Raw genomic sequence first — 288358 nt, 5'->3', positions numbered from 1 at the left:
AGCTTTACAAGCCGTTGCTTTTAGCATTTATCATTATTCATGCGCGTCAACCAACAGGTGTGTATTATAAACATCAAGGACTGATTATGGAGCTAGAAGGCAGAAAATCAGTGCCGTGTCCTTCAACTGCAACAGACTTAAAAGGATGATTAAGTGTTTTGTGGTTAGCAATATCACAAAGAGGCCCCAATTATCCTCTAAGAACTTGCAAATAAGAGAAAATAACCACTTCAAATGCAAGTCACATTGACACGCATGCCATTTATTTTAATAGCAGATGTTTCTCTGCAAGTGAAAAGGTAGCCATAATGCAACTTCATAATATTCATAACATTTGTTGTCACCATTTTAATTTCAAATTCCTTAAGAAAAAATGTAGTTCATATTTTAAGATGTAAACAATCAAATATTCATCGTTTTTCCTGAATTTAGAACATAATCAAGCAGAACTAAGCCATCAACTCATCCTTCATGTCTACAAACAAGATCAAGGGCAGTTATTTTTATACCAGGCATCTTGAATTATCTGGATTTCACAAGCATTGCGCCTAAACATGCTGAAAATGCATTTTTCTCTTTCAGCATAAATCTTTTCCCTATCTCTTTCATTCTACTCCAAATCTGCATCTTTGTTACAGTCTGAGAGAAGTTTCTCTGTATGCTATGCAGGCATCAATAGGAAAACCCTTGATATCTCCCCTGAATTACAATCAAAGTTCAAGAAGTCTGTAAGAGGAAGTGGGCTTGTGGTAAAGATCTTCGACTCCCTTATGCTCCAAAAATATGTTATCTCTCAAAAAGAAAAACAGAATACATCAGTCTTGTGCAGTGCGTGGGGATGTGAAGCACAAGCAGCCCTTTGCATAGGTGTCTGAGCGATTTTGACATAAAGGACTTAACCTGACTCTGGAGAAAAAGAGGCCAAATCTCAGAGGCAAATTAGAGCTGAACTTGTTTCTCGACAGGAGTCTGAGTGAGAGTGCACTCTGATTTATTTCCCAAAGTGTGGGCAGGAATACCAATGCCTGCTCAAAGCAGCAGAGCGCTCTGCTGATAAGGCCTTCATAAATCCCACCAGCCTTTTTAGTTCACTCTTGGATCTGAGCAATGAGACTTCGTATATAAGAATCACTTTACATACACACAACTTCAACCCAACACGTCTCAACTGGTGGCCGAGATAAAGTGGCTGTGATTTCCGCTTGTTTAGAAGTCTATTGCATGAACTGCCCACTTAATCATTTCAAAAGTCCAGTGACAATGAAAAGGACTCATAACACACCGAGCAACAAGGCAGCTAAATGGATCTCGGTAGGTGGATATGTAGTGGGCGTGCTGAGCCAAAGCCACTGTCCTTACTTGTCCCAGAGGTTTTACTTTGAAGATGAAAGACAACTCTTGTTCTCATGTATCCGCTTCCCCTACAACTTGTCTTTTGCTGCTGGTAGGGCATTCAATTCTCTGTGGAAATTCCATGCTCATTTGAGGTTCTGGCACAAGTGTGCACCACTTGCTTACTTGCTCAAACTAATTAGCTTGCATGTGAATGGAGGACCACGGTTACATCCTACTGCCTGTTGTAGTTCTCTAATCAATAGTCATTAGTTGTAATTAATAGTGAAGCTGGCACCACATAAGTCGTAACTAAGCATTTTTTCAGTGCTGAAAATATCAGATCTCACAGCAAATGCCAGATCTCACAGATTTTGAAAATCACAGACTGTGAAAATCACAGAAGAACACTATTTCAAACCACACAGAGGCCAAGTTCTACCTTTCTAGGTCAGTGGTCTTCTCCAGTGGCGGCACTTTCAGTGGCAATTGTAGACTCAGAGCACAAATTCATTGCCAAGAGAAATAACGTCACCATGACCTTTTAATACCATTCAGTCAGCACACTGCAGTAAAATGTTAGAGCATAAATTCACAACCATTTTCACAGGTTTTGTTTTATTGTGCAAGCATCGACTCAGGACTGGTTAGTCTTCAAAAAAGACAAAGAATAGCAGACAGCACAACCAAAAGGCACATAAAGAATCAAACTATAGATACCTGTTTCTTCATCAATGGAGAACCTTCCAAGACCACTTCTAGCTTTGATAGAGTATCTGATCACTCCATCCCTGCCCTTGTCATCATCTTGAGCAGTCACCTGGAGGACACTTGTTCCATGCCGAGAGTTTTCCTTCACAGTGCCCCTCACTGCAAATTCTGAGAAATATGGTTCGTTGAGGTTCTCATTGACGTCAATGACTTCCACTTCAAGATAAGACTCAGAGCGAAGCTTGACTGGAAAACCCAAGTCCTCTGCAACCACCGAGAGATTGTAAAATTGCTGCTTCTCATAGTCCAGGTCTTTGGCCACCTTAATGGCACCACTTTCAGGATGGATCTTAAATGTTCCATTGAAATCATTGGGCAGGGAGTATCTCACCCATCCTCCAGATACAATGTCAGGATCTTGCGTTTGCAGCCAAGCTATAACTGCACCTATAGGAAGGTCCTCCAACACACGACAACTGTAGCTCCTGGGAATAAACATTGGGGCACAGTCATTTACATCCTCGATGTAGACTCTCAGTGTTGTCTCTGAGAACATCTGATTCCCTCTTTTTTTATCCCTGGCCTCAATTTTGAGGGTGAAATCCGAGACAGACTCCCTGTCCAACTGACTAGACACATAAACGGAGCCGGTCTCGCTGTTAATGGCAAATAAAGGGGTGTTTGTTAACAAGGTGTATGAGATTTCACCGTTCTGACCGAGATCTACATCTGAGGCTGTGACCTGAATCACTTCTGTGCCGATAGCGGCATTCTCTGGTATAATGGCAGTATAGCTCTCGAGGGAGAATTTTGGGCTATTATCATTCACATCATCAATGATAACTGTCAGCAATCTCCAGCTGGATCTCTTTGGAACACCCAAGTCATAGATAGTTATGTTGAGAAGGTACCGATCTGATCGTTCACGGTCCAGTGGCTGATAAATGTATATTAGGCCACTTTCCATGCCAATATTGAAGCAGCTGTCAATGTTCCCATCTGATATGGAATGCAGAATGCGACCATTGAAGCCTGTGTCACCATCATTTGTGTTCACTTGAAGGACACTGGCTCCCACGGGCATGTCCTCACGAACTACAATGTCGGACGGAAAGGATTCAAACTGAGGTGTCTGTCTGTTGACAGAAAATAGATCTGTGTAGCCTTCCTCCACTTTGGATTTGCTAATGGCAGTGGCTCTTTTCAGAAGTTTCTCAGCTAACTTCTGTGCAACTTTTGTGTCTCGACAATTGAAACTTCTTGCTGGCATTCTGCCTCTAACCACTGATATGTTTACAAAGGTGGGTGCGGAGAGCAGCTCGCCATCTGACGCAGCTATTTTCAAGTTGAACTGTTCATTTTTTACACTCATTGAAGAGAGGGGTCTTTTTAATGACAACATCCCCGAGTCTGGGTTAAGAGTGAAGACATCTTGCTCATTTCCAGACAGAATCTTATATTTCACCAACCCAAGCTCATCGATATCAATGGCAGACATTATGAGGATCGTCTGACCCACAGGAAAATCGCATCCTATCGTACCTTTACATGACACACGCTCAAAAAGAGGTTGGTTGTCATTAATGTTCAACACTTGTACCGTGACATTGACTTCACTTTCTCGTCTGTAAGGCGATCCCCAGTCTGAGGCTCGGACGGCAAACACATATGTCTCCAAAGAAAATTCAAAATCCAGTTCTTTGGATGTCGTCAGCTCTCCTGTATTTTGGTTGATGATAAATGGAAGGGGCTGAAAGCTGGCTATGCTGTATGTTATGCACCCATTATCACCTTTATCATCATCCACCGCTGATATAGTGAGAATCACAGTGCCAATTGGGATGCTCTCATTGATAGAGACTTCGTAAGATGTGCTGGTAAACACTGGGTAGTTGTCGTTAGCATCCTCAACCGTGATTTGCACCTTTGCTGTCATGTCACTTACTGTTTCCATCACCTCTAAATTGAAGAGCTGCTGTTTTAATGTGGTAAACTGTTGCACTGTTGAGATGACACCAGTGAGTGGATTAATGATAAAATAAATTGAATCTGAGGTCAGGCTTAGAGCATAGCTGACGACCGGCGGTCTTGGAGATATCCTCACAGTCTCTATTATGGTCCCTGGTGGTGCTATCTCAATAATTGAGGTTTTGTAAATCTTTTTTTCGAAACTCACCTGCACAGACTGTCGTTTTTTCACTAAGAGCTGAACAGACTGAGTGTTGGAGAGTCTTGGTGGTGTTCCTCGGTCTTTGGCTTGAAAAGTGAGATTGCAACCATAAGGAAATTTATCCCAGTTGACTGGTTCAGATGTCTTCAGCTTGTATTCATTTCCAAGTGGAGCTCTGTCAAAGACAAACTGCTCCTGAGGGTCACCTGCAATGATGGCAACCCATTCAATTTCTCCATTGGGTCCCTCGTCCAAATCTTCTACAGTAACAATGGCGTAAACTGGCTCTTTTTCTAATATTAAAGGGTAACGTGCGACTGCAGTCAGCGTTGGAGCGAACTCATTGATACGCACAACACTGATCACTAGTTTGGCTGTACTGCTACTACCACTGTTCCCATAAACCTTCATTCCACGATCCACTGCTAAAACCTCAAGGTCAAATCTGCTGTTCTTATCTGCATTTAGCTTGGCTGTGAGTGATACCACCCCACTGGTTGGGTGGACAGCAAACTCCTCCACATCTTCTTTGAAAAAATAGTAAAACTCGCCATTGGAGCCGATGTCTGCGTCAGTGGCAGTCACCTGAGCCACGCTTGCTCCCAGTGGAGAACTTTCTGAAATATCAATGGCATAGGAAGTGGGCGAGAACAAAGGTCGGAGGTCATTCATGTCCATAATCTGCACATTAACTGTCACGTAAGCATCCAGCCCGCCTTTGCTGGTAGCCCTCACCGTTAATGTATAATTATTCTGCACTTCACGGTTCAGGATGGCAGCGCTCCCACCGTTAGTCTGTATGCGGAGAAAGCAAAAGTCCCCCAACACAAATTCCTCAGCCTGAAACAGCCCTTCATCGTCTCCAGATTCAATGGAATATTTGATGTCCAAAGGACCAAACTTAGAAAGAGGAATCCCCATTTTAACCTCAGTCCTAATGTATGTCCGAGCTGCAGAGTTCTCATAAATGGAGGCATTGTAGATTGAGGCAGTAAATTGAAAGGTGGAGGACCCTGGCTCCTGCAGTTGCCCTAAACAAGGAAGCAGGTGGAGGAGCAATAAGGAGAAACTAGTGAGACAGATCCTCATACTCCCCCCAAGGCAGCTTTTTATAGCCATGCCATCATCCAGTTATCCTGCAAAAGAGAGAGATATATATGCAGTAAAACATTTCAATCTAGAGCATTCATCTCACAAAGACGTATCTTATTGCTCACATAAATGTGAAGGCAGTTATTTATTAAGAAGCCCTTGGTTTGGATTAAATTGTCAAAAAATAAATAAATACCTGACCCTGTTCTCAACGGACTCAGTAATACCCTTTCACAAAACACTGAAAAGCGTTAGATGGTAATCTCACTGCTAGACTGATAACAGCAACGAAGAGCAAAAATGAGGGTTAATAGCCATATATGTGTGACATACAGGTAAAACATAATATTGAAATAATATTTAAATGTTCTTGAAAGTAAAGTGCAACAAGAGAAAATGTGAATAAATGACACATAGCCTACAGTTTCGCATTATATTTTTGTATTGCATTTGAAGTAAATAACTTTGATCATGTCAAACAAAACCGATTATCTTTAATGAACGCACGAGTCTCTATTAAAATGCGATTGTAATCAAAGGAAACTTTCAACGCTGTGGATTCTAGTAAAGGATGTTGTTACTAAGACCGAGCAGTCACTTGTTCTCCGATAATTAGTGCATCAAAATATGTGAATGAGCTCTTACCTCTGGCTTAGGGAGAAAGAAATCTCTGCTCTGCAGACATCCAAGAGCCCGCTTTGTGAAACTACATCCTTCACTTCTTTGCCAAACAGGACTCAGTGCCACTCACAGTTGACTGTAATCAGCGGAGCGCGCACCTCCTAAAGCGCGCTCACGAGTGCTCGCTATCCCGTGAATGCGCAAACGAAACCGGTGTTGTTGCTGCTGTCCCATGGCAACAAAATGATCTAAACCTTATCTCACACAAACATTAGACAATTAGATTAATGTGTTTACGCTAAACAGAACGGGCAAAACAATACTGATGTTCTTTAGAATATCGTTCAAAACGCATTTAGGATTATTGCAACATAAAAATAACATATTCATAATAATTAGACTTGGTCTTCGCGGAAAAAATAATAATTTTATGTGACGGCGTGAAATAGAATTGAACAGGGCTCATTTTCATGCACTGCCTTGTCTGTGTTTTTAATTCATAACTCCGTTAGGTGGTGCATCCCATCTCTCACTCTGTGATTCCATCATTCCAACTATTTCCGAGACATTCCGAAAATAGACGATTGGAGCCGAAGTGCTGCACGATCATTTACGGAGATTGACGAAAGATTCCGGAAGGGACCTTACGACGGGAAGCAGCAGTAGCAAGCTAGTCAAGACTTCGGATCATTCCTTCTTGACCACGTTGTACACTATACGTTTAATCTCTGTCAAACATTATGTCTGTACTGTGTTATAATAAGGGATGTGGACAACGATTTGATCCCGACAAGAATTCAAATGGTAAGACTTAACAAACAAACGATAGCCGGGTTGCTATGGTAGATAGCCGGATAAATGCAGAAACAAACCTTTTGTCTAAATAACATTTATTGATATACATGTAGCATTACCGAAACACGACCGTCTCTCAAGAGTCCGATGTTAATTTTATTTAAAAGTCATTTTGTATGTTCATTTAAGGAGGCATCTACAATGCTGGTCATTAACGTTTGAATGATGCTTAATCAATAGTTGCGATTTAGTAAATGATTATTAAGTTTATAGAAGGCATACTTGCTTATAGTAACAAACTTGATCTACACTGACATGTGACTATATTGTTCTGACGTCACATCTCACGCTATCAATCTCTTCTTATCCATAGACCCCTGCACATACCACCCCGGAGTGCCAGTGTTTCATGATGCATTGAAGGTATGGACATGCAAGAAGAAAAGTTTACCTAATGTAAAATTTAACCGTTCCATTGTTATTTTACTCAGATATAAACCCATTAAACTGTGCCTTTCATTGCTTCCCAGGGTTGGTCTTGCTGCAAGAGACGAACAACCGACTTTTCGGATTTCCTCAGTATTGCTGTGAGTGCTTGTATGTGATGAGACTGAATGAGCGTTTTCATAGATAGAGTTGTGGCTGGAGTCTTATAACAGTTTTCATGAATCTTTTAGGGTTGCACGAAAGGCCCTCATAATCAGGAGAAGCCCTCTGAGCCTGTTAAACCAGAAGTGAAGTCCCCTGTGGACAAGAGCGTGAATGATGTGAAGCCAGAGTTTAATGAATGCATCACCCAAGCACCAAAACCTCTAAAGTCTATTCAGCGACCAAGGTAAAAGCACACTTGAAGAGGACAGGGTCTTCCCTATTTGTATTTTCTGGCTCATTAGTTCAGATATTCAGAAGACAAAGTTACGCAGCATTAATTCTACTATAGAGAACAAGTTCTTCTCATTAACATTTCACCCAGCCAAAACCCACATTGATGTTATAACCTCTTAAGAAAAAATGACTGAAAACAGCTGTTTTTAATTGTCTTTGTAGTCCAGATGAGCCTTTCTGCATTCTACAACTGAAGATCTCTCCTTCGCTCAAACAGGCTTTAGAAAAGCTTAAATTAACTGAGGAAAATGCACAGGAGATAAAGGGTAAGAATAACCCAACCGTCCTTTTCCCCACCTTTTTATATTTGTCTTTTATTCTGATGCATTTTATTCTCTTTCTTGTATTATAGAGGAGAATAGTGATGAAATTAAGATAGGGACATCCTGTAAGAATGGAGGCTGCAGTAAGGTACTGTTCTCTCTGCCTGCTTCTCCGATTAGAATCCATGGCACGTTGAGTCTCTTAGGTCTATAATAAACAATGGATTCTCATTATTCTGTTTTTCAGACGTTCAATGGACCAGACAGTGATGAAGAGACATGTTTGTATCATGCTGGTGTACCTATCTTCCATGAAGGGTAAATTAGCGCCAGATCAAAACTGAATACTACTACTAAAAAGTACTAGAAAAATGTAAATGGAGAAATTTCAGATATATCCGCAGATTCTGCAATTAAGTCCTGTTTTTATCCTTCCTCATAAAAGGATGAAATATTGGAGCTGCTGTAAGAGGAAAACCTCAGACTTCAACACGTTTCTGTCTCTGGAGGGCTGTACCCGAGGAAAGCATCAGTGGAAGAAAAAAGATACAGTAAGTGTCTACCGTGAGATTTAAAAGTCAAAGCACTATATTACTTTAATTGGATTTTTTTTCACATCCTGTCCAATAAAACATTTTTAGGCCAATATCCAAGTTTCAAATGAACAAATAATTTGCTGAAGGCCATAATGTTGAATACATGTACATGCGAATTCTATTTTCAGCTTAGGATGACATTTTTCTATGTGTACATAGGGAAAGAAGGTTGTGCCATGCAGGTTTGATTGGCACCAAACAGGAAGTCAGGTCATCATTTCCATTTATGCCAAAAATGCAGTACCAGAACTGAGCTCAGTGGAGGGGAACAGCACTGTGGTAAGGCATCAATGTCATTTCTGTTGGATTTTATGCTGACATTACATAGAAAGTCTCATAGGTGTAATATATATATATATATATATATATATATATATATATATATATATATATACACTCACCTAAAGGATTATTAGGAACACCATACTAATACTGTGTTTGACCCCCTTTCGCCTTCAGAACTGCCTTAATTCTACGTGGCATTGATTCAACAAGGTGCTGAAAGCATTCTTTAGAAATGTTGGCCCATATTGATAGGATAGCATCTTGCAGTTGATGGAGATTTGTGGGATGCACATCCAGGGCACGAAGCTCCCGTTCCACCACATCCCAAAGATGCTCTATTGGGTTGAGATCTGGTGACTGTGGGGGCCATTTTAGTACAGTGAACTCATTGTCATGTTCAAGAAACCAATTTGAAATGATTTGAGCTTTGTGACATGGTGCATTATCCTGCTGGAAGTAGCCATCAGAGGATGGGTACATGGTGGTCATAAAGGGATGGACATGGTCAGAAACAATGCTCAGGTAGGCAGTGGCATTTAAACGATGCCCAATTGGCACTAAGGGGCCTAAAGTGTGCCAAGAAAACATCCCCCACACCATTACACCACCACCACCAGCCTGCACAGTGGTAACAAGGCATGATGGATCCATGTTCTCATTCTGTTTACGCCATCTGAATGTCTCAACAGAAATCGAGACTCATCAAACCAGGCAACATTTTTCCAGTCTTCAACCGTCCAATTTTGGTGAGCTCGTGCAAATTGTAGCCTCTTTTTCCTATTTGTAGTGGAGATGAGTGGTACCCGGTGGGGTCTTCTGCTGTTGTAGCCCATCCGCCTCGAGGTTGTGCGTGTTGTGGCTTCACAAATGCTTTGCTGCATACCTCGGTTGTAACGAGTGGTTATTTCAGTCAAAGTTGCTCTTCTATCAGCTTGAATCAGTCGGCCCATTCTCCTCTGACCTCTAGCATCAACAAGACATTTTCGCCCACAGGACTGCCGCATACTGGATGTTTTTCCCTTTTCACACCATTCTTTGTAAACCCTAGAAATGGTTGTGCGTGAAAATCCCAGTAACTGAGCAGATTGTGAAATACTCAGACCGGCCCGTCTGGCACCAACAACCATGCCAAGCTCAAAATTTCTTAAATCACCTTTCTTTCCCATTCTGACATTCAGTTTGGAGTTCAGGAGATTGTCTTGACCAGGACCACACCCCTAAATGCATTGAAGCAACTGCCATGTGATTGGTTGATTAGATAATTGCATTAATGAGAAATTGAACAGGTGTTCCTAATAATCCTTTAGGTGAGTGTATATATATTTTTAAACTAACTCCTGTGCACAATATTTTACTGTATAATTTTACATTTATTTGCAAGATTCTGCATGGTGCTAATTTAAAATGTATTTTATTCTTGCAGCTCAAAATCCACATTATGTTTGAAGGAGAGAAAAAATTTGAACAGCAGATCAGTTTGTGGGGGGTAAGTATAGACTTTTAAAAGTTTCCACTTCACGTCATTCCTAAAACCACCACTTAGCTGTTCTAAAATCAGTGTAAATAACAGCTTTTTGAGGCTTATTGCTTTAACAGAAACTTCAGTAATGCATCAAATTATTTGATTTTAAGACTTTTCCATTTGCTTTTCCCTTTAGGTAATTGATGCAAGTAAAAGTTTGGTGAACATGATGGCTACCAAAATTGAGGTTGTGTTGAAGAAGGCAGAACCAATGTCATGGGCCCGACTAGATCTTCCACCAGTAGCTCCACCAAAGGAAAAGGAAAAAGATGACAGTGAGGATGAATGTGATTAAATTAAGAGACTGTAAGAACTACTATTATCTGAATAGGAGTGGGAATCATTTTCTCTGGTTCTAAGGTTTGATACATAATGAAGCTCGAATGAGTTATCAATTCTGAAAGCTCCTAGTTTGTCCAAGGTCAAACTATAGATTTATTGTACAGGGCATGTTTAGAAGGTTTTTCAAAGAACCAAGTTACTGTTAATACAATATTTTGATTGACCAAAATGTGTGCCGTCATAGTAAATGGAGCATTTCACATTCCACCGTTTTGTCTTTGCTAGTGCATAGTCATTGACGCTACATTAATATTGGTTTATCCAGAGCAAGAGTTCATAATTGTAAATGTCAAGGTGAAAGCGCACATTTTCTTGTGAAAGATTACTTGCCATTCAAAACAAGTGCGGTGAAACTGTTGCAATTTACCAATTTAAAAGCGATTGTAACGAACCAGGGTTTTTACAAGGGTTGATTTCTTTGGGGGGGAAAAGCAGCATTGTAAAATTCCTGTGCAGCGTCTCCTGTATAAAGAGCTAATTGTGAATTAGTGGCGGTTAGATGAATTAGCAAACATGTTAAGGGTTCACCCAAAAGTGACAATCCTATTATGTACTAAGGAAATGTACTATGGATGCCAATGGGGGACCAGAAATTGTTACCCACATTCTTCAAAATATCTTTTAAGCTCAAAGAACTCATGTGGTTGCAACAACCCTGAGAGCGAGTCACTGACAGATTCAGAAGTTTTGTCAGTCATAGACACCAATAGCCATCTTTACACTAACAATGGGACAAAACCAGTGTTACCCATATACAGTCAACAGAACAAGCCATTTGTGATGAGACTTGTCACATTAAGGTGGCTCTGGTGTTATCTACAAGTATCAAACTATGCTACCTTGCCAGCATGGCCAAATTTTAACTGCCTTACCCTGAAATCTGAGTGCAAAAGAAATAGGCCAGAACATACTGCAAAAATATTTATTCAGTTGAAGATTAATGAGATCAGAAGTCAAATCTCTTTTGGACATCAGATGCTCCAAAGACAAAGTTTGCATCTGTGGCTTCAGTTGTCAGACACTGATCGTCACCATCCTGAGAGAGCATGCATAGGAATATACAGATGGGGTTGGTTGGAGAGCAGATCAAGCTTTTCAGTTTTACAAGATCAAAGTGCAGTTCCACAAAAATTACAGTAGTGTTTGACAAGAAAATTCCCCATCCTAACAAAATCCTTTAAAGATACCCACCTCACTGAAATACTTCTCAATAAGAGCTTGAGCTGCCCGATAAACGGCATTGTTCTCATGGTTTTGAAGAAACTCTATTCGATCCAGCCCTCCCACTTCCTCCACCAACAAACAAAGCTTATCCACCTCTCCAAGTTTCTCAGCAGCCTGCAGAAGGCACAGTTAATATTTTAGCATATCCCTCACAACACCAAGCACTGGGAGTTGCAGTAGGATTTACATTATCTTTTGAAAAAAAAAAAAAAAAAAAAAAAAAAAAAAAAAAAAACACATTGGACTCACCAAGAAAATGTTATTTATGGCGTCTAGGATGACCAGGACAGTCTTAGTGTCTTTAACTTGAAGCAAGTTCAAGATGGCCTCTAAAGCACCACACTTGACCAGATGAACAACTTGGTCCACAGTCCCACCGCTTGTGTAGTTTGTCACTGCCCATACTGCCTCTCGCTGAGTTTTGAAGTCGCCCTGCATAACCATTTGAAAAGGTACAGTGTCCAAATGTGTTACAGATCCTGGTCAAACAAACACTGAAAAGTGGGTAGATTTTGAAAATGTATTGCCCTTGAAGTAGGCATCCATTTATGAACCCCAAATAGCAGCATTTACAAACATTAGTAAACCAATGCAAAACCAGACTACCATAGCAGCAATAAGAGTCAAATTATAACTGCAAACATTAGAAACAGTCAGAAATTCTTGCAGAAGACCAAATTCATTATAGCCATGTGTGTAACTTTTCCATATAATTACCTCAAAGAGTCGACAAAGCATGTTAAAGTATACTTTTGCCAACTGGAAATGCAAAATTTCAAGAAGCCCCAGGGGGTCTGTTTGTATAATTTGCCTCATTTTATGCCCAGCTTTAGAAGCAAACCATCAAATTCAAGCCAAAACATTTTATAGGCAACGCCGCGTGGGCAGAAGACATTCAACGTGCCAGAAAAACATCAGTTGCGACATACATTCCTCAGGAGATCCACTAGAGGAGCCAACAATCCGCACATGATGAGCTGTTGGATCTGTTGGCAGGGTCCAGCTGCAATGTTGGATACTGCCCAAGCTGCCTCCTTCTGAACACTGGACTTAGGGTGTCGCATCAGCTGGGGCAAAGCACTCAACACACCTGTGTCGATGGCCGCTTGTGTCTGCAAGTCTGAACCACTCACGATATTCCCAGTTGAACGTAGGGCTGGTGTCTAGATCATATTGGAGAAACTCCTCTTTAGCAATTCAACACCAGGAAGTTAGAAACACTAGGGTACTTACCACCACAGCGAGTTCCTCAAATCCCAAGAGCTCAACCAACCGTGGAAGGATTCCAGTCTTGATGACCACATCGATTCGCTCGTTGGGTCCATCAGTGAGGTACGAAATGGCCCAGCATGCATCAGACAGGATGGATTTGTCACTATGGTGAAGTAGTTGGATTATGGAGGGGAGCATTTGTTGGACTGCACTGAAACGAGGGAAGGGATTCTTGTTCCTACAAAGGTTTGACAGGGTCCACGTAAGGTTGCGAAGGTACCCCACCTGAAAGAAATTGAGGGTTACATTGTGCATTTACACTTGCAAATCCAGAGAAGGGGTGTCCAGAAGAAACTCACAGGAGCATCTGGCATGAGCCGTGCCAACAGCGCAGGGATGACACCACAGTCAATCAGGGCATCTCGATATGATGGACCATCACCTAAAAGGGTGAATGAACACTTTGGCAAATAGTTTTCGGTCTTCAGAACTAGCAGGGGAGTAGACTACACGGGGGACGTGTCCCCCCCCCACACACACACACTTTTAATATGCAAATTCGTCCCCCGCACTTTTTCGGGCAAGTGTGTTGGCATAAAGGTTTTCAAGAGCCGGTGTGAATAAATATAAAATTAAATTCAAAGAGACAGGATGGTCTGTTGCATGACCTGATGTTTTATTCGGACCCAGAATAAGGCGAGATGAACATCACGAGCGCTAAACGCTCATTACATGCAGTGCGTTTTCATTCATACTCGAAGCCGGAGGGCGCTCTATATAAGGGCGATTATATGGTTTGTGTTTTTCAAGTCATCTCCAGGTAATAAATAAAAGCATTCATTACAGTATAGAAAATATTGGTCTCATGGGACACAAAAATTCAGTATATTCATACATATTATTGGTTATTGTCCAGCAGTGTATCTGATTTCTAAGCCAATTAAAAGCTAGAAATAAGAGAAAAAAATTAAAGTTGCCCAGTCAAAATTTTTTGAACATTAAGATTAATGTTTTTTTAAAGAGGTCTCTTCTGCTCAGAAAGCCTGGATTTATTTGATCCAAAGTGGGCCTACAGCAAAACAGTACAATTTTGAAATACTCACAATTTAAAATAACGGTTTTCTATTTGAATACATTTTAAAGTGTAAATTACTCCAGTCACAGGATCTTTCAGAAATTATAATATTCTGATTTGCTGCTTAAAAAAAAAAAAAAAAAAAAAAAAAAAAAAAAAAGCGGTTATTGAAGACAGCGGAGAAATTTTTTTTTCCCGGTTTCTTTGATGAATAGAAAGTTCAGAAGAACAACATTTATCTGAAATAGAAATCTTTTGTAACATTATAAATATCTATCACTTTTGATCAATTAAAACCATCCTTGCTAAATAAAAACTTAATTTCTTTCATTTATTATCCAAAATAAATAAGATAATACTGACTCTACTTTTGAATGGTATAGTATAATGTTACAAAAGCTTTTTATTTCAGATAAATGCTGATCTTTGGATCTTTCTGTTCAAAGAATCCTGAAAAAAAAAAAAATTACAACTTTTAAATCAAAAAGGTTTCTTGAGCAGCACATCAGCATATTAGAAGAATCCTTGCCGCTTTGGATAAAAGCGGCTGCTAAATGCATAAATGTAGAAGGATTTCTGAAGGATCATGTGACTCTGAAGCCTGGCGTAATGATGCTGAAAGTTCAGCTTTGATCACAGAAATAAGTTACATTTTCCAATATATTCAAATAGAAAGCAGTTGTACATAAAACCATTTTGGATGAAATAAATGCAGGCTTGGTGAGCAGAAGAAACATACATATATCTCTCATTTCTGTCCCCCTCACTTCTGAAATGGCTACGCCCCTGAGAACTAGTAGCTAGGAAGTCACTTCTTAACACTGAAGTACCCAAGTTTCATCAAGCATTAGAGAATAAGTGCCACTTTCTTTTAGGATGCAGATGAAGTTCAAAGTATTCTCACCTGCAATATTGCCTAGAGCCCAGACAGCCTGTTCACTGATGTTCAGCATAGGTGAAGCCAGCAGGGCAATGAAGGCTGGCACTGCCCCGTGCTCTACCACCTGCTGTGTGTGCCAGGAGGTGCCAGATGCAACATTAGTGAGAGACCAGGCAGCTTCAAACTGTAGCGTGGGGTCATCATTCCGTCCTAGAAACTCCACAAAGCGAGTCAGAAGTCCAGCTTCTACGATCTCCTTCAGGGGAGGGTTGCTCTCCCGAGAAAGCAGCTTCCTGTAGGCATCAATTTGAAGGTTGATAATGCTCTATAAAAAGTTGAGATCGCTGATGAAGTTAAGACTAGTTACTGCACCTAGCTGCTTGACAACCTTGTCTCTGCTTCTCTGGGCAGTCACTGTTCACATTGGCAACAATTGCTTGAATAGTTTCAGATATGACCTTAAAACAAAAAAAAAAAACTAAGTTATAAGAGTATTGTAAAAATGTGAATTCTAATTAAAGGTTTAGCTAGCAAACACCTGTTTGTTGTCAGTGTTATACTCTGGTGACAGAGGCTCCTCATCTCCCACAGATGAAATATTTCTCCTCTTCATAATACTTTCAACCTTTTGAGCTTTTCGAAGCTCAACGCACTCTGCAATTCTGCGGTCACGCATTTTCTGCAAGCACAGATGGGGTGTAAAGACATCAATAGATTTTAAGGTGTGAACAGATAAGAGGGAGGAAAATTGCCAGAATGGATGCACAGCTCACCGTTGGCTCCTTGCCCTTATTTTTGAACTTGGACATGCGTTTATCAGACAGATTTTCAGTAGGCATTTTGACGCTCAATGCACTATAGCCAAAGGCTAATCAATGCCAACAAACTTACACAAGAGTTTTTAAGATCAAACGTTAACAAAAACAGAACTGAGAGCAGGAGTTAGTTTACAAAACCGATGTTTCAATGTCAGACTCAACTGCAATAACAAGCAATCAACTGCAATGAGCATTAAATAGACCAACATAATTAGAATCAGGTGATTTTAATTTGTATCCTTGCCACACACCAGGGGCCGGTTGCATAAACTGCTTAGACTACTCTTAAGTTAGCCATCTAATTTGTTTTCATCTAGACTGGTCATAACTGTTTAAAGTCAGTTACAAAAATGTAGACTGGCCCAATTTTAATCAGAAAAGTGAGACTTATTATCTTAGCTAACTGGTCAAACTAGTTCTTAAGACACAGTGTCTGTGTTTATGCAACTGTCTCAGAGGATGTGAATAAAATGTTGTTTTATGTTTTGGATCACACAACTACAGTATAATAATAAAGTCAAGTGATTACCAGCTAATGCCACAACCTGAGCAAAATAAGATTTGTACCTTTTTTAAATGTTTTCTACAAATCAAAAAAGTATGTTATTGCCATCTAGAGGCCAATAGTAAAATATAGAGGAGCTGTATATTGCTGTATTGATATCATGTATGACCTTACAGATTAATTGACTTGTAAACAGTTAATTTGTAATCACTTTCATATTATATAAAATAACATTCATTTAAAAGTATGTAAATTATATAAAACATTTCATAAAAAGTACATAAAACATGAAAAATATTTATATAAAATTCACACAAAAATAAATCTATAAAACTTTCTCTTAAACCTGTATATAAACTGCATATTATTAATAATAATCTATTCACAGCCTCAGTTGGACTTTCTTCAGAAAAACATCTTTGCAAGCATTATATATTTTACTATTAAATATTTTATGTAGGCCTGAATAGTATGACTATATATATATGAAGGTGATTTATAGCAGTAATTCCCCAAAACAAGTCCAAATGAATATGCAAAACTGGGTTACAGTTGTAGTAAAATACAGCGGTAGATATTTACATTTCTCACCTTATGCTTCTCTCTTCTTTGCAGCTCAGATGGTCTGGGCACAATCCTAAAGCTTCAAAAGGAGTTACATTACTTAAGGAGTTAAGTCTGTTTTTCACTCACAGTATTATCAATTGTTTTGGTTTAAAAGTGAATCAATTACATAGTGGGCAATTTATTGATAATAATGATAAAACGAAATGATATCCTGTAAGTTGTGAGTTATTTCTGCATTGATGAAGGGGTACTTGAGACTAAATGATTGAGAGGTTGTAAAACAAAAAGGTGTGAAGTAGCACTAATCTGTGATAAAGAATCTAACATTCTGATTTACCAGGTGATGGCGCTGTGTCCGTATGACTGAGTGGTCAGAAATCTGCACCAGCGCTGTTACTCTCACTGAAAGATACACTTAGGGGGAAAGAATTCTAATAAAAGCGTTTTCTAGTTAGTGGCATACCAGATTGTTGAAACTTTTCATTCTGGCCATTGATTTAAAAAATATATATATATTTACCTCAACTAATCGGTTGAGAAGTTCATGAAACACATAGTAGGCTAACGGTACTCCAATGAAAAAGAAATTACCTTGCAGTTTTTTTAAACATATCTTAGAGGTTTATGGGCATACAAAAATAATAATTAAAAAAACTTCTACTGATGTAAATATGAGATATGAGATAAATATAAGTCACGTGACGCGCGCGAGAGTTGTCATTGAAGTGAACGCGCATCGCACGCGCTCATACACCCAGAGACACTTCGGTTGTGAGAACACGAGCAATGGACCAATTTAACAGCCGAACGGTGAGTAATATTATCATTGCTGTTATTATTATTAATGATGCTATTTAACACTTTTTCACCAGAGGTCTAATGCCTCACGCTTAAGTTCACGGTCCTGTTTCTGTTCATTTGAACGGACATATGTTTTATTTGTCCATCACGTTCTTAAGTATGTGTTATGGCAAAATATGAAGGGGGCAGGGTATTCCGCCACATTATTATTCATTGATTCAAATTCACTGGTTTATGGTTTCAGCACCACGGAGAGCTCAGACAGCAGCGAATGCTTCTTGACTCTAGTAACTTTTGTGTTTGGCACCTTTTTCAGTTATTAATGTGTCTCTAACTTGTTGTTTAAATGAACAATCACATAGAAAAATTAATGCGCAGCAGCTACAAAAAAAGAAAATAAGTACATCGACTATAGCAAGCTTTCTATGCAGCATGCATTTCTCTGTACTGTTGAGAACTGTTGGTGGTTTGTCACGGATCCAAGTGAACAGAATGCACTTTATAAGTTTGTCCAACAATTTTGTGTTAGAAGAAATCAGTTGGAAAGCTGAAGATATACAGTGCTGCTGTTTAAAAATGAATTAGAGAGCAAAACCTAGCAGTAGAAGAACATAACTAGTGCGTCTAAATACCAATACCAACTCTGCATTTTGAGCTCAGAGGTGAGTATGAAGAATCAATCTTATTAAGTATACATGAGGTTCTGTGTTCATACAGTGGGTTTCTATCAGTCTATTGCAACAAAAAGTACTATAAATTGTGGTTAGACAACAAAAACAGTCCCCAAATCCCTCTCCCATGTTTTCTTGACATGACACATTGTACGATTTCCCAAAGTGATCTGTAAAAGTATGAGATATAACCCTCAGACCCTGTAAACTGATGAAAACACCACAATATGTTTTATGATATAATGGCTCACATATAAGTAACTAAGATTCCTTCTTGGGAATTCTGTATTTATTTCACTAAACTGCGTAACTCATTTTAATGAAATATATCATTCATTTACAGTAATGAAAAGAGGTTAGGTTAAAGAGGCAATATAAATATTCACTGGCTGCAAATCTGCATAAGAATATTATCCTCTGGGTCTCTGTGTTGTGGAAAATCTCTGAGGTTTTGATTCTGAACGAATACATGAATCAGAATCAATACATATTTAAAGATTTACATGCTCTTTGTTTCTAACAAGTCATTGTTAATGATGCATCTCATTACTGAGATCTACCAGAACCTCTTCATGTGCATTTCAACTTTGTTTTCCTCCTGATCTCAAGATATTTAGAGGAAGGCAGAAAAATCCTCAGACTTTAGAATAAGATGTTGCCCTGGCGACAGCTCATCCTTATCACGACTCTCACAAATATGCACCTCTGTGATTCAGTGGGAGGTTGATGATCTCCAGGGATATTGTTCTGAAGATTTCTGCTTCTTGTGACTCTTTCAGATGCCCTGAGGGACCTACCAGTATTCGACACTCTGATCTGAGAGGGCCGAGGAAATGGGGATTTTACATTTGCTGGTGTTTGTGCTGCTCGGAGACAGATTGGGTCCTACACGGCCAGACAATTTAGCGAAGGCCCAAGCCAGCGAGCGACGTGTCTTGGCACACATTCCCGGCGACATCATCATCGGGGCTCTTTTCTCCGTCCATCATCAGCCACCGGCCGACAAGGTTCACGAGCGCAAGTGCGGCGCTGTACGCGAGCAGTATGGTATCCAGCGGGTGGAGGCCATGATGCACACCCTGGACCGCATCAACGCAGACCCGCACATCCTACCCAACATCACGCTTGGCTGCGAGATCAGAGACTCCTGTTGGCATTCAGCCGTGGCTCTGGAGCAGAGCATCGAGTTCATCCGTGACACTCTAGTCTCAGCCGAGGAGGAAGAGGGCATGTCTAAGTGTACAACCGAAGGTGGAGGGACTCCCATGACAGGGAAGAAGCCCATTGTGGGGCTGATTGGACCTGGATCCAGTTCTGTGGCCATTCAGGTTCAGAATCTCCTTCAGCTCTTCAACATTCCCCAGATTGCATATTCGGCAACCAGTATGGATCTCAGCGATAAGTCTTTGTACAAGTACTTTATGAGGGTGGTACCTTCTGACGCCCAGCAGGCCAGAGCGATGGTGGACATCGTCAAAAAATACAACTGGACCTACGTATCTGCCATTCACACTGAAGGTAAGTGATCTGTTTCCTCGGGGAAGCATTTTTCTTCACGGTTACTATGAGATTTTCCACAACGCTTCTTAAAAGAGCTAAATCTTCCCTGCAACTCTTTTATTTTTCTTTTGAGCCTATTCATTTTTTAGTTCTGGAGGTTTAATTTTTTCCTCGCATTAGTATTTCACAGAAGTCTTCCAGTGAAAAAGGCAGATCTCCAAGAGCATGTAAAACTATTATTTAAAGTGTTAAATATTCCACGTTCTCAAAGTGAGAGATTTTCCAGAGGGATTTTATTAGGTGATAATGTATCACACTGTCTATTGCGGTTCACCGTTATCTTGGCCTAAACAGCGAAATCTCTTTATTATTCATAGAGGGAAATGTCACACCTTTTAAGGAGTCCTCATAAAGAGTTTATGTCTCTGATGCAGCATGCGCCACTTGTAGTCAAGATCCAGGCATCTGCTAATCATTTTATGTACTTGTTTATTACACTTGTGACAAAAGATTTAACACTATTTAAACTGCATTAAGTCAAACTTTATCTCTTGAATGTACATAGCAATGATATTTAATAGCACTGAGATTTATTAGTGTTTGAATTAGTTTTTTTCTCTCTCTCTCTCTTTTGCTTTTAATGGGAGTTAAGTTTTAGCAATTGCAGTTTCTTATATAATATACTGTATATCTGATCATTTTTAATTTTCTTAACTTCAAGTTCATCTTAAGCTAAAATTCAAGTAACAAAACTAACGAATATTAAATAGTAACCTGGGTGCATACTTTACTGTATATTACTAACTCAGGCAGTATATATTATAAATAGTTATATACAGTATATATATATATATATATATATATATATATATATATATATATATATATATATATATATATATATATATATATATATATATATATATATATATGCTTTTGTGGTCCAGGGTTACACAAAAGCAGTCATAAGTCGCTGGGGTATATTTGTAGCAATAGCCAACAAAACACTGTATGGGTTCAAATGATACATTTTTTTCTTTTATGCCAAAAATAATTAGGATATTAAGTAAAGATCATGTTCCCTGAAGATATTTTATAAATTACCTACTGAAAATATATCAAAACGTAATTTTTGATTAGTAATATGTATTGCTAAGAACTTCATTTGAACAACTTTAAAGGCGATTTTCTCAATATTTATTATTTATATATTTTTTTTTTTTTTTTTTTTGTACTCTCAGATTCCAGATTTTCAAATAGTTGTATCTCAGCCAGATATTGTCCTATCCTAACAAACCATACATCAACGGAAAGCTTATTTATTCAGCTTATTATAATTCTTCAGATGACTGGTTTTGTGGTCAAGATCACATATATTTTATTTCATCTACTGTTTATTTTTATTTCAAGGAATGAAAAATGTTGTTCATGGTTTTAGTTTTACTTAAATATTAAATATTATCCCTGTTTCATTGTTGACTGAATATTACAAACTGAAGCGGTTTGGGTAGAAGACTGATGACCTCACAGACAGGTGTTAATTGCCAGCATGTAGTTAAATATGGAGCCCACCCCAGTTTTCACCCACATACAGAACAAGGAGCCGTGAAATACTCCATAATGTTGATTCATTTGCTGGCATCTGTAGCTCCATTTGTATTATATCATACTTTGTCATTTGTAATTTGTGGGCTCTATTGATAAAATAGAACAAATGTTTGTAGTCACATTTGATTTGACTTGTGTTTAACCAGCTTGTCAATCAACATGCATAACACCAATGGAGAATAGGTGTTTTTGCCCTAGTTTAACATGAAAGAACCATTGAAATTACTGAAGAAGTATGTAAGCTGAAAGCTGTGTGTATAGTTGTGAGGTTTACTGTCTTTTATAAAAACTTATTTTATTAAAGGTATTGAAATGCAAAAGTTTCCTTTCAAACTAAGGCCATTCAGACACTCTGTCAAGCAGCATCATTCCTTTCTGCAGATTTGTCTATGTATTGTTTCATCATGTTCAAAGGTGTCTTTGATGTTTGAAAACACCCCATGATGCTTTGCATACGGCGTACACAGAGTGAATGGTTAATAGACATGCTCATGTATTGTGTTGCTGCTGCGCTTTTGTTATGGCCTTTTTGGCCTCATTGCAGACCATAGAACAAACAGAAATCATTAGCTGAAAGGCGATCATGAAGATCATTTACATCTTTAGCTCTGTTTTCAGTGTATGTGGGCGTTTAATGTATTTTCCTGTGCAAGTGAACACACTGTTTAAAGACTTGTCTCTGCTGCAGCGTCTGTCTCTCTGTAGGAGGGAAAGAAAAGTTGAGGTCATCAGAATATCTCCGTTATTATGTGCATATATTATATTATGAGGTCATTTTACCCACATTTATTATTGCTTCTTGTGACTAACCTTTTGAATTACAGGACCATTTGTTTACTGCCCTTTATTGATGAAATGCCAGTAAAATATTATGTAACTCAATTTTTTTTTTTTATTATTATATATCCATTTTTATCTGAGACAGAAGGTTCTAGTGAAGTTTGAGTGCAGCGAGGGATTTAATTCACCGAACTGGCACAGAGGAATGGAGGGAAAGATTTGAAGAAGATCTTCCCTGAGGAGAGAGATTAGAGATGAAGTCATGCGCATTTGGAAGTACACTTCTCAAATCTAAGACTTCACAGAGATGAAGAATGAGATGTGTTTGATAGTCAAGTCAAGTTATGCATAGGTTATGCTCTTAGATTTTATTAATTATCCTTTGATTATTTACGCAATGGAAATACAAAACAAGGATGCTAAATATAGAAAATAATGCTCAGTAAAGGCAATTCTCATTCTTTTTTTTCTTCAAATGTTAGTATCATCATACTGATTTCTGTTATTCTAGCAAACAGTTCAGGATGTTCTAAAGTAAGACAAAGCACAAAACATCTCAGAATCCTCCAAATTCATTGCTAATATTTGATGCTTGTATTTTTGTTTTTCCATCAAAATTGAAAAACGGAGGGGGATGTCATTAATTTGCATCTGTTAGTTAAAGAATAACAAAATAATATTTAAAGTTAGTAAAAGGGTTACAAAACAATATTTAAAAGCAGTTAAAGTGTTACAATAATATTTAATATTTATGTTTCACTTTTTATCATTTATCATTTAGACAATAGTTTGTGGTTGGCTAAGATTTCTTATGCTCACTAATGCTGTGTTTGATTAAAAATAGAGTAAAAACAGTGATATTATGAAATTTCATTATAATTTTAAGTAACTGTTTTCAATATCATTTAAGATATATTATATTATTGTAATAATACGATATATTATTGTAATATATTTTTTGATTGCAAAGCTGGATTTTCAGCATCATTACTTCACTCTTCAGTGTCACATGATCCTTCAGAAATCATTCTAATATGCTGATTTGCTTCTCAAGAAACATTTCTTATTATTATGAACAAAAACAGCTGTTACTTAATTGTATTAGAAACCATGATTCATTGATGAACAAAAAGTGCAAAAACATTTAAAATAGAATTTTTGTAACATTGTAACACTTTCTATAAATGTAATATTTGCAGCATAATTGCTGAATATAAGTGTTAATTTCTTTTTAAAAACCTTACTGACCCAAAACTTTTGAATGGTTATTATAAAAAATACTGAGACATATGATGAGTACATGATAGTACTGCATACAAGAAATTATCAATTTCTTCTGCAAAAGCCAGCCATATTTTCATGGTAGAGTTCCTGAACAGTAATGGACATTTCTCACCTTGCAGATACTTCTTACTCTCTGGAGTGCTAAAAGCAACCAGGGGTTAAGTGTTTTCCTCTGGGACATGACGGTGAAGGGGGTCTCAGTGACCTTGCGGTTCAGATATCACCTCAGCCAGATTTGAACCTGCAACCTTTAGGTTACGAGTTCAGAATGTTAACCACTACGCTCACTCCTAATATTTTTTAGCAAAGCTCCATCACTGGAATGATCTTGTGAATATTGTTTTAATCCCTGTAATCTCTATTATCAGAACTCATAATCTCGGGTGTAATTAGGATGCTTGTGCATTGCTTTGGAAAAATCTGTGAAAGTCGATTTACTGTATTTGAGTGAAATGAAGGTGCATGTTTGAAATCTTTATCTTTATCAAGACATCTTTGCAATTGTATCAAATTCGCACCTCATAAAATGTGTGAAGACTGGGAACATTCCTCACACAAAAGTAGGTGACCTGATTTTTATGTAAATTGGGGGAGTTTACCCCTGACGCTTTATGAAAGAGGGGCACCATGGCCTGTTTTTCATTAGTTTTTCAAAGCATGAAAAAGTTCAATCTATTTTTATTTCTTACTGAATATATTCAGGAAACAAAGCACAGAACAAGGACACTTTTATATAACATAAATGATATTTTCAGAGACTTTGCCGTAAATATGAAGTTTCAATTTCAATTACTTTCAGTTCAGCAGTGCAAGGTCTTTTAATGAGAAATCAAAATTTCCATAATTTCCATGATTCCTCGAAATTAGGGTTCAATCTATTGTACCAAACGTTTCACTACTCCCCCAACTGGCCCACCCAGGTCATGGTAACAGATTAGAAAAACTTTATTAATCCCTGTAAAGGGAAACTCAAATAATTAGAAAGTTGGGTAGATTTTATTTGTAAACACAAGAAGAACTAATGATGAGAGTAAAATGTGGGAGAGTTAGCTAAAATGTGTGTTGTTTCTGACTGTGTGTAGCACCTACAGCTCTTCATATTCTCCTGAAGATTTTAACAAGGCCATTTCAGCACGAGTTTAACAGGTTGAGCATCACATTTCACTGTGGATTGTTTTGTGAACCAATTAAAAGGATGTTTGTGATGGCCATTTCTGTCATTAAAGCTGTACAATTCCAAGCTAATTTATATTAAAAACAATAAATTATTTGACAGAACTATGTTATTAAATAAACGTTTAATTAAAATTATAATAAAATAATATTTAATATAAATATATTTTATAGACAATATATTTAAAAAAAATAATAATATTATATTATATTATATAATACAATACAATACTATATAATGATTTTATCCTTTAAATATCCACAAACTGAAACTGATATGATGGGGTGATGGCCCAAAGTTTTTGAACATGTTTCAAGCTTAAAAATCATTCAATCTCTCAATCTTCAGGGAACTACGGTGAGAGTGGAATGGAAGCCTTCAAAGACATGGCAGCAAAGGAGGGCATCTGTATTGCCCATTCTGACAAGATCTACAGCAACGCTGGAGAACAGGGTTTCGACCGTCTTCTCGATAAGCTCAGGAGCCACCTGCCCAAAGCTCGTGTGGTGGCGTGTTTCTGCGAGGGCATGACTGTACGTGGCATCCTAATGGCCATGAGACGCCGCCGCCTAGTTGGAGAGTTTCTGTTGGTTGGCAGGTGAGTTACCCAAAATATGAACTCTATGCACATGGATTTATATTTTTTGCAGACATTTCTTATCAAAGCAACGGCAAGAAAACACTTCTAAAATTGTGCCTGTGAGCTGTGGCAAGCACTCTTGGCAGGTTCGGAAAACAAATCTTGTTTTTTTTTTTTTTTCTCAAAATTTAGGTGGTGTTTTAGAAAAGCTTACTGTACATCTATAACACTTACTGCAGCAGAAAAAGCATACTTGGAAAATATTTTAGAGGAGACGTAGGGAAGTTGCCACATGTTTTACTCCTGTGACTGTTTCTCAAGAGTACAATTTGTTTGGAGTATATTTGTTTTTAAATTTTAAATTCTGCTTAGACACACACTAGTCATGACTATCCAATTAAAAAAAAATAAAAGTTGTTAACAACTGTTTATTGAATTTTATTTTGTGGAACAGTAGTACAAAACAAAAAGCAGCTGTACAAATTTAGAACTCCAATGAAAATGTTTCACTGTAATTGCTCAGGAATAAGTTTCCTTGGGGCATGTTGTCATATTATATGGTGTATATTATACTATTTTTACACTACCATTCAAAAATCTGGGGTCAGTGCAGCCTCTTATTACAATTTAAAGTCATTTTAATTCAAGTTTCAAATTCAAATCAAATTCAAAATCTTATAGTTACTGAGATATACCTCATGTGATGACTTCCCAGTGTGACAACTAGCCCCAGTCACCCCATCTTCTGCATCATCTTTACTGCATTGTGTTCTTATAGTGCTTTTTCCACAGAGATTGTGAGTCAGATAGGGTCGCGCCATAAGCCAATTCTTTCAAAGTTACCGTTTGAATTTCCACCTACACCTGTTGATCATCATCTGCAACTCTTTACTTGTGTGTGTGTGTGTGTGTGTGTGTGAGAGAGAGAGAGAAAGAGAGAGAGAGAGAGAGAGAGAGAGAGACAAAATCAAGATGGATCAAAACAGGGAAGCAAGGCTCATCTTTCTGTCTGTTATCACCACAAATGTTGCCATCACCATCATCATCACCATCACAGTCATCCACTGCTGAAGCAAGGTATGTGATTTATGTTTATTTCAGTGATAGGCACTTGAGTCATGTTATGATAATGTCTTGAGTAAGCCTGTTGATTCTGTAATGAGGACTTGAGAGGTTCAGTCACACCGAAGTAATTCTGTAATGCTGGATCTGATTTCACAAGTACAGATGGTCTCATAAACACTCTTACACAAGTCAACTTTACCTAATAGGTTCTCTTCTCATCGAAGACAGACAGAGACACTTCAGTTATTTGTGAAAGATTACTAATTCAATATTCAATGACTGACAAAAAAATGATTGTGACTGATCCTGTGAGAAGAATATTTTGAGTTTGACTAGGCATCGACATCTTGAAAAATGTGCACGTGCTATTCATAGTGTCAAATGAAGTAAGAAATGATTCCTCCCATTTTTAATCTCCTGGAGTGCGACAGCTAAATTACCTATTTTTAGCTTCATCCCCAATTCAGTTCTGGCTGTTCCATTAATAAATTGCTTATGGATATTACAGACTGAAATAATGTATTATGTCTTTGAGATATTAAACTAAGAATAATGCCTCCAATTTCTGCTTCTGTTCAGGGGCTTTTTGGTTGGATAATTAGACGTTCACTCATTGGTGGACGTGTTTTATAAACTTTTAGAGGTGAAGTGTGTCGTTTTTTGCTTTTTTGAGGTTACAATAAATTGACTTCACCTTCTGCTAAATGGAAATAAGAGGAAAAAATACAATTACTAATATATCTGTTGCAACCTAAAAATAGCAACATGTAAATTAAATGGTTTTATTCAACAAAATACTTTGAAACATATGCCAAATAAATAGCATTTGGTTGGCATTGTAACGAAGGTTGTCTTGTCCCAAAATATAACAAAGGTTAAAAAAAAGCAGGAACTGAAGCAGGAACTGAACCCGGGTCACCCGCATGATGACACAGAGTCCTAACTGCAAGACCACGTCTTATTGACAATGAGGGATGCACTCAGACTTTTCTGGAAAATATCTGTAATGCCACAGCATAAATCTGATATTATTTTCTGTCCTTAATATAGCAGTTTCCCACATAAATGTGCATGTGTCATTTCTCTGTGGGTTAATTGTTAACAGATTAAAACTGTGATTCGTGTAGATTCCAAAACGTGAAACACACACAGACAATTTATTTATTTTATTATAATTTTTTTTGCTTATGGCATATAAAGCATGATGAGCATCATTATTTATTTTGTTTGTTTGTCTGTTTATTTATAATATTCAATGACAAATCACCAATAATGTTTCAAAATGTTTGTGAGAAAACTTTTTTTTTAAAGCATAAAACATTTTTGTGAGATTTTGAATTTTGATGTAATCTGTTCATATATCCAACAATAATTTATGAAGTGCACTCTTTAAAAGATTTTTGGGGTATTTTTACAATGCCCAACAAACTCCATTATTTTGAGATCAGCTCTTTTTTAATAACTTTAGAATCAGATGACATCAAAATATGCATCTGGAAAATCGTTGTTTTGGTGAAGTTAACAAGCCGGTTGATTTGTTCTGTGGTAGGAGCCTATATTTTGCTTATGTAGTTTCTGAATATTTAAAGAGAATCTATTTCAGAAAATGGTGTCATGGTCTTTGTTCTGGGCCTCTGGGCATTCCACACAGCCTGGATGTGCTGAGAGAAGATGCCATGTTTATGGGGGTGCCAGTGTGTGTGTGTGTATGCGTGGGTGAGATGTGTTTGCGTGTGCATGAGTGGATGACCGAGTTTGTGTGTGTGTGTGTGTGTGTGTGTGTGTGTGTGTTTGATGAGGTGTCAGACACCAGCTCCAGGGAAGGTGGCAAATGTTGAGTTTTTTTTCTTTGATTCAGTTAGAATGTGGCCACTGTGTCTCTGTTCCAGTTTCTTGATCTCTATGTGGCTACAAAAGCGATGCTACAAAAGTGAAAAGTTTCTCAAGACAATAACAAAAAAAACTCCATGTGCTTTCTTTAGTATATTGGATTTCTTATTTGGTGCATGCATTTTTGCTTTATTTAGCATTAATTAATTGATTCAATTGATTTGAAAATTTGTTAAAATTACCAATATATTATTACCAAAATATTTAAAATACAGCGTAATCTTCTAATAAAAAATAGATTTTGTTTGTAATGCCAAAATATATTACAAAATGTATTTCAAGGGGCATGAAAATAAATTTCCAAAATTAAAATATTAATATTAATTTACCAGTATTAAACATTTTTGGTAAATGCAGTTTTTTTTTTACTTGGACAATATAAATAAAACAATATTAAAAATATATTTGACAAATTTCCAACAAATATAGGAGTAAATATGCGTAACTAAAGCATATGGAAATAATATTTATGTAAAAAAGGCAATTGTTATATGATTGTAAAAATATCAGAATCAGAATGAGCTTTATTGGTCAGGTATGTTACACATACAAGGAATTTGTTATAGTGACAGAAGCTCTACAGTGCAACAGAAAGACAGCGACAGGACAGGACACAGATAATAAAAGAATAATATACAAATAGGCCATGTACAAAATAGAAAAAACACAATATATAATATAGGCAATTATGTGTGTACAGTTCTGAAATGTGCAAATTTGAAATGAAAAAATAAGTATGTGTGGTGAATAAATAATGTATAATAGTGTTGTGTGTTCCACGTTTAGTGTCAAGTGTTCATGAGATGGATTGCTTGAGGGAAGAAACTGTTTCTGTGTCTGGTCGTTCTGGTGCTCAGAGCTCTGTAGCGTCGACCAGACGGTAACAGTTCAAAGAGGGAGTGTGCTGGATGTGAGGGGTCCAGAGTGATTTTGCCAGCCCTTTTGCTCACTCTGGATACGTACAGTTCTTGGAGAGTGGGGAGGGTTGTACCAATGATTCGCTCAGCAGTCCGGACTACCCTCCGTAGTCTTCTGAGGTCAGATTTGGTAGCTGAGCTGAACCAGACAGTTATTGAAGTGCAGAGGATGGATTCAATGATGGCAGAGTAGAACTGTTTCAGCAGCTCCTGTGGCAGGCTGAACTTCCTCAGCTGGTGAAGGAAGTACAACCCCTGCTGGGCCTTTTTCACAATGGACTCAATGTGATTGTCCCACTTCAGGTCCTGAGAAATTGTGGTGCCCAGGAATCTGAAGTCCCCGGTCTGTCCAGATGCTTCAGGATGAAGTGCAGTCCCATGTTGACTGCATCATCCACGGACCTGTTTGCTCTGTAGGCAAACTGCAGGGGGCCCAGTAAGGGTCCAGTGAAGCCCTTCAGATAAGCCAAAACCAGTCTTTCAAATGATTTCATGGCCACAGACGTTAGTGCCACAGTTTTGTAGTCATTAAGTCCAGTAATTTTGGGTTTCTTTGGTACAGGGATGATGGTGGAGCATTTGAAGCATGAGGGGACTTCGCACAGCTCGAGTGATCTGTTGAAGATCTGTGTGAAGATGGGGGCCAGCTGGTCAGCACAGGTTTTTAGGCAGGCTGGTGAGACACCGTCTGGGCCTGGTGCTTTCCTTCTTTTGTTCTTTCTGAAGACCTGGCGCACGTCATCTTAACTGATCTGAATTGCAGGTGTGGGGGAGAGGGGGGTTGCTGGGGGTGTTAATGGTTGTGTGGAGAGGTGTTCAGGGTGGGTGTGGGGTGTTTTTTTTTTTCAAACAACAGTAGAATATTTCATACCTTTCCACACTGAAGCAGAATCACTGGAAGAGAATTTGTTCCTTAGCTTGCCAGAATAACATTTCGTCGACTAAAACTAGACTAAAACTATAAAAGACTCAAATTACTAAAATGTGACTAAGACTATTAAGCATTTTCGTCTCAAGACAAAGACTAAGACTAAAACAAAAATGCCTGCCAAAATTAACACTGCTTGGTAGGAATGCACATTTCCTCACAGAAACTGATATAAGATGTTACAGTCTCTGTGAGCTCGTCCAGATCGTTTTCAGCAGCTTCGAAAACAGTCCAATCAGTGAGAGAGAAACAGGCTTATATCTACAATACATTTAAAAAATATATATGGTATTTTTTATTGGCATATGGGACTGTAGTATGAGTTGATCCTTACAAAAACAATTGTTACCAAAGGTTGTTTGTCAACATCCCCACTCAGCAGCCTATTGACAGCCATGGAAACAGTGATGCCCAGGCTCCACCGTTTCACAACTGAATGACTTTCAATTATTTACTAATGAGCAGTTTGCAGACTGTGCCCAGCCATCTGCCATAGTGAGTGTGAGGACACTATTGTATTCTGTTGTATTATCTGTCAAAATGTTCATCAGTGAAGTGTGCACAAGAGCTGATCTATTGCTGATGAGGGCTGATCTGACTCCCCCTGCCGCTGGGGATGGATAAAAAGGTAACCTAATTTAATCATCAGTTTCACTTTGCAGCTTCTTTGCAGCATTTGTTGGTGTAAATCTGATATTATTTTCTGTCCTTAATACAGCAGCTTCCCACATAAACGTGTGTGTGTTATTCCTTTGTGGGCTATTGTTAACAGATTAAAACTGTGATCTGTGTAGATTCCAAAACGTTAAACACCCACAGACATATTTTTTTTCTTTTTTATGAAACATTATAAAGCAAATAAACATTATATAATTATTATTACTTTTTTTTTTTTTTATTCTTTTTTCATTTTTCATGCTATAAAACCTGACCACATCTGGTTGAATTAAAAAAGGTAACACTTTGTAATAAGGTACCGTTATTTTACATTAGTTACTGCATTAACTAACAATAACTAAGTATGAGCACCACAGTTGTTACGGTATTTAACATTAGTTAATAAATTTACAACTGTTCTTTTTTAGTTCATGTTAGCTCAGGTAAATTAAATAATATTGTACAGCTTTTGAATTTAATAATGTGTTAGTGAATGTTTAAATTAATATTAACTTTAATTAATAAATGCTTTTATTGTTAGTTCACATATTTAATGTAGTTAACTAATGTCAACAAATGGAACCTTATTGTAAAGTGTAAACAAACAAAAAAATTCAAAACTGACAATTAATTAATTATTAAAAAAAGTTCTCAACATTTTCCAGACTTCTGATGATATTTTTCATGTTTGCATTATTGTGTTATTATTGTGTTTGCATTGGGCTGGATTTATGGTTTTTATTCAATCTGAGGAACTTTCATTGAAATTTGAATTATTCCATAAACATCTTTGTATGCCGACACAAACAAATCACTGAATCAGTATTTTTGAACTTATTCGTTTAAACAAACAGTTCAAAAGATGACTGAAAATCTCTACACATTTTGGATTGAGGTTTAACTACTTGTTGGTAAATATCAACATTTCAAATGCATATGACAAATATTCGGCCAACCCTGATTTTGCAGTATGTTTTAATGTGCTCTAAAATGTTGTCAGACATCTTTGTAAAGGTAGCGGCGCCTTTGCTTTGGTATTTTTGTTGTCTTTTTTTAAGTTTTCCTGCAGCGGCAGTGGGCAGAGGGAGGCTGACCTGCTGGGGTCAGTGTGTGGGTTTACTGAGCTGTTCAGCTCTTTTCCATGAGATGATTCAAGCTGCTACTAACATGCTCCTCTCTGCTTCACTCCCATTGCTTTTGCCTCCAAGGACAAGTTATGAAAGCCTCTCCTTACCTACCATGAGAACAAAAATGATACCGCCCACACACCGCTGAGTTGTATAACATTTAGCGCAATGACTTTAGGAAGTGTTCGAGAACATATAGATGGAGTAGACGCTGAAAAGTGTAGTTTATTTTTCTTGTGTTTGTATGAAAGGAGAAGGTATGACTCGTCTGTTGTCATCCAAAGATCCCTTTGATGCTTAATGGCGAAGATTTGGAGCACATATATCTCATGGAGAGGTTTATTATGAGTCTGTCACTATGAAATACTGGCCAGCTGTGTCCTCAAGACCTAATTCATAGAGTAACCTGGTCATAACTACTGGGCTTTGCCTGCTATGTGGGTCAGTTTGGACCGGGAGGCTCCCTGACTGTCTCTCAAGGGAGTTTGTTCTATATAAAAGCCATTCATTACTCACTTGTCTCTTGCAGCGATGGTTGGGCGGACCGCTATGATGTCACTGACGGCTTCCAGAGGGAGGCAGCAGGGGGAATCACTATTAAGCTGCAGTCTGCTTACGTCACGTGGTTTGATGATTACTACCTGAACCTGCAGCCGGACACAAACTTCCGGAACCCCTGGTTCCCTGAGTTCTGGCAGCACCGCTTCCAGTGCCGGCTGAAGGGACATCCTCAAGAGAGCATCAAATACAACAAGACCTGCACCAGTGAGTGGAATATGTTCTCACATGAACAAGTTTGGGACAGTTTATCTGGATTCTGTCATCAATTAATCCATCCTCTCTCTATATCTGTTTGTCTGTGTGTCTATCTCTCCATCCATCCGTCCATCCACCTATCAGCTCATCTATCATTCAACTGTTCTTCATTTATTCAATCATCTATCTTTCCACTATATTATTTACTCATTCATCCATCCAACTATCCATCAATCCAAAATTTCATCACTTAATCTATTCATTCATCTATACATCATCCATCAATCTGTGGATCTGTTCATCTTTACATCCATTTTTCCTTCTAATACTTTTTCTATTTTTCATCCATCCATCCATCCATCAATCTTTCATTACCTTATTTCATCTATTCATTCATATATAAATCATCCATATATTAATGTCCATATATTCATCCATCTATACATCCATTTGTCCTTCCACTGTTTCATCCATCCATCCATCCAAATATCTATACATCAATCTCTCATTCCATCAATTCATCTATTCATCATCCATCCATCAGTCTGTCGATCTGTTCGTCTTTACATCCATTTGTCCTTCCAATACTTTGTGTGTTTTTCATCCATCCATCCATCAATCTTTCATTCCATCGTTTCATCTATTCATTCATGTACAGTATACATCATCCATCCATTAATCTGTCAATATATTCATCCATCTATACATCCATTTCTCTACACTATCTATCTATCTATCTATCTATCTATCTATCTATCTATCTATCTATCTATCTATCTATCTATCTATCTATCTATCTATCTATCTATCTATCTATCTATCTATCTATCTATCCATCCATCCATTCATCCATACATCCAAATCTTTCATTCCATCAGTTCATCTATTCATTCATCTATTCATCATCCATCCATCCAGTCACCCATCCGTCCCTCCATCCATCCATCTGTCCTTCCACTATTTCATCTATTCGCCCTTCCATCCATCCATCCATTCTTCCAATGCTTTGTCTGTTTTTCATCCATCCATCAATCCAACAATCTTTCAATCCATCATTTCAGTCATGTATAGATCATCCATCCAATAATGTGTCAATATATTCTTTCATCTATTCATCCGTCTTTCCACAATCTATCCATCCATACATCCAAATCTTTCATTCAATCAATTCATCTATTCATTCATCTATTCATCATCCATCCATCATCCATCTTTCATTCCACAATTTCATTTATTCATTCAAATATAGATCATCAATCTGTCAATATATTCATCCATTATACTTCCATTTGTCCTTCCACTGCTTCATCTACTCATGCATACATCTATCAGTCTTTAATTTTCATCAATTCATCTGTCAATTCAAGTATTCATAATTTATTCATCTAGCCATCCATTTGTCCTTCCATCCTTTTACTCATCTATCTAATAATGAATCTATCAATCAACAAAAATATAATGTGGACCAAGACTTTAGTGTGGTGGATGAAAGCACTGAATAGATATTACAAAAAGTGTCTTTACAACTCAATATATTGTTTGTTCTGTTGTTTGTTTTCACTACACCATCTCATAGAGAAAGAGTCGCTCCGACACCAATACGCTCAGGACACGAAGATGGGCTTTGTAATCAATGCCATCTACTCTATGGCTTACGGCCTGCATGCCATGCAGAAGTCTCTGTGTCCCGGCTACGCAGGCCTGTGTGAAGCCATGCGGCCGATTGATGGAGGTAAACTCTTAGAGTTCCTCATGAGGACAAACTTCTCTGGCGTCTCGGGAGAAGTAGTGCTATTTGATGAGAATGGAGACTCCCCAGGGAGGTAGGAATCATTCGTATTCTACTCCAAACACAAGTCAGAATGTGCTTCTAAACTCCTTTCAAAGAGAATGAAAACAATCTCTTGTTGATGTCATTGTGATTTTCAAAAATACCTTCCTTCAGACTGAATGGCTTTATAAGCAAAACATGAATGATGCTGAGTTAACCGTTTCACATCCATAACAGTGCTTTTATGTGTGTTTTTCCAGGTATGAAATCATGAACTTTAAACAGATGAGTGAGGAGGACTATAGCTACATCCACGTGGGCAGCTGGGACAACAGTGGGCTAAAGATGGATGACGAGGAGATCTGGGCCAACAGCAGTGCCATCATAAGATCGGTGTGCAGCGATCCCTGTGAAAAAGCTCAGATAAAGGTGAAAAAGGCAGTAAAGGAGAAAATCTGTGTTATGTCAGTGTATATGTGTTTTTATATTAAATTAGTTTTATTTAAGTGTATATGTGCATATTTATTATACACTACCATTCAAACGTTTGGAGCTGGTAAGATTTGTTAATGTTTTTACGTATTTTATGCTCACTGAGGCTGCAATTATTTGATCAAAAATACAGAAGAAACTAATATTGTGAAATATTTTTAAAAAATTCAAAAAACTATTGTGTATTTATTATATTTTAAAATGTAATTTATTCCTTGATGCAAAGCTGAATTTTCAGCATCATTACTCCAGTCTTCAGTGTCACGTGATCCTTCAGAAATCATTCTTATATGCTTTTCTAATATGCATATCTAATATGCAATGTTGAAAACAGTTCGGCTGCTTAATATTTTTGTGGAAACAATAACACTTTTTCAGGATTCTTTAATGAATAGAAGGTTCAAAAGAACAGCATTTATTTCAATAATGTAAATCTTTAGTAACTTTGCTATCACTTACTATCACTATCAATTTAATGCATCCTTCCTGAATAATAGTATTACTTTCTTTAATTTTTTTTTTTAAATATCCCATTGAATTATACTGACATAGGAGCCTAAGCCACATATTTAGAGAGCAGAATATCATATAAACTTGGAGGTAGAACTTTAAGCACCTTAGCAACCACATGGCAACCTTTAAAAACACCTTATTAACCACACAGCAATGCACTAAAAACCACTTAGAACACTGTAGCAACCACAGAGCAGTGCACTGCAACCACCCACAACACTTTGGCAATGTGGTGGCGGCTTTGAGAGCAAGTATTTTCTTCACAGAAATCTATAACTTGCATAACTTGACCTCTCTGTTCTGACCACCTCAGGTTATCCGTAAAGGTGAGGTGAGCTGTTGCTGGACCTGCACTCCGTGTAAAGAAAACGAGTTTGTGTTTGATGAATACACCTGTCGTATGTGCGAGCTTGGATCCTGGCCTACAGATGACCTCACAGGTGAATCTACATCCACCTTCAGAGCAAAATGTAGTTCTTCTTGTAGTTCATCCAGAAGTCAAAGCCATCGTTTACCCATGATTGTAAACTTCTCAGACCAGCCACATGAGCTTATCATCTCGTACAGCAGTGTGTGATATAAGTATCTGGGTCACAGAATAACATTGGAGATCCATTTATCTCTTAGAGCGTTATTTGAGAATCTGGACCATGGCAACTTAATGCCAAAAACAGAGATTTGGACTTGGCGGGGGTCCCCATCAGAATGTTCCAGAATTGCTGTCAAGCGTAAGCCTTGAAGCAGCAGTCTCTCAGCATGTAGTACATTACTGAGAGCCGAGGCCGCTCTGCTGTTCATGCAAGAGCCTTAATGCCAATTTTCGACATTTAGTAGCAGGTGGTTTTGAGTTTGAGTACCTGCAGTTCTTTTTTAATTTAGTTGTTTTTGGATTTTATACTATTGTTTACAGCATTTATTCACTGTACAAAGACAAAGACACTATAACAGAGAAATTAAAATGTAAAAAAAAAAAAAACATTTAAGCTCAACTCACTCTAAAAACTGTATTTTTCAGGCTGGTTCAGGAAATCTGCATAAATGCTAATGCTCATATTATATAAGAGTAAACAGTAGCACTCCATAATAATCTCCAATATTTTATCATTAGTTAATGCATTAGAGATCATGAAGTAAATATTAGTAATTAATAAACACATTTATTGATCTTGGTTAATGTTAATTTCTACATATGCTAAGATATGCTAAAAAAATTCTGAGTTGTATAAATTAACATTAGTAAATGAATGAATGTGAATTAATAATAAACAATAGTACATTCATAATTTAACATTAATGTGTTAATCTTGGTTTCCAAAAAGGGGGTTTGATGAAAATGTTATAGTTAATTAAATAATACAAATGTAAAATGAATATGAAAATTATTAATTAAAAATAAATAAATAAATAAAAAACACTTTCTATCAAAAAAAGAAAAGAAAATTGTTTACCTGTATGTTATATGACCATTAACCTACATCAGAGAATTGTGAACATGAAAATTTGTTGTTACATTGCTGAAATATTTACTAAAAATATCAGCGGGTACTTCAAGAAAATATTTTGAAATACTCCCAAGAATTTTTTTCAGGGTTCAGCTGACAAAACGTTTGAGAATCCCTGATCAAATAAATGTTGTAAAAATGGTTGGTCATTGTGAGAGTATGATTATGTTGATTCAAACTAATGTTAATGAATTGTACCTTATTGTAAAGTGTTCATGTTTATACTCAAATATGAGCATTAATGCCAGTTTTTTAGCTGGACCAGCCTCAAAAATACTGTTTTTAATGCTTAAGAAGCACAGCTTATGGTGCAGCTGGTATCATATTTTATTCCTGATTGAAACATGTTATTCAAGTGTAATTTCAACAAACATTTACTGAGATTTCAGAACATGACTAAAAATAGCTGCCCAGGGGCATTACAAATATGGCTGCCGAGTTCGCCCACTTGCCCTATAGGCACTTTCACAAAAGCCTTTGATAATCAGAACCGTCACTTTCCAGAGTAGCTCTTGGTGTTGCTAGTTTGTGAATCTGACCTGTAAAAACAAACCAAACCTCCAGTGTCATTTGACCAACCTCATTAAAAGCTATCCAAACCAAGACTCAGTTTTATCCTCATTCACTGTCTGTTGATGCAAATCGCACATGCTAAATATATCAGCGCTTGTTTGTCAGCCTCTAATGCATAATGCATGGCGCTTGGTTGAATGGATGGTTTTGTTTATTTTTGCACATTTTCTTTTTTGTTTTATAAAGTTGTATGTTAATTCAGCCTATAGTTTTACTGTGTTATCTGCATAATGATGGATGTTCTCTGTACAATTTTTAATGTCACACATCAGTGATTCTAAATAATTATAGACATAGGCCATATTCTAACTAGCTAAATTAGTGTTTTGCATTGCACATACATCTTTATGCAGAATAATTACAACCCCTGAAGTGGAAACATTTTATTTGAAGTTCCAGGGGCAACTCAGTAATGCCTTATTTCTAGGGCTGTTGAGTGATTACATTTTTAAATTGAATTAATTAAACGATTAATGTAATTAATTGAAAATTAATCGCACATCAAATTTGATTGAGAATTTCCTCCCCAAAAGATAATTTAAAGTCATTATTGTGTTACATGAGAAAAGCATTGAATAGACATTACACAAAGTAGTTTTAGAAATAAATATTTTACAAAAATAAAAGGTAAAACTTTAATATAGGGACCAATTCTCACTATTAACCAGTTGCATATTAGTATGCCTATTATTAACATATTGGCTGTTCATTAAGTACTTATAAAGCACATATTCTTCATGATCAAATTTTACATCCCTAATCCTACCCAATAGCTAAACTTAACAACTACTTTACTAAATATTAATAAGCAGCAAATTAGGATTTATTGAGGCAAAAGTCAAAGTTAATGGTTTCTTATTAGCGAGAATTGGACCATGAAATATTCAACATTGCATAAATAATGATAATAAATGGTTTTAAATATTGAAATCTGAGATTATTAAAAGAAATTAAATGATACTCCCAATCAGAAAATAAAACCGCCAGTAGGTTTTTTTCTTAATGAGTGAGTGAGTCATTCAGTCATTCATTCAACTGATTTGTTCAAACAGCTGATTCATTCACAAACTAAGCAAGTGACTGTCTTTATGAATGGGTCAATGAATCATTGACTTACTCGATTAGTTTAAAAACGTGGACTCATTCAGTATTGAAACACCACCGTGTGTTGCTGAAGAAATGCAAAACAGTTCTGCTGTGGCTTTGTTTGGAAATACTGCCGTAACTACGTTACATGTAACTGAATTTTGTAATTTAATCACAAAATAATGTTCCACTTCATTTTAAGGTGTCCTTGTTACAGTGTAATTATACATTTAAGTACTGAGTAATATTAATTAACGACATGTGCTTACTTTATGGTTAGGGTTAGGATTGGGTTTAGGGTTACTTGCATGTAATTATGCATAATTAAATGTTAGTAAGTACATGTAACGTGTAACAAGGACAAATATAATTGTAATCTGTTACAGTTACTGACAAAAATGTGTAATTAAATTACAGTTACCTGCAAAGGGGGTTCCAACTGAATATTTTCACACACATATATGATTGATTTCTTTCCCAAATTACATTGACTGCTTTAAAATATGACACCAAAGTTTCAGTAATAAATATAAAGATAACGATATTAGCGTCCACGCCAGCGAACGACATCGTCTGTTTATTCTCAGCGCATGCGCGTCTGCTGTTTTAAATTCTCGAGCTCATTATAACAAGATTGATTCTGATTGGGTCATCAGCTGCAAAAATCGTTCTGAAAGTGATTCCAACGTTATCGTTTCTCTGTGCCTTTATCGTTATAGTGGTGTGGACTCTTCTATTTTTTGAGATATTGAGAACGATTTTTAGAACTATATCTTTATCGTTATCTTTATAGTCATCGTCCTTGGTGTGAACGGGCCTTTAACAGTTAAAAACATTTGTGAGAAATTTAGAAAACTAATTAAAATTTAATTAGTTACATTACTTTAATAAAATAATTGAAATAGTTACACTACTTATTACATTTTAAATAGGGTAACTTGTAATCTGTAACCTATTACACTTCCAAAGTAGGCCTACTTTTAATGCATTTTTTTCCAGTTAACATGTTAAATCAGCCCTACTAATTACATTAACGTCTCAAATTCATGTTCCTCAGGCTGTGAGCCAATCCCGGTGCAGTACCTTCTGTGGGGAGATCCTGAGCCAATCGCCGCCGTGGCCTTCGCCTGCCTCGGCCTGCTCGCCACCATCTTCGTTACTTTAGTCTTCATCAGGTTCCATGATACACCGGTGGTGAAGTCCTCCAGCAGGGAGCTGTGCTTCATCATCCTGGCTGGCATCTGTTTGGGCTACCTGTGTACGTTCTGCCTCATCGCCAAACCGCACGTGGCCTACTGTTACTTGCAGAGATTGGGAATTGGGCTCTCGCCGGCCATGAGCTACTCAGCCCTGGTCACCAAGACCAACCGCATCGCTCGCATCCTTGCCGGCAGCAAGAAGAAGATCTGCACCAAGAAGCCTCGTTTCATGAGCGCCTGCGCCCAGCTGGTCATTGCCTTCATCCTGATCCTGATTCAGCTGGGCATCATTGTGGCGCTCTTCATCATGGAACCTCCACAAGTGATCTACGACTATCCGTCCATAAGCGAGGTGCACCTCATCTGCAACACCACCACGCTCGGAGTGGTGGCGCCGTTGGGCTACAACGGACTGCTTATTCTCAGCTGCACCTTCTACGCCTTTAAGACCCGCAACGTCCCTGCCAATTTCAACGAGGCCAAATACATTGCGTTCACCATGTACACCACCTGCATTATCTGGCTGGCTTTCGTGCCAATTTATTTCGGGTCAAACTACAAGATAATCACCATGTGTTTCTCCGTTAGCCTCAGCGCTACCACTGCGCTGTGCTGCATGTTTGTGCCCAAAGTCTACATCATGTTGGCCAAACCTGAGAGGAACGTACGCAGCGCTTTCACCACGTCGACGGTTGTGAGGATGCACGTGGGTGATGGGAAAGCTGCCTCGGCCGCTAGCCGGTCTAGCAGCTTGGCTAACCTGTTCAGACGACGAGGCTCTGGCAGAGACACTGTCAGGTCAGTATGAGGCTAGTGTTATTTTAGTTTTATTTATATTGATATTTTAGTGTTTTTTTATATACTATTAAACTTTAATATATATTTTTAATATTTTAAATTTTAATTATAATTTTTAGTTAGTTTGTTACGTGCATTTGTCAATTTTATTTGTTTTTCTTTTTTTAATATTACTATTAAGAGGTAATACATTTTTAGTTTAGTTAGTTTTTTCATCTAATATATATTTTTAATATTTATTTATTAATATTTTAATATGTATAATATTTGTATATAAACTCATATAAACCTATGAGAGGTTACAATAAATCCTTGGTCATAATTTCAGAACTGATATTATTTTATTCAGCTCTCTAAGGTTGGGAATTGACAAACATTTTTTCTTACTTTTTCTTTATTCTTCTTTAAAACTCTTTGGTTTAATTGGATTCACACTGAATGAACTGAAGGATAATGAGGCATGACGTGTCAATTCTTTTTCATGTCAGTTTTGAAAATCCTTATTTTTACTTCTTTATAAGAAGATGATGTGCAGTCACTGCTCTCAGATGCAAGGGAAGCCGATTCTGAAAAATAAATATATAAATAAATAAAGCTCACATTAAAGCTGTTTATCTCTCAGTAATGCCTGCCAAAGGTTTGCTTTTGAGGATGAAAATGAGTTTAGACTGAAAATGCATGAACTCCCCAACTGAGCATATTTTAGAGCACATAAAAAACCCTGTCAATATTCCCCTCGAAAGAGAAAAAAAAAAGCCCCAACCAATTACCCTGTATGCCTGTGAATCATTCCTGGAGCAACTCTGGAGTTACACACATTTGGGTCGATGAGCCCCCAGGTGCATTAGGAGAAGTAAAGTTAGAGATTTCCTGTCTGACGTACAGGATTGGATGAGGGTGGTAATTGCGCTTGGAATGGATGGATTGGAATGGCTAGAAGCAGGATCTATTCTCTCTTGCCTTTAAGCTGTAGTGTTACACATTAGCAAGGGTGTAGCAGCAATGTGAGGATGGTCTCTCTTCACCGTTTTAAAAAAGGTGATTCTGTGGCCTGAATAAATCCATACTAAAGTCCATAAATGTAGTCTAAATTTCTGTGTTTTAAAGGCAGATAGTTATTCAACTGATATATGTTAGCATGTCCTTTAGCATAATTTCCATGACAATCAAGTAACTTATCACCACACAGAGGCACAACACCGTCTATTCATTCTTGTTACATAAAACACTGTGTTGTAATGTGGGTATCTAAATGGTGTTTTGCAGTCTTTGCAATTTGCTCTAATTTTATTCCACATTATCTCCTTATAGCTTTTAGTGATTATTATTTGTAGCCATATCAGCTCAATTTTTTTCATAGACATGTCGGTAAAGTCCCATATTATGAATAAAAAAAATTCCTCCCAATCAACTCCACCTGTAATCAATTACGGAGAAAGAGAGAAAGGGGAAGAGAGCGAAAGCGAGAGAGAAAGAGAACACTAAGGGGGGGGGAGAGAAAGGGGAAACCTATGCACGCACACACACACGAGCAAATGATATACCGTTTTCCCCATGCAACACAAATCCATTCGTAACAATATATATACATATATTTTTGTATTTTATATATATATATATATATATATATATATATATATATATATATTATTTGTAATGTTATCTCACATTATCACAGTTTATTCACTATAGTTTAGAAAATGGCGATAAAATATCATCTTCATAATGTCAGATAACTTTGATAGAAAGGTATGTAATGAAATAGGTTGAATAGCTGTCAGCTGTTAAATTTAAGTACACAATTAGATAATACCAATTTAGGTCAACCAATTACCAAGCAATGCTTAATTTTGTTCAGTCTGTGGTGTAAAAAGGTCGCATTAGCAATTAAAGAAAAAACACTTAAGCAAAACATGGTCAGGTCAAAGAGACTGAATAATTTTTGGTCCTAAATTTTTATCAGTTTTACTGGTAGTCCACTTTATGAAGAATTGTTGGGTATAATATGTCACAGTTTACTTTATTTTGCTATACTCACTTACATAAATAAAACAATAGTGTACTGCACCCACGAGTAAAAAATATCAAAAATTATATCTGGTGTCTGAATAATTTTTGGTTTGACTGCGTGTGTATATATATATATATATATATATATATATATATATATATATATATATATTTAAAATGCTAATAAAAATCTATATTTTGTATAATTTTTTTATATACACATTTTTAACCTTTATCAATATTTTTCAAACTGAGAAAAATATACATTTATAACATGTATTTATGTTCAATTAATCAATCAAATGCACAATGCTGTTTTCTTTCAACAGTTCCAATGGCAAAACAGTGACCTGGGCACAGAATGAGAGAAGTTACAGGCCAAACCTGTGGAAGCGGATCTCAATCCACATTAAGAAAAAAGAAGAGGCCAACCAGACGGCCATTATTAAGCCCTTCTCAAAGGGCTGTGATCGGCCTCCAGACCCCGGGGTGAAGCTGGCATACGACGGGTCTCAGAAAAACCAGCGCTATCCTGTAACCTACTGCCCCCGGACCCCTTCGCCTCTGCCGACCGTGTGCCAGCGGCCTTCGATGCAGCGGCGGGAAATGGAAGAGCGTGACGAAGAGCGCGCAACAGTGGTGGCTATACCCTCATACCTGACGGAGCGCCTGCAGCACGGCGCCCCGTCCCAGACATGCATCATGGATCAGATCAGCTGTGTGGTCAGTCGATTCACGGCTAACATCAGTGAGCTCAACAGCATGATGCTGCCCGGTTCACCGCCGGGAACAGGTGTGAATGCCTCCACCGCCCCGGTCCCCAGACCCTGCTCCCCTACTTTTTGTCTCCACCAGCAAGAAAGGCCGCATCCAACCACCGTCACCACCTATGCAGACGTGGTGGCCGCAGCGAACACCAATTCTCGCTCCGCGGTCGGCATCGCCGGGGGCATCATCGCCGGTGGGAGTAGCCGGGCTTCACCCGCCAGTCTTTTTGACAGCACCTACGACTCTTCGTGTGCGGTCAGGACCACTGATTTTGAGGACCTGGGCGCCTTGACACCACCTTCGCCATTTAGAGACTCCTCCGTGGACTCGATCAGCGAATCTCCCACATCGCCAGCCTCGGAGCTGCCATTGTGCGAGCCCTGCTCCCCGATATACGACCAGCTGGTGCTTCGGCACTACAGCCAGAGCTCGTCTTCGCTCTGAGAGATTTTTCGGAGCGCCTGAAGGAGATCAAGAGGCAGCTACTGAGATCCTGCATCTGCTTAGATTGCAAAACCCAGCTGTAAATGTCAAGGAGTGTAAACTCTTAATATAGAAGCACTCGCTGAGGACGTTTTATGGTGCTTGGAATCCAGCCCGTCCTCAAAATTCCAATCTGCGCAGGGGAAGGCACTTCACCAAACTGCTTTTCAGATAATTAAGGATGTACTTGATATGCTCTTGTGCACTAGAGCGCTCTGACAAGTTTATGGTCCTTCTTGGCAAGAAGTTTCTGATGTTGGTCAGTTTACACAAAAAGTTTTCATGGCTTTACAGCTCCTTAATAACATTCCAACGACATCAATCTACACAGGTGGGAAAACTGACAAAACTCCTGATCCAGGCGATGTCATTTTTATCTCTCTTGTTGCTTGTCAGCAAGATACCTGAACGTCTTGCACGGATCTTCACATACAACAGAAACGCAAACGGTTGAATGTAGGACCAAATTAAGCCTTGTTTGTTTAAATATTGTTCATTTTTGTTATTCCCCTAGTTTAGAGGTTGCATGTTCTGCCACTTCATATAACTTCATATAAAATCATATTTATTATTATATTTTTCATAATAAATCAAATAGAACGGGTTGTAAGGGCAGGTTTATTTAGATATTGAACAAATCTAACACTTTAATTTAGATTATATGTCTTAGATGACTGGATTTATTTATATGAACATGTCCCAGTATTACTTGAAGTATTTAATAATAAATCTTTAACTTTAATTTAAAAGATGGGATTTGAGAAAATGATACAAACTAATGGGAGATTCAATCAAACTCAACTATTTACACTACCACTGAAAGCTTTGGGGTGAGCAAGATTTTTTGAAAGAAATTAGTACTTTTATTCACCAAGGATACATTAAATTGACTAAAAGTAACAAAATAATATTGAAAATAATCACTGTTTTCACAAACATATTAAACAGCACAACTGTTTTCAACATTGAAAATGATAAGAAATGTTTTTTTAAGCATCAAATTAGCATATTAGAATGATTTTTGAAGGTAATTCAGAAGTAATTCAGCTTTGCCATCACAGGGATAAACTACATTTTAAAAGATATTAAAATAGAAACCGTTTTTTGTCTTAATAATATTTCAGTGTTGCTGTTTTAATGTATTTTTATCAAATAAATGCAGCCTTGGTGAGCATAAGAGACTTAAAAAAATTACTGACCCCAAACTTTTGAACGGTATAAATGAACAGATTATGTATACATAAAGCAATATATATGAATGCAGGGCAAATATAATAATTCAATTTGCAGATCATTTCCTTTTTTAATCCACTCAGGCTTTTGTTCCAAATCCATACACACAGTAGATGAGCCAAAAACAAAATTCCCATTCTTATTACACTGTGGACATGATACTTACACACAGGGCATTACAGTTTTCATAGACAAAGCCTATAAACCACATGAAAGTCTCCAATTAAAGATAGGATTTTTGTATGAACTTAAGTTAAACTGTTTAGACTTAGTAGGAATGCACATTGTACCTACCAACAGACATCTATTCTTTTAATCGATGTGCAATATTCTTCTTGAATAGGTGTAATGTACTAAGGTCACATGTTTGCATGCAAAGCAGTGCCATTAGCTGAAATAAGTGCTTAATGTTCTTTTGAGAACTTTTGTACATTTTCTAAAAGTCGTTTGCATTTTTCGCTCTTTGCCTTTTCTGACAAGACATTCATAGAATGTAGGTTTCAGCCGTGTGTGCGTGTGATGTATTTTTCTACTAACTATTTGTGCTGATTCAATATGATGGTCATAGTGGATTAAGCTTTGTGACAGTGGGACGAATGTAGCTTGCAATATTTCTGTTACTTCGAGGTTTTAGTTATGGTGTGGATAAGCCTTTTTTATTTCTCTTCAAAGCGTGTAAAAATATTGGTTTTACCTGAGTGTTATTAAAGGGGACTCAATTACAAATGTTTTTACTTTAATCATTATATATAGATAATGACCCACGACTGGAGTTTGCGTGGTTGTGTTATTTTCACAGTTTCCATGATTAAGTGTGGAATGCAGTTCCACCTCCTCTATAGTCTCTCCTTTACGTACTTCTCTCTCTCTTTATAGACAGACAGACCGATCGATCGATCGATCGACAGACAGACAGACAGACAGACAGACAAATAGATCGACAGACCGACAGACAGACCGACAGACCGACAGACAGACAAATAGATCGACAGACCGACAGACAGACCGACAGACAGACCAACAGACCGACAGACCGACAGACAGACAGACAGACAGACAGACAGATAGATAGATAGCTTTGTGTCTGTCATCATGAGTCAACAAACTCTGAATGGCAGGATATTTAGTGCATGAGCAAACAGAGTTTGCCCGACAGCTGGTCACAAGTTTCCCCACGCCCTGGGCGGTGCCAGTTTAAGTTCAATGACAGATGACTAGTTAGTGTGATAAACTCTGGACACACAAATGTCCTCAGCGATGCATAGCAATCAGAAAGAGCATTTGTACAAAATCCTTGTCATCGGTGATTTGGGAGTGGGGAAGACCAGCATCATCAAACGGTATGTGCATCGGACGTACTCCACTAACTACAGAGCGACCATCGGGGTGGATTTTGCGCTCAAAGTTCTGAACTGGGACTCGGAGACGGTCCGGCTGCAGCTGTGGGACATCGCAGGTAACAGAAAGTAGGCTATAGCAGTGTGTCAAAGCCAAGACACGTGTCCGCATTTATTAAAAAATATGCTGGAATGCAAAATGTGCTTTTGTTTTTAAGTAGCATACAACTTAACTCGCGTGATGGAAATGGGCAACTGTAAGTTATTTTACCGTTAAAAATGTATATGCCTATTTTAAAAGAAAAAGTTTCATAGTTTTATTATTAAAAGTTTAAATTGGACTACCTTTAATTTCATGTTTTTCTTTGTAATATTATTTAATAAGGCATAATTTAAGGTTCAAGGTAAAATATTGGCATATTATCATTTTTATAAGGGTAAATCGAGAAAATTTTGTAACGTTTATAAATTGTTAGCTATTTTCCCTTACGAAAATTAACCAAAGTTTTACTACAAATAAAAAAAACAGGGTAACCACGGTTTTGCTACACTAACCATGGTTTAACCATGGTATTTGTAGTAAAACTATGGTTATACAAATGTTAATCATTCCGCCAAAAACATGGTTAGGCTATACTACACCTTTACTATAATAAAATCATGGTTAATTTTGGTAAGGGTTGGTTTTGTAAGGTAGAGATCCGTGAAACTTTAAAGAGCAGCTCTATGTCAATATCAAATTAGTCCATTACGGCTTAACGTCGTTCAATTTAATGTCAGTTGATCTTGTTCTGCGACAAAATATCCAAAACCAGAAGCTTTTGCTCGTTCCTGTTCATCGTCCTCCTCACGTGTCAGGCACGCGTCACTGAGAACTGGATTTCCGAAAAAATCTCTGTAAACAAACCAAGTGTGTCTTTCCAGCACTTACTTACAGTCTTCGGTAAATTTCACTTAGCACACCTGCTCGAAACATCAGCACATTTAAAAACAAAAAGACTTTGAGAAACATAACCAATGCTGTTCTTAAAGATGTTTACTTATTTAATAGGCAATATAAACGTATGTATATACCATGGTAACTTCAAAATAACATGGTACAGAGTTATTCTTACTACTGTAGTAATTAGTATACTGTATATGAAGCTAAATCTTTCTGTCATTGTTTGTTTGTATCACTAGGCTAACTGTGGTAACAATGGTACTTTAGTGACAAATTTTAATAAATGAAATAGCATACTTAGCAAAAACAAAAAAATTTTTTGAGGAAGTCTAATAGTTAGGATAAGGTGTATATGAGGCCTAATGCATCATTACTATACTGTTCTCATAAGGACTGGCTTTTTGTTAAACTCTCATCCTGACATGACTCAGTAGTCATGCATCGTCATAAACTCCTCGTGGGCTTCATAAACACCTCATTGCTGCCCGGGAAGTCATCTGACATACAGTTTCATGAAGTGAAACATGCTGAGTTCATTTTCCTTGCTAGTGACTAATAGTTTTCATCAAAAGCACACACATTTTGCCAAGTTGTCAAGTTAGGTGACTAACACTTTCTGTAAAAGGGCATTCCCATTCAGTCAACCTATAGCAGCAAAAGCTCTTATTCAAACCTGAAAATTGCCTTCGGTTCATAAACACATTAAGCAAAGGCAAGCATTATTTAGACTTGATTGATGATTTATATTATAATTCGTTGTTCATATTTCATTGTACAACACCTGTGCGATATCTCAAACGGTTATATGGATTAACAAAACCAATACAGCATTTCTTGTTTCATGGTCCATCATGTGCGAAGCAGACTGCTGTCAGACCCACGGAGATCAACACACACCTCTTGATTCTAATTTTGAGCAAATAACAGAACAAGCTGAGAGAAACAGCTGTCCTAGGGAATGTTGTATAATGCTGGCAGCCCAGATGAGTGGCTGCATTCAGTCAGACAAGAGAAAGGCGCACAGATGGAATGTGCCATTAGCTGGAAAAGTCAGTCGTAACGAGCATATTCGATTGAATAAGAACAACAGGAAAGTTTGCTGTGGATACTAGTCAAGGAGGAGGATGCACAAAGAATTGTAAAGAGTCATGGGTTCTTCACCAGTAGATTCATTATACTAAATGTAATCATGCCAGATTTATTCAGCTTGAAAGCACAGGCTCTTTCTTTGAATTTGAGACCATGAGCTGCTACTTAAAATATCTTACTATGTATAAGCAATTTATGCATTCAGCATAGTGTTTTTGGACGTTTTTTAATACTTAAATACTTAATACTTTAATTCAGTGAGAACACATTAAATTGATCAAAAGTGACAGTAAAGATTTTCATTTCAAATAAACGCTGTTCATTTGATCTTTCTTTTCATTGAAGAATCCTTAAAAAAGTCTGAAAAAAGTACAACTGTTTGCAACATTAATAACAAGAAATATTTCTATAGCACCAAATCAGCATATTAGAATAAATTCGGAAGGACCACGTGACACTGAAAATTGGAAGGGCTGCTGAAAATGCAGGTTTTCCATCACAGGAATAGATTTTTAAAATATATTAAAATAAAATAAAAATTAATAATATTTCATAAAATTCCTTTTTTTTTTACTGTATTTTCCACCAACCAAATTCAGCTTTGGTGAACATAAGAAACTTCTTTCAAAAAACATTAAAAAAAATTTTTTACCAACCTCAAACCTTTGAAAAGTAGTGGCATTTGACTTGTTGTGTCGTGCTTTTCCCAGTTGTTTTATACCTTTTTTCTCCCTCTCCATCTGCACTGGAAGGTCAGGAGCGGTTCGGGAACATGACGCGGGTTTATTACCGGGAGGCCATGGGGGCGTTCATTGTTTTTGATGTCTCCAGACCCACCACGTTTGAGGCTGTCTCCAAATGGAAGGAGGATCTGGACTCAAAATTAATACTTTCAAATGGCCAGAGTATCGCCACAGTGCTCCTGGCCAATAAGTGCGACCAAAATAGAGACTTTCTGACTAACAACAGCCTGAAGATGGACCAGTACTGCAAGGAGAATGGATTTGTGGGCTGGTTTGAGACATCTGCTAAGGTAAGGCATAATATTTTGGTATGATTTTAGATGAAGCAACAGTAATGACCGAGAATATTTGTGTCTGTCTACAAAATAACCTTTAGTACCTACTAATACCATGGTAAATTGATATGCTATTGTAGTATAGTCACTAGAAAAAGACATGGTATCAAGATAATACTGTGTTTTGTTTGTTCGTTTTTTATATGCACACTTGTATTATTTGGAGTGCCATGTAAATTCCTTGGTATGTAAATATAGTAATCATTTATAGAGAGATCTTAGATTTTAAACTGAGACCTATTGTCTATCTAACAGATGTAATACATTTGTTCCGCAGCTAAAAGTGTTGGGAGAGTTACAAGACTATTTTGTTTGTCATGTGATCTCGACATGGTAGCTACCACTAGCAAGGACCACCTATATGTATAATAAAATGGCTTTTCTATCCCACTGACAGTGGTCTAATAAATATATTTGGCAGAACCTGTATTGTCAGAGCCTTTAGTGCTTGATTAAAGCTTCTGATTGAAGGTTATTAATATTTGCATGCTAATTAGACTTGCCACTCACATGCAGAGCAGTTGCTAAGGGGGAACAGGAGAATGGACTGTTGGTCCATTGGGATGGTCTCATTAAATCCAATATAGAGCTTTCAAAGGGATTTATTTATTTATTTCAGCACCTCTATCCATTCATCCTTAATGAAGAGTCCAATCAGACTTCAATTAACCTCCATCTTGTTGCATTTTTATGGTTTTAATAATTCATTACTGTTCACAGGTCAAGTTCAATGGTATCTTATTTCCAAATGATCAAATCAAACTATCTGAAACCTGGTTGTCAAAAAAATGTTGAATGTATGTTCTTTCTCTCTGAATTTTAGGAAAACGTCAACATTAATGAAGCTGCCAACTTCCTTGTGAAACACATAATTGCCAGTGAGAATGATATCTTGAAATCAGTGATTCCAGATACCATCTCTCCTCAGCTCCACTCTGATAAAGAAATGACCTGTGCTGCATGTTTCAAACCCTGAGAGAAGGTGGCAGCAATCTATGGCAGCAGTATTGGTGGTCCTTGGACTGAAGAGGATGACATTTTCACACCCTCATCCCTCTGATTCCAGCACTATGGTCAACCATTGATGAGCCGCAACCACCTCAGAGATCTGTCCGTTAGTTACAGCATTAAACTACGGACACTTTGAGCTTGCACACAGAGTAAATGTATTTATGTTTGAAGCTGCATTTTTTGTTTGTTTGTGTTATTTATGTCTAACAAAACCTGGGGAGTTCTGGACTGGCATGCTTGACTGAACAAGATGAGAGATTATAGAACTTCTTTCTGACAGACCCAGACAGCTGCTTATGTTTTCAGAAACAGAAAGGTTTTATCAGTATGTACATCAAAAATATAGTTATTATTTCTGGTTCTGGTGGACTGAGTTTTAATAACCCCATGTGTTATATGAAAAATAACATTATACTTTTTTTGACTGTCTTTAATGTGCAACACCCATGTCAAGACTTTCAGAAGTGATTTGCTTCTGCACTTCAGCTATATTCCTGATCTAATGTCACTAAAAATTTGAAAGATGTGTTGAGTTTGGGTTATGCATTTTCACTTTTGAAACAGGCGGTTATGCTTAAGTTTCTTCACAAACCATGATTTGCTACTTTCTAATTGGTGGCAGGTAGTATTTGTGGGAGGGGAATATTCACTCTAGAGAGCATTTGATTGGACAAAAATCAGTGTCATTCAGGATGAGTCATCAATATTTTGCTTTGGTTTACTCATAAGAGACAGCAGTTCTTTTTAAAAACTGTTTATTTAATTTTTAATTTTGTCAGAGTTGCCATGAAAATTCACATATTTTCTAAATGCTATTGTTATTGATGTTATGAAAAAAATTAAGTCTGCCTTCATCCAATCAACAACCAATGGACAGGGCATTTAACCAGAATTAAAACCAGTTTACTATGAGTATGCATATTTTACCATACTGACAGAGTTAAAGGACTGTTATGCTGGGATAAATACTATGGGCTTTTTATGGGTTTAATTTACAGGATATGAACATGCCTTCTGCAATAACACATTTATAATTAAGTTAAATGTCTCTTAATTTTTTGCACAAAACACATTTTCAAACTATATCTGAAAAAGAGAGCCGCCAGCCTCTTCCCTCATCCGCTCTGTCTCCTTGAACATCCTGGCCCTTCTTATCTACTGCCATCCTTCCATTTCATCCCTTTTTTCTCTCCTATTTCACTCTCTGCATCTCACATCTCCTTTGCAGTGATTCACTGTATGACTCATTGACATTATATAAACCTCCCATGATTCCCTACATCACCATGTGCTTTATTCAAATCCTTTAATGTGCATATTGATCTACTGCCTTTCCATATCCATCTGCACCTGCTGCAAAAACTGAGTTTTTATTCTCATTTATTATTTGTCTGTGTGGGAGGTGTTGTGTTTTGGGATTGTATTGTATCGCTGAATATGTATCCGTAAGCTATTTCATCAAGATATTGTCAATTTATAAAGAAACACTTTAAAATATGAAAGTCTGTTTTGTTTTGTAAGGTTTTACAATATAATGTAACAAAGAAACATATTTATGCTATGGAAAATATTCAAAGAAAAATGTGTGTATAAAGTGTACATTTAGAGTAGCTGAATAAAATAAAATCCCTTGTTTTGTTGACTGACTTCATTCTTGCAGGATTAGCACTACTAACATAACAGTTATCATCACCAATTATATTTAAATGGGTGTATAACAACATAAACGTGATGTCTCGGGTGGAATAACGGGCTGTGGGAAGGTTAGACAAATTACAGCCTTGGAGTTCTTTCCACAACTATATTCAACTCTGTTATCACCATGACAACTGCATGACACTTTTTTTTCTTTTTTGCCTCTGCAGGCTATACTTTTGTGTTTTGATTCCTTATAGAGCACGAGGAGGCACTTCATACCAGGTTCCTGGAAGTCTACTCTGCTGAAACATTTATAGATGCCCAAAATTCAGACAATTCACTTAGAACTAGTGCTGTCAAACGATTAATCGCGATTAATCACATCCCAAGTAAAAGTTTTTGTTTACATAATTAATGTGTGTGTACTGTGTATATTTATTATGTATATATTTAAGAAAAATATGTTAGGTTTATATATTAAATATATTTATATATAATATAAATTATATGAATATAAATATATACATGTAAATATTTTCAAAACATATACTTGACTGTGTGTGTATTTCTATATACATAATAAATATACACAGTACACATATGTAAAAAAAAAAACTTATTTAACTTTTATAACTTTTTATTTATATTATTTTGGATGTATGTGATTAATCGTGATTAATCGTTTGACAGCAATACTTAGAACACATTGATTTAACTAATAATGTGCCTAGCACTCAGAATGAGGATTCTAGTGTGTTTGTTTATTTGTGCTGCACAAGATGTTCATGGATGAGGGCAACATTGATATGAGAACCTCTGTGTCCTACTAATGGACTGCATGACTGCATCTGCTTTTCTCGCAGGAATTAGATTTGGACTACCACAGGTTACTGGAAAAACGCATAGGCCTGCCGCCTGCTCCTAGTCATATGAGTGCCATTACTCTGCACATAAGAGATTGAGCAAGAAGAGAGAGAGAGAGAAAGAGAGAGATGAAAAGTAAATTACTATTATTCTCAATGACTCATCAAACTAGCCTGAGATATTCTAAACATGTTTTTCATTTTTCTCTCCAAACTGGCCAGTTATTTGGTTGCTGTTATTTGGGCTGTTAGTCACGATGATGAAGTTATTCTGAAAGTAAAACTCCTGAAAAAAAAAATCTCCTGGAACAAGGTCACCCTGACTGGCTGCAGTGGCTGGGCATATACTAAGCCTACAAAGAAAAAAAAGGGAAGAAGAAGAAAAAATTAATTCTGTGAATTGAGCCTATTTGATTAGTTTTTGGGCAGTTTAATGTTCTGAAGTTATAACAACTCATACGTCAAAAACTTCTCGTTGCCCCAAGGAGCTTAACAGGGGAGTTGGGGTTGGTTGTTAATGCTGGGGACTGTGAGTCATTCAGATGTTTTAATTTATAAACCAAAAAGATTCATTCAGAAACCTTTACGCAAAGCGTTTTTTTCGTTGTTACTTTAGTAGGCTGGTATTTTTGCGTTATGAACACAAAATGAGTAACATAATTGTAATTGAGTATGACAATTAGCCTAAATCGTGAGGCTTCAAATCCCATTCAGACTCAAAAAACAGTGTGACTCGTTTAGTGAATCGGGTGTATCTACTGGTTAAGTCACATTTTTTAAATAATGTTAAAATTGTTTAATATTTACAAATTAGATGTTGTACTTATCAACTGCTTAACAAATTGCTTGTCGCTGGGATCTTATCGTGTTACATAGGCTATAGCATGTACGTCTGCAAGATGTCTGTTAAAGATCACTTGATCTGGAAAGCATCTGCTGTTCACAAAAATCTGACAGATGTCAGTTGTACATACATTCTAAATCATAAACATCTTAAAGACATATAATATACATTTATTTGACATCTGATAGGAAACGTCCTATAGACGTAGCCCTAATGCAGATGAGCAAACGCTCTAAACAATATGTCTTGCAGATGTAGCTAAATGCAGGTCAAATAGACGTCTCCATGATATAAGTGTGCAAATCTAACTTGACAGATGAAAATTAAAATACCTTTTCAAGGTCATGCTACTAAAGAAGTCATTTATTCTAAATAGGCAATAATAATAATTGCACGTCGTAAAACGTTACATTTTAAGTCCTTTCCAAACATTTTGCCTAGCCTACTTAAAATAGTTCCTTTCGTTGTTACAGTGATTTCAACAGCAGAATATAAGCATGCTAAAATAATTTATGCACAGGAACTAGCTTTGGAGGCAGACTGCTTGTTATAAGTTTCGGATTCCAGCGAGTGAGCGAATGAGAAGGATTGTGGGTGAGAGAAAACGAGTGAATGTGACGGCAGGAGTGAGGGTGTTACTCCTCTCTAACTGTGACAGATACCAGCTGCAGATTCCTCCTTAGCGCTTCATCAAAAACAGTCTAATTAAACAGCCGAATTAATTTGCTGAAACATCCCGTGCCTTTGTCGATTTCTGCAACTCTCGCAGATACGCAGAGATAAAGATGATAGAAGAAAATCGAGTTGGAAGGGTGAAATTTTGCACATCCTGCGCAGGATGTTTTTAGATCAAACAAGATGCTTAATAACATAATTGGCATCCGGGTGGTGCTATTGAAATAGAATAGAGGAGCTTTAAATGTGGAGTTTATGGGGGAGTGGACATTTGCATGGCTACCTATGTTTATTAAAAGCTCTATGCGCTTCTCTTGAGCTCTCTGAACACTTCACATTAGCTTTGCCGGAGAGAGCATCCCACACACAGACACCCACACAGCCGCTGAATCTCTCTCATATAGAGCAACATTCAGTCACTCACACACACACCCAAATGGTTAGATGGAGATGAGCACACGTAAACATCCTCCCACTCTCATACTTTGCATTGTTCAGATTTATAGAGATAGAAATCGCCCTTTCTTTCTCATTACTTTTCCCCACACTGTGGCAAAACCGTGTACATGATGTACTCAAAGGCACTTCAAGGATTGTGATGGTACTGCCATGATACGTCCAAAAATGTATGCACTGCTGTGGTATGTGCTAAAATAAACATGGTTGCTATTATGATGCATGGTTGCTGTATGTGTTAAAACATGCTGTAGAAATATCTAATATATAACAATACTTATTACTATTATTATTATTATTATATGCAATAAATGCATACACATATACTGTAGAGGTATATGTGTATGCATCTTGCATATAAAAATGACCATGAAACAACAATTATAATTATTATTGTTGTTATTATTAAACAAAATGTTAAAATATAAAACAATAATAATAGTAATATATTATTACATATTATTAATAATATCAAATATATATACACACACACACACACACACACAAAGGTGCAAAAACAGAGATATCTTGCCTCTAAAAGTGGCAATATGACACCGCAGTTTCTAAAATGTGTCCTGATCTTATCAGTCAGTGTATATATATTTATATATTTACGTAAAGTATGAAATGAACATGAATGAAGGTCAGAATGTATTTTCTTTCAACCGCAGAAAGACGTCAATACACACCATTTTTCAAGTCCACCCATGTTAATCTACTCTCCTGTCTGATTTGTTTGTCGGACAAAATGTCAGATTCAGTGTTATGATTGGTCAGAACGCCTGTCAATCAAACTCCATGCGAAGGGTCAATTTGCACTACTTGCACTGCTCTAATAGAAATGTGATATTTGATCATTGTTTTAATGTTTGTTTGTGGTCTTTCTTGTTGGATCAGCTGAGTTTAAATTATAACACAAGAGCTAATTTACTTTTAAACAGATGCTTTGATCTCTGAACTTCATAGCACTTTACTATCCAGATGTATGAGAGCTGTGTGGGCTTAGGTGTTTAAGAAGAGCCAGATATTGTCCATTATGATACCCATTCTCTTCTTTTGTCAGACTGTTAATCGCTTTGACTGGTATTAGCAAGAAAAACACTGACCTAGTTAGTGGGTGGATGTGAGCAGGGCTGATGGCTTTAAAATGCTTTTTAAAGAGATTCATTCATTCAATTTAAACTTCCAGTGTAAAGCCATTATCAGGGTCATTAACAGCATTTTCTGATAACTAACATTAATTAATGAATTATATCATCTTCTTTTACTTGACTCAGTAAGCAACCACCCTAGCAACCGCTCAAAACAACCTAGCAACCACTTTGCAATCCTAGCAACCAGACAGAAACCTTAGCAGCCACTCACAACACATTAAAAACCATATAGTAACCATAAAATCCACCCAGAACATCCTAGCAACCTAAGAGCATCCCTAGTAACCACATAGAACACAACACCTTAGCGACTCTAGAATCCACTCAGAGCAAGCAAATACAGCCACCCTGGCAGCTGCATGACAACCCTAGAATCCACCCAGAACATCCTAGCAACCATAGGGACTGCATAACAACCCTAGTATCAGCCCAAACATCTTCAAACAGAAACCTTAGCAACCACCCTGAACACACTAGAAACTGCATAGCAACCCTGGCATCCACCCACAACACATTAGCAACCACATAGCGACTCTAGAACCCTCTCAAAACACCCTAGCAACTGCATAACAACCCTACCGTTCGACTACAACACATTAGCAACCACACAGCGACTCTAGAACCCACTCAGAACAACCATATACAAACCCAAGCAACCACACAGAACACCCTAGCAACCACTCACACCACCCTAACACCTGCATAGCAACCATAGAATCTACCCAGAACATCCTGGTAACCTAAAAGCCACCCTAGCAACCACTGCAACGCCCTGGCAACCACCCACAAACAATCGTGGAATGGAGTTCGACTCGAGTCATTCATCATTTTTCAGAAAATCTATAAATCTAGTTCCACTCCTGTTGCATAAATGACTTATTTATGCAACAAATAAATTTATGTTTAAAGATGAGGAGGAAATGGAGTCATGATGCAGGTTGTGTCTGTTATTGGATCAACTCTCAGGAGTATATCAGGAAACAATGAACAAACTTCCTGTCTGCTGTCTGAGGCTTTTGACAGCCCTCTAAATGTATGTCAGTCAAAACACGCTGCTAACACTTAAAGTGCAGCGCTGGAGGATGTGTGATGATATCAGTCAAGCACTCAGAGCACAGGACTTGATTGAAGACCGAAATCTTTATTGCTGAAGTGTGTGACATGCCTGTTTGCCTGAATGAAATCTATCAGTGTTAGGTAAACCCTTCAAAATATACTTCAAGGATTATATATCCTTTGTTAGTTTGGAAAAACCACAGATTTGGTTTCAAAATGATGTATTCATATTGTCGAGCTTCATATTTTGAATCTCATTGATAATTTTCAGTCCAACAAAGTTGCAGGGATCTCTATTGTGTGTGGTTTTCTTCAAACGCCAGGTCTGTCATTTCCTTTAGGCAAGACTAGCACACCTCCTTCCATCATTAAGTAGGACATTTGAAATAGACCCCAGAGTGGACTCTCAACGGACAAGAGTGAATCAAGAGCAGCCAGTGCTCAATATAGAATATAGATTCATGTTAAATGAGGTACAGACAGTACAGTATGCCTGCACACGCAGTCAGAGCTCAGAGAGCACATCTGTCCAATATAGGCTGCCTGTTGAGAATTACAACAGCTCTGAGGCCAGTCTTGCTCTGCATTTAGTACTAGATTAAGGGAAGAATGTCTGTAGTAAAATAAATAAATTAATAAAACTGAACTTCCTATACAAACGGCATTCACTCTTCAAAGCTTATCATTTGTACGTGTTTTTAAGCCTTGCCAATTTAAAAATTCAAAAGAGTTTAAAGCATTCAAACAAAAGACGCGGAAAAGCTCGAATGAGTACTCGCACGCCGTGCTCGGTGCGCACGCAGAGAGCCGCGTCTCACAGTCAGCAAGACTGAACCGAGCTCTCCTTCGCGTCCTCCTGCACCTGAACGAACAAATACAAATCGCAGTTTAAACATGCAAACAGAAAAGGATGTGAAAGAGCCCAATTCAGCACAGGGCGCACGCAGAGAGACACGTCTCAAATCGCGTCAACACCGAATTGGCCTCTTCTTGCTCTTGTACCGACATATACAAGATTATGTCAAAATACCCGCCTTGGTGAGCATCCACGGAACAATATCCAGGGGTCGTGGTTGGATCCAGATCCAACTCCTACCCATCTCCACCCCCTGATCCATATAAACCCACCCCATCTCCACCCCTAAACCTACCAATCTCCACCGCCTAGATGTGGATCTACCAAGCCCCCTGGATCTTGTGGACTGCAGCGAGCCCTACTTGTAATTAGTTAAGAAAGAAATTGTATGTGCTTCATTATATTGGATGCATTGTCTCTTAAAGTGACCGCGTCTAATTTACTAGAGCTGTCGGTGTCCTTAATGTCAATCCAAGAAAATGAAAGGAATAATCACTGCTTTTGACTGAATTACTTTGTAGTTTTAACAATAATTAATCCACAGTCAAACCAAAAATTATTCAGACACCAGATCTAATTGTTTTAATTTGATATTTTTTACTAGTGGGTGCAGGACACTATAGTTAATTTATGTAAGTGAGTATAGCAAAATAAAGTAAACAGTGACATCTTTTACCCAAAAAATCTTCATATAGTGGACTACCAGTCAAAATGATTAAAAAATTGGGGCCAAAATGTTTCAGACACTTTGACCTGACCATGTTTTGTTTAAGTGTTTCTTCTTTAATTGCTAATGCGACGATCTTACTCCACAGACTGAACTAAATTAAGCATCGCTTGGTAACTGGTCAACAAAGTATTGATAGTTGTGTAAATATTGTCATACTGACAGTTGTCTGAATTTTTGGTCGATTGTAATCCATTACATACCTTTCTATCAAAGTTATCTGGCATTATAAAGATTCATTTGTTCTGACACAGTTTAACTCTTCTTATCATATTTTATTACCATTTTCTAAACTATAGCAAATAAACAATGATAATGTGAAGGTGCCTGAATAAATTTTGGTTTGACTGTATATTACATTTTTACAGTGAAGACTATGCAGTGCTATTTTACATTTGATTATTCGGTTTCTGTACCTGCAAACCTACAAAGTTGAAAAAACTTAAACATTGTGTAAATAGCACAAATAAATAAATAGAATGAACATACAAATTAAACAATTTCAAACAGGGCCCACTGGTACAACCTGCACCGTAAACCCCAGCTACGGCCCATTGTGAACCCGAGACAGTGAGACTACAGTCAGACCCAAGTGACCAAGAAAAGAGCAGCTTTTTCCACAAAACACAATAACAGTGTCATGGCCAGAGATAATGCTTTACATTGGCTGCTCTAGTGACTCACTGGCTCCAATAAGCTCATTCCTGTCTGCCTTGGCCTATTCATCCACTCCATGGCACCAGACAAAGTCAGTGGGGGTGGCATTCTGTCCTAGATTTTATGGTTATGTTGCAGGTTTATGAGGTCCATACAGTGGAAATGTGTAATGTTTAACTCTGTTTAGGTCACTGAGGGATCAGAAGACAGCTAAAATGACTTGACTCAGTCTACATCCAAACGTTTATGAGAGAAACAAGAACCGTCTGTAGTTTAGGTTTAGTGGATTCTTCATATAGAGCAGAGGTGTAGTAATCAGCTCTTTCCTTTAATTAGACAGAACACCAGTGAATGAGAGAGGACATAATGTGTCCCGTTCTGTTCTGTTTGGCACTCTTGGGCCTTGCCCTCCAGACATGTCTAATAGGAAGAGAGTGTAATTAAAAGAGAGAAAGAATGCATTTGGAAGTCTCTGAGATGAACAAGCCACGGAGGGCTGATCGAATATTTAGTAGTGATGAGGTGAGCAGTGATTGAAAGCTTTGCCTTTTGATTCATTCACAATATTTTTCTCAAAGTTTGCAACTTGAAAATGGTCAATAAATATATATAAACAACAAAAAAATCAAATCAAGAGGGTTGTAACACTAAAAGCAACCGGAGTCAGGTTTAAAAGTAGCTGTGTAATGTATAGAAGCTTGATTCTGCAACTGGATAGTAAAATGAAAAATGTAGGCTAATTGCAATTTTTTATCTCACAATTCATTTATGCAATCCTGAATTTATAGCTAGCAGTTCTGAGTTCTCACAATTCTAACTTTTTTTCTCAGAACTGTAAGATATAAACTCGCAATTCTGAGAAGAAAAGTCTGAATTGTGAGATAAAAATTCACAATTGCAGGAAGGTCAGAAATCCACTAATGTTTGACAGCGTGAAAGTGTCCATACAGTTGTTTTCTTAATCATAAACAGTATACTCTATATACTTCTTAAAATAACTCAATGCCTAACAAAATGTCTCTTTTTTGCTTCCAAACTTGTGCCAGTTTTCTTTAAAGTAAATGGCATTTGGTTTGGTTATTTTAAACTATATATAAATATACATTTTAATGTCCAAATACTTCTAGGGGCCCCTGTATAATAACATTGGTTTTCCTGGCTGTGTGTGATTTAAAAATCAAATAAGCTGCAATGCAAAATGTCCCATTACTTTTTACAAAACAGACTTTAGATGAGCAAGGGATTATGAGTTAATGAATGTGGTGAGTAGTATTAATCTTCTCAACAGTCTGCCTGGAGTATTCCTCACTCGATACCTGCCAGACTCATTAACATCCCGGGTCTCATATAATAAATGTGTTAAAACAGGCTTAAGTAGATTAGATTTTTTTATAGATTTTGTGCGGCGGTCTATATATTAAAATCCCTGCAGGTCAGCCAGGCCACTCAATACGGTGTACTGCGACGGTAATAGCTGGTGAAATATTCTTAAGTCAAATCGATCCAAAGTGTAGCGACAACACAAGACGACTTCACCGACATCAATACAACAGCAAGCAGACATAACCGCATCACTTTGATCAGAGCGTTTGTGTGGCCTCATTCTGCCATGGATCCTCACAACCTGGAGGCAGAGGCAAGAAAGGACATGCCATGATTAGGTGTGCATCTGAGGCTAACCACACACACACCTCTTGCCGGTTTCTAACAAACATGACAGCTCGACATTGCACCTGGGTTCGATTCATCTGGATCGGGTCCCAGACAAGTGTGAAGAAGAGAGACAACACGGAAACTGAGACAAAGAGTTTGCAGCGCTCCTAGTAACCTTGTAAGGTGAAACGTCGCAGCTTCTGCACATTTTGAGTAATGCTCGGCTGCTGCACGTACAGTATGGAGATGATTTTCAATAAATACACACTCTGGCTGCACATTCACACTCTCATCCTCGGAGGTACTTCACACTGTTTGATGAGATTCAGTTGCCATGGAGACAGCTGAAAATGATTGATTGGCCAGCACCTGAAAAGTGCTCACTGAAACTTCTAGATCAACTTGTTATTTTTAAAGGCCCTGTGGGAAATCTCAGCATGAAGGACAGGATCAAGAGAAAGTTTGCTACATCTACCACGTGATATAAGCTGAAGGTCATTGTAAAAATACTGGCATAATTAAAGACGTTCATTAGACCACAGAAATTAGACCACAATCGACTCTGAGGGGGGATGGGTCCTTTCCAATAATTAGAAATGGGCAAATTGTTGCTTATTATCAATGATATTGATGCTGCTCTATTTGTTGTTAGGATGAAAAAACGTTTTAAATGTTTTTTTTTAGGTCTCAGAGGTCTAAGTGCTCATTAATGTCAAAGTGACTGGGTTGGCCAATCAACTAAAAAAATAGCGCACTTTAGTTTTTGCCATGTGAATGAGGAGGTAAGATGCTAATATTTGACCACTGTTTTATGATAGAAATGTAAAACGAACAGCAGTAATATCAGGTGATGCAAATTACTGGACATTTTTTCAAATTTCGCCGTTTTGTATTGAAAAACAGGCTTCATTTGCGTTATTCAGTTAGGCCAATTCATAACTGAATGTGACCAGAAACATTTTCCGCTTATTCTGCACATTCACTCTCGTATTCTCTTTAACTTGAAAAACAACAACAACAACAACCGGATATCTGGATAGCCTACCTGTCCTTCAGATGAAGTCTGTCCACACCAGCAGTTTCTGGGGTTAAAAAATAACTAATAATGATCATAATGATGAATAATAAAGAGTGAATAATCATCACGAGTTATCAGATATCAAATAAATATTTCTCCTTGGAGATGCAGCAAGGACCATCTTAAAAGCATCTCACATTTAATTCTACTCAGTTTCCATCATTAGAACGGAGTTGGAAATTCTATTAATTTCTCAAAGAATGCTATTTTATTTCTACTCAACTGATAATGTCATAATGTCAGCAGTCTCAAGGTCACGGGTTCAAGTCCAGAACACACACTGATAAAATGTGCACTTTGAATGCACTGAGCTTTTCGCTTTTGGATAAAAGTCTGGCAAACGAATAAATGTACTTTGGAGGTCAAGTATCTTTTTTTGGGCGGCTCTGAGTTTTCACTTCTCTGCCAGTTCGAATTAATCATTGTTCACTCCCTTGAACGCAGGCATGAGCAGATCCTCTCTCAGGAATTAGATATGAGTCTATATCACACTGGGTCTCTCAGAGGGACGGAGACTGGACAGAAAGGTAAAGTCTGAGAAACATCTGACACAAAGGCTTCTCTGTAGACGAAGACAATGAGAACGTGAGAGGACAAGACAAAGCCAATGAGAAAGTGAGAGGACAAGACAAAGCCATTTGTAACTATTTCGCAGACAGTTTGTGCTGCGTCAGGATCGTGTGAACTGAATACTAAGGGCAACAATGAAAAAAACCTCTCCTCGGTAGAAACTGAATTTAGTCCTCTAAGGCCATATACATTAGGACACGATGAAAATATGTTTTTTAAAAAGTCTGTTTTTTTGGATGCATATAAACAGATTCAGTAATAAGCATGCACACAGTCAAATGCATGTGTAGGCTACTACAAGAAATAAAGATACTGCTATTTTAAGCTCTGTTTACATAAAAAAATAAACACACTTATTAATGTTTGTACACTATTAAGAGAATTGATGGATTGAAATACTGGATGACCTGCGATTTGAACGCAATATAACATCGCCCTCCAGTGGATGTTTACACGAATCGGTTACTTTTGCAATGCAGCACTTATCAAAATATATCTGTCAAACTATCAATTCACTCCAAAACAAAATTTAGAAGGGACATGTCAAAATTTAGTACAATAAAAAGGTTTAGTTATAAAAAAAACATATATATATTTTTTAATAGGTTACAATTAGATTGTCGTAACAAGATGTAATTAAATAAAAGACTCTTAGAGGCTTATTTCGTCAGAATATGTTTAATATAAAGCTTTTGCATTTATACAAACATCGGAGACATAAGGATTTCTTTCTTTTTACATAAATTACATTTCAAATACACAGCAATACTTCGATTATATTGTCAGATTTTACTCTATATTATGCTTATTAAAAAAAAAAGCTCTGCTACTGAAAGTGAAGTTGAAAGTCCATTAGGATGAGTATTAATCTGCTTCTCTCTCCTGAAACTATACCTGTGACTATTAAATCTGCAATCTGACTATTAAAAAGGTGGGTAATAAATGTTAAGTTCTGTACTAATAACTTTCCATAAAACCTGTACTTATGAGAAGGTCTCAATATATTACTATTTGTACACTAAAGACAAAGAAGAGATCATACACAACCCTGATGTCATTAAGGTCTTTTTACATGGCTTAACCTGCATATGCTGACTATGGCAGACAGTTTATTACTGATTTGATCATTTTTGGTAGGATCTGAAATGACAATGACCAAAAATAATCCAGCATCACCTTCTGAGGTGGCTAACTGTGCTGTAATCAACTGCCTCTGTACTTTCCTACCTAGATTTAAAAAAAAAAAAAGATTTGCTGAGGAATTGCTGAGTTAGCGTGAACACATTCCTGCTCTGTCACTCTGTCCTTGAAAATCCAATAAGCAGCCATTATCCTATGAACTTCAAATCATCTTCAGACAAACCGATGCTGATATTGTGCGTACAAAGAGGTCACGTCTTGCCTGCGGTAATTACATTGCAAAATATTTCAGATCCACATCAACGTAAACATATAACTGCCTTCACACTTTCACTTCACATTTAATGACATAGAGCGTCAGGGCGAGAGAATGTAAGAGAGAGAGAGATCGTGTTCAAGAGCTTTCCGTGCCTTCGTGTCATGGTTGGTCTCTGGGAAGACATCTCGCAGATACCCACGGGCCTGTCAGGCCAGCTGCACGTCCATGTCGATGGGACACAGCACATATCTGGGGTCAAGTTTAGGTGTGAAGTCACCAAAGTGTTTGGAAGCCTCGGTCCCGAAAACATCGAGCACTTTTCTGTTCATCAGAGCAAACCTGGACAGAGAAATCCATAACTTGATGCGTTCAAGAAATCATATGCATAATGAGACTTATTAATAATAATTTCCACTAATACACACCTGCCCTTCGTCAACCGCAGTAGAAACTTCCAGTACGATGGTCTCAGATTTTGAACTTCCATAACCGCCTGATAACATCCACCCAGGATATATTAAACAAAAACATTTAACTATGGGCATGTTTCTATCATGTTCACACAGCAAAACTATTCCTTATCATTTAAAACCTGACAAACGTATTTTGTTTGGTTTTTAAAGTGCACTTAAAAGTGCTGTCTTTTGTTAAATTAAAAACACATTTGGCGTGATTCTCATTCAGTTCATGACCGAGTCATCAATTAGTCACACTGGCACAAACAGCTTCTGCATTTTAATGTGCTTTGTATTTTCCCTTGGTGTAAACGTGTCCTTGGTTATGCAGAAGGTGCTTTTAGTTAGTTAGATTTTAAACATTTTAAACTTACCGCTTGAAAACAGATGGCAGTGGAGATGGCATAGATTACTGTGTCAGCCTCAGAGAAGTACGGAAACTTGCCTGCCTCGATCCCTTTGAAATACAACGTCTAAGAAGACAGTGAATAGATTATTAGTAGGCTATATGTACACATATATTATGTATACACATTTTATACTGCAACCCATTTAGAAATTCATTTTGTAATCAGAATATTTATTGAACCTTCATAGCAGTGTAAAAAAATTTCCCCATGCATGTTTATGAATCATATTTAATATATATATAAGGGTTTTATGGTAATTTACTGACCACAAAAGAACAAAAAACTATGTATTATATATATATATATAAAAATGGCTGCCCACTGCTCCGGGTGTGTGTTCACGTTGAGTGTGTGTAAGTTCACTGCTGTGTGTGTGTAAGTTCACTGCTGTGTGTGTGTAAGTTCACTGCTGTGTGTGTGTGCACTTGGGTTAAATGCAGAGCACAAATTCAGAGTATGGGTCACCATACTTGGCTGTATGTCATGTCACTTTTTCACTTAGGGGTGTACTCACTTTTGTGGCCAGCGGTTTAGACATTAATGGCTGTGTGTGGAGTTATTTTGAGGGGACAACAAATTTACACTGTTATACAAGCTGTACACTCACTACTTTACATTGTTGTAAAGTGTCATTTCTTCAGTGTTGTCACGTGAAAAGATATAATAAAATATTTACAAAAATGTGAGGGGTGTACTCACTTCTGTGAGATAATGTATAAATGCATTACTTCTGGTGCTTTTTGCCCGTTTTGCATCTTTACAGGTCTAGTTTCATTGTATGAAGAAGAGCAGCTTGAATTATAATTTGAAAACCATGTATTTTAAGTATTCATTCAAGAATAAAAAAATTTGGGTAACCCTATAAATTCTGTTTATTCACAATTCTCTGAGACACCAGAGAAGTAATTGAGAAGCAAGCCCTACTCATTTAAAAAATAAAAATCACTAAAAAGCCAGATATTCGCTACCTCGACTAGTTTGGAGAAGAGGTACATGGAGATGGTGGTGCTCTTGTAAAAGAACATTGAGGTGCCAGCAAGAAAGCCTGAAAAGATAAATGGAGAAAAAGTTGAGATGAGAACCTCTAATGGCTGTGCAAAGGGAAAAGGGTTCAAAACACTCTTTACCTGCTATGAGAGCATGGAGCTCGTCGTCCAGGTTACGCATCCATCTCAGTAAACAGCTTGTGCCCTTTCATAAAATAGAAGTGAGTTGGAGAGAGAGAAAATTCACAACTGAAAAAAAGTTACTGAGAAAGGTGAAGAAAACAAAACCCCTTAAAAGCTGCAGAGAAACTTGCTGTCTCATAGAAAAAATACAGCACTGGATTTTAGTAGAGATGAAGTACCTTGTATATACTGACAAAAGATCCCAAGAAAGCTCCTAGCTGGAAGTTCTCTTTGTTGTAGAGCAGCCAGAGCAGTCGAGAGGGTTTTGTAAAGGCCTGTCTGAATGCTGATGGAACCTTCAAACAGCATTGAATGAGGTAACCCACACTGAACATTCGGATGAAACCCTTCAAAAAACACAAAGCATCTCAGAAGCTGCTCTCCAGAAAATATCTCGCAACTTCACGTCAGCTGTCAGTTAGTGAGCAAAGGGCACTGCTATATCGACAGAGCCTTTAACCCAGAAAAACGCAACACGTTTATGCATTCACATTCTCTCAAATGCTCAGAACAAACATGAGTGGTTTGAAAGTTGGCAAGTTAGGAGGCCTCAGACGCTTACTTTAACACAGTAGGAGATGCAGTTGTCTTGATAGTGTTTGCAACATCTATGCCTGGGTCCATGTTTGCATCTAAAGGGGACAACACACACACAATGAATGCAAACACAAAATATGAGGCAGGGGAACATTCATGCATGAAAATGAAGCTGAATGTTGAACAAGCAGGACCTCAAATTAACTCCAAGTTTCAAATGCAAGTAAAACATAATTTTTACCCACTATTGTTATATATACATTATATATATTAATAAAAAATAAATGCTGTTTTTTTGAACACTCTATTCAAAGAAACCTAAAGAATGTTTCACTGTTTCCACACTGATAATAAGAAATGTTTTGTGAGCACCACGTCAGTATATTAGAATGATTTCTGAAGGATCGTGCCATGATATAAATTACATTACAAATATAATAAAATAGAAGAAAATGTCTAAAACTGTAGCAATACTTCACAATATTACGGTTTTCACTTTTAAAACATATTTAAAAAAAATACTATTAACCTAAACTTAAACTTCTAAATAAGTGTTGTGCAGTTTGGTATATATTTCCTCCCAAATATATATGGAGTATTGTATTTTTTACTGTAGTCAATAAAATAACATTGATCTCAAACATTATTTTATATTATAAAAAAAAATTGATAGTTACACTTCGAAAGCTTTAAAAAATACATTTTGTAAGCTAATTTATTCCCTTGAATTTTCAAGAAATAAAGTAAAAGAGTAATTATGTCCAGAAAAAAAGAAAAAAAAAAAAAAGTACAGTTTACTTTAACTGGAAGATTTCATGGATAATTCTATAAGAATTTTCTGGTGGTATTGGATAGAATTACATTTTCTGTCAAAAATACTATATAGTCTTGCATGTTTGAAATGTATGTTTCCTATGTGCATTTCTCTCACTCACATAGAGTCTAGGAGTTTGCGTGTAAATGCTCTGATGCAGCTCCCCCTGGAGGCAGGTGTGTGCTCTGGTCTCTCATCCGGCGGCTGCGCATCTCTCTCCGAACCCTGTCCGTATGCATTCTCAGCCAGACAAGAGTGTGTCGGGATCTCCTCCTTGCCAACTATAAATCTGCCACAGCCAGACACATAAGCTCCTTTAACAGTCTGACATGAGTTGGTTATGCTCTTAAAAGGGTGTTTCCTAGGGCCTTAGGATTAAATGGCAAATCCTTGGGAATTTAAGAACTACGTAAAGTCATGTAAATCGATAACTTACTTTAAGGCAGAGAATGCAAAGCCATTCAGTCCGTCTTTACATCTGAAGATAAAACAAGTTAGGAAGTTAAAAGGGTCAATGTTTGTAATTGAACAACTAGGTTTTTATTTGTACTGAAGAGAGTGCCTGCCTATCTCAATCCTGCTCCTGGAGGACCTCAGCAAGTCTACTAATGAGAAGATGCGTTAAAGGGTAAGTTCACCCAAAAATGAAAATTCTGTCATTAATTACGGGTTTGGAACGACATAGGGGTGAGTAATTGATGGCAGAATTTTCATTTTTAGGTGAACTAACCCTTTAAAGAAGTAAAATAACCAGGCCTGGCATCCTCCAGGACCAGGATTTAGAGGCAGTAACCTGACCAACTGACCTGAAGAAAAACATGTAGAGAGATGCAGTCAAGCAGAAGAGAAGAACCTGGAAAAAAAAGGGGAAATTATGAGACAGACATCACATCAGACTTTATGATCAGATCAAGGTTAGTTCAAAGTAATAAAACTTTTGCAAGTATGTAAAGTGGTGTTGCATCATTAGCACTAAATGATCTCAGTGCATGATGTAATAAGGTCCATTTACACTAATGCTTGCTTGGGGTCAGTATATATTTTGTTGTAGTGCTCAAAAAAGTCTGCATTTATTTAATATAAAAATACAGTAAAAACAGTAATATTGTGATATTATTACAATTTAAAATATATATAAATTATTTTTTTTATTTAAGTGTATTACTGTGATGGCAAAGCTGAATTTTCAACATTATTACTCCAGTCTTCAGTGTCACATGATCCTTCAGAAATCATTCTAATATGCCGATTTGGTCTCAAGAAACATTTCTTATTATTATCAATGTTGAAAACAGTTGTGCTGCTTCATATAAAAAACCATGATACATTTTTTGATGAATGCAAAGTTCATAAGAACAGCATTCATTTGAAAAGGAAATTAATAAAAGCATTCATTTCTTTCAAAAAAATCTCACTAAGCCCAAACCTCTGAACGGTAGCATGAACTGTAACGTACCTCTCCATGTTTCATAGGCTTAACAAGACCCCTTGTGACAGCCATCCGGAAAATCGTCTCTGTTGCCTGGAAATGACACGGAGCACTTAAGATCAAAATCAGACAAGGTTTCTTTGAAACAGACAGTTTGGATCACAGCTTTCCAGAAAAAGTAACACAAGTGACAGATAACAGATGTGATGTTGACTACTGCCAGGAAATGGTCATGCAACTTTAAAAGAACTGTCAAGACATAATGCAGCAGAACTGAAAAGCAATGCTGAATCGTCTTACCAGGTTCGCCATGTAAATCGTTAGGAGTCCTCTCCTGAATGAGAAGACAAACAAATTATATAAGAACTAATTTAGGTTTTGCGATATCATTTTTACTTGTCATTACTTGTTCACTGTATGCACGCATCACAGAAAGGATGTAAACTATAACAATGAAGTTTTAACAATTGTTCTAATTCTGTTTTAATAGTGAAGTCCACACAGCAGATATAACAATAATACACAGGGGAACAATATAATTGGAATCACATTCAAAGCGTTTTTCCACCTGATGAACAAACACTGACAACCTTCTGTTGGTATGGATGCTAATATAGTTATTGTTCTTGTTATCGTTCTTGGTGTGAATGGGCCTTTACTCTTTTCCATCAGAGTACATTTCCATATGCAAGTTCAGTTTAAACATTGGATCATTTGTATAAAATTTGTATAAAACAAAGAGCAAAGGAAATCTGTGTGGGAATGTCAGGGCTAACCTGCTTTTCCGCTCTATTAGTATGGCGATGTATGAGGCCGGCAGTGCCGCCCCAAAGCCGGCTGACCAGGAGTAGAAACGTCCCAACAGCTTCCTGAATAACAGAGGAAACAATGGAAAGGATAGCTAGTCATTTAGAATCATAAGCTAATGGAGGTGCTTTCAGCTGAGGATAACATCACAGTTGAATATTTGTCTCATTTAGAAGGGATTCAAATAATTAATTCACAAATTAGGAGAGTGGTCCGGGTCATGCTGAATGCCAGTCATAACCCCAGTGCATAATTTATTTGATGCGTCAAAGGTCTTTACAATCCTGTTTGGACGGATATCTGCATAGACTTTAAACGGCTGATAAGGACAGGGATTCAAAGGTTGCTCGTGTTCAAACAGCCGCACACGTGGGATGGCAAATGTTTCCAAGAATTGTTTGTTAGCAGAATTTTGTTAAGATTACCGGAGAATGCAGAAAAACGCAATGTAGAGGCCTCCATTTGCGGTCAGGAAAGATGTAGATTGCAGGATCTCAGGAAGCAGCCTTTTCTTGTAATAATCCTTTTTCCTCCTTCTTAAAATCGCTGCAATCTAGAACACAGGAAAAAAAAAATAAAGTGCATGTTAGAGAAATTTTCTGTTATTAAGGAAATCCATTTCTGACTTAGAGCACTTAAAGAAAAAGAGTTATTTTAAGCAAAGGCATTGGCTGTAACTCATCATGTAACACATTGGTTTCTGTAGGCAATATGTTGACACTGCGGTTTGTCACCCAAATACCACTGACCTACTGTCTATTGATAGACTGAGCCATAGCTTTTGCGAAACTGAATCGAATGCCAACTCTGCAACCCTACAGTTCAGGTGTTGCACCACTAACTACAGTTCTGCAATGGAAGCTAATGACACATCCAAAGTTGACCCAATGATGATCCCTCTGTCAGACCTGTAAAGACTGACAGCCAGTTATACTCACAGTCAATCAGTCAAGTAAATACAAGATAACATTCTCTGATTAATATATTTACTAATGTGGCATTTACCCAACAACCTGAGGTTAAATGGATAGTTCACCCAAAAATGAAAATTCTGTCATCATTTACTCACCCTCAAGTAGTCCCAAACCTGTATGAATGTCTTTGATCTGCTGAAGACAAAGGAAGATATTCTGAACAGAGCAGTTCTGGGGCACCATTGACTTCCATAGTATTTTTTTTTTCCTACTATGGAAGTCAATGGTGCCCCAAAGCAGCCTGGTTACAAACTTTCTTCAAAATATCTTCCTTCGTGTTCAGCAGAACAAATAAATTCATACAGGTTTGGAACTACTTGAGGGTGAGTAATGACAGAATTTTCATTTTTGGGTGAACTATCCCTTTAAGTGGAATTAACCTTCAGGGCTCAGAAGGTTGATGAGCCATTCATTATTGTGTCCTTAAAAGCAGTGCACTTAGAACAGGTTGAAAAAAAAAAAAATCTACAAATTTCTTTAAATTTAGTAAAACTTCTGCTATAAAAATTTATTTCCACCAGTCAGTCAAATGTTCAGTTTACCTCAAAATTTCTACTCTTGATTCACTCGTCGGTTCTAGCTATGATCATTATGAATAGGTTATGCCTAAAAGAAACAATATAAACATTTCAATATAATATATCAACATAATAACAATATCAAAATAGTTCAGACTGACATAAACAGTTCATTCAGGAAGCAAACATTACTAATGACCAGAGTTTAATGAGGGGCAATTCGTGATCGAGTCTTTGAAAAGATCCGATTGTTCACGAATCCAATTATTTGGCAGTTTTAATGTGAACTGGTGGAAATCCTTGTCAAATAAAACATCTAACCCAAATCTGCTACCAAACAAGCTTCGGTGAAGACTAATTGTAAACAGTTTCAGTTTAATGAGAATGACTGTGCAAATACAATTTTGGCAGTTTCTCATCAAATTAATTCAAAAATCCCGGAGAGGACCATCTGACAGTTTGATCTCTATCATCCAGCAGCTCTCTGTCGCTTATCTGACCGTGTTATCAGTGGAACGACATTTTTCTACTTTAAATTATATTAAATGTAAAACATGACAGGCTGAGACCTACGTCTGTGTATTTATTTCTAAATAACTTTGCGACTGTTCTGGGCCTCGCATCGCCCCGCAGGACTCTGGTGTAGCTGCCGGGCTAACTGCGCCTTTGCCCCGGCGAATGAACGGACAGATCCGCGCTGATACACTCACCAGATACAGAGGAGCATATATCTTGAAGGAGACCTCCAGAGCTCCGGCTGTCACCTGCAGGGTGGAGGACGTACATGAGGTACTCCAGGTGTGTCCTATCTCATAGCAGCTATGCGGTATGGACTTACTGAGAGAAGCCATGTTTAGCGCTGCACCGCGGAAGCGCGCGTCCACTGTTTCTAGCAAGAGCGCTCCCGATGGATGCGCGCTAGTGATGTTACGTTCGTGAACGAATCGTTCTTTTTGAACGAATCTTTTAGGTGAACGAATCATTCTCGTTCACGTAATCCATTGACTCATAGTTCTCGTTCACTGAAATTCCTCCCTCCACCGCAGCGCGCCGCTATTGCGCGCATGCGTAGCTCTGGACCGTTTCATCTGTCAAAGAATGACTAAACCTCGAGCCAATAGCCTTCGAGTATGATACGAGGACGGAGCATGTGATTTGTTGAATCTAGTGAACGAATACGCCCTTCATTGAGTTGCTTTGAGTTTGAAAGAGTCAAATGAACTGTTACATACATACATCTCGTCTCATTATTACGTTCGTCGTTCGAACAACTGGTTCTGTGTTTTATTTTTTTTATATTATTGTTTTATTTTTTATTTATCATTTTGTTTTATTTATTTATATTATTGTTGTTTTATGTTTGAACAGTTACATACTTTTAAATAAAAAAATATTTCATTATGTTAGTCATGTCATGCACTTTTGTTTGTTTAAAAACTGTGAAACAAAAAAAATATGGCAGTATTGATTATTTGCGTCACGTCATCCCATCTCATTTGCGTCACGTGACTCACGTCAGCAAATAGCATTTCAGCTCGGGTTTAGAAGGGGCATGTAATTGGTTGGATCGAACGAACGAATATAATAGCATCATTGACCGAGATGGCTCTGTTTTGAGTCTGAACGAGAGAGAGATCTCCCGTTCGTGAACGAATTGAACGAACTGGTAGCTATACCCAGTTCGTTGACCGGGTAGGTCGGCCATTCTGTCAATCTAGTTCATCAATCAGCAGAAAGCGGATGCAAAGCACAGGTATCCGTACTGTGCACGCTTGTTTATATTCATATTTTACATACAGAACATAACTCCTCGTTTAACATAATCTCAGATTTGAACGTGTACATCTCTGCCTAGTAAACAATTAAATGTTAACTAGCCTAGTATGCAAACAAATAAAAAAACACTTGTGCTTTTGGTCATCCGAAAAGAGTGTAATTTAAAAGATAAAAAGAGTAGTGACTTTGATCACTTATTTAGACTTATTTTATTCATTTAATGAGAAGGGCACAATTTTTAATGAAGCCAAATCGGTTTTTATTTTGTAACAAGTAAATAAGTTAGTTGAACAACACATTTGCCGCACATGGTGACGTATTTGTGTAATATGGAAAAATGGTCACTGAACGAATTAGTGAACGAATCTGAACGAATCATTTTGGTGAACGAACTAAAAATGAACGAGTCTCTGGAAAGAATCAAAATTTCCACCACTAATGTGCGCTCCCGGGAGGGAGGATACAGCAACTTCTAACAGTAGATAGATTCATTTATATAATCGATTTAGTAAAATTTTAATAAGATTAATAACTGAGCTAATGAAAGAAAAATCCGCACATTGAACAAAGCTATATTTAGTTAGTAGCTGGAGGGTGTTTTCGAATGACGTCGGCTCAATGGAAATAAACTCAGTGCATAGCCACAATTGGACAAAATATTAATAGCTAGCAAATATGTCTATCAGACACAAAATTTAATACCAAGTAATATATTGAATAATATTTAATTATATGTAATCCGACCAACACAAACCACCCATAATTTACATTTTCATTCAAATGATCTGTAGATATTGGAGCTAAAATGAAGAACAGAGAGCGATGGTATAAAGTACACATCCTCTGTCATTTGTAACATTACTAAACTCACTGTGAAAAAAAGGGATTTTGGGGAAGAAAGGTGAATGAACTCAGCACAACAATAATCCAATATATTTATAATATTTACCAAAAAAAAAATGCTGCAGGAATTCCCACCACTACAATACACTGTCATGCTGATGTAACTAGATGAATAATAGCTGCAATTGTGCAAACTACTGTAATTATACAGATTCTTTCATTCCATAAAAGCCTTTGAGCAATTTTGAGATAATCTGTCTAGTTTGTGCCTATGGCCCGGTTTCACAGACAGGTCTTAAACTAAACCAGGATTAGGCCATAGTTCAATTAGGACATTTAAGTAATTTTTATAAACGTACTTAGCAAAAAACATTACTGGTGTCTATCTTGAGACAAAACAAAGGCACTGTTATATTTTAAGATCAGTCAGAGCAAGTGTATTTCAGTTGAAACAACTCAGATTTAGATTTTAATCTAGGACTAGGTTTAAGCCTTCTCTGTGAAACCGGGGGTAAATGTTGTAACTCAGAGTTTAATAAGCAAGTTTAATACGTTTTCAAGAATGTCAAAGCATAATTACGCTGCATTTTGTTGTCCCCAAGCATTATTTAAAAGAAGAGACAAGGATGCTGACAGCTCAAGCGCCTTTATTGAGACCAGAATAACAGCTCAGAGCCACTCATTGTTAACGTGGATTGCTTCTCCTAAAAAAAATAAAATAAAAAAAACACAAGAAGAATGGGTGCTAGATATTAAATACACAACACTTGAAAAGCTACGACGGTGACAGGGAGACACAGGCTAGTGACATCATTCATCATTCATCCTCATCCCAGTCCTTCTTTCCTTGTGGAGCTTTGGGTCCACCAGCCGGCTTGGCCATTATAATCTGTGGAGGAGAAGCAGACATTGTCAGACACTTACAGAGTAAAAGACAGTCACTTGTGCGCAGTGCAATATCCTGTGAGGAATAGTGCTTTTAATGCATGCGGCATGCAAGTAAATTGTGCCAAAATGTCACAGAGAACGACATAAATTAGTGATGCTCGTGAAGAAAAACAGATCTTGAACTTAGTAGGTTTAAAACAGACAGTTAGGAGACAACCATCATACTCATTATCTTTAATTAAAAGGGGATTGTTCAACCAAATATGAAAATAGTGTAATTTACTCATTCTCATGCGGTTCCAAACATGTGAGTTTCTTTCTTATTGAACAAAAAAAAAAAAAAGAGGAAATTTTGAACAATGTTGGTAACCAAACAGTTGCTGGTAGCCAGTATTTTATTTTTTTTTTGTTTTTTTTTTTATATACTACGGAAGTCAATGGCTACCAGCAGCAGTTTGGTTCAAAACATCCTACATTCTTCAAAATATCTTCTTGTGTGTTCAACAGAAGAAAGAAACTCATATAGGTTTGGAACAACTTGATATTGAGTAAATGACAATTTTCACTTTGGGGTGAGCTATACCCAACTTAAACTCAACTAATGCTTCTCAGCTCAATTTAAACAACGTAACTTTAATCTGTGGTATAAAAGCAGGCTAGTCTCATTTTGTCCACAAATTCATGGTGAATTTCCACACAGTGTTCATGCAACCCGATTCACACTCCAGTGGTTAGGCACTCCAAACAGTGGCGTGTTTTTGTGCACCTTTGCAATTATTTAGGATTTCTTATCAATGATGTGTATCAAATTTGTCTGGCTCCTCATCCCAACCATCTTTGTCCCAGTGTCCTTGCTGTTTGGGGGCTTTGGGTCCCCCTGCTGGCTTTGCCATAATGATCTGGCATATACACATCACATTATAATCCAGAAAGTAACAGGCTAACAAAGCACCTAAATTGATAAACATGAACGGAATAAGAAACTGAAAGATAAATAATTGTAAAGCGGAGAGCTAACCTGATCCACACGGAGAACGGTGATGGCTGCGTTTGTGGCCAATTTGATTCCCCAGTGCTTGGCCAGGTATGGATCGAGGATACCGGCCTCCATCATGTCCCTCACTGCAGGCCCCTCTCCCTGAATGGTTTAAAACAAGTATATAGCCATCAATTACACCATAAAATACATTTAGGGTCCCTCTTTCTATTAATATCAGTTTTGTCTTCATATTAGAAACAGCTTCTTGTTCCCTCACCTCAATATCAAAGCCACAGTTCTTGTTGCCCTCGTGGTGCGCAGCGTACAGTTTGGAGATCAGCTCATTGCCCTTGACGCCAGTGTTCTCTGCCAGAGCACGGGGCAGCACTTCAAACGCCTCTGCGAACTTCTTGATGGCGTACTGCTCCAGGCCTGGGCAAGACTTTAGAAGACATGTTCAAATTATTTACACTCTTCAGGTTTCGCCAACAGCAAAATGAGATGAGACTGATTTGCTTACTTCTCCGTAGGAGGTGATGTGTTTCGCCAGCTCAATTTCAGTGGCACCGGCACCCGGACAAAGACGTGCGTCCTGAGGGGAAATGTTTCTGTTAGGGTCACATTTTGTCATTATTTAAAAGACTTATATTTTTAAATTAGTTCACCCTGGCAAGGACTTTGAAGGTGTTAACTCCATCATCGATAGCACGCTCGATGTCATCCATGAAGTTGTCTGTGGACCCACGAATTACTAAAGTAGAGATGGCGCCATCCTCTTTATCTAGAATTAAAAGGAGTGAGATGACATGAGCTGTCTGGATACATCACCCCCAGACTAAACAATATTTACAAAGCTCAGTTTGTTTAACAAACTATATATTCAAGAAAAAAAGTCCATCCCTGTAACATCCAACATTATTGAACCACTTATTGTGCCGTACGAGTAAAGGGGGAAATATTCAAGTACTAGCATGATTCTTTAGTTAAATGTATGTATAAAATGTATTTTATAAAAAGATAAAAATATATATTTATAGACTCTACTTTAAAGTTTCACAGTTTAAGTTTACAATTGTGACATACAATGTCATAACATTTGATCTGAACAAAAAATGACATCTGCTTAATATCAATGAAAAATAAAGTGCTTGCAGGATTCCTAAAGAAAACAATCAAATAAATACAGATGTTAAGCATTCTCAGAACTTTTTAACTTTCTCAGTTTGTATTTATGTTCCGCGTGGAATCGCCGAGACCGCGACGCGAGCACCGCCCCAACTGCACAAAACACCCCTGAATTACGAGAGAAAGCTCCAGCTGGCGGCGACTCTACCGCCCGCCGCGCAAAGGCTCTTCAACGCGGGATGTGGCAAGCGGCAGAACCGAGGTTGCGCTCGCGCCGCGGTCCCGGGCCGGATATTACCACAAAAGCCCAAATGGTGCCACACTTCAGCTTTGTACATCGAAACGAGAACTGGAACAATTCTTTCATCCTCCATTACTGGCAGCGAACTATATTAACGATAACATTAGTGGAGTGCGCTGATGCTAGTATTTTCTGTCACTGTTTAAGTTCAGAGATGAAGACTAGCGGCCGGGATATGAACTCAAAACGAAACAACTGCAATGAATCTTGTATGTTTTTTTTTTTTAAATATCGATATTCCGTTTTGGACAATCGATACAGTATCGCCAAACAAAATATTGCGATACTCACGTGTATCGATATTTTCTTACACCCCTAATATATACACATATATAGCTTAAGTTAAAACTTTACATGCACCTTTCAGAATCTGCAAAATGTTAATTATTTTACCAAAATAAGAGGGATCATACAAAATGCATGTTATTGTTTATTTAGTACTGACCTGAATAAGATATTTCACATAAAAGATGTTTACATATAGTCCACAACAGAAAATAGTTGAATTTGTAAAAAAATTACCTTGTTCAAGTTTACATACACTTGATTCTTAATATTGTGTTGTTAGTACTAAATAAACAATAACATGCATTTTGTATGATCCCTCTTATTTTGGTAAAATAATTAACATTTTGCAGATTCTGAAAGGTGCATGTAAAGTTTTGACTTCAACTATATATGCATATTTATTTTACACACACAAACAAACACACACGTATATATTACGTATAGCAAGTAAAAATAGTGTTAGATTTTTCTTACCATGTTTGAAGACCACAACCTGCGTATCTCCAACTTCAGAGAGGTATACACTGTCACAGTGTCCCATCTCTTCTGGGGTCGGGGGAGTCTGTTTTGAAAAATCAACAAGATTGAGACTGACACAGAGCGACCATAATGATGTCAACTGGCTTGTCACCAACTCACATCATACAAAGTGCACTCATGAAACATTAACTCAAAATAACTCACCAGTCTGGGCAATGCTGTGGCTCCCACCGTTTTGCATAGTCTTCTGAGGTCCCATTTTGAATTCAGCCTGGGTCAAACAAAAAATTTTGCTTTTATTCTGATTTAACAAGCCAACACATATAAACCTGAATAAATGCTGAATCAAGCAGCACAAAAAAGAAGGGATCTTCCTTTTTCTCACCTGACCACCATGAGCTTGTACTTGTTGGCGTAATGAAGGGCCATGTCAGCAACTTTGCCCCCAGTCACAACCACATTGGCCCCTGAATCAGCGATAGACTTCACCTGGGCCTCCATCAGGTCCTCTTCTCCTTTACTGAAATTCACGAGCTCCTCTGCGTTCTTTATAAGTACTGTTCCCTGTGAAGAATCAGAAAGAAATATTGAAAGAAGAAAGCCCAAAAGCAAAGGAGAACATGATTTAAAGCACATTTCTTGAACAACATACAAAAGAAATACTGTCAACCCATAGATACAAAAGGTCCATCTAATCCAATTCAATAAGCATTTTTCCAACCTTTGTTTCAGTAACCATGCAGTCAAACAGACAGGAGAACACTGCTATCTTTGCGTCTTTCACTGACGTGACGTCTCCTTCGGTCTCTTTCTTAAATACCATCCCATGAAGCATCGTGGAAGAGTTCAGTCCACAGCCCTACAAAGAAAAAATAAACAAATAACTGAAACTGACCCACAGACACCTCATTCCTTTAAAGCGGTGCCTAAATTCAGGTTCTACTTACCAAAATTTTGCACACTCTGACATTATCGACATTGAAATTGCCAGACTCAGGGAAGATTGAGACTGTAAAATAAGTAGTAAATAAATAAGATGATTCAAATTAAATTAAATAAACACTATCACAAAATAAACTGAACTTTCCCAGAGTACACCGAAGCAATCATGTCTTACCGCAGGCCTGTGCGATGAGGTTGGCCAGGAAGTCCTCGTTGCCGTACTGTTTGCTCATGACGGCTGAGCGGATCATGGCTGTGGCCTCATCCAGATTGTGCAGGTTCTTCGCAGATGAACAGACACAGTCGGGCAGAATCTCCAGAGTTTTCTTACATGCCATCTCATAACCCTCAATCACCTGGGGTTCAACATAATCATCAGCTCAGGCAAACATGCTATCAACAATGCAAATAAATTATATAACTTAAAATTAATTTGCAGCGATTAATCATACTATTTGTGACCTTGGACCACAAAACCAGTCATAAATGTCAATTTTTTTAAATTGAGTTTTATACATCACTTGTTAGGAAAGAACAATATTTGGCAGAGATACAACTATTTGAACATCTGGAATCTGAGGGTGCAAAAAAAATCTAAATATTGAGAAAGTTGCATTTAAAGTTGTCCAAATTAAGTTCTTAGCAATACATATTACTAAACAAAAATTAAGTTTTAAAATATTTACAGTAGGAAATTTACAAAATATTTTCATGGAACAAGATCTTTACTTAATATCCTAATGATTTTTGGCATAAAAGAAAAATCGATCATTTTGACCCATACAATGTTTTGTTGGCTATTGCTACAAATATACCCGTGCTACTTATGACAGGTTTTGTGGTCCAGGGTCACATTTAACCCAGGTCTGTTTTGACCCAGAAAAGTTACATAAAACATTCTAAACAAATACATATTTTTTAGCATGGGAACCAAACTTTGGGTTGAGATCCTTTTTTTTTTTTTATACCACTTAATGCAAACCTCTTTCCAGACAGTGACGTACTGCATTAGTGTGGTTGTTTACTGACCTCTGAAACAGACAGGCCCATCCTCAACAGCTCTTCTGCAAGCTCCAGCAGAGCACCAGCAAACACCAGCACAAAGTTTGTGCCATCGCCTACTTCCTGCTCTTGCATGTGGGATGCCATTACGATCATTCTGGCTGCTGGGTGCTGAACCTTGATGGAAGGAAGAAAGAAAAAAAGAGAGAGAGACATTTACAAATATAAATAAATAATAAAAGATACATATATTCTTCCAATTATAATTTATAATTGGAAGGCATTGGTTCTTGTTTTTATCACAATTACTATTATTTACCTCCAGCTCTCTGAGAATGGTGGCAGCGTCATTTGTGACAAAGAGTTTCTCCAAGTGGTTGATGACCATTTTGTTCATACCTAAAAAGAATTAAATGATCATGTGACAGTCAGTGATATCACTAAAAAGGTCTAATACATCATAGTGAACCAATAATCCTCACCATTGGGTCCGTATGCAGTTCTTGTGGTCTGTGCCAGTTCTTTGCATGCCTGGATGTTCCTGAAAACAGCCTCCTCAAGACCTGAATAGTGCTGATTGTGGAAAACAAATAGCAAACGTAAGTCAAAAGTCATTTCATATTTTGAAAACAAAACATTTGGGGCTGGTTAGCGGTTTCAGTATTCAGAGCGGAGTAACATGCTTGTTGATTATTTCAAAGTGAAATACAAGGCGGGGGGGGGGGGGGGGGGGGAGATATAGTTGAAATTTCTATAATGTATAGAGTAATATTTCTCTGAGAAACTTTGCATATCATGCAGTAATTGTAGATTCACACACCATTGCTGTCATGCGAAGAAAACAGAAAGCAATGCTACACTGGTATAGATCTAACAGAAAGAACCACGAGTAGTAGTTATCATATTTGCTATTATAGTTATATTTATCAAAACTGTTTTTGTCAAGAGCTATGGACGTCAATATCTATTCAAAAATCTCAAATACTTAATTTTTAGAAGCTAAACTGTTACAAAAGCAAATGAACTGGAAATTAAAAACACAAAATCTCAAAGCAAATTAATTAAACGATCTGATCAGCATATCAACAAACCGAATATCCAGAGATTCCGATTGGGGAACTGCCCTTTTATGGGGAACTGCATCCTTTATTGTTGGATTACTCATGCATTTTTTTAAAGACGTTAAATAAAACAGTACATTTAAATAGTTTTGTGATTCTACAGCTAACCAAAATTAATTACCTTCCTAATATTAGCTATAACTCAGTTGTGTGAGTGATGGAGGTGTGCGCAGTGTCTATCTGTCAGTGGCACATGTCTTCAGCTAACATGCTAACTTCATTCATCCGTTACTTTCTAACGAAACACAATTACTGTCAAAACCACGATATTTCATTAAGACCTAATGGTAGTGACGGCCTTGTACAAAATATTATCCTTCTGTTGAAGTCTGAAGCTGTGCTGGTTTTACCGGTAACTTGTGCGCGCTGTGAGGCCCATGTTCTAGAAACCTCTATGAGGAGTCACTGTGTGCGCTCTAAAAACAACACAATACGAGCAAAACACTGCTTCAAAAGCCCTACCTTCGCACCATCCTTTAACATCTGAGCAAAGCCCGGGGCTTTGGGGACGTGAAGAGCCATTTTGAGCAGATAAGACAGATATTACTGATGCAGGATGAGGCTACAGCGCACGAGAAGCACGCAGTTAAGAAAGAATATTAGGCACCGCTGATGAGCGCAGAAACACGGATTACTGATCCAGACAGACGAGAGAGTGGAGCGCCGATTGAGTCGATTGATCCCCACCCAAAATTAATTTATTTATTTATGAGTGAGTATGTGAGCATAGTATATGTTATAATTAGTTTTGGTTTTTTTCTGAGCCAATTGAATTTATGAATTTAGTCTAATATAAATTTATGAATATTAGTCTAATTTAGTTTAAGATCATCAAATAACTATTATTTATTATTTTGTTATATTTCATTTTATATATCTTTATATTTTTATTTCATTTTAAATTTCTAAATACAAATATAAAAATATACTTTAAAAACATTAAACAATGCAATACAAATATAAAGATATTTAAAATAAAGTAGACTAAATAAAATAGATTAATAAATAATAGAATAATAAATGATTTATTTACCTCATATATATTGTGAAGTATTCATATCACTTTAAATTAATGAATAATCTAATTAATTGTTATAATTTGTTTGAGGCCAATTAATATTTGAACTTATACTGTATTGATTTATTATGCTATTTATTAATCTGTTTTATTTAATCTACTTTATTTTAAATATCTTTTTTAATGTCATTTTTACATATCTTTTTAAACATATATTTTAAATATATTTTAATTGCTTTTCTGTGTGACCCATGTTTTCCAATCAATTTGATGTACATAGCTATGAAAAAGTTACAAATCATAAACCTGAACCATCTTCTAAAGAAAGTAGAAAACTACTTTGCATTGTTCTTGTGAATGTGTGGGTGACTCAAAGCTGATTGGAGGGATGGACATTGTTGTAGTGTAAAGTCATGCCATCTGAGCCATTTAATTGGCGTCTGGCTGGCACACTCAGAATCACAGTGCCACTCTGACAGCCTCCTGCTGAAGAGCCGTGATTACTTTGGCTGTACTTGTGAACCTGCTTTTGGCTTCTCAGTGTACACTACGAGGATTACGACTAGTTTACAGTGACTTTTTACAGTATAAACACAGTGAAGAAGATCTACAGGATTCTCAATGGAGTGTCTTCAGCTCTGAGCGACTCTTGAGGCTCTTTGAAGATTTGTATTAGAGAGTTTTCTGTAAATACGTTTCTACTGTCAGGTAAGGGGTTCTTATGGTTTCCTATAGTCATATGTAACAAATCAAACTTCTTAAAAATCTTCTTTTAGCTTTAACAAAGTAAAGTTACAGTAGTCAATGAACCTTTTTAACAGGTTATAGCAGCCTTTTCATACTTTTCATGACATTAACATTGGGCTTTCAATCTTCTGTAAATATATATATATATATATATATATAAAGTATAGTCAATATACATATAGTATTACTATAAACATACACAAATATGATTTCATAAGTCATTTCAACACTAAGAAACACTGGGCCGCCAATACACAGGTATGATCTCATTTGCTGGCTGGAAGAGGATTTATCTCAATTGTTTAATCCCTGATGCAACTTTGGACACATGATGAAACCTTCTCATGACCCATGAAAGGCTGCTGATCTCATACATCTGAAGCATAAATAAGGTTCATATCCACCTGTTTAATCCACATATGCTCTTTTTCTAGGAATAAATGATCACCTCAACTAGACGAGTCTCTGCAGATAAACCTGAAGTACAAATCGCTTTCAGCCTCGACGAAACCTCAGGTATCGGTTAAGAATATCCAGATTATTATTTTAGATATTTACATGCTTGTGACAAAGACACTGTGATTGAGAGACTAAAATAGAGTTGTGTCCCCCGCTCTGCACGGCCCATACGATGTGTGACTTCTACCAAAATGGCAACAAGCAAAACCCACCCAAAGCCTCTCATGTGGGATCAATTCAACTTTTGCCATCCTTTACAAAGAAACAGGTGCCCCCTCTATTTTAGTTGATCTCTGGCATCTTAAAAACAAAATATCTACCTAGCCACAAAGTCATCAGCGCTGTCAAAGTGTTTTACAGCTATTCGGGCAAATGCTTTGATGGCAGCTGCTGCCTGGACATTGCAGCATCAGGTTTCTGTTTTAATACCTCAGTGCTGCATGATTCACTCATTTGCTTTTAGAACACTGGCCTAAATTTAAAAGCATTCAATACTTCACGCTTCGCTGCTACTTCGCCCTGCATACTTTATTTTTTATTTCCCAAAAGTGGTACACAAATAGAGTCCTACACATAAACATGCTATATTTTAGTCTTCTTTCCCATAATCCTTCCTTCTTTACTTGTGTGTGTGTGTGTGTGTGTGTGTGTGTGTGTGTGTGTGTACAATTAACAGCCACTCATTTATGAAAACTATAAAATAAATAATTTAGTTTAACTGAAATAAACAAATTAAAAATAACAACTGTGGAGAACAAAAGCTAAACTAAAATACATTTTCATAACTCCAAAACAAAAACAAAAAAAAACACAAATAAATAAATAATAAAAGCAATTGTGTGTGCGCGTGTGTTACTTACACAATTATTATAAATATATATATATAATTATTAATCCATTATTATACATACAGTAATTCTGATATAAATTCTACAATATATGCAGAAAACTACACACAGAATACACTATACACACACTATTATTATACATAAAATAATTCTAATATAAAATGAAAATTCCAAAATTATACATACAAACAAATTTAATCCCACACACACACACAAATACATATATACAGTCTGGATCCAGCCCTTATAAAGACCTGAGATGACCGAACACCTGAGAAGAGATGATGCCGACCCCCCCAGAGGACCTCAGATGATGCTAACCCTCAGACAACATACAAAAATACCAAGTTTTGCTATAAGTTTGATCTCAACATATAATAATTGCTGTTAATAGTGTTCACCATCTGTTTGATTACATGACATTAACAAACTGCTTGATTTTTACCGTACATTTCTGCCATATGGACATAAACTTGAGATAGTCACCACTGATAAGTTATTACTAAATATAATGTAGAAACTTTAATTTTCTGTAAAGCTGCTTTGCAACGATTTGCATAGTGAAAAGTGCTAATAAACTTGAATAAATAGTACTATTATTATCCATAAATTAATTCTAATATAATATTCTATAATTATACAAAAAATAATAATTCTACACACACTAATATTCTACATAAAATAATGCTAATATAAAATTCTATAATTATATATACATAAAAATTAATACTACACACACATATGTACACTTACTGGCCACTTTATTAGGTACACCTTGCTAGTACCAGGTTGGACCCCCTTTTGCCTTCAGAACTGCCTTAATTCTTCGTGGCATAGATTGCCTGTTGATTGAGACTGTTGAATCTCCCGTTCCACCACATCCCATAGGTGCTCTTTTGGATTGAGATCTGGTGACTGTGGAGGCCAATTGAGTAAAGTGAACTCATTGTCATGTTCAAGAAACCAGTCTGAGATGATTTGAGCTTTGTGACATGGTGCATTATCCTGCTGGAAGTAGCCATCAGAAGATGGGTACACTGTAGTCATAAAGGGATGGACATGGTCAGCAACAATACTCAGGTAGGCTGTGGCGTTTAAAAGATGCTCAATTGGTACTAAGGAGCCCAAAGTGTGCCAAGAAAATATCCCCCACACCATTACACCACCACCACCAGCCTGAACCATTGAGACAAGGCAGGATGGAGCCATGCTTTCATGTTCTTTAGGCCAAATTCTGACCCTACATCTGAATGTCGCAGCAGAAATCGAGACTCATCAGACCAGGCAACGTTTTTCCAATCTTCTGTTGTCCAATTTTGGTGAGCCTGTGCGAATCGTAGCCTCCGTTTCCTGTTCTTAGCTGACAGGAGCGGCACCCGGTGTGGTCTTCTGCTGCTGTAGCCCATCTGCTTCAGGGTTCGACGTGTTGTGCTGTCAGAGATAGTATTCTGCATACCTTGGTTGTAACGAGTGGTTATTTGAGTTACTGTTGCCTTTCTATCATCTCTAACCAGTCTGCCCATTCTCCTCTGACCTTTGACATCAACAAGGCATTTTCGTCCACACAACTGCCGCTCACTGGATATTTTCTCTTTTTCGGACCATTCTCTGTAAACCCTAGAGATGGTTGTGTGTGAAAATCCCAGTAGATCAGCAGTTTTTGAAATACTCAGACCACCAAAAACCATTCCACGTTCGAAGTCACTTAAATCCCCTTTCCTCCCCATTCTGATGCTCGGTTTGAACTTCAGCAAGTCGTCTTCACCACATCTACATGCCTAAATGCATTGAGTTGCTGCCATGTGATTGGCTGATTAGCAATTTGTGTTACCAAGCAATTTAACAGGTGTACCTAATAAAGTGGCCGGTGAGTGTATGTATGTATGTATATATATATATACAGTGCCCTCCAAAAGTATTGGAACAGTAAGGCCAATTCCTTTTTTTTCCTGTAGACTGAAAACATTTGGGTTTGACATCAAAAGATGAATATGAGATGAGAGATTAACATTTCAGCTTTTATTTGCAGGTTTTTCCTTCTGGATCTGATACACAACTTAGAAGATAGCACCTTTTGTTTGAACCCACCCATTTTTCTTTTGGAGGGCACTGTATATATATATATATATATATATATATATATATATATATATATATATATATATACACACTCACCGGCCACTTTATGGTACACCTTGCTAGTACCGGGTTGGGCCCCCTTTTGCCTTCAGAACTGCCTTAATTCTTCGTGGCATAGATTCAACAAGGTGTTGGAAACATTCCTCAGAGATTTTGGTCCATATTGACATGACAGCATCACGCAGTTGCTGCAGATTTGTCGGCTGCACATCCATGATGCAAATCTCCCGTTCCACGACATCCCAAAGTTGCTCTATTGGATTGAGATCTGGTGACTGTGGAGACCATTTGAGTAAAGTGAAATGCTTAATTTTAACTAAATTAAATGCTAAAATAAATAATAATGATTTTATAACAAACTAATAAATAATCTCAATATTTAAAAATGTTGTTATTATTCTTATTCTTATTATACATAATAAAATTCTTATATGAAATTATATGTTCTATAAATATTTTAAACATTTGCAAAAATGTCTATATCTATCTTATATAAAACAATGAAAGACTGATGAAGTGGGGAAAAAAATACAAAATTCAAAATAATATATATATATGCAGTCAGTTAGCCATTTCATTTCAATTAATGAAAGTGTCATGCTGCTCCCCACCTGGCCACATTCTGCAGGAATCACGTGCATATCATGTTTCAGATAATACCCTTGCAAATTTGAATGTATATTTATCTTTTAATTGGCCGTCTGGCTGATGCACGACTGTAAACAGGCCTGTTTTTAGCTGGTTGCATCAGAGGATTCTCAGAGTGAGTGAGTGAGCCCCACTTGGACATAGCTGGCATGGCGGGAATCAGAGCAGACAAGCTGTCTGTCAGAGTGCTCGTTAAAGACAAGTCATTATGAAGAACCTGGGAGATAGTTACTTTCAATCTGTCCGTTCGGGATTTAGAGTCCATGGCCGAACAGCTGGTGCTCAAGTTTGGCTTTTGGCACTGATCTGGAAGCAGTTTCTAGGTGAATGGCCACATGTATGTTTACACTATGAAACTGGACCTGGATCAGTGTAAACAGCTAACTGGACATGCTGTGGTGTCGTGTGCACTGTGGTATGATTTAGCTGATTAGATGGATGTAGATGTCACCACTAAGGCCTTGGAGTAAAGATCTTAAACATTAGCATTCTCATTTCAGACATGTTCCTCTGGCTTTCTTTTCCTCTCAGAGTTGAAAGATGCAGAGGATCTCCTTCCATCATTCCCTGACCTTGAGCAACGCCTGCAGGTAAAGTTTATAAATAATCTGTTTAAAACATGACAGCATAGTACTGCATGCTTAGAATACAATTACTGAGTCTGCTGGAGAATACAGCTGTAATACGCCTCTGATAGTAGTAGTAGATATTATACATTATATCTCACAACTAAAGATTACTGCTGTTTTAAAAGGTTTGTCGTTGTCTCTTCCTTGACTGAGGACATTTGTTCCTCCTTTGACTATTTTCAGTTTGACACACAACTTTTATTCAGTTTATTTAATGGGACATATAGAGAATCCAACTTTTTCATCAAGGAAATGTTTCAGTAATGCTTCTATAGGACCACAAGATGGCATCAGTTTTATTTACTTTTAAGTTATCATTAGACTTAACTGGAAATCAAAATTGAATGATAATATCAAAATGACAAATGATAAATTTGAAAGAAAAAATAAATGTATATTAAATAATGTTATTATTATTATTATTATTATTAAAAAATACCATTATTAATGCAAAATAATAACTACATTTATTTTTTGCCACTACAAGTCCATCATTTATTATTATTATTATTAAAATACATTTATTAAGTACATTTAATTTTTTACCATTAGAAGCCCATGAATTATTATTATTATTATTATCAATACATAATATAAATATAGCATTTATCATTTATTAACGGATAATTATTCATTAAAAACCTTTACAAAAAATATTTTTCACTAGAAGCCCATCAGTTGTATTATTATTATTGCTGTTGTTACTATTATTAATATTATTATTAAATACAAATCTTTATTATAAAATCTTTATGACATAAATATAATATAAAAACATTTCATCTTTGTCACTAGAAGCCCATTAGTTTTATTAATTATTATTGTAGTTGTTTGATTGTTATTAAATAAAGATCTTTATTACAAAATCTTTATTAAATAAAAAACATTAAATAAAAACATTTAGCTCATAAATGACACACTATGTATATCTAATAGATATTTTTAGGTCTTATTGTGAACATTGTGAAAAATAAATACTTCCTCATAATCATTGATCAAAATGTAATAACTTGGTTTTCTTTTTTGGGTGACGTCCTTTAACTTTTCACAGTCCAGTCAATTCCACAAAATGTCCTGGCCAACTTTTTCTCCCCTTTAAATATGTTGTTAAACTCAAAGATACGGTACATTACGCAAGTAAAATGGAGAGTGAATGCTGTTTCATGCTGACATGAAGGGTCGGTTTTAATCGTTGACAGCATGACTAGAACTTTTTCTCATACAATTTCCTCATAACTAGTACATTACTGATACAAAAAAGGCCTTGTCACTAATATCAAATACTCTCTCAGACTGTTTTTTTTTTTTTTAGCGAAAAAGGCTAAAGCAAAACTCTAAGAGCTTGCATGTGTCTCTTCGCATCATGAAATGTGCTGACTATTGTGTAGATTTAAAAAAAATCTGTAATCTTTATCTTTTAGCAATCTATAAAGCTGTTTATCTAATTATTTCAATTTATTTAAATTTCTGGAAGATTCCCCATAAAAGTGTCCCTCTCTGAAATGCTGACATCAGAAATCATAGGCTGGACTTAACATGCACACCCACACATTAGGGGAAAAACTGGGAGAAGTTGAAGCGTTTTGTCGCGTGGATGATATTCTGTAGGACTGTGGCGTGAGTCATTGTGAAAGAAGAAGTTCCTGACACAAAAGGAATAAAAAATTCAAGCGTCTCACAAACTGTTTCCACATATGATGTTTCATCTATTGATTGAAACCCTCTTGTCAGGCCGAATGACGATTCTGTGTATATTCCAGGATGTAGCAGACAATCCAAATATAACATCCTAAAAAACGAAGTTCCTGAATTCATCTCCAGTCACTGCAGCTACAATATATAGACAGACAGACTATGTGTCATCTAACTCATTAAAAAGAGCAATTGTGGTTTGTTCTGAAGTATTAGGAAAAAATAAAACACAATAAAAAAAATGTGATGTAATAATCTCATTACCTTCCTCACTAGCCTGTGCTGCCGTGTCGGTCTCTAAAGGAGTCCATAGAAGTATACAGCAACCACTGCAAGATGGCCAACGAGTTCAACCAGGTCAAACATGAAATCGCCACGCTGGAAGACAGAAAGTAAGCTGAAAATAACTCAAAACACAAACACGTATTCTGATATTACTGAGATTGTTTTCAAATTCTGTTAATTACCCAATTAGAATCCCATTATGTTTGTACGATCAATAAATACTCTGATACAATATGTTCTGTATGAAGACACACATTGTTGTAAGTATGAACAGACTATTGATCAAAGCTGCCATTGTCATGCTGCTCTATGGTTAAAATAGGCCTGTGTAATCATGACAAGACCTGTAATACTGTATTGGGGTGGTATGCAGGACTTTTTGTTTTTTTAACATTTACATTGCAAAACCACACTTTGATGAAAACGAAAGTGCACTTTAAAGCCTATAACAAGTATACTCCACTTTTTTAGGATTCCAAACAACTCTTTTTTGAAACACCTAGTTGAGTTTTAAAAAGTGCATTTGTAATCACATTGTATATTACAATAACTTGTAAACTAGTCATGAAAATGTATGCAAACATAACTAACATTATAGCTGCACACCTTCATTTAGTCTGGTTCTATTTATAGATGGAAAACACAAGACCTTTCTTTCGTCTAAATGCCACTGTAAATTTCCAGTGTTTGTGCTCTCTCTCTGATTTTATTTATTTTTCCTAAAGAGGAAAACACATGAATTTTTTTTCAAAATACACTGAATTTAGATAAAACACCAAGCTCAACTAGAGTACCATTTCTGATGTTCTCTAGTGACATACTGTATATGTTTTTAATTCATCTTTGTGCAGTTAAACACTTTTAACCTATTGTTTTTCACATTTTAACCGTTCAAATTAAACACAAGACACAGAAACGTGGCTGTCACCACATTACAACCCTGCTCAAACAGTTAACTATGGTCCAAAGGCCATATGTAGATCACCCACTGGCTCAGTGCCTTTGTGAGCTAGTGAAACATTACAAACCACAGACAAGTCTCTGCATCTAGACATCTACTGTCTATAATATATATATTTTTTCCAATTGAGATCATTGTGTCAACACAGGTACCCTAAGCTATGGCATTGACAGTTTCACTTCCTATTAAATAGTTTCAGGTACAGAACCACCAACTGTGGTCACCTCTCTGACACCCAGCCCACATAATATGTTATTTTGGCACACACCTTTCATATCATCATTACATTAAATACAGTCAATAAAATATGTGATGTAATGAATGATTATAACATGTTTGTGTTTATCACGCTCAGGAGAGAGCTCATGACAGAGCTGCTAGAGGATGAAAAGGTGTCGATGGAGTTTGCACGACTTGAGGAGGAATACAGGATACTTACAGAAGAGAACCAAAATCTGATAACAGTCCATAGCCAACGCGCACAGCAGCTAGAGACGCTCCGAGTGATCAGTCAAAAGAGGCAGGGCTCCTCGTGACCTTTGACACCAGTGCGACAGAGCTTTCACCTCTGGGTCTCCACTATGGCTTATAAACATCTCAGCATTTCTTCAGTGCTTGTGTAATGTACTGAAGCAGAAAACTGATCTTGAATCAGTGTGCTTAGACTGAGAGACTTAATCAGTGTATATTTATATTTTAAGCTAATATGGGTCTATTTCAGAGCGGATGGTCTTGTGGCCCAAACTTGAGCTGAGCGGTCGCCTCACTCATATATGTTTGACATCGCATTCTGAATATATACAAATTTTCTTCTTTGTGTGTTTTAAGGGTTTTAAGTGTTTGTTGATAAATGTGCTTCACTCACCTATACTGTACAAATGAAATGCTCTGCTGTGAAAGTTGCTCTCAGTAAAAGTTTTTACTCTTTACTGTCTGCCAACTGCATAAAATAGGAATTAAGGAATTATATTTCTGTTTAGCTATTTGAGTTCAGGCTAGGTGACGATAAATGTATGACTATACACCATTGTTTAGTAACTCAGCAATAGGGAACTTGGGTTTCGAAATGTGATCTGCTCATTTTAGGATTGTGAAAACCTTCAAAAATATCAATGGCTGACACCCCCCTCCCACACAGCTGAAATACCAGAGGTGTATGTCCACAAACCAGTTTAGCAGCATGAAAGGTTTGCTTCCTCCAGATTTAGGGTTTAAATAGTCTAGAGCTTAGTTTAGTTAGTGAAGGTTTCCTTTTCTTTATCAGAATTGATTGTGAATGTTAAAAATGTAATGACATATGGTTATTCTGACATTTAGACTCCGTGAGTAGCATTTTACACTAGTGTTTACTAACCATAATATGTCAATTGTACCATAAAAGAGTGACATATTTTCTATTAGTATTATATAACTCACAACTTATGTAAAGACTCTAAATAAAAAAAGAGTATTATGGTATTAAATGAATGATTTTAAGCATTATAGCTACTACTACTTTTTTTAAGTTAAGAAGACACAAAGTGTGCTTGCGTCTGGCTACATTGGTCCAAATATTCAATATAGTGAATATTCCATTTCGTTTTTGTTTGTAAGTTTCCCAACTCAGGACTGACGAGGTTAAATCTGTCTGTCAGGCTGTATAGTGGACTGTGGGTGAAAACCACGGAGGTCTGGCAGTGGCAGACTGAAAAGTAAGGAAGTAGTGACGTTAATGATTGACATGAAAGAGGGCCAATGAACAGAGGGCTGTGTTTGAGAAGGCGGGACAAAAACTTTTTTTTTTTGGCAGAAGTCACATGACACCAGAGTGAAACACAAGCGCCTCCTTATTTTCATATAGTTACAAGTGAGCGCTTTAAACAAGCCGAGTTAGTATGCAGGATCAAATCCATCTTTTCCTCTCACTCTTCAGTGATATGACAGGTGAGTATATATATATATATATATATGAACTCTTGTGGTTTTGTCAGTCAAGAGAGACATAAAGGCATTGAGAATGAAGATCGGTGAACTTTATAAAGTTAAAAATGTCTAATTTAAATGTAAAAACGTATTAACTTGATTAGTTTAGATATAGTTCTATTTCACGCCATACAGCTGTGAGCTTTTCAGTGATCACGACTGTATTCTTCTGTACAGATGTCTTTTTTCCCCCAATCGGACGTTGGCTGTGGCTCAAAACATAATGGGCTTTCCACCTAGACAGCATTTTAAGCGTCGTATCCTCGTTCCGAAGGTTCTATTCGAACGTTTAAAACGCGCCTAGGATGCTGTCTAAGTAGGCGGCTCACTAGGTTTTGTAACACAAGCGTAATGTTGGGGTTTTATTACATCCAAGGCTCGTCTGTTTTAACTCAACACAGGATTAGGGAAATGAGTTCCAATGTTTCCGTTTCACAACATAAAATGCTCCAGCTGAACTGTATGAGGCAACCAGTCCCTAAGTTCCTCGGAAAGTGGAGGACTTTCATGGAAAGGGACAGACGGGGGAAATGCTTGCTCATCCTTTATCAGCAAAACCCAATGAGTCAGCAGTGAGAGACACCCTTGCGCCACACACTTATGACTCGACTAGGTCAAATTCTCAGTACATTTGAGATAAGGAGCTCCTGTGGGTAAGCACACGTACGTAGTGAATTTTTTCCCGAGGCGCTTTTGTTTTTAGCCTTAACGTACTTCCCGTAGAACGAGAGTTTTTAAAGAAGTATTACGCGAGCAAGAGCGCTGCTGAACATCAAGCCAGACAATTGCAAATGTGACAGTATTCATACAAGTTCACTGTAAAAGAGTTTAATACTGAGCAACTTACGTTTGAGACACAAATTGGCCAGTTAATGAGTAAATAATTCCAAAACCGGCCAAGCAAAGCACAAAACTGAAACAGAGTCGTGAGTGGAGTGGCATGAATTTCCCCTTCACACAGTATCACTCCGCTCCATTTCCTATTCCCTGCTGTGCAACTGGCAGATTCTGGAAGTAAACTCATTTTCTCCATTAAAAATAACTTAAAGATCCTTAAAAAGTTTGTTAATCAATGCTATATGCTTTTGTTAAAGCCATCAGGCTGCATTATTTCAATTTTTTTTTTTAAATCATGTTGAACAGTGGAATTCTGGGTGGAAAACTACATTGCCATGGTTCTACAAAAAATAAAATAATAACAAATAAATAATAATATAATTCTAACAAAAACCTTTATGGGAAAAATGTATGACAAAATGCTTCTGGAACCAAGTCTGCTGAGAAAGTTGGTGAGCATTGTTGAAATTTGTAAAAACTGTAAACACCATAGGGGATTTTAATAGTGTGTTCATGACATGGAAATCCTTAGACTGAATATATATATTTTAAAAGTTATGCTGAGCTCTAAAATATTTAATTGGTTAGAAATTGCTCTTTAAAATTGCTGCATGCAACATCCATAATATGATTTTGAAACATCTCTATCCAGTAACAGGAAAAGTCTTGGAAATTCAGTGGTTAGACTGTTTAGAAAACATGATGCTTGCTTTATATGTCTAATAAATGAATTTCAAAACTAAAATTTTCAGTTATGATTAGTACACATCACAGTTTCTTTTAATTATATTCTTTGTTTTTACCATACAGATTAACATGTCGGTGGAAAACTCCAAGTCGTTTAAGTTCACCTTCCAGTCGTCTGTGCACAGTTCCCACATTCTGCAATGTCTGAATGAGCAGAGGAAGAAAGATCTTCTGTGTGATGTGACTGTTGTGGCAGAGACCCAGAGTTATCGGGCCCACCAGGCAGTTCTGGCGTCCTGCAGTGATTATTTCAGCGCTCGTTTGTCCAGTCATACACCTGAAGGAATTATCATCAACCTTCCTGATGAGGTAACAACATAGTTAAAGGAGGAAGTTCATGGGATATCTTTGGCCCAATATTGCAACAGAAATATTTAAAGGTATAGTTTACCCAAAAATGAAAATTCTGTCATTACTCACCCTCATTTCGTTCCAAACCCATAAGATCTTTGTTCATCTTCGGAACACAAATTACAGTTGTTGTTTTTTTTCAACTGCTTACACACAGAATCTTTACTTTTCACATAATTTCTGAAACCTGACACTCAAACACCAGAACCACACACCAAATCTACAAAAACATATGCTAATTCTCGCCCTTTGACTCAGTTTTCAATTTCATAAAACATTTTTTTGCAAAACAACAATTCTCTATGTAACACAAAAAAATCTAACAGGAATTATTATTATGGCAAAGGTGTTTGCAAATGTTTGCTTTTGAGATTTGTGATATTTTGAATGCAGTGCTTCGTTTTGCAAGAGATGTGAGGCATTTTGCATGTTGTGTGTGCAATTCTTGGATTTATGTACAAAGTTTTGAAAAAAGAGGCAAAGTTTTGAAAATGTGTGTAAGCAGTTGAAAAAAACTGCAATATTTTTTATGAAATCCAAGAGCTTTCTGACCCTCCATAGACAGCAAGGGTACTACCACGTTCAAGGCACAGAAAGGCAGTAAGGACATTGTTAAAATAGTCTGTGCGACATCAGTGGTTCAACCATAATTTAACAAAACTACGAGAATACTTTGTGTGCGCATAGAAAACAAAAATAACTTTAACTTTAAATAATAAACAACAATTCTTCTCTTCTGCCATTATTGAGACAGAATTTTTATTTTTGCAGAAACTATCCCTTTAATTCATTGTGAGATATGATGCATTTTAATGCACTTGATTTAAAACATATTGTTTTTTCATTTCGAAGGTTACCTCAGAGGGATTTGAACCCTTGCTGGACTTTGCCTACACTTCAAAACTCATCTTTACCAAAGAGAATGTGCTGGAAATCCGTAACTGTGCCTCTGTTCTTGGTTTCAAGAACTTGGACAAAGCCTGCTTTGACTTCCTTCTCCCCAAGTTCTTTGACAGCAGCAGAAGTGCATCAAAAGTCCAGAGGAAGTGCTGCAAAACCAAATGCTGCAAATCACGTGGGGCTGAATTGAGCTCAATTGATGGGGATGATGTTATTGATGAAGACAAATCATTACTTCAGCCCTCGCAGCTTCAGCTTGAAGTCAAGGAGCCAACTTGTCCTCCCTCGGTGGCCATTGAGGACGTCGGAAAAAACTGTCACAGCCAGAAAGACACAGATTACTCCATTCTGTGCCCAAAGTACCGGAAGTTTCAAATAGCTTGTGGGAAGGAGCGATCCTGTCTAGATGTTTGCGACTCGAAACCCATGTCCCTTGACAAGACAGAAGACTGCCCTTTAAGCTGCCTACCTTGCTCAAGCAATGAAGATGAAAAGGAGATCTTATCATGCGATAAGACACCTCTCATTGGCGATAAAGATTCTCTTCTGCCTGAAGGTTGTCCCCTGAATCCTGGTCCTTGCACAGGCCAGCCATCATTTCCAATCTATAATGAGTCTGCACAATCCATTTGTGACTCTGAAAAATGGGGAACGTCTCCTAGCTCAGGACCGGAGGATGTTGTGAGGCCATACGTGGAGCTCAAAGCTGACCGATGCAATGAACAGAGGAGCACAGAGGAAATGGAGGTGGCCAAACAGCTCACGTTCTGGCCGGATTCTTGTCAGGCGTCTCGCTCTGGCCTGGGCTTGGTGGCGAAACCCTTGAATCTCAACTGTCTGAAAAGCTGCCACCCAGATCCCAGAGAAGTGGAGTGTCCTTTCCTGCAGAACTTTGGTGCGGTGGGCGCTCATCTGCATGATGGAGAGGGGGGACCCACGTCACAGGGCAGTCCATACATGCCCTTCAACCAATCAGGGGAGGACTCTGATAGCTTTGACACAGAGGGGGACAGTGAGTCTTACAGCAGTGAACGAGTGTGTGAGGTGAGGGCTGCTTGTATTTATTTGTGGTGCTTCATTGGTGTGCAACAAACCCTTATCCCTAAGCTTTTGTTTGAATGATGCATGAAATTGTGCGCTTTGTTGAGGAAAGATGTGCATTAAAGTTTTAAGTGATCAAATGTCCAGTTGTCATGATGGACAATAAGGTCAATCAATCAATCAATCAATCAATCGTAGACTTACTTTATAGACTCAACCTAAATAGAGATGGAAATTGCTTTATGACTAATACGATCAAGATAATAAATATTTTATACAAACAACACAATAATATTATGAATATTTTATTATTTTTAATAATAATTAATATTATGCAAAATTATTTTGTAATCTAAATAGTCGCAAATTTATTTGAACCTTTGTTAAATTTTCCAAAGTTGTCTTGGAATCTAAATGGTTGTGAATTTATTTAAATTTTTGTTTTCTAATTGTTAAGCAACACATTTCTTACTTAAGAAGTTTGTAATTATTTCAGAAAAAAAAAAGAGTTGAGTAATTAGCCAGCGATACATTAAATTAGTTACTTTGCCTGTTAATAGCATTGATGAGCGACTTTATTTAGAGACCCACCAAATGGTGCAATTTAACAGCACACCTGCTATTAAATCAATATTAATAAAGACATTTTGGTCAATCTAACAATTTGAGACCTACATCTTATCTAGAATTTCATACAGTTGGAATATGCAAAAACCTGGCACCTCTGGAAAGCATTTTTAGATTTGTTAATGTTGGTTGTACTTTGCACTGTTCAGTGCCTTTTGAGCAGTTTGGAATCATAATTACGTTGCACACCTGATAATGACTTGTCAGACTCCTTGTGAGGTCAAAAGTCCACATAAGTCCTGGGTGAAGACCTTAAAAGAAGCATTAACCTGTAAATCTTTTGCTCACTGAATGTTGAGGAAAGTTGACATATTGTTTCAAATATAAACAAATCTGCTTCCGTGACTTCCATGACATGTTGATTGTTTCCCTCCAGATGGCGTTGCCGCTCTCTGTGGGTCAGATCGTGTCTCTGAGCAGGAATGACTTCCAGCAGATGCTGAAGCAGCAGTGCTTGACACAGGAGCAGCTCGACGTTGTGCATGACATCCGCAGACGGAGCAAAAACCGGTTTGCAGCCCGGCGCTGCCGCAAGCGGAAACTTGACTGCATACACAACCTGGAGTGTGAAATCGAGAAACTGGTGAGTATTCAAAAGATCCTTATAGTCTGAGGGATCCCTAAAGGCTTAAAGTTTATAGCTGTATACTCTTCCACCACTTCAAATACCTCATTCAGGATTAAAGTTTTGATCTACAGCTTTCAATTAATTTCACAAAAACGTGACTGGGTCACATTTTAGTTTTTTCAAGAAAATGCTTGAACTATTTTAAGGATCATTTATTATTTTTTAAATGTAATTTCATCAGATGAGTTATTTTGATTTATTTTGTAATGCCAATGAAAGTTTTGATTAGGTATATAAAATTATTTTTACTCAATGGATTTTTGTATTGTTTTTTATTGTTTTTATGGAAAAGAATTGCGTAGTATCTTAATGGTCCTGGCATTTCAAAGACTTTTCTTTTCGAATCGAAAAATCTGATTTGTTATTTTTGGGTGAAATATGACCTGGACAGGCTTTTGTGAGATTCATCCATGCATTTGAATTGCGTGTAAAATTTACATCCATTTGGATTACTCAGTTTTAACATAAACAGACTAATAAACTTAAAGGGATCGTTCACCCAAAAATTAAAATTGTGTCATCGTTTACTCACCCTCAAGTAGTCCCAAACCTGTATGAATTTATTTGTTCTGCTGAACACAAAGGAAGATATTTTGAAGAAAGTTTGTAACCAGGCTGTTTTGGGGCACCATTGACTTCCAAAGTAGGAAAAAAAAATACTTCATTTTTGGGTGAACTATCCCTTTAATGTGATGGATATTTGTCAGTCATACATAAAACATATGCATTACATTAAGTTAAAAAGTTTATTTTAATAATAAATTTATTTTCATAACTTAAATGTCAAAAAAGAATATAATATAGTTAACAAATCTTAAATTTAGGCCTAATATTTTTTAAAGTGTATATATCTGGTTTCTTTGTGCTGTGCAGAGGAGCGAGCGAGAGAAGCTGACAGCTGAAAGGATAAAGCTGAATCAGATGAAGATGAAGGCCTGGCAGAGTTACTCAGGCCTGTATGAGAGGGTCTGTACTGAAGCCGCCCTCAGACCCGAGCAGCTTCAGGTGCTGGCCAAATATTCCTCTCCAGACTGCCCGCTGTCTGCCTTCCTGTGCCCCTCTCCAGACCTTACTCAGAGTCCCCAGGCTTCAGACTTCTCCACACACACCTGTTACTCTGGAGCCAAACCACCAGTTAGTTCCTCAATGGAAAATACTGTTGCACAGTCAAGCTCACAGAACCTGTTACCTCTTGGGGTCGCAGAAGCTCAGTCATACACCTGTCTTCTTGACGCCTCGCCATTGGAGTGTAGTTCAGTGGTGAAACTCACCACTGATCTGCTCATCAGCGATCATGAAACAGACAAATTGCAAAGTTAAATGTGTTTGTTGAAGGAAGGACCATAGAAAATCACTGAAGGACTTTAATTACTCACTAAAGGTGCATTTAACAAATGTGACATCACTACTGTCCTCATCTGATCGTAGGTTGTACGTTGTTTTATTTTTTTACTCGAACTCTTTAAGCATTAGCATTAAGTTTGTATTGGTCAGTGTTCAGCGAAGTATTCCTTTACCTAAAACAATCATTTATAGTCTTAACACACATGTCCCCGAACATCCTCACATTCTTATGGAATCAATCAACCTCAATTCACAGGATCATTTTTGGACTTACAACACAACAAACCTCATCTCACAGCTCAATAATAACCTTTTTTCTTCTCAGGGGACATAAAGCTATTGGACTAAACTGTGCTGTAATCTGTTTTTGCTGAAACTGTGACACTCAAAATGTCTCGAAACATTAGAAGAGACCATTGAATCTGGGAATCAAATTCTCAGGCGTTCGGTACTGCACATACTGTAGTTTCACTAATGTTGATTTTATGTAATTAAACTTTTTTTTTTTACTTTCCCTCCATCAGTTGTGGCAGCAGGGAAATCCAATTGTAAGCAAAAACGGTTTCATTATATATGTTGCCTTAAATAAAAATCAGATCTTTTTTTTCTTTTTAAATTTAATGTGACAACACTTTGATTATTCCGCTCTAATGTTTTGCTTTGGACCAAATTATCCTCTCTTCAGAAAGCTTGTTAATAAAAGACTAAAAAAAAAATTAACTTGTTTTCCTTTTAATTAGTTAATTCTGTAAATATCTTTTATTTAAATTATTTTAATCAAATAAATCCTATGCTGTTTGTTGTATGTACAGGTCCTTCTCAAAAAATTAGCATATTGTGATAAAGTTCATTATTTTCTGTAATGTACTGATAAACATTAGACTTTCATATATTTTAGATTCATTACAACATAACTGAAGTAGTTCAAGCCTTTTATTGTTTTAATATTGATGATTTTGGCATACAGCTCATGAAAACCCAAAATTCCTATCTCAAAAAATTTGCATATTTCATCCGACCAATAAAAGTGTTTTTAATACAAAAAAAAAAAAAAAAAAGTCAACCTTCAAATAATTATGTTCAGTTATGCACGCAATACTTGGTCGGGAATCCTTTTGCAGAAATGACTGCTTCAATGCGGCGTGGCATGGAGGCAATCAGCCTGTGGCACTGCTGAGGTGTTATGGAGGCCCAGGATGCTTCGATAGCGGCCTTAAGCTCATCCAGAGTGTTGGGTCTTGCGTCTCTCAACTTTCTCTTCACAATATCCCACAGATTCTCTATGGGGTTCAGGTCAGGAGAGTTGGCAGGCCAATTGAGCACAGTAATACCATGGTCAGTAAACCATTTACCAGTGGTTTTGGCACTGTGAGCAGGTGCCAGGTCGTGCTGAAAAATTAAATCTTCATCTCCATAAAGCTTTTCAGCAGATGGAAGCATGAAGTGCTCCAAAATCTCCTGATAGCTAGCTGCATTGACCCTGCCCTTGATAAAACACAGTGGACCAACACCAGCATCACTGACTGTGGGTACTTGACACTGGACTTCAGGCATTTTGGCATTTCCCTCTCCCCAGTCTTCCTCCAGACTCTGGCACCTTGATTTCCGAATGACATGCAAAATTTGCTTTCATCCGAAAAAAGTACTTTGGACCACTGAGCAACAGTCCAGTGCTGCTTCTCTGTAGCCCAGGTCAGGCGCTTCTGCCGCTGTTTCTGGTTCAAAAGTGGCTTGACCTGGGGAATGCGGCACCTGTAGCCCATTTCCTGCACACGCCTGTACACGGTGGCTCTGGATGTTTCTACTCCAGACTCAGTCCACTGCTTCCGCAGGTCCCCCAAGGTCTGGAATCGGTCCTTCTCCACAATCTTCCTCAGGGTCCGGTCACCTCTTCTCGTTGTGCTGCGTTTTCTGCCACACTTTTTCCTTCCCACAGACTTCCCACTGAGGTGCCTTGATACAGCACTCTGGGAACAGCCTATTCGTTCAGAAATTTCTTTCTGTGTCTTACCCTCTTGCTTGAGGGTGTCAATGATGGCCTTCTGGACAGCAGTCAGGTCGGCAGTCTTACCCATGATTGCGGTTTTGAGTAATGAACCAGGCTGGGAGTTTTTAAAAGCCTCAGGAATCTTTTGCAGGTGTTTAGAGTTAATTAGTTGATTCAGATGATTGGGTTAATAGCTCGTTTAGAGAACCTTTTCATGATATGCTAATTTTTTGAGATAGGAATTTTGGGTTTTCATGAGCTGTATGCCAAAATCATCAATATTAAAACAATAAAAGGCTTGAACTACTTCAGTTGTGTTGTAATGAATCTAAAATATATGAAAGTCTAATGTTTATCAGTACATTACAGAAAATAATGAACTTTATCACAATATGCTAATTTTTTTAAAAGGACCTGTATATGTATATGTATATATATTAGGGATGGGCATTTGCATTCGAGTATTTGGGCTCATAAAAAACGAATATTTGTGTATTTATGAGGTTGAGGTTTAATGAGAAAGACGTTATTTTTAATTATAACGTTTTTGTCACGATTTCTGAACAAGCTTATGATTAGCCGTTACACAACAATGTTCTACAATAACTTTACGTTATATCGCAAGGTTTTATTTTTGTTGAAAATATGTGTAAACAAAAAAGTACATAAAAAAACATTCAAGATCAAGCAGAGCAAACGGAAAAATCATGCAGACTGTGCCAATTACTGTTCAGATTGTGTTTACATTGTTTCACACATTAATTCTGAGAGAAACTAATAAACACAGGCTAGGGTGAAAGTTTGTTCCTCAGTCTGATAACAATAAGAACGCGCACTGACAAAGATAACGTGTGCTAACAGTTTCTTAGCGCTCGAGGAAACATTATATATGTCTGAAGATCATTTCACTATCAGATGCGCTCTCTTGTGCAAATTAACACACAGTAAAATTCTAATAGTATTTTTATTGTTCGAATAATAATTACAGACCGAATGTTCGACTATTCGTGCACACCCCTAATATACACACATATTTGCATCTGTATATATATGCAATTAACTGAAAAAGTTTAACTATAAAAAATAATTTAATAATAACAGAAGCACAGAAAGCACAAGATTAGCTAAAATTAAAATGAATACTAAATATTAAAATAAACGCTAATTCAAAATGTTAATGAGTCCTCTACTAGAATATAAATAAAACTAAAATGACACGTTATATATATATATATATATATATATATATATATATATATATATATATATATATAATATTATTAAATATATGATATGTTTACCTGCATGTCCTGTGATTATTAACTGACCATCAGAGAACCATGATCATGCAAATGTGCTGTTAAATTATCGAAATAGTACCTTAAAATCTAAGGTGTAGCTACTTCAAGTAAATATTAAGTTTATATAGTATAATAATAACAATACCTATCAATTTAATTTGGGAATCCCTGAGTTACATGAAGGTAATGCGTTATTTACAGTGATGAAGTTGTGCCAACAGATGGCAGCACCTACCCAGACAAAATGTTGTATTTGCTCAGTCTCCTCGTGCTTGATAAACTATAATAATTACAGCACCTGTAATGTGTAAACACGCTCCAGTCTAAACAAAGACAGCTCGAGGATAAATTTGTGAAATGATTTCATATTACAATCTGTGTTGTCTCAGAACTATGAATGTGCACTGGGATAATGACAGGCTGAGAGGCATTTTTCATCATTTCAATCACTTTGATGGATACGTTCTGTCCGGCTGACAGCTACAGAACAGTATGTTCATGTTTGTGTGTTCTGTTCCCTTGGGTTAATCTGGCACGCTCATCAGTTTCTGTACAGAGACAGCCATCGGTTATAATTGATGTTCATATGAAAAAGGACTATCAGAAAACAGATTATTTTTTGGTATCTCATGCCTAGTATCCTGGTATTCATTTTACAATAAAAAATCATATTAATGTTCACATTGTAGTTAGACAAATATACCCTAATATAGAATAAAATGTGTTTGTGAAATAGGTAAACTCTGCCACTGGATGTCTTTCTAAAAGCAACATTTCATCTTCATAAATAAAGAAATATTCCAAACCCATATGACTTCTAATGTGGAACACAAAAGGAGACGTTTAACAGAATGTCCAAGCTGCTCTTTTCCATGCAATGAAAGGGAATACTGTCATTGTATGGAAAAAATCTCCTTTTGTATTCTTGTTTGGAAAGGTATGAGGGGGGAGTAAATTGTCAAGGACAAAATTTCATGCCGTGGGTCTGTTTCAAATAGACAACTGACGTTTTGTGCCAAGGTTGTGGTCATGAAGCTTAAGATAAGACATCAGAGAAAGAAGAGGTCTTCAGAGAAGAACACAGATGCATCCTTCTGTGAGACAAATTGATTTGGAGGATGATAACTGGATTTCCTTGACATCCAGGTGCCATGGTTTTATTTTAATGCACCAAGGGGAGCACAAAGTCCCTCACTGTTTTGAGAAGAGTTTCAGGTAAGGTAAGCGGCGCGTGTCACATGCATGCAATCTGTGACCTCATTCATTCAAGATTACAATGTTGAAGACAAAAAAAGAGAGGAACGGCTTGGGGGTTTTGATTAAGAGTTATGATGTTAGCAGATTAGGCACAGGGAAAACAGTATTACGGCAGTCTATACCGAATCCCAGAATTAATCAAAATACTAAAAAGGAAAAAAAAACTTAAGCTGGCAGTAAACATCATCACATTCAGCAGCACAGTAATATTATGCCATCTGTGTGGATTTGAATAAAAGCTCTTATTCACTACACAAGTGCAGAGATATGATGATATTCACTCGGTATGAGTCACTGATACTTAGGCATGTTTGGCGTTTTCACTGATACTTTTGCTTAATTTCCATGTTTTTCAGAACATCACCTTATATAAGACTGATCCTTATCTTCTCAGACCTTGTTCAAGAGTAAGCAAATAATTCTCCAGTGCTGAATATAAAGGTTAGTTATAGATAACAGCACCCACTACACACCTTCTCGCTTTCCTCTCGACCTCACACAGGCTGGGTGTCTTGAGGTCTGCTTCTGCAAAAGAATATCATAAAGATGCTAACTTAAAAACTTAATTGACATTTTAGTGCCACAGTAATGGAATAATGCTCATAAAAATGGACACAAGAAACATTCAACCACAACTCACTTTCCTGTTCCTTGAGTAAAATATCCAAGCTGCTCTTTTTTAATAAAATGAAATTAAGCTACAATGAAAAGAGGCAGGTCAAGTGTTAAAAAAGAAACAGAAAAAAACAAAACACCATAACATTTTTCTATGTAACTCATGCCATTGGTCCCTGTATTGAACATGCTCCTGCGCAAATGGGACGATTTTTAAGAAATAATAAAAAGTTGTTGGGACTGTATTATGGCGCTATTTTGTCCGTATTAGTCAAATATCGCTGCGCGCCGTCCACATCCTGGGGGAGCTCAATCGTGCAGCTGATGTGATCTCACGTTCCCCGGAGAATGGCGACTCCATCCCGAGATGATCCGGCTGTTCTGGAGTCGATTCAGGGAAGCTCAGGTAAACCTGGTTGCCTCCCACGAGTCCTCCCACGGCCAGTTGTATGTCTCCCTGACCGAGGCTGGCCTTGGGTTTTATGCAAGTTTGCGCTTCCCCCAGTGAGCCTTCTCGCACAGACACTGTGCAACGTCAGTGAGGACGAGGAACAGGTCCTGCCAGTTGCGCCGTTTGGCCCACCCGGACCTGGTTTTTGGAACTCATGCTCCTCGTGACAGCCCCTCCTGGCGCATCCCTCTGAGAAAGGACCTCCATGTGGCAACCGCATCCAGATCTTGGAACCTCCATGTGAGGTTCCTGGATGAGACGTGGCAGACTTGAGTGTTTTGTCCACCGGCGGTGGAAGACACTTTCACTCAGGCCAGAGCCCTCTCTACGAGGCGAGCTCTTGCCTTGGAGTTGAGTCTGTTTGCGATCTGGTGTTATTCTCGCCGAGAAGACCCCCGAAGATGCACAATTGAAGTAGTGCTTTCTTTCCTGCAGGAAAGAAAAGAAAAGAGCATAGGCTGTCACCCTTCACCCTGAAAGCGTTTGTGGCTGCTATCGCAGCACATTACATTGCAGTGGACGGCCGGTCCCTGGGAAAGCACAATCTCATTGTGAGGTTTCTGAGGGGTGCCAGGAGGTTGTGTCCTCCTAGGCCACCCATGGTGCCCTCCTGGGATCTCTCTATTGTCCTGGCTGGACTGCAGAGGGGTCCCGTTGAGCCGCTGGAGTCAGTCGAGCTTAAATTTCTGTCTGCTGAGATAGCACTCCTGACTGCGCTCACTTCCATCTAGAGGGTCGGGGACCTCCAAGCATTTTCGGTGAGTGAATAGCGCCTTGTGTTCGGGCCGGACTACTCTCACGTTGTCCTGAGACCTTGGCCCAAGGTTCCCACCACGCCCTTCCGCGATCAGGTGGTAAACCTGCAAGCACTGCCCTTGAAGTAGGCAGATCCAGCCTTGGCGTGCTGTGTCACGTAAGAGCGTTGAGCATATACGTGGACCGCACCCGGAGCTTCAGAAGCTCTGAGCAGCTCTTTGTCTGCTTCAGAGGTCAGCAGAAAGGGAAGGCTGTCTCCAAGCAGAGGTTGGCCCACTGGATAGTGGATGCCATCGCCTTGGCGTACCAATCCCAAGGTGAGCCGTGCCCCCTGGGGCTGAGGGCTCACTCCACATGGATTGTTGCCTCTTTCTATGCGTTGGCACACTCTCTGGTAGACATTTGTATAGCTGCGGGCTGGGTGACACCGGACACCTTTGCGTGATTTTACAGTCTTCGCGTTGAGCCAGTCTCATCCTGTGTGTTGGTAACAGATAATTGGCGGGAAGAGTCATGCTTGCTGCGCCATTCCCCCTCACCCGGGGATGCGAGCGCCTTTTTTCTCCTCCAGTAAAGTTCCCCAGATGACGAACCCTGGTGGAGTTCCTCCAGCACCCCCGGTGGACAGACTGGGCGGAGCAGTCTGACGCCAGGCCCAGTATTGGTGTTAGCTTGCCTGGGTCTCCGGTAAGCCCCTGTACTGGGCTAGGTGTCCATATGGGTTGATTCCCTGCGGGTAATACCATGTGTGTATTCTTCCATGGTAAGGCTTTCCTCTTGGCAAACCCATGTCTTCCCTTTGATAGACCATTCTGTCTGTCTCTGTTGGCAGTTGTTCCATCCCTACTCTCAGGTAGGACCTGCCTCAGAGACCAATTTCATATGCAGTAATGCCCCAGGCCTGGGTCAGTCCATATCAGTGTCTCCACATGTCACCTCCTTATGGGCAGGATGTGGCCTCCGTAGCGCCCTTCTCCGGAAGGCTTGCTTCCCTGTCGTTACTGCTGATCTGTAACAACAAATAGGAAAGACTTGAAGCAATTTTTCATTGCAGGTCGAAATCCCTTCTAATTTCTGTGGTGAAAGGAACAGTGGCTTGGCTATCTCTGGCAGCGATGTACTTACCTGTGGTCCCTGCGGGTACCAAGGTCAGCGAATTTGCGCTGGGGCGATAGAAGGTTACATGCTTGCTTGTCAACATTTGCAATGCCATAAGGTTGTGACGGGGTTCAGCTTGTGGCGCTTTCCATGGATCCCTAATGTCGTCACGACATAACTCGTAGTGACTGACAGATAGGTAACGTCTCAGTTACGTACGTAACCCTCGTTCCCTGATGGAGGGAACAGAGACGTTATGTCCCCATGCCACAATCTTGAACCATCGCTGGGTGCCAGGGACATGTTCTCGGCTCCTCAGCGGAAAACCTGATGAGTGGATGCACCTGTCGCCTATTTATACCCATATGCATGGGGAGTGGCTCAGGTATGCAAAATCCACTAGCCAATATTCATTGGCGTTTTTTCTTAAAGTCAGAGATGATTGGGGCTCCCAAGTGAATCCCCTAATGTCATCATGACATAACGTCTCCATTCCCTTCATCAGTGAACGAGGGTTACATCCGTAACGGTGACGTTCTTTTTAGTGAATCAAACATATATGCAGATGTTGAGCAGCGTAGTTACTAACTAGTTATTCATATTACAATGTGTTGTTAAAGATACAAATTTTGTCAAGAGTAGTAGGCCTATTTCATGAATATCGATGAATGGAACACATTATGTAGGCTAGACTGTATTTATGGCGTATTTAAAATGAAAGCATTAATAACAGAATCAAAACCGGAATTGTTCGGTTCTTTATTCTCACGCTAGTTTGGAACAGCATGAGTGTAAGTAGGCCTACGCTTAATTATTACCAAAAAGAACGAAACATTCAAATTTGGGTAAACTATCCATTTAATAGCAAATTAGTCACATTCGGATTCACCTAATTACAAGCCAATAGAACAAGAGTAAGATGTCTATTTGTTTCTGAACTAACTGTCCCTCAGCTACACAGTGTAAATCTTTGTGGTTGATGTCCCATAATACAAAGACCTCACTAATGTCTAATCAGTGCACAGGCTTGCCTCTCAGACAAAGGTGACTGTTATTTGGCATAAGATGTCAGTCATTAGCTCTAATAGAGCACTTGGACTTGTGCATGTCATCTCCTATGGCTTAATGTGTGTTTGAGGGTTCTCCTGAGAGCATTACAGAAACTGTGCACCTGCAGCCCTCATTCAGAATCATTGTCCCACCCATAGACAGGATGGCTTTATCACGGCCAAATGGTTTAGAGTGTGTATGTGTGCGCTGAGTTCTGGTTAACAGGGACAGTGCACCTGAAAGGCCTGAATGGATATCTCATGCTGAGATAAAATAACCCAGCATGATGCAGTGTTGGGCAGTAACTAGTTACTAGTAACTTAATTACTGTAATAATATTACTTTTTGCAGTAACTAGTAGTGTAACTAATTACTAATAAGATTCCAGTAATAATATTAGTTACCATCCATAAAACAGCTTAGTTACTTTTGATGCCCCACTGATTTTAAATACAGCATTAAAATAAGTCCTAGATTTATTTTCATAATTTTCATGACATGCATGCATGTGCCAGTGCAGCAGGCAAGCTTGGAATATGGAAAGGCTTACATTCAGCAAATATAAATATTGCACTATATTGATTTTGTCAGGAAAAAAGTCTGAATTCAAGAAATCTGAACACTGTTGTGTAAGTTGTGGAAGATGCAGTTACAACTTCTGTGGGGTGTAAAGAAAAAGTAATGTAACTAGTCGTGTAACTAATTACTGTTGCCAGAAAGTAATAAGTAAAGTAGCAATATTTCTTTTGAAAGGAGTAACTAGTAATGAATAATGTATTACATTCTTTGAGTAACTAGCCCAACACTGGCATCTGGTGTAATGGACAGCAGGTGTATACCTTTAAATATGATAATTAAATGCACTTCCTGTGTGAATTGTTGTAGGGGACGATTTCCATGCTGGTCTAGTTTGTTTTTATGTTGGTTATTTGGTCTAGTCTGGATAAATTCAACATGAAATCAAAATTAAGAAAGCATGCAGTAACTAGGAATAGTTCACACACACACACACACACACAAACACACATATTTGTTTTGTGAAAAGTGGGGACATCCCATAGGCGTAATGGTTTTTATACTGAACAAACTGTATGTGCTATTGCCGTACACCTACCCTACACCTAAACTTAGCCCTCACAGGAGACTGTGCATTTCTACTTTCCCCCCAAGAAACTCACTCTGTATGATTTATAAGTGTTTTGAAAAGTGGGGACATGGGGCAATGTCCTCATAAGTCACCTTCACCTTGTAATACCTATATCATACCTGTGTCATTATACAAATTTATGTCCTCATTTGTCACAAAACCGCGCGCACACACACGCACAGAGAGAGAGAGAGCTTATTAACTACACTGTAAAAATTTTTTTTAAAGCAACCAGTTTTTTTTAGTTCTCTCAACTTATTTTTGTAGGAGATTCTCAACTTTTTGTTGTATAAACTTAAAACAACAAGTTGAGAAAACTCAAAAATCTGCTGAAGTTTGTTGCCTTAAAATTTTAAGTTGGCTCAACTTTTTTTATTACAGTGTATATACACTAACTAATAAAATAAAAAGTATAAATATAAAATAAAATAATTGAACCATTTACACTTTCATGCTAATGTCGTTCTAAACCTATTCTGGAGAAAGATAAATTTTATGAATATCCGGTTGGGTGAGTTCACGACTGTCTTTAGCTCCAATTGATTTTGGTTAAAAACAACTCGATATTTAATAAGCTGAATAGTAAATTCTTAAAGCTGCCATTGCTTTTCTGTATGCCATTCTGCACTTCACCCTCCAGTCCAGTAGATGGTGGAATTAAAATCATATAGATTTGAAATGACATAAGGGAGAATTCATATTTTTGAGTGAATTACTCATTGAAAGTTGATTAATGTCAGGTCTGATTTAGTGAATTTGCATCATTAAATCTGGAAATCTGGAAAACACACTGACTTTGAATTGAAGTTCAGCCTGAATAGTTTATGCATGACACTGGGGAACAACCTGATGTCTTTTTCTCTTTATTTCTCTCTCCACTGCTTCCTCTCAACCTCTCTTGAAAAAAAACATGTTCAGTGTGTTTGCTTTGACATACACCGTCCCATAGGTCCTACCAAGCTGTTCTGTCTGTGAAGTAACAGGTGAATGTGAAACAGAAGAGCAATTTCCTTCTCTCTTTTAAACGAAAGCTTTTCCATTAGCATAAAAACCAAGCAGAAGACTGATCTGTCATTAGTGTGAAAGTGACACCATACTCTGACAGACAGATAGTCTCTGTTCTCATGTGATGCTGCTATTAATCATCACAGAGGCACTTAGTAGCACATGGACGGATCAGATCTGCAATGTTTGTTTACTAAAGCTGATCGCATTTGTTATCAGGGGACATCGGTCTGACCCTCAGCTATGACTGAGGAGTTGTTATGCTGTGATATCATATACTTGAAAATAAAAAAAATATTTATGAGGTTAAGGTGATTCACTTTATGCAGACACATATCCATATGATTTTTGGGAGGAGGAATACATTTACATAACAGACAGACAGACAGATAGACAAATTGTGATAAACCAAATGCAAAGAAATTCTGAAATAAAAAATAAAATAAGCATTTGAACCCCACTTCTACATGATACTAGCTCCTGCTTTTAAAGCAAGGACTCTATGAAAGTCGTTTTCAATGGCCATCACATGTGTTCAGTGAAGTCTGAGGGCTTTGAAACCGACTGCCAGGCCCAAACAGCCCCGAGCAGTCCTTATCTTCTTAAGTGTGAATGGCCCTCAGTCTCTCTGAAGCGCTATAATTTCTATACGTTTGCCAATAGCCCACGAGCTTCCCCTCACATGTGCACAAACACCACAAAACATCTTTCATGTCTAAATTTCCCAGAGGCCAAAACTGAGCCAGAAAATGCATTGTCTTTCTGGTCCAGACACGGCTGACCTATATATGTATAACAGAGACACCAGCATGCCCAGTTGTCCATATATATATACATATATATATATATTAATGCTGTCAAACGATTAATCGCATCTAAAATAAAAGGTTTTGTTTACATAATATATGTGTGTGTACTGTGTATATTTATTATGTATATATAAATACAAACACATGCATGTATATATTTAAGAAAAATATGTTCTTTCTATATTAAATATATTTATATATAATATAAATTATATAAATATATACATGTAAATATTTCCAAAATATATACTGTATGTGTGTGTATTTATATAGTATATACACAGTGCACACACATATATTATGTAAACAAAAACTTTTATTTTGAATGTGATTAATCGCTTGACATTCAAAATAAAAGTTTTTGTTTTGTTAAGTATATATATATATATATATATATATATATATATATACTTTTTTAGACACTTTGAGCAAATTCATCTGGAGCACAAAAATCTAATCAAGCCCTCATCTCAGAATGTCTTATCTTCTCTGATATGCATTAAGACACATCTGATGTATTTTTGGCGAAAAGGCGTTTAATCTTCAGAGAGTAATTTGTCTGGGTCATGGAGAAGGTAGCACTTGAAGCAGAGGCTGACCTTTGAACTTTATCTGATTGTGCCTCAGTTTGAGGGAGAATACTTCGGTCAGTCCCTGGAGGCATGTGCTTTGTGTGCAGCAGGCAGAACGTCTTGAATTGTTAGGGTCAAAATGGGAAAAAAGTAATGGAGAAACAGTCATGCCTTACATTCCCTTTGGAACAGTCACGGATTAGAAGCATCTTCTCTATTATTTTCTGTTGTTATATAATGTTGCAATTAATAGAACCCGCGTCACTGATAAAAGAACGGCTAGAACAAGATAAATGCCCACGAGTGTGTAAAAAAAGCACGCTTTTATTTATTAAATCAAGGACAGCACACAAAAATGCTACCGTATAATGCAATGTGCTTGTACTTTAATAAATATCTCAAAATAAATTATATTTCTTTCATTTTCAGTTCAGATATTACCTGTGTACTTAACACAAGACCAACACAACCCACATAATACTGATATAAAAATCTGCAAATTTATGAATAAAAAGCACATAAACAATTGATTGAAAAAAACAAATGGCCTCAGAGATTGATTTCCCCGGTGGGTACGTCAAAAGCAAAGCTGCTCGTGGCGGTTGAAGGTGGATCTAGGCCATTGTCTCTTTCCTCTGGATGCGTTTGGGGTTACATAAGACTCCAGACAGACTGGCTCTTCCTCTGTGTCTGCCTCTCTTCCTCAACGCCTTGTGGCACCTGAGGGATATGCCCAGGTCTTCCATCACAGCACTGAAAGAGACACACTGTCAAAAAAAGAACACGAGGGCTTGCGTGAGTCTCTACACACACACACATGCACACATACAGACTTACAGTACACACACATATACACAATCTAACAGCGTCCAGTTGGGTTATTAAAATGAATGTGATGCTTATAGTGTCGCTGCACTGCAAAACACTAGTGTGATATGATATAAAACAAACAAACAAACAGGAAAATACTTGCTTGGATTTTTAGCTGCACTCCATCGGTTTGTTTTTGACTCTATTTTTAGGCAAATTTTAGTTAAGAGGATAGTGTAGAATAAGCATGAAATGATGTGGAGAACAGGGTCGGGAGTACATGGTGACTTTAATGCTCTGAAACTTCACCTGCTAACCTACATCTCCTCAGAAGAAAGATTTGGTTTATATTGCAAGGATGCACTATAGATTTGACTTGCTGTATAGCCCATTTTCTATTGTGATAATGCAGATTTCTTTGTTTCAGAGTGATTCTGCTGGTTTTGGTCTGGTCTGCCATGAGATGTTCAAGGCATGAAGGCCATGTCTTTATGCCGCTGGGGATGTGGGAGGCAGATAAAGCCGCTGTGAGCAGTGAATTCGCTCCCGGCTGATTACGGTTATCCTGCGGGCTAATTTCAGACACGGTAATCTTAGACTTTTTAATTGTTCTTTCTTTTTGAGGGCATCAATATTTAATCAAGTCATTATGAAGACTCTTGTCTTGATGTCTTTTCTCTGCCACATACAGCTAAAGTTAATTACATTCCAGAGAATGATATCAGTGTTTCAAGACTGTATGCTCAGTGTCAGGTGTTTGAACAAAGAAGAAGTGAATGAGTGGAGTTCACTAATTGGAAAAAAAACATTTATTTCAACTTTACCTGACGTTTAGTTTCTGTATGTGCCTTTTCATTAACATTACTATTTCATTATCAATATGGACAATAAACTCAATCTCCTAAATACATTTTTAATAATATTAATATAGCTGATAAAAATATAATTCATATAGTGCTGTCAAATCGATTAATCATGATTAATAGCACCCAAATAAAAGTTTGTTTACATAATTATTACACATAAATATAAATATATATTACATATATTTATTAAATATATACATGTATGTTTATGTGTATATATAAACAGCACACACATTATGTAAACAATTAGCAATTAATTGTGCAATTAATTAATTGTGATTAATCGATTTGACAGCACTAAATTCATACATTGATGTTATTATGATTTAGATTAAGATTATTGTTATTGTTATCATTATTTATGGCAAGGAAAAGCACATATTTTGTATGGACACTAGAACGTCATAGACTTATCTAAAATAAATCCTTTAGACAAATTATTTCTGTTTTGCCTCTCTGCTCAAGAATCAGTGGGCTATAGCAGAACAGATCATTATCATAACCCTCATTATAATTATCATTACCTTCACTCTGCGGGCCGATCTTTTGAGGAAGAAATGAGAACACAAAAGGCAGAATTTAGGCCATCAAATCTAGAAGGTACGCACTTAAATTTTTTGCCGCCAATGGCCGTAATTGAATAGCTTCTACCAGTAAATAAAAGTTTCAGAGAGCACTCCATTTCTTATCTGTCTGCAGACAGGGTGTGCAACGAAAAATGAAAGTGTTCTTCATCTCCTTGAAAACCGTACTAAATTTCTGAGTCTCATGGGCGCTGGATTGAGGTCAAGGGTTTGGGCATATGATTTGGAAGTAACCAGTGGATGGGCAAAGGAGAGAAAGGAGTTTATAAGGAAGTTTACCTACATTTCACTGCTGGTTATACCCTGCTGGTTATACCCTGTATAATTGTTTATGTGACAAATACAAATCTTGAATCTATATTCCTTTAAATAACGCACAGCCCTTACAGATATAAGAGTGTGTGGCTAACATGAAGAACATATGTCATCCCTGAGGAGCCGCCCGCTCTCTAAATCTGTTGATAAGGATGTGCCAGAGGAGGAGAAGGAATCGCTTCTTTGCAGCTGCCGTGATTGGACTCCGTAAAAGAAACAGAAGGCCTTGTGCATGCAGAGCAATGATAAAAATAGAACAGAAAGACAAAAAGCAGGACAAGATCAGTAACATGCAAATTATCAAAGTGATAATAAAATATAAGCAGTATTCACATGCAAAAAATAAATAAACAAATTATGCTAAATATATCTAATGGTTAGAGAGTCGGACTCGTAATCCAAAGGTTGCGTGTTCGAGTCTCGGGCCGGCAGGAATTGTAGGTGGGGGGAGTGAATGTCCAGCGCTCTCTCCACCCTCAATACCACGACTGAGGTGCCCTTGAGCAAGGCACCGAACCGAACCCCCAACTGCTCCCCGGGCGCCGCAACATAAATGGCTGCCCACTGCTCCGGGTGTGTGTTCACGGTGTGTGTGTGTTCACTGCTGTGTGTGTGCACGTTGGATGGGTTAAATGCAGAGCACGAATTCCGAGTATGGGTCACCATACTTGGCAGTATGTCACTTCACTTCACATTAAATTTTACACTTCACATCAACACTGCTTAAATTGCCAAACTATGCTGTAAGCAGCACTTTGTCATCCAGATCAGGTAATAAAATTTGCAAGAGCGTGATATTGTACTACAGTAAATTAAAAAATAAAATAAAATCGTTTTTGCCATGTATGCCATGCAAAACAAAATAGTTTCAGAAATGTAGAAGTAGAACACCTGCATGATAAACAGCGTGTGCTTTAAGTCTGCGACAGGTTCCTGTCCAGTGGGCTGCTGCAAAAACATCCCGCAAGTGTCTCATTTGTGTTTACATGGCTCATTTCGGTTGTGACAGCGGTGAGGTAATTAGCTCCTATAAGACTCAGATCCCATGGGGCCGTTTCCACAGGCCTCCCACTCACCTCTTCAATATCACTGTTTTTGCGCGACTTGTAGATGAACTCTCCGATGGCCACGAACACAGACAGCACTAGACCAGCGGCCAGCACGATGAAGATGCCTCCGATGTTCTCCACACCCAGGGCATTGGCCTCTTTGCTGTCCTCCTCAGGGCATCCGTTACCTCGCCACCATTTCTCCTTCATCATGTGCAGCTTTCCCTCTTCCTGGAGCTGCAGGATGGCGATGGTCACCTTGTCCCGGTAGGGTGAGCCTGCAAAGAACCATAGTTCTTTAGCTGGTTAGGAGAAACAAAATCACACAGAAGTGTTTAAAGAAGAGTCCTACACAAGTGCAACAGAATGCATCTTGAAGAAGTTGAACTTCAATAATCCCTTCAATAAAGGAATGCACAATATATCCCTATTTTTTAATGATAAATTATGTGATATTGGTTGATATTGGATATTTAATTCAAAAACACAAATAACTTAATAACACTGTGTGATTACAAATGTAATCTTTAGCAAATCTCAAAATGAATATTCAGTTTTCATACTGTACATTATCATGTTTTACTGCCTAAACCGATTTTTGGTGAGTTTTTAGTGTTTTTTTATTTTTTTATTTATATAGACAAAATAGTATTTTTTTAATATTATGACATTCAATTATGTATCATTATTGGTGCATCTCTATTTTAAAGCAAATAAAATGCAATCAAAATATCCAATTTATTTATATTTTATATAGAAATATATAAATTTTTTAAATATAAAATTTAATAAATATTTTATGAATACTTTTAAATTACATAGATGCATAAAAGTACTTCGGAATTAAGGATAGCAAATAGTCAAACAAAAATGGATGAATTCTGCACGCTGATATAGCTAATTGTATTTTAATTCAACGGTTTAGTCACGCAACCTTCTTCAGGCATTGTTTTTCCATATTGTTTTGAGTATAAATATAATAAAATTAACATAATACAATCTACATATTTCAAAATGCATTGAAAATGCAAAAACTCAAGTTTAAAATTTGTACTATCGTAAACATGCATCAAGGACTGACAGAGAAGAGAAAACTTGAAGCACTGATGTCACATGGACTATTTTATCAATGCCTTTACTATGTTTCTGGGTCTTAAGCGTGGTAGTTGTGTTGCCGTCTATGGAAGAGAGCTCTCGGATTTCATCAAAAATATCTTCATTTGTGTTCTGATGATAAATGAAGGTCTTACAGTTTGGAACGACATGAGGGTGAGAAATTAATGACAGAATGTTAATTTTTGGGTGAACGGTCCCTTTAAAAATAATTTTCTGAATTTCATTAAGGAGCATCAAGTCGGAAATACACATTTCTGAGATATCCCACATCTGACTGTGGATGGAATACAGCAAATCAAACTCAACAGGAAATCAGCAGTTAGTATTTCATAATAAATTCATAAAAGCACATATTGAAAAAGAAGTCACGTCTCTTGCCTAAGACTAAGGGTATAGGGGGATCAACAGCTTGTTAGGCAATATGTTGGGCACCATTACCTATTGGTGTGCCAACTCCATAGCCCTTAGAGTCTATCAGGCCTCCAACCTGGGTGAGGTTGCAGTTTCTCTGGCTGATGTACTCTATGCTGGTGGACTCCATGAGCAGGGCATAGTCGGCGGTCAGGACTCTGGTAATCCCTTCCTTGTTGTTCTTCACCAGAGCTGTGTTTTTCCTGCTGCTCATGAATGCCCACATCTTCTCGTACGTTGAGATTTTTGACTTCTACAAGCAAATAAAGAGTTCCAAAGAGTTGATTCTGTCTTCAAAAAGCACAACATTAAAGACAATGGTCACGCTGCCTGGATCAATATTTCTTTTCATTCTTTCAAGTTCTTGTCTTCGGATCTTGTTCTTTCATCAGCTACTGGTAAGGGCTTTTCAAGTCTGATAAGTTCTCCCTGATCTCTCATTAGACTGAGTCAAAAGGGGACAAGTTGTAAAATTTTGTGTCTGAGTGTGTCAGTGGACAGCATGGGGAAATGGGGCAGCTGTGCACTAAATCTCTCACAGCTGATTCGATTTGTCTCAGTCCTCCACAGGCCTGTATTTTTATAGATATACGTGGATGTAATCATAGCCTACAATCTCGGTGGATAAAGCTCACCCTGGCTTCTGTACACACTTCTCTGCTTCATCTGTGTCACTTGTTTGTCTTTCTCGCTCTCTCTAAATGATGAATGGTGCATATGTGTGGCTCACGCTCATAAGATAGATCACTGGATTATTGGAATTACTGGAATTTTAGATGGCCGGATTGGTGGAGGTAAATAGAGTTCAGGAGGATTTCAGGTGGATTTGTGAACGTGTACGCTTGAGGTATTAGCAAGGACTCTGTGATGACTTCCTAGAAAATGAAAAGAATCAGACCTTTGTCACCTTTGAATACATGAATTTCACGTGACTGAAAGATTCATTTATCGGTTATATTATTGCACATAATATTTAATGCAAAACCCGGCATTCAATATTTATCCTAGATATTATATGATTATTTTTTATTTAATATATGATATTCAACTTTCCCCTGTTTTTATTTTTAGATTACATTTGCTGTCATCTATCACTTACGTAAAATTATTTGTAAATCATTTAATAACAGTTTATGATGCAAATAGTTATATTTGCATGTGAGGTAAACAACAAATTTGGACAAATAAATACATACAAAAATAGATGTATATTTTTATTTATTTATAAACAGTAGAAAGTTATATATTTATATATAAACGTATATAAAAAGTTTGGGTTTGGGTGCTTTTTTAAAATATTTTTTCTTTTTTGATCAAAGTGACAGTAAAGACATTTAATGTTACAAAAGATTTATATCTCAAATATTTGTTTTACTTTGTTCATCAAAGAATCCTGAAAAAATGTATCATAGTTTCCACAAAAATATTAAGCAGTATAACGGGGTCCAACATTGATAATAATAAATGTTTTTTAATCAAATCAGCATATTAGAATGATAATATGCTGATATACATTTTAAAAGTAGTGCAGTCAAACGATTAATCGCGATTAATCGCATCCAAAATAAAAGTTTTTGTTTACACATTATATGTGTGTACTGTGTATATTTATTATGTATATATAAATACTCACCCATGCATGTATATATTTAAGAAAATATTTTACGTTTATATATTAAATGTATTTATATATAATATAAATTATATTATTAATATAAATATATACATGTAACTACATGTAAATATTTTCCAAATATATGCTGTATGTGTGTGAATTTATATATACATAATATATATACACAGTAAACACAGATATATTAAGTAAATAAAAATGTTTGTTTTGAATGCGATTAATTGCGATTAATCGTTTGACTGCACTATTTAAAATGTATTAAAATTGAATCGTTTTCACAGTATTTGTTCAAATAAATGCAGCTTTCTGAACAGTAGTGCTAATACATACACAATATATACACATTTTTGGATAAAATACTATACAATTTTATTATCATTATCATGAGACTGCGAACAATTATTAGCAAATTGTGTTTAGCACAAATTTTGATCTGTGTTTGCATTGCTACCTGATATAATTTATTTAGTGAGTCTGCCACTAAAACATCACACAGACAGCGTGTGCAAAATAAACAGCACAATTATTGATTTATTATTGATAATTTATTTTTAGAATTCCCCTTTCAGTATGAGGGGACATTTATTGGATGCGATGTTTTTTGGTTAACACAACTCAAAACTCATCTGTGTGTGACTCTGCATCCATTTTATTAGTTTGTATCTTATCATGAGACAGATGCACAAGATTGATCTTCCTATTTTGCTTCCTAGCAGAAATTCAATAAACTTACTCCTAAAAGCTCCAGCTCCTTCTGTGCAGACAGCCTCTTGTAAAATTGATAATTTGCTGAGTGTTTGGACTGTGGCTGACTGTTCCTTCTGTATTTCAATAGCTTTCATGTAAACAGTGTGTTGGGGTGCATCGATCCTGCATGTAAGATGTTACCTTAAAGAAAGTCATTGTGGAGCCATCTCTCACTGCTCCATATTCAATTCTAGTCTGCTTGGCTAAATCGTCAGCTGAATCGATTGGGGAGTCCATTCTCTCCACTGTGAGGAAAGCTGCCAGGTTGGCCGTGTAGGAAGATATGATGATTAAAGTGAAGAACCACCAAATCCCTCCCACGATTCTGGTGGACAAAGCCTTGGGCATCAGCTCAGATCCTGAAATAACATACAAGCGCTTAGAAAAACACAGACAGTGGCCTCAAGTATTTGGACTCTTAAGCCATGCTGACAAATGTTTGAATGTCATTGCAATAGATAGCAAAATACAAAACCAAGTGACATTTAAAAAAAAAAAAAAACAGCTTTACAAGCAAATGACATTTAACAAAAAATGTTTGTTAGGTTTTCTATTAAATAACAATAGATACACAGGTAACACTTTAGAATACTGTTCCATCATTAATGAATAACTACACAAGAACACATGAGTAACGCAATATTAGCACACTAGTAACTAACAAGAAACTCTGATTAATGAATTAGTAAGTAATAGTGCTTAGTCGAATGTGGTAGTTCACTATTAGCTAATCAGTAACTATTATTATTTCATACCTCCCTAAGAACTACTGTATACAGGTTCATAATTAATATGAATAATACATAATGTATAATTAATTCTAAAGTAAAGGTCATGGTAACCCACTAGTAATGACTCAAGTGTTACTACATCCTCCTGAAGAAATTAATATTTTCTTCAGAAGGATGTAGTAACACTTGAGTCATTACAATCCAAAACCTTACATATAGCTCAAAAGCTTAAATTGACGTCAGTCAATATTAGGGAGTTATGATGCTTTTCACTTTAGAGTACTGATCCAAGTAGTTAGTAGTTTCTTTAAAAGAATTTGATAATTCTTGAGTCATTAGTGGGTTACCATGATCTTCGTTTTAGAATTAATTATACATTATGCATAATTCACATTAATTATGAACCTGTGTACAGTCGTTCTTAGTGGTTCTCCAGGATATATAAAAAATAGTAGTTATTGATTATCTAATAGTGAACTACTAGTTTCAACTGAGCGCTATTACTTAATAAATCAATAATCATAGTTTTTTGTTAGGTAATAGTAGTTACAACAATGTTAATAATTCATTAGTGACTTGTTCCTGTGTAGTGTAGTTATTCATTAACAAAGGATCAGTATTCTAAAGTGTTACCCCACTTAAAATTAATTTCTTTGTTAAAATTCTTCTTAACTACTATTTCTTCACATTTTATTACTTTAAAGGGTTAGTTCATCCCAAAATGAAAATTCAGTTATTGATTACTCACCCTAATGTCGTTTCAGACCTGTAATACTTCCTGTAAGACATCTTCAGAACATAAATTAAAATATTTTTGATGAAATCTGAGTGCTTTCTGACTCTCCATAGACAGCAATGCAACCACCACATTCAAGACCCAGAAATGTAGTAAGGACATCATTAAAATAGTCCATGCGACATCAGTGGTTCAACCTTAATTTTATGAAACTACGAGAATACTTTTTGTCCGCAAAGAAAACAAAAATAACCACTTTATTCAACTGCTTCTTCTCTTCCGTGTCAGAATATCTTACTTTGTGCTCTGAAGATGAACGAAGGTCTTATGAGTTTGGAACGGCATGAGGGTGAGTAATTACTGACAGAATTTTCATTTTTGGGTGAACTATCCCTTTTAAAAATACGTACTTCTCAAGAATCTTTGGTTTCTTAATAATGTTAAGACAAAACATTATATAACAATCTTTGTAATATCTACTTGAAAGTCAAGGTGCATTTAACTCTAGAAAGAGTGCAAATAAATGCAACAGACTGCTACATCCTGAGAAAAGATCATTAAGATGGTCATATGCTAAAATATAATATTAAAAATTTTATAATATTAAAAATATTTTGTATAGCAGTAAAATAAATACAAATTTAATCAGGCTATTTTTAATACTTACGATTGTATGTGAAGTCGAAATCAACACCAACTTTGCTTTAAAATGCATCGCAAGATCTCCTAACTGAAGATCACATGATCACAAACTGAAATCACTTCCGTGAAGTGACCATTGCATGTTCCCTTTGCTAACGGACTTCTGGAAGGGCCCTTCGTGAAGGGATTCAGTTGCTCACCTTCATTTGGAACGTCCCTACAGATGGCGTCCCCTTCCCGAAGTGCCCTTCAAGGGCACAAAAAAGACGTTTGGAATTCGCCCTAACTAGTAATATCATTGCGCCTGCTGCACTCATGGTACGGCACAAAAGTTCCTTGATTAATACACCGGAATAAGAGTATAGTTCCTAGCCATATCAGCCTAGAAAATCGCAACTTTTCATTTTCCGTCAAGTCTTAGTACACGATGTAACTACAGAAGAGTCAAGTTTTAAATAGGAAAAATATTGAAACTCTTTGGTCATTTTTGAGCAAGATGCTAACGGTCTAATCAGATTCAATGATCTATGCTAAGCTGCAGCTAAAAGTGCTACCGCCATACCAGGAGATCGGCTGAATGGATTCGAGAACGGTAAAACTCAACTGTTTAACTCTTGGGGACTTGGAAAACAAGCCTATTTTCAAAAATAGTAGCGTGTTCCTTTAAGAACTTTCCTTGTTTTTCATTCGTTTGTCATGAATTCAGCCCCTGATCCAATCAACATTTACATGAACATTTAATGAACGAAATTCCATTAAAATCAGGTTTTGAATGGTCAGATCGGATATCAGACATTACTTTTTCCATTATTCTTTTCCAGAATGAGAACAGAAAAAGAAACGCTTTAGGAATAGAGATGCTGCCTTCCTCTGAACCTTTATCTGCTGATGTTGCTCATACCTTATAAAGCGGTTTACACACTTTCATCAACTATTTCACAATATTTGTTTTGTTTTACTTTTGTTTTTTACTGTAGAATAATTTCTCTTCTCATTTTTTAGAAGCACTGCCTCCTCTAAGAAAACAACCCTGACACACAAACGCATACACATACACACACATCCCCAAACAATCCCACACAAAAGGCTGAGTCGCCCAGGACACCAGCAGTGAGAAGCTTGCTGTGACAGACTAAACAGGTTTATTTTTTTATAATTTTTTATCAAGGGCTCATACTTTTGATCTCATCATACTCATACTAGATTTTAACCTTCAGCTTAATGATAAATCTAATGTGTGTTATTCTAACTGGGGATTTTTACTATGGCTGGCTGACTTAAGGCATTGATAGATCGCTAGAAAATGAAACCATCATGGGAACTGTACTTCATCTTTGCAAAAAGCCAAGAAAAATAGAAGAATCCTTTTTTGAACACCATTCTGATTAGGTGTTTTATTAAGATACATGGGAGGAGAATGTCCTATTAGCTGATTAATACGCGGCAATTTTGTAGTTAGAAAGACAGACCACTGAGTCTAAGTTTGATATATGATACTGAAGCTGCAGTGATTGTCTTTCATGCACAGATACGCAGGTGAGGTGGTTGCAAGTTGAAATGACAGCACAGTGTGTGTGTGTGTGTGTGTGTGTGTACTGTATGTGCATTTGTATGCTTTCAGTGTCATGTGGAGCACAATTTTAAAATTCAGTTTGATTGGCAGCTTTAAATTATTAGCTTTGATCTAAGTGATACATCTAACAGCAGTGATTACCCACCAAAGTAGTCAGCAAAAAACAAATAAACACCTCAACAAAACTGCCATACATGCTGTTTTCCTTTAAAGTAGTCAGTCATGAGAAAAATAAAGGATAATGATTATGTATTATGTTACATATTTCTTAAAAGATAAGAGGAGAAAAAGGCTAATGTAAAAGTTTTACTATCTTTCAAAGTGCTCTGTTAGCATTAGCGTAACTAAAAAGTAAACACTAAATATGAATCCTGCTGAAAAGTAAAAAGGAAAAAACTGTGTTCAAGATGGCCAGGATGGTCTGTTTTGATAGTTTTAGATGGGTTTTGGGCTAGTCTGGTTAGCTAGAATAGCTAACAACCAGCTTGACCTGGCTGGATATAACTTCAATCTAGCTACCCTACTGAAAGAAGGTAGGCTGGTTTTAGCTAGTTTAAGCTGGGAGTAGCTGGTCTCCCAGCCTGGCCAGCTAAAGAAGTGGTAAAAACCACTTTAAAACCAGTCTGAGAACCAGCTATAACCAGGCTGCAAGACTAGCTAAAACCAGTTGTTTTATTTTTTAGCAGGTCTAATCCATGATCTTGATCTTTCAGTAATGCTTATGCTAGTAAATCCCTTTGAAAGATACTAAACATTTTTACATTAGCCGCCTGGGGAGCAAGAGCTCACTGACAGAAACCATGAGGTGTGTTTGTTCCTTTGAAAATGCTGTCTGTGTTGCTACTCTCAGATAATTAGCATAGCTAAATGCTAACTACTGCCCTAAGTCTTACTCTTAAATGGCATGTGGAGAACACAACTGTCAATCATAGTCCTGATTTTATCAGTGTAAGACAAGATCACACATCAATCTATTTATTGAAGCAAAAAAAGGAAGAAGAGGAAAATCATCTGGACAGTTGACAAAACCCCAAACAGAACAGCAGAGGCTAAACTTCGAATAATCCTCTTAAATATTGCCCTGTCAGCTTTATGACAAAAACAAACAGCAACTATTTATTGTATGTTGGCTAATTGGTCCAACCTCGCATGCTTTAATTGATGAGATGTTTCAAAAAGTTGACAAGGTTATTTCAGTAACCTGGTGTAGGAGGTTTAGCTGTGGTAGGTAATACACACACACACACACACATGCACACAAGATGAATACTTAACTAATCAGCCCAATGAACACTCTGAATGTATGTGGGTTTTAAAAAGCTTTTTGATCCTATTTAGGGGTCATTTTTTGATCATGTTAGCCAAGGTTTCTTGTACCAACAAATCTAATCTAGTTTTACATGAACATTTTTCACTCTCTCTGACCTTTAGAATTGATTTAGGATTAACCTGTTATTTGCTGCTGTACCATTAAGACTGTCAAAGTAAACACCTTCTTCTACATTAGTGCTAGTTATTTTCATGCTGAATTTTTTAGATATTCATCTTATATTATAAATAGAAACAAGTTTAACATTATTTTTAAGCTTCTTTCTAAAATCAGGTGTAAAATGTGTTTTCAGATATAATCTTAAATATGCTGCAGTTTAATAAGAATAAATGATTTAATTTTAATTTAGTTTATGAATCCAGCATATTTCACCAGAGAGAGAGAGAGAGAAAAAAGAACCTATGATCAAATCACAAAATAGATAGGGTGGATTTTCCTTTTATGTCATATTTAATATTTTTCTCTCACAGTATAAATAGATTTTTGTACTTGAAAATATACTTGACTTTTACAGATTCCTATGCTTTCATGATGTGAAGAGTTATAATTCACAAACAAATGCAAATTTGGATATTTCATGCTATGGCCTGCTTTAAGTATAATGAAATACCCTAACATCCACGAGTGACACGAAATGCCCACAACTGCACTCCACCACTTTTCTGTAAAATTCCTGTTAGTCCTTCTTCATGGCTGAGCGGTTGTTCTGACGTAAATAAGATTTATCTAATATTTCAGAAGAAAACTCTTTGTAACGTGAGGTCAGACTATGCTGCATAATGATTTGTCTGGTTCTCCCGTGCTCATTAAAGTTGCTCTTGGCGTTTCACACTTTTCTGCACACCTGGCAGCTCATCCATTTTGTTTCATACCTTCTGTAGCGGAACCTACAAACCTCTCCTCACTAGCATCAAATCCATTACACCAGAGGAAATCCAACTAAAAGTTTGCAAGCCAGAACAAAAATACATTTTATAACTGGATGTGACTTGTACCACGTGCCAGAGGTGTGTTGTCATCTTTATATCACTACAATTCCCTACTGTATCAATGTCATTGCATAACAAATCTCAACCCCCCCACACAAAAAAAACACTTAACAACTCTTTCTTTTCTGAAAATTTGTCTCTATTCATTTCAACCAGCCGGTCACAAAGGGATTTTTTAGTGAATGTATAAAGTCCCTCAAGCTCACCAGTGCTTGTGCCGTTTTTCTTGATCTAAATAAATGCCACTTGGTTCAATGTTTTTTGTCAGCTATAACAATGCAGCAGTCTAGAAGTGTTTTATGTGACATACCTTGACGCATTAGAGCCGCAACACCAAACCATAAACTATTCAACAGTGTGAAGTTGTTCTCAACCACTTCAGAAGACGGGTTGCAGGGGTGAGGGTTATACCATTCATATGGTGTAAACCTGCGAAGAGTAAAAGAAAACAGCTTTACACCGAAAAAAAAAAAAAATGCAGACAACACAGAAGACTGAGTGTTAATACTGCGCTTGAGAGGCTGCATGTTTGGCAATTTCTAAACTGCTTTCGCAGAACAGATAAAATATTCTTCTTGCTACAGGCTATCAATAACTGCTCCAACCAAAGCTTAATAAACATCTTGTTTTATGGGAAAACTTTCCAGTGTTTCAATCTCTCCGGTTACTAAACAAAGAGAGAGCTGGAAAAGGAATCTTAATTTAAACTGTAATGTGCTCTTTTACATTAACTGATTTAAATGTTAATTAACGATTTTTTATTCATGTAAAAAAGCACTGTCAATTTATAATGCCACTGTAAATATAGTGACTAATTATACAATTATTTTAATTAAAATTATGAAATTGATTATTAAAATAAAAATAGCTATACAAACCTGAAATAGTTAGACAACTTTTTGTTTAATTATTCACTGTAAAAAAAGATATGCAATTTTGCACTTAATTGAATTGTGTTTTATGGTTAACGGAAATGTCCGTAAAATTAATTTCCTGGCAGAAAATTACCAGATAATTTTCCTTTTTTTCAGTGTTTCTTTGATTACCTGTAAAAATTAAACACATATCAATAGGGCTGTCAATTTAATATATAAACTTATGATTAAACTTTTGTGAAAAAGTCTTGTGTCACGAATCTGGTCCATGCTCTTCCGGACAATCACCACCAGATGTCACTCACTCACCACATTGACTCTCACACCACACTTCTCTGGACTGCAATACCCACAATCCATTGCACTGACGACACGCAGCTGATTACACTGATCACACAGCTGAATTCACTGATCACCCCATCACACACACTATTTAACCTGGGACTTGCTCTAGCTCAGGGCCGAGTATTGTTAGCGTTTATCACTCTTCTAGCGATAGCAACTCTACAGAGCCATAATTCTAGTCCTAGTCTTGCCTTGTTTTCCTGCCGTGTCTGACCCTGCCCGTGTTTCCTGGATTAACCCTTCGCCTTGCCGTTTGGACTCTGTTTGCTCCCCGTTTGGATTATTGCTCTCGTCTCTGGATTATCTCTCTGCCTTGCCACTTTGGATACTGTTCGCCGATCGTTGACCCACGCTTGCTCCACGGATTGCTCTGTCTTGCCCTTGCCATACCTGTTTGCCGATGTCTGACCCTGCCTGTTTCTGACCATGTTTCTTAATAAAGCTTTGCACATGGATCCGCACGTCTCACGTCTCGTCAGCCCCGTAACATCTTGGCCCCCTTCCTGATTTTTTATTTCATTGCATGTTTGTCACACTTTAATGTTTCAGATCATCAAACAAATTTAAATATTAATCAAAGATGACAGAAGTAAACACAACATGCAATTTTAAAATTAAGGTTTTTTTTTATGAAGGGGAAACTCAAATTCAAGCCCACATGGCCCTGTGTGTAAAAGTGTTTGGAACAAATGAGAAAGAAAGTAATTGAGATCTATCAGTCTGGAAAAGGTTATAAAGCCATTTCTAAAGCTTTGGGACTCCAGCGAACCACAGTGAGAGCCATTATCCACAAATGGCGAAAACATGGGAACAGTGGTGAACCTTCCCAGGAGTGGTCGGCCGACCAAAATTACCCCAAGAGCACAGCGACGACTCATCCAAGAGGTCACAAAAGACCCCACAACAACATCTAAAGAACTGCAGGCCTCACTTACCTTACGTTCATGACTCCACCATAAGAAAGAGACTGGGCAAAAATGGCCTGCATGGCAGAGTTCCAAGACGAAAACTGCTGCTGAGCAAAAAGAACATAAAGGCTCGTCTCAGTTTTGCCAGAAAACATCTTGATGATCCCCAAGACTTTTGGGAAAATACTCTGTGGACTGTCGAGACAAAAGTTGAACTTTTTGGAAGGTGTGTGTCCCATTACATCTGGCGTAAAAGTAACACAGCATTTCAGAAAAAGAACATCATATCAACAGTAAAATATGGTGGTGGTAGTGTGATGGTCTGGGGCTGTTTTGCTGCTTCAGGACCTGGAAGACTTGCTGTGATAAATGGAACCATGAATTCAGCTGTCTACCAAAAAATCCTGAAGGACAATGTCTGGCCATCTGTTCGTGACCTCAAGCTGAAGCGAACTTGGGTTCTGCAGCAGGACAATGATCCAAAACACACCAGCAAATCCACCTCTGAATGGATGAAGAAAAACAAAATGAAGACTCTGGAGTGGCCTAGTCAAAGTCTTGACCTTAATCTTATTGAGCTGCTGTGGCATGACCTTAAAAAGGTGGTTCATGCTCGAAAACCCTCCAATGTGGCTGAATTACAACAATTCTGCCAAGATGAGTGGGCCAAAATTCCTCCACAGCGCTGTAACAGGCTCATTGCAAGTTATCGCAAACGCTTGATTGCAGTTGTTGCTGCTAAGGGTGGCCCAACCAGTTATTAGGTTTAGGGGGCAAGCACTTTTCCACACAGGGCCATGTGGGTTTGGATTTTGTTTTCCCTTCATAATAAAAAACTTCATTCAAAAACTGCATGTTGTGTTATCTTTGATTAATATTTAAATTAGTTTGATGATCTGAAACATTAAAGTGTGACAAACATGTAAAAAAATAAAAAATCAGGAAGGGGGCCAACACTTTTTCACACCACTGTATATATATGTACATACATACATACATCATTTCATAAATTAGCAAATCAATCATGAATTACTTTTAGAACACAACTTTTTGTAATGTTTATTCATTGCTTTTGTCTGCATCTAGATCATGTCAATTAACTGTTTATATTCCTGTAAAAAATCACAAAAAATTATTTATAGGGATGCCAATTTAATATGTAAATTTACTGTAACTAATTATAAAAGATTAATAAATATAAATATTTAATATCAATAAACGAGATAAATAAATAAATAATAACAAACAAACTTTTTGAACACAAATCGTTGTAATGTTTATTCATTGCATTTGTCTGCCTTGAGCACTGTTGCATCACATATTTCTTTAATCAATACTTTAAAAAAAATTTTTAATACAGTGCTGGAAGCCAAAAAGGGAAACAACTGGTGGAAATTTCATTTTGAAAGTAATTACAGTTACACAAGAACATCTGAAAGACGCATTCTCCATTCTACCACTCAATAATTGGGTCATTTATAAAACCCTCATGGTGAATCGATGCCTGATCAGAACGTGTCACAAGACTCATTTGTCATGCCTCACGAAGTGTAGAAGCTCACTCTATAAACTGCTACTATCAAAGCTGCCAAATTTCAAAATCACAGTTTAAAAGCCCCCCAGCAGACTGTATCTATGAACAAATGGGTCATTCAGTGAACATGAACCCACACTAACACTGAGACCCCACCAGATGTCCATTAAAAGAGTCTGATTGGACAGCATTTTCATTGCCCATTTGCATTTTAATTGAAGCAACCAATCATCTGGCTCTGATGAGGTAGTGTGGCACGCTTGATATTCTCTTTAGGTAGATGTGGACATCTGCCCAATGCTTATGAACTGGGCTTCAATAATACTTGTACTCTCTCATACATAAAATACAAAACATTGTTAACTGAGAAAGTGCATTATGTATTTATTGAGGAAAAAGTGCATCTGGACAACCATGACTGAAATTTTTACATCATTAATCTATATTCCGACAGTAATATAATAAAGTCTGGGCACCGTGCTTATTACTTATTGATCTATTTCAAGATCAAATCAGCATTTTGATTCTGGCGTCTCATAAGGGCAGTGATATAATAGGAGAGAAATACACTGCTTTAAATGCACTCCCACAAAGAAACGTGATATCTATTGGCACATTCTGCAAAACAGCTTTAAAATTTAAATAAGAGGGCGCAAAAACTTCTTGACAGCTTCAAAGAGAGATGTACGATGTTCCCTTAAGCTGCAGATAACAGCAATATTCTTCAAATGACAGTCTGATAATGTGTCTTCACATGAGATGAAGAAACTATAAAACATCTGAAGACAATTGGATCAGTGTTCCTAGATCTGACTGAAACACAATTTGCACCTTTGCTTTGCTATATTTCCAAGAAGCAGATGTTAAACCAAGACGTTCATCCATACCTGGCTATCACAAAGAGCACACAGCTCACTCCAAGACAGGCCAGCAGCACGTACATCCAGATATCCGGGGTGAGGGGGTTGAGGAAGGAAAAGACACCTGGATTGGTTCCGTTTGGTTTGCGGTACAATATGCTGATGCCCAGGGTCATGAAAGGTTTGGAGAAGTGGTTTACAAGATGACAGGCACTCATTTCGACTGCTGGGAAGAAAATGCAGATAGATGCAGAAAATATTGGAGTTCAATCACTGAGATACAAACAAGTGATGCCTGTGGGGATGGATCCCACAATCTGTTTGAAGCTCCCTGTTGTTTTATGAAGCTCATTTAAACAAAAGATGTGCAAAAAGGCTCATTTATAGATTTGTATTCCTACTATGCTGATAAACACTGGGGGCTGACAAAGGTACTTGAAAACTAATTTATGTAATTCATAATCAATTTAAAACAGACTTTTTACAGCCAGATGAAAGCACAAATGCTGTTTTACATTGAAAAATATCTAATAAATTGTACAAAGTAAAAGATCTTGATGTGTTGCATACACAAATGTAGTCTTCCTACCAAAGCTTTAGACTACTTAAACTTTTGGTAAATAAACATAATCAAGCAAAACAAATTATCAAACAAAAATTAATTCTTTGCTTATCTAAATTGCCTGTGAAAAGCCAAGTTACAAAAACATCCATTAGAAACTGAAATTTCTTGGTTAATCAAGTATTAAATGGATAGTTCAACCCAAATTAAAAATAATCTCACCCTCATGTCGTCCCAGCCTGTAAGACCTTTGTGCATCTTCAGAACACAAATTAAATTCTTGATGAAATCTGAGAGCTTTCTGATCCTCCATAGACAGCAACGCAACTAGAAGGCCCAGAAAGGTAGTAAGGGCATCATTAAAATAGTCCATGTGGCGTCAGAGGTTCAACAGTAATTTTAAGAAGGTACAAGAATATTTTTTGTGCGCAAAGAAAACAAAAATAATGACTTTATTCAACAATTTCTTCTCTTCATGTCAGTCTTCGATGCGTGTTCACAATAGTACCACTAATGTCACATGGGTTATTTTAATGATGTCCTTACTACCTTTCTGGGCCTTGAACATGGTACTTGCATTGCTGCCAATGGAGGATCAGCGAGCTCTCAGATTTCATAAAAATATCTTAATTTGTGTTCGGAAGATGAACAAAGGTCTTACGGGTTTAGAATGACATGAGGGTGAGTAATTAATGACAGAATTATCATTTGAAATGTAATGGAAAGGCAGAAGGACATCTACAAAGACTGCATTTGGATGGTATGATTGAAAGACCTTGAACATCTTTGTAAAGCATCATGGGAGATCACTCACATGATCGATTAGTTCCCGCACCATGCCGTTCCATTCGCCTTTGTCATTCTGAGCTCCATATTTCCCATCAGAAACCAGCTTGACTTCATAAGTGAATCCCAGGATGTTGGACAGCTCTTTTAGCAGGTCTAGACAGTAGCCCTCAAAGCGATCGTTCCCATATAGCACCTTGTCAGACTTCTTATACATAACGTAAGGGTTCTCCTGTTCACAAGGTAAATTCACATGCAATGATGCAGTTGGTAAAACGTATTATATTTGATTTAAATATGTCACAAAGGCAAAGTTAGCTGGCCAGATAAGAGTCAAAAACAAATAAAAATGATAAAAGTAAAAAGTTGTTGTATACATAATTGTATACATAAGAGTGCTGATTAATAGCAATTAATCGCATCCAAAATAAAAGTTTTGTTTACATAATATACAGTATGTGTATGTAATGTGTATATTTGTTATGTGCATTACATTGCATATATATATATATATATATATATATATATATATACAGTATATATATATATCAGGGCCGGCTCCAGGCATGGGCAGGGGTGGGCTGAGCCCACCCAAATGACTGTCTTGCCCACAGAATTAGATGAAGATTGCGTTATTTTTTTATGCAGTGATTAAAACCAATCTGAAGCACACTGTATTTTGAGAAGTTTAATATACAGGTCCTTCTCAAAAAATTAGCATATTGTGATAAAGTTAATTATTTTCTGTAATGTACTGATAAACATTAGACTTTCATATATTTTAGATTCATTACAACACAACTGAAGTAGTTCAAGCCTTTTATTGTTTTAATATTGATGATTTTGGCATACAGCTCATGAAAACCCAAAATTCCTATCTCAAAAAATTATCATATTTCATCCGACCAATAAAAGAATGGCCATTATGTTCATTTATGCACTCGATACTTGGTCGGGAATCCTTTTGCAGAAATGACTGCTTCAATGCGGCGTGGCATGGAGGCAATCAGCCTGTGGCACTGCTGAGGTGTTGTGGAGGCCCAGGATGCTTCGATAGCGGCCTTAAGCTCATCCAGAGTGTTGGGTCTTGCGTCTCTCAACTTTCTCTTCACAATATCCCACAGATTCTCTATGGGGTTCAGGTCAGGAGAGTTGGCAGGCCAATTGAGCACAGTAATACCATGGTCAGTAAACCATTTACCAGTGGTTTTGGCACTGTGAGCAGGTGCCAGGTCGTGCTGAAAAATTAAATCTTCATCTCCATAAAGCTTTTCAGCAGATGGAAGCATGAAGTGCTCCAAAATCTCCTGATAGCTAGCTGCATTGACCCTGCCCTTGATAAAACACAGTGGACCAACACCAGCATCACTGACTGTGGGTACTTGACACTGGACTTCAGGCATTTTGGCATTTCCCTCTCCCCAGTCTTCCTCCACACTCTGGCACCTTGATTTCCGAATGACATGCAAAATTGGCTTTCATCCAAAAAAAGTACTTTGGACCACTGAGCAACAGTCCAGTGCTGCTTCTCTGTAGCCCAGGTCAGGCGCTTCTGCCGCTGTTTCTGGTTCAAAAGTGGCTTGACCTGGGGAATGCGGCACCTGTAGCCCATTTCCTGCACACGGTGGCTCTGGATGTTTCTACTCCAGACTCAGTCCACTGCTTCCGCAGGTCCCCCAAGGTCTGGAATCGGTCCTTCTCCACAATCTTCCTCAGGGTCCGGTCACCTCTTCTCGTTGTGCTGCGTTTTCTGCCACACTTTTTCCTTCCCACAGACTTCCCACTGAGGTGCCTTGATACAGCACTCTGGGAACAGCCTATTCGTTCAGAAATTTCTTTCTGTGTCTTACCCTCTTGCTTGAGGGTGTCAATGATGGCCTTCTGGACAGCAGTCAGGTCGGCAGTCTTACCCATGATTGCGGTTTTGAGTAATGAACCAGGCTGGGAGTTTTTAAAAGCCTCAGGAATCTTTTGCAGGTGTTTAGAGTTAATTAGTTGATTCAGATGATTAGGTTAATAGCTCGTTTAGAGAACCTTTTCATGATATGCTAATTTTTTGAGATAGGAATTTTGGGTTTTCATGAGCTGTATGCCAAAATCATCAATATTAAAACAATAAAAGGCTTGAACTAATTCAGTTGTGTTGTAATGAATCTAAAATATATGAAAGTCTAATGTTTATCAGTACATTACAGAAAATAATTAACTTTATCACAATATGCTAATTTTTTGAGAAGGACCTGTATAGCTTGAGACTGCCCAAACAATCATAAAATAACTCCAGAAAACTGGAGTTTTTCAGGAGGCTTCAGTCTGTTTCAGAAAAGCAGAGGCTGACAACGAGCGAACACAGGCAGAAATATTTGTGCGCTATCACGGGGAGTTTGCGAGTTACGAGGAGTTTAATGCACAAATATGTATCATAGCCTACCACTGAAATTACCTGAGCAATTTTAATGTTCTAAAAGAAAAAAAAAAACAATTCAATAACATGCGTTCATTGCATGGACGGGGAACGAGCATAATAGAAGCGTCTAAAATGCATGTAGTTCAGTTGAAAGCTTACCCCTTTTGACTTGCTGTTAATGTCGAATGTAAGACTGTAATACTGAAATAAGAGCTTGTGCGATGAAAGTTGTGTTCATTACTATAGCAACAGTTGGCTTGACTATCCAGCAAAGCAAACTATTCAATTTTTTTTTTGTCAAATTCCGCCGTTTTTAATTGAAAGTTGGGCTGTAATTTACATGATTCATGTAATTCCTAATTATTGTGTCGACAATAGCATGTTTCTGTCTTTCTGCATTTTCAACATATTAGTAATACAACTAAAATTGAATGTGTGCATATTTTAAAATAAAAATATTATTTGCAGTTCAGATTGATTACTTTACAAAAAAATCTTATTATTTATTTAGTTCCTTTACCATAGTGGTCTGGTCTTAATATTTTCCTCAAAACAATAGTCCCCCTATTGTTCTAGATATGATTATGGCCTTGTTTGGTATAAATAAAAATGTTAGTTGAAAAAATCACCAGTGTAGAAACAATGATCCAGAGAAAGAGAACAAAGAGGTTTATTATTATTATTATTCAATAAAGAAAAAAAAAGTTTATTTTGTTGTGAAAGTGCATGATATTCTAGGCTGCCCATGAAAGTTTTTTATTTTTCCTCCAGTGTACATATAACAGACTATAGTTAATATAGCAATATCTACAGTATAAATATCTAGCCCTCCCAAATGCCCACCCAGGATATCTGCCAGCCCACCCTTCTATAGTTGTCAAGAACCGGTCCTGACATATATATATATATATATATATATATACACACACACACACACACACACACACACACACACACACACATTTAAGAAAAATAGGTTATGTTTATACATTAAATATATTTATAATATAATATAATATAAATTATATGAATAAATAAATATATACATGTAAACATTTTCAAAATATATACTGTATGTGTGTGTATTTATAATTATAAATACACACAGTACAGTATTATAATTTATAATTATACACAGTACACACACATATATTATGCAAACAAAAACTTATTTTGGATAAGTTTCTGCACTAATATATAATTTAATTTAATTTTTTCTCATGCATATACAATTGTGCTGCTAAAAACTACATTTTGTGCACCAGTGAAATTATTCACAGGGTGAAGACAAATCTGAACTACTGAAAAAGTTGGTTTGCATAAATGAGGGAGTGAAATTGTAAGTTATACATTTACCAGGATTGTGGTGACAATTAGTGTTCTGTTAGCCATAGAGTCTGTGATGTTTTTGTTGTCTTTCATCTCAGTCAGTTTGAGGCCGGTGTAAGAGTTCCACACTCCAATCTAACAAAACAGTATAAAAATGACAAGGCATGAAGAACATGAGTCTCTGTTTGTGAGATGACAATAAAAGAGGGACAGACTTTATCAGTGAAGACTCAGGAAAGGAAAGGGAAAGGAAAAAACTAAATGAAAGAAAATTCTAGGTCTAATCCATTTGATTGTAAAACAATACTTTACTGCCCAATAAAACCCAGTTAAGCACTCAGCTACGCTATTTAATGCATGGTCTACATATTATGAATGATTTTGAAGCAATAATTATTAAATCACACAGAGGTAAAAATGTACTCTTACTTTCTACCTGAACAAAACATTACAATTTTTAAAGAGTTACACATTTGTCCACTAAAATAGAAGATCATAGTAAATATTCTTAATGCATCACACTTGAAAGCCATGTTGAATTGATGTTGTCATAAATAGGAAACACAATAACATATAAAGATGGAAGTCAAAAAAGATTATGAGAAATGGAATAGTTATCTAGAAATAAAAGTGTGAAACTTTACTAACCTACTTGCTAGCCAAATATATATAATACCACTCAAATGATTTATGAAGGATCATGTGATACTGAAGACTGGAGTAATGGCTGCTTAATGAAGCAGGAAAGGTTCTTTCCAATATTTCTGCAACCGATTAAGCTTTTCTGTTTTCTCCACCATTATACAAATTATGGAGGATGCCATCATAACAACGGGCTTTAAATAATTAAATATATGAACACAAAAAGCATAAGGAGACTGATAGAAAACATCTAAAGATATGAAGAAACGTTTTGAGAAACTTTTGAGGCATAACAGCTTCTATAAAAATGAAACAATGTCATGATATGTTGCTTGACAAGCTTGATATTTAAAAAAAAATATAAATATATATATTTTTTATATTTTCTCACTATTGTGAGTTTATATCTGACAATTTTGACATTTTTCTCACAACTTTGAGATTATATCTTGCAATTCTGACTTTTCCACAAGTCTAAATTGTGAGAAATAAGCATGCATTAAAAATATATAAGGTAACACTTCAGTATAGGGACCAATTCTCACTATTAACTAGTCGCTTATGAGCATGCCTATTATTAACATATTGTTTTTTATTAGTACTTATAAAGCACATACTCTGCATGACCATATTCTACATTTTGAATCGTACCCAATACCTAAAATTAACAACTACTTCACTAACTAAAAGGAGTTTATTGAGGCAAAAGTGACCATATATGTGACTCTGGACCACAAAACCAGTCTTAAGTGTCAATTTGTCAAAATTGAGATTCATACATCATCTGAAAGCTGGATAAATAAGCTTTCCATTGATGTGTGGTTTGTTATGATCACACAATATTTGGCTGAGATACAACTATTTGAATATCTGGAATCTAAGGGTGCATTAAAATAAAATATTGAGAAAATCGTCTTTAAAGTAGTCCAAATGAAGACTTAAGACTGGTTTTGTGGTCCAAGGTCACATATAAGGTTGCAATTACCTTTAAAAAAAAAAATTATTCCATAAAGGAAATGTGTTTCCATTAAAATCAACACTTGTAAAAACCTGTTTGCAAATTAATAAATAACATTCAATAAAAGCAGCCTTTTCAATTCTATGGATCTCAACAGATAGAAAGTGGTTTGAAAAGCTAAATAATGAGTTTTTCACAAACCAATTTGACGAACATTATACAGAATCTTAAAATAAAAAGTATGATATGATCCCTTTAAAACAGGATGTCAGCAGTAAAGAAATTAAACCAAACTTGCTTTTCTCTATTTAATAAACCCGTTGTTAACACAAGCTAATCTAGTGTATGTTTATATATGGCACTTGTCACACAGCTCATATGAGTCTGAAATGAGTGACTTATTTAAATTAATTTTAAAAGTAGATTAGAACTGCTTTCTAAATATCAGCCTGTGGATTAATGCACGTTTTTCTGCATGCCTGAGCTGGCTTGGATGGAGATGTGTTACTTACTGAGGCGCAAAGCATTGCAGAAAAAAGTGCCCATTTTACAGTGCTGGATATCGAGTATGATGATTTAACTGTCATAACTAGAACTGGCACACATTATGCATCTCAGCGAGACATTCTGGCAGAAGTGACTGGCAGCGATCTCCTTCCATAAGGAAGTGAAGGGATTTCTGCAGGGAGAGGGAAGCCGATGAAAGGTCACTGGCTCTACTGATGTGAATTTCACACAGGGGAGGAAATCCAAGCTCTCCACAGGTCTTAATCACAAACTCAGGGAATGAAACCAAGACTGGAACAAACCTTTGTCCATAATTTAGTAGGTCGTGATGCAGCATCAGCCGCTCGCTTTTAGGAAGAATTGAAGAGTTGTTTAGTCAGCATGGGAGCAATAAGGTCAATACAAATGATCTGGATAATTAATAGGTCTGCTTTGAGAAAAACATATTTAAGAGTCCACTCACAGGGAATTAATTTAATCCATTTTGAAATACATAAAGACACTCGATTTAAGGTTTCCAGTCCTTTCTGCTGCTACAGAAATCATTACGTCTCTCATCGGTGTCCAGCTAAGCTGACTCACCTTCGCTGTGCCATCCTCCTTGAGGCTGATGAGGTCTAAGTTGAACTCTTTCCGCAGACCATCAGTCTTGTTAAGGACTATCCATCCTGTCAAACCATCCCATTGGGCCTGAGGCACAAAAACAGTATACATTGAGAATGATGCACAACATCAGTTTTACTGCTGTGTCTTTCAGTCATAGCGGTAATGGAATATTATGCATCCTCAGGGCATGTGTGTTTGTTGTTTAGTAGAATGGACTATTGTGAAGATAAATAGAATCTAAACATGAACACTTGGATCATGTGATTTAGGTTTGCCCAATGATACATAAAACTGTGAATTATTGTATTATATCTCAAGTTTGACCACATTTTTTCTTTTATGACATAAAATACAGTGGGGAAAAAGCAGCACTTGCTCTAATATAAGGGAAAACAGCAATATTTAAATGTAACATCAGTAATAGTTAACCCAAAATTGAAAATTCAGTCATGATTTACTCACACTCATGTCGTTCCAAACCTGTATGAGTTTCTTTCTTATGTTAAACACAAAAGAAGATATTTTGATGAATGCTGGAATTCAGACAGTTGATGGTCCCCATTGACTTCCATTGTATTTTTGTCCCAACTATAGAAGTCAATGGGGACTAACAACTGTTTGATTTTTCAAAATTCTTCAAATTATCTTCTTTTGTGTTCAACATAAGAAAGAAACTTATACAGGTTTGGAATGACATGAAGGTGAGTAAATGACGACAAAATTTAACTAATTTTGGGTGTGCACCGTGACAATAGGAGAATCAGTTATGGAAACTCAACTAAGGAGACGGTTCAGATTCTGCAGTAAAGCAGCTCTAAAAAACAATAATGTCATTATTCAAGTTGATTTAGTATATAGAAAAACAGTAATATTGTTTAACAGCATTACAATTTTAATGTTTTTTTTTTTCAAAAGATCAATGTTAATTTGAAATAGAAACCTATTTATAGAAAGTCTCTTTTCATCAATTTAATGTGTCCCTACTTAATATAATTAATTTCTTTAAAAGAAAAATCTCAGTGTAGTGCATGATGGTGTATAACATTTTAAACCGATGTCTCTCCATCAGTGTTTGTGTTGTTTTTGTGCCCAAATTTGGTAACAGTATTACAAAACATCTGTGTTGTTCCTCTGTGAATAAATGTAACCAGCTGGTTCTAGTACAGCGGAAATGAGGGTCCAAACCAGCTCCTATTTGCAATATTAAAGTGTGCATGAGGGGGAGATTTTAAACTACTGTTGTGACTTATCAAAAAGCAAATCTTAGAGGTTCAACTTTATTAAAATAGGCTATACTAACTTACTATGGTGAGTTTACATATAGCCTGACATTAATAATAAAGCCATTCTTAACAATTTTAAGATGTGTGTTTGAGGATGTTTTATATATATATATATATATATATATATATATATATATATATATATATATATATAAGTATATATATAAGGATGTTTTAGTTATAAGTAGCATGTATATAAGGGGCAGTCGTGGCCTAATGGATAGAGTCGGACTTGTAACCCGAAGGTTGTGGGTTCGAGTTTCAGGTCCAGCAGGGATTGTAGGTGGGGGAGTGAATAACCAACACACTCTCTCCACCCTCAATACCACGACTGAGGTGAGACCCTTGAGCAAGGCACCGAACCCCCAACTGCTCTCCGGGCGCTGCAGCAATGGCTGCCCACTGCTCCGGGTGTGTGTATACTTGGATGGGTTACATGCAGAGCACAAATTCTGAGTATGGGTCACCATACTTGGCCACACACCACTTCCCTTTCCTTTATAATATAAATAAAAACAAATTATCATGTCACAGCTTTTTCATTTATTGTTCACATGCAACTACTACAATTATTCCAAATGTAAGATCAGACTGTGAGTTTAGACTTGTAGTTTAACGGCATACTTCTTAAGTAAGTTATATGTACATTTTTATATATATTTTAAAATGAATAAAAACTGATTTCACAGATTATGATGTTTATACATCAGAGCTGTCAGGCTTCATTTTATGAATAAATGACAAGTGCTCTTCCCTACACTGTGTGGTCACGCCTAGCTGTATTGTTCCCAAAAGCAAAACATCAAGCTAGCGTACCGTCATTTCATTTCCCCTAGTTTTGTTGTACCAAAAATGAGAGCAAACAATCCCAGAATTCAATCAGCTGAGGCAACTAAGCAAGAGTAATAGCCCTGTTCAAGCCCTCTCTAGCTTTGATAAGTGGGTGGGATATCAGAAAAACAGCACTTCTGTTCTCAAGGTTGCAGTGTTTCTCAGAGCACATCTCAAAATAACAGGCAACGGCTGGCCTTCAACACGTCACCAGCTCATGCTCAGGTGGATACAGCTTTACTATCCCCCAGGATTCTTGGAGACTTGATGATGACCTCGATGTAAACCATTTCCACCATTTCAGGGAACTGTAATGAGCCACTCGAGACAAGTAACAATGTGTTCACATATGCCAGAAATGATATTTTATTAAAAAAAACAGACTTTGTTTTAAAAATGACAACAGGAATTCACGTTACTAATTTGTCATTTAGCTGACACTTGTCCAAAGTACCCCTGGAGCAACCCAAGTGCCTTGCTCAAGGCCAAAACATTGCTAGTTTTGCAAAACATTGCAACTCCTGTGGGATTTGAACCTACAACCTTTGGGTTACCAACGCAAACCTTTAACCACTATGCTGCACCACAAATTCTTAGATACAACATCTTTTCTGAGACATCTGGCATCTCTAAAGATCAAGCCTGCTGGGTAGGTTACTGGTCTGTTAGTGCTGACTTACTGTCATACTGAATTGGAGTGGCGGTTAACAATGGTCACATGACTGATCATTTGAAATGTCTTTGATTTGTGGGGTAAGAGAAGAAAAGCTTTTGGCCATGAAGTCAGGCTTATGAAGTCATAAAATAATGAATAAAGTAACGATTACAAATGCAAAAACATTAAAAAGCAGGAATGTGAATATTTTCTTAACATATAAACTTGCTTTAACTAGTGTAACTTCAATGTTACAGCTAAGCTGTGATTGCTGCAACATTTCACTTCTTTCTAAAAGCAAAAATGATCTTGTGTGTATATTATGATAATGACAACACATATTTCCCTTGTTGGTTTTGAGAAGCAGAGGGTGGTGACCCTAATATGTGGATCACAAACATTTTTAGTGCCAAAAATTATACTAATTTTCACTTCAACCCTACAATTTGGCCGCAAGCAGGGATAAATATAGTTAAAACCTCCCTTACACGTGTGACTAGAGCTGTGGGTCTTTAATGCAGTATCGTTTCATCAGAATCATATGCAGTGGAATATAACCAATGCTCCTTAAATGGATTGTAAAAACATTTTTATTTTTTTCTGCTACAGTACAGCAGCTCCATTATTTGAAATTATATTTCATGTAATACATTCTGTAGCTTTTTCCTTATAAAAGGCAGACCCCATAAGCAAAACTGCACTGATCAACATCTCCTGCCCAACGGGTCAACATAAACAAATACTACATTTAAAGCTGTTCAGCCTTCTGTCACATTTGATTAGTCACACCGAAATTCACATTACAGTACACTAAAGTGAGTAAAAATGACTTAAATGGACAAGACAAGCAAGAAAAAGAGTAAATGAAATGAAGAGGGATTTTATTTGTCCTGGCAATCGATTTAAAACACTCCAGCATTGCTGCTGCTGTAGTTAAAGTGAAGAATTTCAATGGCCGCAGCACATATGCAGTTCACAGAAGGATGTGTTTTTGTACCCTACAACATTTCGCACATTAAGTGTGTTCCTAGCTCAGTGTCTGTAGAGAGGCCTCTTACAACACAGTGTTTTATGGCTTTAATGGGGTTGTATTACAGAGTTTATGGGTCGTTAAAATGTAGCATCTGGACTCATTAGTGTTCATCTTAGTGTTGGCATGTATAGAAAACTAACTCTACACTTGCTCAACTCAAAACAAGCCTAACTAGACACTTATACACGAAGTGCGACATTTTTCAGATGCTCAATACTTTCTGCTTTCCCAGTTTAACATGTGATTTAAAGCCTTTTAAAGGTTCATTTCCTTTTAAAGCGTAAACACTGTAGCTCAGGAATTTTCAAAACATAGCTCTGTGTATTTGAGCAGCCCAAAATAGCAACATTGGCTCAACATTGGCTTAACCAATAGAGTTTGTGAATTTTTTGTTCAGTGGAAAATGGCCAAAATGTTCCAAGAAACCTGTTTGAAACAGTCATTATGTTTACAATTTCATTTGGTGACGCTAATAGTGTGTAACATTTGGGTTCTGAAAGTAAAAATCCCATTAATTTTCTCCATAGGGGAACTGATTTTGAAAGATAACTTTTAAAGATAGACATTTTAAAAATGTGAGCTACAAGGCTGTTAAGTTTTTTTTTAAATAAAACTTGCGTTGGATAGCGGAATTCCTGGTGAAAAACTACAATGATTCTGCAATGCAGGCAATGAAAATTACCCATGATTCATGATCAATCAGAGAAGCAAAACACAAAAGCCCATCCACTACTATTATGTTTACAATTTCATTTGGTGATGCTAATGGTAGAGAAATGACAAGCTTCAGCTTTAACATTGTTGTATGCAATGTTAGCCACATTGTTAACTTGCGCCACAGAATTAGATTTTCTTTCCATAATTGAAACCATTCATCTCTCCAAAAACCCTTCAAAGACATGTCAGCAAACCAGACATCAGCAAATCCAAATATGTGAAATGACTGGCAGTTGGCCTGGTGCAAATTTTTTTTGACAGGCCTTCCCTGTTGTTTACAGAGTCTAGGGCTGTCATAGAGACAAGTATAATTCCTCATGAAACCTTTTTCAGTGATATCTGTCAAGTAGTAGCATAGGTAATAAAAAAAACAACAGCTAACAGCAGCTTTAAGTTCTGTGGTGCTTTGTGATTAAGGTGCAAACTGAGTATCAAGGACTAAGGGTTCCTAGTTCAAACCCATATGGCAAACTCAAGCATGCAGGGAAATAAATTCAACCTCTGCAGTGCTGAGCCATGCTGGGCCGCCCTCTCTTTACTGCACTATTTATTTATTTAAAAAAAAAAAAAAAAATCTACCATAAAGCCTTTTCCATTTCTAAAGCCATTAACACTCTGACTGCTGAGATGCTATGCAAGTGGAACTGAAAGCATATCTAAAAATGTTACTGAAAAGCCTATTTAGAACAAACTTTCATTCCCCTCGACAGCCATTTTGTGTTATCACAGGCATTGATTTTTTAGAGTTCTCGAGTGGAGGGACACACACCCCACACTCAGACATGAAGGAGGACTTTTATGACCTCTCGGTTCAAAGGCGGTGAGAGCATCCAGCATGATCTGGGACTTAAAAAAGATCAAAACGCTGAGGTACCAGTATCCATTTTCAGGCACCTCTGCCCTGAAAAACATGTTTTCATCTACAAATACATTTTTATGTAACCTACGGGTCAAAAATCAGAAAAACGTTGTGTAAAGTCTAAAAGAGTTAAAAAAAAGCTGTCTGATAAATATTCCACAACGTGTCAAGCATCATTCACACATACAGCATGATTCACATCATACAGGAGATCTATCAAACTACCTAATTTTCGACACAAGTTACTACAACTGTTGCGGATACAATGTGAACTGTATGTGTCAACTGATGTGACGAAAGGTTTAAGTAATTTGCATTTATGTAATTTTATGTAATGCAGTCTACCAACAGGATTGAAGACACTGGAGCTCAAGTGATTTGTCTCCTGCAAGACACTATTTGCACTGCTCTGTATGGTTTGTTTTTATGGTTGATACAAGAAATATGATGTAACAAAAATTTCCGGCATTCTGAGATTTGATTCATTCATCGATAAGCATACATCTTGTTAATGATATGACGAATCACGCACTGCTGCAATTTATATACATACACAATACATCAAAAGTCTCACCAAGGCTGCATTATTTGATCAAAAATACACTAAAACAGTAATATTGTGAAAGTTCATTATAATTTAATATAACAGTTTTTTATGAATAAGTTTATAATGTAATTTATTCCTGTGATTGGAAAGCTGAATTTTCAGCATCACTACTCAAGTCTTTAGTGTCACATGATCCTGCATGATTTGCTGCTCATGAAACATCTTCCTGACCCCAAACTTTTCAACAGCATTGTACACATTCACCTGCAGAATATAATTTTTAGCAGTAAGAAAACTATTATAGTTTAAATGGCTTGTAGTGAATTGTTTCAAGGGTCACACTTTATTTTAAGGTCCAATTCTCACTATTAACTACAACTCAAATTCCGGAAATGTTGGGACGTTTTTTTAAATTTGAATAAAATGAAAACTTAAAGAATTTCCAATCACATGAGCCAATATTGTTTTCACAATATAACATAGATAACAAATGTTTAAACTAAGACATTTTATAATTTTATGCACAAAATGAGCTCATTTCAAATTTGATGCCTGCTACAGGTCTAAAATAGTTGGGACAGGGGCATGTTTACCATGGTGTAGCATCTCTTCTTTTCAAAACAGTTTGAAGATGTCTGGGCATCGAGGTTATGAGTTTCTAGAGTTTTGGTGTTGGAATTTGGTTCCATTCTTGCCTGATATTGGTTTCCAGCTGCTGAAGAGTTCATGGTCCTCTTTGACATATTTTTCCTTTAATGATGCGCCAAATATTCTCTATAGGTGAAAGATCTGGACTGCAGGCAGGCCAATTCAGCACCTGGACTCTTCTACTACAAAGCCACACTGTTTTAATAGCTGTAGTATGTGGTTTTGCATTGTCCTGCTGAAATACACGTCATCTGGAGGAGAGCATATGTTGCTCTAAAACCTTTATATACCTTTTAGCATTCATAGTGCCTTCGAAAACATGCAAGCTGCCAATACCGTATGCAATTATGCACCGCCATACCAGCTTTTGAACTGAATGCTGATAACATGCTGGAAGTTCTCCCTCGTCTTTAGGCTGGAAGACATGGCGTCAGTGATTTCTAACAAGAATGTCAAATTTGGACTCGTCTGACCATGGAACACTTTTTCACTGTGAAACAGTCCATTTTAAATAAGCCTTAGCCCACAGGACATGACCAGGTTCACATATGGCTTCTTTTAGCATGATACAGCTTTAGTTGGCATCTGCAGATGACACGGCGGATTGTGTTTACCAACAGTGGTTTCTGGAAGTCTTCCTGGGCCCATTTAGTAATGTCAATGACAGAATCATGCCGATGAGTGATGCAAAGACCAAGGGCATCCAACAAAGGTCCTCGGCCTTGTCCCTTATGCACAGAGATTTCTCCAGTTTCTCTGAATCTTTTAATGATGTTATGCACTCTAGATGATGAGATTTGCAAAGCCTTTGCAATTTGACATTGAGGAACGTTGTTTTTAAAGTATTCCACAATCTTTTTACGCACTCTTTCACAGATTGGAGAGCCTCTGCTCATCTTTACTTCTGAGAGACTCTGCCTTTCTAAGACATCCGTTTTATGGCTAATCGTGTTACAGACCTGTAATGTAGTGGATAAAAGTGTAAAATTTATCTGTTTAAGAGAGTTATTTTGTTATGTTCTCTATGTTCTATTGTGAATAAAATATTGGCTCATGTGATTTGAAAGTCTTTTAGTTTTCATTTTATTCAAATTTAAAAAAAGCATCCCAACATTTCCGGAATTCGGGTTGTATTAACTATGACATTTCTCATCAATAAACTCCTAATTTGCTGTTTATTAATAGTAAGGTAGTTGTTAAATGCATGTATGAGGTAGGAGTAAGGGATCTAAAATATGGTGATTCTGAATAAGGCATTAATATGTGCTTTTTTTAACTTATAAACAGCCAATATGCATGCTAGTTAATAGTGAGAATTGGTCCCTAAGCTAGTGTTACCATTTCAAGTTTACAATTATGACAGTGTCACACTGCTCGGGGAGCAAGGAGCAAGAAGACAAGGAGAACGTTCTATAATCCTTCTTTATTGAAGCCAACACACAGAACGTGGAACTCGGGGGTAAGACAAACAATACCAGACATCGGAGACAGGGAGACACAGGGCTTAAGAACACTAGGAAATCAAACGAGGAAGAACAGAAAAAGGTGAGGAGAAATTAAAACACAGGGCTGGGGACAAATGAACTAATAATGACTCTAAAAGAGGAAAGGAATAGGAAGTCCAAATAAGGGCATAGGGAAACACAGGGAGCACGTGGAAACACAAGACACAGGGAAACATAGTCTGACAGACAGTCCACCCAAAAAACAATTCTGTCATACTTAAAATTTTCTTTTTTTAATTTTTGGGTTGAGTATCCCTCAAATTGAATTAAATGTAATTCACTGAAAACAGTAAACTTGTCAAGTTGGAGATGATGTGTTTTACAAGTAAAGTGTCTACAATTTTTTTCTTAGAATCAAATGTAAGTTTACACTTCAAATCTGTGGAATGTGTTGTGCTACATAAAGTACAATATTCTCACCTCTTTAAACAAGTTCATGAAGCGCGGGCCGTACCTCCAGGGCTTGTGTCTGTGGCACTGCAGGGAGCTCACTGTCATCTGTGTGGCCCGCTGAGATGCAACAGCAACCATGAACACGGCGTCATACATGAGCGCAGCCTCGGTCTGTGGAAGGAGAGAAGAATTTACATACAAAACATGCTCTAAATATAATCAAACTTCATTATGCATTAATATACTGGCAGAAGGTGTTTTTCCTTCACCATTTGCACAATACTGGATGTTACGTAACGGTATTTAAGTTTAATATCCTTTCCATCTGATCACAGTAAGAGAGCCCCTCCCCCGCCCCCTGCTGCACGCACCTTATGTTTCTTTGGGTGTTATTCAGGGCTAAAATGTGACCTTGATGGTAAAAATAGATTTGAATAAATCTCCCGATGCTTCCTGCTTTAAGCCCTTCATGCATGCCTAATGAGACTGAGTGTGCTAGCAGTATCTACACTGCCTTCTGGAGGATGGGTAGATTAGTCAACATCGGTGAGACTTAATCCCAGTTATTCTAACGGTGAAGGAAGGGCTTAAAGGGAGAAGTTAGGCTCCTGTTTTAGTTCTGGTCTATATTTAAAGGAGGATTTTGAGAAGTGCGATTGGCTCATTTTAATGTGTGTTCACACAGTAACATCTGCAATCGACAACCGTAACAGATGTGACTCCAAATTGTCCTGTTCATGCAATATCTTACAGAAGCGGATCAAATACTGTTTATAACACACTTTTATTTTCTAATTTTGTGACTCTTAGAATCCATCCTGAAAATTAAAGGATGTCACTTCAGTTTAAAAAAACTAACTAGATGTGAACAGAAATATTTGAGAGCAGACTGATCCTCACAGTCATAATGCCGCTCATCAGTCCACTCTCAGGTTTGGGTGGTGCCAGCTGGCGCTCCATGGACCACTTCTGGATCACGGACGCCACGTATGGATCATCTAGATTCAGGAGGCGGAAGGCTGTCATGTTGACTCCGCTATAGCGGTACGGCTCAAGATCCAAAGCAAACATATCCTGCAATGCAATGAGAGTTTGTCCATATTTAGCCTTAAGAGCTGTGCAAACTTTGCACAAGATATAGACTCTTCATGCCATGTTTTTCCATTGCTGAAAAGGAGCCCTAAGCCCTTGTTAGAAGAACACAAATCACAGTTGTACAAAAATGCAACAATTGGGTCCATTTCAATTCATATGTTGGAATCTTTAATCAAACTGGCCACAATGCACAGGAAGTTGAACTGGACTTTCAATTACAGAAAGTAGAATTTACTGAATGACTAAATTCATCAGGTAATGCATTTTAGGAAATAAAGTGTCCATGTTCTATAAATTTGCATACTCTACGCATAGTACAAAATTCTATACAGGTAGGTGACATTTCTAATAAATCTACTATAGAAAAGTTTGAGGTCGGCAAAGCTTTTTCATGTTTTTGATATTAATATATGTTAAAATGTAATTTATCCCTGTGATGGCAAAGCTCAATTTTAGCAGTCATTACTACAGTCTTCGCTGTTACATGATCCTTCAACAATTGTTCTAATATGCTGATTTGGCGTTCATGAATAATTTCTTGTATTATCAATGTTGTAAATAATTGTGCTGCTTAATATTTTTGTGAAACTGTGATTTGTTTTCAGTACTCTTTTATAAATTGAACATTTATTTTAAATACAAATATTTTATAACAATGTAAAAAGTCACTTCGGGTCAATTTAATGGGTCCTTGATGAATAAAAGTATTATTTTTTAACAGTAGTATCTCTGCTTACCTGTTATGCTTTTAAATCATTCAAATTCCAAGACTTTTTTAACCTCTTGTAATTTTCTGATAAGGTTATCATGGCATAATTCAAAGTTTGTCTTAACGAACCTTTCTTTTTCTATAGTTAAAAATTAGACTTATTGCAAAGTTGCTCTGAATCTTAGTTAGTTTCATTCTACTTTACTGAATTTAAATTCAAGCTGCATTCTGTTTGCTACTGAATTTCAAATTAATTTGAAATCAGTTCTGAAATTTGCACAATTCCCTCATTTGTTCAGCCACAAGACAATCTTAATTGCTTTTTTTTTGTTTTTTTGGTTTAAACCTTTTCCAACAAAAGCTTTGGATTGTGTCGTATAATTTCACAATTTCATGTGTCAGTGAGAATGTCAGAATATGACGCGGCCTATGATATTTAAAGCCCTGTGAACACTGTCAAACATACATTAGGATGAACAGCTCTACAGTCTGACATGAAAGACAGTTGATGTCCCCCAGGGTGCATAAGGGTTTCATGTCTCAAAATGTCAATATGGTCGAATCATACAGTCTGACAAGCAACAATTATAAAAAACAGCAGAAAATCACTCACCCTGTTCATCATCTAATATTATGAAATGCGCTTTTATTAATAGGAAGCTGTCTGCTTTTCAGACTCACCAAAGTAGTGAAGAAGAAATGGTAGTACTCCGTCATCATACCCATCGACATCAGCTGTGGGGGAGAAACATAACAAAACATTTTCTGTGAAGGACTCGAAAGAAAAAGAAAGTAACAACTGGCTGAGTGTGAAATAAGAGAGTTTCAGTAGTATTAAGGAATGAAAGCAGCATGGCACAAACTGTATTACATCTTTCTGCTTTAAAGCAGAGCTCTGAAATCCTGCTGCACCACAGCATGCAAGAGCACTTCACTCTCATTTTCAATCCATTTCAATCTGTGTGATGTACTTTACGAGTTCAATGAAAGTTCAGAATCTACAGAAATAGTGCCGTACCTGTTTGAGAAGCTCGGCAGCTACTTGGTAGGAGCAGTCGAAGATGATGTAAAACTCTTTTTCTTTCTTCATCTCCTTCAGCAGAGGGCGACTGTCGCCTCCTCCAGACGCCAGTTGGCGGATACGAATCTTCAGGTTGTTTTTGGATGGAGCTTTGATCAGTTCCTGCATACGCATCAATCCTTGAAACAAGAGAACACAAAAGAATGATCGAAGGGTGGGGGCAATGGAAGAGAAACACGAACTCATCACGAGCTGCAGTAATTACACTTTTGATTTCCCCAGCGTGATAGCAGATGTTTACGGGGATGGTAAATTGGGACTCATCTATTCCATTGATACATGCTTCTCTTTAATCAAAACACTCAGGTTATAGTGGCAAAAAGTGATGCATTAAATTGTGGCAGGTCAAAATGTTATCTAAAGGCTGAACAGACCTGGGAAAGGGATGAAAATGACTGTGAGTCAGTTAGATAATACGATACTTTCACTAAAGTATAACTGCATACTGCTCTACAGCTTTCTTATTGTTTCAACAGATTTGAGAATAATAGTAAAGGGAAGGGAAGAGGTGTGTGGCCAAGCATGGTGACCCATACTCGGAATTTGTGCTCTGCATTTAACCCATCCAAGTGTACACACAGTAGTGAACATACACCCAGAGCAGTGGGCAGCCAATGCTGCGGCGCCCGGGGAGCAGTTGGGGGTTCGGTGCCTTGCTCAAAGGTCTCACCTCAGTCGTGGTATTGAGGGTGCAGAGAGTGTTGGTAATTCACTCCCCCACCTACAATCCCTGCCGGACCTGAGACTCAAACCCACAACTTTCAGGTTACAAGTCCAACTCTCTATCCATTAGGCCACGACTGCCCATCTAAAAGCTAGAGAAATCCAGAAATATATCCTTTTAAAATGTAACGTGGTGAAAGCATAATGGTTTTGCCTAGGCTGGATCAAAAGTCCACAGGTCTCTGGGGTACAAACGTCCACAAGGCAGCATGATGCAGTGACCTCCATAAACACACAATCTCAACTATAAGCCACATTTAATGACATCTGCACAGTACAGAAACTGCAGCTGTTCCATATTATATGCACCCACTCTCTTTTGTACTAGTTTTTGACTGTTTAAACTTTGATTTGATCACTTTGAGAGTTCTAAGAGGAGTGTTATTTTTGTATACTTAATATATAAGTATACCTTTTTTATTTATATACTATTATATTTATTAATATTTTTAAATAGCATTTATTTTTATATATACAGTTTTAATTTTTTAATTATATTAAAAATTTGCCATTTTTGTAATAGTTATGTGCTTTTGACATTTTTTTTTCACTTTTAAATATTTTTAATTAGCTGTAATTGTAGTTTCGTTTTTAGTTTGAGTAATTTTATATTGAAAAAATTTAGAAACAATTTGCACTCAGAAAATGCAAGTAACATATTAAATCAAATGTGAAATTTTGAAGTAGAAATGGAATTGTCTTGTAAAATGTACACCAATAATTGGTTTGAGCTATCTGCCCAGCTCCCACTGCTTCAAGTTCAAGTTCTTCATCTATTATTTATATTTTATTTTATTTCAGCTTTACTTCAGTTATTAGTTTTACTTTATTTAACAATAACAACACTGCTACAGACTATCTTGCAGATCATTTGATCAAGTGTAATGTTTGTGCGTTAAAACATGATTACTTTTTGAATGAACATCGATTCAGACTCAAATTACCTCCTTATGAACTCATCAATTACTTTAGGACATTAATAATCAAACAAGCTCAGATTCGGGATTCCTGCATGTGCTTATAGGATGAGACTCTGATATGGGACCATCAATTACTTTTTATTGGGCTCCAGTACATGTAGGGGCCCCTGGGAGTCACAAGGCTGAAATCAAAAGCTTCTTCATTGCTCCTGTTTCCTTTTTTCTTTTTTTATTATTATTCTATGTTATTCACTTTATATTCTCAAAATTTTATTGTGTTATAAACCACACTTCTAGGTCATACAGTATGATTATATTGAACATGCACATAAAGGTAAATGGTTTCCTGGTGCAGGATCTGATCAGAACATCTAAGATACCTGATTTAATTGATCAATTTAATAATTTGTCATTAAATCATCATGGCTTTGTATTAACACCCTGGCTGTTTGGTACATTCTTAAACTAGCCATAAAAATATTAATCTCTACCAAAACTCAAAGGGATCGAAATTGGATTACAGAATTTAATATTTTGAAGAAAATGTCCTATGCAAGATCAAAGGGAAATTCAATAAAAGTAGTTAGGGACAATATTAGGGACATGAATTTCTTATAAAGGCTGAGCTACTACACACGTTCAATGTAAATGACACGCATAAAGAAATATGTCGGTCATAATAAAGCCCAATAATACAACCAAAAGTAACAAAACTGCTTTGATGCTCAGAAAAAAAGAGTTATGAAACCACTTTTAGTCCTAGGCTACAGTTATTTGCCTTGATTTAGTCTTGGCCATTTAATGACGTACTTCCATGCAATGATAAGATCATAAATCATGCTATCAAAGTATGAGATTTCTCGACGTAAACACACCGAAAATAGTGTGTAATTTGTGTTTTCAAAGAGATGGCTCACAGGAAATCAAGACAAATCACACTACAGCAGAGACGGTGTGATGTGTAAATACTAGGGTAAATTTGCGCTGGCATCTGTTCCCTGAGCTCCCCTAATGATTTCGATCCAAGTCACTGGCTATGAATCAGACACACTAATAATTTTGAAACTGGTCAATCTGACACGAATTTTATCTGTTTCAAGCAATTTCTGCAGAGACATTGGCTACAGTGTTACCATGCTCTTTTTAAGCTGTAGAAACAGAAGTATTCGCAGGGCAATTTTCCATTTGTTTTGCCTTGCGGATATTTGTTTTTATGTGTTATTAAACACTAGATTTGTTTGTCTGCATTTGATTTGCTCTCCAAATGAGTTTGCTGCCATCAGGGAATCTCTTGAAGTGTGTTAGTGAACTACAGCATAATGCCGAATTTGCATATAATATGATTATTTTGATATATTGTGTTGTCTTTTTGCTGCTTTTTTTTAATTGATAGGAAAGGGGGAGTTGGATAAGGATGTGACACAGGCCAAATTTTCAATCATAAAACAGCCTTCACAAAATTTAACAGATTGTCTAGTTGGACACAATGCAATGTCTAACTTAAATTTGTGGATCATATACGATGATATTGTATTGGTTAATATTATTTTATCCCCCTCTGCATTCCGCTAATTACATAAAAAAGAAGTCATCTCAGAAGCAGAGAAAGTTATTACAATTTGATGACAGATCTGATAACAATTTTTTTTCTTTAGAATAATGCACACTAATGAATTATGCACAATACTGACCAGACACAATTTATTCAAATGCAGGTGATTTATACATACAGCTATTGTTTGATTCTTCTGATAGAGTGTGAGAAATTGTCATATTTTAATATCTCGTTGAGAGAATAAATAATAATTAATAATCGGAATAACTGTCACACTCACAACATTTCTTGAATATGAGCCATGCCTGTTTACGGCTGTAAAAACAACGAGAGAGAAGATGTTCAATATTCAGTCAATATTTGACTGTTTTCAAAACCATTTTGGTTTAGAAAAGGTCACAAAGTCAGAATATATAGAAAATTAAATATAATATTGAAATGAAGCTGTCAAAAGGAAATAAACTCATAAGGTCAAGTGTGAGTTAAACCAAACTGACCTAGAAAAACAAATGAACGCTTGCCACCTGAAATCACATTAAACTTGCCAATGCCGCATCTGAACGTTTTCACCACTGTGCATTTCAAAGCAGGGATTTAATGCAAAGAAATCGAATGTAAATGCTGTGAGTGACAGCGCCCTCCTAATTAAGTAAAACCAACATTTACACATTCACGGGCTGACTGTGTGCAATGTCTCGTCTATAAATTTACTGCTAGCATACCAGTTACAGAACTGTCCTATATCAAACATTGCCAGAACACAAAATGCAAGTTGCCAACAAAAATATATAAAATGCATGAGGGGATCCCCACTGAAAACACTAGCTTAGACCACCATGCATATCCAAACCGGTTTATACTGGTTTAATATTGGTCTATGCTGTTTACCAACAAAAATTGACCAGCATGTCCAACAAGCCCATGTTTGAGAACCAGCATCCAAAACATAAGATGCCATAAGCAATGCTGGAGTAACTGTTGAATTCTGTTTGAATTCCCACTTGTTTCAAATATAATAGAATGTAAATATATGTGGACATCAGTTACTCTTTCCAGCAGAAAAGAGGATTTCGGTATAAATGTTGTGGCCTGCAGTGTCCCATTTTAAAGCTCAAAGGTGTGAAGATCCCACTTCAAAAAGCCTCTCAACAAAACCTCAAAAAAGCACATTGAGCTGCCCTTCAAAAATCCTTTTTTAAAAACTGCCACCCTTTTCCAAACCATAACAGTCACTCACCTGTGCTGTCCTCGTAAACCACAGTAACAGACTTCCATTTGTAGAAAATGACAATGTCCAGGATAGCCCTGCTTATGGAGGTGTACTCAGGGTAGAGGTTAATGTAAAAATTGTCCTTATTGTCCACAGACGGGTGTTTCCAGCGCGTCTGAATGTGCGGCACCTCTAGGGCATTGCAAATGGATTGGACGGCACTGACCGAGGAGCTGTGAGAGGGGCCAAAGACCGCAGCGACCCCCAGGGCCAGCTGGTCACATACTGAGAGATGAAAAATGGAGAGAAAGAACAGACGAAGAAGAAAAACATGTGACATGAAAAAATATGTGGTGGTATGAAAAAAAGAGAAGAAAAAAGCATAGAACAAAGTGTGCACATAATAAAAGCAATAGTCTAGCCTTGTTAGTTCTGCTAAGTTTTCATTACATTAGATTATAATGGTATTTTCCATTGAAATTTTTGGTGTATAAGTTCATTAGAGGTACAAATAATGTTTTTGTTGTGATACCCAATAGATATGTTGAATAAAATAGTTCTGAACATAAAATTGCGTAAAAGTAAAAAAAAAAAAGGGTAGCTAATTTTACATCCTCCCCTTAAAATGTTTATTTTGGATTGTCCAACATTAGAGGATTTGACCTTTTCAACGGTATTTAATAATTTAAAATAACTATGACATAACACTGAACTAATATTCAAATAATAATATAAAAGATTTATGTTTAATAAATAACTTCAAACCAAGAAAATGTTATAAATGAGTACATTAAGTATATTCACCTTTGTCACAATTTAGGCAGTTTTTATAAAATAAAATTGTAAAATAAATACAAAATATAAATAAAGAGTCATACCCCTTCTGCAGGCTTCAAAGCTGTCAAAGAGGTTTACTCTCTGGATATCGTAGGTCAATGTGGTGTTTGGCATCAAGGTTCTGTTTCGGTTGATACTTGTAACTGCAAATTTAAAGGCGAGTTCATCCATGCTGACTGGTTCATTCTCCCGCGTCTCAAAGATGCCCCCTTCAATAAAAATAAAGACAAAAACTGTGTTAAGCAACAAGTAAAACTGTTCTTTCAAGTCAGCAAGTACAGTAGATGTCTAAACACGTGCTTAAAGCTGCAGTCCGTAAGTTTTGCCTCTTTGTCTCCATCTCTGTTTGAAAACCTGGAATTGCAGTTACTTGTGAAATTATCTTCCCTGCGTGGGATGTCCTCTGGCAATGCTCCAGAGCGGATGAATATAATGTTTTGAGATGAATGTGTTGCTGTCTGTCATAGCACTGGTATGGATGTTTACTGTAATTCACAATCACAGATTCTAGCCTACGTCTTGGAATATATGACCCAAATAAGAATTTTCACCGTACATTGCCATCTGAACAAGTAACAAGTTTGCTACATTTGCTCTGCCCAACTGAGGAAAAAAAGCATTACCATAAATCGCGTTACCAATGGTGATTAAATCTAACGATCGGTTAGCTCATATCACATCAAACCGTGAAAATTATTATTATTGTTATACTTTATCAAATTATTAATGTTAACAACATCAGCATTGCGTGACTATGAGTATAGTGTGTATTAGCGTGTAGATTTCAATTTCTGTACAGTCTAATCTAATTGTCATACCATTCAAATTTCATATTAAGAAATTATTTTAACCTAAAAAGCAAATTATGCTCCCTTCGAACTGGTTTTCTTTAAAATACAAATCTTGTGTAATCCCAGGCTATCTGTAATCAGAAGCACATTTGAAACTGGAATATAATTTAATTTCATTCACATGTGTTTCATAAACACATAATACTTTCTGGATTACAATCGGCCATCAAAATGATGCATTTAATTATTCTAGCTGCTGTGAGAAAAGGCTATAAACGATCCTCCACCTACAGGAACCTCACATGTGATATAGTCTAGTAGCCGGGACAACTTCTTTATGTTTACAGACGTGACGTCATGACGCAGTGCCATGCTCGAATTTCCTGTGAAAACCTACCCGTACCACTCAAATCAGAAAACATTATTATAAGCTAACCGCTGTGAATCGGGCTAAAGTAAGGTGATAGTTTTGAACACTGGCTGGTTATGTACTTGCTCAAATATTGATTTCGGATCATTTTTGACCAAAAAAAGTTACGGATTGCAGCTTTAAAGTAAAACACATTTAAAAACCAGTATGAAGCTAATGAATTAATAAAGTTCAAATCAGTGTCCTAGTAATGCATAAATCTCATTAAAATTCAATTCAAAGCACTGGTGTCAAGCTAATTCTAAGGCAAACTGAAAAAAGATAAATACAGCTTTTGATATTATTTAAAATATATTTAAAAACAGTGCCTAGCTAAATATACAAATTAAACATAAAATTATTGTCCAGGTAATGGATAAATTCCAGCTCCACACTAATTCAAAAGAAGTTAAACAATAGTGCCAAGTGAATGCTAAATACAAATCAATTCCAAGTTAATGCATTTTTAAAAAAAAGCAGAATCCAGCTTTAAAACAGTGTCTAGGTAATCATACAAATAAAATTAAAAATGGTGACCTGGAAATTTATATATTTCAGTTCCACACTAATTTAAAAGCAATTACAAACATAGCTGAAACCCCAAAATCTAGCTTTTGTAAAATATATTTAAAACCATCTGTAATAACCATTAAATAAATAAATAAATAACTTTGCCAGAAATGCTCCATTCATGCACATCCCAACAAGAAATGAACAAGCTGGCTAAAACAGGTAAATGCACACATCTATTTGACATATGACATTGTTGTCCTCTCTACAATCATCTAAAACAAATCTTGACTATTTTTATATGATACAAAGATCCTAAGACACAAGTGAAGAATAAATTACTTTTCTAAAAGTTACTCTTTGATGATCACTGTTCATGAATGGTATCGTCTGTCAAACAGTTGACAAAGTTCATATTCTGTTAAATATTTTTTCCCTGTCCAGACCACACTGACGCTTGACACAAGTTGACAATTTAGGATTGCAACAACAGGCAGAGTCAGAGGTCTTGCTGCTCTTTATTAAATAACAGCCCAGTGATGGACGCCATTCAAAAAGTCAGGTGGCTTTTGAGTATTTAAACACTTGTCAGTAAACGGTCTGTAATAAAATGAAGAACATTACAAGCAAAAGAACAAAGAGTGCTCAAAGTTTTTTTCTGTATCTAACTGTAGAGGATTAATAAAGTTATAAAAGCAGTGAGAGTTTTTGTTAATGTTGCCATTTATTATTAAGAACAGAAAAGACAGTGGCTTGTCTATTGCTAACGATCATGTAAGAAATTAAACCAACATTTTATAAATCTTAATAATTCATAAGAAAAACATACAGCAGATTACAATGGCTGTTTATGATATGATGCATCTAAATGCCAATACCAATATATGATGTCATTCACTTACAGGTTTCTGCAGGTTATTTAGCGATCCCATAACATTTAGAAAATCTGAAATGGCAAATCATGCAGATTACCCGCTTAAGAAATTCAGACTAATTGGCCAACACCGTGTTTAACCTTTAACATGCCATTTTTAAATCACTTCCCTTGCTGACAGTGAAGCTGATTCTCAAAACCGCACAAGGTTAATCAACATCATCTCTTCTCAATGATCACATGCAAATCAGACAATCATGAAGATCAAAACAAACCGTTCACACCTGAATCAGCACATGATCATGGCCAAAACACCAGAATATGCCAATCAAGAACCAATTTAAGTCAGTCGGGTGCAAAGTCAATATGATGTAAATGTCTGGAGTAAGTGGCCAAGACTTTCAGTGGAGTATATCTCCAGAATTATGCATGAGCATCTGGTACCACACACATTGTTATGTCATATTACTTGTAACGCTACAGATACTAGAACTAAACATCATACGAATACAATGCAAAACTGAGAGATCTGTCAGGAGGACATCCACCTAAAATCAGACTCTATTCACAGGCGGCCAACAAACAGGTCTCAGCAGGAAATAATGGCCCATTAACTCGCCAATAAACAGCCAACCTCCAACAGGGAAAGTGACAGATTGGCTCTTTAATGAAAAGACTGTGAATGAAGATAAGAATAATTAAATGGAAATGTTAATGTGTGTGAGATGAAGCTCATCAGAGTGTAGATACAAGCTTCTGTGAAACCCGGTCTCAGTGGCTTGTTTTGGCTTTTTGAAAGCTGAATTGGAATGAGCAGGGCTTAAAGCCAAGCCAGAAAGTCCTGCTGTGGATAACACCGTCTGATGTTCAGATATAGTCCCTCTGGGAGAGCGTGGACCGAGCGCTCCACACAGGGAGAAAGGAGAGGAGATTTTGTCTGTGAAAAACTGATTGCTTTCATATGGAGGGAGACGGTCAGACTGGGTTGCATTGGGAGGCTGGAGATGAGAATGAAGCCTGAAGCTTTTCTAGATGAGGAAGATGCACTAACATGAAGGAGAGTTGATAACAATGTGTCTGGCAGCAAACAAGTCTTGGTTCATTTTTGTGGAAGTATTGGATCTACAGTTTTGCTATGTTTATTTACTCTTTTTCCACTATGACTAAGAAGTCTGATCCCTCATTGATCTTTTATTATCCTGGAAACACCAAATCCATCTAGCTCCACTTTTCCTTTAATTGGTACATTAAGAGTCAGCCATTGGAACCAAATAGATTTACAGTGTCTTTAAGACATCAGCCGGCATTAGAGCGGAATGAAAAAGCTGACAGAGTGGCATATAGACACTTTTGTATGTGTGCGTAGGCACTGTGATGGTTACTTGAGCATGCTTTAATGCTTTATTTCTATTCATTGGAAAATGGTTCCCTAGGGATGTCCAAAGCCTCTGCCATTCACCTTGGAGACCGCAGCTTTAATGAATTCATTTTCTGTCATGGTGTTTGTGTCATTACATGCATTTCGCCCTTGTGATAAACAGTAAGTTAACAAGAAAGTTATGGGCTTTTGATCTACATGCTTTTATGTTGAGGCAGAGCTTTGCATATTTTTATGATTAAAAAATTATTCTGTTAATACTTTATTTCACATCAAGGACCAAGTTCTTCTCAAAAGATAACAAATTGAAAGAAAATATAAATGCATGACAGGGTTATTATAGTTGACAAAAAATAAAAATAAAAAAAAAATATATATATATAAAACATTTTAATTCAGGTATTTAACAAAGCAACATTTCTCATTTTCACTTAGTTTAACTTGATGCACTAAAATATCTAAATCTTAAAAAATGAATAAAAACTACTGTATATAGACATATTTAAAGATAAAAACATATAGACATTTAAAAACAAAAATGGCAGGAACACAACAAAAAACAAGATTACTAAAACATTAACTAAAATTAACATGAAAGCAGAACATTTAAAAAAAAATCTAATTTAAAATAATAACAAAAACTAGAATAGTATCTCAATTATACTAAAACAACATTTATACTAAAACATATGTGACCCTGGCAGTGAAAACCCAGCTAAAGTCATTTTTCGTTTTCTACATAAAATCTTCCTTCATAAGGTAAAGAACATTCTGTGAAAATGTAACCTAACCTTGATATCTTTAAGGCCATGTCAAAGATTGAAATCAAAGTGAAATTAATGTTCGAAATAAAATTTTGATGCTTGCCTGGATTTCACAGAGAGAGTCAAATATACAACAAAAAAAAACATTCTGCAGATCCTCTGAACACAGTAACGCGTTACTGTGAATTAGTTGTTTTGTTAATAAGGAACTTCTTCCATTAAGAAATTCCATTAAAATAGCTATTCTCATAGGCTTTATCATTACACATAATCTATCTGACCCTTACAAAAAATGAATCATGGTTTTACCACAAATAAAACCCAAAAACCATGGTTAGTAAGTTTTGCTACAATAACCATAGTTTAACCATGGTATTTGTTGTAAAATTGTGGTTAAACAAATGGTAATCAATACGCCAAAAAAAAAACATGGTTACTTCACTTTTACTAAAATAAAGCTGTGGTTAATTTTCTAAAGGGTACGCACATGCACAGAAGATCATTTTATGAGATTCAACAGCGATTGATATCAACACTCGCATGAATTCATGACAGTTACAGATAAGAATGCTATTGTCAAATGTAAGTTATGTGCTAGGGAAAACAGCTCTCTAGCACATTAAACAGAACACCCACCTGACAGAACAACAACCCATATGAAACTGCTTATGAGCATCTTTGAAGTGTTTAATAAAATTCTCACCTGCTTTTGGCAGGCCTGGATTGTACACTTTCCCCGCAGCAGCTCTCTCTGTGATTACAGACATTTTTCAAATGCGTTTTCCGCTGAAATGCATTTCCCACTACTTTAAAGTAGCGTTACTGACGGAACTCCTCCATGCACAGCTTACAGACACGAATACTCAACTGTGAAACTTGTTATCGATTATATTCATTATCGATTATTAGCTGTTTTGTCAATATTTTATCACTGTCCCAGTTCATTCTATATAGTCTGGCAGACAGTATACAGTACATCCTCCACAACAGCTGAAATTTTCCCCAGTGGACAATTCATTTATGCAGTTCATGTAAGTTAAATGTGGAACTTGTCCTGTCTCCTCCCAGAACCTGTGTGGGTGACAGGTGACACACGCAGAATGCAGTATGCAGTGCCTCCTCTCTGGCTTTGATCACCAGACAGTTCAAAGACTCCCAGCATTGGTTCAAGCAAGTGCTAAGCAAGTTTTAGCAGGCAACACAAACTACAGTGTTTGGCTACAAGTAGTAGCTGCTGCTATAGGCCAGGATTTCAATTTTATAGATGCCATATAGATTTCCAAATATGCAGGGACTACACTTATATATCTTATATATTTACACTTTATATCTAAACTTTTCCACAGACCCGTTTGAAAACCCCTGCAACAGGCAACATAGTGCAGACCACAGATATCACAGTATAAATTCTAAACATGCAAGTAACTTTTAAAGGCCTAATTTGACTGTCAACAAATGCTTGAGTGGAAATATTTGCTACAGATTTTTTCTTTCATTAAAATTCTGCACACATAAATAACAATCCTACAGAGTTTAGGCAGTTTTCACATTTAAATTGACGTAAATTAGCTGAATTATGGGTAATTGTCACCATTCCAAGACTGTGCTACTGGATGCATTGTCTTTTTTCTTTTTTAACTCGCAAGATCTTTGTGTCTCTTTCTCATTCTTGCACATTTTATGCATTTTTATTTTCCCTAGGAACTGAATGCTGAAGGAATCAGCAGGTCTTTTCATTCATAAAATACTGGAGATTTAGCAAATAGCTGTAATATATACCCTAATAAAGAATGTGTGCAATTATAGTCAACAGATTTTCTTTAACATTTCTTTATAGTCAAAAGTAAAATTTGACCAAAATTAACATCTCAAAGGCCTTTTGGAGATTATGTCTGAATGCAGCCCTGAAATGCTCTTGGTCTTTAAGTGCCTTCATTCTTTCCTCAATGACTGAGTTCAATAAGCTTCAATGAACTGAATACGATTAAACCCTAAGACATGAAACAAAAACAAAATGGCACTGAAAGTGACACCACGTCTAAAACACATTCTCTCCGAGAAAGTACCTTTTTAAAATAAGTATACTTTGTCAACATTTAAAAAGTTCCATATAGTTTGAATGCGTGTCATATAAATGTAATCCTGACATACTATATTCATCTTGTTGTTATAGTCCTGTGATCAACAACACTAATTTTGCTGCTATTCACAACTCCTCTCCTGTAGCTGAATGGGATACACACTTCAGAATTACATGAAGATCTCAAGAAATAGTAGACCATCCAGGCACTTTTCCCTGAATACTATAAATTCAGACATACCATTTTTTTCACATGCTATTTCTTGTCTACTATATAGTAGGGAAATAGTGTATTTGGACGTAGCACAAATCTTTTGGCACACAATAAGAATATTCAATGACTTTTTTGAGTCTTCTAAAGTGCATTTGACCTTGTAATTCCATGAAGGATCTCAAACATTTCTCTGTGGTTTCAGCCAGGTACTGTTTTACATTTTCCCTCGGATTCCGGGAGATGTTCGAATGATGCTATTCAATGTTACATATCTGTCAGTTCTAACAATATATCATTGTCATCAACCGCACTGCTCTTATCCAGACATGCTCCGCTCAACAATCAGTCCTAGAAAGAAACATTACAGTAAGAACACAATGAATGTTCAGGATGGATGTGGAAAGGTTTTTATCCAGCATTCACTTTTTTTTGGAAATAGAACAACAAATTTCAACAGTTTATAAAAGAAAATATTTCACAAATGCAGAGGGCAGAACGCGGCTGATTAATATAATGCATTGTTATATGATTAAAATGAATATTTAATGTTGATGATGAGTTTCCCTTTTGCTTAACTCAATGTAATTACGGGAGTTCAAGCGCTTAAGGCATTTAAGCACATAAGGAAAAAGACATTACATATTATTTAGCAAGCCTGTAACCACCTTAGTCAATGAATAAAAAAGCATTTTTGACAAATCCAGGTAATTTACCATAGAAATATGTTTTTCGACGTTTATGACTATTATAGCGCCACCTTTAGTCAGATCTTCTTAAAACTTTGCATGCTTGTTTAGAATCACCTGTCACACGTGCTCATCAGGTTTTGTGAAGTTTTTCCTTTAGGCTTTATTGGATTTGGGGTAAATTTGGACAGGCCCCTTTTCTAAACGACCTCGTTATACAAAAGGATATACCAAAGGATAAATTTCAACATGTTTTTGATCATTATTGACCTAGAGAGTCCAGAGAATTGTACTGCAGTGTTTTTTTCCAGACTGAGCAAAAAGCCTACGACTAATTCAATTATTTAACAAACCATTAGATTGACAGCAGTGGTTCTAGAGGCAAAGTTGTCCTGAATGAGGAGTTATATCGTATGATATGAATATCACGTATATGTGAGAAAAACTGCAATGTACAATCATTTACGACCTTGAAAAATGAGATTTCGTATTTACCTGTATGTTTTACTGTACTTTTTTGTCCTATTGCTTGTAATTAGTTTCTTATTCTTATTTAATCGGTGACTGTTTATGTGTCTTCAGTGAGCTTGAGTTTTGTTTTGTTTTTGCCTATCCTTATGGTGAAATAAAATTACTCATATCGCGATATAAGATTTTGGTCATATCGCCAACCCCATATGGATGAAACATTTGCAATATAATCAATAACATAAAATGCACTGAAAAATTTGTAGGATTTACTTTAAATAGGGTTGGGCATCGAGAACCGGTTCCAACTTGGAACCGTTAAAAAAATAACGATGCCATTGGAATTGTTTCTAAAATTTGTTTTCGATTCCGATCATCGGTTCCAAACGCGCAAGTTTTGGTTTCCATTGTGGCCACCGTATTTCCGGAAGTGCTTGCCGCGCGCTTGTTCAGTTGCAGCTATGGAGCACGGTAAGCGGCGCTCAAAGTTGTGTGTGGCTTTATTTCACACTAAAAAAGCCTGGGTCGGCACAGTGCAACACATGTGACAAAATGATATCTTGCACGGGAGGATGCACTACGAATATGACGAAACACCTACGCCTGTATGATGTACAAATTAAGGAGTGTAGCGTGTTTGACGTGCTGCGCAGGTCCACTGTCTCGTCCTCCTTGGGCAACCCTGCGCTAACCAACGTTAGTAACGTTACCTCGTCACAACAATCAGGTAAGTGACAACAATAAAGCGCTTGACCAAATTTTGTGAACAACAACGTTACTGAAATATTTTTTTTCCCTCGTAGATGAATGTAGCGTTATGCAAATTGCCCACGCTAGTAGCAGTCCTAATATTACTGCTGCTAATGCTAAACCGGTGGAGACTCGTTGTGAAACTCCATTCACATTGGCAGCAAAGCAGGGGAAAATGCCAGCGGAGAAAGTGGAAGAGTGCCACAGAAAAGTTACCGCATATGTGGTAATTTTCTCCTACATGGGCTGCAGCTCCTAAAACTAAAACTCATATTGAATCAAAATAAAATTATCCTCTGTGAAATCAAATGAGCCTGTGACATGTTTTGACTCCAGCCCACAAAGAATCGGAATTGAGAATCGAAAAGAACCGAAATCGAAAGGAAGAATCGGAATCGGAATCAGAATCGTTCAAATCAAAACAATGCCCAACCCTAACTTTAAAACATTTTTCTAAAACAGAAATTGCTAGGAAATTTCACATTTAATTACAAAGAATGTCAATTAACGTATTGAATGAAACATTAAATTTTGAAAGACTGAAGTAGTATTTTCTTGTAAAACAAACTTCAATAATCTGTTTTATTTACCAGATTGAAAAATACGGATAATATCCATTTCATGTTAAAAATCACATTTGTACATTTGAATATTAACTTTAATAGAAAAAAATAATGTTTCTCAAAAAATATCAGTTAAAACTTTTTAAAATCTGTTCAGTGCATCTTTAAATTACTTCAATTTATATAATAATTTCTGTCAAATTACTTTTGTAATAAATTTTGTGTCTCTTATGATGAACTGATTCAAATGTTCCTCACTTGCAAGTCGCTTTGGATAAAAGCATCTGACAAATGAATAAATTCAATGTACGCAGTTCTTGATTAATCAAGGTCATTAGTCTAGAACCTTTCTAATACACAAATGCCCACAACAACAAATGCAAAACCTGCACACAAGTGACTGCTGAATACTCAGGTCATCTCGGACACAGTCTTTTTCTTTCTCTCTGTTCTTCTTTTCAACATTAATGTCACTGTCTATGATGTATTCCACACACTCCTCATAAAGACATCACAATGATTTCTGCAAACACACAGGCCAAATGCATCATCAAAGAAAAAACCTTCTTTCTCATTCAAATTCATGAAATCTTGTTCAAACACATCCCTTCTGACAAACACAAGAAAGCACAAAGGGATAAGGAGTCAGCATGCATACCAATGCTCTCGCAGAGAAAGAGCCAGAGACATTAGCTATTCTCCATTCTCTCCGTTGCTGTGATCGAACCCTTTGATTTTCTCATGGGGCTCATTCTAAATACTCAAATTCGTTTATTGTTATTTCAAGCTCAATCTATAAGAGGCTCAATAAAAGTGAGCATGTTCTGATGCAAATGTTTACAAACTACATTAGTCTTTAATTATACGACAAATACTTCGTAAAGTGTTCAAAAAGATGCGACTTTGGAAACCAGGTTCCTAATTCACCATAGCCGTACAGACTTTTAGGCAAATTCTGCTGACGGTCAAAGAGCAGTGTCATTTCACAGTGCTGAACATACATCTGAGGCCACATGGATCCACATCTAAAAGGATTAATTTCCCCTCATAGCCTGTGAAATGCTTCCACCAGCACTGCACATTCCCTCAGTCAACACTGTGATACTTCCAGAGCCCAGAGATTATTTTAAACCTCTGGAATGACCTGATACAGCTCTATATTCACAAAATATTCTCTAAGATTTTCAAAACTGTAATTTGTGCAGAGTTGGACAATAATTATAAGATTTATAGAGATTTTAAACAAGAACGCATGAGGTAATGGTTCTGCCCAACACAGCTGGACCAAAGCCCGACACTAACAAAATTGCTGCCATACGGTCACAAAATCTGTGCTAGTAACCAGTGGGATGATAAATGGCATCAGCAGACATCCTATATAGGACACATTTATGATTTAATTTTCAGGGTAGACGAGTGAACAAATTTGAAACATGCTGAAACTTTTAGATGACTGTATCGAACCACTTGTATTGGCATTGTCTTGGACTCACTGGCATCACGTAAACACAGTTTACAGTTACTGTGCCATTGTAGAAATGTGATAATTAATTAAAGCCATGATAAAGCCATAATTGATTTAGTATTTGAAAGTATCTGATAATATAAGGGTTAGATACTGTAGATAAAGCAAATAGTATTCAGCTTGTCATGTGTCCTCAAAAAATTGCAGTTGCCATTCTCCATGTAAATTAAAGCTTTTATTAGGACACTGCACACACACAAAAAAAATGTTCTTCAGTAGTTCTTTGGAGTGGTTAATATAGCACCACTGCCATACAAAGAACCCGTAGGGTTAGTTCACCAAAAAATGAAAATTCTGTCATTAATAATTACTCACCCTCATGTCGTTCCAAACCCATAAGACCTTTGTTCTTCTTCAGAACACAAATATGGATTTTAGATTAAGACAAATTATACAAAATTTTACAAAAAGTATTCTCATATCTTATAAAACTATGGCTGAACCATAGACAGATGCGTTGCTGTCTATGGAGGATCAGAAAGCTCTTGGATTTCAACAAAATTATCTTAATTTGTGTTCTGAAGATGAACGAAGGTCTTACGAATCGAATTTGAATTTTCAGTTTTGGGTGAACAATCCTTTTGAGCCCCTATCTTATATGTGACCCTGGACCACAAAACCAGTCATAAGTCGCACTGGTATATTAGTAGCAATAGCCAAAAATACATTGTATGGGTCAAAATTATCGATTTTTCATTTATGCCAAAAATCATTAGGATATTAAGTAAAGATCATGTTCCATGAAAATATTTTGTAAATTTCATACCGTAAATATATCAAAACTTAATATATTTGTTGATTTTCACTTCCGGTTTTGGCGCGTTTCAGATGCGGAAGTAAAATTCTCTCACAAAAACGACTCCAGAAGCCGTAATAGCGTATTTTAAAGTATATTATAAAGAAAATCTAGTTCCTACAGTATTTTTCTATACATCGACTCACTGGAGTCTCTAACCTGCAATATGCCCTTTAAAACAGCTTTTGCTATTGTAGTAAATTCCCATTCATAACAAACATATAAGAGTGCGCTCATCTTATGGTTCTACATGGCACCAAAAGTGTAGCACCTATAAAGGTGGTTTTCCTATAATTACAAGCCAATAAATGAAACACTTTTAGTGTTATTTAGCACCATTTTTGTTTAGAGTGTAATGTAAGGATTTCTTTTTAAATAAAGCTAAAATGCAATATTCATTTCTTAGATAACATTTTTGGTCACACTTTATTTTAAGGTCCAATTCTCGCTATTACCAAAGCATTAACTATGATTTTTGCCTCGATAAACTCCTAATTTGCTGCTTATTAATAGTCACTAAGGTAGTGGTTAAGTTTATTGGGTAGGATTAGGGATATAGAATTTGATCATGCAGAATATGTGCTTTATAAGTACTAATAAACAGCCAATATATTAACAATAGGCATGCTAATAAGCAACTAGTTAATAGTGAGAATTGGTCCTTATACTAAAGTGTTACCAAATTTTTTAAATATGGAAAAATTATTCATGAGATCTCAAAATGGTGGCTGCCATGTGATGGAACAATTAAAACAACTCACATCTCTGATATGGAGATATTGTCATATCGGATTTTCATAAGGTTATTAGATAAAGTTATTATATTTTAAAAAATGTAATATAACTAATCCACTAATCCACTTCATCTGTTATAAAGTATGCAAACATGACACAAACATCACTACGGGAACCAGAAAGTATCCGACTTGGTGTTTCAGTTTTCAACTCCTTTAGCTGCAAATGGCAAATCTAACTAATCGGTTACATCCAGCCACAGCCAAACACACTTAAAGCAAGTAGTATTGAGCTGGTGGGTGCCTTGGGAAACACCTGCTCAAACTATTTTAAAACTGTAACAGGAGGGGCTTCAGTTGTAACTAACGTTAACACGGCTGTCATAATATGTTTTTATCAAAATGTGGACCTTTTTGAATTCTCAGAATTATGGAAATTGAAAGTGTAAAACCAGAAATGCATCCAGACCATTGTTTTAGATTGTTGTTTACATCCCTCAAAATGGTCTATACAATTAATTTAGAGTCACTGAAAATTAAAATGAATAATTTTAAAAAGCAAACCTTGCAAATCTGGTTTTGTTCTGTATCATTCAACATCTATTTTTAGATCACACTTTGCCCATAATCTGTGAAAAAGAAGCACTAGCTGTACCCTGTCAAGCAATGTTAACGTGAACATTTGTGAAAAGCAGAGGAATGTCAGTGTATCCATTATACGGCTCACTATTATGCAAACTAAGCCCACCATCACTCCATGTTTCAGGCTTTAGATGCCAATCATAACATTCAGAAAACAGATGACAGTTGTGTGCACCTATATTTTTAAGAGCACATAGGGACAGTCTCCTGTATCTCCAGCCTGATACACAATGTCCTACCAAATCCATGTCTATGTGTAAGGGTGTGAGTTTATCTAATAAGACGATTCGTTGCTTCAACGCACATCCATCTTAAAGACAGATCACTGTGTGTTCAAGATGACAGAACATCTGTAAACCAGCAATATCTGATAAACTTTGACAAATGTCTCCGATAAAGAGGGTTCAAAAATGGTGTGGGCGAAACAAGTCCCTTCAGGGAGAGAACTGATCAAATACATGTGGAATCAATAGGGCAGTCAGAAGGTTACATCTGGGGCTAAATTAGGCTACTCTGTCATTCTGCTCAATACACAAGTCCTAGGAAAAATTACACACAGAATAGATCTATACAGTAAACTTAAATGTAGATAATTTCAATGTCTAGTTTATTTATGGATGGGTGATACATGCCCATATAAACTATTATGTATAATATTAGTATTTCACAATCCATCCCACAGAAGCAGTATGCCAAGCTTTCTGTTTCAACTGAAGTCCCATCATTTGGAGAGGAACATCAAATCAGTCTTGGGTAGGAAAGAGAATTAATGTAGGTTGTTAAAACTGCTTTGGGGATTTACAGTGATGGCAAAGTCAGACACCAGCAATCATCAGACCCTACTGTCCTCTGTGACTACAGGACGCTTTATCTCAATAACACACAGAGGAGAGCCAGTGAACAAACCTCTCAAATCTCATGTCGGTGATGATGATGATGATGTATTAATATTAAATGAGGAATGCATTTATGGTTTGTTTACTTTCAAGATGACCTGCCATGTAAAGAAAGGTCAAACCATTACAAACAGAACAAGTGACTGATATTCTTTGTTAATGATTTTATCCCATTTTGAGAAAGTTTCAACCTTAGTTAGACTTCTGTAACAAAACAGACTTTATAGTAGCTATATCAATGACAATGATGATAATTTAAGTGAACATTTAGACCATATTCTACATGGATATGCAGATATGACAAATAAAAGAATGCATTTAGAGGTCATAAAAACATCAGATGGATGGTCTATTTTTAAACAAGCAATAACACTTCAAGCCGCTTAAAGAGCAGAGACAATCGATGCTGAACAAACACTGAAAGTTTATGAATTAACAATAACTGCAGGTGACAATGAACGATTCATGATAAACAATCACTTACCAATTCGTATGACCTGCTGGTCACTAAGGTAAAACTTTGACATCAAGTAAAAAAGGAAAAATAACAGTCTTCTGCGCTTCTCCATGACTCTGTAATCAAAAGAGGTAAAAATAATAAACTTCATGTCATAAAACTGGATTTAAGGAACCATAGCGCGCGCTCATCAACTTCCATTCACCTCCCATCGCGCGCAATGGAAACAGCTCCTCGAAAAAGCCGGTTATTGCCTCAAAAACAACACGTTATCATCCTTTCCCCGAAAATCCACGATGTAACGCACTCTTCAAGATATTTCAGGTAGGATTTTGTGCTGATATCCTTTGTTCATCGCTTCAAATACTTGTAGCACTCCGCACGCGCACTGCGAGGTTAGTAAAGAGCGCGCGCCCCTGACCGACTCAACATCCAGACGCAGGATTAAAGCAAAATCTGCTAAACGTTCGGCTGTCTTCAAGACGTTATCTTCATTTTTATGTTCACACAGATTGAAGATAAGTTTGCAGGGTCTTAAATTTTGTTTAGTGTTCTATTTCTATTTTTCTTTTTCAAACTAGCTACAATTTAGTGACATGTCACAATCCGTTTTTGGCAAACTGAGCTGAATCCTGTCATAGGAAGTTAGGTAATTGCTCATAATTAGTTCATGTTCATAATATAGACGTGCACGGAACAGTCCACAGAAATAGTGATGATATAGTCCGCACGAAATGTTCTTTTGAACCGATTCTTTTGATTGATTCGGTCGAAATGATTCACAAAGCTTTGTAATAACTTGGATGCAAATGATGATAACTCTGTTTAGCAAAAAATATGTAATACATATTGTTAATATGTAACTCATCGCCTTTTAGTATTTATTATTATTATTATTAAAATAAGTGAAAAGCAGGATTTATCAAAAATCAAACAATAATTCTTGTAGCTTTTTTAAGAGATGACTCGGTTGAATTTGGTCTTGTATATGGGAACGAACCGATTCGGTAAATTGAATCAGAATTACGAACGCCACAGTGAATTAAAAAAAGCTTACTTTTTGTCAAATGGGGGCACACAACGCCACCTGTTGGACAAATCTTATAAGAGCAAAGGAAGAAGCGAACTAAAATGGTATTTATTTTGACTAAATTAAACACCTTAATACGATGCAAAATCATCAGTTGTAGCACATCATGTTTTGATTTTCCTTATTTATAAGTTAATTAAAAAAGACTACTGTTACCAACTTAACCATTTTTACAATTCACTAATGCATGCATTTGCATGAGAGTCTAGGCTGGTTGAACTGAAGAGTGTGTCCAAACTGATGTCACTATGGCTGGAGGACTCAGCGATGCTTGTTTCTTCTCCTGCCCTGATGAGGGGCCCAGAACAGCACTGCAGCAACCCGGCTGTGCATAGCAAACATGAGGCCAGCCAGCCTACAAACAGAGCTTCCCCCATGTGGAACCGAATGGTGCTCAGACCAAGATCGGCATGGAGGATGGCAGGATGCTGAGTGCCGTCCAGGACACAGGGATGAGAGTAGTGAGTGAAGTGAGCAGGTGCAAACAGGATGCTCCAATCAGGCAGCGCCTGGCACTGTCGGGACTGGTGCACTGAATGCTCATGAGTGAACTGATCCATGCAGCCGCAGCCAGAAAGAAAGAGAGACTTACAAAGTAACGAGCTGACCACAGGGCTGGATCTAAATAGGCCTTGCATGTCAATGAACTGGCATCATGGATAAAAGCACATTTAGTCCAAAGTCCTTCATATTCTGTCCATGATTCAGAGCGTACAGTGAGTTTCCACCTCGGTAACCCTGTGATCACGGCTACACAGAGAAAGCCGAAAAAAAGCACAAATCATAGCTACTATATCAACACATAGGATTCTTCCTCTCCTCAGTCTGATGAATGTTTCATTGGTTAGATTCAGCAACTCATCCATGATTTCTTCTTCAAACCTCTGTTGATGGTGTCTGCAAGTGGCAAAGCTAATATTGATGATCAACCGTGGCTGGTAGGAGAGAAGTAAAGAAGAATTGCAGTTTCAGTCCTGGAACATTTCAAATAATGCATGGTCACATCTTCACCCGAGTGCATTTATTGACATGTTTATGATTTATTATGTATTAAAATTGACTAGTCAGCAGGCAGAAGTGTGCGGAAAGAATAAAAATGTTTTAAGAGGTGAAAAAAAAAATCACAATCCATAAAGCAGATCGACCACAACAAATAATTTTGCAATCCATAATAAAGCAGTTCAAGGATCAGGAAATCCAACTACCGAGTCAAAACAATGCAATTCCAGCACATTCAATAGATTAGCTTATTAAATGTAATTAAAACTCACTGTACTTACTTGACGGTGGATAGCATTTCTCCAAGACACTGCATAGGGAAGTTGTGGCCTAATGGTTAGAGAGTCTGACTTGTAATCCAAAGGTTGCAGGTTCGAGTCTCGGGCAGGCAGGGATTGTGGGGGGAGTGAATGTCCAGCACTCTCTCCACCCTCAATACCACAACTGAGGTGCCCTTGAGCAAGGCACCGAACCCCCAACTGCTCCCCGGGTGCCGCAGCATAAATGGCTGCCCACTGCTCCGGGTGTGTGTTCACGGTGTGTGTGTGTGTGTTCACTGCTGTGTGTGTGCATGATGGATGGGTTAAATGCAGAGCACGAATTCCGAGTATGGGTCACCATACTTGGCAGCATGTCACTTCAGGATCAGAGCAGGGCTCTGGGAGTGTTAGAAAGTTTTTATTAAGCATAAATTTCCAAAATTGATGTAGGACATTGATGTTTGAAGTTTGTCGTTTTGATAACATTGTTCTTCCCTCAGGCTCTCATGGTCTGACTTCTACCTGAAATAGAAATGTGATGTGCTATTTAGCAAAACATCCTGGAACATCCTATTTATTTTTCATTAAATGGCAGAGAACTGGTTATGAGTGTTGTATTTACTGTAAACACTGTAAATGGTGTTTCATTTTCTAAATCAAAATTGGTTTCTCAACAGCAGAGCAGAAAATTATGTTCTGGTGCACTTGATTTTTAAACTGCTGGATCTATATGAACTTGAATTTTTTTTCAAAACATACAGGTGCTGGTCATAAAATTAGAATATCATGAAAAAGTTGATTTCAGTAACACCATTCAAAAAGTGAAACTTGTATATTAGATTCATTCATTACACACAGACTGATATATTTCAAATGTTTATTTCCTTTAATTCTGATGATTATAACTGACAACAAATGAAAGTCCCAAATTCAGTATCTCAGAAAATTAGAATATCAATTAAGACCAATGCAAAAAAAAAAAATATTTTTTAGAAATGTTGGCCAACTGAAAAGTATGAACATGAAAAGTATGAGCACGTACAGCACTCAATATTTAGTTGGGGCTCCTTTGGCCTGGATTACTGCAGCAATGCGGCGTGGCATGGAGTCGATCAGTCTGTGGCGCTGCTCAGGTGTTATGAGAGCCCATGTTGCTCTGATAGTGGCCTTCAGCTCTTCTGAATTGTTGGGTCTGGCGTATTGCATCTTCCTCTTCACAATACCCCATAGGTTTTCTATGGGGTTAAGGTCAGGCGAGTTTGCTGGCCAATCACGAACAGGGATACCATGGTCCTTAAACCAGGTACTGGTAGCTTTGGCAGTGTGTGCAGGTGCCAAGTCCTGTTGGAAAATGAAATCTGCATCTCCATAAAGTTGGTCAGCAGCAGGAAGCATGAAGTGCTCTAAAACTTCCTGGTAGACGGCTGCGTTGACCTTAGACCTCAGAAAACACAATGGACCAACACCAGCAGATGACATGGCACCCCAAACCATCAATGACTGTGGAAACTTTACACTGGACCTCAAGCAACGTGGATTATGTGCCTCTCCTCTCTTCCTCCAGACTCTGGGACCTTGATTTCCAAATGAAATGCAAAATTTACTTTCATCAGAGAACATAACTTTGGACCACTCAGCAGCAGTCCAGTCAAGACGCTTCTGACGCTGTCTCTTGTTCAAGAGTGGCTTGACACAAGGAATGCGACGCTGAAACCCATGTCTTGCATACGTCTGTGTGTGGTGGTTCTTGAAGCACTGACTCCAGCTGCAGTCCACTCTTCGTGAATCTCCCCCACATTTTTGAATGGTTTTTGTTTCACAAACCCAGGGTGCGGTTATCCCTATTGCTTGTACTCTTTTTTTCTACCACATCTTGTCCTTCCCTTCGCCTCTCTATTAATGTGCTTGGACACAGAGCTCTGTGAACAGCCAGCCTCTTTAGCAATGACCTTTTGTGTCTTGCCCTCCTTGTGCAAGGTGTCAATGGTCGTCTTTTGGACAACTGTCAAGTCAGCAGTCTTCCCCATGATTGTGTAGCCTACAGAACTAGACTGAGAGACCATTTAAAGGCTTTTGCAGGTGTTTTGAGTTAATTAGCTGATTAGAGTGTGGCACCAGGGGTCTTCAATATTGAACATTTTCACAAGATTAAAATTTTCTGAGATACTGAATTTGGGACTTTCATTAGTTGTCAGTTATAATCATCAAAATTAAAGGAAATAAACATTTGAAATATACCAGTCTGTGTGTAATGAATAAATCTAATATACAAGTTTCACTTTTTGAATGGTATTACTGAAATAAATCAACTTTTTCATGATATTCTAATTTTATGACCAGCACCTGTATAGTACATGTCTAATGTTGAGAATTGTTTTATATATCTAATGCACACATATAAATGCATAGTATAAAATTATTCATTTAAATATTAGTATACGTAGATATAAGAATTAATACCTATTGGAAACATGAAATTTATGCATTTCAGAAACTAGCCTAAGAAAATGTGAGAAAACTGAATTTTATGCAACAAAAAGAACATCTGATTATTCAAACTGGGTTGCGTTTCCCAAAAGCATCGTTAGCTAACTATGGTCGTAAGTTCCATTGAACTCTAAACACTATTGGTAACGACGGAACTTGCGACTGTGGTTGCTTTTGGGAAACGCACCCCAGGTCTTGATATAACAATGTATAAAGAGCAGGAACTACAAATTGCAACTACTTTGCTTGAACACACTATTGCCACATACAAGGACAAAAACAACCCACAGCAGAGGAGATGACGAAATGCTGGCACTGGATCAGTGCCCATTAAATATGGCTTATTTTAATTTGATTATTGTCCACATTCTGTTTTGTGTTCGTTAAAGTTATTACTGATATGTTTTTATAAAGAAAAAAAAAGCGTCAGTTTGTCGTCAGGTAGTTCACTGCCACCTTGTGTTTGTACCTGACATGACAAAGACGTTTTCATAAACATTCCAGAGTGGAATCAAAATCTGAGTGAGATTATGATTTCCCTGCTTTTCCCTTTGAGGGTTAAGATTAGGTGTGGGGTGGGGTTTAGTTATAGGGACCAATCAGGTAGCAGCATCCGCACTGAATAAACCAATCAGAAGAGTCAAATTTTCACAGTAAGATTTCAGTACACCCTTTTTCCCCCTTTGAGTCATACCCTGCATCCCAATGTGCATACTATTTAGGGCAGATAGGGTGGCTAGTATTACTAATATCACATAGAATTTAGGATGGATAGTTTGCACATTGGGACGCTGCTGAATTTATTTTTAATAAGACAAGTCACGGTTTAAAAATCACACCAAACTTTATTTAAAACACAGCAAACAGGTGCCGCGTTGACAAAGAACAGACCACGTACAAAGTTATTTGGATAAAACTGCAAATATAAATTAGGAAAATTTATTTTAGGTTAATTATTTCCACAGTATGAACATACAGTCTCAAAAAGGCAAGGAGCTTTGACACTTGTCTTAAATACAGTCAGTTCCACTAAAAAGGATCCATGGCTGAAGGTGCAGTGATTGTTTTTCACGTGGACGGGCGTCTCTCATTTTTAAAATACACGTGCAGAATGTAACATGTGTGTCCTAATGTTTACCATTGTACAAAATACCATAAAAGACCCAAACTCTTCAAAAATCATTCTCACCGAGACAAATTCAGTATGAGCCAGTCAAATCTGCTACATTTTTCACTTTGTAGGGGTGCTTTGAATTAAAATACCTTATTTATGCACCTAAAAGTCTTTTTCCAAGCACACCAAAGCCCACTGAGTGAGGATTATGGGGAAGTTTGATTTCCTAACAAATAAACAAAATTACATTATTGCAGTTCTTTCTACTATATTCAAGTAGAACATTATTTCCCTGTGTGTGCGTTTGTTCGGTGAACAGTGATTGTTAATACTGGGTTGCTGGTGACCTATGAACAAAAGGAACAAAGACAGCAAGCGAGAAACTGTTGGGTTTGTAACAGGAATGGCATTCAACAGCTAGCCGAACTGTCATGGCATTTTCAGGGAACCATTACAAAAAACTAGCGAGGTTATACGAAGCATCAAGTCACAAATCCCTGAATAAAAACGAGGACATGAACCACAACTGAACAGATCGGCCACGATCTTGTTTTAAAAAAAAAAAAAAGATCAACTGAAAGATGTAGCTGCCTGTCTGTCAGTATGAAGCCTCTATAAATTCATTGGCTGTACAGTTGGCATCTTGTGATGTATGGACTTGAATGGCAGGAAGTCTGCATTGATATTTGGGTGGAGTGGCTTGAAACATCAAGAAGTTTTTCTATGATGCAAGTTCTTCAGTTCTGGCTTTCAGTAGGATTGTCAGTGCATCGTGTCAGTAGGTTTCTGCCTTAGTCTCGCACAAGTCTCTACAACAAAACGTCACAGCTCGCACATTTCCTCTCTGCTCAGAAGATGTCGCTGTTGCAGCTGTTTTTAAAATCGTCCCTGCGAACCCAAATAACCTCACAGTCCCTCTCGGGTGTGACACCATCCACCGCGCACTGCTTTCTTAGGAGGGTCAGCTTCAGGGGGGCATGGGATTTCGGAGTTGTGTCGTCCGAAAGTCCGTCGAGACCTTTGTCTTCGACTCCTTCTACTGAAAGGGCCTCTAAAGACTCCTCCAGACTCGGCTCAGAGGAAGGGCCCCGGACGGATTGGCAGTACTCATCGTCGTCGCTGAGGATGTCCGTCTCCTTCACGTCGTCCTGGTTTTCGTAGAGCTGCAGGTCGAACTGATCCTCCACCCAGCGGTCTGTCTCTCGGATGGGCTGCTGGGGTTTCTGGAGCGAAGACAGTGGGGGCTCTGTTGGGGAGATAGGTGAGAGCTCCTGGGACGAGCCGTCGTCAAAAACCACACTCGTGTCTATGGTGAAACGATTACGGATCAGCTTCCGGCGGCCGAGGGTTCGAGATGGAGCTGAAACTAGAAGAGAAGAAAGCATGAATGCTAACTATACTTTGAATCAGCAGACAGTTTTCTACTTTAGGAAAGAAAGCAGCAATATCATCTGGTGGACACTAGGATTTAAATTTGTTATGTAATTATTAGCTCACCCTAAAGCCTGAAACAAAACTGCGGCGTTAATCGTTAATCATAACAGTAGGAGAGGTAGCAGGAATATAGGGAGAGGAGCGGAGAGAAGGGGAGTGTTGCAGAAAAAAGTAATCAAATATTCAATTTGCGTCAGATGTCCCAAACATACCCGCTCTGTTCATTGTGGGTCGTGAACCCTTTAGCGCACAAAGCCGCTTCCCTCCGAAGGGAATATACTGCTGATTTGGAGGCAAACTCTCAGTCTTCATTAACTGACGGCGTTGTTTGTCCCTCAGGATAGAATGAACAGTCTTCAGGAAGTCTTTTTTACTCTCTGGAGAGCTAAAAATAAAAATAATATTATATGCATACATATACACAAATAATAAAAAATCATTCAAATATTTTAGTGAGGAACAGAATAGCAATACTGTTTTACAGTGGCCCCAAAAAGTATTTGTACCCTTAAGCCAAACTTAAATATATTAATGCAACTGCATTATATCAACTAGAGAAGTTAATCAGGACAAACTTAGAAGTTGGTTTGACCCCCCTCCCCCCAAAAAAAGGTTATGGTTATATAGACAGCAAAAAAAGCCAGCAATAGCATGACTGAAGATGTTGCTAAAATTTAGTATGCGGCTAACATTGCTAACATGCTTTAAACATGTTTTTAAGTATTGTTAGCATGTTTTAACGCGTTTCAACAATTGCATATTTAAGCATTTTACAAACACATTAACAATGTTAACATGTTTCTAGCATGTTTTTTAAAAACTCTAGGACAAGTTACTGTTAGAAATTTGATCTCAGAAGCAGCAGAAGAATAAGCTTAAATGGTAGATTAGCATGTTGGTTTTGGGAGCCAATATTATTAAGAAGGATAAGACACCTTTAAAACAAAACACCCTTACAAATGAACCATGGTTTTACTACAACCATGTTGGTAGCACTTAATTTTACAGTCCTGGCTGTTACTCATGCACATACTATGTACTTACCATAGTAATTACAATAACTAGGTAATAACTAGGTACTAACCCTACCCCATGTACTCATCTTATATTACCAGTACTTTCTTAGGGAGGTACACCGTAAGTACAAGTACTGTAAAAACGTGCAACCAGTATGGTATGTTACTATAGTTAAACCATGGTAGCCACAAATTAACCATGGTCTTGCTACACTAAACTATAGTTTAATCATGGCATTTGTAGTAAAACTGTGGTTATACAAATGGTAAATCAACACATCAAAAAACATGGTTACTACACTTTTACTATAATTAAATAAACTAAATTAACTGTGGTTCATCTTCATAAGGGATTTCATGCAAAGAAGTTTGAGAATTCTGAAAGAATTGAGAGAAAAGTTGATGTGTGATGTTCTGGACCTCATCTTACCTGCAGCAGATGTGGAAGGTCCTCTCGGGTCTCCCTTCTGATTCTGACCTCATATGAACGATCTCACACATTGCAGATCCCTCTGAATCTGAAATGAAAGAAAGCCAGGTTAACAGTATGCTGGTAAAAGGACTGTGGGAAACCCTGTAAAGTACAAAACCTTCCAGGTCAGCACAGGGTTAATGAACCTCATGGAAGACATTGGTTCATTGTCCCATGGTCTAAGTGCAGACTACAAGTTTATGTAGGATGACCTTTTGACCCCCAAACATCAATAGGGAATATCAGCATTCTGGCCTGAGCCAGTTGAGCCAAAGCAAACTTAACTACGCTCATCAAGTGTCATGAGGGCACATGGGATGTAAAATGCATTACTCGCATTATCTATGTGAATCTAAAGCATAAAGTTAATCACACTAATCTCAATAGGTCTGTAAGAAAAGAATGAGACTAGTAGACCGATACTTACTAGGGAGGTTGCGAACTTGGAGAGTGTCTGTAGAGATCATGTGTCTAAAACGAAAAGGGTCTCTCTCATCAAGGATTGATGCTCTGTGAGATCCACCCTAGAGACAAAATTACAGAAAAAATAGGTTTTTGAAAATTAAGAACACACTTAATTCATCTTTACTGGAATCAACCACCTGAACACAGAAAACAGGAAGTTAGGGAAGTGATGTACTCTTGACATCACAGTTTTATAATATCACAAACAAGTGAAAGGTCTCAGAGTCAGTGGTCAGAGTTTTGTTGGCCATGTGAAATAAGCCGAAGAGACAACAGAAATTAATCCAGTACAATAGAAGGGCATCCTCGCGTCACACTCTACAATGTGCCCGTCAATAAAACCAAAAAAAAAAAAAAAAAAAATACACCTCTTAAAAGCGCTAGTCTGCAAGCACTTAAAGCCAATATCAGATCTCTATTGATGAATAATGAAGACAGCACTTACGATTTTTTTCTTGTGCTTGGAGCAGTCCTTATACACAAAAACAACTGACGTTCTGAAAACTGAGGGGAAAAAAAATGAAAATTAAGACAAAACCACACAACACTAAACATTCACAATAGAGATGCTTGGGGCTCTTTTAAGAAGAGTTGGAGTAAAAACGTGACCTGGTGAAATACTGCCAACTTCAATGGCAAACTAACCCATTTTTTAAACCATCTGAAGAGTTTCTTCTTCAAAGTCTTAGCCGAGGGGAAAAAAGCCTAGTGTATAAATGCAACTTTAATGCCTTAAGAGCCAAGGACAATGTGGCTCCTCTAATGCCATTGTGCCCAAAGATACAGCTGGCCTTTACTGATGCAGGGAACCATTACTGTAGGGAACAGACTAATGAATAAGAGAACAGGATTCTATTTCGGGAAGAAACGTTTTACAAACACTCACCGAACGCAGCCAGCTCTGGGTCCCTCTTCCCCTTCATGAGAGAAGAGGGTGGGTTGATCCAGACCACTGTGTCATGCAACAAGAGGTCACCCATTGACAGATCAGAAACCTGGGATAAGAGTACACAATGTTGTAAAAAACAATCCATTCACCTTTTTAGATGTTAAATGACATCAGTGCACATCATGACATTTCGTGGTGGCATTACAATATTTGTTGTAAGTAGTATCAACAAATGTGAATTTCAGAGTTACAAAGACCTAAGAGAGACTAGTGGAACTGTACCTCTTTCTTGTCAGAGCTCTGCTCGCTGATGAGTTGGTCAAACACTGCTCCATACTCCTCGTGAATCTTCTGCATTTCATTTATGTGACTGGCCACTTTGTTCATGGCTTTCATCGCAACTACAAAAAGATAAGAGACTTAATAAATGCAACTAAAGATTTAAGAGTTTAAGATTTACATTTATGCTTGTTTGTTAGCTAAAGCTAAAAACAAACAAACAAAAAAAAGCTTTATTTATACATACGGCTGGTAAAAGGATATTTCTCTCTTTTTTTTCCTTTTCATTTCGCCTTTAGAATTGCATCCCCACTAGAATTTTGTTACTATAGCTTTAAGAATGTGTGCAATGACCTCTATTCTGAGTAGGGCTGCACGAATTGTGAAATGTGGTGGTGGGGGTATACTGGTTGTGATTTTTCTTTGGAAAAAAAATAAAACAAAATTGCAATTACAATTGAAAATGTGAAGATTTTCAATTGTGCACTATGGACACTTACACTCACTGCTGCGTGTGCACAATCTCACAAAAGACCCAGCAATATATGTATGTTTACATGCTCATGCACTACAAATCATCCTGCACTGTTCCCCAACCAGCTGCTGACTCAAACGTCTCTTTGCACATGTACAGTATTTGTGAAGCATTCGTATAGTTTGTATTTTTTATCTTCTATTTTTTAGTTTGTATAGGGTAAATACTTATATATAGTATACTTATAGTTAAATCTGTTAGTAGTGTATAGGTTTATAGCGTTTTTTTACTTCATTGTTGTATGACTGTATCTATGTAGCACCGTGGTCCTGCGAGACACGACATTTCGTTCCACTGTATGTCCCCACATGTAGCGGAATGACAATAAAGCTCAACTTGAACTTGAAAAACACAGCTCCCAAATTTGCTGTGCTTGTTTTGGGCAAAATAACTACACAGAAGAAATAACTGGGGAAAAAAAAAAAAAAAAAAAAAAAAAAAAAAAAACAGTAATAGTAAATTATAGAAATATTAAACAAAATAAGAAATTACTATTGTAATATTTCTCCGGTATTAAAAAATATATATTTGTTTATTTAAAATTATAAACCTGTACAATTACTGCATTTTCAAACATTTAACCACCAAGCAATTTCATTTGTAGGGAAACTGCAAGACCCTTAAAGCTTCTGACAACCCTTCTCATTACAAGTTTAGGAAAGACGTTTGATGGTATTCCCAAATGCATAAGTAAACCCAAACTCGGAGCATGTGTTGATTTACACTCAAGCAGCTCATTACTCAGTGGTGTGCTTCACTCTGAAACACAAAGTACAAATATTTAATTAAATTGTGATTTGAAAGTGGACTAAGCCATATTATGATTAATTGTGCAGCCCTACTGATTGACTAATCTTTTTTTTTTTTTGCCACAGCCATATCACACTGCAGCCCAAGACCAGTTGCCCACTGAAGCTAAGCAAGTGGATACTGCACACTGGTGGTGATTGAGGAGAGACCCCCCCCCCCCCCCCCCCATGATTGTAAAGCGCTTTGGGTGTACAGCAATAAACAAAGCGCTATATAAATGCATCATTCATTCATTTTACATTTATAGTATACACTGACAAGCAAAATCCTGTTTTCACTGCCTTGGTCTTTTTAATCTAGGTCAGAAGAGGAGCTGCATCGTATTACACAACAAATAGATCCACCCATGGCCTAAGATAATGCTCAATTAGTATCTAAATCTCCATATTTACCGTCCAGATGGTAATGTTCCTCGCTGTCAGGGTCGGTAAGGGAGTAAAGCTCCCTCAGGAGTAGTGGGTATTTTAAGACTCTCTGAATGGGTTTGATCAGGTAGGACTCCAGCGTGGAAGAGTGCTGTTGCCTGGGGTTCCTCTCAGACAGGAATGCCTTGAACTCCGGGTCTGTTTTAGCTGCACCAAAAGTGTGGAGAAGTTATGGGAAGGCACAGGAATTTCAAATCAGTTGCATCCGTAAACTAGACTTTAACTTGGACAGGAGTCTTAACTTTATATAAAAGACAACTACATTTGAGTAAACCAACTTTCTCAACTGCCAGGATGTTAGCCTGACATTTCAGAAAAAGTTTATACTCCAACACATTTATCCATAATTTCAGTCAGTCAAGTTAAAACTTGACCCACTCTTCCCACAGGAAACATCATTCACATACATCAGCGAAAGAGCTTTGGTGCCTTGGGAAATGGCCATTTTTCACAGTAGACCCCTAAAAAGGATCATTCCTCAGTTAAATGCCTTGGGGTATCTCATTTGCTTGTGAGAGAGTAAAAACACCCCTCTAGCTTTGAATAAACTATGAAATGGCAGTTGATAGGCCCTCAGAACAACAACTAATAAAACTAGCCAATGTAAAGCATAGTCATTGAACAAGGAAATTAAATGACAAGGAATGGTACTCAAGGAACCAAGGGCTCCCCTGCACTTTAAAACATTGCTAATTGTGCTAATGCTAGTAAACCAGTCTCTGAAAGTGCAGTGGCATTACCTTTGGTAAGGACCTTTGGGACCTTTGTGTGGCTGGCACAAAAAGCACTGTAGATCTTAAAACGATCCGCATAGTACAGGAAGGAGCCACCAAGAGAAAACAGAACTTTCTGGAAGTTAGAAGACAATGAATTAGAAAACAATTATTCATGATAAAACGTGCAATTAGGAGACAATAGTGACCTTCTTATGGTGCCAATCATTTAGCATCCAAAATCATGTTTAAAAAAAAATAAATAATAAATAAATTTGACTAATATAACTGCACCTTGAATTGATCCACTCTCTCCAGTTTGTCTAAATCTGGAACTAATCTGGTTCCATCTTCCAGAGTTTTCAGAAACTCCACTTGGAATTCCACCATCTCCGCCAAGTTTCCAAAAAGCACATCCAGCTACGAGTGTAGAGGGAATAAGAGATTAGCAAATCTTATTTATCAATAATATTTTCAGAAGTTAATTATTCATTCTATATTTTAAAATATTTTAATACATTTTCAATATAAATAAATAATGAATATAAAAAAAATTCTCACCTCATCCTGTGAGAGGAAGCTCTCCTTCTGCAGGGGGTTCAGGTAGCGCTCTATCAAAATGTTCAGGTCCTGTAGATAGAGAGAGTCAAAGACTTGTTCATGTTTGGCTTCAGCGCAGCTTTTATATTAGAAGTTGTAAACCAGGAGTGATTTTCATTCAGCAGGTTTATCACGGTCAAAGCTAACATGTTAAAACATCACTTTGAAAGCACAGCAAATACTGACCTTAACATAGGTCCTCTCAGTGTCCACTAGCTCACTGATGACTTTACGCAGTTTATCAGCATCAGAGAGTTGGCGTGGGGTGAAGAGAACTGGCAGGGGTGAGATGGGGCTGGGCACACTGGATGAAGAGGAGGAAGATGTGGAGGAAGACAAGGAACAGGAAACGGGACCCTCTGTGGAATTCATATCATGGTTGTGGCAGCAAGCAGTCACCTGCTCTGTACTCTGTGGAGGCAAACAAAATGTCAATTTCAACACCAAGAGCAATTGAAGGCTGAAATATTCTACATGACTTAATCTGAACAGAAAAAAAAAAAAAAGAAAAAAAAAAAACACGCCTCTAAAATGTTCACCAGCAACATGCACACACCCACACAAGTATTCAGAGAATTCAAGATTCAGAAAGATGCATTTCCAGTTCCAAACACACACACACACACATTCAGTGATGTTCTGTCTGAACTCCAAAAACAAGGCATGTCTGTGCGATAAACAATTTTAAGATAGTCTGTCAGATCTTTGAAAGGACTCTGTTGTAATTTAGTACCGAACAGTTTGTCTCCTTGGGAAATCTGGCACTGGGTGGATTTTCCATCTAGGAACTGGTCAACAAGTTTTCAAAGAGTACACCCTGCCCTTAGCCAAGATTACTTCGGCTTCCCACCATTGAAAACACCCTCATATTTCTATAAACACAAAAATTACATCTAAAAACCGCATCCCCTTGTACTACTTACTGAATATAATGCATTTTTTGACATCACTGACAAACATTACACAACACATGCATCTAGCTTCCAAATACCTGAAAACAAGCAATTCTCCACCTAAATGATGCAAACCTGTCCAAAACCACAGATTCCAATCCAAAGATCTTCAGCCTCAGTTTCACAGCTCGTATGTCACACAGCACTACAGCAAGAACTCAGGATAGTGTTCAGGAAGAAGTGGAACAGATTCACACAGACAGGAGGAACAGAGGACAGATGGGGCTTCCAGCAGCATGAATTCCTCTCTGATAAACACATAGTGACGGACTGACAAAAAGCCTGCACACCCCAGCATGCCTTAACCAGTCTGGACAGCCTGGAGAGAGGTGGTGTGATGTAGGGAGATGAGTAATGAGCTCTATCGTTTTTCCGGGTTAAATACAACTTAAGCTTTATCAACAACATCTGTGGTATGCTTTGGACAAAAATGTGGACTTTTTCCTTGTTCTGTAAACAAACAAAAAAACCAACACGTATAGTAATGCACTTGCAGTGGAAGTCTATGGGGAAAGTGTTCCAGCAGGTTTGAACCAAGCAGCTTTTTGTTCGTGTGATGAATGTGTGAGCAACTTGAAACTGGTGCAAAATCGGCATGCACTTTTTTGCACTAATGATTGTGTGGATTCGCAATGAAATGTCTGGATTGTGCACACAACAATTCACGGAACAAGTAAACAAGGTGTAAAAATCACTTTTGAGGAGGGACTACATTGGTAGAACACTAAATTTTGCTAAGATTTCATGGGTAGCATAGTGTAACAGCATAGTGTAAAGCCAAGTCGCTGGCTATGCGCCCCTTTACCTAAATTCATCACTTCAGACTTATGTGCCCTCTAGAAACGTGCGTTCTGCAAGTGAACGTCGCTTTATTGTGCCATCCCAAAGAGGCACAAAATCACTTTCACAGACTTTTAAATTAAGTGTTCCCTCCTGTTGGAATGACCTGCCCAACTCAATCCAAGCAGTCCTCAGCCATCTTCAAGGATCGGCTAAAAACATCTATTCCATCTTTATTTGACCCTCTAACTCTAGCACTCTCTTTTCTAATTCTATTCTCATAAAAATAAAATAAAAAAATAGATTATCTAACCTTTTTGTATTCAATCTGTATTCTTTTTATTTATTATACAATTAAAAAAAGCAAAAAGGCCTCTAACAAGCTTGCGCTATTCTTTTTCTATTCAGTTTTCTTTTTATTATATAATTTAAAACTACGTTTAATTTAAAACTTGCTACGTGTACTGCATTAAGCTAACTGAGACTTTATTGCACTTGCATATCATTGCTCTTGTTGATTTTGATTGTGGTCATTTCTCATTTGTAAATCGCTTTGGATAAAGCTACTTACATTTAGTCATTTAGCAGACGCTTATGTTGGTCAACATGATGAATTCAGCACTCTTCCACGCTGGAGTCCTACCTGATCAAACCCATTCAGAGAGTCTTAAAATACCCACTACTCCTGAGGGAGCTTTACTCCCTTACCGACCCTGACAGCGAGGAACATTACCTTCTGGACGGTAAATATGGAGAATTTCTCCCACTAATGCGAAATTCAATTTGCATGGATTATTGAAATGACAGAATTTTGATCATCATCAGAACAAATTAAATTTGATGAAATACGAGAGCTTTTACCCTGCATAGACAGCAACCCAACTACTACGTTCAAGGCCCAGAAAGGTAGTAAGGACATCGTTAAAAGTACATGTTACATGAACTGGGATGGCACTCAAATGGTTCAGGTCATACTTAGACTTATGCTCTCCTATATACTCCCATAATAACCTCTCCCTTCTAAATGGACGGCCATGACATGTGGAGTCCCACAAGGCTCAATTCTTGCACTGCTCTTGTTTAGCTTGTATATGCTCCCACTAAGTCCGATAATGAGGAAGAACCAAATTGCCTTTCATAGCTATGCTGATGATATCCAGATTTACCTAGCCTTATCTCCAAATGACTATAGCCCCATTGACTCCCTCTGCCAATGCATTGATGAAATTAATAGTTGGATGTGCCAAAACTTTCTTCAGTTAAACAAGGAGAAAACTAAAATCATTGCATTTGGAAACAAAGATGAAGTTTTCAAGGTGAATGCATACCTTGACTCTAGGGGGTCAAACAACTAAAAATCAAGTCAGAAATCTTGGGGTGATTCTGGAGACAGACCTTAGTTTTAGTAGTCATGTCAAAGCAGTAACTAAATCAGCATACTATAATCTCAAAAACATTGCAAGAATTAGATGTTTTGTTTCCAGTCAAGACTTGGAGAAACTTGTTCATGCCTTTATCACCAGCAGGGTGGATTATTGTAATGGTCTCCTCACCGGCCTTCCCAAGAAGACCATTAGACAACTGCAGCTCATCCAGAATGCTGCTGCCAGGATTCCGACTAGAACCAGAAAATCTGAGCATATCACACCAGTCCTCAGGTCCTTACACTGGCTTCCAGTTACATTTAGGATTGATTTTAAAGTACTTTTACTCGTTTATAAGTCACTCAATGAACTAGGACCTAAATACATGGCAGATATGCTCACTGAATATAAACCTAGTAGACCACTCAGATCATTAGGATCAAGTCAGAAACACCAAGGGTTCACACAAAACAAGGGGAGTCCGCTTTTAGCTATTATGCTGCCCACAGTTGGAACCAGCTTCCAGAAGAGATCAGATGTGCTAAAACATTAGCCACATTTAAATCCAGACTCAAAACTCATCTATTTAGCTGTGCATTTGTTGAATGAGCACTGTGCTACGTCCGAATCGACTGCACTGTATTTTATGTAATAATTTTCTACTCTTAACCGTTTTAAATTCATTTTAAATCAATTTCTATCATTTTAAAATTCCTTGTTTTTATTATTCTTTTAATTCCCTGTTTTTATTGCTGCGATTATTATTTTTAATGACTATTTCACTTTCTTTTATGTAAAGCACTTCGAATTACCACGGTGTATGAAATGTCCTATATAAATAAACTTGCCTTGCCATCAGTGATTCAAATGTAATAATATGAAGCTATGAGACTTTTTTTTGAGCAAAGAAAACTAAATGAATGACTTTATTCAACAATTTCTTCTCTTTGGTGTCAGTCTTCGACACGTGTTCACAAAAGTACCACGAAAAGTCGTGATTTGTTTTCTTTGCACAAAAAAAAAAAATCTTGTAGTTTCATAAAATTACAGTTGAACCACTGATGTCACATGGGCCATTTTAATGATGTCACTACTACCTTTCTGGGCCTTAAACATGGTAGTTACGTTGCTGTCTATGCAGGGTCAGAAAGCTCTTGGATTTCAAAAACATCTGTGTTCCGAAGATGAATGAAGGCCTTATGAGTTTGTAACAACATGAGTAATTAATGACAATTGTTATTGGGTTAACTAACCCTTTAAATGCACTTACAATAGAATTCTCTGGGACAAGTGTTCCAGCAGATTTAATTGGAGAAACATGGATTTATAATTCTGCTGAGAATAATTTTTTTCCAGTAACAATGCATGCTATATGGGAGATGGGGGGGCTACTTTTCTTTACCGTTTACACACTACTGGCATAATTCCAATGGGTGGAATCCGCTCTGTGTAAACAGTGTTACTTTATGGATAGTTGCATCACAAAAGTTGCATCAAAAACCAAGCGAAAGTAACTTACATCTAGCCTTTTGAATCAGGTCAAGTTTGCACAGAGAAGTTGGTAAAGGACTTCACACCAGTCCCATCCTAAAACATGCTATGCTATTAAAACTTTGTGTTACTGCTATTTTTTAACAACGGAGAGACAATCATTTAAAGGGGTAATTGTGGTCATTATACTTGAGTTGTATTTAATCCAGAACATCAGTTTAAATGCTTGAAAACCATTCTGCGCAATACTATACATCTATACATAACATACTAATCCACTAAATCTGACAGACACAGAGTGTTATAAAACAGAGCTCATGAACTGTTATGTAATGTAATGCTGATATCTCACACACACACACACACACACACACACACACACACAAGAAAACACACTCAAGCTCACCAATTGCAGCATGTCATAGATGGACTCTGAGGAGCGTTTGGAGCTCCTGTGCCTCCACAGCACAGACATTCCACCTCTCAAAGTTCACAGATGTCACACCAAAGCGACCCGTAACAAAAACCACAGGAAGCGTCTCCACCTCCAGCTTATCTTTACGCACAAAATGTGTCACTACCCGACCGTGAGAGCAAGAACCGAGCTACTCCGACCAGAAACAAATAAGCCGAGTGTCTTCACTATGAACTCTACATTCCACGATAGCTTCCCTGTCCATACTGCCTCCTCCCTCCTTTCCTAGAATTTCTCCCTACGTTTCTGCTTGTCTGAGCTGGTTTCTAGCTGGATGGGTGGAATGGGGCTCTGACAGCTGTGGTGGTACAGTAGACACAGAGAGAGAGAGGGAGAGAACCAGAGAAAAAAAAAAAAATTATAATAATCTTGTCGGCAACAGGATGAGGAGGACAGAATGGGAGGGGGACACTGGGAAAGCTACAAGCATCACATTATCCCACAGCTGGGAAAAACACAGCTCTCAGGTGAAATCGTCAACATGCCGAGAACAAAGACGACAGGTGTGGCACAATGTTTGTCTTTGTTATGATGAAAGTGTAGAAAATAAACTTCGAGATGGTCTTGTCAGGACTGCAGTGCAGCCGTTAGTGCACAGGTTTTTGATATGCAGAGGTACTCATACAGGTTTGAGCCCGGCTTGCTACGTCCTAAATTACTCCCCTTTTCTCTTAGTAATTTTGATTATGATTCAATTAGCTTCTAAAAGGCAACATTGTTTACTTATTTTAATTACTTGTTTTAAATCTTAGTTTAAATTTTAGTTTTTCATTTGATATTTAATTTCCGCTTTATTTTGAATAAAACTATTTTTAATCAATTTAGTCGACACTGCTCAAATCAAGCGCTCAAGTTTCTATGTTCCATGTCCTTATGAAAATGGCTCAATTTTCAAAACAGTGAAATCCAAAAACAACAAATAGAAACATTTAAAAATAAAAAAAAAATTAAAATGCAAGATGGTTTTGTAAAAAGGTCTTCAGGATAAAGATTTAAATATCAATCAATCAATCATTAAATAAAAAAAATAAATATAATTGCTAAACTACAATCATACCTTAACCCATTCAGCCAAGGTTTTTGGCCCCAAGTCTCTATTGGAGTAGCTAAAAATCGATCTTGAAGCAAAAACACATAAAACGCTGTCAGACCCAGTCACACACTAGAAAGTAGCCATTAATGGCTTGTAAACTCATCTTATCAATGCATAGACTCACAGAAGACAGGAAGAATGTTTCCTTCCCTGGAAAGCCATGAAATGCCCTTATCAGGCTCTCAAACTGAGCTTTCACTTTCAAAATGGTCTTGAATTCCATCCATGGTTATCTAAACATCTTTGCCTTTACATTTTAACCTTGAAACTCAGAAGAAAATATTTTACATGCTTAATATGCATGCTACTAAAGCTCATGGGCTCGAATATGAAAGTGCAGACCTGCTTAAATGGCAGAACATCATTAGTTTGCACAAAACAAAATCTCCTCCGGTTATCCAGTTTCTCTCTCTTTCTCTCAAAACTCACCTTAGACTCAAGCTTATCGGCTTTGCAGTACCTCTGAGCATTTACGACTGGAAAAACATGCAAATCCATAAATTTCTCAGGAGATTTCATGGGATGCATGTTATAACAAGCATAAAGCTCCACATCATGTATATCCTCAAACCAATCACGATTAAAAGAATTCTGTAGTACAAACCTCCCTCTCCTCACACACACACACACACAGTTAGTTAAGCCAGGCTGATGTGAAAAGTCAATATTTAGACAGTTAACAGCCCAAATCCATGAACATGCATTCGTATTTCTCTCCAGAGTGATCACCCGAGGGAAGAACTGCTCGGATGGTTGAACTCGCATTGTAAATAAGCCTAGAGACTGGCAGAGGAAGAAGTTTTTAGGTTTAGCAGGATGTTGCACCACCCTCTATGAGATGCATGCAGTCATGATCAAGCTTGGAAAAATAATGAAGTCCTCCTGTCCTTTGTCTTCTAGGTTGTCGGTTTCCTCCGGCAGGTTTCTCCATAATTTATCAGCGTTAAGCGATTCAAATCGGCGTGTATAATCAAGCAATTAGAATGCAGAGCTAATTAAAGTAGATGTCCCCCTCTCTCTTTCTCCCTCATCTCAAAGCAAGAAAAGAAAACATAAGTGACGTGAGATAATGATAACCAGCCATGCGATTGATACGGGAAGAGAGAATGAGAGAAAATGAATCTCATAAATTATGCCCAGCTGAATCAGCTCCTCTCTGCCTGTCATCGTGTCAAAAACGCATACAAATACGCAGAACAATAGACAGTACAGTACAAGAGAAAGCTTTTAGGTATGCTTTAAAAGAATTCAAACACCGAATAGAGAGAAAGTGTGTTTCTCTGTCTCAAAATGGTTTGACAGTGTCCAAAAAGAACATATTTGGTGGGTTATATGATTTACGTCAATGTCACTTACCAGCACAATAATTATGTCCTACCAACTGATTCAGCAACATGACACATGGACAGGACAGAGGGGAACGGAACAAGACAAACACGCATGCTCTGACAGAATGTGGTGTTTTGTGGGTGAATTATTAGGGCTAAATGTGTTTTTCTGCAACAGATGGTGTGCTGGAGAACAGGCCAGAGAGACTGTGACCGGCTGGCAGTGTCGGTGTGACAGACAAGGGCGTGGAGAGAAAGAGAGAGAGAAAACATACAAAGACAAACAAAAGAGAACAAAACAGGAGGCCATCGGGTCAGTAAACAGTTCTACAGAGAGCGAACACAGGCTATAGAAGGGGAAAAAAATCATGAAAGAGACAAATCAATCCTGAGAACGCCTTTATAACACTTACACTGAGAAAAAAAAACACTGCAGTGTGGATAGTGTGTGTTTTTAGAGTCCAAAAGTTTGAGACCACATTGAAAACCTGGGATTCAAAAATACAATATAAACTTGGAAATAATTTGAAGATTTTGGAAAAAATGCAAGGAAATGTGATTAAAAATAGTGCAAAAATAGGAAATCTTCAAGATTATGAATTATTCACTTATCAAGAAAATTTGTGAAATTGATCAAATGACTTTGTACAAACGGGCAGATACTTGTCTACTGAAGTACAAGATGCTCTTTGGGTCGTTTTCAAAAGCTCAAGCACTGCTGACATTAAAGCAAATATTTCAGTTCTTTTCACTCAAATTGTTCTGCTGACTAAACATTAAACTAAAAAGTTACCAAAAAAAAAAATCCTACAAAAATCTTATTTTTAATGTAAAAGTGGGTGTAGCCATTTGTAACTTGAATGCGCAAGGCATTTTAACAGTACAAAAGCAGTTATGCTGCTTGATATTGATGAACTGGTATTTGAGATCATATAAATCTTAATTTATTTATTGTAATTATAACAGTTTACTGCAGTTTGTGATTGTCCTAATAATTTATCAATAGCAGCAATGAATCAATTCTCGAGCAAGCACAGAAAATAGCTCACTTCCATGATGTAAAATCAGGTGGGTAGGAGCACATTCACTAGTGGTCCGAGACATTTGGATCCTTAAGTACATTGGTACAGTATGTGTTGACAGGTTTCATCCTTCCTTGTGTAAGTGGTTACACATTCATCACTGATCTTGACCTTCATTAAGCAGACCATGTCATCACTTCCACTCTGTGTGATAGTATGAGTGTGTGTACGTGTGAAGAACCGCAGGGCAAGACAACCTGTCTTCCCATCTGCTGCCATCTCTGAACACAGCCTTAAAATCAAAGGTCACTTAGATCACATGACACAAAGCTCTTAACCAGCCATCTGATTTCAGTCAGCCTCTGACCCCACAAGACACCCACCAATCATATCAAAAAATAAAGTGTCTATATTTACCCACCTCAAACAAAAGCAGAGGCCACAATACGTAAAAACACCACTAAAAAGGTAGCTACAAAATAAACTAGGATGTCAAGCTCTGTGAATCAAAACCAGAAGCTCATTCTACAGGTGCATCTCAAAAAATTTGAATATCGTGAAAGTTCATTTTTCTTGTAACTTTTCAAAAAGTGAAACTTTCATAAGTTAGATTCATTACATGTAAAGTAAAACATTTCAAAAGTTTGTTTTAATTTTGATGATTAGAGTTTACAGCTCACAAAAGTCAAAAATCCAGTATCTGAAAATATTAGGATATTTCCTAAGATCAATAATAAAAAAAAAAATAAAAAAAAAAGAGATTAGCAAAACAGAAAAAGTTAAAGTTCTTTAAATCATGTTCATTTATGCACTCAATACTTGGTCGGGGCTCCTTTAGCACAAATTCCAGCATCAGTGAAGTATGGCATAGAAGTGATCAGCCTGTGGCTCTGCTGAGGCACTATTGAGCCTTCAGCTCGTCTGGATTGTTGGATTGACTGTTTCTCATCTTTCTCTTGAAAATATCCCATAGATTCCATATAGGGTTCAGGTCTGGCATGTCGGCTGGCCAATCAAGCACAGTAATATCATGGTCAGCAAACCACTTGGAAGTGGTTTTGGCACTGTGGGCAGGTACTAAAGTCCTGCTGGAAAAGGAAATTAGCATCTCTATAAAGCTTGTCAGCAGATGGAAGCATAAAGTACTGCAAAATCTCCTGGTAGACGGCTGCATTGACTTTGGACTTGATAAAACACAATGGACCAACACCAGCAGACGTCACGGCACCATAGTTCATCGCTGACTTCAGAAACTTCACACTGGACTTCAAGCAGCTTGGGTTCTGTGCCTCTCCAGTCTTCCTCCAGACTCAAGACCTTGATTTCCAAACGAAATGGAAAATTTACTTTTATCTGAAGGAGGACTTTGGACCACTGAGCAACAGTCCAGTTCTTTTTCTCTATAGCCCAGGTAAGAAGCTTCTGAAGTTGTTTCTGGTTCAGAAGTGGCTTGGTAGCACTTTTCATGAAGACGTCTGAGCGTGGTGACTCTTGATGCACTGACTCCAGCTTCAATCCACTCCTTGTGAAGCTCTCACAAGTGTTTGAATCAGCTTTGCTTGACAGTATTCTCAAGCTTGCGGTCATCCCTGTTGCTAGTGCACCTTTTCCAACCCAATTTCTCCCTTCCAGTCAACTTTGCATTTAATATGCTTTGATACAGGACTCTGTGAACAGCCACACCTTTCAGTAATGACCCTCTGTGACACCCTCTTTGTGGAGGGTGTCAATGTTCGTCTTCTGGATCATTGCCAAGTCAGTAGTCTTCCCCATTATTGTGGTTTCAAAGAACAAGCGATACCCGGAATTTATACTGTAGGGATGGTCATTTATTGAAACTCAAATGTAAATAGTCTAATATTTTGAGATACTAGATTTTTGACTTTCATGAGGTGTAAGCTCTAATCATCAAAATAAAAATTAAAGACTTTTGAAATGTTTCACTTTACATGTAATCTAACATATATGAAAGTTTCACTTTTTGAAATAAGTTACAAGAAAAAAAGTGAACTTTTTCACGATATTCTATTTTTTTTAGATGCACCTGTACTACAATTCAGCCAGACAGACTGTTCAAGCAGAGATTTTTTGATGAATCTTCATAGCAGGCGGCCTCTAACCTTAGAGTCGTTTTCATCCTTCAGGCTGTCAGCAGGGCTCTCAGCCATTAGGTTTACCCTGTCGTCGCCTGTGTCATCAGGGCTGTGCAGCACCAGGCCAAGCCCTTCATCCAGGATGTCCTCTAGAGGGAGCAATGGAGACAAATAGGGACGGGATGAGCTACAGGACTGTACAAGACACGAGCGGTCACAGGGCAAGTACTGATAGTCCACTGACACTAAAATACTTAATACATTTTTTTATATGTATAACATTATTAATATAATTGTATTCAGCAAGGGTGCATTAAATAACTGACAGTAAAAGACATTTATAATATTACAAATGACAAGTGATTTCCACAATAAATATTAAGCAGCACAACTGTTTAAGACTGATAAGATGTTTTGAGCACTAAATCAGCATATTATAATGATTTCTGAAGGATCATGTGACACTGGAGTAAGGTTATCATCATTTTTCATTAACTAAACTTACTTAAAATAAACAACTTAAAATAAAAATATAAAGCTACATTAAATAAAACTTATTATAAAACTTCATAATTATAAAAGACATTAATAAAATGACAAAACCACACAATCAATTTAATAAAACATTAACTAAAATTAAAATTAACAGAATATATTAAAATTGTATTCAAAATATTAATTAAACTACAATAGCAAAAACAACACTGCTGGAGTACTGAAGGCTGGAGTAATGGCTGTTGAAAATTCAGCTTTGCCATCACAGGAATAAACTTCATTTTAAAATATATATTAAAACAGAAAACAGCCATTTTAAATTCTATTAATCATTTCAAAATGATGTTTTATTGCATTTTTAAATCATAAATGCAGCCTTGATGAGCCTAAGAGACTTATATCAAAAACTAAATTTGAACTGTAGTTTAATCTCTAGTATTACTGTATGTTGTTGTGTAGTCAAATTCTAGTACTGATTTTTATGATTTCTGAATCTCGAACTTTGAAACAAAATGATTTAAAAGGTAGAGCAATATCTCTTCTACTAGCAGTGCCAAAACAAACTGATAATGACAATAAAATAAGCAAATATATGAGAAAAAAAAAAAGAGACTGCAGTGATAAAGTTTACCCTGACTTTGGGAGAAGATGTCAGTGCAGAGGTCCTGCGCCCCGTCCGATCGGCGGGGAGGCATCTGGCACAGCTGGAGCGGATCGGTAGCGGGCAGCGTGCTGACAGTCAGGGTGAGAGAGGGCAAAGAAAATGCAGCCTGCATGTCAGCCAGCTCCAACACACTCGCCAGCTTGCTGTTCAGTTTCAGAATCTCATCACCTGCTCGCAGACCTGAACACAATGATAAACAAAAGCTCAAATCAAGTTTGTAACCCCAAAATGTAATTACATCACTCAAACACACATCAACAGATAAAAGTTCATAAGTTTCTCTTAAAACATTTAAAGACCTTGTTTTCTTGCTGAAGTACAACACTTTATGCTGTCAGAGGTTAATTATTAAAGCATAAAGTTAATTATTTATCCAACCACATTAAGAAATAATTATTTCCTTACTATTAAAAGGTTTTAAAGTAGATTTGTTGTACATACAGGATGAAAACAAAGAAAGAAGCTCATCTGCTCATCCCCCAACCACCTGACTCGCTCTCTCTCTAAATGATCAATTACCAACACATCAGCTGCTCAATTAGCCTCCAATAGATCAGTTAACGCTCATTAGGTGGGACTGCCAGTTTAATTGATTATTGATGCCCGTGTTCCTGCAGGAACTGAATTTTACCCTCTGTTCCTGAACTTTTATGCATGCTGTATGAGTTTACAAACACATGCATGCATGCACACACTGCCTGAAGTGTGACCCAGTTTTACATGAAGTGAAATGTCAGCTGTAATAAATCTATTTTATTGGATGGCTCAGCTCTGCCCCTGGCAATAGAGTGATGATGACTGGGTGATGTCATCAACAAGCGCCCCCTGTGCTGTGCGTCCAAACTGCCCTGAATTTGAGTATTACCTGCAGCACATTTTGTCCGTGTGTATTTCACAGACATTCGCTTCATTCAGTTTGGACAACACATGGTCTTAATGAGCCAATGCTTTGTTGGGGCATATTCTTCTCCGCCCCCAAAATAAATTGCTTACCGAACTGTCCACTTGGGTTTGTATCCATCTGCCTTACTATTCATCCAGACAAGCCTTTTCCTGTACACTTCCACTTTTGCAAGGCCTTCTGGGTAGAATTACTAATGAAATAAAAAAACAAACCCAGCTAAAAATGTCTTGAAGCCTGGGCAGTTTGGTCAGACTGGAAGACCTTAAACCAGCTAAAACCTGTGTTAGTCTGATTTAAATGGGCTTTTGCAGCAGGGAAATCCATGCAGATTGTGTACATTACATTCAGTTTAATACTTTGGGGTTTAGCACAAATCCCTGACCCTTATTATGAGCAATAATAATAGCGATGCTTTTCTTAGTGAGTGCTGCTAATTAAAATACTCTGACACTCAATAACTGGACTTACTGGAACAGAGAGTATCTGAAAGCGTTCTGAAGCCTGCTCTTAATGAATGCACTCACTTGGCACAGATATCACTGGCAGCGCGTAATGGTTTTAATTTGCTCCTCTTGGTAATCCTGTGCTCATGTGAGGGATTTTTAAATTATTTTCCTCCAGTCCGGTGGAGATTTGGGTCAGCCCCTGCTAATTTCTCAGTGGTTTTATAGACTACTACAGGTGAGGCATAAGGTTGTGATTTGGATCTGGAAGAGCTGCCAAATAGAGGCAGTAATCTAGGAACTTTTTTGTGAGGCATTTACACAATGTTGTTTTCAACTAAAAATTGGAAACGTTTTAATGCGTTTTGGCCGTTCATTTACATGACGACATGGGGCGTTCATTCACATGACGTTGGTGGGGTGGGGTGGGGGGGTTAAAGTAGCCCCCAAAGTAATGACCATATCCTGTATCAACATTCAAAATATGTAATTTCCGTACATAAAATACATATTTTACAGTCACCGTTTTGCAGACTGATCACAGCAAAAAGGCTTCCTGCAGTGGCCATCCTTCACAAAACTTAACATCTACCACAGTTTTATCATAGGTAGAATGCAAAATGTTTCAATACAAGCATTTCAGTCAAATGGAATTTATGCAATATTTCAAACCTTCAAACCAGTTTAACAGTTTAAAATAAGCCCAATTCTGTGTAAAAAAAATTGGATTTGGCAACCCTGCATCCAACTCGAGCTGCATCCAAAGCGATTTAAATAGCCTACTCAGCATATTGATAGCGGCTCCCTAATGCGTGAAAATTAAATCGAACATTAAAATGTTTGCAAGAGCAGGCGGTAATGGAAAAGAAAGAGAAAGCAAAAGCCGAATCCTGAACATTTTGTGCGATTTAGAAATAGAAACCAGATGCAATTTTTTAGATTCAAAAAGAGGACATGTCTGGGGAAATGGAGGATGCATGGTCACCCTACATAAACAAAAGAGAAATCCATTTCAAGACTATATTATGATCTCTTTATATATAATGGTGGCCCAGTAGTGCACGACACAATGCATAAGACTGATTTCGTTGTGTTGTGCTAATTTTGCTGTGTTGTAACTTGTTTCCTTTGTGTTATGGCTTGTTTCCGTTGTGTTGTGCTAAGAATTTATGTTGTGCTAATTTCGCTGTGTTGTGCTAATTTCATTGTGTTGTGCCAATTTAGTTGTGTTGTGACTTGTTTCCGTTGTGTTGCAGCTTGTTTCGATTGTGTTGTGCTAATTTCATTGTATTGTGACTTGTTTTCATTGTTTTTTGGCTTGTTTCATTTGTATTGTGGCTTGTTTCCGTTGTGTTGTGCTAATTTTGTTGTGTTGTGACTTGTTTCCGCTGTGTTGCGACTTGCTTCCGTTGTGGTGCGACTTGTTTCCGTTGTGTTGTGCTAATTTCGTTGTGTTGTGACTTGTTTCTGCTGTGTTGCGACTTGTTTCCGTTGTCTTGTGCTAATTTCGTTGTGTTGTGACTTGTTTCCGTTGTGTTGTGCTAATTTCGTTGTGTTGTGACTTGTTTATGCTGTGTTGCGACTTGTTTCTGTGTTATGTTAATTTTGTTGTGTTGTGACTTGTTTCCGTTGTGTTGTGACTTGTTTCCGATGTGTTGTGGCTTGTTTCCGTTGTGTTGCGGCTTGTTTCCGCTGTGTTATGCTAATTTCGTTGTGTTGTGACTTGTTTCCGCTGTGTTGCGACTTGCTTCCGTTGTATTGCAGCTTTTTTCAATCTAAGATGGCGCCGCAGATGGCAGCTACAGTGCTTTGCTCTTCAGTGTTTGTACTGTTTTTGTTTGTTTTTCCTGTTAATGTTTCTCAAACACGATCAGTTTTACTTTTTCCGGATTTTGATTATTCAGACGTTTTGCTGGACATTGTTCAACGCTTCAGGACGCGCAGATGGGGGAAGTGAGCTGGCGCGCTTGTGAAGCTTCATCAGCGCGGATATAGAACGGCGTTGCCTAGCATCCATCTAGCGAATCTCCGCTCTCTACCCAACAAAACGGACAAACTACTTCTGCTCTCCCGGACAAACAAGGATTTTGCTCTGCTGCTCTGTGTTTCACGGAAACCTGGCTGAATGGCGACATACCGGACAGCGTGCTACATCTGGCTGATGATCAGAGCTTCCAGATGATCAGAGCAAATCGCGACGCAGAATCAACGGGGAAATCGCGCGGCAGAGGGATGTGCTTTTACATCAATGAGAGGTGGTGTACAGATGTAACTGTGTTAAAGAAGATGTGCTGTTCTGATCTAGAAACGCTCTTCATTAACTGCAAGCCGTTCTATTCGGCGCGGGAGATTTGTTAGTTCATTCTCGTGAGTATCTACATTCCACCGCAAGCGATTGCGAGATCAGCTTTACAGAAACTCGCTCACAGACACAGAACAACAACACCCAGACTCTGTTTTAATCATTCTAGGGGACTTTAATAAAGCAAATCTCTCCCGCGAACTGCCAAAATACAGACAGCACATCACATGTCCCACCAGAGAGAGTAATATATTGGATCACTGTTACACAGCGATAAAGGACGCATATCACTCTGTCCCACGAGCAGCTTTAGGACTCTCTGATCACTGTTTGGGTCATCTCATACCGACCTACAGGCAGAAACTTAAATCTGCAAAACCTGTATTAAGAACTGTTAAAAGATGGACTAATGAAACAGAGCGGGATTTACAAGCCTGTTTCTCTCTCACTGATTGGACTGTTTTTGAAGCTGCTGCCACCAATCTGGACGAGCTCACAGAGACTGTAACATCTTATATCAGTTTCTGTGAGGATATGTGCATTCCTACCAAGACTCATCTAACTTACAACATAGACAAACCACGGTTCACTGCAAAACGCAGACAGGCCAAATAAGATTCTTACAGAAAGGGGCATAAAGTCTTGCATAAATAGGCCAAATACACAGTGGAAAAGGAGATCAGAGTGGCAAAGAGGAATTATTCTGGCAAGCTAAGGAACAAATTCTCTTCCAGTGATTCTGCTTCAGTGTGGAAAGGTATGAAAGATATCACCAGTTACAAGACACCATCCCCCAGCACTTTGGAGAATCAACAACTGGCAGACGACCTGAATGAGTTCTACTGCAGGTTTGAAAAAACACCTCACACCCGCCCTGAACACCTCTCCACACAACCATTCACACCTCCAGCAACCACCCTCTCCCCCACACCTGCAATTCAGATCAGTGAAGATGATCTGCAGCATCTGGACAGACCAGGGACTTATGTGAGGATCCTGTTCGTAGACTACAGCTCCGCTTTTAACACCATAATCCCGGACACCCTTCAGAATCAACTGACACAGCTCTCCGTCCCCACCTCCGTCTGTCAGTGGATCTCCAGCTTCCTGACAGACAGGCAGCAGCTAGTGAGGCTGGCAAAATTCTCATCCAGCAGCCGCACCATCAGCACTGGAGCTCCTCAGGGCTGCGTTCTCTCCCCACTGCTCTTCTCCCTCTACATCAACGACTGCACATCTAAAGACCCCTCTGTCAAGCTCCTTAAATTTGCAGATGACACCACACTGATCGGCCTCATCCAGTGACGAGTCTGCTTACAGACAGGAGGTTAAGGAGCTGGCTGTCTGGTGCAGTCTTAACAACCTGGAGCTTAACACGCTCAAAACTGTGGAGTTGATCGTGGACTTCAGGAGAAACCCCCCTGCTCTCCTCCCACTCACCACCATGAACAGCACTGTGACTGCAGTGGAGTCATTCAGATTCCTGGGCACCACCATCTCCCAGGACCTGAAGTGGGTTATTCACATAGACTCCATTGTGAAAAAGGCCCAGCAGAAGTTGTACTTCCTTCGCCAGCTGAGGAAGTTCTACTCCGCCATCATTGAATCCGTCCTCTGCACTTCAATAACTGTCTGGTTCAGCTCAGCTACCAAATCTGACCTCAGAAGACTACGGAGGGTAGTCCGGACTGCTGAGTGAATCATTGGTACAACCCTCCCCACTCTCCAAGAACTGTACTTATCCAGAGTGAGCAAAAGGGCTGGCAAAATCACTCTGGACCCCTCACATCCAGCACACTCCCTCTTTGAATTGTTACGGTCGACGCTACAGAGCTCTGAGCACCAGAACAGCCAGACATAGGAACAGTTTCTTCCCTCAAGCAATCCAATCTCATGAACACTTGACACTAAACGTGGAACACACAATTCTAGTATACATTATTTATTCACCACACATACTTATTTTTTCATTTCAAATTTGCACATATCAGACCTGTACACACATAATTATCTATATTATGTTTTTGCTATTTTGTACATCGCCTATTTGTATATTTGTATATTATTCTTTTATTATCTGTGTCCTGTCCTGTTGTGGTCTTTTTGTTGCACTGTGGAGCTTCTGTCACTATAACAAATTCCTCGTATGTGTAACATACCTGGCCAATAAAGCTCATTCTGATTCAGATTTTTCCATTGTTTTGTGCTAAGTTGATTGTGTTGTGACTTGTTTCTGTTGTGTTGAGGCTTTTTTCCTATGTGTTGTGCTAATTTCATTCTGTTGCGACTTCTTTCTGTTGTGTTGCTGTTTTCATTGTGTTGCGGCTTTTGTTGTGTTGTAGAGATGTTGTTGTGTTGTGCACTACTAGGCCACCGTAATATATATATATATATATATTTGTGTGTGTGTGTGTCTGAGTACTTTCTAAAGTAGCTTGACTAGAAATTGTGTGGCTTTAAATTACGACAAGCTACAGTTTCAAAGTATCTTCCCCAACACTGTATATAACTGAACTGTAATGAAGAACTGCTATGTGCTGAGCTCCATCACACACCTTTGGCAAATGCCAGACCTCCTGCTTTCACATCAGTGATATGAAGCTGCTGGCCTCCATCCTCCTCTACTACTGCCACTGAAAATCCTGGAGAAGTGAAAAAGAGACATAAATAACTGAAAAAAGGAACAAAGAAGAGGAATAAATCAGATATAAACTGAACAACATTGTTACCATAGCCTATGGCACAGGACTCATCTCTGTCAAACTGGATGACTTTGGTTGTCTTGGCACAAATTTCGATTTCTTTGTAGAGCTTAACAAAGGAAGAGAAAGAGGGGCTCATATTGATTGCACTCTATGGATGTACAGTTCATTTACAGTATGACTTCAGAAAGAGCTCACATACATCATGGAAAATGTCTTAAGTCTGCTGAAATTTATGGTGTTGATATACACACTAAATAAAAATCAGCTTATTTTCAAGAGAGACAAAACTGGGGCTTTGATATTTTCAGGGAGAGTAAAAGTTAGAGAAAGTCAAGTCTCTACAGAGAGAAAGAGAAAAGATGAGAGGCGACATGGAAAACACAAAGACACTGTCATCTTAGAAGAACGATCATGAAAAAACACAGCAAAGTAAATTAGCTTTTGAGGTTGCAGTCGTTGCAGAGGTGGTTTCCCCAGACTCCACAAATACACACACAAACACACACACACACACACACACACACACACACACACACACACACACACACACACACACACACACACACACACACACACACACACAGACACAGACACAGACACAGACACACAGTTAAGAGGATAGAAGAACTATTCAGAGTGCATTATGCAGTACATGCATCTTCTACATAATTCATAACATATGCAGCAGCCTCTCCTCAACATGGTCTGAGAGTTTAGACTCGCTTTAACCTACATCGCTGTCAGAACTCAAAACTTTTATACTATCTGTGGTGCATTGCAGAGTCTGTTACAATCTAATAAATTCACCCCACGCTGCGTCTGTGACCGCTAAACGCTCTTAGCTGTCCAGGATACGTGTGGCCACTGACAGGCCTTTTTTGTTGGACTTACCAGGTCACAGAGGTCCTCCTCAGGCTTGGGGACGTACAATTGCACTTGATTGTCGACGAGGAACTTCAGCCGTATATAGTGCTTGGAAAGTTCTAGTCTATAAGCCTGTATATAAAAAAAAAAAAAAAAAATAAAAAAAAAAAATAAGGAAAATGTACATAATTGCTCAGGATTATTATAGTTAACTAAAACTGAAACCTTAAAAATATTTTAGTTAAATAAACATTAACAAATAAGATATAATATTAATAATATGATGCATTGTCTTTATAGATGCTTTCTCTGCTAAAAGATATATAAAATATTATACACAGAAAAATACAGAAATTATATTATATTTAGCACTAAATATATATATATATATATACACTCTGTATGCATTTTTGAATGGCTGACTGTGCATTATCCAATTTACAAGAGGGTTACTTACTAAATAATAAAAAACCCATCATAAAATATTGATTTGAAGTGAAATTATGTTCTGTGAGAAGAAATAGACCATGAGTTGATACAAGACATGAAGCTAGTGCACTTATGTAAGAAATTGTCATATACTGTATACAGTACAGTTTAGTCCTTATTTTACAAATATATTTGACAACAGAATGCTGCAGCTGACTAACCAGAATAAAGTATTCCAGAGAGCTGTATAAAAAGAAGATTAACAAAAAAGGAAGTCTAAATAAATATTGAGAAACTATTTAAGCATATATCAGCATTTAATCTGTTGAAGTTACTCACAACCGTCTTAAAGTACTAAGAAAATGTATCCATGACAAACGACGCTAACTTTATGTTTTTCCAGTGTGAATTGGTTCATATTTGATTTCAGGACTTGACAGAAAACCATTTCTCGGATTTAGTGCGGCCACTTTGCAGGAGAATTTATTGCAGGATGATTTATTTATAATTCTTTGTTTCATTCTATGCTGTTGACTATCTAAAAAGATGCATGTAGATGACTCATAAATTTAAACACCGGACAGAGTAACTGCAGTGTGATTACTCCACTGGCATTCAAGTGTGAACAGAATGTGATGTGTGTGTTCTGTTCTCTGCACAAATGCTTGAGGACAAATTTACGAGAACTGTGGATAAAGAGCATTCTAGAACACCCTGCAGTGATAGAAGCTGGGAACGGACAAGGAAAGAGGCCGAGAGCTACTACAGTAGAATTATAACATGAAGATAACCGCAAGAAGAAATAATCCACAGACACTTTAGCAGTTTGCCTTGGGAACTAGTAAATTCTAGCACTTTCTCAATAACTCCAACCTTAAAGGATGGGAGGGCGAGTTTCGTGTTTTCAGGTAATGAGTTCCATGAGATGTTAGCCGTGGACAAATCATAAGATTACTCTGCTTTTATGATATCGAAGTGTGTTTTAGGTGTTAAATTTCCTGCTCATTGTTGCTAGTGGGCTGCAAGATGATGGCATAGTGAAACTGGGATCTTGTTTGCTAAAGAAACACATGGCACAGCTGATGTATCTGTGGCTAAAGTACCGCCTCAGAACAAAAGATGACACATGCAAGGCAACAAACAACCACCAGTCAATAGGTTTCAGATGACCATTATATCAGGGTTCAAAAACAAATAATGTGTGAACTACTTTTTCTGTATTGATGTATATTTCTGTGCTGAAACTTTTTGGAGGGAATGTTCAAGTGGGTGTGGCCATATTATGCTAATCTTGTCACAACAATGTGGTTTGATGTGACATTAAATAAATGGACAATATAAGGAAAAAACAGGACACTGAATCTAGTTACCTGAACTTCAGTTTGACTGGATTTAAATAGTCGCAATTAAATGTATTTGATTTGAATAGTTTTGTATACATGACATTTACCTTGCACAGTGCCTCCAGGGCCTCCATGGCTGTCTCCCCCGGCTGTATGATAGCCAACACAGGCCTATCATGAGGTAAAGAGACCCAGGATGGTGTGAGATAGTCAGGTACCCAAACTTCACTGTCCGTCTTGTGTTGGGCGAGACTGTTCACCAAACCCTCTTGGTCCTTCTGTTAAAAGAAATAAAGAAACTATTTAGGAATGTGCTTAATGTCAGCATGACATGCATCGCAATGCATTTAACTTACTGTACATAATGTGATGCATTTCTGAGCAAAAAAAATCATGATGTACTGATATGCAAATCTTTAGTTTTAAATAAGTATAAAAACCCATATTAGATCAGTATTATTATATATTATCAGTATGCATTTTTATGGCCTTTTAATGGCCTTTTACATATCAGACTGATGCCGATATGACTGCTGATATATCACACATACCTAAAAATGTAGGATGAATGATTTCAACTGAAATTATATTTTACATTTTAATACTTATATTATACTAAGAAGATGAAATACTCAAAGACACTCGTGTAGTAAAAATTAAAAGCCTTTAATTAACTGGGCTAAATCATTAACAGTTAAAAGTGTAGATCTACGAGCGTTCTTCAGGATACACATCAATTGTTCAAACAAGTGTTCTTAAAAAATTAGTAAGCATTATATATCATTATATTTGACTATTTTATGGCCTTTTTTACCAAAATGACTGCTGATATATTATGTAACCCTAAAAATGTAGGATGTTGAATTTGAAATTGAAATCATTCACCTAGAATAATATTTTATATTTTTTATTTATATTTTTCAATTGTATTTTACTTTACGGGCTGTAGGATTGAACTTGATTTCAACCATCCGGAATGGTATTTTAAATTTTTATACTAATATTTTACAATTATATGGCCTATTTTACTCTGATATGAGATAACGACATGACTGCTGATATATTGTGCAATCTTAAAAATACAGAAAGGAACTTTGGGTCAATTTCATGTTCCCTAAACCTAAAATGTGTGAGAAAAGTGAATACCACAAGAAGATATCAGACAAACCACTGAATGCAGATTTACAAAGGTGTCAGTTTTCCGGTTATATTTGTGCAAATCGGCGTTATCACACTTAAGCAAAGCTGTCTGGATCGATGCAGCAGACAGTATGATGATATCTAATCTGAGACTAATTAACTTGGCATCCAAGCACAGCAATGTGCAAGCCCCACACAATACTCAGCGCCTCTGTCTGACAACGGCGCTGTTAGACGTCTGGCGGGTGATCGATGAGCTGACGTGTACCGGCTGGGATGTTCATTGCGGGTCTTTCAAGGGATCTTGGGTCTGTCAGCGGGTCTGGCCTGCTGTCAGTGACGGCATGCTGCCTGGCTCAGATAGCTTATCCCACACTATCGGGTGACAGCCTACCACCCTCCCCTTCCCCTCAACAATCTGCCCGCAGAGTAGCTGCGATGGTGGTCCCCCATCCTGGAGAGAGAGCAAGCCCACACATGGTGAAGGAGAGCGGGAAATGGGTCAGAGGGACTTAAACACACTCACATACTGGCAAACACATGCAGACAATACATTAAACACTCCAACATTCTGTCACTCACACGCGCATACGCTCCCATCCCAAAACACCCGCCATCTGCCTCCTCTCCTGGCTGTTAATGGACGTGCCGGGTGGGAGGCGAGCCCAGGCCTCCCGCCGCTTCTCCCCAAGGCTCTACAGCCCAGCTTAGGTGTCTTAACTCTCTCTAGCTCTTTCCAGCTCCCTTTGGGAGCTGCATACAGCGCTAACATCTCGGTTCTTATGCGATCTGCCTGTGAAAGCATTCTCTTTGACAGTTTTAATTATACAAAGCATGCTGGGAAGTGTTAGTGTCCTACTCACCAGCATCTCCTTTCCAGTGTCCTCAAACATGTGCTCGAGATTCCTCTTAACCGACTCTTCACCATCTACGAACACCTGAGGTTAAGACAAAACCTTCAGTTGGAACCCACCCAGCACTTACAGCACATAAAAAATAACTATTGCCAATTGTATGAAAAATAAACAGTGATTTGTTCTATTGAACACATGTATGTAATATCTAGCAGATGTGAACCTGGTTGATGCTGGGTCTGCCTTTGGTTTTCTTTTTTGAGGTAGTGTCCAGGCCCCACAGAGAGGAGAACCGGCTCTTTCGTTTACTGGAGGAACGAGACAGGGCCTGGGTATGTCTCCGAATTCCCCCATCCGTCCTCGCTGCCACCTGTCCAACACAAACCAGCATACAGAAAGTCAATAAACATCTAAGAGAGTTTCAAGCACGTGTAATGATAATTTTAAATCATTTAGTATTTGTCACTATGGAGGAAATCTTTAAAGGAATAGTTCAACCAAAAATGAAAATGGGAAAAGTGCAGCATGAACATTGTTCAAAACATCTCCTTTTGGATTTTTCTGGCTTTGGAGCAACTTGAGAGGGAGTAAATGACAATAATTGTCATTTTTGTATGAACAGTCTCTTTAAATATTTCACCAATCCCATGATTGTACATTAAACATTAGTATTAAACATTAAAGTGACGCACACAATTTAAAAAAATAAGGGCCATTCACACTAAGGATAACTATAAAGTTTTAATAATTGTTCTAATTCTATGAGAATATATCCACAACTATAATGATAACAACACAGAAGAACAACATAATTGGAATTGTTTTTTTTCATAACAGCAGCTCGCACTGTTGTGGACGCTAATATAATTATAGTTATTGTTCTTGATGTGAACAGGCCTTCATTGATTACAAATGGCCTTAGTAACACTGTGAGAAAAGATCAGGAAAGAGGGGGGAAAAAACATCCCTTTGCCTTTAGATTTCAAATAAAGATCAGTGATGGGAAAAATTCTGACACCATGGCCCATTTCAGAAGCAGTACACATCAACTGCTATGGTGTGAAGATGTTCTGTTCACACACCCCAACATGAAACCACACTCACATTTTTGGGATGATAAATGTTAGTGCCGCAGAATTCATAAAGGATTTTCTCAGTAATCAGACCACATGAAGGAGTTTCCATAGACATAAAACCTTAGCAGTTTAGGGGACATTTGCAGTGCAAGACAAAACTCTGTGGCTTGTTTTATATTTTAGAAGACAGAAGAAATGAGAAAAGAACATTTATAAAGACATTTAAGGATTAAGGTAGTGGTTAGTGACGATGCTTTTAACACTGAACACTAAGTGGCAAAATAGCTAAAAGGAAGTTTCACAAAGACAGTTATTGATCTACTGCATGAGTGCCATTGACGAAAAAAGCTCCCTTTTTCATTACTTAAAACGTCATTCATTTTCCGTCAATCTTGGTTTGGTTTTTGGAACTCAACGAGTTACGCAATTAGATGGGAGTTGTATTTCCACGCCTCACTGTGACTCTTCTGAGGTGACAGTTGCGGTCCTCCGGCTGCATATTACGCCATTCTGTACGTTCTCTGCTGAACCACAGGAATGACAAAATCACGATGGTGACAGCATGTTTTGTTATGCAGTTTCTGTTAGGACTCAGGCCAAGAACAGGCTGGGAGGCAGCTCAGAGCTCACCCGGTTCTTGTGGAGTAGATTAAAATGAAGTGGATATTAACTAAACATGCTTGAGAGTGTGAATGAACGGAGTAAGTGTGCGAAACAGAGAGAAATAGGGAATAATGCAATAATGAGTGTTTTGAGATCGTGGAAGTTTGTCTGTATGTGTGTATTTCATACCAGGGCATGGAAGGATGATACTGAAAAAATGGCAAGACGACCCATGGACAGTTTGGTGGGACGGGAAGCAACGGCGAGTAGGCGTTTTGGATTTGGAAGCTCGCCGCCCTGCAGGCTGGACAGGTAACAGCGATACCGGAACAAGTCCATATGAAACTGCTCCAGATTCTGCTCCCAGAGGAATATCTGAACAAAAGGAAAGAAAGATTTCAATTCTTCTGCTTTGTCAGTATTTCAACATGATATGAACTTATTGTTTATTGTATACACTGATGAGTACGGTGGCCGAGAGAGCTCAACGCGCTGCAAATACAAAAAACACCTGCATATTAAGAAAACAACTTCATAAATTTTACAACGCACGCTCTGCAAATGCTCACAACACAACCAAATAAAGAAACGCACTGCAAATAGAAAAAAACGGCTGTAAATGAAGAAAACAACTTAGTCAATTTGACAACACGTGCGCTGCAAATGCTCACAACACAACCAAACAAAGAAACGTGCTGCAAATAAAATTCTTTATTTGGTTGTGTTGTGAGCATTTGCAGTGCGTTTCTTTATTTGGTTGCATTGTGAGCATTTGCAGCACCTGCTGTCAAATTGATGAAGATGTTTTCTTGATTTGCTGGTGCTTTTTCTATTTGCATGTGTTTTCTGAAGTTGCAGAGCATTGAGCTCTCTCGGCCACCATAGATGAGGGCCCTTAAGCTGCTGACTATTAGAGTGTGGGCAGTGTTTTTAATACAGTTTTGTTTACTGGAGAAGGACGCTGGGATAAATCATTAGTCAGCAGGCCTCCTCCAAGCCAGCATGACCTGAGTCTATTCAGAGACCATGGAGGAGTAAGCCCACCTCCGCACAAACAGACGAGTACATCACATACACAATAAGTGAACAGACACATATTTACACTCAACTTTTATGTAATATCAATCAAATCACATGTTAGTTAGAGATTAAACAGACACAGCAAAAATATACAGTAGCATCAGACATGTCAGAAACACCAAAAGGCAACTGTATAATTGACGTGTCCTAGTAAACAAATTAAACAATTATTGATTGATAATTTCATCAGGGTGCGTTTATAGGGGAAGTTTAATCAATTGAAAGTCCTAAGGCAAAGCTTGCTTTATTTATTTATTTTTTATTAATTAACCAATGGCATGATTTTGGGTGGAAATATCTGTTTGTCCATCCAGTGGCAGTTTCACCAGTACCTAAACATAATTCTAGACGCCACTGACTCTCCAATAATGAGCACAATTTAAAATCATCAGAAAATCAGAAATGCATTTGCGGCATGTCCATACCTGCTCTAGGATAGTCTTCCTCTTCTTCCCATCAGTGATGGCAGAGAGCTGCATTTCGCCCATCTTCTTCATTTTCTCATCCATGTCGATCTTTTGTTCAAGCTTCTTGATCTCAGAGCGCAGCAATCGTACAGTGTCCTCGCGGTGGTGCTGACGGGCGACGGCTGCGGCGCAGGCTGAGTGGATGGCGGTTATCCAGTTTTCCAGCTCTGTTTGACCTGATGTCTAAAAAGAAGTGAATCAGAACATTATTTCTTATAACTATAGAATGCCCAATGGCATTTTGTCCACAAGGGCAAAACCTTAAGGCACAGTATCACAGTAAAAATTGGCACTCCATATAAGTTTAAACATCACTATTAATATAATATAATTTAATAAACATAGCAACACCGAGATTCTTTCAGCACCAAATGACAATCGCGTAGATTTAACTGTCAGGCCTGACGCATTAACCTTTAAGAATGTCACCAGGTAAGCAGGATGTTGTCAGCTGTCACAGAATAAAATGTCACTGAGACACACAGAAATTCAGAAACACTGCTCAGCAGTTTTGAATGATACAGTGGACCATGAGCATCGGTGTGGGATAATTCTATCAATTGTCATAAACGTATGGACAAAAACATCACCAATGGCTTCAAATGCTACCCTGAAGAATTCAAGTTCATAGGAGTAACTGGAATCACTTTATCTTTTGAGATTCAGACTGTCTTACCTGGAAGAGGAAGGCATCTCCCAGTGCATTGCTCAGACAAAACACAAAGTCTTTCTTGGGATGTTCTGGAACAGCCTGAACAATGCTGTTCTCCACCCAGACTGCATGTTTGTGGATGCTGTTGTGGTCGATCCCTGAACGTCCATCCGTTTCGTAAAAAAACAGAGTGCATCCTGGGAGGATAAAGTGAGAAGGAAGATCAGCAAATATGGAACTGTAAATGTAAAAAAAGTTTCAGGATTTGATTAATCTATTCTACACAAATAAAAATATGAAAGTGTGATGACAAAGTTTCGATAACAAATGACGACCTGTAATGTCTCAGATGTTATTTTGTGTTCTTTTTACATTAACAATTGCTGCAGGAAATGGCCCAGAGCATGAAATTAGATTTTGATTGAATAGTCATGGCAAGGTTACAAACATCAGACCGCCTGAATCAAAAGCTCAGAATTTGAAAATGAATTTATTAGGGTTTGGTGTGATTACCCTGATGTGAAATAGCAGGTGCATGATATTTTGTAACTGGCACAGGGGTCAAGGAGTTGCAAAATGTAAAATGCATCGCATTGTGGGACGGAATACCCAGTGAAGTGTGCTTTACTGTTTACTGCCCATTTGATCAAATGTAAGAGGCCATCCAGGTAAACGATGCACATTATACTCATTATATCCACCTTTTTTCTGATTAACAGGCAAGACTTTAAGGATAAAGCAGAAATGGTAAGAGTAGCAATATGCTATTCCAAACATGGCTTCAGTCTCACCTTTGAGTGACACCCAGTACTGTTTCCATTTCCTTTTTGCTGCTGGCTCCACCCTCTTATTCTTTTTGTGCACCAGGAAGTTCTTCACAGCCAGCAGGCCGGCCTTCCGCACAGTGCCCTGCACCGTGCTAAGTAGAATGTCTGAGGGGTAAATGGAGCTTAGCGTTCCACTGCTCCTCTCATCGCTAGCAGCCGAACCGGCCTCTTCGAGGCAATCCCACGTCTGCCGGGAGTTCATGTCCAGCTCCTGACGGAAGTTCTCGTATACACCTTGATCTCCACCCGGTTGACGTTCATGGTCTCCTCCACCTCCGCTGCTACTGCCGCTGTCGCTTCCTGCGAAGATGCTTCCGCTAGCAGTAGAGTAGACGGAGAAGGACGCAGACATGGCCTTGCAACGCCGTGAGGAATGCTCGACTTCAGCTGCACCACCATCAATGCCACTGTCTCCATACTCGCTGCCCTCACTGGCCGTGATATCCTTCACGCAAACAGAATAGGTTACTGGGGACAAAAGATGTCACTCCCTCTACAGTTACAGCTACATCCTCCAATCAAGAATTGCTACTCTGAATCTCACCCCAAACAACAGTTTGACATTTCATAAAAATTGTAATGGAAACTAACTTCCATTGAGCTGCTAAATGGCTCTTCTTTCTTTCCCCTTTCGACAGATACAAAGAAAGAGACTAATCTGTACTTGTTCTCAACTTGTTTAACTGTGCATGAAAGGGACAGAAAGAGGAAGACAAGAAAGTGCTGCTTCCCTTTGCCAACACAGAAACACTGAAGTTCCTCACAGGTAGATCATGGGAAATATCATGTTTCAAAAACACTTAGAGCTCTGAGCAAGTGCACAAAATAGCTGTCAAAGGCATGAACATGACTCAGGGAATGTTTGATGTGTCCCCTGAGACCTTTCAAAGTCAGAAGCTCTTTGACAACCACAGACAGTTCAGATCACATCAAATATGCACAAGCACGAAAGTTAAAAGCTATGTGAATTTGGTTTAAAAGACCCTAGAGGGGTTTATCTATCACATTTTATTAGAGCTAAAAGTGCAGGAGATATGAAATTAAAAGAGTATCCTTAGAGAATCCCATAAGGTAATTGCTCTTTATCCATATCTTGGGTACTTTAAACTACCAACTAGGTTCTACAATAAATGGATGATGGTAGAGAAATTGAGAAGCTCGGAAGTGGGCAAAGTGGTCAAAAACATGATTCATAATAATCTGGAGATACTGCAGATAAATCATTGCCTGTCTTTATTTTCAGATTATCTGGAAAAACCATTAGTTAGAGGCATAACTCACATGTGTTGTTTGTGCCCGCCGTCCCTGCATACGTGAGCAGGTGGTAGTCTGGTGATTGGACAGTCCTTCCGACAGGCAGTGAGAACGACGACAAGGAAGAGTGTATGCTCCATATCCGTTCCCTTCCTCTTCTGCAGGAGACAAGATCTCACCATTCATTACACCCCCCTCCGTCCTCTCAGGATTGTGACCATTATAGAGATGGTGGGAGCCACGAAGAGGTGGTAGCCTCTGTGTGCAAAGTTCGTCTAAAGAGTTGGCTCTCTCTCCTGAGTGAGTCTCGAGTGTCCGCGGGCTGGAGGTGTGACGGCGTCCTCCACAGTTGGTAAAGCCTTTGTCTTCATCCTCATTTGTCCCTATAATCTCCTCTGTGCTTGTCAGATGCTCTTGGCTTAGATCCGACAAGGAAAACTCCATGGAATCCTCTCTCCACATGTCAGCAGATTTGGAGCGCTTCTTCTTAAAGCTTCCACCTTCTCGAGGACCATCTCTGGTCCTCTGCAGGTATGTGTCCTCACCTGTGGAAAGTTCTTCATCACAATTGTCTGCCACCACTGTGTCCATCTCCACTCCGTCTTCAGAGCCTGGCGTGGTGGTGGGATCCCCCATGTTGTCATGGAAGGACATCGGCCGCAAGTTCATGGCCATCCGGTCCACCCAAAGGGTGCCTCCATAGCCCTCCAAGGCATTCTTCTCATTGAAGGGTTCCAGGCCATTTTCACTCAGGGATTGTGGGATGGAAGGGGTGCTGCTGGATTTTGTGCTGGTCTCAGAGTTGCGGTGTTCAGCCTTGCTGGATGAGGCATGACGAGATCGTCGAGACTGCTTGTTAGAGACGCGAAGTGATCGGGTCATGTGCTTTCGTGAGAGGTGGCCCTGCCCCTCACCATAGTAGGCATGGTCTCCATTTTGGCTCTCTATGTTTCCCATTGTTTAACGTCTGTGGAAGACACAACATGGGTTAGATATAGGACATGTCACTGCCTATACAGCTGAAGATCTACCAATCACCAGCCAGATGTCTGTACATGCCTGTATGACATTTAAAAGATAGATTTGCAAGTTTTTGGGGCTCTCAAACCTGACAGACCAGCAAACATTGCATTCTTCCAGAAAAGCTTTTTAGAGATCATAAAAGACTCATTGCAGCTCCAAAGCAACATACCTGGTAAGTCCATTTAAAGGGGTAAATGTTTTTACAGTGCAGAAAAAGAAAGCAACAGAATAAAAGATGATCTACCTACAGAACAGAAATTCAGTCTCACCATCTCTAAAAGTGAAAGCTGAATAGCATGTGACCAGAGCCTAATGCCAGAAATATCTCTGACGCACACAAAGACACAAAGCGAGAGAGTGAGCGAAGAAGTGAGATGTGAAACCTCTCAACCCCCTGTGGTGGGAACATCAGAGGATTTTTACAATGTGCGCCATTAGAGAGTTCACCATTTGTGTATCTCAGCTATAACCACTGAAATTTTTGGAATGGTTCAATTAGGGCAAAATTCAGACAAATTAGTCCTAAGAAAGAAACAGGAAATCATTATAGAAATCCATCGTGTACAGTTTATAGAATTATTTTTATGAAATCACTTTGGCACAGAAAAAAAAAATCACGAGAGATATTTGCTCTGTTCCAAAACTTATAGAGCAGCATTTTAAGGCATCGTAGGCACACTTCAGACATGAAGGCTGTCACAGAAGGCAAGTTAATCATCCTGCCTCGTAATTGCTCATGACACCTAGTTTGCACAAGCAATAACAGCCAATGCCATAATGTTCTCGTTCTAATTCCCATTGTGATGAGTGTAGTAAAAACTGAATTCCAGATGCTAGGCTAGGTGAGAGAAAAATTGATTATAAACAACCTTAAATACTTGATTCACTTATGTTTTGTCCAAATTATGTTACTGAAAGTAGTAATTAAATTGCATCATTTTGCCCAAAATTTATGAGTGCTTTGCATTTCTTAGGCAATTTAGAATATCATATAGTTAACTTAGCAACATGCTAATGAACTCAATTGCTGCAGTTGGCAGCGAGGTAGCTCACTAGGTTTTGAGCTGCCTCAAAACCATGATTCGATTGTGTTAGAACATAGCATCATGTATATAAGATCGGCAGTAGTACCTGAGGCAGAACCAGTGGATCAGATGTATTTCCAGACACCCATGTTTCTATTTATTGACTTCATGGTCCTGATCAGCCCTAAGGCAGTTTTCCCTGAAAAAGAAACATAACACATTTTAAACAAAGGAACAGTGAAAGATTAAGTCTAGACACAAGGATAGTTTGGAAAGCTGTTCATAAATAAGGTTTTGGGTTTCTAAGTATGCAAAGGGTGGATTACAAGACACAGATGAGAACATGACAGCTCACCTGTTCCAAGGTGCGGTCACAATAACATGCACAACACTAATACAACAATACTTCTCACACCCTTCCTGCTGAACAAGAGGAAGAATTTTTCTGAGATTCGTCTCAGTTTCTTAAGAAGCCAACAATACAGTAATTATGGCTACCCAGCAGAAGTCTTAAAGCTGAACCCAGTTATATGTGCTTCAATGCCAATCTGACCTAATTTCTTCTAATCCAGAGAAAAGAGCAGAGAGAAAGACTCATCTCTATACTGCAGCACGTTAGATGGTTCAGACGACACACTCGAAGCACACTTTACGGATTAGAATGACAGTCACTGTTCCACTAACCAGGAGATAGAGGGAGAGAATAAGGAAAAAGAAGAGAAATAATTTCCAGTTGTTACAGCAGATTGGATCCATTTAAACTTGTATAGAAGGACATATTCGAGCCATATCTAGAGACTTGAGGTGGGCTCTTTTGACTTGGACCACCTCAGACCACATTGGCAACACTCTAGCATTGTGCCGACACGTTTACATGCATAAAAACCACTCAAACCTAGTTTTTACTCGCTGCCAGAGGATTTGTGATTCAAACCGTGTGTGTAACCAGAAGCATGTGTGCATGTGTTTGTTGGGGTCAGCATGTATGTTTCTGGATCAAATCCAGCTTCAGCAGGAAGGGTCAACAAGACCTTAAGGCCAATAAAGTGAGAGATAGAGACCCATCTGACGATCTCTATCCTCAGGACGACAGCTGGCTGTTGTGTGTATGTTTGTTTGTGTACATGAGAGTAGCGGTAGAAAAACTCAATACTGCACTGCAGTCTACTCAACCTTGCTGTAGAGTTACATAAACTAGAGTTGACCCCATTTTTCACTGTAGTTCACTTGTTTTCGCAGCTCTGGCCTCCCTGCTCCTCCTTCCATTAGTTTTGTCCTCCACATGATATTTAAGCTTTTATATTAGCAATTCAAGTGTGATGTGAAACTTTGCTGTGGAAAAAAGTATCTTCAGTAGTGAAGGAAAGTTAATTGGTTTTGCAATAGCTTTGAGTTCCCATTTCATGCTATTCTTAGAGTTGCATGTATTACGTAAATCTGCTACCCTGTCAGCCTTATTTAAAATATATACATAAAAAATGCTGCACAATATCTGCTTTTTTACTCATAAACTGTTCAATGTTCCCTTTTTCGAAGCATAACAGTATACAGAGTCTTTTAACCACATTTGAGCTAAAGAAGACCAATTTGACACCTTTTTTGGTCACATTTTATGAAATGTAAGCATATGCTGCAATCAAATCCTCATGGGAAGTTTGTATTTATGAGTTGAGAAGCTGCGATTATGAGGTCAGGAGTGTTTAAATCACTTTGGTCAGAGCAAGATGGCGATGTACAGCAAGGTTTTTTTTTTAACTAATTTAATAGAATGATATAATGATAATAAAATGTGTAAATCAGGTGTGTTTTTGCTTTTTTTATGTTTTTATAAGGGCTACAAAATGATTAATCGCAATTAATCACATTCAAAATAAAACTCTGTTCACATACTATGTGTGTACTGTGTATATTTATTATGTATATATATATATATATATATATATATATATATATATATATATACACAAACACATTCTTTTTGCTAGTCTTAAGCAATTTGGTTGTGGTGAGTATTACAGTAACTGGATCAAGTTATTATATAAGTCTCCAACTGCATCCATTGTAACTAATGGATTCATTTCTAAACAATTTAACTTATTACAAGGCATGAGACAGGGCTGCCCACTTTCTCCGCTTTTATTCGCCCTTTACATAGAACCATTGGCAGCCTCAATTCGGCAAAACTAAATGATAACGGGCCTACAAAGCAAATCATATCACCATAAAATAAGCCTTTATGCAGATGATATTTTACTTTTCCTTTCAAGTCCATCCAGTTCACTTCCGGCTATTCATAATATAATTAAAGCATATAGTAAGGTATCAGGTTACTTCATAAATTGGCGAAAATCAGAAATTCTTCCCTTATCAGGATATAAATGGGACTCTAGAACTTGTCAGCCCCCCCATTTAAAAAAAAATTACCCACTCCATTAAATATCTTGGAATTCATATAAATTCGAACGTCAATGATCTGTTTAAACTTAATTTTATTCCTTTACTTAAGACGATTAAAAGTGATTTATAAAGATGGAACAATCTCCCCATCTCTTTGATGGGCAGAATATCTTCCATTAAAATGAACATCTTACCAAAATTGAATTACCTTTTTTCTATGACCCCTGTTTTTGCCCCTTCTAGCTGGTTTTAACAGAATTGTTAATACATTTTACTGGAAAGGACGGAAACCAAGAATTAAACTCATTACTTAACAGCATCCCAAATTTTTGGGAGGATTAAATGCACCATGTTTGCATTACTATTTTTTAGCAACACAGCTACAGTATATTAAATATTGTTCTAGTGATCTAGTTTTAGCATGGAAAGATATAGAAGTCATTAATTCAAGAAATACCAATAAAAAATATCCCTTTTATTGACAATAACATTAAGAAACATAATTGTTTTACGTATCTCACCATGAGTACGACTTTATCAGCATGGTGGAAAGTTAATAGTCTTTTTCCTCTCACCCCTTCACTATCTAGTTTGACACCATTATGGAATAACAACGTGTTTATTATCAACAAAAAGCCTTTTATCTTTCCGAAAATGAAAGAGAAAGGAATTTCAAACCTAGGAGATATTTTTGAAAATCATTAATTTATGACTTTTGATCAGTTACAAATGAAATATAATATTCCGGAAAAACCCACATATACAATTAAAGGAAGCTATAAAAAGTACACTTAATATCAATACCTTTGTGAATCGTAATCATGAACTCTTTGAAAAATTAAGATCCTTACCTTTTAAAAAAATCACTATCACTATAATATTCTCATCTTCAATGATACTATAAATTCTCTACCAACAAGTAAATGGAATAATGATCTTCATTCTGAATATACCGAAGCAGACCTTTTAGAACTTTGCAAAGATATTTTTGTAATATCTAGAAATTCTAGAATACAGCTGATACAATATAAAATATTATACTGTGTGTATTTCACCAAAAGTAAATTGTTCCAGATGGGCCATGTTAATACTAATACATGTACATACTGTCAAAATAGTTTAGCTGATTATATCCACTCCTTCTGGAACTGTAAATAAATTCTGGTCAGAAGTCATATGTAAACTTGAAATTATTCTATATTTCAATATTTCTAAGTCCCCTTCAGTATTCGTTTTAGGAGATCTTTCTCCCATTAATGCCTCAAAAGAAACAAAAACATTTATTTTTACCTCATCTATAATAGCTAAAATAGTAATACTATTAAACTGGAAGGATAGAACAAAAATATATATTACCCAATGGTTCAATCTATTATTAGATACATTAACACTTGAAAAAATGACTGCCTCACTTAGCCCTCTTTTAAAGTTCCTGGACAAATGAATTTGAAACATGAATGAATGCATATAATCAAAGTGTGAATAAATTAATAAATTAGATGTTTGGTGTCCAGTTTCTTTTTTTTTCTCCTTCCTTTTCTCTTGTACTCTGCAGTGTTTATGTAGCTGTATATGTGTATCTTATGTTCATATATGTATGTTTCCCTATGTGCATGTTTTGACTTGTATGTATCGAATGCACCCCATAAAAATAAATAAATAAATACAAACCCATATGTATATATTTAAAAAAATATTTGTATGTATATATTAATACTTGTATATAATTTATATTATATACAAATATTTTATATATAAATCTAACATGTTTTTCCTTAATATATGTGTGTCTATTTATATATAAATAATAAATATACACAGTACACATATAGTAACTTATTTTGAATGCGATTAATCATTTTTGTATTCTGTCATGTATTCTGTCGTTATTTGTACATCCAACTTAGCAAGTTTTAGATGCTGCATCTATTGTGTCTGCAATATTTTCTCACTGAAATGCCCCCAATTTGGAAACTCAGGTTCAAAGAAAATTTGTAGTGGCGTTCATATGCATTCAACTTGTAAATACAATCTTCCAAGCATTTTTTGTACATTTCAGTCATTCTGGAAAATCAAAGGTGTATTTCATTGGAAATAGCTGCTCATGATGGCCGCCAACTTGCCTTTCCACTGTCTGTTTCCCCTCTTAATGTGGGCTGTGATGGTATATAAGCATATGTGCGCTAATCAAACACAGATCTATTACCATCTGATCTGATTCCATTAAATATCAAATCTTCAGCTTCGAAAACATACTCCAGATGGAATATCTCAGCGGGGATCTACAGTTAAAATGTCAGCGCAGTCATAACCAAAAGGTTAGTGAAAATCGATGAGAAACTGTGATTCCGATGAGCAGAGCGGCAAACGTGAGTCAGCGAATGAACCGAGTGACCTGCTGCCCACTCTCTCTCCCTCCCTCCTACCCCTCACCTACGTGATACTGGGATTCAGCGGTAATAATGTGTGATAGATCTCAGCGTGACCCTATGCTAGCACAAACACATTGTGATGATTAGTACGTAAAACTCAAAAACTTCAGATAAGATGCTCATATATGTATTGTTGTTGTTTGTGAATGCGTTAGATGTTTTGTTGTCTCAGAGCCGGACGTCTCCTGCAGGGTGGAGGCAGGTGGAGAGGATGGAGGAAGGGTGTGTGGTGGTGGAATGGCCTGCTGGGCTTTGCAGCGTCTCACTGTGAAACTTTAATCACAGGCACTTAGGAGGACACCTCCTCCACTTCACTTCCCTCACTGTGAAGGATGTGCTAGCCTGAGCTGCGTTATTAAATAACACACACACACACACACACACACACACACACACACACACACACACACACACACACACACACACACACACACTCTGATCACATCTCAGCTTCCACACCAGTATGAATAATGCTACAAAACACTACACAGATCTATCTATCTATCTATCTATCTATCTATCTATCTATCTATCTATCTATCTATCTATCTATCTATCTATCTATCTATCTATCTATCTTTTTATTGTTTTAATTTTTCTTTCTTTTTATGTTAAGGTTATTTTCAATTTATTTCACTTTGTCACTTTGTATTTGTTTGTTTTTCTAATTCTCTTTCTTTCTTTCTTTCTTTCTTTCTTTCTTTCTTTCTTTCTTTCTTTCTTTCTTTCTTTCTTTCTTTCCAACCTGTTCCCTACTTTGCCTTTAACATCATATTTTGTCTTTCCTCCTTTCATATGCCACATTTCTTTCTGTCATCTTCTTTCATTCTTTCCCGTCCCCCTCTTTGATGAATGTTTTCTCCCCCCATCCTCTCTGCAGATGAGCGTAAATGTTTGGCCGTGAGGAGGGTGTGCATTGTAATGGAATAATGAAACGGACTGACTCTACCGAACGTCCCACTCCCTCCCTCAGATACTCTTTTGTTTGAGGAGAAAAAGAGGCTGTAGAATAGATCACCAGCACGAGTCGACTGTTAAAAAAGCACGTTATCACAGCTTTACTTTCTTTAGATAGTCTTTAGCTTGCTTTAGTTACTTCACACTAATACAGTCCTACAGGTGACACAAAACACTCTCAACCTTTACGAGGAATATGGCAGCTAATAAAACAGTAAGCTTCCTCTAGCTCTCAAAACTGAGTGAACAGATGGTAGGAAGGTATAAGTGAGTGTGAAACGAATAACGCTCTTTGAAACTAAATTCAAAGGTGAAGCGATGAGCCACAAAATATATCATTACTGAAGTATAATCATCTGAAATGTCTCCATTTATCACATTACAAATGATTAGGGCTGGGTGATATGAGCAAAAATGCATATCTCGGTATTTTTTGGCTGTTTTGCGGTATACGGTATATCTCGGTATTTATACACTTTTGTATTTGGATTAAACAAATAAAGTGAATGTAACCATAGGCATTAAAAAAGGGTTAAAATCACATTACATTGCAATCTAAAAACAAAAATAATGCTTTTAAAGCAGAAGTCAAATTTACTAAACTTGTTTTGATTACCCCATTACAGTCACTTTACAGTTAGTGCTATCATACAAATATACTTGTAGGTTTAAAATTCTACATGTCACATTTATTGTTTATTAACTACAAATATTTCAGCAAAATGTATATTTTAGTCAGAGTTATTGCGCTCCTATTTCATTGCGCGTCTGTTTGGCTCACTGTATTGCCTTATATCGTATCGCCTATAAAGAATATATCGATATATCGTACAAACTCAATATACCTCCCAGCCCAACAAATGATTAAAGCGCAGACAGGCCTGCCTGAGAACAACAACGGCAAAATTGCACCCTCAAATAAACTGATAAGTCAGCAATTTAATTCAATCAAATATTATAATATAAATATATAAAGCACTGGGAGTCTCATATTAGTCATTTATCATGGAAGAGAAGATAGCGAAAATGATGCTCACTTGACAAAGAAAAGCAATGAGTGATGACTGCTATAAGTGAGGGGGAAGCAAACACAAATGCATTATTCTCGTTCCCTAAACCTGCTCCCATTAGTCCAATACTTAGTCTTTTTGTTTCTGCTGCTTGTCTTAAAGGCCTGGGGCAAAGAGCAAGGTTTAAAATCTCCCCAAAGCCCAGCAGTGCTGCACTGAGCTGAGGAAGACTATGGGGCTTTTAACTGCACACCCAGACAGACAGAAAGAGAGCGAGTGAGCACAGGAGAGACTGGATTAGAAATGCTCCATTGTTCCCTCAGATGGAATCTGTAATTTTGCATGTGCACAATCTACTCTTGTTAGTATAATTGAGAGAGCGCAGACAAAGACACAAGAATAATCACTGCCCACACTGTCTTTGTCTGTCTCTGCTGACTGAATACCCCATAGATAGGGCCGTATAGTATCATATGTTCTATTTCATTTTGTTTCGAATCGAAGATAAAAAATGAACAGATTTTGTGAATACTGTAACAATTATGATATGCTATTTGCTATTATATGCTATTATAATATGATATAATATGCTACATGTTATTTGGCCATTCGTTTTCTAAATACCATCTCAGTAGCAACCAAAGTAGCAAATATTCAAATCTTTTGTGAAAGTTTGAGTAATTTCTGCAAATCAGTTCTTTGGAATCTTTTTTTTTTTTTTTAAATGATTTGTGTTGTTATATTGAATGTGGTATAAGTATGGGGTCAATATTTTTTTTTTAACACATTTATTCAGCAAGGACGCATTAAAGTGACAGTAAAGATATTTATAATATTACAAGAGTTTTATTTCTCAAATAAATGCTGTTGTTTTTTAAGTTTATATATATATCAAAGAGTTTTGAAAATATTTATATAATTGTTTCCACAAAAATATTAAGCAGCACAATAGTTTTCAATATTGATAATAATAATAATTGTTTCTTGATCATTAAATCAGCATATTAGAATGATTTCTAAAGGAGCATGTGACACTGAAGAGTAAAGTAATCACATAAAAAAATAAAATAATTACATTTACGTGTTTTTGATCAAATAATTTCAGCCTTGTAGAGCAGAAGAAACTTAACACTTTAAAATTTTACTGACCCCATCTTACATATTCACCCAACTCTAACTGACAGCAACAGCATGTGATTATGAGAAAATCATGACAAGTTATTTGAATTCTACAGAAATCCACAGAGGTTTCTGCTGAATATTGTGGCCACAGTTTTCTGTGTAAATGTTGTCATGGAATCATGAGTAGAATAAATACCAAAATAGCATATAATGTCACTAGCACAAAAATGAATCGCTTTGTTTTGTTTATATTTACAATCACCATGTCTCTTCTGACTGACTAGCAAAAGGAGAGGAAATAACTTGTTTGTTCCTGCCACAACGGCCACCAAATATTTTACACTTTTAACACAGTCCCCACCCAGACACACTTCCCTCCTACACCCAACAACACACACACACACACACACAAACTTCTCAGGTATCAGATAATAATGTCTCTTTCCCTTAAGTCTTCTATCTCTGCCCTGACATCTTTTTTCTTTTTCCTTTATGTGGTGTGATCTATAGGTGCACTTCTTTTATTCTTTCTCTTTTATCCTTTAACCACCTTTGTTTGAACAAGGGAGAAACATTCTCTCCTCCTCTCCGCTCCTCTGCTTTGTTTTCTGTTCACAACAAGTGTAATTCTGCTTAGTCAATACACCTAAGAACTATTTTACAAAAACATGCTGAACTGAACTTGAGAAGAAAACCCAGCAGGTCAATTTCCAAACAGTGCTTCGAGTGTTTCACGGTAGCTCCATAAATACATTCCCGCTGTAATAGTGTTGACCTTTCTCTTTGTGCCTGGGAAACCAATTTAAGAACCCTCTAATAGTCCATCCACATTCACTGCTAATTGGCGCATGTCTCTTTAAACAATACCCGAAACCCTGAGCACCCAGAAACCCACCCTGCCCACGGGCGACTCTCTTCATTTCTCGCATTTTTCCATGGATTCCTGACAGGGAATGACCAACTTAGCTTGAGATGAGAGGGACTTGAAAGCCATGATGAAACACCCTTAGGAATAATGAAAAATAAAAAGGAGTGACAGAGAACAAGAGAGAGCCTGACAGTGAGAGGGGTTAAGAAGAGTTTAAAGAGGAGAGTTCATAAGAAGCTTATCACCACAGGTACTGAAGTATAGTTCACACAGCTTTGATACTTGTATCAACGGCATGGAAACCTTATGCACACCAGGATGGAAAGATTAACATCATCTTTTCTCAGGAAAGAAGGAGAAAAACAAGCACCTACAAAGATACACATCAGTGCAACAAGGATCCACATTTTATGTGTGATATTATCTGTCATAAATTTGTGATATGTTTGATATGGTTACTTGTTTTATGTATTTATTAAATTTTTGCATAGCACTTTGGCCGACCCTGTCGTTATTAAATGTGCTATAAATCAATAAACTTAATTTAACAAGGGTCCATTTCTTCGACAGGAAAATAATGTTTTATAAAGTTTAGAAAAACTTTTATTTTAAAATTATATTACAGTGAAACATTAGAATAGAATATAATAGAATAAATATTATATTATATTACATATTTTTATATAATATAAAATGTTATAATTTGTTATTTACAATTTTTACACGTATTATCATTTAAAAATAATAAGTTTATTTAAAAGTTTACATAATATAATATTTGTCTACATTTTTTCTGTATATAATGAAAAATTACCATCTATTACCATATTTTTTTAAATATAATAATTAATGTTTATTATATTATATTCATTATATTTTAAAATAATAGTAGAAGTTTATTTAAAAGTTTACATAATATAATATAATATAATACTATTTATTTACATTTTTCTGTATTTAATGAAAAATTATATTACCATTTTTAAATATATAATATAATATTTAGTATATTATTATATTATATTACAAAAATAATAAATCTAAACAGAAGATCTATGTACATTGATTATACAATAAAAATAATACAATTTTGAATGCACTGTTGTTGAAATTGTGGCACTTCCATACAGCTGACCTGAGTCATTTCCTGATCTCATCCCCCTCCGCTCTCATTCTTTCCTGTCACCTCTGTCCTATCCATAACAGTGTCACAAAGGCCCCCAAAATGAAACATTTTTTTTTCCATTTTAACACTCATCTCATATTCAACATCCTTATAAAGTCCAAAACCTACAATAGCTCAATCATTCATGTCAAACTACAAAAAACTAAAAAAAAGTTATATGTTTCTCCAATGACAGACAAAAGGAAGTCCTATTGTATACCCTTCAGCATGACAGCATCGGTAACCATTTCCATAGGACTAGCTCTGAAGACCTTCAAAGGACAGAAGATACGAACTGTTCATTAATCCAAATGAAGTGACAGGAGTACCCATCATGTCCCTAGGCTCTTGACCGTGTCTGTGCTCCGCAGAGCTCAATGAACCTGTAATGAGAGGCTGATGCTTCAAACGCAGACCAGTGCGTCAGACCCCCCATCTACCTCAGGCAGTCCGTCTTGGTTTCTAATATGGCATTATCATTATTTATGTTACTAATCGATTGCTTCTTTTATAAGAGCACAAGAACAAATATGGACAAAAATAAAAATGTAACTCATTTTTCACACTTAACATCCTGCACTGAGTTTTGAGCTAGTGCTAAAAATTATATAAAAAAGTAATTTGGTTCATAGCTTTTAACCTATAAAGTGACTTCATAGATAATCTGTCTGCCGGTCAGAGTGGAGGAGGATTGTGGCTTCCTCTGGGACCACCAGACTGGTTTCCTCTCTTTTGTTCAATAACGCACCATGACCTGGAACACCATGTTATCTCTGCCTTTCAGACGTGTTAATGATAAAGTGATGATGAAAGAAAGAAAGACTGAGGAAAGACTGATAATATACCAGAGTGACATCCCATGCTGATCAGTTTGACATCAGGTTGACAAAAAAAGGTAGTTAGAAAAGTAAAGCAAAGAAAAGAATGTGGATTTCAAACCACATTCAAGTGGATCAGGTGTGTAAACTTTCACAGTTTGACATCAAAGTCTGTATGGAAAAAAGGTTCACATGCATACTGTAATCTACAAATGTAAACCTCAGGTTGACATCAAATAATAGTATTTCTGTGGCTGAATTTCTTTCAAAATCCTTAGGGGGGGTCTTTCAGATCTTTCTCTTTCAGAAGGCCTCTGACCTGCGGATGAAGTTGGATCAGGACTAGCCCTATCGAGAGCCTACTGTGTCTCAAATAAAGCCCTCTCTAAGTGCAGCGGCCATACTGTATTCTCCTCAAAGGCTTTCTCATCTCCAACACAGAGCTTAGCATATCTCGTCTGCTGCTCTCATTCAACCCATTTAAACCTCTCTGAGGGGGAGACAGAGTCTGCTGTTCCATAATTACGTCGGTAAAATAAGCTAACCGAGACTGACTGCGGGGAGCACATATAGACTCTCAGGGGACCCAAAAACACTTTCTCTCAATGTCTGAAGTCACATTCATCTCTCTGATCTGTGCTTTTGTTGATAGTGCATTAGTGAAAAGTCAATTGCAAAGCTTTCAAGCAAAAGTGCTGAGATAGTCATACATGATTTTATTTTATTTTAAATTAATTTTTATTCTGGGCATTTATTTTTGTTATATTCTATTCTATTCTCCTGTATTATTTTCTGATGTGTACTTGTCCTGACAGTGCTTTAGTAAAAAAAAAAAGTTTCTGCAAAATGACAGTATTGTCACAGAGCTGCTTTACAGCCGAAACTGAATTAGATTCATAACTGATTAATTTTACAACATTAACACTGTTATTTTCCAGTTTATTAACGTGAAGCTGCTTTGCAACAATTTTGTGTAAAGCACTATATAAATAAATGTCACTTTCAAACAAAAGTGTTAAGAAATTTATATTTTAAATTCTATTTTAAAAGTCATAGTTAATTCACACCTGATCCACTTGAATGTGGTTTGAAATCCAATAAGATTTTTTATGTATCGCAATTAATTTTTATTTTATTTTATCATTTTAAACGTGACTATCAAACAAAGGTGTTGAGATATTTTTATTTTAAATGTAAATGTATTCTTTTGTTTTTCTATTCTATTCTATTCTATTCTATTCTATTCTATTCTATTCTATTCTATTCTATTATATTCTATTCTATCCTTAAAGCAATATGTCCATAATTCTTGTCTGTGCTTGTGTTGATAGCCTAGTGTCTTAGTAAAGTCATATGCAAAACTTCTACTTATCAAAAATCTATTCATTTTGTTTATTGAACTTTATAATTATAGTTTTTTTTCTATTCTATTATAGTCTCCTCTATCATGTCACATCCTTACCTTTCCTATTACGGGAATATAGTGAATGTTATTTACTTAATTCTGTTTGAATGAGCCATGTTCAAAGGCATTTTAATACACCTGACCACACATTCTCTATTAATGCCAGATGCTATGTTGCTTGGCAACAGTAAACAGTATTAACAGAATATCTGTGTTTTTACATCTTTTTGCAGGTGCTGACATTTTATACAAAGCAGTAAGTCACTTGAGACCATGCTTTACAGTGATTTTACCTCCACTTCACATCACCGCTTACCCACAGTGAAATCACTGTAACACATGGCCTCTCATGGCATTTTGCTTTATTTTTTCAGGTGTGTGTGAGATTCATCATTATGGCCACACTCATGTTTCTATCCGGATGTTCCACGTCCGCACACAATTCATCGCCATCATCCTAATTCATCTAGATGCACCAGTCATTATCAGGTTAGAGGCAGTGAAGTTGGGGGAAATGAGTGTAAATGGGGCTAATTTGTGTCCTCTGTCTGGGGAAAATGGAGTGATGACATGCAGGAAGAGAAGAGGAGGAGGACTGCAGATGGGTCCCCTCACTGATCAGAGGGGAGAAATGTTTGGCTGAAGGGCTCACGATTTACACACTTCCAATGACACGCTTGAACAAAGAGTCCCAGTCTGGGGAGAGAGAGAGAGAGAGAGAGAGAGAGAGAGAGGGAGAAATCGAGAGGGCAAGAGACAAAAGGATGAATACGGATGAGCATGCCTGGATGCTGCTGTGTTCTCTTCTCTCACTCAAAGATAAAATATCTATGTAGAAAGAGACAGCTTTTAAAATGCATGTTGAGGTCATCCTGGGAAAAGCCCCAATTTATTCAACTTGAATATATATAATAAAATAATCATGAGGCATATGAGACATCATAAATGTCCAAGGCATTTTATACAACCATATATATGCTGTGCCAGACTATCATTTCCTACAATAGTGAATTTCCCATAATATATCACAGCTGCAGACACTTATGTGTGATGTTACGTCATGTACTGATTAACGGAAAAACTACTTTAGATGCAATCGTTGAGACTGATGCACATTTCAAAAACTCTCACATCTCATTGTAACATGATAAAAAATAAGGTTAAAAATATTTGATAAAAATTTAATTAATAAAATTTAAAATCAAATTATAAAATCAAATGCTCAAATAATTAATAAAGTTTGCAACATATAATGAGAAATCTAACAAAAAACAAAACAAAAAAAAGGTTAATTTTAACAATAACCAAAAAAAATAGAGCCCTGCATGTCGGCCCGGGATGGAAAAAAATTGCGGCGCTGGTGGAAACTGGAAACAACACGAGACCGTGCTACCGCGACTGTCAAGAGCAGCTCGACAGTGTTTATAGTGTCCCGCAGCATGTGTGCTGTCAGCGCAGCTGAAGAGTTCTGCGTTCAAATTACCAGCAAAAGTAATTACCATGAATGTGTCCGGGGGAAATAGTAAGGAGATATTTGAATTATTTACTAATAAACTAGTGTTTTCTGAGTTTCTCGCCAATTCCACATTAGACGCACCTTTAGAGACAAGTGCATCTTCACAGATTATGATTATAATGAAAGTTTTTGTTTTCGAATTGATTTATTTCGTTAAGTAGTAATGTCTGTGAGGCATGTATTCGCTGACTTTAAGTTTATTTTTGTTCGTTTTCTCAGGCTTTCTCAGGTAATTCTGATAAGCTGTCGGACACAGGCTGGGCTAGGGCCTGAGCGTCTCGGGGCCAGGGCTGGGGCCAGGGCCTAAATCTGAGGCCCGTGCAGGGCTCTAAAATAAATAATAAAGTTTGTAACGTAATGATAAACAAAATAAAACACAAAAAACAACAAAACTGGTTCAACAAAAATAAATAATAAAATAATTCACTACAATATATAAAAATTAAAATTTTAATCAGATTTCTGCCACATATGCATAACGTGTGTAAAAACGCATCGGGGAAAAAATCTGTCTGAATAAACCTATTGATGCTTTTTATTACAGAGAGAGTACTACGGTCAGATTCAAACCTGTGTTTACTGTGTGAGCACCACAGTGCAACATACTTAGACATTCGATGACTGCAAAGCCAAGACACCAAAGTCATATCTCAGAGTGGAAAGTTGAAAAGATCACAGTTTGTGCAGTCTATAGCACCATGGCAAGCTCAGGCTGAACAAATTCTCAGCACACCCATGGTTATCTTGTGTCAAGTGTTGTGTGAGAGAATGGCCACTAATGCTGGCAGTTCACACATCCAGAACGAGCACACGCACTCAAAGCTTTGGGATTCCTGCTTCTGACAGTGAATGAGAGGTAGGATAAGAATTTGGCTCGAAGCCAACAGCTCTTCTCGTCTGGCAGGAAGCCCCAGTGGAAAGGAAAAGAGGGGTGGAGGAGTCACTGAAAGCCACACCGGTGCTCTACAGCTTTTCCTCAGCACACCTGAGACCAACGAACAGAAACTTCCACAGCTGATGAGAACAACCTACAAGCCCTGACAGGACTGGAGAGAGGAAATGAGTGTGTTCATAAGGCCTCAATCCATCTTTAGGACCTTAAGAGACTTCATTTGGGAAGGAGGGGTAATCTTGAGTGCTGGGGTTCCATCATTCTCTCATTCTTCCACTCTCTTATTCTCTAGCTTCATTTTTTTTGCACCTGCATCAACAAGCAGAACCTCACAAACGAAGTGCTCCTTCAAGAAAATAAGGGAGAGGAAAAAAGGGCAGGGAGTTGAAAGACTTGAGCTTTTGCTTTGGGCCCTGAAAGGACAGGAATGTCACACACAAACAGAAGAGAGACAGACAAACTACAAAAGCAAAGACAGAATGAAAGCTCTTTAGAAGAATAGCTTTCTGACTATTCAACCATTTCTTTCTTTTTTTCATTTATGTATCTCTCTCTCATTTTAAAGTCAAATTAAGGCTAACCAGGACTGCTGGATAAAGCCAAGAGAGATCTGATCAAAAAAAAAAAAAAAAAAAAAAAGCACAAAATATTAGTTAATTGCATAAGGTTAGATTTAATTTTGCAATAAAATTAAAGCTATTAAAATGAAATTCTGAAATGAAATTCGTCCTCATTTGTAAGTCGCTTTGGATAAAAGCATCTGCTAAAAGACTAAATGTAAATGAAATAAAATAAAACCAAACAAAATAAAATGAATAAAAAGTTATTCTTTATACCTTATATTGTATATTCTTATTGTTTGATTGCAATATATAGAAAATACGGTTAATTTTGCTACATTGTTCCATTCTCTTTTACAAGAAGTGGAACTAACTTTACAGGAACTGTCCATGCCCTCCATGAACGTATACTGGTTTGTGGTTATGGGTGAAGTAAACTAGATCTCAGTGCTGGATGATTTCTATACGGTTGGAAGGCAATGAATCTTATCTCTTCATCAAGATATTTTGTGTGTGTGTGTGTGTCCGCTAGAGAGACTCAGCCTTTAACCACAGAGACACAATAGAGCTATTTCAGAAGCACACGCACGCCATTGGCCAAACCACTACAGATCAATACCCCATTACCACATCAGTGCCAGACACTATTTAATCTCAGTTCAGAGCTAGACTTACTGCTGACCAACCTGTCCTTTAAAAACCACCTCCATCTCACACACATCCTGCCAGCACACAGCAAAAAACCACTCACTCACATACCCAACCATATACACCACAGATCTCACTTTCTCCCCCTCAGCAGGCTGTCATGTCCCACAGAAGGTGTCTCATCAAAGTGCGTCAGCAGTGAACACACTTTACCAGACTGCTAATGAGAAGGCTGCTCATTCTGCCAAAATCCTGCAATTCATGAAACAGAAGTTTGTATTGATAGGATCATATCTAAGCATTTCATATAGATCAGAAGTACAACTGTATAATATTTAAAAACACAAACTTCCCTTACCAGTCTACACAAACTATTTACAAAAATTAGTATCTAGGAGAACATTAACATATGACTGCCCACATTTACATATGAATGACCATGCAGTATAGAGTAGAGGTGGCATAAACTAAAACATAGCCAACCAAATTTTTATGCTTTAATAGAGATGTTGCGATAGATAGAACAAAGTATTATTTGCATAACAATAGTATACAATGTTATGTTTCTAAAGGCCGGGACACACCAAGTCGACTTCAAAGAACTAGCGGCAACAAAAGCCAACGATGTTGTCTTCTCTCGTTGGCAGCGTTGGACCAAAAACCATGCTTGAACACACCACACAGACTACAGCCGACAGCAAACTAAAACGTGTGTTCTGCGCTTGGAAGGAATCAACTGTCTATATCAGCAGTTATCAATAGTATGCATTAATCATTTAAAATAAGAAACCGAAATAAGTATATATGAGATATACACAGATATACAACATCTAAACAAAGCAGTGCTTGCTTACCATTTTGAATATCAGTTATGTTGTTAACAGCAGAATATACAGAATTAGTTATAGTTCTAGTGCAGTTGAAAATAAATATTATAGCCAGGATTCAGAGATTGCATCTGTGATATTTTTAACATCACATTGCCTGGAGGACTTACACCATCAAGCTAACAAAGAGAAAACGTGTGTCTCACTACGAAGAGTGTAATCTTTCTTGAACGGGACCACGATGCCCCAGGCAGCAAGTGTGTGACTTTATATTATTGTAATCCTCTGCCCTGCTGTATGTAAAAGCCACAGTGAAGCTTCACAGCCTGTGCATTTGTGCTGCATGGAGCTGGAATCACAGAAAAAAGCTTTTGCTGAAAGCAAGAGGCTGCTTTTATCCACACAACCTCTCCTCTCCTCTGTGCCAAACAAGCAGAAGAGGCTCAACAAAACCTGCACCCGCATGCCACAAGGCAAGAATGAAGACACTTATGTCTCTGCTTAAAAGAAAGCTAATTTGGAAAGTAAAATAGACCAGCATGCAACAGTAGTCGCTCCTTTCAGACTGAGATCAGATCTCTTCCAGGTCAGTGGAGGATATTGAGAGAGCCAATCTTTTCTCCCTGATAACCGTGCTGAAGGGGAGTCTCCTTTGTGCTTTTACTGAAAGGATGTTAGTCCCAAACAGAGCAAGTTTGATTAAGCAGCATTAAAGGGATAGTTCATCTAAATTTTTTGTCATTTACATGGAACACTTTTTAATACAATGAAAGTTAATGAAGTCCAGAGCTGTCAAGATGCAAGTGTTCTTCTGAAAACTTTTGGTCAGATCTCTTGTGATCTCCAGAAGTGCTCTCCCTAAAGTCGTTAAGTGAATGAGTAAGTAATCTGTGGTTTGCCTGTAGCTGTGTGGCCCGTCTCAACAGGCTTGCGGTCTGAAGATCTTCGAAGATTAAAGTGGTGGTGATGGCGCAGTGGATAAGACACATGCCTTTGGTGTGAGAGACCCGGGTTCGAATCCACTGTGAGACACCAATGTGTCCCTGAGCAAGACACTTAACCCCTAGTTGCTCCAGAGGTGTGCGACCTCTGACATATATAGCAATTGTAAGTCGCTTTGGATAAAAGCGTCAGCTAAATGAATAAATGTAAATGTAAATGTTAAAGTGATATGAAATGTGTCAGATCAAGGCCTTTGCTCTGACAGGTAAATTTAAATGGTTAAACAGTTGTGGATTTTCCTCGATAAATAATTGTTTGACTTAAAGATGCTTGATCTAGGTGTTAAAATCCATTCACAACTTCCTGCACCCGCTCTCTCACACAAAGATCACATTACTAGAGTTTAAACACACACATGCACATACTTCCAGTTCCTATAACCAAAATTGCACAGCCACTTTGTTTTTCTTTTGGCTTTGCAGGAATCACTTCCTTATGGAATGGGACTTCTGAAACAGTGCATTTGTGTGTGAGTCTTCCTGCCTTGGGGTTAGAAATGTAATTTTTCTGGTTCTACAGGATTTAGACCAGAAGAGATGCCTCTTGTATCATTATGAAAAAGCATGATATATACAAACGTCAGCAAGACCATTTACACACACCCTTACTTTAGGCATGTTCCGATAAACAAATGACAGTACTTGGAAAAAAAACCCCACTTCACTCAATGTCCCATTGCTCTCCTGCCTTTAACAGAACTTAAAGGTAAAAGGTCAGATATTGTGACCTTAGAGGAAATATGGTAACACCATGAATGTTTTGTTTTCTTCTAGGACATTTTTTAGAAACCTACACTGCACACAATTTGTGAAACAAAGGCACAGATGTATGTTTCTAATTCATTTTTTCTCCCATTACCCCGTCCTCATCACCTCCTGTGGGTCTACGCTTAAACAACCAGTCAAGTGCTAATATTGAAAGAGGAGGACACGCTGAATCAATGGAGGACACGCTGCATTAAGAAACAGACATTAGCAGGAGACAATGGGGAAAATCTGTCAGGTCTCGCACATAAACATCTAACATGAGGATTATAATATCTCATACAATACAGACTATTCCTGGTGGGTTTACAGAGGACACAATGTCACAGATAATCCATAATGGTTATGAATTTCTTGTTTGATCCTTTCTGTCATTTGGTTTCTAGGTTATATGTATTCATGAGCTGTCAGTGAGAACAATAGCTGTGTGTGTTTGATCGCAGCTTGAAAAAAATCGTATGAAACTACTTTAGAGTATCTGTAACAAGTTTAGATATAAATACCTTGGAAAAACTCTCGAAACAATTTTCTAACCTCTTTGAAAGAGATCAAATGCAGGTGCAACAGAAACCAATCAAATGTGGCCTTAATGTCTTTCTATCTTACTGAAAGTTTGTTGTTTTTCACTTTTGATTAATGTCCTAACTAATTAAAAGTATGAATTTTTTTCAAGTAAAAAAAAAAATCTTACTCGCACTTAAACTTTTAAATAGTAGTACATATCTCTCTCCCTCCTTATTTTAGTTCTGACACTCTTAATGAACACAAAACCTAGCCTTTCTCTCTTTATCTCCTCATCTCTTTCATTATCTTCATTAATGTGTACTTTAAACATGCTGTGGCAGTGCTGTGACCCATTTAAGCCGTATTTCCTAACCCCCCCCCCCATTTTGAGTGAAGCAAAACAACATGATTGCCTTCCTAAGCCTTCATATACATACACAAACACACTTAAAAATACAAATACAGTATTAGACCAATAAAGTGTTTAAAATACAAGCACATGGATACTGACCCACACTCATGCTTGAACACACACGTCCCATTTCACTTGAATAACCAGCAACTACCGAAAGGTCTGCAATTGCCAAAGAATCTCCTGTATTTTACATGTTAACGTGGGTTTTTGCATTTCTTATGCACAGTATTTGAGGAACAATCCTGTCTGCTACTTATTGACCCAAACTACTGGGCTACCGCCGGAAATCAATTTGACTGTGTGATAGCTTTTTTGAAGGAAGGAGTGTGTTTATTGAGTCTAATCCATAGATTAAACAGTGTATGACGAGAGCAAGACAGACGCACATGATAAAGTCCAGATATGAGCTCTTAAAGGAGACAGGTAGTCTCTGTCCAGTCTGTTTCCGAGGGGGGCATCAGTGATTATGATGGTGTAGGAAGAGTGTGGTTCATTGTTTGCTGTGTTTGCTCCTAGACTGAAGTATGCAGGAGTCTTTGTTTGGCCCGTCTGAGTTCCTCCACAGCGTACTCTATGGTAATTCATTCATAAAGCCAATAGGCCGCTGGGAGACCTCAGGCGACCGAGGAATCTGGCACCCCGTGTGCCATCTCTGTCTGACTGTGAACAGCTGAGACCTGCAACAGTGACCCCCTGAGCCCAGACAGACCAGTATAAATATTAGTGGTCCACTGCATCTAGGTATTTCTTTCAGGTTTGATTGTCTCTTTAACTTGCTTAAACACATTTTAGGTGTCTTTATACAGTACGTCATCTTTTATCCTATTTATATTTCACTTTCCTGTCTGTTTTCTTTTGTATCTTTCCTCAGAATCTTAGCTCAGTTGTTTTTTTTAGTCATCTCATCACAATGAATCACATTCCACAGATCTGTAGACCACACACACACACACACTCCTACACAAAAACACACACTGAACTATCCTGGAGCTGCTCTGGTGGTTTACAGTAAAACTTTTAAATGAGGCACATAATTTATGAGGTAACGCAGCAGAACTTAACCAGGCTGCAATTTCAGACAGACTCTTACACACAGATCTGTTGACAGATCTGCAAATACAATACATTCTGGTAAAGCATGGTGTCACTCAAGTTTTCTACTAACAAAAATGTTAATATTGAAGATAATTTGTGGCAGAGCGGCAAAAATAAGAGAGCAAACTTGGAAGATTTACTCCGTTCAGTGAGAAAATTCACACGCACACACAAAGGCAGCATGTGAGAGAGAATATACACTGACGGATCCTCCTCCTTGACTTCCAAACATTTCTATCTGGATGAGGGGTTTTTATGACCGCAGAACCATTTGGTTTTTAGACCTCTCAAAACAAACCCCACATACACACTTTAAATACACTCGGCATATTGATTGTCCAACAAAGGCACACAACACAGACTTTTAAAGCCTCTATGGCGAGTAAACCTTATTAACCAAGCAGTGTGACATTTATCACTGTCAGCCGTCCACTCGAGCACAGTCCCAGGGGACCCAGAGAGAGTCCAACAGACAGACATAAATGTCCAATTGCAAAGACATTTTGGAGACAGTAAAACAGCATGGAAAAACAGTTGGTAGTGTGGCATACCTCAGAGGTATATCCTAGGTTTGTTTTTGTTCCTCAATAAAGTATCCAAACACCAGGAGTGTGAATGTCTTCTAGCTCAGTTCATACAGGTAATGTCTCCTCCATGTACTGGCTGTAATCCTGCACGTCTCTGTGTCTCTTGTCTATCACAACTCCACAACACACTCACTCCAACCATGTGAGGATGAGTCTGTCCGCTGAGAGCGCAGAAAGAGGTGTGTGTGCGCTCTCTCTCGCTCTCTTTCTCACCCATTTGCACAACCCTCCCCGTTCCTCCATTTGCTTCTCCTCCCCCTCTCCTTCTCACCTCCCCCCTCGCTCTTCCCCCTCTCCTTCTCCCTCTCATTTCACCTCCTCTGAATCAACAGTATCTGCCAGCACGCAGCCCGGGTCTTTGCCCCTAAGCTTTAAGACACCCCGTTTCCTTTTAAATTGCTTGCCTGTGAGCCCCTAAGATAACATACTTGTGTACACAAGACCCACACAAGCACATACACACATAGTACTGCAACATAATACATGTATGTCATACATTTAAATAATTTTACTATAAAGTATAAAAAAACTTAAAAATACAATTACTGTTAAAAAAAGTTGCGGTATTATGTATGTAAAATAAAATAAAAAATATACATGTGTTATGTTGTGGTATTATGAGAGTAAAATTATACAAAATAAAATTAAAAAGTAAAATAAAAGGTACAAACATTATGTTGTGGTATTAAGAAGAAACAAATAAAATAAAATGTGCACATTATGTTGTGATATTATGTAAAAAATTAAATGAAATAAAATACAATAAATGTAAAATAAGTCAAATATTTTTCAAATTTTGTTTCATTACAGCATAGAATAAAATAAAAGGTTAAGGTTTAAAATGTAACGCAAAAAGGGGCTTTTTTTGTGCGTGTACTGATGCTTGGGAAAGCTGTGTGTGAAAAAAAAAGTCAAAGTATTCCGATGTCACATCTAATGTGCAGCTCATGTGTTTTATTTTTAATGGTCAGATTTTTACAAAGACAAGTATTTTAATTGTTGCACTGAACAATCAAAACTAAGATATACAACAATACAATCTACTGAATTGTCCCCCAAAACCTCATTTTAATTTGTGTAAAATTAAAGGCGTCTAGCCAAAATCCATAACACACATTACAGATCAGGCCTATAGAGAGAACCTTCCTTGTTTTTCTGTGGATTTATGGCTGAAAACAGAGATGTTGTGCAATGTTGCGGGTCATATCCGCCTCTGGCTAGTATATCAGTGGGAGAGGGGGGCGTGGGAAACTCTGCACTGATCCTAGTTGTGGAGATCAGGGATTTAAACCCACGGCAAGCTGCTGGGAGCCGCCACTGCACAAATAACTAGTATTATTATTTCAGAGACCCCACTGTAAACGCTGGTCAATGAGTAACTAGTGTTTACAAACCTACTGAATAGAAACCATAGGTGTATGCATGCATGTACATTCCTTAAGTGTTTCCTCTACAGGTTGCCACAGAACCAACCTCTTCATGCTGTTGTGTCACAGTACAGAGAGAGTTTGAAGTTAGGAATTCTATTAAAAAAGCATATTAAAGTTACAAACTAGTTTACTATATAGATTTTCACATACACAAACACGTCCCCATATTAATGCAGTCATGCACACACAGATATGTACACTTACATGGTCTCAGGCTTAGATACAAGTAAAGAGTGACAAACACAGTCATCAAGCTGGTTGTAACTCTGGGAAAGTGTCTCTGGGTCAGGCTTAAGATGAGGGTGGCTGTGTGGCCAAGATTCTCATGATTAGGAGGGACAGATTTAGAGCATTTCACACAGATCAGTGACTATGACAAAACCTACGTCTATAGTGACGTCCTGGATGCGAGGGGAGGAGATATATATATATATATATATATATATATATATATATATATATATATATATATATATATATATATATATATGTATATACACACACACACATTCTATCTACTGAAACGTAAAGCTTATGCCTTCAAAAGACTTTAAATGTACTTTTGAATTATTTTTAAAGCTTGAACTCTCCAGTCCACATTTATTGAAAATGCAAGGAAAAGATTTACTAGTATATAATAATTTAGAGATTTTAAAGGAACATGCATCATTGCAAGACACCTGATAGTGTGGATTCTCCTGAAATCGATTTTATAACTGCTTCAGTACTCCAACAGTGAGAGCCGAACATGTCTGTGCAAGGAGAAGGGCGTGGCGAATTAGATGATGTCCCGTACTGCTTTTCATCACCTAAACTTCCTCTCAGAACAAAGCCGACACACCTTTACTCCTTCAGGCTGTTGATGACATTCACACAACAAACAGGCTCTAAGGAATCACAATGATGTTTGTATCTGACATACAAGAAGTGAATAGAATTAAAGTTTGGTGATGATTTACCCACAAGCCCACAAGTGAATTCTGCTAATCCATTGGCTGAATATCAGTCACTGCTGACTGGCCGACCGCCACACTACAGCGATACGATTACAGAAGGCATGAGCGTGTTTAGACAAGCACAGAGAATAATGAGTCAAGGTGTGAGATGCTCCACCTGTATGCTATTCTCCAGTGTCTCACACATTGTCAGTCAGATCACAGGACTATAATTCCCTGACCCTCTAACAAACACTCACAAGCTCAAATAAACATACCTAACTGCTACCACAACTTCAGTACAAAGTTATTCCTGATCAAGAAACAACATGATATACTTCATGAAATAAGATGCTTTATATGTTTTTTGAGACCAATTCAGCATATTAGTCTATAGACCCACAAGTCTTGCTTTTGTTCATAACACATTAAAGATGTGTGTACTCTTGACTAAAGTCTACTGCTTGTGCTCTATATATTTCCAACATGAGATTTACGGCTGATAACAAATCTCATTGTGCTTTCACAGATGAGTAAGCTGAAGCTTCCCGTCAAATGGTTTTAATCAGAATTCACAAACGGAAAGAAAAGAAGCTACTATAAGAAAATGTCATACACAATAGAGCAGGTAAGACTGCCATTCTCTGATCTTCATTGACTCAAACTCTGATAAAAGGTGCGGGCGGCTGAAGGGGATAGAAAAATTACATTAAGAATCAGTTCAAGATGACAGGGGGAGATTGAGAGAGTAAAAGAGAAAAATTGTGAAAGGAAAAATGGAATGATAGAACACCAACCCCACCTCTCTGTTCCCTTTTCTCTTTCACTGATTTAAGACTTCTGATTGGCATGGATTATTCATTTGGTATGCAAATTGTGTACAGTTGTGAATTTATTATTTATCTTTAATGTTTCTTAAACAGTATAATATACACTCACTGGCCACTTTATTAGGTACACCTTGCTAGTACCGGGTTGGACCCCCTTTTGCCTTCAGAACTGCCTTAATTCTTCGTGGCATAGATTGCCTGTTGATTGAGACTGTTGAATCTCCCGTTCCACCACATCCCATAGGTGCTCTTTTGGATTGAGATCTGGTGACTGTGGAGGCCAATTGAGTAAAGTGAACTCATTGTCATGTTCAAGAAACCAGTCTGAGATGATTTGAGCTTTGTGACATGGTGCATTATCCTGCTGGAAGTAGCCATCAGAAGATGGGTACACTGTAGTCATAAAGGGATGGACATGGTCAGCAACAATACTCAGGTAGGCTGTGGCGTTTAAACGATGCTCAATTAGTACTAAGGGGCTCAAAGTGTGCCAAGAAAATATCCCCCACACCATTACACCACCACCACCAGCCTGAACCGTTGAGACAAGGCAGGATGGATCCATGCTTTCATGTTCTTTACGCAAAATTCTGACCCTACCATCTGAATGTCGCAGCAGAAATCGAGACTCATCAGACCAGGCAACGTTTTTCCAATCTTCTATTGTCCCTATTGAGCCTGTGCGAATTGTAGCCTCCGTTTCCTGTTCCTGTTCCTGTTTCCTTAGCTGACAGGAGCGGCACCCGGTGTGGTCTTCTACTGCTGTAGCCCATCTGCTTCAGGGTTCGACGTGTTGTGCGGTCAGAGATAGTATTCTGCATACCTTGGTTGTAACGAGTGGTTATTTGAGTTACTGTTGCCTTTCTATCATCTCTAACCAGTCTGCCCATTCTCCTCTGACCTCTGACATCAACAAGGCATTTTCGTCCACACAACTGCCGCTCACTGGATATTTTCTCTTTTTCAGACCATTCTCTGTAAAGAATCCCTATGGTTATGCGTGAAAACCCCAGTAGATCAGCAGTTTTTGAAATACTCAGACCAGCCCGTCTGGCACCAAAAACCATTCCATGTTCAAAAAAGTCACTTAAATCCCCTTTCCTCCCCATTCTGATGCTCGGTTTGAACTTCAGCAAGTCGTCTTCACCACATCTACATGCCTAAATGCATTGAGTTGCTGCCATGTGATTGGCTGATTAGCAATTTGTGTTACCAAGCAATTGAACAGGTGTACCTAATAAAGTGTCTGGTGAGTGTGTGTGTGCGTGTGTGTGTGTATATAATATACTATATATATATACTGCCGCACCCGTTAGGCGGCTGACGGGCCAGGATGCCGGGCCGCCGAATCCCCCAGAAGCGCCGGGAACCCAGGAGATGGACGAAGCCGCGCAAGAGACGCCGCCGCCACTCGCTCCCGGCCCCGAGAGGGGAGCGCATGCGGCCACCGGACTCCGCCCCTCCCCTGGACCCTTCCCTGACGAACACTACCCTCCTTCACTATCCCCGCGGCACAATGAGGACACCAGATTCCCCGTTTATTTGGACACTTTTCCCCCTATGGACACTTTTGTACATTTTATTGTTTAATAAAAACCTCTCCGAGGCTTGACGCCACACCCACTGTGTCTGTCGTTGGCTCCTCCCGCCACAATATATATATATATATATATATATATATATATATATATATATATATACACACATACATACACATACATACACACACACAGTTAGGTCCATATATATTTGGACACAGGCATAATTTTTATTATTTTAGCTGCTGACCAAAACATATTCACGTTACAATTATATAGTGAATATGAGCTTAACGTGCATACTCTGAGCATTGATTTGAGGGTATTCTCATCAAAATTGGAGGTTAAGGAATTACAGCTCTTTAATAAGTACCTCCCCTCTTTTTCAAGGGACCATAAGTAATTGACTCAAAAGCTGTTTCATGGACAGGCGTGGGCTATTCTTTCGTTATTTCTACATCAATTAAGCAGATTAATGCTCTGGAGTTGATTCTAAGTGTACCATTTGCATTTGGAAGCTGTTGCTGTGAACCCACATCATGCGGCCAAAGGAATTCTTCAGTGAAACATACAATTGTTAGGCTTCAAAAACAAAACAAATCCATCAGAGAGATAGCAGGAACATTAGGAGTGGCCTCATCAACAGTTTGGTACATTCTGAGAAAAAAAGAAAGAACTAGTGAGTTCAGTAACATGAAAAAGCCTGGACGTCCATGGAGGACAACAGTAATGGATGATCGGAGAATCCTCTCCAAGAGGTAGGCGTGTCACTGTCAAAGTCTACAATCAAGAGAAGACTTCATGAGAGCAAATACAGAGGGGTTCACCACAAGGTGCAAACAAGGCCAGATTAAACTTTGCCAAAAAACATCTAAAAAAGCCAGACCACTTCTGGAAAAGCATTCTTTGGACGGCTGAAACTAAGATCAACCTGTATCAGAATGACGGGAAAAAAGAAAAAAGTATGGAGAAGTCTTGAAACAGCTCATGATCCGAAGCATACAACTTCATCTGTGAAACATGGTGGAGCAGTGTGATGGCATGAGCGTGCATGGCTTCCAGTGGCACTGGGTTACTGGTGTTTAGTGATGACGTGACAGAAGACAGAAGCAGCTGGATGAATTCTGAAGTGTATAGGGATATACTGTCTGTCCAGATTCAGTTAAATGGAGCAAAGATGATTGCGTGGCGCTTCATAGTACAAATGGACGATGACCCAAAACATACAGCAAAAGCAACCTAGGACTTTTTGAAGGTAAAAAAACAAAAACAAAAAACAAAGGAATATTCTGCAATGGCCAAGTCAATCTCCTGATTTCAACCCGATTGAGCATGCATTTCACTTTCTGAAGACAAAACTAAAGGCAGAAAGACCCACAAACAAACAACAACTGAAGTCAGGTGATGTCCAAGAGTTCCAGACTTTGAAATTGTGTCAGTGTTCAAATATATATGGACCTAACTGTTTGTCTGTATATATGTATGTGTGTATTTTAATTGAATATTAAAAAGATAATAAAAATAAATATAAAAAATAATAAGAAACATAAAACTATGCATCATAATGTTTTTATTTTATTTTATAAAGTTTATTATTATTATTTTTATTAGTATATCTTATTTATTTTCATATTCATTTTTTGTTTTGTATTTTATTCATAATATTAATGTTTAATTTTAACAAATTACACATCATGATGTTTCTTTTAAATTTTTAATATAAAAGTTATATTTAGTGTAAAAGTACTTCCATAATTTAAATTTGGTTACCAGATGTTTTCTCAGACTTTTGTAAAACATTAGTGTGTGAGATTTGTCTCTCCATATCTAAATCTTATTCTATATCTAGTTCCTCTTTCACCTTCGCTCCCGTAAGCCACACACTCGCTAACATTATCGGCTCTCTTATCTCTAACTGACTCTGCAGCGTGAAAGTGAGGTCACACTGAAATATAGGACATATATAAATTTTATCAAGCAACTTACCATGAGACAACTCCCTCATAATCCATACACATACACAAATACATGCTGAAACAGCACACAAAGCTGCAGGTGTTTGGAACTAAGTGTCTCAACTAAACTGCCTGTGGACCCTCCAAACCTGTCAGTTTTCTCTTTACAATTATACAGACCATACACAAGGGTAGATCATGCCGTCATTTGTGCGATAAACACCACTGCTCTGCCCGCAGCAAGGTTGGCATCGTCAGCCTGAAGCTACAGAGGCCACCTGGATAAACAAATGAATAAATCATCTCAAGAACACCTGTGACTACAGCCACAGAGCGGCTACAGGGAGTCTGAATCACAGCATGAATTCTAAAAACAGAAACAACTTATTAAGAGTTTATCATCACGGAGAACATGAAACATGACAGGAAGATGTGCCATTTGGCATTTCCCCCTCTTTATTTATGGGTATGAAGCCGTTATATTATATAATATAGGCCTTCAAGCATTTTCTTTTCCTTGGCCAGTGAAAAAGGAACCTGAAATACATTTTTGGTTCCTTGTTAAACAGTAAGGATGAGAAAAAAAGACAAATTGCAATTTAATATTTCATTCTCTGATAAAAGACAAAGTGTGACGTCCCGGATGTGACTTATCAACTGATAACAATGATCTGTGCAAACAAAGTCCCTCTGAACATTAAGGAAAAATCATCTATGACATAAGAACACACAGAGAGAAGAATAAAGATTAGTTATGTTGTGTATAACGATTTTTGTACAAACAAACCCTCTGTGATGTATTTACAGTGACACCTTGTTAGGTTTAAATTCCAAACAGGAACATTTAATCACAGGAAAACATGTAATTATTTAACTTAAAATAATTATTCATTACACAATAACAGCTTTTTATGTGGTTCTATGAGTGTCAAACACCACATCTAGGATGCTTTTTTCTTCATTCAAAATTTCAAATTCATTCAAATTTTTCATCTGTAAAAAAACAGTAATATTGTGAAATATTATTGCAATGGAAAATAACAGTTTTCTATTGAATATATTTTGAAATGTAATTTATTCCTGTTATGGCAAAGCTGAATTTTCAGCATCATTACTCCAGTCTTCAGTGTCACATGATCCTTCAGAAACCATTCTAATATGCTGATTTGCTGCTCAAAAAACATTTCTTATTATCAGTTTTTAATTTTTACTGTCACTTTTGCTCAATTTATTGCATTCCTGCTGAATAAAAGAACTGATTTCTATAAATAAATAAAAATCAAGCTTTTAAGCATTTAAGCCTTTAGATCAAACATTTTAAGATCATAAACATAAATTAAAGGTGGAAATCTGTCTAAATCTGGCAACAGCAAAGACAAGATGGCAACTACACAAAGAAAGAAAACGATTACATTAATATATACATTTCTAATATTATTGTTCATATTTAAGGGCTGTAGCAGAAGATGCAAGAATAATAGTCATAAGCAAACTGTACATTCCCTCACATTACCGCATATTAGATGCAACTTTATAGGCAGAGCGATTTCTCACGAATTACACAAGCTCCAGTTAAGCTCAGCAAAGCTGATGGGCATCTTCTAACCAGACATGCTAATGCAAGAACACTGCTACATTATTACATCTGACAGTAAGCTGAAAATGTGGGCCAAGTCTATTGAGGGCAGGAAACCACTGGTTTCATGGGTCTTCCTTCTCTGGGAGATGTATTATGAATGGGATGAGTGCAACAACTAACAAAGGGACGGATGGAATATGTGTTTAGATGTGGAAGAAGAAAAAACAGAAAGACTGTGGAGGATGAAAAATGGAATTCAGGGAGAGGACAGACAGAGAGATGAGGGCAACTGGAGAGAAAGAGCAAAAAAGGAGAGAGAGGTGCGGAGGTGACCCGGGCTACACTCATTAGGCTGGATGCCCAGATGGAGTGTCCAAGTGCTGAGATTCCCTCCAATTTACATCAAAGCCCCTGGGACACAAGTCCAGGCACCAAATCGAGTCAAACGTTCAAGTGATGCAGAAAAAGAGAGGTCTAGCCAACTGGGGTTGAGAAAATAATTCATTTTGAAAACACACACGCCAAGACGGGCTTGTGGGACTTGGCCAAACAACATCAGAGAGAAATTTCTGTTCTAAAATTGAAATATGCAAATCTAATCAAAACGAATATGAGGGCCCGGTTGACTTTGATTGAGGTCTTCAGTGTGACGTCTGTTAATCTGTGGGAAATGTTGTGTGTACACTCACTGTCTGCGTGATGTAGGAGTCTTGTAATTTGCACGCTGACATCTTACTGCCTGATGGATGGATTATGGAATTTTATGTGGAATTTTATGTAATTAGAGGGTTCTATACACTGTAAGAAAAAAATGTCCTGGAAGAAAATTAACTGTACTTTTCAGTTAACTTTACGGACATTTCCTTCAATCCTAAACAAAACACAATGCAATGTTATTCAAAACAACGTTGAAAAATCAATAATGAAAATTCCTTCAAATTTACACGCTACATGTTTCACGTTACTAGAGTGTATAGGAACACTAGCCTATTTAATATTAGTTATGCACAATCAGTAGTCAAAAGTGACAATAAAGGCATTTAGAATGTTACACCAAAAAAGTGCACCAAATCATTATATTAGAATGGTTTCTGAAGGATCATGTGACACTGAAGACAGGAGTAATGATGCTGGAAATTCAGCTATGTATTACAGGAATAAATTACATTTTAAAAATAGGCTATATTAAAATAGTAAACAGCTATTTTGAATTATAATAATATTTCACAACATTACTGTTTTTATACTATTTTCAATAAAATAAATGCAGCCTTGGTGAGCATAAGAGACTTTTTTTTTTTTTTTAAACATTTAAAAATCCTTGACCCCAAATTTTGAACAGTAATGTACAAAATAAACTGTGCTCTTATATCCCATTCCCACATACATATTCATAAATGAAGACCAACATAAGAGTTGATAAGTCAGATCAAGCAGTGAATAAAGCTAAATTGAACGAATACATAAACTTGTAAATTCAGTTTGTGATTCATGAAAGCTGAATCAACACTGTAAATTTGAAAATCTTCAAAATAGCATTGACAGCCAACACTGCTTCAGTTTTTTGGTTGTGACTTTTTGGTTAGTCACAGAATATCAGTCAATTCTTTAACTGAATACGTGGGTGAAATGTAATAGAAGCAACAAAGGCCTGAGACTTTGTAGTAATAATAGTCATTATAGTCTACCTTCAGCACAATATAAACGCTTCTTCACTCCTGAATCATTCTGAGAGATAACACAAAAAACTCATCTGAGAGTAGACTGAATCTTCCACTGACAAAAGCTCAGCGTGACTGGGAGGTCAGAGAGAGGAGAGACTGTATTAAAATGAAGACTAATAGCTGAATCAGTTGGTAAATTACAAGTTCTGTCATTTACCAGGATAATCAATAAATCTGGAGCTGCTTGTGCTATGGTCAGTGTATCACAATACCACAACGCCAAAAGACTTCCTAGCTGTCTAAATGATGATGGTAAATGATAATTGATTTGTACTTAAATGAAATGCTTCTATAATAATGAATTATATATATATATATATATATATACACACACACACACACACACACACACAAATATATATTTATATATATATTTATATGCACCCTTGGTAAATATGAACAAAGAAGGCTGTGAAAATTAATCTGCATTGTTAGTCCTTTTGATCTTTTATTTTAAAAATCTCACAAAAATCTACCCTTTCATTGGAGAATAAGATTTTAAAATGGGAGGAAATATCATTATGAAATAAATGTTTTTCTCTAATACACATTGGCCACAATTAACAGCACCCTTTTATTCAATACTTTTTGAAACCTCCATTTTCCAAAATAGTATAGGAGTTTTCTCCAATTATTCCTGATGAGGTTAGAGAACACCTGACAAGAGATCAGAGACCATTCCTTCATCCAGAATCTCTCCAGATCCTTCAGATTCACAGCTCCATGACGGTGCTGCTTCTCTTCAGTTCACCTCACTCATTTTCTACAGGGTTCAGGTCAGAGGACTGGAATGGCCATAGCAGAAGCTTGGCTTTGTGCTCAGTGACCCATTTTTGTGTTGTTTTTGAGGTTTGTGTTTGGATTATTGTCCGGTTGGAAGATCCAAAGATGGCCCATTGTAAGATTTCTAACAGAGTCAGTAACTTATTGATTTTTTATCTGTTGGTATTTGATAGAATCCATGATGCCATGTGTCTAAACAAGATGTCCAGGACCTCCAGCAGAAATATAGGCCCACGACATTAAAAATACAGCAGTATATTTCATTGTACACATGGGGTACTTTGTATCCCGTGTTCACCAAACCCATCTTGAGTGTTTGCTGCTAAAAAGCTCATTTTTTAGTTTCATCTGACCATAGAAGCCAGTCCCATTTGAAGTTCCAGTCGTGTCTTTTCTTAAAGCCACTTCACTAATTTGTAATAATAAATATTTTATAATTATTAAATAATTATATCATTATTAGTATAATAATTATTGCTACTATACTGATAAAAACAAATACTGTAAGCCCATCCCAAACCAAAGGACTGAATTCTTAATGGCTAGAGACATAATAAAAAAAAAATTCTGTGATTTAACTAACTTCTGTGGATTTTTTTGAGCAATTCTGTCCACAGAATTATAGCTAGCACCAAAACAAGCATACAGAATAAACTTTTGGACCCACAACTCCTATCTACAGTTGCTTTTGGAGATTTATCCGATCTGCCTTGGAAATCAGGCTGGTGGTGAAACAGAGCGCTTGTAACTTAAGTAGAATGTATCCGAAAGTCTAGCCTGCAAAGACTACATTTATCCAAGCATCTTTCTCATCATCTTTCATCATTGTTACTGGGACACAGCACAATAGCTCTGCTCTAGTTTCATGCCTGTACAACACAAAACACAAATACAAGTGCTCAGAGATATAGAGCATGCAAATCAAAAGCGATGCGGCAGTGCTACAGCAGTTCGCCCCTGGCATCTCTCTCACTTCCTTTTCTCTGCTGTCCTCACTCTCTTCCTTTTTCATTCCATACTGTGAATCTCTTATTTCCAGGTCAGGCAGAAAGGATGTGATCTGTCTCTAATTCCTCTCATATAGTTCTACTTGTCTCTGCATAATAGGATATGAAATGTGTGCTAAATTCTCACTCAAGCACACACACTTTTCAGGGTTGTGCAGCAATCAGTATTGATTAATAAAGGTCTTGAACTTCAAACAAAATTCCAAAATTTGAATTGCAGAAACAAAGAGTGTTAATTTGAATTTCAGGAAGCAGAATTAAATTGCTGAATTTTTGTGGAATGAATTGCCAATAAACAGCATACACAACATGTGCAATATATTAAAAAATATGTTATTATTAATAATAATATTAATACAAATCATTTTAATAATTTTTAACAATATTTTCAAAAAACATCTCAAGAAATTTGTATATAATTTATTAATTTATTTTCACAACACTTTTACGCATTAAATGTGATTAAATGAATTAAATACTGTATGTCAGAGCTGAGTTTTGAATGTTGTCTGTAATAACAAACACAGATAAACACTCTCACAGGCACACAAACCCAGATAATACAAAGCGACTGAAATCCCATCAAAACTACTTCGAGTTGAAGAGATGCTTAAGCATCATTTTGATGAGGACAGCAGAAAAGGGGCATGAGGAGGGAGAGATGGAGAGAAAGTGGGGGGATTAAAACATCAGAAGGTAAAAATTCCTCCCAGACTGATGTCCTGTCCCAAAGGAAAGTAAAAAAGAATAATCCCTCCCTTAAACGAACAGCCTACACTTTTACCACCCACAGAGGGCTACACACACACACACACACACACACACACAGTAGCTGAGTAAGCAAATGTTTGAACTCTTCCCAGGTTGTTTGTCCTAAAGATACCTAAAGGTGCTGATCTGGGTCCAGACTTCAATAAATAAAGCCAGAATGACCATTTTATAGACCAACCACAGCATTATTCTGAGATCTGAGTTAAACGTGTTTATTTTTTATATTCCTTTAAGGTCTATACCAGAATATTTCTGTATTTTATTCAGAAAATGTTTAATAAAACTTTCTGTATTTTAAATTTTTGTGTGTAATGTTTTAATTAACATTTAATTTTCTATTTCAATTAGATTTTTTATTTAATTTTATGTTACTGGATTGTACTATTTTATTTAATATTTCAACACATTTTGCATTTAGTTATAGCATTTTATATGTAATTTCAGAATTTCATAAAAACATTTCATAATAATTAAAGAATTATTGTTATCATTAGTATAATAATTATTACTACTAAACTAATAAAAACATTTAACTGTTAGCCAATCCCAAACCATTACACTGAACTTTTAATGTTTTCAGAAATTAATCAAATAAATTTCAAGCCTCTTTACAGTGTTATTTTTTTATTATGATCTTTCATGTTTTATTTTAGATAATATTTCATTACATATTGTATTCTTATTTCATTCAATGTCTTTTTTTTTTTTTTGCTATTTTATAAATTTTGTTATTTTATGTTGTTTTATATTTTATTTCATTTTATACTTTATATATTTTTTATTATTATTTGGTTTTATTTCATTTCACTTTGTATTTATTATATTTCATTCAATTTCATTTCATTTGATCAGGGATATGACCTAGGCCAGACTCAACAATCATTTATGCCACAGCTGTAATAATTTCAGCTTTTACTACACTTGTGGGGACATTTGTTCTCTACAAAGATAGCAAATCCTGCCCACCACACACAGAGAGCTATAAAAGAAGTAACTCCCCCTACTTAAACAGCAGACATTGCTGAAAGGTCGGCACTTCAAGAGACATAAATATCTTCGAATAACTAGTGATAACCAGTTGGCACAAATCTTGAAGAATAACCTCTGCCCCTTGAGATCTGACCCAGGTATACTGGAGAATAATTCAAAATCAATCAGATCATCACACATCTCATGCACAAAAAATCCACAGACAGACAGTCTGCAGGGGCAAATAAGGACAAATCCAATAAAGAAGTCTAGCAGCTGTTTTGTGGAGTTAAACAGTGCTACATTTGCATGCTTCATTAAGATGCTGGGAGTTATCAGAGATGCAGACATCCACACACACACACACACACACGTGGCTTTGTCCAATCACCCCTGCACTCTCGAAAATCCCACCCACTCTCCCGTTTGCCTCCAGGTGTTCATTTCTTTCTCAGTACGCCCCCCATTCCAATTAATGACTCTAATTGCATCCCCTGTCTAACAAGCTCAGAGAAAGAGAAAGGACTGTTTTTACCAACTCTGAAATAACCTTAACCTAGAAGTAGAGGTCAGGAATGAAAACCGCCTCTGGTATGACGCTCCAAAATACCAACCTGATAATAAAAATCACGCAACCCTAAAGCAACTGCACTTAGTAAGAGGATGACAAGTCAGTGATTGCTTGCACAGATTAAACGATATTGACTAAGAAAACATTAGGCTATTTCACAAAGGTTTTCGAGAACACACACAGGTCAAAATGTCAAAAGACAAAACAATAATAATAATAATCTCTAATAATAATAATAGTCTCTATTTTGATTTTGTTTTGTAACATTGCTTAACAGTTAAGATAATTTCCCCTGAAATAATATAAATTAAATAATAATATTAAATAAATAAATACATTTGTCCAGATAATATATATAATACAAAAAGAAAATTAATAATAATAATAAAATAAATATTTTTAATTAAAAAAATACATTTTTAATAAACATAAACAAATGCAATAATACACAAAATAAATTCCATAAAAATGTTATGCTGATTTTGTTAAACATTTTATTTAACATCTGAATGTGTTGTACTGCATTTAATTTATTCACATTGTAATATGTTGCCTATATAGTATTAAACTATAAAAATAAAATATTTATATTTATTTATTTACACATATACATCTTTTTATTTTTTAAATACATTTATTTTTATTTTACTTTCATGAATATTTAATATATTTTCATATATTTCATTTATTTTTTCAGAATTAATTTAAATTACATGTTTAAACGTACAATATAAACAAGTTTGCTGTTTCATGTGAAAATGTTTCAAAGATCTCCCCCCCCCCCCCCCCGCACACACACATCAACAAATGAGAAAAACTAAATCCATTTATCGTGTTACAGACTTCTGCAACGAATATCAATTGAAATTAAAAAAATAATAATAATCAGGTACTTTCACCGATGGTGTTGAAAACTACACAAAGAGTAAAAAAAGGAAGGAGCTCAACTCACCGCGACACATATCCAGGTGTAAACATGCTGCTTTCTTCCTCAGTCTGATCCCCCTGCAGCCACACCTGTAACGGTCATTTGCATGTGCGTTAGCATTTGAATTAGACATTTAAATAACGGCTGTAGGAGCTAATCCTCAACCCCACAGGATAATAATAAGAAAATGTGAAAGTTATTTGTGTAGCAACATTGATGTGAGCTTGGCCAAGTACGTTCTGAACTTCTAATTATCTTGAGTAATAACCCTGAGCAGTCTTTTTTATTCAAGTCAAGTCAAGTCACTATTATTTGTATACCGCTTTTAACAATGCAAATTGTATCAAAGCAGCTTTACATCAGCTTGATATAAAGCTGGGTGGCTTTATATCAGCTTTACAGTATTTAGACGGGGAAATAGTGTGTCGAAATAGTGTCATTCTCCTCTGGCCAGACAAAATCCGCAGTTTAAATCTAGGCTAAAGCAGAGTCAGATTGTGCAAAGGACTCATCTGGTTCCTGTGGTCTTGTCCCGATGGCCATAGGAGACAGGGTATTCACTGTGGATCTGTCTCTGGGGCTCATCTAGTTGTCCTGGTCTCCGCTGACGTTCAGGGCTGTAGAGGTCATCTCTAGGTGCTGATCCACCGTCTGATCTGGATACAGACTGGATCTGGGTGACTGCAGTGACAATCTGATCTGGATACAGTCTGGATCTGGGTGGCTACGATGACCTCGGAATAAGAAAGAAACAGACTAATATTAGCATAGATGCCATTCTTCTAATGATGTAACAAGTACATCGGTTGTTTTGGGAAGTGTTCCCGGTTCCGGTTAACCTAAGTAGTGCAGCCTAACAATCCTTTAACGGATTTGAATTATAGAAATATAATTCAACTCTTCCTGTCTAGGAAGAGACAGCAGCGGCCCTACACTCCTCTTATGATCAGTGGGACCCCTGTGAAGAGGGTGAGTAGCTTCAAGTACCTCGGCGTAAACATTTCCGAGAACCTGACTTGGACTACACACATCCAATCACAGGTTAAGAAAGCCAGGCAAAGACTGTACCATCTGCGACAGCTGAGGAAATTCAGGGTCTCACCAGCAATCCTGAAAACTTTCTATTCAGGGACCATAGAAAGTGTATTGACTCAGTGCATCTCAGTGTGGTATGGAAACAGCTCCAATCAGGACTGCAAAGCACTACAGAGAGTTGTGCGCTTAGCTGAGCGCATCTCAGGGTCTGCTCTCCCCTATCTGCAGGACATCTACCTCAAACGCTGCAAAAGTAGAGCTGTTAAAATCATCAAGGACTCTAATCACCCTGCTAACCGACTATTCACTTTGCTTCCACCTGGTAAGCGCTTCCGTAGCCTGATGGCAAAGACTGAGAGACTTAGGAGGAGCTTCTTCCCCCAGGCCATCAGGCTCCTAAACTCTAACTCTGCGTCATAACATCACTTGACTCCATGTAAATATCACCATATCAATAAGCTATTCATAATTTTTCTCTACCTCATATTGCTGCTATTCAAATACCCTGTACAACTTTTTGCACATTATTTTTGCACATTCCTCTTATTACTATTTAAGTCAACAACATACTGACCTGCACATTTATATTATATTTTTTATCTTATTTTATTTTATTTTATTCTTTTATTTTATTTTATGTTTTGTACTTCTCCTTCTTAATATTTGTATTCTATATAATTGCACTGTCCTTGGAGCGGACCTGACCTACATTTCACTGCTGGTTATACCCTGTATAATTGTGTATGTGACAAATAAAACTCTTGAATCTTGAATTGAATCTTGAATCTTAAATGTGATAGTGTATTATGTGTAAGCCAGGTTAAAGGGATGGGTCTTTAATCTAGATTTTAACTGACAGTGTGTCTGCTTCCCGAACAGTGTTAGGTAGATTGTTCCAGAGTTTGGGCGCTAAATAGGAAAACGATCTCCCGCCCGCAGTTGATTTTGATATTCTAGGTATTATCAAATGGCCAGAGTTTTGAGATCGTAGCGGACGTGAAGGACTATAGTGTGATAAGAGCTCACTCAAATACTGAGGTGCCAAACAATTCAGGGCCTTATAGTTAATTACCACGATCTTAAAGGGTTTACGATGTTTAATAGGGAGCCAGTGCAGTGTTGACAGAACCGGGCTAATATGGTCATACTTCCTGGTTCTAGTAAGAACTCTAGCTGCTGCATTTTGAACCAGCTAGAGTTTGTTTATTAAACGTGCAGAGCAACCACCCAATAAAGCATTACAATAATCTAGCCTCGAGGTCATGAACGCATGAATTAATATTTCTGTGTTTGACATTGAGAGTATAGGTCGTAATTTAGATATATTTTTAAGATGAAAAAATGCAGTTTTACAAATGTTAGAAACATGTTTTTCGAAAGAAAGATTGCTATCAAAAAGTACGCCTAGGTTCCTAGCTGATGACGAAGAATTTACAGAGCAGCCATCAAGTATTAGACAGTGATCTAGGTTATTACATGCAAACGTTTTTGGTCCAATAATTAACACCTCTGTTTTTTCCGAATTTAGCAGTAAGAAACTGCTAGTCATCCAGTTTTTGATTATCAACTATACATTTCGTTAGATTTTCAAATTGGTATGTTTCATCGCGTCGCGAAGATATATAGAGCTGAGTATCATCAGCATAACAGTGAAAGCTAACACCATGTTTCCTAATGATATCTTCCAAGGGTAACATGTAAAGCATGAAAAGTAACGGTCCCAGTACTGAGCCTTGAGGTACTCCATACTGCACTTGTGATTGGTATGATAGCTCTTCATTTACTGCGACGAATTGATGGTGGTCAGATAAGTACGATTTGAACCATGCCAGTGCACTTCCTCTAATGCCAACATCATTTTTTAGTCTATTTAAAAGAATGTTGTGGTCGATGGTGTCAAACGCGGCGCTAAGATCCAGTAGCACTAATAGAGAGACACAACCACGATCAGATGATAAAAGCAGATCGTTTGTAATTCTAATGAGAGCAGTCTCAGTACTATGATATGGTCTAAAACCTGACTGGAAATCCTCACATATATAATGTTTCTCTAAGAAGGAACATAGTTGTGATGATACTACCTCTTCTAATATCTTTGACAGAAAAGGGAGATTCGAGATCGGTCTGTAATTAATTAATTATTTGGGTAAAGTTGTGTTTTTTTAATGAGAGGCTTAATAACAGCCAGTTTGAAGGTTTTTGGGACATATCCTAATGACAATGATGAGTTAATAATATTCAGAAGAGGATCTATTACTTCTGGAAGCACCTATTTTAGGAGCTTAGATGGAACAGGGTCTAATATACAGGTTGTTGGTTTAGATGATTTAACAAGTTTATACAATTCTTCATTTACAATAGAAGAGAATGAGTGGAATTGTTCCTCAGGGGATCTATAGCATACTATCTGATGAGATACTGTGACTGACAGCTGCATGGTTACAATTTTATCTCTAATAATTTCGATCTTGGAAGTAAAGTAGTTCATAAAGTCATTACTACTGTGCTGCTGGATAATGTCTGCACCTGCTGATGTTATATTTTTTGTTAATTTAGCCACTGTATTGAATAAATACTTGGGGTGTAGCAGTTTTTAAGGCTTTCCTGTAGGAGAGAGTATTTTCCCGCCAAGCAATAAGAAATATGTCTAATTTTGTTTTTCTCAAGCTGCGCTCCATTTTCTGGGCTGCTCTCTTTAGGGCCCGAGTGTGCTCAATATACCACGGTGTTGGACTCTTTTCCTTAATCTTCCTTAAGCGTAAAGGAGCAACCATATCTAAAGTGCTAGAAATGAGAGTCCATAGTTTCTGTTACATCATCAAGTTGTTCTGAGCTATTGGATATGCTGAGGAATTGAGATAAGTCAGGAAGATTATTTATAAAGCAGTCTTTTGTGGAAGAAGTGATGGTTCTACCATATTTGTAACAAGGAGTTGGCTTTACAGCTTTAGCTATATGGAATAAACACGAAACTAGATAATATCTGAGATATCATCGCTCTGCTGCAAAATTTCAACGCCACTGACTTCAATTCCATATGACAGTATTACATCTAGAGTATGATTTCGACAATTATTAGGTCCTAAAACGTGTTGTTTAACACCAATAGAGTTTAGAAGGTCTATAAATGCTGATCCCAACGAATCTTTTTCATTATCAACATGGATATTAAAATCACCAACAATTAGGACTTTATTTGCAGCCAGCACTAACTCAGATAGAAAATCAGCAAATTCTTTAATAAAGTCTGTATGGTGCCCTGGTGGCCTGTATACAGTAGCCAGTACAAACACCATAGGGGATTTATCATTAACACTTGTTTCTTTGGATAATGTTATATGACGCACCATTACTTCGAACGAATTATACTTGAAACCTGACCTCTGAGAAATACTGAAAATAAATAAATAAATTAAATTAAATAAATTGTAGCAACACCTCTCCCTTTACCTTTTGGACACGGTTCATGTTTGTAACTGTAATCTTGGGGGGTAGACTCATTTAAAGTAATATAAACATCTGGTTTTAGCCAGATTTCTGTCAAATAAAGCACATCTAATTTATGGTCAGTGATCATTTCATTTACAAAAAGTGCTTTTGTAGAAAGGGATCTAATATTCAATAAGCCAAGCTTTATCATGTGTTTATCTGTATTATTCTGTTTTTTTATTTGTTGAACATCAATTAAATTGTCACTCTTACTTTAGCCAGTCTGTCTGCTTCCTGACCTGGGCCCCAGTTAGTCAAGTACGAACTCTAAGACTATGTGCCATATTTCTAGAGAGAAGAGCGGCACCACCCCAAAAGGGCTCTTTTCAACAGGTCAGGTCTGCCCCAAAAATTCTTCCAATTGTCTATAAAACCCGTTATTCTGCAGGCACCACTTAAGACATCCAGCCATTGAGTGACGACAGTCTGCTATGAAACTCATCGCCATGGTAAGCAGGGAGCGGACCAGAGCATATTACAGTGTCTGACATCATACTTGCAAGTTCACACACCTCTTTAACATTATTTTTATATATCTCCAACTGGCGAAGTCGAACATCATTAGCGCCGACATGGATAACAATCTTACTGAATTTAGCATTAGCCAGCACTTTTAAATTTGCACTTCGGTGGGAATGTCCCACAAACTGACAACTACTGACTGGACAGCCTTTCATCATCAGAGAGGAAAAAAATGTGGATTAATTTATTCTGAAGTCTGATTCTCAGCTCAGTTTAAAACCTTGGAGGGGTCTTTAACATAGAAATCTATCGTATTGATTGATTGATTGGTTAAGGTCAGTTTACAACAGAGATCAGTTCCTGTCTGCATGTTTGTCCCATCACTACAGGGTCAAAGGTCAAGCTTTATAGTTGCTGCTGTGAGAACTTGCCCAGACCAAGACTTCGATAAGATAATATGTAGCTACAAATTAACATATTCCTGCCAGATTAAACATAATAACGTTTTGAAGTAATAAAACTAGTTAAAAGCTGTATATACACACTGACAAACTTTATCACAAAAGCAAAACACACAAAATGCTACATTTAAACACTTTAAAGTAATAGATTTATACCTCAGAATATAATAATGCACAAAGGTCAAAATAATTGTAATTTGCATTTTAATTCATTACATTTTACTTCAATAATATAATATAATATATATTTTTTAATTATGTAGTACATTTTTATGCATATAAATATGGGCCTAATAGTGAAGATTTTTAAGCTTTGCTTTTTTTATTATATATATCACAATATTCATGTTTTAATCTTTTCAAAATTCAAAACATTTCAGCTTTAAATCAGATGTTGAACTGGATTTTCAAAGTGGCCTCAGACATTTGGAGTCCACTCCTTTTTAAATATTAATTCCATTTAATTTGTCCTTGTATATATATATATATACATAAACATTTTACTTCAAGCACACTGATCTAACAAGGACATAAAATTAAGAGCAGATGTTAGTGATTCCACATGATCTGTGGAGCAAAGAGGTCAAACACACACTTAAATATGGGTTACGACATGTTCATTCAAATAGACTCTCAGGTCCAGATGCTCAGAAACACTTAAAGTCAAAGAAAATAAGATCATATGTGGGATGGAATGAATGTGATCTGAGTCAACTCACTATCGAGAAGAGTCTTTGAACTCCAGTGGGTGCAATAAAAGTCCAGAGGTGAAGTCTGTTGTATGTGTCCTTCACTTTTCTTCTGCCAGAACCTGATAGCTGAGCAGAGAGGAAACTTTCTCAGGCAGTAAAAGTGACTCAACTCCAGTGAAAGTGGACCACACAGCGATCCTCCATCCTCAGACATCACAGGCGCAGATTTTTTCGAGGTTCTGGCTGAATAACACACATACCTGTGGGGCAAAGGTCTGGTCAGGAGGATTCTGGAGACATAAGAGAGCATTCAGTGACCCCTGGCATGTAGTATGAGGGCCATGTATGGCATCTGACCTCTAGCATTGGTTTAAAAATATTCCCAGACTGAACATAGCCATTACAGTATACTGCAAAAATGCGAAGATACATTTGGGGTCCCTCGGCTGAACTGCAGGAACCCTCTGGAGAACATCTGGCAACTTTTGAAGCTGTCAAATACTCTATTGTATGCTGAAGAAACTTTATTATGTTAATCAAGTACCTAAAATAATTTCCATGATGACAGTGTTCCTGGAATTTTGACAGTATTTGAGGAACTTCAATCTTGTAAGTTCCTCAGAAAACAACCGTTCTGAGAACGCTCCTAGGTTTTGAACATATCATTCCATTCCATAAGAGATTAAATTAATATTTAATAATTCAATAATATACTACTTGACAGAAACTAGGATTTAGGAACAGAGTCAGAGTCAGGTTTAACCAAACAAAAGCATTTCAGTTCTTACAAACTGAGAAGTTTCAAAGAGATGGGAAAAGATAAAAGATGGGGGAACTGTGAAGCTAAATCCAGAAACAAGGGCTTAAAAGTCAATAAAATCACCTTAAGTGACGAGTAAAGAGCCCTTATGTAACATTAACATCGAACCAAAACATAAGCTTAGATTCGCACTCGCCTCCCGCAGTGATCCAGGACATCTGGCCTTGTTGCTAGGAAACAGAGGTCCGAACAACCGCTCAGGTGGACATAAGTTTAAAAATGATTTAAAGACACAAACACCAGCAGGTAACTTTAAAGGGTCATGAAACCCCAGACTACTTTTTTTGTTGTTGAGATTTTAGCAGAGGTACGTGTTGCACATCATAGAAGACGATATTAGCATCCGATCAGATCAAAATGTTTCCTCAATTGTTGGGCTCCGTGAGATTTTTTTAATACATTTAATATTTTGATTTAGTAAGGATGATTAACCAAAAGTGACAGTAAAGACATTTAGTCACCTTAATTTTCCTGTCAGAGCGGGCGCGGCCATTTGTAAATGTTATGTGCCTGCCTTCGGCTTCCAGCTATTTTTAGCTGTGTACAAAACAACTCATTTTGCTGCTTGATATTGCAAACTGGTGTGTTTTACCATATTATTTTAATGTATAACCTTAATTATAAACAAACTGGTTTCGCGTGCAAACAGTTTTCGCGTTTACTGTTATTTTTCTCGATATTTCCCTACAGCGGCTAATGAACCGGAAGTCTCGCGAATTCATAGAAAACGGGTTACTTCCGCGTTGAAAAATAAGGTGGATAGTATTATAAATTATATCTGTATCAAATCAATTCTGCTCTTTAAACTTGAATTCTATACATTCTATTCAACATTGATAATAACAATAAATGTTTCGAGCATTAAATCAGCATATCAGACTGATTTCTGAAGGATCATGTGACACAAAGATGCAGAAAATTATATTTGTCTGTTTGAAAGACAGTGATTTATGTTTGCTTATGAATTCTTGTTGAAGCAAGTACACTTTAAGATTTTAAGAGGGAACTTTTAGGGTTTAGACTAAATTTCTACTACTATGCCTCAAGCTAAGCTTTTATACAACCAAAACAATAATTATCCTCAAGCACGTGCATGAGCAAGTCCAAGGGGGGAAATATATGTGGTTTTCATGCATGTTTGCCATCTGTGCCAAATACACAAGATGGTCAAAGTCACAGAAGCCTATTCATGTGTACAATCTCACATAGGTGCCACTGTAAAGTCTGGCCATCTAGCCCACCCAGGTTTTGAAGCATTCATTAGAGGGGGGATGCTTTGTGTAAGACCTTGTTAGTGTGTGTTGACATTATGTGAGGCCTATGGCTTGTGCTGCGGTGGGATGGGCAGCTCCTTCATTATTCATGATTCACCTTGCTGATGCTATTTATACCAGCGTTTAGACTCATCACGCTCCAGTGATTCTGTCTGCTTCTGGAAATATGTCCATGCGAGGACCGTGATTGTACTTCCTCAATGCATTTTAAGGCCTTTGTGCTGCTGCACCTGTAATGAAAGAGGGCAGAGACACGTATTACTTGAAATAAATTACATCAGAAATAATTTATCACATGATTGTCCTATTTGTCTTGACTGAATGCATCGGCATCAAACATGTACCATTAAACAAGCATATGGTAAGAAATGTCCAAACTGTAAAATAAGCAGAATAAAGACAGAACAGACAAAGTTTCTACATTTTAACATAAAAAAAAAAAACACTTGTATTTTGGGTGCAAATTTGGTTGGTGTTTGAACTGTGAAACTCATCTGTGGGTCTTTGCAGGTCTTGGTTCTCTGGGGAATCTCATTTTCTCTGGAGGGGAAACTGGAAATGCCAAGTTTCTTCACATGGGAGACTGCCCCATTAAAAGAGAAAGAGGTTTTGGAGCATGTAATTTCAGCAGCAGTCCGCTGGCCATCTGTGAAAGCTGGCCTGCACCGGGCGCAGCTGTTTAATAGCAGTTTCAAATATAGAGTCAGATGTCAAGGACGAGACCACCCATTTAAAATCATATTCATAGAACAACAATGACTCCCAACTCTGATACTGATATGTTTGAAAAATATCTTAAAAGCCCAAGATTGGTTGGTCTACACTGGTCTATTAGCCTGACCGAGCTAGTTTACAGCTGGTCACAGAGACTGACTAGCTAAAAAGTGTCCTCTAAAAATTCTAAATTCTTACAAAACAAACACATAAGGTTTTATGATGTAATACTTCAAATAAGCAATATCATAATTAAGTATGTACTGTTTATTTGAAAATCATTGCAAACTTCCTGAAATTACTTTAAGGTACTGTTAGGTCTGGCACAAGAAAAGTCTGCCATCTAGTGGTGTATTCTCAGCAACGACTTCTCTTGACTCCAGACCTGCCAAACCAGTTAAACTTCCTTTTTGAAAACCGTTTCCAAAATACCAAAGCTACTACAGAAAAACACAACTTCTTCCAACAGTGTAAGCAGCTTTCAAACTTTTTGATGTCAGAGGAAAGTTTTATTGTAGTAAAAAAATTATACCATGGCAAATTCTTTCAGGCTTTCTGAGACAATATTATATATGATCCCAGAAACAGCAGGGTTATTGTTTTAGTGTTACTTCATATGCCATTACATATATTTTTTTATATTTTCAAAGAGCTTATTTTTATGTTTTGAGTTTTAACAATTTTGTGTGCTTCTGGCATTTTTATTAGTTTAAAAATACATTTTAGTTAATTTTCAGTTACCTTCAATGATTTTTTTTAGTTTTAGATTACAATAGCAACACTGAACAGAATCAGGTTTAATACTATACCTGCACAATTTTTTTCCCCATCACAGCCCAAAAGTGTACTTCATAAAGACACACACACATCCAGTCTGCTCAATTTTTATTGAATAAAGCAGAGATCAGAGGAAACATCACTTTGTAGCTGTAAGAAGGTAGATAGTGCCCACATAGATGTGTGCGGAAAAACGGCTTTACATAGCTAAAGTATAATTCCTTAAACATTAACTTGCAAAAATAGAGATCATACTCGTCAGTGGGCTAAGTGCTTAGGGAAGGGGGATCCGCATTGGTCACCATTATTTCAAAGCTAAGTCTTTGATTAGAGCTGGACTTCACTGAGTGATGCCTATAACACCACAGGCCAGACGACCTCCAGCGTTGCCAGTTTTAAGACTTTCGTCATTGTCTCCTTTACCCAAGTCATCCTCTTTCTCATGGATCTAGAGCAGAATATACACAATGAGGTCAGCTAGTTGTTACTATTCGATATGGTGCTGATTATAAATCCAGAGTTGTTTTCTTACCACCATGGTCCTCCCAATGACGGAGTGTTCCCCTGACAGGGTCACCATTGTATCCACAATGTCAATTTTTGCAACACCATTGTTACCAGCTATCACGTTACCAAGGTCTCCGACGTGTCTGCGGCACACAGTACATTACAGTAATAAAAACACATTTGCTAGCTTGGCTGCTTTAAATTACACTGAAAAGTTAACCTTCCAAAATTAGGTCTGTATGATACTAGAAAATAACTTGCATGGCAATATTTAGGTTTCTGCGATATATATTGAGAAAATACAGACATTTTATTCTCTAAAGATGACTTTAATAGTTATATTTGGGAGAAATTAATGAATCATTGTAGAATGACTGGGGTGACTAATCTAAATTAGAAAATTAAAATATTTTTTTAAAAGCTGAAAAACTAAATCTATTTAGATGGTAAACCATTCTTCAGGCCTGAATGATTTTGGAAAAACTGGACATATATGAGTGTTCAAAACTAGAATATACTCTTTATTAAAAACCATAAAGATAACAGGGCTTTAACACAGACTACATTCTTACTGTTTTTGATGTATTCAGTGACTAAAAATGTTCATTATGAATATTATTAAATAAAAATAAAAAAGCAAGAAATAATAGCACTGGTTTTTGATAAATTTCATGATTCATTTCTGATTCACAAGCTTGCGATTCGATTTTGATTATTTTGGATATATATCAGGTACAGTACTAAAAACTAATCTCACAACTAATGCTGTAAAATGTGTCAGCTGGTACTACATTACTACAATATTGAAGGTTAAAATTAACAGATTTGTATAAAAATGCTTAAATTACACAAAGTATTTTTAATAATAAAGTTACAATTACAATTATATTTCTACTCCAATTTGTTTTTTGAAATATAAACATTTAAATAGTAGCTGTCATAAAAACTTACCAGATTTATTCAACCGTAAATTAACTAAAGAGTTTATGGTCACCAATGTTTTTTTTCTGAGATAAATATGGCGTTACGTGACTGTTTACAAGCTTTTATACTGACGTCTTTACAGGTTAAAACATTGAATGTGCGATTACATTATACAGATTTCGGGAAATCGTACTCTTTCTTTTAACATACCCTCGGATGTTTATTCAAGTTTATTTCGTGCTGAAACTGTATTAAACCGATCAGTTCAAGTAAAATCGGAAAATCTATATTTTTTTACCTAGCCCTAAATAATATATAGTAATAAAAACTATTGCTCAGTTAAATATAATGCTCTTAAAAGCTTGAAATGTACTTGTTTTTATTTGATCTCAAAGTTCAGTTGAGTCAATAATGATGGGTTTGGGACTGTTTTGCTATCAACCTGCCAGTGTTTTTAAGTTGTCATTTACTGTGGCTACAAAATATGATTAACACATACTTCTGTAAATTAATACATACATTTATAAAAATTAATATAGTCCTCTGTGCTCTCTGAACACTGCAATATCGTATTGAATGCAAAAGTAATAAGATACTATTTAGGAAGTACTGCTCTTCATATATACGCCCATTTGACTTGTAGAGATTTAGGCAAATCTGACAACTTTGTGGGCAGGCAGAGTTTGTACTGTGACCTATAACATGAATAGATCATGAAAATGAGCTTTTCACCAAATATAAAAGATAGGAAACGCGTAAAGGGGTCATGGCATACAGCGCACTGATAAACTCACCTGACACTATCAGTTGGTCCACCGTGAGTTTTATCGTGAGGGTTGAAGTGCGGACCTGCACTAATGCAGCCTGTGAGGAGGAAACAAAATGGTAATATCTGTAATGTCTGTGTCCAAAATAAAGATATATCTAGGGGTTTAAGATCAAAGTCTTCAGTCGTAATGGGATTAACCTGTACTTTTAATGTCAGTGACAGGAGAAATGGTGCTTACCGTTTGTGTTGTCTCCAAAAGCATGGACATGGAAACCATGCTTTCCTGGAGTAAGGCCAGTGATTTCACCTGAGAGCTTCACTGGAGACCTGTCATTCTAAAACAAACAGATCACTCATTTGGTCAATGATAGTTTCATATCACTTCAGAAAACAGAAGCATTTACTGTTTGGTATGATGCATGGTGAAAACAACACCAAACACATGGGTTTGATTACCAGGGAATGCAGGATCTGATCAAATGTATACCTGCAAAGTAATGCAACTTAAATAAAATCATCTGCCAAATGCTTAAATGTAAATACTTGACAGGGTATCTGCTGGTTTTATAGAGGTAAATTTAAAACTTGAAGATTAAGAATAAGTCAGGAAGAAATTGAAAAAAGCACAATGTTCTCTAAATGTATATGTCTGGGAAGCACACAATGAGCTGCATTAGCAACCATTCAAATTTTGAACAACTTCCAAATTCATTCATTTTGAAAACATAAAAAAAAAAGCTTAAGGCTTGGACAGCTCTGCTTGTAACTGCGAGAACTGAAATATGTTTTACTCCATCTACTAAACACACTGTAACAAGTGATGTTCTTCCTCAGTGTTTTTGTCTTGTTTTCCAGTGCAAAAGTCTAAAGATTCGTAAATCAAGATACATTTACTTGAGATGGAAAAGGACAAGATAAGAAGTCTTGTTTTCTGATTAAATGAGTTTGATTAAAACAAGAACAAATATCTAAAACAGTATGTCAAATAGCTTAACGCAAAAGGAACCAAGTTTTCATATTCCATTGACAGATTTTTGTTCATGTTTTAATCAAACTTGTGATATTTTTCACTTCATATCTTTATTTTGCATCTCAATGAAATATTGATTAAAAGGATGTTTCGATATTTGAACTGGAAAACGAGACAAAAATACCGAGTATGATTTTTTTTTCTCAATGCATGTAACATTTAATGCCATGAATATGAATAAGGCTGCTCAAGATTAATTAGTGAAAGGGCAAATTAAGACTTTCAAAAAAAATCGCCAAAGTATATGAATATGATCAGATATGTGACTAAAAAAACACTACAAATGGTGTTTGAAGAGCAATGAAATGCTTTTACACCAGTACAGTTTGAGTCTCTTCCAGCATAACGTGTGCCTTGATCTGTGTCCTTGATAGAGGAGCATGACTCAGCAAACTTGTCCCTTCTAGTTATAATTTCATGAGAATTTCAAGGCAAGTCATAATGACACCACAGTCTGCCACCAAACGCTGCAAATTCACAATCTCGGGTGCAAACGCGTTCGTTAACGGTTTCATCATTCACATGCGTGCGTGCGTGCAAATAATTAGCATGGGTGTGCACGGGGGCTCATACTAAACGCAGATTTGGTCATCAGTGTCTGTATGATATTAGCACAGCTAATCCCATACAACTGCATAAGCATGTCAAGCTAAAGCGTGGACTCCTGAATGATGGAGCACAAATATAACACGCCGCGCGCCGTAACTGCAGGCCAGCTCGCTGCTCTCCCGCTACAGGAACGTCATAACAAACGCCGCAAAAAAAAAATCTTTTACCTCTTGCTCGAAATGAACAGTGCCGGTCACTTCCCCAGTGCCTTTAAGTACACAAACGGCCTTCTTCGCCATGCTGCCTTTGAATTATGAAAACTGTGAAGTTGTGACCGAAAGAATAGTGTTTGATAATAGAGGAAGCGCATGAGTCGAGCTGACCAATCAGGTGGCAGAAGAGACTCGTCGACGGTGATTGGGTCAAAATGTGGCGTGTCACGCTGTCATGTGGAAGTGACGTGCCTTATATGTACAAATTCTACTTTTTTTTTTTTTTTTTTATGAAGGAAATTAAATATTTTACGCCGTTTAAAAATATCTGTTTCGAAATTATCCTTCTATTTATAGTGACGAATTTTCAAAAAAGATTTTGATTTTAATTCTCAATTTTTTTGGTCTATTTGTTTCTCATTGTACATGTTACAATATGTATTTTTTAGGTTAGGTTTTTTTTAGGTTTTAGCTTCAAAGAAAGGAGCAAAACGTCTACAGTAAAAGCAAATACATAATGTTTACAGTGAATGTTTGTGTACTTTAAATTATTATACTTATATACCAACCTCTTAAAATTTCTAATGTGTTATGCGCATATAGAAAAGATATTGCAATTGATAAATTAAAGCACATGGTTGTCACTTTGACCTTGACATACAATCACATGCTGTCCTCTAATTCCACAGTCAGGACCTATTCATATAGATATACATGTCCTATTCAAACCATGACGAATGGTTTGGAAGTAGACTCACAAGATAAACACCACAAGATGGTTGTATATGCCATAAGGCCCAGTAAACAGTAATATGTTTATTCATGATTAGCTTTAAATTGGATAACCTTACTACTAGTTGGCACAAATACTTATAAAACACTAGGGTAAATGTTAAAAAGACTGAAACAACTTGCATATTAGTCAATTCATTCATTTGGTATGAAAATATTTTATTAAAACCAAATTCCTATCGCTGAAATATTTGGAGTTCCTATCTCCAAAAACTTAAAAATTATAAAAACATCGTTTTGTGTGTGTGTGTGTGTGTGTTGTAAACATTAAGTTAAAAACATTACAGCAAAAGGGTCTTAATATCTTATTTTAGTCAATGTTTCCATTTCTGAAACTCAACAGGGTTGTAAAGTAAAAACCAAAAAAACAAAAACGGCCAGTCAAAATCTACAAACATCATTTGAGTAATGTTAGCATATTTACAGCAGAATCATTAATTGTTTCTTTTCCTTATCTTCAGTTTTAATACAACATTCAAGATTCATTGAGGTGGGACAATAAATTCACAAGGCAACGCTCCACGTTTGCCAAAAGATGCTTTATAAAGTCTGAAAAACTTGGTTTGGGATGAAGAACCAAGCATTATATGCATAAAGCATCCCACAACAGTTGGACTTGGATTTCTAGCCAGCAGTATTCAAGATTAGCACTGACATGTGAGAAGCTCATATGGTTTTGACATATAAAGAGGCCTCTATGACTCTGCCGAATGCGTTTGTTCGGCAGATTTGTTCTCTGCTATAGGTTCTGAGGCTTTAGAGTCTGCTGTGGCTGCGGTGGAAGGTGCTGGAACATCAGGCTTGGCTTGAGGAAGTTGTTTAGTAGCGTTTGCACTGAGCTCGTTGGCATTTGCTGCTAGTCTCTCGTTGGGTTCCTCGCTGGTGAGACCCAGTCGATCGAGTCTATCATCTCGATCCCAGCGTGTGCTCCTCTCTCTGCTTCCTGCAGAGCGCCTTGTCCGTTCTTCACCATCCCGTCCTCTATCTCTATCCCGATCCCTCTCTCCATCTGGACTTCTCCTCCAGTCCCTGCGTTCTCTGTCTCTATCCCATCCGCCTTGTTTTTCCGGCTCCTCATGCCAGCCTCCAAATCGCTCACGACCGTCCGGCCTCTCACCGCCCCGACCCTCTCCAAAAGGGCGCCGCCCTCCGTACCAGTCCTGTTCTCGATCTCTGCCCCTCCCTAAACCGGGGCGCTCGCCTCTGAACGGCCTCGCCTCGTGATCATTCGGCCCATCTGGTCTGGGTCCGCTTGGCCTCATGAAGGGAGGTCCGGGAGGGGGAAAGGGGCCCCTGATGCCATGAGGAGGGGGCGGCATGCCGAAGCCCCCGGGTGGTGGCTCACGGTGCATCATCTGAGGTGGACCCCTGGGTGGCATCATCTGTGGTGGGATGGGTGGCATGCCAGGTCGAGGAGGTGGAATAGGAAAACGCTGCATGTGTGGGAGCGGCATCCCTGGGGGCCGCTGGAGAGGCATCATACCCGGCCTTGAACCTAGAAGACCTGGTGGAGACTGCATGCCCATCCCTGGTGGACCTCCAGGAGGCACCTGATTTCCTGCAGAGTTAATGAAATAATGAATTGACTTCACAAAGACACATTAATAAAAAAAAATAAAAAAGCATTACTATATTAAAATAATATTTCATAATATTTTGTGATTAATGACACATAGGCACAAGTACCCACCTGAGTTGAATCCCTCTGTTCCATCACTGTTGATTCTTGGGCCCATACCTGCTGGATCGTTCGACAGGTCTTCAACTGAGCTACCAACTACAGCAGAAAAAAAAAAATAAATCGGGTCAGATGGGAAATTAAATTTTACTAAAATTTAACTAAACAGAGAGGGACATGACGTTCTCATGAAACTAGTCGCACTTGAGTAGAGCTCCGTACATTTGGCCCCTTTTTGCTGATTTTGTTTTATTTGGAGTTTTATTCATTAATAATACTTTCCCTGATGGCATACAATCGTAAACAGCAGGAGTTGTCTCCGTCTGCGTCTCCGATTAAGAAGAAATCCAAGCTACCGACCGCGAGTGATATGATGGACAAGATGGTGAACACTGTTACACACTTTGAGGACATTCTAAGAACCGCGTTGACGGCGATGCGAAACGAGTTCGCTTCTCACATGTCAGTTGTTCAGTCGCTATGCTCTAAACTGGATCTTCTTACAGGGGAGATGAGAGAACAAAAGAAAAGTCATCGCGGATCACGATAGGCGCAGAAATCTGTGACTGGTTAGATTGCCTGAAGGAACCGAAAAGGACGACCCTATGGGCTTTTTGAAAAGATCGCTACCGACGTGGCTCCCGTCTCTGGTGGGCAAAGAGATTGAAGTGGAGCGAGCGCATCGCATCGCGTGTACACAAGGCTCTCCTCAGATCGCGTTAAACCACAGGTTTTCATCTTTAAACTGCTGCGATACACGGACAGGGAGCTCATTCTGTGGGCCGCCAGACTTCATGCCCCGGTGAAAACATCCGACGGAGCAACGCTGTCTTTCTTTCCAGATTTTTCTCCGGTCACCGCAAAAAGAAGAAGTGCATTTGCGCCAATTAGGAAGGAGATGAGAGACGCTGGCATCCAGAATTTTCTCCTTTATCCTGCAACGCTGAAGGTCATTCTCAATCAAGGTGAACCTAAAATGCTACACTCCCCAGAAGAAGCAGTAGTTTTTCTCAGATCCCTTTCATCCACCAACTCTCAGTGAACTTCAGCTGGACATTTGCTGTCTAATTGGAGAAGAGATGCTCTAAATGGTTAGGTGACTGTCTTTCACTGTTCACTTTAATGCTCACTTCTTAATTCATAGTTACTAGAAGCTTTCATTGTGCACAGTATCGCTTACTGATTATGATGTTATTTTAATGTTTTATTCCTTCTCTTTCTTTTATTTATTTATTTATTTTTTATAGAGATACTGCCTAGTCAGTATGTGACTATGGGGCCAATGTTGGTGCTACAGTAATGTGCAGGTTTTTGTTGACGCCACGGACCATATTAAGGGGTGCTGGCAGATCAAGGTTTGTTCTTGGTTTGATCTGCCATAGTTCATAGGAATGTGTTTATGCTTTTTTTTTTTTTATAGTGATGGGAAGGGTGGGGGGGTGGTTTAATGGTAGACTCATCTGGTTTTATTTTCAAACTTGTATTTTGTCTTATGCAGTAATTCTGTTTGATACCTATGACCGACCTTAATACTCTTGAGTTGTAATATTAATGGCCTAAATGGCCCTCACAAACGTACAGGTTTTCTGGATTTTTTGCGAAGAAGAAAGATTGATATAGTGTTAGTTCAAGAACCCCCCTCCCCAAAAAAGAGGAGGATATATGCAGGTGTAATAAGTTTTATGAAGTGGTATCTCACTCATCTTCGGATTCTAAAACCAAGGGTGTCCTAATACTGGTGCGGAGGACTTTAAATATTACTATTTTAGATAAAGTTTGTGATACAGATGGTAGAATAACACATAAAAACAATGGTGGAGAATAGAAATATTGTATTTCTTTCAGTTTATGCCCCTTGTACTCCTGACCCTACTTTTTTCTCTGTTTTGTCAACCTATATCTTGAATCTTAATGAGGATGTGCATGTTTTATTTTCAGGTATGGGTTATGTTTAATTTGTCTTCTAAAAACCCTAATCATCAAATGATTCATTGGAAATTGCTACATAGGGTTTACTTGACTCCAATGAAACGTTTTTATATGAATCTGTCATCTAATCTCTGTTCCCAAGGAGTATTAGGCAAGGTTTTTTTTTTCTTTTCCTCTCTCACCTTTTTGGACTCTGCTCTCACAGGACTGATTATATTTGTTGGGTACTGAGATATGTTTGACTCCTTGCCATTTTTTTTATGATTGACTTGTGGGACTTCATCTTATCCGTCCAACAAAGATGTTTGCTCTCACAGGAGCAAAAAATTGCTGGTCAACTGTTGGAATCCTCCTCACACAATGAACAGACGAACCTGGACTGTGTATCTTTTGGACATTATCTCGATGGAACTTTTCAAAATCTTTGTAAAAATTACTTTATTGTTATTTATTTATCTATTAATATTAATTTATTTGTATTATTATTGTTTATTTTATTTTGCTTATTTATTTGTTTTATTATATTTTGAGGGTCTACCGGGGGGGGGGGGATCTGTAGTTTCTACTTCTTACATTTTCAAACTAGGCTCGTTACTTTAGTTTTGGTGGATCACCATTCGTTAACAAATCTATAATACATCAAGAATCAGTTAGTCTTGACTGGCAACGCGATTCGGCTTGTGCGCGCTCCGTGTCTCCGCCAAAAGGTTTCTACCAGAGTAATCAATGCAAGAGACTCGAGAATGTAGTGGATCAGAGAGGCAAAACTACTGACCTGTTCATGACTTCAAGGGCAGGTCAGTTTCATTTGTAAATAGGCTGTAGTTTTGTGTTTGTTTACTTAGTTAAGTTCATTCAAAAAAAAAAAAAAAAATAAATAAATAACTATTTCCCTCTATCTTTCTCTCCGCTTACTAGCTTGTACTTATTTGAACAATGACTGAGACTTGGTGTTACGAGCACTTCCTCTGTCTGATTGCCTCTTCAAGATTAATCGCTTTTGTATTACCCAATTGTAAGTCGCTTTGGATAAAAGCGTCTGCCAAATGACTAAATGTAAATGTAAATGTAATTAAACAGCTAGCAACTCTTAGCAGTAGCAGCCAGATGATTAATAATAGTCTACTGTAAACTAAACTAAACTAAATTACTATCATCACTCAAAATACTGTATGATAAAGGACATCATTATTATCTACTGTAAAGTTACAGTAGCAATTTAGCAGACAAATGTTATAAAACATCGTTTAGAGGGAGCTCGGGCAGATAACAACACAACCCTTAAAAAAATTCAAACCAAAAGCCATGGTTACTAGTTAAACCATAGTAACCACAAATGAACCATGGTTTTGCTACACTAACCATAGTCTAACCATGAAATGTGAAGTAAAGCTATGGTTGTAAATTAAAACGGATTGTAATTAATCTTAAAAAAAAAAAAACTTTTACTATAACCATGGTTAATTTTGGTAAGAGAAAAATATGACTCATGATGATGCAATAACATGTACAGTATTAGGATTTCTCTTATTGTCATGATGTAATATTGTAACTAATTTTGACATTTAAGCAATTTAAAGAGTACAGTTTCGTTAAATCTATAGTATTTAAGTCATTATAAGATAGAACAACACATGGTCATAATGTGATACTTTAAATTGAACTAAAATAAAGTTATGTTATTGCAAACAATACAATGAGGTGGTTGTTTTGCAACAAGGTGGAGACAGTTCTGTACATAACAGCAGATGGCTGATGGGAAAAGTGGCAGGTACAAGAAAATTAGTGAAAAAAGTAAACACACACAAAGTGAGATGTAGAGAGATATAATGGAAAATGAAGAGACTGAAAAGGAAAATGCAAGTGAAGGTGCAGTTCAATAGAGAACCTTTAATTATTCTGAATGGTCCCAGCCTAAGGTTTTAAACCTTTTTTTAAATGTGATGGCGATACAAAAAAAAAAGAAAAAGGGTTATTCGTGGTTTCAGAATTTGTTGTGTATGGGATGGCCTGGATGAGTGTGAGATTTCCTTGCCTGAAATTTTGTCCCAGTCCTGCCCTGTTCTACATGGTGGTTGTTCAGTCATTATACATTCATTAGCTAACAAAATATTAAAATGTAAAGTTATTTTGTATTAATGTGTCAATATGACGTGACATCCAGTAACCAGCGTGACACTAAAACAGGTAGTAATAATGGGTAATTTTTTACTTAAGTACAGAGCCCATACTTCTTTTCTTTTAACTTTGGTAAAAGTAGAAGTACTGACTACTCTTTTTTTACTCGTATTTTTAAACACGAGTATCTATACTTCTACTTGAGTGAAGGATGTGTGTACTTTTGCCATCTCTGCTGGCCAAGCCTATAAAAACAAAATTAGGTAGGGTTTATACAATGAAGGCTGCCCACCTGGAGGCATGCCGATCCCTGCTGCAGGTGGAGGAGGCCCAGTAGCGCCCAGAGGTGGCATGGCACCCGGGGGGAGAAATCCTAAAACAAAGAATAATGTGTGTTAGGAACTGGTACAATACTTCTCTTAAAACAATTCTATCCTGATAACTCACTTAACATTGTGCCACTAGTATTGCAGTACCTGGTGGCATCTGCATGGGGTTAAAGCCTGGCCGTATGAAAGGACCAGGGGGTGGGGGAACCCCAGGTGGGAATGAGGGGGGTGGGATGTTCATGGGTCCTGGGAATCCTGGAGGTGGGACACTGACTGCTCCGCTTGGCTGGACAGGAGGAACCTGAAGAACAACAAAAGTAGGAAAAATTAATAAATAGGACCAAATCTAAAAACCTTAGGAAGAGGAACAAGGGCATTATGAGTTACCTGCATAGGTACAACAGCTGGGCTCTCCACTTTTCCCAACTCCGTCCTGCCGTTCTGAGACTCTTCAGCCTTCTCCAGCTCAATCTGAGAGCTTCTCCATTCTGTGCATGGACATGCAAATAATACATTACAATGCGACCTCAATGGCTGGACAAATGATTTACAACTGGTTGCAATAGTTACCTGGTGCAAGAGTATCAGGGTCCAGCATCCCTCCTTCTCTAGACACATCGAGATCCTCCATCTTTACTTTGGACCACGGTATATAGGTTACACCCAACTCCACATCCCAATACTGCTTGAATTCAGCCTTAATGCCCTTATTCAGAGCCCAGGCAATCTGGAAAATACAGTTATGTAATAATTGTGAAAAAATACCAATAATACTGTTCAAAAGATTTAAGTCATTAAGATTATTAGAAGATATTAATACTGTATAACGGTAAAGATAAGGTATTTATAAGGTCTATTTACATTGTTTTGAATTTTCTATTAATCAAAGATCCCTGAAAAACATACAAAGAATATTAAGCAGCACAACTGATTATAAAAAATTAAGCAGCAAATCAGCATATTAGAATGTTTTCTAAAGGATCATGTGACAATTTTACGTCGACATCACAGGAATCAATTTTTACAAATTTTAAAATAGAAAACAGCCATTTTAATTGTGACATTATTTCACAATAATACTGTTTTACTGTCTTGATTACCATATGACTTAAACTCAAAACAAAGTTTAAAAAGTTTAAGTAAAAAAGTTTTAAGTTTCCTTTTATGTGGTTTTAGTTTTATCAGTCTGTGCTAAAATAATCATCTGATACCTTAATGGCTTTCTGGTTGACTTTGTATGGACCTCTGCTTAGTTTCTGCAAGGCTCGATAGGCATCCTGACGATGAATCATGACAATGTAGGCACAACCACGAGGAGGAATCATCTATCAAAACAAAATGAGATTTCAGCACAAAAATCCAACATCATCTTATGTTCCCCTAATTCTCGAGAACATACATTAATTGAATCTATCTGCCCAAACTCCTCTAGTAAACAGGCCACGTCCTGCTGCTGTGTCCTTTTATCCAGCTGTCCCACCCATAGAGTAGTACTGCACACTGAAAGAGAGAGATACACAATTTCACACTGGCATCAGGAAGAACTGTGTTATGCGTATTTTATAGTGGGCAATTACGCATGATCCAACTGCATCCACTTGACTAGTTGTTACACCGTGTCCTAACTACACGCGACGCCGCAACATGCGATAAAAGGTATCTTTTAATGTTAATCTGAGTTTTTGTCCTAACTAGCCACGACAGCGACACGCAAAATTTCTAATTTAGAAACGGTTTCTATTTCCGCGACGTCGCGGCTGGAACAACAACATAAGAACTATATGACAGTAGATAATTTCAGGTGATTATGTGCTTTATTCAAAGTTAAACATGTCTAATATGAGTTTAAATATAATTTTGTGTGACCTTATAGCCATACTGCAAACAACAACAGACAGTTTACCTCAGATCTTGAAAATAAATTAAAGATGTCTGTTAAAACAGTGAACTCACTGCGAACCAACGAGTGTATTCCATAACAATGACGTTATCAGTCACTCAGTATGTACATTTAATGATGTTAAAACTTTAATATTTATGAATTAGATTATAAACAGATCCATTTCGTTGCGAGTGCAGTGCGCTTTCAGGGAGAGCCCGCCCACACACGCTTCTGATTGGCTGTGATATTTGATTGATTCTGTCTGGTGTGGACACCCAAATTGCTTGTCTCTGTCGCGTGTAGTTAGGACACGGTGTTACAGTCGTGAAAGTGGTCTTGCTTACCACTGAGAGTCTTGTTCTTTATAGGTGGAAGGCCTTTTTGTCTTCGTTCTCTTTCCTTTTCTCTGTCTCTTCTTTCCTGAGATCGCGAGTGAGGCGACTGACGCCGTCGTTCTCGAGAGCGCGACCGCCGATGCCTCATTCGTCTGGTACGGGAATTGGACCGAGACCTTCTTCTTTTAGGAGATCTGAAACAAAAACAGCAACATTTAACCTTGTCACGAGGCCTAGTGTTGTTGTTCATAATGATTTGTTGTGCGCACCTCGACCCGGAACGTGACCGTGACCTCTTGCCATCGGGATAAGGCCTAGCCGATGCATCTGAATTCATCATTTCCTGTGCCACAAGTTATCAGAGATTAGTATTAAATTCTACATCAGCTTTACTGTTAAGAATCAGTTAATTGTTTATTTCCAAATTGATTTTACTGGATGCTGATGTTGACTGAAGGTGTCATTCTGAGGGGGAAAAGCTGCATGTGGCTGCCCCATCTGAGACATCATGTCTGGATAGGGCTGAGAGGTCATAAGACCAAAGCCTTGGACCTGTCCATTTGAAGGTAGAACAACCTGAGCATACAACAAAAAACAAAACGTGACTGTTGATTTATTAGCTAACAGGAAAATGTCATTAAAATCAGATTTTAGTCCAAAATGTCTCCATATAAGAGGGCTGTAGTAATCTACCTGTTGTCGCTGTGATACGGTCATCATATGTTGTTGAAAGTGCTGCATCTGATTGGCTGGAGGAAATCCTGGGACGGTCTGCTCAGGAAATCCTCTGCGGAGACAGAAGAAATAACAAATTTAAAATTCTGCACAAGCTCAGCAGATGATATACTGTATATGAGCATTCAAAATATGGTGAAGGAGATGCTACTTACATAGTAGGTTGGACAGATGGGGTTTCATCCTTCTTTGCCTCCTCACCCGCTTCTGGCTCATCGTCATAGTCAAAACGGTCCAGGAGGGTCTGAAGAATGAAGAGGAAAGAGAATTTCAGTGACTTTAGGCCAACTAGGGATGTGCAAACCTACACAATTTCAAAATAAATTAGTTGGTTGGTATATTGGGCTGGTTTTGGGTTCACCTGTTCCTGATGTATCTGACATTGTCAATGTTTGAAAAAAAATAAAAAAATTTTTTAAATATAACTTGGAAAAAACAACTGATCTCTTTTATTCACCTTGTCGAAGGTGGTTTTCTTCTCCACAGGCTGTGGAGAGTGATGGATGTGCTGATGTGTGAGGGTGGAGGAGGCAGTCATAGCCTGGGCCTGTAGGTGGAGGTGACTCTTATTATTGTCCACAACTGGAGACTGAGGTTTCTCTGGCAGCTGAAAGTTCTGAAGCATCTGCTGAATCTTTAGAAAACAGTGAACGTGAATATCCCGAATGGGCTAAAATTATTTCATGAATTTTTTCTTTTTTTTTTTTTATGTAAAAAAAAAAGGTGTTCAATGCTTTGTCCTTCCCAAACAACTGATATGCAGGAAACCCAGTGTATTCAGTTGACTAACCTGCTGTCCTTGAGAAGACTGAATAAATTGAGCAACAGCCGCAAAGGCATCTGGGTTCTGAAGCTGAGGCACAGCTGCTGCGATCGAGTTTGTCGTCACCACAGGGTGAGTCTCCTGTTCCCTAACCGGAGACTGTGGAGATGCTGCAGAAACACATTGATAATCAACTTATTGTATGTCAGTAGGAAACTCTAAATATGAATGCAAAAAGGTAAAACCTTTTAAAACAAGACAAATGTCAACATCACAAGGTATTCTGATTGATGATGCTTGCAAATCACAGAATTAGAATCCTGAATAGATACAATACAATTTTAGTTTGAAACTGATTCACAGACAAAAATAAACTTAGCAACTCTAACACCATTTTGATACTGAGGCTTGAATTAGAGACACTATTAAAACATCTACACTACAATTCAAATGTTTGGAGTCTGTAAGTTTTTTTAATGTTTTTGAAAGAAGTCTCTTATGGTCACCAAGGCTGCATTTATTTAATCAAATATACAGCAAAACAGTAAGTTTATGAAATATTATTACATTTAAAAAATAACTGTTTTTGATTGTAATACATTTTAAAATGCTGCTTATTCCTGTGAAGGTGAATTTTCAGCAGACATTACTTCAGAAATCATTCTAATATGCTGATTTGGTGCTCAAAAAACATTCAACAAAACAGTTCTGCTGCTTGTTTTGTTTTTGTCAAAGCCTAGATATATTTTTTGATGAATAAATTGTTCAGCATTTACTTGAAATGGGAATCTTTCAATACTGTTACTTTTGATAATTTATAGTTTCATACTAGCTGAATAAAAATGTTAATTTCTTTCAAAACAAATCTTACTTACCCCAAACATTTGCTACTGTCTTGCTGCTCATACTTGCGACCAGAAAGACAAGTTTGTATCACAAAACAAATCTTGTAACAGATAAGAGGTGCATTAAAATAGGATAGTCACAATGTTACACATCAGTGTCTTACCCCCATCAGGGCCATTGTCCAAGCCTGATGAGCTGCTGGATCCAGCAGCCATGTCCAATAGAGGCTGGATTACATCGATCTTAAACACTCCATTCTTCTGCCACAGGTTCAGCACTCTCACTATCTTACTCTGAAGAAGGAAGAGAAACATTATGAAGTGAGAATCGTTTAAATAATACAACAAGAGTACTGAATAAAAAGCTGTTAGAAAATAAACATATGCGTATCGCTGGATATTCTCACCCTATCTTCTGTGGGACACAAGCAAAGATTCTCAAATGTCCCTGTGATGTTTTTGGTGAACCTAGGTCCAAACACATCTTTATCTGCTCCAAACTGATGCCGTGACTGTCTCACGATGGAATCCACCACGTATAGCCCTGGTACTTTGTACTCGGGTTTGCACTGCGCACAAAACAGCATCCAATAAATAAACAAAACATCCATCTTAAATTAAGACCAGATGGGCACCTACCTTCTTTATGAACTTTTCTACGATTTGGACAACATGCTTGTATAACTGGTAGACACAAAAAAAGAAAAAAGGATTAAATGGATGGTTTTCAAATGTGTCACTGTGCTAAAGCACAGACAATGTATCATATTTCAACCCAACAGCATCAGGTATCAGTTGTGATGGGTGTGATTACTGCACTTCAACCTTAAGATCAACTTACTTTAATGGCTTTTATGGCAGATTTGGTGATGGAGATCATCTTAGCCCTCGAGATGGGAGGCTTGGTGTCCATCAAGGAGAACAACTGCAATAAAGCCATAAAGTAATGTTAAGGCACGTAATGCAAGTGAGGTTGTTTTGACGTCACACTTACGACAACTTCTGTCGTGCCAGATGAGACTTGTGCAGCCTGAGTAAGTGAGACTCGTGCAGAAATTAAAAAAAATGAGCGCAACAGCACTCACAGAAACTTATAGATGCATACTGCGGTAGTAAGAAAGAAAAAACAAGAAATGTATAATATATGATTTAGGTATGCAACATTGCACGACCAAAATGTTTCAACACGATTGCAATGTGGTTTTATACAATAGTAGTTCAATGAACAAGAAGTTCAATTTAAGTGACTTACATTTTATTTTATTTTATTGACATTTTACACGTCCTATCACGACCGTTGCAGCATGCGAAACGATTTTGCATGCTCAAAGTCTAGTGTGACCACTTAAATGCATTTATGCCACCTCAGCTTCATCAAACAGTCTGTGTAAATACATCTGATCACACTTCAGTTGCAGCTTCTGTGTTTCCTACAGTGCAAAGATGGAGTTTGTTGATACTGATTTCATTTGAATGGTAACAGTTATTCTGAAGTATTTAAAAACAATGTAAGAATTTGATGTGAAAGATGACATTTAATAAAGGTTAGTGAAAAAAATTACAAATTAAGAAACATAGTGGGAAATTACATCTGCATTGTTATATACAGCAACTCCTTTTCAATTAATTGTTATTTCAACCTCTTTTCTAGTCAAAGAGCATTTTATTTTGAGAGTTGTTTAAGAGAGAGAACATCTGTAACTTTGTTCAGATTAGGGATGTCAATTTTCAATCATTACCATGATTGATCGCCGTTTAAATTAAGGATCAATTAATCGATTAATCGTTAACCTTGATACTGCGAAATGCGTCTATTGCAGTGGCATATATTCACCGACATGACAGGATGTACAAATGCCACTCAAAACGCAGGCTTTCTCACCCGAATTAAAGGGGTTTTAGTCTAAATAAAAGGCTTGTAGCAGGACTGTAAAATGAATAGATGTGATTATGATAATTTAATAAAATGAAGAGAGCGTGCTGTAGTACGGATTATTTTACTTTGTTGGCTGTTTCAGATCCCGTCACAGAGACCACTGAACGCGCCTCTTTAAAATGGTTTCATTGTTCTTGTTGTTGTATTTTAAAATGCAATCACAATGTTAGCAATTGACATTTAAAATAAAATGATCCCACATGTAACTGCGGCTTGTGGGGCTGCACTGCTTCCACCGGAGGTGCTACGGAAAACACTGCTGCTCACATGAAACATTTTAATGCGAGTATAACACATGTGAGGTACAAAGCTTTGTTTATAAGAGAAATAATGGGTTAGCAGGCAAATGTTGTACCGTGACTATGTGTTTGCATTCATGCTGTTCGATACCTTAAATACGCCATACAACGCCATATAATCAATAATAGCTGATCATTGAATCACAATGATAGCCGTCATAGAGTCGGTAATAAACACGCTGATGTGCGTCCATACAGATTATAATCATGCAGATACGGCCACATTCCCCACACAATACACACACACACACACATATATAAAAAATGTAGAAAAAAAAAAAAACGTTTTTTTTATGGATAAAGCAGATCGCTCAGATGACAGCTGCGTCACAGCGTGCGTCACTCAGGAGAGAGCGCCAAATTCAAATAAACTATATTCCGCTTTTCTGAGACGGTCTCATTCTGTTTGTAAAACTGTATGCTACAACACAGTGGTTGTTTTTTTACCACCAAGACGCTGTTTTTGAGCGTAATTTATTCCATAACGGACGTGAACAATAACTCTCCCGAAGAAATTAAATGTAAACAGAGGAATAGTCATCCTTATTACAACGTTGTTGTTTCGCTGGACTAAAAGTGCTCGCTGGGAAGTTGTTCTGTGGACCCTTACCTCTCTAACTAAGATGGGATTTCAGCAGTGGACGCGTTTGTGACTCGTTATTACAATGAATCTGGTACGTACTGCTTTTTTATTCTGCATGTTTTGATGTGTACTGCTTACGCAAATGTAGCAAATACATTCCTTATAAGCTTTCCATCGGAAAACAGCGATCTGTCGTCGATGCTTGAGGCTTAGACCTTCAGAATGATATATAGTTTGTCAAGATTAACTTTGTCCCGTTTTATTTATTCTATTAGAAAACAATGACACATGCAAACAAAGAGCATTCAGTGCGCCGTCGCTCTGGCAAAGGTTAACAGGTTAAATCATGGGTTTTCTAGGGAATAAATTAATGAAACAGACAGTGCCCAAATTATTAAGGCTATAAACTAATTAAATTACGAATTATAGCTTAAGCCTATACCTTAGCCTATATATAGACCTCTCCTGCTCAAGTCCCGAAGCCCTGTCGAAGTGCAGAGCCCGGTATGAAACAATTATATCTGATGATACTGTGGTTCTGGGCCTCATTTCCAACAATGATGAGACCGCATACTTGGATGAGGTAGAGAGACATCATGGTGCCAGGACAACTGTCTCTCTCTGAATGTGAGAAAAACTAAAGAGCTGATCATGGACATTAGGAAGAGACAGCAGCGGCCCTACACTCCTCTTATGATCAGTGGGACCCCTGTGGAGAGGGTGAGTAGCTTCAAGTACCTCGGTGTAAACATCTCCGAGAACCTGACTTGGACTACACACATCCAAACACAGGTTAAGAAAGCCAGGCAAAGACTGTACCATCTGCGACAGCTGAGGAAATTCAGGGTGTCACCAGCAATCCTGAAAACTTTCTATTCAGGGACCATAGAAAGTGTACTGACTCAGTGCATCTCAGTGTGGTATGGAAACAGCTCCAATCAGGACTGCAAAGCTCTACAGAGAGTTGTGCGCTTAGCTGAACGCATCTCAGGGTCTGCTCTCCCCTCTCTGCAGGACAACTACCTCAAACGCTGCAAAAGTAGAGCTGTCAAAATCATCAAGGACTTAAATCACCCTGGTAACCAGCTATTCACTTTGCTTCCATCTGGTAAGCGCTTCCGTAGCCTTATGGCAAAAACTGAGAGACTTAGGAGGAGCTTCTTCCCCCAGGCCATCAGGCTCCTAAACTCTAACTCTGTGTCATAACATCACTTGACTCCATGTAAATATCACTATATCAATAAGCTATTCATAATTTTTTCAACCTCGTATTGCTGCTATGTGAATACCCTGTACAACTTTTTTGCACATTCTTTTGTACATTCCTTCTTATATTATTAAGTCAACAACATACTGACCTGCACATTTATATTTATATTTTATTTATTATTTTTTCTACTTTTCTTTTTCTTAATATTTATGTACATTCGGTGTTTTGTATTCTATATAACTGCACTGTCCTTGGAGCGAACCTGACTTTATGTTCTGTTCTGCCGGTTGGTCACGAGTTTCCAGAAATTTAATCATATTTATTGTTTCTTTTCCCAAATCCTCGCCGTCTCACCCTCTAATTTCGCCGAGAGAGGCGACACTGCGCCGGGAGAGGGACCTCGCGCTCGCGGGGCAGTACTGGAGACATCTTCCAACTGAATGATAAGGTAAAAAAAAAAAAAAAAAAAAAAAAGTCGCTAGGTTTGTTAGTATGTACCCGTTATGGGAAAAAAGACGCCAAAAGGGTCTGAAAGTTACTAAATATTGTTCTAAAGTTGCGCTCGTGTGTGCGAGACAAGGGAGCTGATGGCAGCGGGCGGTGGATACAACAGTGGGTAAAGCTGGTATCGTACCACACTTAAGTAACAAACTGATTCGTGCTCTTTTTCAGAAGGAAGTTGTATCCAAACCATATGTTATTGCCCATTGGAGTAATTTTACTAATATTGCAAATTGGAAAAAAAGTTTGGCTTTTGCCACATAAATACCTTATTGTGAACAAAGTGAGAGAAGTATCTTTCAAATTAATCCACAGATTCTACCCAGTGAATAGTTACCTAAAGAAATTCAAACCTGATATTAACACAATGTGCAACTTTTGTAATGTACAAGATGAAACGACTGTACATTTATTTTGGTACTATAATTATACTAAAATGTTTTGGAACAGTTTTTACAAGTTTGTAATTGATTGTGTGTACTCTCAATTTTCTTTGTTTTGGAAAGATTTATCTTATAAATCTATTACTTATCCGAGCCAAATACCATACCCACAAGTGTAAATTCTCCAATAATAAGCCGCATTTAAGGTGTTTGTTAGAGAGTTGCAACAATATTTTGAAACACTCTCAGTATCAGAAAATACTAAGGCAAGGAAAACACTAACTTGTTGTGCCTTTTTCAAAATTACCCTGTACAATTATTATTTTATATTGTATTTATTTATTAGTATATTTATTCCTTCCTTTGCTTACTTGATTCTATGTTATCTGTTTTCTTTTTTTCTTTCACTTTATTCAGGTTATAATTGGATTTTCCTGGCTGTTCCCTATGTTCTGTGTAATTTTTCTTGTTATGTTATATTGTATTTACATTTTGCATATCATTGTGCAATTAAAATAATCATAATTTGGAATTTATCTGGATTTACAAATCCTTGGGAACTTTTTCACACAACTGCATGAAATATACCATACTGTAGTTTTTGAATATTGTATTACGAAAATCTTGCATATTGTGCCTTTAAGCATCCTGACTGACACTCGTTAAACCAATGACGTGAATTTGGGGGAGGGCTTATCAATTTGGCTGACCAATAAGCGTGTGCGAAAACGTGCTTGAAAACAATCATTGTTTTTGCATCTCAGTTTTAGTGAGGTTTGTGGTGCAGAAATCACACACTTCACCTATAAGTTTGGAAAAATTAACAGCTTTTAACTTTAAAACTTTGTAAATAAATAACCGCCCATATTTACATAAACTCGCATCCAGCAAGCTGGATAAACACTGAACTACAGTAGGCGGAGGTTAGATGAACACAATCCATTTGCATGGGTCTTAAAGGCACAGTAACAAAAACATCATTTTAAAGGGCCAGAGAAAAAATACAAAATGGTCGTTTGCAACAAAAATGTCAATATTTTGGGTGCAAAAACGTCATGGGCATTAATGAAATTGTGTTTTTATGGAATACGGTACCTTTATAATGATTCTGTCACAATTTTGGACAATTAGCCATTAGCGGACACAATTGTTTATCACGACTATTAGCGAGCAATATAAAGTCCCTGAAAGAATGAACTGTGACAGGTTATGTCAGTTTACGCTGGAGGAGCTACACACACAGCGCAGACTGTAAACAACACGATCACTAGTCTGGAAGTCATCTTATAACGTTAGCACAGAAGTGTATTCATACATGTTCTAGATCAAGTGTGGAAAAAAGCCGAAACCAACAGGCAAAACGACCAACTGCAGACCACGCTGTTTATTATCAGGATTAGAGCTGTTGTTACGGCGTAATACACAGATCTACGCATTTACACTAACATTTACGAAAGGAAGGGTTCATATGAACAGCTATATCCAACCTGGCAACATGCAACAGCGCATTTTAAACACTGAGGCCTTCATCTGGCTTGGGCCGTCGCAACACATTGAACGCTTGTGCTCAACAAACCGCCATTTTACAGCCGTTTCATCTTATTGAACACACACACACCTCGTGATTAAAAGCGTTGACGGCATCCATGGTGTCCCGTCTCTGCTTTGCAGTCAGTTGCTCCGGTAAAATCAGAAATATGTGTGGCGCTGTCCTCCAACAGGCCGCCCCTGGCAGCAGACAGACAGCTCGGACTCGGAGTCGGCGCGGAGCTCGCGGTGCAGGATGGGATTGAGAGACTGCTGTTGCGACGGACGGCCGCTAGAGACCGCTAGAAGAACGCAGGCAAGAGCGAAAACCACATAAGGGTTGATTTTATAATAATATAATAGTCATTCTCAGAAGTTCACAGGAAATAGTTAACATTTAATTGATAACAAACATAAATGCATTTAAAACCAAACAAGCCGAAGCATATTGTCAAGGGAAATGCAGACACTATTTCAAATGTAGCTTAAACAAGTGTTCTGCAATAAATGAACATCTTATAAAAACATCATTTTCATCTTGTTTCCACCGAATGAGAAGTTATTATGTACATTAAATGTAGATTAAATTAGACACTACTAATTCCATATGTAAACATCTTTTTCTTTTATTATACCAGAAGATGAATTAAAGAGGAAAATTAGCCTAAATGGTCCTATTTTACTTGCAAAAAAAGTCATAGTTTTTTGTGTACTCCAAACATCATAGTGATTATAAATGATGTGTTCCTGGATTTATAAAACTTGAAAATATGGTTTGACTACATATGGTTTATCAAATCCTTTGGGCTTAAATTCTGCTCATTATTATTCCAAATGCTGGAGGCTGCCTGATGTTCACCCACCGCCCTTGACAGTTCGGATAAAACTGATGATGCAGGCCCTCTTTCATGCGCAACTGCATTCACTTAAAACTTGCTGTAGGTCTGTAATAGGAAACAGCTCATTTTCAAAGTGTTTGTGAGATGAAGATCCTTTCAAATTAAAAAGGACAAAAAGATTAAGACGCCTTGAATACATTCATGACAGAGCATTACATGTGCTTAGAGGCCTTCCCTGACCTTTGGCTCTTGTATTAAAAAATGTTCCACTGAAGTTCTTTGTTTATCAAAATTCACTTCAGAAATAAAGCAAAGGAATGTACACTAACATTCAAAAGCTTGGGGTCAGTAAGATGTTTTTTATGCATTTAAAAGTCTCTTATGCTGCAGTTATTTGATCAAAATAGAATCAAAAGGTAATATTGAAATACTACATTTTAATATAACTGTTTTTTCAAAAACATTTTGAAATGTAATTTATTGTGATACCAAAACTGAATTTTCCGCATTATTACTCCTTTTTATTAATACTTATTATTATTATTATTATTAATTATAAAATCAGTTGTGCTGCTTATATATGTTTGTGGAGACTGTGATACTTTTTTAAGGATTCCTTGATGAACTGAAAATTCAAAAAATTCCATTAATTTGAACTAGAAATCCTTAACATAAAAAAAAAAATCTTTACTTTAATTGTAATCAATTACAATGCATTTCTACTGAATAAAAGTATTAATATTTTCAAAAACAAATCTTACTGACCCCAAACTTTTGAAAAGTATAGTGCAAGTCTAAGCACAGCTTCATAAAACTGTAACTCCAACAGAGGGCGTCATTTACTTAAAGACAACTCATTAATTTGAAATATGGTCAAATTGTCCAAATGCCGTTTATCATTCATAAAATGATTCAGGGAAAAGTCTGCAAAACAGAATATAATGCTAAACAGTTTATATGAGTTGTCAAAATTTCACAAACATTCAAACTTTTTCCAAAAAGCTCTGTGTCAGTGATTGATGAGCATATTATTATGATTGGATGATAAAGCTCCTTCATTCATTTACGTATTAACCACCCTTATTAATAAAACTTAGTGCATAAACATAGTGTTAATGTTTGCTGGACATGCCATTGTACTCTTAAAAAATGGCTTTAATCCAAGAGAGAAATCATGAGCTAACAGATTACGTAACCCTGCCTCTGGCTGCTTGGACTGCTCACTGTCATTGTCTTAATGTAGGAAGAAGGAAATAGTGAGATCCAGAGAAAGTATCCAGCTTTACTATGGTTTACTTCGCATGCCTAAGTGACTGGCGAACCCAGAGATATTGTGTAAGACCGTGTAATTTAAACCATGATTTTTGGCATTACGCTGCTAGCATTTTGCTCCAAATGTTTTAAAGATGACATTAAATCTGATTGGGAGAAGAAAAAGGGGTTCTGAAACCAAAATGCTCTCAGTGTGAGTGGATACGACCCTTCAGGGACAAAACATAGCTCAATATGAACCTCCATGTTGCCATGGGATATCTGAGTAAGCTTGCTATCTCGTTGCACTACCTTGATTCGGTTTATGTAATATCCTCCTAAATGTCTAATTGTGTTGACAGCTCGGGGGAACGGGTGCAAACACAATTTCCAGGTTGGGATGAGAAGAGGCTGCTATAAAACAGCCTTGCAATAGTCATCATAGTCTCAACCTACTCCTAGATGCATTTTGTCATTCCTTTGTGAGGGATTTTTTTATTTTCTTGAGATTTATGCGCTCTGCGTTTACTTATCCTTCAGAAAATAGAGTTCATGACCTTCATAAAATAGTCTACACCAAAATGAACCTTCACTAAAGCTTAACCCTGTAAATCCTGAAATAACAGTTTGAAAAATGTAGAATATCATATTTGAAACATCAAGCTTTTAATGGAACATATAGTATGATATAGAAAAATACAGAGCTCACACAGGGGGAAAAACGTCTTAATTTGATTTAGAGGCCCAAGTTGAACAAAAATATGCAATTTTGGTGCTGATGCTGATATTTATATGGTCAAAAAGTAAGATGAAATTCTGATTGTAATGTAAATTGAGATGTTAATAACAGTTGAAGATTACTTTAAAATGCATATAAATATCAGTTGTCACTCTATATCTTCGTCGTAAGATGATATTACAATTTTTTGTTTAATGACCAAAAACATATAATGCAATGCAATACAATGATGATTGAGAGATGGGCAAATACACTTTCCTCAAAAGCTAAATGTATCATAATCATATTTGATAGGCCTACTCACATTTCAAAATCAGTTAGTCAGTTTATGGCAGGCCAAATTCAGAAAAAAATATTGAGAATTTGCACCATTTGTTCAGGGGGAAAAAATGATACAGTTTATTGAACAAAAGGGGCATATTGTCACAATGAAATATGCCATTAAAGGTTTTCTTTTTCAGGAAACTCCCAGCTAAAGTAGTTCCAGACAGGTCTTGACCGCATTACAGTTCAATATCGCTCTGGCAAATGATTTTATTTATTTCAAAGATCCTTGCAGCCTACAACAGAAAAAGAACCAAAACTCACAAAACACTGACCAAGCCGATAAATAGGTCTATAACAAATTTCCACGTTTTTCCAACAAAAGTTTTATGAAAAACATATCTCGCTCTCTCTCATACTGTACTCAATGCACACACATCTAGGCTACATTACAGACACACACTTTTGCTACTGACAGACTTTTCTCAGAGAGGTGGTAACTTTGCTGTTCTTAACGTGTTCAAACTTACAGTTTCGCTATTAGAGGCGGTGCTGCTGAACGCCGTCGACGCACAGACGCAGATAACAGGCTCTCTTTATCTCTCTCTTAACTTCAGACTGCATCAATAACTGCATTATCAATGACTGAAGTCTCGTCTCTAGCTCTAAAACAAGGTTTTGGAAGCAACGGAGGGATGAGATGAGATGCGAAAGAAATGAAGCCTGAACACGAGAGGACAAAAACCTGAGAAATGTCTTAAAATAAAACATCTGATCAATGCCTTGAGATGTGGTAACCGTAGTATAAGCGGAGCAATTGACGACAGGCTGCTGAATTATTAGAAAAGTAATGCATGGAAAAGTGTATTTGCTTCCGCATTAAGTGCGCATTACCAGGTGTGCACCAACACTGCCCCAGCCTGACATATAATGTTTTCTTTTGGCGTTTTTTTTATAACAGTGACTGTATAGAAAGAATGATCCTGAATAAAATGAGCTTGACTTGAACTTGCATAGCTACATGAGCATCACATGCCCGAGCAAGTGCAACTCCTTGGCCACTTCTCTGACAAGCTATAGTTATTTTATACCATTGTGTGAGCCTCCTTTTCATGCTTTCATTCTTCAACTTTGATTCATACTTTGTCCTGCGGGCCAGAAATTTCCATCCATCAGAGTATCAGTCCTGTCTCCACTTGTAGAGATTTCTCTTTAAGTAAATGTAGTGTGCAGGAAGCGCATTTGTGTGTCTGGATGCCTGCATGCATTAGGTGGGTAGTTATATCTGAGTATATGCTGATACACACTGACAGCCAGAGCCTATAAAACCCAGAGCTTAAATGCTGAGTGACCTGAAGACAAATCACAACCAAGAAACCACCATTGGCAAACTGAACTATGTGTCTGACACATGTATTGTAAATCGCATTGGATAAAAGCATCTGCCAAATGACTAAATGTAAATGTAAATAAATGTATCAAGTGGGCCAAAAATTGTGAATAATATTTTACACAAACTATTAATGAATAAAATAAATAAATCTGTATTTAGTTGGATCATAGTGCTGCCTGATATTCCAGCAAAATATCTAAACATCTTTAAAAAAAAAACAAAAAGGAGCAAAATTGCATAACTGGTTTTCAGTAAAAAAAAATATTAATTTATTTGACAGTTTTAAACATAAACCTGACAAATATTTTATATAAAATAAAAGTAAAAATATAAGAATGTATAAAATTATATTTAGAAAATTACATACATTACCATTTAAAAGGTTTGTAAAATGTCTCTTATGTTCACGAAGGCTGCATTTATTTGATAAAATATAAACTAAATAGTAATATTTTGAAATATTATAATTTAAAATTACATTTGAATTTTGATAGAGTTTTAATGAAAGTAATACAATTAAAAAATATTTAATTTAATTTATTTATTTGATGGCAAAACTGAATTATTAGCAGCCATTACTCCAGTCTTTAGTGCCACATGAATGTCTTCAGAAATAGATTAAATTGAGGATGTTTTGAAGACTAGAAAGTTTAAATAGGAACATTTTGTAGCATTATAAATGTCTTTACTGTCACATATGATTAATTTAATCAATCCTTTATGAATAATCAGTCATTTCTTTCAAGCAAACAAACAAATAAAACAAAATTTACTGACCCCAAAGTTTTAAACAGTAGTATATATTTAGTCTAAACTGGGTCAGCAGGATCAAAATGACCTGCAACAGTCTAAAAATGTTACAGAAAAAACATGTGTCTGAGTGCCCCTTAAACCATATGCAATGTCTGCTTGTTAATGATTGATTTGAATGTTAATCATTTAAATGGACTTTGTAAAGCAGAATTTGAACTTAGTCGTTCAGATGAATAGAGCTCTGGAATGAGCAATTGTTGGTCTTTCATGCATGCATGAAAAATTAAGGTAAGAGTCAGCCATGCAGTAACAATTTATTTGTGTTAGTTTAGTACATTCATGATTTCAACGTAGGATAAAGTGGTATGGAAAATTAATGGAAGTATGATTTCAGGTTAAAAAATACTGTTTGTAAGTGCAAAGGAGGTGTAACTAAAAATATGAATTGTTTTTTAAAAGATTTTTTGCTCAGATACAATGAAGTCACTTTCCAACCAGTCACATTTCATTGTTGGATTATTTTTGGCATTTTCTGTTTTCACTCTGAGCTGCGATGGAGGTAAAGTTTTACTGTATCCTGTCGATGGAAGCCACTGGGTTAATATGAAAGTCCTGATAGAAGAGCTGCACTCCAGGGGTCACGGCATCACCGTCATCCGGCCCAAATCCAGCTGGTACATCACAGAAAAGTCCCCTCTCTACACTTCCATCACAATTGCAGATGAAATAAGGGAATCTGATAACTTTTTTGAAGCGTATCTATGGAAAGTGATAGAGATAGAAAGAGGCGACGCCTCTGGGCTGTCATTCTTGAAGCTCCAGGTTGATTTGTTCTCCATGTTGTCAAAAGCGCACTATATTATGTGTAAAATGTTATCGGACATTTTGGAAGATAAGATGCTTGTGAAAAGACTTCAGGATGAGCGGTACGACCTGGTGCTCACCGATCCTGCATTAGCAGGTGGCGTGATTTTAGCGCATTATCTAAAACTCCCTCTTGTTCTCAATGTACGATGGATCACAAGTGGAGAAGGGCATTTTGCTATAGCACCATCTCCAATGTCTTATGTACCTTTACCAGGCTCTGGCCATATAGATAAAATGAGTTTCACTCAAAGGGTTAAAAATGTTTTATTCCAGAGCTTTATTTTCTTCCAGGACAGATTTGTGGTTGGTCCACATTATGATGCGCTAATAGATAAGTATTTGGATTACAAAACGGACATTGTTAGCCTCATTCAAACTGCTGATATTTGGCTCATGAGAACTGATTTTGTCTTCGAGTTTCCAAGACCAACCATGCCAAATGTTGTTTACATGGGTGGATTTCAATGCAAACCCTCCAAGCCTCTTCCTCCAGATCTGGAAGTGTTTGTGCAGAGCTCAGGAGACCACGGATTTATTATTATGTCATTGGGAACACTTGTTAAAAGTATCCCTGCCGATATGGCTAACGATATTGCATCTGGTTTTGCTAGTTTACCTCAGAAAGTCATCTGGAGACATCTTGGAGATCGGCCATCCACTGTGGGCAACAACACTCTTATTGTGGACTGGATACCACAGAACGACCTCCTGGGACATCCCAAGATCAAAGCATTTGTAGCCCACGGAGGAACCAATGGAGTGCAGGAAGCCATATACCATGGGGTCCCGATCCTGGGCGTCCCTTTGTTCTTTGACCAGTTTGACAACTTAATACGCATTCAGGAGAAAGGAGCAGGTAAGATACTTAAGTTGTCAGAGTTCAGCAGTGGTACTTTTGGACAAGCCCTACGGGAATTGCTCAGTAACGCCTCCTACAGGACGAACATGCAGAGACTCTCTAGTCTGCACAGGGACCAGCCAATGAGGCCTTTGGACTCGGCCGTTTTCTGGATCGAGTATGTGATGAGAAATAAAGGAGCGACTCACTTGCGCTCAGAGTTCTACAAGATGCCGTGGTACTCGTACCATTCTGTAGATGTCTTGTTGGTTCTCTTTACTGTTGTTGTTGTGTTTGTGCTTTCTGCGGTTGCAATAATCAGATATGTGTGTTGTAAAAGGTGCTGTAAGCGAAAAATTAAAAATGAATGATGCTATCTAGATTATTATAGTGTGTTTCCTTTTAATCAATAACTGGCTTTAATTATATATTAAACAACAGCACTAATACAAAAAATGTGGAAACATTTAATACATTAATATTTATAAAAATACTACTGACAAACTGCGTAATGTGTATTTGTTTTGTAACTACAAGTTGTTAGTAGTAGCAGTATATTTTAAAAAATATAAGAATAACAAATACAATAAAAACCAGCAAACAAGCAAACACAAGTTATAGTGCACAAGCTTTTTTACCTTAAAATATGATACAAATTCTAAAACTTTTTTCTGGCAAAATGATCTACAAGTTGTTATATGTACAACCAGTCAGTAACTACATTAATGTTTCACTGTATGCTGTATGTACGGGGTGGTGATGGTGCAGTGGATAAGACACATGCCCTTGGTGTGAGAGACCCGGGTTCGAATCCACTGTGAGACACCAATGTGTCCCTGAGCAAGACACTTAACCCCTAGTTGCTCCAGAGGCGTGCGACCTCTGACATGTATAGCAATTGTAAGTCGCTTTGGATAAAAGCGTCAGATAAATGTATGTGTTTGAATCACTAAAAAGAATTACTCAAAACTCATTTGTTCTGGAATCGGACTACACTGATCGCACCGTATGTTCATGATTCACTATAAAAGAACCGGCATATAAGAGTCATTGGTTCTGGAATCCGACTAAATTGGTCGTGCTATATGTTTGTGATTCACTTAAAATACCGGCTCAGAAAACGTTTTCATTTGAGAATTTAACTTAATTGGTCGCACTGATTCCCTAAAAAGAACCGGTTTGTGAGTCATTTGTTTGGGAAATGGACTACACTGGTCATGCTATCTGTTTAAGGCATAGACGTAAAAAAAATGATGAAGTGAAGCAAAAATGTGCCAAAGATGGCTGCTGCCATCTTACGTTGATAAAGTCATTTGGAGCCAGTGTGTGCACATTATTAATCGTGAAGTGGAGCTGTCCATACTCTTGCATACTCATGTAACTCATGAGTATTTCATAAGAAATATTAAGTGCTAGCTAACAGTCACCTGTTTTTTTCCTGCAAGGCTAATGCTATAAGCTTGTTGTCTTAGCTAGCTGGGCAATAACATTTATTCACTAATTAGTTTATAAAGCACAAATTTAACTGAACAAACTTCAATGATCCGTTAGGTCTGTTAGTACAATTTACTGCAAGTCATTTTGTCGCTGGGAAACGAAACAGTTATGGA

At 37.3% G+C, this 288358-nt stretch overlaps 14 protein-coding genes across 22 annotated transcripts in view; 6 read left to right on the top strand and 8 right to left on the bottom strand.

Annotated features, from left to right (window-relative positions):
* The window catches only part of LOC306864323 (protocadherin Fat 3-like), a gene marked incomplete at its 5' end in the record, with an annotated part of 58146 nt that extends 52814 nt beyond the window's left edge, over positions 1-5332 (bottom strand). The window contains 1 exon segment of the mRNA XM_079408280.1: positions 2053-5332. Coding sequence (XP_079264406.1) covers positions 2053-5332 — 3280 coding nt within the window.
* An 826-nt stretch (positions 5333-6158) lies between these two features.
* LOC306864335 (cysteine and histidine-rich domain-containing protein 1-like) lies at positions 6159-12036 on the top strand. 3 transcript variants are annotated; one of them, XR_013783771.1, is made up of 12 exons: positions 6554-6730; positions 7095-7144; positions 7252-7308; positions 7399-7556; positions 7769-7872; positions 7959-8017; positions 8117-8187; positions 8315-8420; positions 8625-8744; positions 9929-10057; positions 10174-10236; positions 10409-12030. XR_013783771.1 is itself a non-coding variant. In XM_079408298.1 (11 exons), exons 1-11 carry the CDS (start codon positions 6667-6669, stop codon positions 10565-10567), a joined length of 1011 nt encoding a protein of 336 aa, XP_079264424.1. In that variant the 5' UTR covers positions 6159-6666; the 3' UTR covers positions 10568-12036. The 3 variants fall into 3 exon arrangements, 1 of the variants encoding a protein (XP_079264424.1); XR_013783772.1 differs by having other exon boundaries at positions 6555-6730; positions 8925-10057; XM_079408298.1 differs by lacking the exon at positions 9929-10057 and having other exon boundaries at positions 6159-6730; positions 10409-12036.
* LOC306864333 (importin subunit alpha-5-like) lies at positions 11561-15844 on the bottom strand (the record flags this gene model as incomplete). The annotated part of the gene is made up of 10 exons (XM_079408296.1): positions 11561-11650; positions 11806-11952; positions 12088-12270; positions 12768-13001; positions 13072-13335; positions 13410-13492; positions 15030-15298; positions 15378-15463; positions 15544-15684; positions 15779-15844. The coding sequence occupies 10 exons, from the start codon at positions 15842-15844 to the stop codon at positions 11561-11563; spliced, it is 1563 nt and encodes a 520-aa protein (XP_079264422.1).
* A 3356-nt stretch (positions 15845-19200) lies between these two features.
* LOC306864326 (metabotropic glutamate receptor 5-like) lies at positions 19201-43798 on the top strand (the record flags this gene model as incomplete). The annotated part of the gene is made up of 8 exons (XM_079408283.1): positions 19201-19885; positions 25062-25311; positions 32407-32642; positions 34210-34456; positions 34665-34833; positions 35723-35849; positions 39628-40567; positions 42907-43798. 8 exons carry the CDS (start codon positions 19201-19203, stop codon positions 43787-43789), a joined length of 3537 nt encoding a protein of 1178 aa, XP_079264409.1. The 3' UTR covers positions 43790-43798.
* Positions 43799-46251: 2453 nt separating this feature from the next.
* Positions 46252-52159, top strand: LOC306864337 (ras-related protein Rab-38-like). The gene is made up of 3 exons (XM_079408301.1): positions 46252-46517; positions 49183-49463; positions 50332-52159. The coding sequence occupies exons 1-3, from the start codon at positions 46307-46309 to the stop codon at positions 50482-50484; spliced, it is 645 nt and encodes a 214-aa protein (XP_079264427.1). The 5' UTR covers positions 46252-46306; the 3' UTR covers positions 50485-52159.
* Positions 52160-63411: 11252 nt separating this feature from the next.
* Positions 63412-72318, bottom strand: LOC306864332 (transmembrane protein 135-like). Its single transcript, XM_079408295.1, has 15 exons — positions 71969-72318; positions 70192-70319; positions 69736-69828; positions 69260-69293; positions 68987-69052; positions 68337-68383; positions 67967-68008; positions 67652-67819; positions 66742-66811; positions 66359-66526; positions 66138-66201; positions 65979-66055; positions 64975-65073; positions 64571-64638; positions 63412-64484 (listed from the first exon to the last, which is right to left on the bottom strand). The coding sequence occupies exons 1-15, from the start codon at positions 72239-72241 to the stop codon at positions 64352-64354; spliced, it is 1530 nt and encodes a 509-aa protein (XP_079264421.1). The 5' UTR covers positions 72242-72318; the 3' UTR covers positions 63412-64351.
* Positions 72319-74504: 2186 nt separating this feature from the next.
* Positions 74505-238050, bottom strand: LOC306864330 (T-complex protein 1 subunit theta). Of its 3 annotated transcripts, XM_079408291.1 has the most exons (16): positions 81466-81623; positions 80365-80455; positions 80202-80281; positions 79910-80059; positions 79056-79236; positions 78886-78947; positions 78660-78797; positions 78324-78502; positions 78143-78209; positions 77933-78020; positions 76410-76525; positions 76265-76336; positions 76022-76186; positions 75784-75903; positions 75532-75664; positions 74505-74766 (listed from the first exon to the last, which is right to left on the bottom strand). In XM_079408291.1, exons 1-15 carry the CDS (start codon positions 81523-81525, stop codon positions 75557-75559), a joined length of 1677 nt encoding a protein of 558 aa, XP_079264417.1. In that variant the 5' UTR covers positions 81526-81623; the 3' UTR covers positions 74505-74766; positions 75532-75556. The 3 variants fall into 3 exon arrangements, with proteins under 3 accessions (XP_079264417.1, XP_079264419.1, XP_079264418.1); XM_079408293.1 differs by lacking the exons at positions 75532-75664; positions 81466-81623 and adding an exon at positions 237721-238050 and having other exon boundaries at positions 80365-80564; XM_079408292.1 differs by lacking the exon at positions 75532-75664.
* Positions 83209-90965, top strand: LOC306864339 (MAP3K7 C-terminal-like protein; the record flags this gene model as incomplete). The annotated part of the gene is made up of 4 exons (XM_079408303.1): positions 83209-83284; positions 87394-87452; positions 89460-89575; positions 90785-90965. The coding sequence occupies 4 exons, from the start codon at positions 83209-83211 to the stop codon at positions 90963-90965; spliced, it is 432 nt and encodes a 143-aa protein (XP_079264429.1).
* Positions 91668-99215, top strand: LOC306864329 (transcription regulator protein BACH1-like). Of its 2 annotated transcripts, XM_079408289.1 has the most exons (5): positions 91668-92352; positions 94039-94284; positions 95179-96270; positions 97271-97477; positions 98396-99215. In XM_079408289.1, exons 2-5 carry the CDS (start codon positions 94045-94047, stop codon positions 98840-98842), a joined length of 1986 nt encoding a protein of 661 aa, XP_079264415.1. In that variant the 5' UTR covers positions 91668-92352; positions 94039-94044; the 3' UTR covers positions 98843-99215. The 2 variants fall into 2 exon arrangements, with proteins under 2 accessions (XP_079264415.1, XP_079264416.1); XM_079408290.1 differs by lacking the exon at positions 91668-92352 and having other exon boundaries at positions 93979-94284.
* On the bottom strand, positions 111230-168054 carry LOC306864328 (glutamate receptor ionotropic, kainate 1-like; the record flags this gene model as incomplete). 4 transcript variants are annotated; one of them, XM_079408285.1, is made up of 17 exons in its annotated part: positions 111230-111681; positions 114566-114816; positions 116093-116318; positions 118587-118804; positions 124757-124875; positions 128996-129191; positions 130341-130548; positions 134080-134187; positions 136462-136506; positions 136742-136849; positions 145264-145407; positions 146137-146310; positions 147722-147775; positions 148059-148240; positions 152557-152814; positions 153408-153575; positions 167931-168054. In XM_079408285.1, the coding sequence occupies 17 exons, from the start codon at positions 168052-168054 to the stop codon at positions 111529-111531; spliced, it is 2736 nt and encodes a 911-aa protein (XP_079264411.1). The 4 variants fall into 4 exon arrangements, with proteins under 4 accessions (XP_079264411.1, XP_079264412.1, XP_079264413.1 ...); XM_079408288.1 differs by having other exon boundaries at positions 111566-111667; positions 167931-168015; XM_079408286.1 differs by lacking the exon at positions 136462-136506.
* Positions 173573-233407, bottom strand: LOC306864324 (rho guanine nucleotide exchange factor TIAM1-like). Its single transcript, XM_079408281.1, has 27 exons — positions 233189-233407; positions 212347-212439; positions 210220-211159; positions 208903-209383; positions 208136-208308; positions 207418-207642; positions 206102-206287; positions 204457-204603; positions 204243-204317; positions 202347-202517; positions 200495-200599; positions 199628-199709; positions 199454-199540; positions 193217-193429; positions 192118-192239; positions 181678-181902; positions 181453-181521; positions 181186-181311; positions 180919-181027; positions 180146-180325; positions 178412-178530; positions 178127-178235; positions 177686-177744; positions 177203-177299; positions 176734-176821; positions 175500-175672; positions 173573-175219 (listed from the first exon to the last, which is right to left on the bottom strand). Exons 3-27 carry the CDS (start codon positions 211147-211149, stop codon positions 174702-174704), a joined length of 4869 nt encoding a protein of 1622 aa, XP_079264407.1. The 5' UTR covers positions 211150-211159; positions 212347-212439; positions 233189-233407; the 3' UTR covers positions 173573-174701.
* Positions 238051-258059: 20009 nt separating the features above from the next.
* LOC306864338 (superoxide dismutase [Cu-Zn]-like) lies at positions 258060-262159 on the bottom strand. The gene is made up of 5 exons (XM_079408302.1): positions 261975-262159; positions 260407-260503; positions 260194-260263; positions 258501-258618; positions 258060-258416 (listed from the first exon to the last, which is right to left on the bottom strand). The coding sequence occupies exons 1-5, from the start codon at positions 262044-262046 to the stop codon at positions 258309-258311; spliced, it is 465 nt and encodes a 154-aa protein (XP_079264428.1). The 5' UTR covers positions 262047-262159; the 3' UTR covers positions 258060-258308.
* A 577-nt stretch (positions 262160-262736) lies between these two features.
* LOC306864327 (SR-related and CTD-associated factor 4-like) lies at positions 262737-280078 on the bottom strand. Its single transcript, XM_079408284.1, has 20 exons — positions 279896-280078; positions 274207-274290; positions 274005-274049; positions 273773-273934; positions 273530-273659; positions 272548-272690; positions 272215-272391; positions 271913-272001; positions 271716-271809; positions 271458-271598; positions 271292-271365; positions 271032-271216; positions 270205-270305; positions 270017-270130; positions 269376-269532; positions 269193-269293; positions 268953-269106; positions 268769-268849; positions 264442-264528; positions 262737-264309 (listed from the first exon to the last, which is right to left on the bottom strand). The coding sequence occupies exons 1-20, from the start codon at positions 279923-279925 to the stop codon at positions 263447-263449; spliced, it is 3012 nt and encodes a 1003-aa protein (XP_079264410.1). The 5' UTR covers positions 279926-280078; the 3' UTR covers positions 262737-263446.
* A 5171-nt stretch (positions 280079-285249) lies between these two features.
* LOC306864331 (UDP-glucuronosyltransferase 2B17-like) lies at positions 285250-287791 on the top strand. Its single transcript, XM_079408294.1, has 2 exons — positions 285250-285331; positions 285503-287791. The coding sequence occupies exon 2, from the start codon at positions 285521-285523 to the stop codon at positions 287117-287119; it is 1599 nt and encodes a 532-aa protein (XP_079264420.1). The 5' UTR covers positions 285250-285331; positions 285503-285520; the 3' UTR covers positions 287120-287791.
* The last annotated feature ends 567 nt before the right edge of the window (positions 287792-288358 follow it).

The sequence above is a fragment of the Barbus barbus genome (genome assembly GCF_936440315.1).
Source record: "Barbus barbus genome assembly, chromosome: 45".
Lineage (NCBI taxonomy): Eukaryota > Metazoa > Chordata > Actinopteri > Cypriniformes > Cyprinidae > Barbus > Barbus barbus.
Note: the sequence above shows the minus strand (reverse complement) of the source record. Positions and strands in the feature narration are given on the sequence as shown.

What these genes read in the sequence shown, in the direction of transcription:
- LOC306864335 (XM_079408298.1), top strand. Translation starts at nt 6,667, where the DNA reads ATGTCTGTACTGTGTTATAATAAGGGATGTGGACAACGATTTGATCCC. An exon ending in TGTTTCATGATGCATTGAAG is followed by an intron (nt 7,145 to 7,251) that starts GTATGGACATGC and finishes ATTGCTTCCCAG; the next exon opens with GGTTGGTCTTGCTGCAAGAG. An exon ending in CGGATTTCCTCAGTATTGCT is followed by an intron (nt 7,309 to 7,398) that starts GTGAGTGCTTGT and finishes TGAATCTTTTAG; the next exon opens with GGTTGCACGAAAGGCCCTCA.
- LOC306864337 (XM_079408301.1), top strand. Translation starts at nt 46,307, where the DNA reads ATGTCCTCAGCGATGCATAGCAATCAGAAAGAGCATTTGTACAAAATC. An exon ending in GCAGCTGTGGGACATCGCAG is followed by an intron (nt 46,518 to 49,182) that starts GTAACAGAAAGT and finishes CTGCACTGGAAG; the next exon opens with GTCAGGAGCGGTTCGGGAAC. An exon ending in GGTTTGAGACATCTGCTAAG is followed by an intron (nt 49,464 to 50,331) that starts GTAAGGCATAAT and finishes TCTGAATTTTAG; the next exon opens with GAAAACGTCAACATTAATGA.
- LOC306864332 (XM_079408295.1), bottom strand. Translation starts at nt 72,241, where the DNA reads ATGATTCGTTCACCTAAAAGATTCGTTCAAAAAGAACGATTCGTTCAC. An exon ending in TTTGCATTCTCTGCCTTAAA is followed by an intron (nt 67,820 to 67,966) that starts GTAAGTTATCGA and finishes TGGCTGTGGCAG; the next exon opens with ATTTATAGTTGGCAAGGAGG. An exon ending in TCTTCTCCAAACTAGTCGAG is followed by an intron (nt 65,074 to 65,978) that starts GTAGCGAATATC and finishes CTGTCTTCTTAG; the next exon opens with ACGTTGTATTTCAAAGGGAT.
- LOC306864330 (XM_079408291.1), bottom strand. Translation starts at nt 81,525, where the DNA reads ATGGCTCTTCACGTCCCCAAAGCCCCGGGCTTTGCTCAGATGTTAAAG. An exon ending in AACTGCATACGGACCCAATG is followed by an intron (nt 80,282 to 80,364) that starts GTGAGGATTATT and finishes AATTCTTTTTAG; the next exon opens with GTATGAACAAAATGGTCATC. An exon ending in CCACAGCATTGCCCAGACTG is followed by an intron (nt 78,021 to 78,142) that starts GTGAGTTATTTT and finishes TTTTCAAAACAG; the next exon opens with ACTCCCCCGACCCCAGAAGA.
- LOC306864329 (XM_079408289.1), top strand. Translation starts at nt 94,045, where the DNA reads ATGTCGGTGGAAAACTCCAAGTCGTTTAAGTTCACCTTCCAGTCGTCT. An exon ending in TCATCAACCTTCCTGATGAG is followed by an intron (nt 94,285 to 95,178) that starts GTAACAACATAG and finishes TTCATTTCGAAG; the next exon opens with GTTACCTCAGAGGGATTTGA. An exon ending in GCAGTGAACGAGTGTGTGAG is followed by an intron (nt 96,271 to 97,270) that starts GTGAGGGCTGCT and finishes GTTTCCCTCCAG; the next exon opens with ATGGCGTTGCCGCTCTCTGT.
- LOC306864324 (XM_079408281.1), bottom strand. Translation starts at nt 211,149, where the DNA reads ATGGGAAACATAGAGAGCCAAAATGGAGACCATGCCTACTATGGTGAG. An exon ending in GCAGACCCAGCATCAACCAG is followed by an intron (nt 204,318 to 204,456) that starts GTTCACATCTGC and finishes TCTTAACCTCAG; the next exon opens with GTGTTCGTAGATGGTGAAGA. An exon ending in GTCCTGTGCCATAGGCTATG is followed by an intron (nt 199,541 to 199,627) that starts GTAACAATGTTG and finishes TCACTTCTCCAG; the next exon opens with GATTTTCAGTGGCAGTAGTA.
- LOC306864338 (XM_079408302.1), bottom strand. Translation starts at nt 262,046, where the DNA reads ATGGCGAAGAAGGCCGTTTGTGTACTTAAAGGCACTGGGGAAGTGACC. An exon ending in CTGTTCATTTCGAGCAAGAG is followed by an intron (nt 260,504 to 261,974) that starts GTAAAAGATTTT and finishes TGTTTGTTTTAG; the next exon opens with AATGACAGGTCTCCAGTGAA. An exon ending in TTTTGGAGACAACACAAACG is followed by an intron (nt 260,264 to 260,406) that starts GTAAGCACCATT and finishes TCCTCCTCACAG; the next exon opens with GCTGCATTAGTGCAGGTCCG.
- LOC306864327 (XM_079408284.1), bottom strand. Translation starts at nt 279,925, where the DNA reads ATGGATGCCGTCAACGCTTTTAATCACGAG. An exon ending in AGAAAACCACCTTCGACAAG is followed by an intron (nt 272,002 to 272,214) that starts GTGAATAAAAGA and finishes TTCATTCTTCAG; the next exon opens with ACCCTCCTGGACCGTTTTGA. An exon ending in GGCAGATAGATTCAATTAAT is followed by an intron (nt 270,131 to 270,204) that starts GTATGTTCTCGA and finishes TTGTTTTGATAG; the next exon opens with ATGATTCCTCCTCGTGGTTG.
- LOC306864331 (XM_079408294.1), top strand. Translation starts at nt 285,521, where the DNA reads ATGAAGTCACTTTCCAACCAGTCACATTTCATTGTTGGATTATTTTTG.